Source organism: Sminthopsis crassicaudata, chromosome 2 (assembly GCF_048593235.1).
Source record: "Sminthopsis crassicaudata isolate SCR6 chromosome 2, ASM4859323v1, whole genome shotgun sequence".
Lineage (NCBI taxonomy): Eukaryota > Metazoa > Chordata > Mammalia > Dasyuromorphia > Dasyuridae > Sminthopsis > Sminthopsis crassicaudata.
In genome coordinates, this window is record NC_133618.1 from 553,749,112 (window position 1) to 553,967,508 (window position 218,397).

At 35.0% G+C, this 218,397-nt stretch overlaps 2 protein-coding genes and 1 pseudogene across 6 annotated transcripts; 1 reads left to right on the forward strand and 2 right to left on the reverse strand.

Moving 5' to 3' along the window:
• Positions 1 to 4,145: 4,145 nt before the first annotated feature.
• Positions 4,146 to 109,015, reverse strand: PGPEP1L (pyroglutamyl-peptidase I like). Of its 3 annotated transcripts, none has more exons than XM_074295050.1 (6): positions 108,845 to 109,015; positions 96,977 to 97,143; positions 82,834 to 82,886; positions 13,100 to 13,216; positions 10,830 to 11,056; positions 4,146 to 6,825 (listed from the first exon to the last, which is right to left on the reverse strand). In XM_074295050.1, the coding sequence occupies exons 2-6, from the start codon at positions 97,047 to 97,049 to the stop codon at positions 6,657 to 6,659; spliced, it is 639 nt and encodes a 212-aa protein (XP_074151151.1). In that variant the 5' UTR covers positions 97,050 to 97,143; positions 108,845 to 109,015; the 3' UTR covers positions 4,146 to 6,656. The 3 variants fall into 3 exon arrangements, with proteins under 3 accessions (XP_074151151.1, XP_074151150.1, XP_074151152.1); XM_074295049.1 differs by lacking the exon at positions 108,845 to 109,015 and adding an exon at positions 108,034 to 108,142; XM_074295051.1 differs by lacking the exons at positions 96,977 to 97,143; positions 108,845 to 109,015 and adding an exon at positions 85,356 to 85,539.
• On the forward strand, positions 107,250 to 208,180 carry LOC141558199 (protein FAM169B-like). Of its 3 annotated transcripts, none has more exons than XM_074295045.1 (9): positions 107,250 to 107,756; positions 147,558 to 147,691; positions 151,738 to 151,837; positions 184,413 to 184,498; positions 186,482 to 186,656; positions 193,289 to 193,471; positions 195,962 to 196,090; positions 206,051 to 206,151; positions 207,777 to 208,180. In XM_074295045.1, exons 1-9 carry the CDS (start codon positions 107,726 to 107,728, stop codon positions 207,978 to 207,980), a joined length of 1,143 nt encoding a protein of 380 aa, XP_074151146.1. In that variant the 5' UTR covers positions 107,250 to 107,725; the 3' UTR covers positions 207,981 to 208,180. The 3 variants fall into 3 exon arrangements, with proteins under 3 accessions (XP_074151146.1, XP_074151149.1, XP_074151147.1); XM_074295048.1 differs by lacking the exon at positions 107,250 to 107,756 and adding an exon at positions 109,165 to 109,269; XM_074295046.1 differs by lacking the exon at positions 107,250 to 107,756 and adding an exon at positions 144,929 to 145,246.
• LOC141559176 (U6 spliceosomal RNA) lies at positions 165,071 to 165,171 on the reverse strand (annotated as a pseudogene).
• Positions 208,181 to 218,397: the final 10,217 nt, after the last annotated feature.

Below are 218,397 nucleotides of genomic sequence, written 5' to 3' on the forward strand. Positions count from 1 at the left end.
GCTAGATATAATAGATTTCTGGAGAAAATTAAATTAGAGACAGGAAGAAATGAATATATCTTTTTCTTGGCAGTACATGGCACCTAAACAAAAACTGACCATGTATCAGAGTATAAAAACCTCACAATCAAATGCTGAAAGGCAGAAATAGTAAATGTTTCCTTTTCAGATCACAATACAATAAAAATTATATTCAATAACAGGCCAGGGAGAAATAAACTAAAAACCAAATGGAACTTAAATAATCTGATTCTGAAAAATGAGTGGGTCAAACAACAAATCACAGAAACAATCCATAATTCCATCTAAGAAAATTACAATGATAAAACAACATACCAAAACCTATGGGATGCAGCCAAACCAATTCTTAGGGGAAATTTTTATAATCGCTAAATAGCTACATTAATAAAATAGACAAAGAAGAGATCAATGAATTGGGAATGCAACTAAAAAAGCTAGAAAAAGAAAATAATATTTTTATAATCGCTAAATAGTTACATTAATAAAATAGACAAAGAAGAGATCAATGAATTAGGAAGGCAACTAAAAAAGCTAGAAAAAGAAAATATTAAAACCCAATTAAATACCAAATTAGAAATTCTGAAATTCAAAGGAGAGATTAATAAAATTAAACTAAGAAAACTATTGAATTAATAAAACTAAGAGTTGTTTTTATATAAAAAAAACAACAACAATAAAATAGGTAAACTTTTGATCTATTTGTTAGAAAAAAGGAAAGGAAAAAAACAAATCACCAGCACCAAAATGAAAAAAAAAAATGAACTTGCCACCAATGAAAAAGAATTAAAGCAATAATTAGGAGCTATTTGTCCCATGCATGGCAGGAAATCTGACAATCTAACCCAAAATGGATGAATTTTTTAAAAATATAAAATGCCCAGATTAACTAAAAAGGAGATAAATTGCTTAAATAGTCCCATTTTAGAAAAAGAAATTGAACAAGCTGTTAATGAATCCCTAAGAAAAATATCCAGGGCCAGATGGATTCACAAGTAAATTGTATTAAACATTTAAAAAACAATTAATTCCAATACTATGTAAACTATTTGGAAAAATAGGTAAAGAAGGAATTCTGCCAAATTCCTTCCACAACACAAATATGGTACTCATGCCTAAATCAGAAAAAGCCAAAAGAGAGAAAAAAATTATAGACCAATCTTTCTAATGAATATTGATGCAAAGATTTTTAATAAAATATTTGCAAAGAGGTTACAACAGCTTTTCAGCAGGATAATACGCTATGACCAAGGAATGCAGGACTGATTTATTATTAAGAAAACTATTCCTATAATTGACCCTATCAAAAACAAAACCAACAGAAATCATATGGTAATCTCAATAGATGCAGAAAAAGCTTTTGACAAAATACAGTGCCCATTCCTATTAAAAAAGCACTAGAGAGCATAGGGATAAGGGAACTTTCTTTAAAATAATAAACAGTATCTATTTAAAATAAAAAAACAAGCATTATTTGTAATGGAGAGGAGTTGGACTCATTCCCAGTAAAATCAGGGGTGAAACAAGGAAGCCCATTATCACCACTATTATTCCATATTATATGAGAAATATTGGCTTTAGTAATAAGAAAAATAAATTAAAGGAATTAGAATCAGTAATGAGGAAATAAAATTATCACTCTTTGCAGATGATATGATGATGTATTTAGAGAATCCTAAAAGCTCATCCAAAAGCCTACTGGAAACAATTAACAGCTTTTTTTTTTTTTTTTTTCCTGTTTGAATAGCTTTTTATTTTATTTTATTTTTTAAAAAAGGTTTTTATTTTCAAAATATATGCATAAATAATTTTCAGCATTCACCCTTGCAACTCTTGTGTTCCAAATTATTTTCTCCCTCCCTTCTCCTCACCCCCTCGTCTAGAAAGCAAGTAATACAATATATGTTAAACATGTGCAATTCTTCTATATACATTTCCACAATTATCATACTGCACAAGAAAAATCATCAAAAAGGAAAAAAATGAGAGAAAATAAAATGCATGCAAACAAACAACAAAAAAAAGTGAAAATAATGTATTGTGATCCACACTCAGTCCCCACAGTTCTCTACCTGGGTGCAATTGGCTTTCTCTATCACAAGACCATCAGTACTGGCTTGAATCATCTCGCTGTTGAAAAAAGCCTAGTCCATCAGAATTTATCATCATATACTCTTGCTTTTGCTGTGTACAATGTTCTCCTGATTCTACTCACTTTATTTAGCATCAGTTCATGTAAGTCTCTCTAGGCTCTCTGAAATCATCCTGCTGATCGTTTCTCTAGAACAATAATATTCCATAACATTCATGTACCATATCTTATACAGCCACTCTCCAACTGATGAGCATTCACTCAGTTTCCAGTTTTTTGCCATTACAAAAAGAGCTGCTACAAACATTTGCACGTGTGGGTCCTTTTCCCATTTTTATGATCTCTTTGGGATTCAGGCCTCAGTACTGGATCAAAGGGTATGCACGGTTTGATAGCCTTTTGGGCATAATTCCAATTGCTCTCCAGAATAGTTGGATCAGTTCACAACTCCACCAAAAATGTATTAGTTTCCCAGTTTTCCCACATACCCTCCAACATTTATCATCTTTTTTTTTCCTGTCATCTTTTCCAATTTGAGAGGAAAGAGTTGTCAGAGTTGTCTTAATTTGCATTTCTCACATCAATAATGATTTAGAACATTTTTTTCATATGACTAGAAATGATTTTAATTTCTTCATCTGGAAATTGTCTGTTCATATCTTTTGACCATTTATCAATGGAGAATGGCTTGTATTCTTATAAATTTGAGTCTATTCTTTATATATTTTAGAAATGAGGCCTTTATCAGAGCCCTTGGATGTAAATTTTTTCCCAGGTTTCCTGCTTCCCTCTAATCTTGTCTGCAACAATTTACAATTTTAGCAAAGTTGCAGGATATAAAATAAATCTACACAAACCATCAGCATTTCTATATATTACTTACAAAGGGCATCAGCAAGAAATAGAGAAATTCCATTTTAAAATAATTATAGACAAAATTTTGGGGTATCTACCTACCAAGACAAACCCAAAAGCTATATGAGCACAATTACAAAACACTTCTCACACAGTCAGATCTAAATAATGGGGAAAATATCAATTGTTTATGGGTAAGCTGAGCTAATATAATAAGAATGATAATTCTGCCTAAATTGGTCTATTTGTTCAGTGCCATACCAATCAAACTGCCCCAAAATTATTCTGTAGAACTAGAAAAAATAATAACAATTCATCTGGAAGAAAAATGGTCAAGAATATTAAGGGAATTAATGAAAAAAATACAAAGGATGGTGGATTAGGAGTACCAAACTTAAAACTATATTATAAAGCAGCAGTCATCAAAATAGAGTGGTAGATCAGTGAAACAGATTAGATACACATAACACAATAATCAAGGCCTATTGCAATCTAATATTTGATAAAACCCCACACAGCTTCTGGAATAAGAACTTACCATTTGACAAAAAATTGGGGGGGAAACTTGAAAATAATGTCAGAAACTTGGCATAGACCTGCAACTCACACCCCATACCAAAATAAGCTCAAAATGGGTACATGATTTGGGCATAAAGGATGATACCACAAATAAATTAGGAGAGCTAGAGAATTTAGCTATCAGATCTTAGGAGAAGGGAGGAATTTATGACCAAAGAAGGACTAGAGAACACTATGAAAAGCAAAATGGACAACTTTGATTACATTAAATTAAAAGGTTTTGCACAAACAAAATCAAAAGAAACAAAATTAAAAGGGAAGTACAAAACTGCAGGAAAATCTTTACAGCCTTTGTTTCTGATAAAGATCTTGTTTCTAAAATATATAAAGAATCCTTCACTGCCCATTTATTCCTTATAAGATAACTTTCTGGCCCCATCATTCTTAGGTCACCATTAACATGATCCAATCATCAAATCCATTTAGATACTTTTCAGTCTGCCAGCCTTTGACTACTGCAATAATTTACACTGATGACTACCTCATCGATTCTTACTATTTTCTTTTCTCAGCTTTCAAGATATAATATTGTCTTCCTGGTTTGCTTCATATAACTCTGATGCTCATCTCTTTCCTTTGCTGGTCTCTCTTCCTAGCCCTTTAAAGTAAGTATTCAAGGGATCACATATGTTTGAAGGGACCTTAAAGATCATTTAGTAGTTGGTAATGGGGCTGGGATATGAACCTTGGTATTATCTACAAAACCACGATGTCTACTGCACCACAATGCCTCTCTTTACATAGGATCCTAGATTTGTAGCTGAAAAAATCTTGCAGCCACCTACTTTAGCTCTTTCCGTTTGCACATGAGGAAGATAAGGCTTAAATATGGGGTAAATAACTTGTCCAAGATTACATGTCATGAAAAAAAATTGTATTTCCCCATATCTGCCAATAACATCATTTAAGTCTTATGTTCAAAATCTCATTTTTATATTTGGCTCTTCCATCCTGTCACCAACCACATTCCAATTGGTTGACAAACCCTTTCAACTCTAGAGTTAGAAATATTGCTCTAATCCATTGTTTTGTTTTTGTTTTCATTCCCACCACCCTAGTTCACTAACCTGAATTGCTACATTAACCTGCTACCTTGTTTCCAATCAATATCTCTTCCTCAGTAGGCTGTGGCCAATGTCCTGAAGCATAGAACTGGTGTGCTATTATCCTGCTCAAAACCCTTGAACTATTTCTTATTACAGGCTGAATACAACACACACTTCCTGTATTATCAGTTGAGATCTTAGCCTTAAGGGGGGCCCGGTTTTGTCCCTTAGTGAGTATTGACAGCTATTTCCACCACAAGACCAAAACCCCTGAGTTTGGTAACTTGTTTCCAGGAGTAATTAAAGTGTCAATAGGTGGCTAACAAGAGGAAGAGCAAAATGGCTCTCTTGCCCTGTTACATTCTTAATTGGTCTGCCCCATCCTGGCTCATTGGCCCTGGATGTATGTACCCTACCACAGGGCTCTGTGGTGCTAGGCCCAGAATTCCATCAGATGTCTAATCAATAAGTCTGTAGGCTCCTTGCCTTCCAAGCCTTGGCCCTCACTACTCTTCTCCTTCTAGGTTGGATTGCTTAATATCTCTGGCTCTCTAGCTGGTGGCTTCCATCTCTTTTATATACTTTTGCCCATGCTCCTTCCATATTCCAAGTTCTAGTTCAATAGCCTTCACTGATACTGTCAGAAAACTCCTTTCTCTTTTGCTCTTATTCTATTCTGTTCTGCAGTAGTTGTATCTTTGTTGAATCATTTAGTATTATGTATTCAAATATGTATCATACTCTCATAGGCCCCCCCCTTCCCCATCCTCCCTCCACACAGACACACTGGACCTTGAGCTCTTTAGATCAGACACCTTGTCTTCAACTTTACTGTCATTGTTCAGATTCTCTGTGACCACATTGTTACTCTTCTTGGCAAAGATATTAATTATAATGGTTTGCCATTTCTTTTCCAATTCATTTTAAAGAGAAGGAAACTAAGTGATTCATCCAGAGTTATTGAGTATCTGAGGTCAGATTTGAATTCAGGTCTTCCTGACTTCAGGACTGGCATTCTGTCTGTGGTTCACCTACCTGCCCCATTTTATTTTTATGTTTCTTTATGAGAGAGTTACTGTTGAAGCTATGTGGTGCAATGGGTAGAGTGCTGAACCTAAGGTAAGGAAAACCTGAATTCAAATCCCTCTTAGTACTTAGTAGTTGTGTAAGCCTGGGCTGGCCACTTAATTTAAATTTGCTGGTCCCCTCCAATGTAAAATGGGTATATGGTAGACCTACCTTCAAGTTGTTGTGAGGGTCAAATGAGATATTAGTAAAATGCCTGGTAAAGTGCCTGGCACGTAAGTGCTTGATAAATGCATTTTTTTTGCCTTTTTTTCCTTTCTTCCTTTCAGTTGAAGGATGGAAAAGATTGTAAAGACCACCTAAGTAAAGATAAAAGAAAAAACTGACCCCCCCCCCCAAAGTGATATGCTCAAAATATAGCTAAGTAACAGCAAAACTGAGACAAGACCCTAGATCCTGTGAGTAGGGGACCTAATCCTGTATTCTTTTCAAGAGATTCCTAATGATCCAGAAATAATGCAACAAGCCAGAAGAAAATAAAAATTGCAATCATGCCTTTTCTTAATGACAAATACAGCTACCTTCATCAAATGTATCACAATGGGTCACAGAGGCAAGAGCACATTCTTTAATCACTGCTTGGCTTTGCTCTCATAAAGGCAGACTGCATTGGAGTCATCTGTGGTCAGTTTTGCATACTCTGTAAATTCTCAGAAAAGAAATTAATTGGATCTTATTATAAGAAGAGAAATTGCACTTGGAGCTTGTTAATCCCTTGTAAAAATTCTGTCTTCTGCCGTGTTCATTCTTTTCTTACGGGAATATAACCCCTTGTATTTTTATTGGATTAATTCATAATTTATTTTTCTCTGTAAACACCATTTTACAAGCAATTTTAAAAAAAATTCTCAAAAGGGCAGTCAAACTCTTAGCAGGATTTCAGCATTCAATTTTTTTTTTTTTTCTTGAAAACTTCTTTCCTCTTTTGGTTCTCTTGGCATATAACACGGTGATTATCTGAATTTCCTGCAAGTCATGCTTTATTTTCTGGCCTTTCCAAACTGTTTTAACATCTCTTGGATAATGATTTGCAATGCTCTTCCTAGAAGGTCGGCTGTTAGCAAATTGGATAATGGAGGGACATGAATGAAAGCAGCACAGCCATTTCCATAATGCAGAGACAAATAGTAGGTATAATCGCAGACATATCTGTAACCACACAAAAATGTCATGGTAAGAATCAAACTAATCTCAATTGTCATAAAAGTCAGTTAGGAAAGAGGCTGTTTATCCGTACATCAGGCTGCAAATGAAGAGTTTGTGGGAAGCTCCCTTAAAAATTGTTTTCAGAAAACATAAATTTTAGTCCAAGATAGGACTGGCAGGAAAAGGAAACCCACCCACAATGGGATGAAGTAAAGGATCTTGTGTAACAGTCTTTAAAATGTGTTTTCTAGTGGCAGAGGTGGAGGAAACAGGTAGGATTTAAACCCTAAGGGTATTAAAAGGGGAATATTTATTTTATACCAAGAAAATAGAGTCTTGCTGACTTTGCTGGGTTCTATCATTTTCTAGGTTATGAGAGTTGTAGAACAATTTGAATGAAGGAATATTAAAGTAGTTCTGAGAGATCATTTCATAGAAGAGGAGTCTAAGAATCCAAGAGGTGAGTGACTTGTCCAATTCAAATGAAATGAGTTCATATCCATGTTTTAACGGTATCTTTCATTAACATGTGTTTTGTTTATTTAATTTTTCAAATAGTTTCCACTTATTTCATTTAATTTGTATAACAATTCTGCAAGATAGCCAGGACATGGAATGCTTTCTCCATTTTATACATGAAAGATCTGAAGTGCACAGATGTTGTTCAAGATGGAAAAGTATCAGGAAACAATGGAGCTTAGAAATTTCATCCTGATTACCTAGTATTTTTAAGAACTATTTTATTAAATAGTAAAAATGAGAATGTACCAATATGAGAATTGGTATTAAGGGATGTTTGGGTGCTTACTTGGTCCCTCTAGGCTTAGCTCTGACTTTCCTCCTTCTTTCTGTCCCTAAGTAACATAACTTTTTCTCTAGCTCTTATGGATTCTGATAATCTCTGGGACTAGAGCAGAGTCAGGGAGAAGAAGGGAATATGTGCTTGAGTGTGTAACGGATGGAAAGGATAGGGATAGGGAGAGGAAGAGTGGGAATGCTAAAAAGAGAAGGAAAGTCTGGAGAGGGAGAATTGGAAGCTAGTTTTTCCTCCAAAAACCATTTCAAAACATACCTTACTATATAATGATACTAACTATTCCTTGCTTTAGATTCTTCTGTGCCCTATAACTCCCAAGCCCATAATAGGAGCCTGTGGTGTAGAAGCCATATACTAAGTATCCTATGGAGATGAGGGTAGCTTTTCCTTAAAAAATGTTGAAACCATCATCAAGACATAGTGGCTCCAGCTGTTGACTTAATTTCCTGATGGCCAATGAACAGTTAGTTTCCCTTAGGTTTCTCACTGTAGGCCTTCCAAGGATAACACAAAAACCGGGAAGCTTCACCCAAGTGAATTAGTATTGTATCTTTGCTCGCTTCCCTTTCACCTACTATGGCTAAAGAAACTTCTATTTTTTTTTTTCCTTTTTCTTTCTCTCTCTCTTTTTGCTAGCTTCTTTTCCCTACTATGGCTAAAGAAACTTCTATTTCTCTCTCTCTCTCCTCTCTCTCTCTCTCTCTCTCTCTTCTCTCTCTCTCTCTCTCTCTCTCTCTCTCTCTCTCTCTCCCCTCTCTCTCTCTCTCTCTCTCTCTCTCTCTCTCTCTCTCTCTCTCTCTCTCTCCCCATCTCTCTCTCCCTCTCCTCTCTCTCTCTCTCTCTCTCTCTCTCTCTCTCTCTCTCTCTCTCTCTCTCTCCTTCTCTCTCTCTCTCTCTCTCTCTCTCATCTCTCTCTCTCTCTCTCTCCTCTCTCTCTCTCTCTCTCTCTCTCTCTCTCTCTCTCTCTCTCTCCTCTCTCTCTCTCTCTCTCTCCCTCCCCTCTCTCTCCCTCTCCTCTCCTCCTCTCTCTCCTCTCTCCCTCTCATCTCTCTCTCCTCTCTCTCTCTCTCTCTCTCTCTCTCCTCTCCTCTCTCTCTCTTCTCTCTCTCCTCTCTCTCTCTCTCTCTCTCTCCTCTCTCTCTCTCTCTCTCTCTCTCTTCTCTCTCTCTCTCTCTCTCTTCCTTCATATCTATCTATCTATTGAAGAACCCTGGACCTACCCTTCACTATTGTGCTTTGGTATTAGATGACAAGGCTTGGTTCCCCTTGTCCTACTCCCAAAATGAGCTTCCTTGGGAAGGGAAAGTGGGGAAGACTCCTTTGGGTTTTTTTGCCCTCAGAGCCCTTCTAAAGCTTCCTAGAGTGGGTATAGCAAATAAAGCAGCCTTTCTCACTGAGGGGAGAATCCCAGGCTTGTGAAGTTAGGTTTTAGAGTGTGTAGCTCTAATCCTTCCTTGTCTTCCTCCTAATTCTTTGGGTGTGCACATGAAAAAACAAAAAAAAACAAAAACAAAAAAAAAGGATAAATATGTTTGCTATTTGAAACAAGTAAATGTAGATTAAGTAGTAATTTTTTCCAGTTCCTAGATTCAAAACAAACTTGTCTCACAGATCTAAGTGGCTTTGCCCATGGTGTCGGGAGGTCCCAGGTTTTTTGACAGTTCAGTAGCATCTCACCAGACCATGCTAATACTTTCTAAAGATTTGAAAACATTTTTTTCTGGGCCTTAGTTTCCTTATCAGCCTAAGGGAAGAGCTATTGATTCCTTGTTCCTTTACCATCAGGAGGCTAAGTCAACAACTGGAATCATTAGTTCCTTGAGTCAATTTAATCTTGAGCATAGTTTCAATACCTTTTAAGGAAAAACTTATTTAGCCTACATGGCCTTAGAATATTGCTCCTAATAATAAGAGAGTGGCACAACTTGGTCTATAAGGTCCCTTTCTCCTTCATCAGTCTAGGATTTACTTACTTAATTTTTTTTTTCCACACTCTTGAAGACAAGTTACAAATTATAGACAAAATAAAGGTTTTTAGTGCTCATAACATGTTACATGCCAACAAAATGTTCACCAACCTTTTCCTTGCTTAGTCATGTCAGAAGTACAATGAGAAAAATGATAAAATTAGTATAGTGGGAAAAGCACTGGCGTTGGAATCAGGAAAACCTAGATTCAAGTCCTTTTTCTAACACTTTAGCAGCTGATTCTAAGCCCTTAGCATCCTCCCCCCTCCCTTTAGCTTCTCCTACCTCAAATGATTATTGTAAGGCTCAAACAACCCTGTTGCCCATGTACCCTCTGACTTCATGTTGGGGGCCTGTTCTAAAGCACAACACACAGGGGTTCATTACCTATCTCTTTCTTTAATAAGACCTGCCCTAAGACCATTTCTAGCAGATCTATTCCATTTCCAGGCCCCAGAGCTTTTTCAGGGATAGTAAAATACCTTTACCTCTTGACCAAACTCCTATATTTTTTCCTGCTCCTTCCTGCCTACTTTGAAATAGATCTTTTGGGGTCTCACAAAGGTGAAGCAATCACCATCTATATCTATTTTAATCTAGATTAAAGCTCTATGTAAAGTATTGGGGGGGTTTGGACCAAATTTGTGAACATTTTCTTCTTTTATTTTCCCCACCAAAAAACCAAAACCAAAACAAAACAAAAATCAGATTAAATGATTTGTATAGGGTCACACAGCCAGTAGTGTCAAAGGTAGTCTTTGAATTGAGGTCACTGATTCCAAGTTTGAACTCTGTTTCCAATGTCTGACCTGGAAGTGTTCATTATTGTTTTTATTTTTATTATTACTGCAATACTGTAGATTCTCTCTTCCATTTTTATAATCACTTTACTGATGTGAAATATGATTGCACTGATCAATACTAACTAGCATAGAGTTCTGAAAGTAGGAGAACATGGTTATTCAGCTCATTTTAAAATTTTTAGATGGGATCGAGTTCTCCAAGATGATACATTGCAGAGAAGGTGCTGGATCTGTATTGGAAGAATAACTTTTTTCAACAGGGATTTTCCTATTTTGAAAAAATTATAGGTGTCCAGTTCCTATGCTATTCTTCTCTACAGAATAGAAGAAATAAAATTTTAACACATGAATAAAGGAAAAATTCAGAACTTTCTTCACTGATTCCCTATCTGATCAGTGAATGACCTATAAAGGATTTACCTTCCTGCATCCCTGGAAAAGAGAACCTGGATTCCATCAACAGAGATGTTTTTGCAAACTGTTTTCATATTGATAGTAGATTCAATCATGTCTGGGCCATCTGACAGGCAGACACCACCTTCTGGTAAAAAACCACAGATATCTGCATCTCTATAACCTCGGTTCCTTCCACACTGTTCTAAGATGATTGCTTTGGAAGATGAAGCAACTCCAACATGGACAATAAACTGCTTAGGCAGTACGGGAAGAAAGAAAAAAAAAAAAAAGAGAGAGAGAGAGTCAATGACAGGAAATTAAAGGTCAGATATGTTTACAAAATGTTGTAAAAGTAAACTTAACTTGTAAGTGGGAGATCCAAGCTCTAGGAAACTTCAGTTTTATTTTAAAATCCATAGGCTATATGATGCTATTTTATATTTCCCCTACCACCATGCCAATCATAAACAAAAAGCACAGTGATCTCACTGTGTTTTGTTGATTTTTTTTTTTAAACTAAAAAATAATTGTTCAAATTCTGAGCTTTAATTTTAAAAGCCCTTCATATTTCAACATTTTCTTAAATGGTAGCATGTGACTGCCTATTGGCTTGAGTATTCTACAATAGAAAAGGCTTAGCATTTCTGTGGATTCTTAAGTCTTTTTTATGAAGTTTTATTGTTGGAAGTTAAGTGAAAACCCAATAAAATCTTGTTAAGAATTTATCTGAGTTGATTATTTCTCCTCTTTGAGATGTCACTTTAAAAAGTATTTGTATATATTTCCCTTAACTTGTTTTTTTAATAAGTCATTTCTTGCTCATTTTTCTTTTTTTCATATAAACTCAATGAGTACAAATGAAGAAGGGACAATTCCTTAATTCATACATACAAACTAATTTCAGACCAGTTGACAGCTTTTCATCTCATGCCCCACTATTATAGATCATCACTTGATATTTGATGAATTGTATTCTAAAAGAACTTAACTGATAGGGGTAAGACAAGTGATACACTTTCATTGGGTGCTGAGATCTTAGAAGAGCATAAACATATGTAAAGTATGTATTTGCTATTCCAAAAGGTCATGCTTTAGGATAGAGGAACAATCATTTTAATTTTCTTTTTTTAGATGTGAAATTGGTTGATTATGACATTCATGAGAATTCCCCTCTTATTTTGAGGGGAAGGTGGTCATTTATTCCTGTGATTTCATCTGAGAGGAACTACCTCCACTGATGTAGACTAACAAATCATCTTTAACTTTGTACACTGAGTTGTTGAAGGCATTGAAAGGATTAAAAAAAAGTTATCATAATCATACTACTAGTTTGTGTCAGAGCCTGGAATTCAGCTAGTCCTAATTCCAAAGCCAGCTCTTTAGCTTTCTGTAAAGGGATGAAACTCTTAAAAGGTGTGCTTGAATCAAACAACAGAGCACTTAAGGCTAATTACCCATTGGACAATGATTCTATTAGCATATGTTTGGAATTTCTCTTCTCTCTGGCTCAATGTTTGGGATTAAGAGAATTGTAGGTAAGGATTAGGGGATGGAGTGAGAGGAGCAAAAGAATTTTACTTTGCAGTAAGACCAGGAGAAGGGAGGTTGGTGGTGAGCTTGTGGCAGTTTTGTCCATTCTCTTCACTTCTCCCCCTAAAGACCAAGGACTTTTACTTATCCTGACTCTGGCTGATCCTGAGGCCTCCAGGGAGCTAGCTCAGACTTCACAGCTTTACTTGTAAGAGTATTTCTCCTGAACATATTAGATATCATCTGCCCTCAAACAGACTACTTTATTTTTGGGTGCTGGATGGGACATATTTTGATTATCTTCTCCTTTTCCTTCTTTTTCTTATATAAAAATGCTCCTGAATGAATTTTTCATATCAGAGTTCCAATTTAAACTTCAAACTTATACACTAGAGGATAATTAAAATACTATTATTTGTGGAGTTCATAGTGTCACACTGTATTATAGTAGGTTGGACTGCATTAGGTCTTTCTGAACTTTACATGTAGTGGTCAACCTAGGATATCTCTCACTCTTAGCCTACATATAATAAATTCCACAATGTAACTAACAATTTTCCAGAAATTAAATTCATTAAGCATTTAATGAACACTTACGATGTGCCAAGTATCATGTTAAATGCTAGAAAAACACAAAGTGGTCCCTGTTCTTAAGGAGTTTCCATTCTCCTCAAATGTTTCTATTCTACACCAAGGTTTTAGCATGCTGCTCTCTCATTTTATATTATGGTGGGAAATAGCTGTCCTAGAAAACAGTAATTTACCTGAGGTTGAAGGGTTTCCCAAATTTTGGAGACTTGCTCCTTTGTTTTCTTGTAAGCCACAGGCAATTGCAGAATCCGAATTGTCACATCTTTGCCCAAACCCAAACTGAAGAGTTCCTGTAAGAAAAAAACAAAGTAGGTGGCTGCTGAGATGTTTTGGAGATATGCAAATGACCATTTGAAGGGTTAACTTTTCTTTAAAAAATGTAAAAGTACAGAACTCATCCTTTTTAGCATTTCTCTGAAGATTATGATGCTGAACACCCCTATCCTTTTGGTTATCCTTACTCCTTTGGCTATTTCCTCTGCTAGACTGTCACCATCTCCAACCCCTAAGTGCAGGAATTCATTTTCCAGTATTGTCCTGAATTCCTGTCTCTTCTCTCTTGGTGACTTCATCAATTCCCATGGGTTCACTTATCCTTATGCAGAGGAGTCCCAAATCTATATATCTAATTCTAATTTCTCTCCTGAGTTTCAAAGCTTACATTGCTACTTCTAAGTCCCAGAGGCATTTCAACATCATCATAGTCAAAACAAAACTTTCCTCAAGCTCCACTCCTCCCTAAAGGTCCCTTTTTCCTGTTGAGAATTCTACTATACTCCCAATCACTCAAGTTTATAGTCTCAGTTATCCCTGACGTTTTCCCTATTTTCCATGTCACCCCTTCCTCCTAATCAATTGCCAACTCTTGTTGATTTAGCCATCATACCATTGCTCACATCCACCCTCTTCTCTTCACTTACAATTTCCATTCTAAAGCTTTCCCAAAACTGCTATTGTTGTTTGGTATATTTGACTCTTCGTGACCCCATTTGGGGATTTCTAGGACAAAGATACTGTCATGGTTTGCCATTTTCTTCTCTAGCTTATTTAACAGAAGAGTAAACTGAAGCAAACAGGATTAAATGGCTTGCCCAAACTCATAGTAGTAAGTAGTAAACGCATAGCTAGTAAGAATCTGAGGCTAGATTAGGAAGATGAGAACACTTTATTTATAAATAAATACATATACAAAGTAATATGGGAGGAACTGAGGGAATCAGGAAAGACCTCTGCTAAGAGATAGGTGACAGCCCTGTAGTGAAGCATTGAAGGAAGCCGGGATTTGTTTTTTTTGTTTGTTTTTGTTTTTGTTTTTGTTTTTGTTTTCTTAACAACTTTTTATTTATAAAACATATGCATGGGTAATTTTTTTTAATATTGACCCTTGCAAAATCTTCTGTTCCAAATTTTCCCCTCCCCCCCAGATGGCAGGTAGTCCAATACATGTTAAATATGTTAAATGCAATATATGTATACATATTTGTAGTTTTCTTGTTGCAAAAAAACCCAAAAATCGGATCTAGAAAGAAAAAAAAACTGAGAAGGAAAATAAAAATGCAAGCAAACAATAACAGAAAGAATAATGCTATGTTGTGATCCACACTCACTTCCCATAGTTCTTTCTCTGCGTGTGGATGGTTCTTTTCATTACGGAATAATTGGAACTGGTTTGAATCATCTCATTGTTGAAGAGAGCCACATCCATTAGAATTGATTGTCATACTTCTTATTACTATATACAATCATCTCCTGGTTCTGCTCATTTCACTTAGCATCAGTTCATGTCAGTCTCTCCAGGCTTCTCTGAAATCATCCTGCTGATTGTTTCTTACAGTACAATAATATTCCATAACATTCATATGCCATAATTTATTCAGCCATTTTCCAATTGATGGGCATCCACTCGGTTTCCATTTCATTGCCTCTACAAAGAGGGCTGCCACAAACATTTTTGCACATGTGGGTCCCTTTCCTTCCTTTAAGATCTCTTTGGGATATAAGCCCAGTAGAAATACTGCTGGGTCAAAGGGTATGCACAGTTTGATAACTTTTTGAGAATTTGAGTTCCAAATTACTTTCCAGAATGGTTGGATCCATTCACAGTTTTACCAAAAATGTATCAATGTCCCAGTTTTCCCACATCCCCTCCAATATTTATCCTTGTCTTTTATTATTTTAGCCAATCTGACAGGTTTGTGGTGGTATCTCAGAGTTGTCTTAATTTGCATTTCTCAATGGTGATTTGGAGCACTTTTTCATATGACTAGAAATAGGGAAGCCAAAATTAAAAAAAAAAAAATAGAGAAGCCAGGGATTCTTAAGACTTAACAAAATGAAGGCTGAATAACTATTATTATTGATTGTGGAATGAACTGGATACCATTCCTCAAAAGGGCAAGTCTTCTCCCTATACCTGAGAACAATGCTTCTTTAAACTGTTAAAGTGTTTTTCAGATGACCATGTCTGGAATTTGAAGACCTCTGTAGTTAATGGGGATTTTTTCATCTGAATGCCTTGGCTAATTGGGAATATTTTATTCCTAGTGAGTATACTGATAGCATGTCTATTTGTCATGGGACATGAATCATAAGAATAGAAATTCAAAGGTTAAGATCTTTGTTATCAATGAAAAAGGAAGAGATTATAATTGGGTCCTTGATGCATTATTTTATTATAATCTCAAACTAAAGCTGGAGGGGTCTTTAGTGATCTAGTCCAATTTTCTTATTTTCCACATAAAAATGGAGTCTCAGAGACAGATACTTGCCTATGGTCACAGAGAGAGCAGTACCAGTCAGTTCCCTCACCCTGGACTCCTGAAGTGACTGCGTATATAAGAGGGAGCTATTTTTTCTGTCCAAATCTGAGCTTCCACTTTTTCTGGAAACTGCTGGATCTTTCATAAGAGATCTTTGCATTTTGTACAAAGTTCTGCTGAGTAATTTGGAAAGGAGATGATAAGGCCATACTTGATTTTCTTCAGGAGGAATTGACATGATTTCAGTTCAAGGACCAGCCTTTTTTTCCTTTTCTTTCTCATTCTGAATCATATTTTTTTATTCAATCAATAATTCTTCCCCCATCATCCTTAGGGTGTATGGTACTGTTACTGCATGACATGGAAGAAAAAATTCCAGGTTTCCATTATGTGGAAACAACTCTATTTGGGTTGGAATGATAGAGGGGAAAATTATTCTTCTGCTCTTATGTGGATTTAACTTTTTAAATGATCAGGTTCAGTTAGATAGATGTCTAAACTGACCTGGTCATCTTGACATTCTCTTATTGTATTGTTTAGATGGCCAAACTGGCAAGTACTTGAAAAAATATGTAGGCAGGAAGAGGGAGAGCTTAACAAAGAGAAAGAAGTAGAGAGCTATAGGAGATTTTGAGTGCTATCCTTTTAAATGTTTCCAATGATGTGGTAGAATACACAGAAGGTTTCTTTCAGCACCAATACTTAGAAGTAAAATGTATATTTTCCTTTCAGGGGTAATATCCCTGAGGACAGGCTAATCCATCCCTTGTGATATTTCTCATTAGGTAAGGATAATTTAAATTCTCTCCTGGAATAATGAGATTGGATCTTATGCTCAATTTTTCCTGTACTTTTTTTGTGCTGTGAGGGTATGTGCCTTCCATGTCACCAATGTAACTGTCCTAGAAAGAACATATAGTTGTGGCTAGAACACTTATCTCGAAGCCAGGAGGAACTGAGTTCAAATTCTGATTCTGACGATGAAACCAGGTATGTCATTTGACTTCTCATGCTCTAGTACTTCTCTAGTGCTTTGAAATTGCAGAGAAGGTGATGAACTGAATTGGCAAAGCAAATTTTCTTGCTTGGGACTCCCTTTGCAAGACAATTGCAGGTCTTGTTCCTATCCCTTTTTGTCCGGGGTATTCAAGACCTGATGTGGACCCAAACTTGAAAAACAATATAGTCTCCAAAGTTTTAACATTCAAGAGAGAGAGTTCCCCATAGTGCCTCAGAAGATAGCCTTTAAAAGACAGAGTTCTGCATTTGACCCCTTGGCCCCTAGGCTCCAGAATCTAAAGAACAGCCTGAAAACATGTGGGAAGATTTGTTCCTAACACCTACCATGTTGAGCCGGCCATAGTTTCTAAGACGTGTTGCAGGCAGGTAGTTTTAGGCCATTTTCATAGAGCTACTCTATAGGCATAGATCCCAGCACCAAATAGCACTTAACTGGGAAATCTGCCTTTGAATGCTGCTTCCTGAATAACGGTTCCAATTTTCTTGTCAGCGGAAACATTGATTAGCTGTGCTCAATAAGCTATCTGACACAGGCAAGAAAACAATGCCCATGGGAAGTAAACAAATCCAGAGAACAGGGCCAGTCTTTCTCCTGTGGAGCACTGTCCGGCTGTGATTGATCATTGCATCATCTTCACTTAAGAATGCAATTCTGTTTCTTGCTTTGACAAATAAATAAAGAACAGCCCGGGCTGGTTCACAATTAGCATTTTATTTCCCACCACAGCACACCCCTCCTCCCCATCTCCATCCCCACCACCACCCACCACAGGCTGCTGCGCCACCCCCATCATATACTCTGTATAAGAATTAATTCTCCATTTAAAAGTTAAGATTCTAGAAATATTGCTGATTGTCATTTTGGAGTTAGTTATTTCACCCATACTTCTAGAAAGGAAAAGATCTAGATTTCTAGAAGGAAAAATCTGAACATCAAAGTGGACCATAATTGAAGAAAAGATGTAGTAGTTTTATTTTTTCCTATTCATTAGGAGTCTATATTCCCTAGGCATTGATTTAATGTAATTCTGTTTCTCATTTCTTCCTTTTGCCTCTTATACCATTTCTCCTCCCTCCTTCTCCACTGCAATTTTCACCTTACAATGGCAGTGGGAGAGTTCTGGCTGTCTCTTTACTTGAGCCAAAACAACAGCATCATCACTAATTATGGTACTACCTTAATGGCAATAGAAACCCTAAAATGACTTAGGAGGGGCTTTCTGCTGCTTTGATTTCCATTTTTTTATTTGTCCATCTGTACATTGCTTTCTATAACTAACCTCAACTCCCCCACCCACAACATATTGCCATATAGGTTATATAAGGTCCTATCAAGTCCTGAAGTTAGTCAATATTCATCAACAATTATTTATTAAGTCCTTGCTATGTGCAAGCTCCAGACCTCAAGGGACTACATTCTAATGGAGAAAGCAACATAAACAATACATACACACAGAATATATAGAGAGTGGATAGAAGGTAATCTGAGAGGGGGAGGCAGTAGTGGCTAGAAGGCCTGGGAAAGGCTTCCTGCAAAAGGTAAGATTGGAGAAAGCCAGGAAGACTAAGAGATGGAGGTAAGGAAGGAAGGCATTCCAGACACTGGGGGACTACCATGCAAAAGCTCAGAGTCTAGAGTTGGAGTTTTATGTGTGAGAAAAATTAAGTAGTCCAGTGTACTTGGATTGTTGAGTGTGTAAAAAAGAGTGAAAGTAAAAGGGGGCAGGGTATGAAATCTTTAAAATTTTTTCTAAGTGAAAATTTGTTATATCTATCTATTTATATGTACATATATATTTAAATTCCATGTAATATTTATTTGTTGTACATTTTTAAGATAATAGTATTTTCTCCCAAACTCATTTGAATTCCAAAGCGCTTTCTTCTTTTGAAGAAAATAGGCAATTTGATCTAGTTTATAAATGTGCTATCATGGAAAACATTTCCATACTACTCATAGTTGTGAAATAAGAAACAAATCAAAAGAAAAAAAACATGAGAAAGAATAAAATAATTGAAAGAAATATGCTTCAATCTGCAGTCTGAGTCCATCATTTCTTTATCTGGATTTGGAGAGCATTTTCCTTTGTGAATCCTTTGTACTTGTCTTGGATTACTGTGTTGATAAGAAGAGCAGAGTCATTCATAGTTGATCATCACCACACAATATTGCTAATAGTGTGTACAGTGTTTTTCTGGATCTGCTCTTTTGCTTTGCATCCAGTTGTACAAGTCCTTCCAGGTTTTCCTGAAATCTGGCTGTTCATCATTTCTTATTGCACAATAATAGCTCATTATATTCAAATACCACAGTTTGCTCAGCCCCAATTGATGGGTATCGCCTTAAATTTCCAATTCTTTGCTACCACAAAAAGAGCTGCTGTAAATACTTCTGCACATGTATGATGTCTTTGGGACAAAGATTCAGTAGAGATGTTGCACAGTTTGATAGCCCTTTGGGCATAGTTCCAAATCGTTCTCCAAACTGCTTGGATCAATTCAAAATGCTACCAAGAGCACATTAATATCCCAATTTTCCCACATTTTCTCCAACATTTATCAATTTCCTTTTTTGTCACATTGGCCAATCTGTCAAGTGTGAGATTGTATCTTAGAGTTCTTTTTATTTGCAGTTCTCTAATCAGAGGTGATTTAGAGCAATTCTTCATATACCCATAAGATAGCTTTGATTTCTTCATATGAAAACTGCTTATTCATATCCTTTGCTCATTTATTTATTGGTGAATGGCTTGTATTTTTATAAATTTGACAAGACTATTTCCCTGTTTTCTGCTTTCCTTCTAATCTTGATTATATTGGTTCTGTTTGTAAAAAAAAGTTTTTTTTTAAAATTTAATATAATCAAAATTATCTATTTTGTAATGTTCCTTGTCTCTTAATTGATCATCATTGTTTCTCCTTCCCATAAGTCTGACAAGAAGACTATTATGTGCTCTTTTATTTGCTTATGGTGTTCCCCTTTACATCTAAATCATGCACCCATTTAGGCATTATCTTAGTATATCATGAAAGATATTGGTCTACATATAATAATTTTAAACATTTAATATTTTAAAATTTTGAGTTCCAAATTCTCTTTCTCTTCCTCTCCTTTCCTTGTCAAAGGAAAACAAGCAATTTGATATAAATTATACATGTGTAGTCATGCAATATTTCCATATTAGCCATGTTACTAAAGACAACACAGACCAAAAACAAAACAAAAAAAATAAAAAAATTAAAGAGATTTTTTAAAAGTATGCTTTCATCTGTATTCAGACTCCCCCACTTCTTTCTCACATTTTTCATCATAAGTCCTTTGAAATAGTTTTAGATCACTGTATTGCTGAGAATAGCTAAGTCCTTCACAGTTGATCACTGTATAATATTGCTATTGCTATGTACAGTGTTCTCCTGGTTCTGTTCATTTCACTTTGCATCAATTTATATAAATCTTAGGAAGAATCAATGTTCAAAAAGGAAATTATATGCTGGAGGGTATAAGGAATCATAGAAGTTTACTGAAGTAGAGAGTGCTGTATTAGACCTGCTCTTTAGGAAAATTACTTCAACAGATGATTAGTGAATAGATTGAAATGGGAAGAGACTTAAAGCAAAGAGATCAGTTTGAAGACTGTTGTAATAGCTCATGCAAGAAGGAACAAAAAGACCTCTTCAGGGATTGGGACAAGGGCAGAGAGAGAATGTTCATATGAGAGATATTGTGAAGATAAAAATGATAAGCTTGCAATAGCAGTATCACTGCTGCCATGAATGCCTTGCCTTTATGTCTGCAGTGGTGTTTTGTCTCACCTTGAGGATGTTTTCTCTTTTGCTCCTTCCCTTCCCACAGTGTCACAATACAGATAAACCTAATCCTTCTTAATTTGCCTCAGTTACAGAATACACAGGTTATGACTATGACTATTTAAATATTTTTGGAGAGGGAAAACAAATAAGCAGGATGGTAGTGCAGGTTTTCTCTATGAAGTGTGTAAAAGAATTAAATAACTTCACTTTTCTCAAGAAAAAAAAAAAAAGATGGGTTCAAGGTCCGATGCTGGACAAGTTACTTAAGTCTGATGAGTCTCAGTTTTCTTTCAATGGGAATAACAACTATCCTTGTCCTATATATTTCACAGATGTGAATAGATGAGGAAAATGTTTTATAAATACTTAAACCACTACAAAAATATAAACTCTTATTATGATGTATTGCCTTTAACCAGTCTCTAATTGTTTCATGTACATATTTTGTCTTCTAATTAGACTGTAATATAGTATATTGAGTATCTACAAATGCAAACCAGAACAGGGCTGATTACATAACTCAACAAATGCCTGCCACTCAGACAGTGATGATATTAGGTCATTAGGTACGTGGTCATCTGACACTTTTCCTAACTACATCTTCTATGCCTGAGAATGAAATCCTGCCAATCTCAGAGGAACTCTGGCTAGAGTGTGCCAAATGCAAATTTTACAGCATTCACTGTTGGTATAAGACCCATGGAAAATGTTCATATGGGAGGTTCTGACTACACTGCTACTTGATTAAAGGAGGGAGCAAGTAAGAGAGGTCTACAGCTAGAGAATGCCATAAAACACAGAATGTCTGGAGTCAGCAAGATTCACTTTCCTGAATTCAAATCTAGTCTCTGACAGTTACTAGCTGTGTGATTCTGGGCAAGCCTGCCTTAGTGTCCTTATCTGTAAAATGACCTGAAGAAGGAAATGGCAAATCACTCTGATATCTTTGCTAAGAAAACACCAAATGGGAACACAAGGAGTTAGACATGATTGAAAATGACTGAACAATAAAAAGGAAAGAGGATTAGCTCTTAATTCTAACTTCAATTCTAACTTAATTCTAACATGGATCCTTAGCAGATACTCCTGGCTCTATTACTGACTAGCTACATATATACTGGTTAAATCATTTCACCTTTCCAGTCCTCATTTTTCTCACTTTTAAATACACGGATGGGCATCTTAAACAAGAAATAAAAAATCATTTGGACAGAGGTAGTGTTGTCATCAGTGCTGCCTATTAAAAGCAAGGGATGCAAAAGAAAAATATAGCATTGGAATGAGATAATTGAGGCCATTTCCAATGATCTTATGATGAAGAGAGCCATCTGTACCCAGAGAGAGGAATGTGAGAACTGAATGTGGATCACAACATAGCATTTTCACTCTTTTTGTTGTTGTTTGCTTGCATTTTGTTTTCTTTCTCATTTTTTTTCACTTTTGATCTAATTTTTCTTGTCCAGTAAGATATTGTTGCATATATTGGATTTAACATATATTTAAACATGTTTAACATATATTGGATTACTTGCCATCTAGGGGAGGTAGGGAGGGGGGAAGGAGGGGAAAATTTAGAACACAAGCTTTTGCAAGGGTCATTGTTGAAAAATTATTCATGCATATGTTTTAAAAATAAAAAGCTTGAAATAAATAAATAAATAAAAAGAAAAATATACAGTTGGGATGTAAGCAGCTCTCAAGGAGAAGGTGTTTAGGAATGATTTAATATGTAGGAATTACAAGCTTCTGATTAGAGATGAAGTATATCTTACAAGGAATGACAAATACATATATATATATATATATCTGGTATCTTTTACATCTGAGGCTTTCTTTTGAAAATGAAATGGAAGAGATGGATGGAGAAGGCATCTATATTAGCCAAACTAAACAGCAAAGTAATTATGATGCAATTCATAGTTCTACATGCCAAAGTGATTGGGGCCCAGGGGCTGAGAGGCAGGAATTCCTGGGTTCAAATGTGACCTCAGATTTTATTAGTTTTGTGACCCTAGCTAAGTCACTTAATTTGTCTGCCATGTTTTCTCAACTGTAAAATGAACTGGAAAAGGAAATGGCAAACCATCCTAGGATTTTTGCAGAGAAAACCCTAAATAGGTTCATGAAAGATAGCTAAGAAAAGATTAGCGATTTTAGTTTCAATCAAGTAGAGGGTCTGGAAATTAAATCAGAAAGAAAGAAAGGAAAAATAGAAGGAATATGAAGAAATGAAGACAATGAATCTATATAGTACTTTCTGAAAATTTGATTGTGATAGTGAGAAAAGAGTAATGGTTGTTTTTCATTCCCAGTCTAATAAGACACCATACCCATATTTACAGGTTTGGGATGCAATGAGGGATGCAGAATTTTGTATGTCAGGTATGTTTGGAAGGTATTTTGGATACATTGAACACTTCCAACTCAATAAGAAAATAAAAATCACCCAAATTCATGAAGTCATCCATCAAGGAAATTGCTTTATAAAACAATATTTACAGATGACTATACTTTTTATGTACATGAGAATTTTCTGACATTTAAATGGTACGTTAAGGTTTAAAAAGTGTTTTATATAAGTTAGCCTGTATGATTATTACAATGATTTTACTCTGCTTATTTATATTTTGCAGATGAAAAAACTGAGGCTCAGAAAGAGCTCATCATGACTTGTTTAGGGTCATATAGCTAAGAAATGGCATATGAATCCATCCTAGTTAAATCCAAGCCTACCAGTCTATGTTTTGACATGATAAATGCTTCCCACTAAACATCATATTCCTACATCCCAAAATTATATTCACAGGTTCATTTAATTGTTTTTTTTGGTTTGTTTGTTTTTTGGTCTAGGCAGTTAGGGTTTAGTGACTTGCCCAGAGTCATATAGCTAGTAAATGATAAGTGTCTGAGACTGGATTTGAACTGTAGTGCTCTATTCACTGCATCATCTAGCTGCCTCAAGTCCATTTAGTTTTGACCCAATAGGTACATCTGATAAATAAACAGCCTCTTCCCTTTCTATAAAATCTACCACTGAAAATAGTGAAGTAAAATAACTTATAAAACACTTGAAGATTTACAAAGAATTTTACCTATGTAATATGATTTAATACAAAACAATCTAGATTAATGATTGTTACTGATAGTACTTGTCAATTTTCACTTTGTAATTTGCTCTTTGTTCCTGCCTTTACTCCACCATCCTGGTTCCATCTCTCTCTAGAGAACTATAACTTCTTTATTATTTTTTAAAAGAGTTTTAGAAGTCAGCACAATGATGCTGCTGTTATCCATTATACTTAATAAGAGTTTTGTTGTATTTTAGTGTAGTTATTAACATTTTTGTATTTAGATACTTTATTCTCTTGGCTCTGCTTTCTTCAAGTCTTTTTACTTTATATAAATCTTCGAATCTTTTTCTTAATTCTTCATATTCTAATTTCTCATACTGTCATTCTATTCCATTCAAATTCCATGATTTGTTTAGCTATATCCCAGTCATTGGACACATTTTTTCTTCAGCTTTTTGTAACTACAAATAATGATATTATAAATACTTTTGTTCATTATGAGTCTTGTTTCTATTAACTGCCTTGGGGTATAATCTTACTAGTGGGATTTCTGGGTCACAAAGTATGAACAGATTAGTAATTTTTTCTTATATAATTGCAAATATATTCAAAAACAATTGAACCATCAACTCTACCAGCAGAGAATGCCTTTCTTCCCACAGCCTCTCCAACATTGAATTTTCCCATATTTTATTTTTTCTCTAATTTCATAGGTGTGACATAAATAACACTAGGATTGCTTTTATTATAATTTGTTTTTCTACTGCTTTGTGTGATTTGAACAGTTTTTCAAAGGATTGTTGAAGGTTTAAGACATTTTTATAGTACCTTAAGATTGCAAAACTCTAAAACTAGTAAATGGCATGACAGATAAATCATTGGACTCGGAGTAAGGAGGACTCATATTCCAAACCTATTTCCATCACTTGATATCTAAGTAATCCCATAGTCTCAGTTTCTTCATCTGGATAATTGAAATAATTATTGGAATAATAATATTTATCTTATATGGTGGTTGTGAAGACCAAATGAAATAACATTATGTATTGCACTTTGCAAACTTTGAAGTGCAATATAAATGCTAGTTCTTATTCTTTTACATAATAAATGTTTATTGGATTGAATTAAGGACAACTTGGAAAGGGTTTTTGCAAAGCTAAGATTTTACTGAAATTTGAAAGAAGCCAAGTGAGCTAGAAGGGCAAAGATGAAGAGGGAATTCCAGGAGCTGGGAATAGTCAATGAAAATTCAGGGAATAAGGATGAATATCAAGTATGAGAAATAACAAGGAAGTTAATGTCATTGAATTATAGAACATATGGAAGGGAATGTGTAAGAGTATCTGTAAGGGAAAAAAAGAGTATCTATAACAAGTCTGGAAAAGCAAGAGAGGGGCAGATTAGAAAGAACTTAGAAGCCAAACAAAAGATTTCATTTGATATTGGAGGTATTAGGGAATCACTGAAGTCTACTGAATGGAGAGGGATAATAGGGTTGGACCTGCATTTTGGAAAGATGAATATGACAGAAGAGTGGAAGATGAATCTGAGTGGGAAGAAGAGGCTGGAAGACCAAGTAGCAAGCATTTGTAATTTGCACTGATATAAGGAAAGTTTCAATATCAGAGAAGAGAAGGGGATGCAAGAAATATGATGAAAGATAAAAATGACAGGATTTGATAACTGATTGAATATGGTATGTGTATGTATGTGTGAGATAGCGAAAGAATGAGTTAATTATGATGTCTCTCTATTGCCTCATTCTCTATTTCTTTTAGTGATTCATGTTCTATATCACAACTCTCAACTGTACAAATCTCCAAGGCTTGTCCTGAATCCTTTTATCTTCTTTCTCTATCCACTCTCACTTCATGATCTCATCAGCTCTCATGGATTCAAATATTATCTCTATGTAAATGAACTGGAAATCTATAACTGTAACTTCAATATCTCCCCTCAACTTCAATCATGAAATTACATTTGTCTATTGGAAATTTCAAATTGGTCTCCATTAGGCATCTTAAATTCAATATATCAAAAATTGTACTTGTTCCCCCCCAAAAAATACCTCTTTTCCAAACATAGTCTATCAAAAGAACCAATGTCCTTCCAGTCATCAAAGTACACAACTTCAGCATTATTCTTGATTTCTGTGGAACTGTTTAATTTTTGGTTGTGTACCCCCTAGCAATACTGACCTTGGACATGACATTTAATCTCTCTCGGTCTTGATTGATTGATTAAAAATCAAGATTTGTTTTCTCATATATTATATATCCAGTTTTTGGGTTTTTTTTTTAAATTTTATTTTATAATTATAACATTTTTTTGACAGTACATATGCATGGGTATTTTTTACAACATTATCCCTTGCACTTACTTCTATTCAGATTTTTTCCCTTCCTCCCCCAACCCCCTCCCCCAGATGGCAGGCAGTCTTATATATGTTAAATATATTACAGTATATTCTAGATACAATATATGTGTGTAGAACCGAATTTTTTTGTTGCACAGGAAGAATTGGATTCAGAAGGTAAAAATAACAGTTTACATTCATTTCCCAGTGTTCCTTTTCTGGATGTAGCTGGTTCTGTCCATCATTAATCAATTGGAATTGGATTAGCTCTTCTCTATGTTGAAGAAATCCACTTCCATCAGCATACATCCTTGTACAGTATCATTGTTGAAGTGTATAATGATCTTCTGGTTCTGCTCGTTTCACTCAGCATCAGTTGATGTAAGTCTCTCCAAGCCTCTCTGTATTTCTCCTGTTGGTCATTTCTTATAGAACAATAATATTCCATAACATTCATATACCATAGTTTACCCAACCATTCTCCAATTGATGGACATCCATTCATCTTCCAGCTTCTAGCCACTATGAAAAGGGCTGCCACAAACATTTTGGCACATACAGGACCCTTTCCCTTCTTTAGTAGTTCCTTGGGGTATAAGCCCAGTAGTAGCACTGCTGGGTCAAAGGGTATGCACATTTTGATAACTTTTTGGGCATAATTCCAGATTGCTCTCCAGAATGGTTGGATTCTTTCACAACTCCACCAACAATGCATCAGTGTCCCAGTTTTCCCACAGCCCCTCCAACATTCATCGTTATTTGTTCCTGTCATCTTAACCAATCTGACAGGTGTGTAATGATACCTCAGAGTTGTCTTAATTTGCATTTCTCTGATCAATAGTGATTTGGAACACTCTTTCATATGAGTGGAAATAGTTTTAATTTCATCATCTGAAAATTGTCTGTTCATATCCTTTGACCATGTATCAATTGGAGAATGGCTTGATTTCTTATAAATTAAAGTCAATTCTCTGTATATTTTGGAGATGAGGCCTTTATCAGAACCTTTAACTGTAAAAATTTTTTCCCAATTTGTTACTTCCCTTCTAATCTTGTTTGCATTAGTTTTGTTTGTGCAGAAACTTTTTAATTTGGTGTAATCAAAATGTTCTATTTTGTGATCAATAATGGTCTCTAGTTCTCCCTTGGACACAAACTCCTTCCTCCTCCACAAGTCTGAGAGGTAAACCATCCCATGTTCCTCCAATTTATTTATGATTTCGTTCTTTATGCCTAAATCTTGGACCCATTTTGATCGTATCTTAGTATGTGGTGTTAAATGTGGGTCCATGCCTAGTTTCTGCCATACTAATTTCCAGTTTTCCCAGCAGTTTTTGTCAAATAATGAATTCTTATCCCAAAATTTGGGATCTTTGGGTTTGTCAAAGATTAGATTGCTATTTTTATTCACTATCTTGCCCTGTTAACCTAACCTATGCCACTGATCAACTAGTCTATTTCTTAGCCAATACCAAATGGTTTTGGTGACTGTTGCTTTATAATATAGCTTTAAATCAGGTACACTTAGACCACCTTCCTCTGACTTTTTTTTCATTAGTTCCCTTGCAATTCTCGACCTTTTATTCTTCCATATGAATTTTGTTGTTATTTTTTCTAGGTTATTAAAATAGTTTCTTGGGAGTCTGATTGGTATAGCACTAAATAAATAGATTAGTTTGGGGAGTATTGTCATCTTTATTATATTCGCTCGGCCTATCCAAGAACACTGAATGTCTTTCCAATTATTTAAATCTGACTTTATTTTTGTGGCAAGTGTTTTGTAATTTTGCTCATATAATTCCTGACTCTCCTTTGGTAGATATATTCCCAAATATTTGATACTATCGACTGTTATTTTGAATGGAATTTCTCTTTGTATCTCTTGCTGTTGGATTGTGTTGGTAATGTATAAAAATCCTGAGGATTTATGTGGATTTATTTTGTATCCTGCGACTTTGCTAAAATTCTAAATTATTTCTAATAGCTTTTTAGCAGAGTCTTTGGGGTTCTCTAAGTATACCATCATGTCATCTGCGAAAAGTGACAATTTGATTTCTTCATTTCCTACTCTAATTCCTTGGATCTCTTTCTCGGCTCTTATTGCCAAGGCTAGAGTTTGTAGTACTATATTGAATAGTCATGATGATAGTGGGCAACCTTGTTTCACTCCTGATCTTACAGGGAAAGGTTCTAGTTTATCACCATTACATATGATGTTTACTGAAGGTTTTAAATATATGCTCTTTATTATTTTAAGGAATAGTCCATTTATTCCTATACTCTCAAGCGTTTTTAGTAGGAATGGATGTTGGATTTTATCAAATGCCTTTTCTGCATCTATTGAGATGATCATATGGTTTTTATTAATTTGATTATTAATATGGTCAATTATACTAATAGTTTTCCTAATATTAAACCAGCCCTGCATTCCTGGTATAAATCCCACTTGGTCATAGTGTATTATCCTGGGGATGATTTTCTGAAGTCTATTTGCTAATATCTTATTTAAGATTTTAGCATCAATATTCATTAAGGAAATTGGTCTATAGTTTTCTTTCTCAGTTTTCGATCTACCTGGTTTAGGTATCAGTACCATGTCTGTGTCATAGAAGGAGTTTGGTAGGACTCCTTCAATCCCTATTTTTTCAAATAGTTTACATAGCATTGGAGTTAGTTGTTCTTTAAATGTTTGGTAGAATTCACCTGTAAATCCATCTGGTCCTGGGGACTTTTTCTTAGGAAGTTGGTTAATAGCTTGGTCTATTTCTTTTTCTGAGATGGGACTATTTAGACTGCTTACTTCTTCCTCTGTTAATCTGGGCAAGCTATATTTTTGAAGGTATTCTTCCATTTCATTTAAGTTATCGAATTTATCAGCATAAAGTTGAGCAAAGTAGCTCCTAACTATTGTTCTAATTTCCTCTTCATTAGTGGTGAGTTCACCCTTTTCATTTTCAAGACTATCAATTTGCTTTTTCTCTTTCCTTTTTTTAATCAGGTTTACTAAGGGTTTGTCTATTTTGTTGGTTTTTTCATAAAACCAACTCTTAGTTTTATTAATTAATTCAATAGTTTTTTTACTTTCAATTTTATTAATCTCACCTTTTATTTTTTGGATTTCAAGTTTTGTGTTTGTCTGGGGGTTTTTAATTTGTTCCTTTTCTAGCAATTTTAGTTGTAAGCCCAATTCGTTGGCCCTCTCTTTCTCTATTTTATGCAAGTAGGCCTGTAGAGATATAAAACTTCCCCTTATTACTGCTTTGGCTGTATCCCACACATTTTGGTATGATGTCTCATTATTGTCATTTTCTTGGGTGAAGTTATTAATTATGTCTATGATTTGCTGTTTTACCCAATCATTCTTTAGTATAAGATTATTTAGTTTCCAATTATTTTTTGGTCTATTTTCCCCTGGCTTTTTATTAAATGTTATTTTGATTGCATTATGGTCTGAAAAGGATGCATTTACTATTTCTGCCTTACTGCATTTGATTTTGAGGTTTTTATGCCCTAGTATATGATCAATTTTTGTATAGGTTCCATGAACTGCTGAGAAGAAAGTATATTCCTTTCTGTCTCCATTTAGCTTTCGCCAAAGATCTATCATATCAAACTTTTCTAGTATTCTATTTACCTCTTTGACTTCTTTCTTATTTATTTTGTGGTTTGATTTATCTAATTCTGAGAGTGCAAGGTTGAGATCTCCCGTTATTATAGTTTTGCTATCTATTTCCTCTTGCAGCTCTCTTAATTTCTCTTTTAAGAATTTAGATGCTGCACCACTTGGTGCATACATGTTTAATATTGATACTGCTTCACTATTGATGCTTCCCTTTAGCAGGATATAATGCCCTTCCTTATCTCTTTTAATTAGATCAATTTTTGTTTTTGCTTGATCTGAGATGAGGATGGCTACTCCTGCTTTTTTGGTTTTGCCTGAAGCATAATAGATTCTGCTCCACCCTTTTACTTTTAGTTTGAATTCAGGTGTGTTATCTGTAAACAACATATAGTAGGATTCTGACTTTTAATCCAGTCTGCTAACTGCTTCCTCTTTATGAGGCAGTTTGCCCCATTCACATTTATGGTTAGAAGGACCAATTCTATATTGCTTGCCATCCTATTAACCCCTGCTTATGCTTTTCCCCTTTCCTTCCCTTTTACCCTCCTATCCAGTATTAAACTGGTGAACACCACTTGCTTTTCACAGCCCTCCCTTTTTAGGATCCCTCCCCCACCTTAAAGATCCTCCCCTTATTTTACCCCTTTTCCTCGAAATTACTGTATTCCCTTCCCCTTAGCTTACTCCTTCCCTTTCACTTTTCAGTGAAGTGGAAGAAGTTTCACCATAAATAGAATATGTCTATTGATACACGCTATGTTCATCTCCCTCCTTTCTTTCTCTCAGATATAATAGGTTACCTTTGCCTCTTCATGAGATGTAGTACCACCACTTTATACTTTTTTATGATATAATCTCCTTTCCACCTCTAGTTTCTAAGACAAATTGTACATATATTCTTTACATATTTTTTTGACAGAAGTATAGTTCTCAAGATTTCTTTTTACCTTTTTAGAAATCTCTTGATTTCTGTATTTGAAGATCAAACCTTTTATGTAGGTCTGGTTTTTTCATTAAAAATAGATGGAATTCATTTATTTCGTTAAATGTCCATCTTCTTCCCTGGAAAACGAGGCTCATTCTTGCTGGGTAAGTTATTCTTGGCTGCATACCAAGTTCCTTAGCCTTTCGGAATATCATGTTCCAGGCCCTGCGTTCTTTTAATGTGGACGCTGCTAGATCCTGGGTTATCCTTATTGTGGATCCTCCATATCTGAATTGTTTTTTTCTAGCAGCTTCCAATATCTTTTCCTTTGTCTGATGGTTCTTGAACTTGGCCACTATATTTCTTGGCGTTTTGATTTTAGGGTCCCTTTCAGTAGGTGATCGATGAATTTTTTCAATGTCTATTTTACCCTCTGTTTCCAAAATGTCTGGGCAGTTCTCTTTGATAATTTCCTCGAAAATGGTGTCCAAGCTCTTTTTTTCCTCCCATTTTTCAGGGAGTCCGATTATTCTCAAATTGTCTCTCCTGGATCTGTTTTCCAGGTCTGTTGTCTTTCTGGTAAGGTACTTGACAGTCTTTTCAATTGTTTCATTTCTCTGGTTTTGCTTGACTCCCTCTTGGTTTCTCCTTGAGTCATTCATTTCTACTTGTTCCAGTCTAATTTTCAATGATGTATTTTCTTCACTCACTTTTTTTATATCTCTTTGTAATTGTCCAATTGAGTTTTTATCTTCTATGGAATTTTTTTCCATTTTATCCATTTTATTTTTTAGAGAGCTGATTTCTTTTTCCAGCTCACTAATCCTGTTTTCCTTGGAGTTGTTTACCTTTTCCAGCTCACTAATCCTGTTTTCCTTGGAGTTGTTTACCTTTTCCAGCTCACTAATCTTGTTTCTCAATGATTTGATTTCTTTATCCACTCTGTCTTTGAATGCATGGGATGACTTCTCCAGGCTCTCTTGCCAAGCTTCCCTTTCCTTTTCCCATTTCTCTTCCAGCTCTCTTGTGAGAGCCTTTTTGATTTCCTCTATGAGGTTCTTTTGTATTGAGGAGCAGCTTATATCCCTCCCAGGGGATACATCTGGGGACAGTCTGTTCCTAGTCTCCTCAGCATTTGAAGTCTGCTCCCTCTCCACACAGAAGCTGTCAATGGTTAGAGCCCTTTTGAATTTTTTGTTCATTTTGTCAGAGTAGGAATCAAAGAAAACAAACTGACAAGAGAAACAATTGGTCTGTTTTGCGGGGGATGGGGCTGGATGGTATTAATGGGCTTCCTCTACAGACTGGGGGTAGGGCAGCAGAGAGCCACTAACAGAACAGCAATGACTGTACTGAGTCTGCACTCTGAGGCTCCTAGAACGCACCGAGTCAGTCCAGGTGTGGGTTGGGGGTGGCCGGGCTCTGAGAGACGCTGGCTTTCTGGGGTTTTAATCTTCACCTCTGGTGTTTACACCTTCTCTGCTGCTCCTGGCTTGCTGCCAAGACGGAGCATCCACACTGGGGCAAAAGCCCTTTCACAGAAACGGCAGAGATCACACCCCTCCCCCTCCGGTCTGAGCTGTGTGAGCTGCCTGTCTTGCTCTGGCTGTCTGCCCTCAGTCTGCGCCCAGTCTGATTGACCCTCCCCCAAGCAAACACAGACCTTTTCTGGCGACTTTCAAGGATGTCTTCTCTTGGTGATAATTTGTGGATTTCTTTCTGGGTCAAGTATTAAGTCAGAGGCTTGTCATGAAGTAAGTTCTGAGAGAAAACGAGGAGCTCCAGCAGCTGTCTGCCTCCACGCCGCCATCTTCTTTGGGGTTTTTTTTTTGCAAAATCTTACCATCTCTACTTTTATACCTCTTGCAACTATCTCTTTCTCTCTGTTCACACAGCCTCAGCCCTTGCCTCATTTCTTTTTCCCTGAACTATTACAATAGTCTTATAATTGCTCTTCCTCCATTTAGCTGCCAAAGTGATTATCCTAAAGTACAGATTTAGTCATGTCACTCCCTTATTTCCCTATCTACTCACTGAACCCCAGTAGCTCTCTTGCCTTAAAATCAAATAGAAATTCCACTGTTTTGCTTACAAAGCCCATTCTCATCTGGCCCCAACTTTCCTATACTCTATAGTCCAATCAAACTGGCTTTCTTGATGTCCCTTACAAACACTTAATCTTGCTTTATATTGGCCACTTGCTTGGAATGCACTTCCTACTCACCCCTATGTGTTTGGTTGCTTTTTTTCCTTCCAAAAATCTAAGGTCCATATTCAAAATGAAGCCTTTCCTGATACTCTCTTTTTTATTTATGTAAATATTGTTTCCTCCACTAGAATATTAATAAGCTTCTTGAGAGAAGGACTTGTTTTTGGTCTACAAAACTACAAAAGAATCTGGCATATGATATTATAGTTGTTATTCAGTTATTTCAGTCATGTCTGACTGTTTGTGATCCCATTTTTGTTTGTTTGTTTTGTTTAGCAAAAATAATGGAGTATTTGCCATTTCCTTTTCCAGCTAATTTTTACAGATGAGGAAACCAAGGCAAACAGGGTGAAGTGACTTGCCCTGAGCACCCAGATAGTAAGCATCTAAGACTAGATTTGAATTCAGATATTCCTTATTCTAGTTCTTGTGCTCTAATCACTGTGTCATTTAATGTGTTTGTTGATTGATTAATTGAAAATTGATCATGTTGTTTTCTCTTTTATGATGTTTATTAATTTAATTTCTTCTTGTTGTCTTTTGCTTTAGCAATGCTAGTTCTAGCTAGAATTTTTAATACCAACATATAAAAAGAACAATAACCACCACCACTAAACCATCCTTACATTATTCATAATTTTATTTGGAAATTTTCTAGTACTTTTCTATTACAAATAATACTTGCTGTTAAATTTAAATAAATATGGGAGCAGCTAGATGGCACAGTGGATAGAGCACCAGCCTTGGATTCAGGAGGACCTGAGTTCAAATCTGATCTCAGACACTTAACACTTCCTAGCGGTGTGACCCTGGGCAAGTCACTTAACCCCAGCCTCAGAGGGGGGAAAAATGAAAAAAAAAAAAAATTTGAATAAGTACTTTTAAAAAATGAAGCTAAGGAACAGTCTTATTTTTTGCTTAAGACTTGTTCTACAATTATTAATATAAATGTGAATTTTCTCATATTTTAATTTGTTTGCTAAATTATAATAGTTTTGTTAATGTTGACCATTCTTGAATTCCTAATATAACTTCAGTTTGGTCACAGAAGATAATATTTTGGATATGTTTATTTCCTGTATTTTATTCAGTATTTATTAATGGTGTTTGTCTATAGCTTTCTTTCTTTGCCTTCTCTCTCCCCCTGTTTTTGGTATCAGGACCATGTATGTCTCAGAGAAGAAGTTTGTTAAGGAAGGTATTTCCTTTCCTTGCTATTTTAAAAACCAGTTATATAGCACAGAGTTAATTATTTTTCCTTTAAATGACAAAATTTACTTGTGAATCTACCTAAGTCTATTGTGGTTTGCTTTATTTCTTTTTCTTTTGGAAGTTCATATATGATCCATTCTGTTTTGCACCTTGAGACCAAATTGTTTAAAAACTCTTTCCTATTGTGTCTGGTACATAGTAAACACTTTATAAGTGCTTATTTATTGACTGTTAGTGTGTAGTTTACATTTTGGTAAATATTTATTGATTTCACTTAAGTTTCCAACTTTCTTGCCAGTTGAATAAGTATAATGTTTTGGAATGATTTTAAAAAGTTTTTCTATTTCATATGAATTCTCTTCATTTTTTTGTTATAGCAATTTTGATCTTTTTTTTTTTTTGATCTCCAGTTTTTTAAATCAAATAATGATTTATCCATTATGTTGGTTTTTCTAAAAAAATTATTGTTATTTAAATAGTTGCTTAGGATTTAACTTAAGTTCAGATTTTGTGATTATTCTATTCAGATTTTCTAATTTTTATTTTATTTCACGCTATATTCCTCACTTTTCACTTTCTTTTACTTCTATGTGTTAGGACACAGATCCAAGAAGACAATGACTACTTGAAAACAAGAATTGGACAAGAGGAAGCCAACAAAGTTATGAGAACAAAAAATAATAAAGCAAAATATAAAAAATGAAAACAGAAGAGAATTTAGACCTCTCTTAAGAAAAATGATAGATCTGGAAAACAGATCAAGAAGAGAAAACATAAAAATAATTGGACTACATGAAAGCTATGACTAAAAAAAGAATCTTGATATAATAATAATAATTAAAGAAATTATCCTGGTGTTAAAAAAAAAAAGAGGTAAAAGTATAAATAGAAAAATCCCACACCAATCATCATCTGAAAGAGATCCTATGAGGAAATCCTCTTAGGAACATCATAACTAAATTCTGAAATCTCCAAATCAAAGATAAAATTTTATGAGAAACAAGAAAAAACAATTTTAATATGATAGAGCTACAATTAGAATCACACAAGATCTAGCAGTGACTACATTAAAAGACCACAGGTCTTAGAACATTATTTATCAAGTAGCAAAAGAACTAAGGTTGCAGCCAAAAATATTATACCCAGCAAAATAAAGCATAATCCTGAACTTTTTTAAAAGGACATTTAATAACTTATCAGGCTTTCAGCATTTTATTGCAAAAAGACCTGAACTTAGTAAAAATTTTGATACATAAGATCCAAAAGAAATATCAGGTAAATATCATAGATTAATTTCAAAGTATTCAATAAGGACAACTGTTTGTGCTTTATATGTGAAATGTAAACTCTCCGCCTAGGATAGTCATTAAGTGATGGCTAGTTCAAAAGAAAGATTGGGGTACAAGACCATGTAGGAAAAGATAAAAAGAGTAATTAGGTTATATGAATGAGGAGTGAGATCAAGAACTAACAGAAAGGAATCAGGTGAAAGAGAAGGGCTGGTAGATCTGGAATCCTACTCATATTGTAAATGGATTAAAAAGGGAACAATTCATTTATATCTAGAAGAGTATAAAAGTATTCTAAATTTATTAAGGAATAAGAGGGGCACAAATTAAGACAACTCTGAGATACCACTACACATTGGCTGTGTCAGATTGTCAGATTGGCTAAGATGACAGGAAAAAATAATGATGAACGTTGGAGAGGATGTGGGAAAACTGGGTCACTGATGCATTGTTGGTGGAGTTGTGAATGAATCCAATCATTCTGGAGAACAATCTGGAATTATGCCCCCAAAGTTATCAAACTGTGCATACCCTTTGATCCAGCAGTCCTACTACAGGGCTTATATCCCAAAGAGATACTAAAGAAGGGAAAGGGACCTGTATGTGCCAAAATGTTTGTGGCAGCCCTTTTTGTAGTCACTAGAAACTGGAAAATGAGTGGATACCCATCAATTAGAGAGTGTTGGGTAAATTGTGATATATAAATGTTATGGAATATTATTGTTCTGTAAGAAATGACCAGCAGGATGAATACAGAGAGGCTTGGAGAGACTTACATCAACTGATGCTAAGTGAAATGAGCAGAACCAGGAGATCACTATACACTTCAACAACAATACTGTATAAAGATGTATTCTGATGAAGTGGATAGCTTCGACAAAGGGAAGATCTAATTCAGTTCCAATAGATCAATGGTAGACAGAATCAGCTACACACAGAGAAGGAACACTGGGAAATGAGTGTAAACTGTTTGCACTTTTGTTTTTCTTCTCAGGTTATTTTTACCTTCTGAATCCAATTCTTCTTGTGCAACAAGAGAACTGTACAATTCTGCATGTATATATTGTATCTAGGATATACTATAACATATTTAACATGTATAAGACTGCCTGCCATCTAGGGGAGGGGGTGGAGGGAGGAAAGGGAAAAGTAGGAATAGAAATGAGTGCAAGGGACAATATTGTAAAAAATTACCCAGGCATATGTTCTATATATACATATACATATGTAAGTCAATTAAAAATTATAATAAAAAAAGAAGGTAAGCTCTGGAAACTAAGAGGTTACCCATCAATTAGGGAGTAGCTAAACAAATTATAGAATGAAATAGTATTGTGCTATAAGAAATGATGAATGAGACAATTTCAGAAAAGCTTGTGAAAACTTGTATATCTGATGTAGAGTGAAATAAGCAGAACCAGGAGAAAAAAACATTTTAAACAATATTTATTTTTTTTTCTAATTTCAAGTAAAAATAATTTTTACACTTTTTTTTAAAAATTTTGAGTTCCATATTCTCTTTCTCTCTTTTGAAGACAGTATGCAATTTGATGTAGTTTATGCATGTGCCATCATGCAAACATTTCTATTAAAGAAAGCAGACCAAAAAACCCCACAAAAAAATAAAGTGCTAAATAGTATGCTATGATCTGTCTTCAGCCTCATAAACAATATGCTATGATTTGTATTCATACTCATTAAGTTAATTGTCATACAATATTGCTGTTATTGTGTACACTATATTATTCTCCTGGTTCTGCTTACTTCACTTAGCATCAATTCATGTTAAGTCTTCAGAACAATTTATGCAATAACAACATTGTTAAGACAAACAACTTTGAGAGAGTCAAGAACCCTGATCAATGTAGTGACCAACCACATGATACTAGAGAACCAATGATGGAATGAATTACCCACCTCCCAACAAAGAGATGATGGACTAAAGATGCAAAAGGAGACATTTTTGGGAATGGCCAATGTGTTTTTGCGATTATTTTGTTCAAATATGCATATTTGTTACAAAGGTTGCATATCCTTTTTTTGTTCCTCTGCAAGATTAGGAAAGGTTAGAGGAAGAAATAATAAATAAATTCTTGTTAAATGAAAAAAAAAGGAATAAGAGGGGCAAGGGAATAGTATAAGGGGCTATAAAAGGATCTATAGATTAATGAGAATGGGATAAAAATGGAAGGAAAGTGTGGGAAAAGAGGATAAGGGAGAGATCTTCGGGGTGGGATAGTTTAAGTAAAAGCAAGTCAAAGTAGGGGCTAGAAGTATACTAGAGGAGTCAGTAAGGATAGGAAACGAGATACACACAGCATCATAATGACAGGGTGGAATTTATTAGAAAAAAAAGGGTAGTAATCATTGCTCTCAAAGTTAAAATACATTCAAACAAAAGAGAAAATAAGGAAAATACATATGTCAGCCATATTAATCAATATTATTTTAGACATTATTTTAAATAATTAAATAGTATAAAGTTGGAATATTACTGTGGTATAGGACATGATGAGTTGATAGATGTAGAAAAATATGGAAACACTTGGATCTAAAAAGGATGATGTTACCTCCCTCCAGCAAAACAAAGGGCAAATAAGCATAATACAACCTTACATAGATATATATGAATGTATATGTGCATACTTGTGTATGATTACAGATATCTATCTATTTATATATATATATGTGCATATATAAATACTTATATACATATGTAAATATACCCATATTCAAGTGTAGTCTGCTTGGGAAAGGTAGAGGGAAGCAAAAGGGAAAAAAAGAATAAAGTAAAAAGTGCACAGCAGAAAACAAAAGAAAACAAAAAAAGGAAAGATGGTCAGTTATGAATATAATGTATAGTATTTATTATATATATTTTCTTGAAATAGAAATTTGTTTAATATTTTGAATTCTCTCAGATTTTGTTATGTGCATGATAATTTTCTGTTTCTATTTCATATTTGTTTTACATAAAAAATTTTTTTTAAAAATTTAAAGGAAAAAAATAGACTTCGCTTGAACATTAAGCTCCAGAACTTTGGGGAGTTGTGGTTAGTTAATAAACATTAAAGAAATAAGGAGAAGTACCAAAATAAGGAAAAGTAAGGAGGTCAGTGTCACTGGAATAGTAGAGAAGAATATGTAGTAATAACTAAAAAATCTGGAAAAGTTGGAGGGGAACAGATTAAAAAGGACTGTAGAAGTCAAATAGAAAATTTTGATCCTGGAGTTAATGGGGAGTCATTGGAATTGAATGAATAGACATAGATGATGTAGTCAGAACTGAATTTTTACATTTCTAACAATTGTATTTCAGGATTAGTTAAACCAAGAGTTTCATTCTGCTAGCATTTCATGATATATCAAACTGTTCTTTGTCCTCTAATTCTTATGCTTCCAGGGAATTTTCTCACACAATTTTCTGAAATAGGGATTTTGTTTGATTATGTTTATATGGTAGGCCAAAAATTCTTATATTGCTTTACTGTTCAATCTTCAAGGTCTTTGTTTTGTAGAAACGTCACATCTTCTGACACTTCTTCTGACTTTGAATTTTGTGCCAATATTTGTACAATCTTGAGTTCCTTCTCTTTGATTCATTTATAAGTGGGTCCACTTCTTCGTTAATATTTGTAAATTTTTGTTATTAAATGCCAACTGTCTTCTTTTAAAAATTATTTTATTTTTTTTAAATGAACAATTTTCTCCTTTTAAAATTTCACTTCCCTACTGAAAAAGGAGAAAATGAAAGGAAGCAAAACATACTCACATTAGTCACATTTCATCTTCTTTAAGGGCTCTCCGTTTTTTTTCCTTTTCTCATTCTTTTCAACAAATGTTGAGTGTTTTGTGATGGTTTTATTTTAATTTATGATGGTCTATTTATAGTTATCACAACTTCCATTTTTTTCCTTTTTATTCTTGAGTTTTTTTCTTCTTTCATTCCTTTAGCCCACCAAATTTCTTTATTGTATTAAGACTTCTTTTTGTTTATTTATATCTTTGATCTCTTTGTTGTTTTTTTCTCTCTCAGGTTTTCTATCCAAACATTTATTTCCTTTATATTTCCATATTTTTTCTCTTAATTTTGCTTTGCTTCATTTCTTGATGTTTTGAGGTGATAAAGGGAACTAGTCTTAGACACATTCAGCTATCTTGCAGAAGCCCATTTCCAGTATTCTTCCCCTTATCTAAAACTAATTCGACTATTTTGCTACAGGTTTTGCCCTATGGCTTGAAATTATATGCAGAGATATCCATATGTGTTTTATAAAAACTCTTAGATTGATGCATGCCCAAGTACTGGCAGGTGAGGAAAGGGAAAAATAATTAAAATAAGAGACAGATCAAGATATACCTGACATAACAAAACAATAATACTATTCTAAGAATCGAGGCTAAATTATAGGTCATATTCCAGGATATTTGTGGAGTTTATGATCTGTAATACCTTTATTAGGCCAACAGTAGTGTATTAGTATGTTTATTGTCCTAAAACAGTAGCAATATTGACTGTGTCCATCTTGCATTATTCTTGACTATTTGATTTATTTAAAGTAAAACTTCAAAATTGTTTTAATTTACATTTCTTTTTCTCTCTCTGATGTAGATTGATAACTTGTATCTAATTTGAAATCATAGAAATTTGTCTGAGATACTGAGAATTTATTGAAGATTTAAATGACTTGATCATAAAGTTGATTTATCAGACTTAAATTAGGGTCTTCCTTACATCTTGTGTCTCTTATCAATAGTATTGTTTTATATTGTTTTGGATAGTATGTATTTATTATTTCAATAATCGTTCATTAATTTTGACCACTAATAATTAGCAATTATCTCTTGGTCTTAAATAATCATGTGAAGACATTATATATTTGAATTTCAAAATTTCAAAGATGCATTTGATGAAAAAAATTTTTTTTCTTCTGCATTTGTTTATGCAAAATCTTTTATTTTTTATCTGATTCTAACACAATGACAAGTTAGATCACAGGGGTTAGGGACCTGTACCCATTTCTTTTGTGTGTCTGTCTGTCTGTCTGACTGTCTCTCTCTCTCTCTCTCTCTCTCTCTCTCTCTCTCTCTCTCTCTCTCTCTCTCTCTCTCTCTCTCTCATTTACTCTTATGATTTATCTAGATTCAGCTCTAGTAAGTGCTCCATTCTCCCTACTCCAGCTATTTCAGGGCAATTCTATTTTTGGTTCTGGTATGAAGGTCCCTCTCACAAAGAGGGAAAGCAAAAAAAATGCACCCAAAGGACAAATATGAATCATGGATTTGGATGGAATCAAATATATTTTATTCCCACCTAGAAAAAGGCACACTAAGCAATAAATAATGATACAACTATTATAACAGAATTTAGTAACTCATTACTTCTCATATAGTCAATGAGAGGCTAATATTCACACTTCGTTTGAGATATTTGCAAATGGTTTCTTTACAAGGATTGCTGATTAGCCCTTTTATACGTTCACCTCCATTACACAATGTACACAATGTCCTAACAATTATATGGGTTCTTTCTTTCCAGTGCCTTTCTTTCTATGGACAACTCTTTTCCCATTAGCTTATCTGTTCTTGCTGCTGTTGCTGCAACAATCACTCTGGCTGACTTTACTTTGATGCTTGGATGCCCAGGAAAAAAGAAGGTGTCATTTGTCTTTTGAGTTCTCATAAAGAGATTTGCACCACAGGAAAGAAGACATAAACAGGAACAGGTTTTCAATGGGGAAGAGGGATTGTCCCTATCTACCCAACCTAACTCTGTAGGCAGCTTAGAGAGATATTCTTACACTTTGAAACCATCAAGAAGAAGAAAGTCAAGGGGAAATGACTATGTCTTTAGCATATACATGAACTTCTTGCTTGGTTGTCAATTTAAAAACTTTTTATTACCACTTAGTCATTATGATTGACATCTCTGAAGTGAGACGGTAAGAAAAGTCCTTCTGTTACACATGCTCACCCTTAGCTCCCATGTGTTTGACTTAATGGTATTCTATATAATCAAAATGATCAGAATTATCTATTACACTGTAAACGTACATATACACACATGTATGTAAACACATTTATAATGAATATATTTACATATTTATACATAGACACAAAAGACATATTGAAGGAATTTTGGTGTCATTAATCTTTTCTGCCTTCTATCACTTATCTCATACATCTATTAAATGTCACAAAGGGGAAGAAAGGCATTATGATTTTAAAAAAGATCAAAAAGCCTACAACAATAAGGTTCAACCTTCCAGGTTCTTTCTCATTAGCTAATTTTTGCCATCTTTATTTCTTGATCTTAAAAATCTTGTCATTACTTTTTAAATAGTTTTTTCCTTAGATGATGAGGAAGATGAGTCTTTTAAGGTTTTTTTTTTTCCATTTGGGATCTCATCCCTCACATCTCCTTTGAACCATTTCTCTAAATTCATAGCATGTAACTGTCTGTACACAACAATATTCCCAGGGCTGAATATAATTAGCCTAGGAATTTTTCTGAATCCATTTTAAAATGTTTATTAAGTCCCCATCATGTGCAAAATTCTATATTAGGAATTGCAAGAAATCCTCAAATAATTTTTGATGATTTGGGTGTAAGATCTACTCTGGACTCTTACTTTTTCTTTTCCTTTCCTTAATAGAAAGTATTGCTATTATTTTTCACTTGTTATTTCTTTTCATTTTCTCTCCCTCAGATGATGATGATGATGATGATGATCATCATCATCATCATTACCATTAAAATCACTAGTATTTATTAATTACTTTATAGTTCACAAAGTACTTTATATAGTTTCTCTCATTTATAATTCACAGTAGATATTATTATTATCTCACCTGTTCTAATGATGAGGATATTGAAGGTTGGTGAGGGAATATTTGAGGCAAAACTTTTTTTTAAATTTTATAATTATACATTTTTTGACAGTATATATTCATGAGTAATTTTTTTTATAACATTATCCCTTGTATTCATTTTTCCAGATTTTCCCCTCTCTCCCTCTACTCCCTCCCCTAGATGACAGGCAATCTCATACATTTTACATGTGTTACAATATAACCTAGATACAATATATGTGTGTAAATCCCATTTTCTTGTTGCACGTTAAGTATTGGATTCCGAAGGTGTAAGTAACCTGGGTAGATAGAGAGTAGTGCTAACAATTTACATTCACTTCCCAGTGTTCCTCCTCTGGGTGTAGTTGTTTCTGTCCATCATTGATCAGCTGGAAGTGAGTTGGATCTTCTTTATGTTGAAGATATCCACTTCCATCAGAATACATCTTCATACAGTATTGTTGTTGAAGTGTATAGTGATCTTCTGGTTCTGTTCATTTCACTCAGCATCAGTTCATGTAAGTCTCTCCAAGCCTTTCTGAATTCATCCTGCTGCTCATTTCTTACAGAACAATAATATTCCATAACATTCATATACCATAATTTACCCAACCATTCTCCAATTGATGGACATCCATTCATCTTCCAGTTTCTAGCCACTATGAAAAGGGCTGCCCAAACATTTTGGCACATACCTTTCCCTTCTTTAGTATTTCTTTGGGATTATAAGCCCAGTAGTAGCACTGCTGGATCAAAGGGTATGCACAGTTTGATAACTTTTTGGGCATAATTCCAGATTGCATTTGAGGCAAAACTTAATCTCAGGCCTTCATGCTCTCCTGTCTGTTTAGTCATTGTGCTACCTGTCTTCTGAGCTTTTTGTCAGCAAGACTAGAAGCTATCTCACTCTTTAGTGGATTTTGCTCTCTCACATTCTTACAACTTAATATCTCATTGGGGTTTGGTGAGAAGGCAGCTTTTGTCCCACCATGGAAGGAGTTATGGCACTTCTCAATTATTAATAGCAAGCTAAAGATTAAAATAAGCTATGAAGGAAGGGCATCCAAAAATCAATAATGAAGGGAAATCAAGTCTTGGAAATAATATAATGAAAGCAAGGCAAATGTGAAAAGCACATTAAAATGGTTCCTTCAGTGCTTTCTCCAGGTTAGGCTGGGTGAAATTGCTGGAAAGACTGAAGGGTGATTCCCAGAAGACTCGGTGACACATCATTAGATGGGCTTTTACATTAGGCAGTATGGATGAGGGAACATTTTGTCCTCTTCTGAACATTCCTCTGCTCACTACAGTTGTGAGTCATTCACCACAGCCTCACTTGGTACTAACAATCTCCTCAGCCTCCAGTTCTCAGTGCATGAAGCAGACAGGAAGAGGAAACTGTAATTCCCAAAGATGTTGATGAAAAAGCAGAGTAGTGTAATGGGGCTTACATTTCTCAGAAATGCATCAGTTCTTTATACTGCCTTGTGAAATACTGTAGTACAGAGAAAATCTTAGCATTTATGTTGTAGTTTAAGATTTGCAAAGCACATTACAAACATTATTTTGTTCTATCTTCACAATCAATGTGAACTGTTTGTAGTATTATTTCCCCTTTAAAGCCTAAGTGATTTTTCAAGGATCATATAGCTAGTAAAATATCTGAGTCAGGATTTGAACTCATTTCCCTGTCTCTGGAGCACTATTGTGACACTTTGCTGCCTCTGGCTCCAGTCAGAAGATCTGGATTCAGGTTCAGTTCTTGTCTCTAGTACATATTGTCTATGTGATCTTTGGCATATGTTATTTAACATTCTTGGAATTCAGTTCTTCATCTCTAAAGTGATAGTATTGGTCTAGATGCTCTGTGAGGTCCATTCCTCTCAATCTATAAACCTCTGATCTATTTGCTATATTTTCACACCTGGCATAAGAGCATTAATGACTCAAGCATTTTCACATTCTCATTTTTCTAGAACTATCATCTATCCTCATTTTCCTGTTCCACAGGGAAATTCTAATGGTAAGGAAAAGAAGGGTTTTTTTTTTGGTTTGTTCTGCATGTGTTAAATATGACTAATTCACATTAATAGCAGAGTAAATACTCTCAGGTTAGACAAGCAGCACAAGACAGCAAATCATAAGATTTATATTGAAAATGCTAATCATATTATATTTAACTGATGTGTCACTTCATTGAGTTAATTTACTACAGTTCATGCTATAGCTAACATGGTAATTTTTTGAACAATAAAAGCATGAAGTATAATAGTTTAGAGGTATAGGAAGAATAGCATCAGGTGCATATTAAACAGAGGGTCAAGGAGGTGTAGAAATAACAAAGAACGATTCTCACTCTCTCACTGATTCTTCTCATAGTTAAAAAAAAAAATCATGACTGTTATTTCATTGGCTTAGGAAACTCCCAGCAGGGAAACTTCCTCTAGCAATGCAGACTAGCAATTCATCTACAATTTATGGTCTTACTGAGCTGTCTGGGAGCTCTGAGGGGGTAAGTGGTTTGACCAGAGTAGTATAGCTAAATTTGTCACCCATCTTCCAGATTTTAAGGCCAGCTTTTTAGATACTATGACATGTTGCTTCTCTTGTGATCACAGTATTTTCAGCTTTAAAGACCTTTAAAGACTAACTTTTTCATCCCCCACTCTCTTTCAAGAAGCAGATTATTTGATGACTCCATAATTCCTGTAACTTGTCATCATTCACTTCTGAAAAACATGTAGTTGTAATTTAATTTCTATTAGATAAAATTTAAAGGTTTGTGCATAAACAAAATCTACAGTCTTTCCATCCTTAAACCCTCATGACTATAGTCAGAGTCAATAAACATTTATGGTACTGTGCTAAGGATGCAAAATTTGGAAAGGATGCTTTGGAAACTGGTCTCATGAAAAGGACTTATAGTTCTTTCTTTTTCAACTATTTTATTCTTCCCTTGGTTTTTTTTTACTCTATGAATCCTTCTATATCTTTGCAATCCTGAGCAAATATCTTTTCTTACCTTCCTATCCCCAGTCTTAATCCTGTGAGATAGTGAGGGTCCTTATTTGTAAACCAATGGGACCAAGATGTGGAGAAGTGGATAACTTCAGTCCTGTCTCTAGATCAAGACTGGGGCTAAGTGCTAACTCCAGTCCTGATGAATTCCTGGATTATTACTCTAGCATGGGAGGAACAAATTTCCTATGAATGATGATTCATAAAAAACAAATACATGCATTTGGGCAGACTTTTTATACCTTAAGAGCATCAGTCATGAGCCTAGTGGTGGCAGCAATAGTGGTAGAGATGCCTGCTTGTTTGGCTTCAGAATTTCATCTTGCAGAGGTGAAGCTTTAGAAAATAAATTGCTTTCTGTGTATTAATTTCCTGCAGACTTTCTGAGAAATTGAGAATGTCTGTGGCTGCTCTGTCTATTCAATCAAGCATCTATACTGTGTAAAGCAAGTGAAATTTACCTTTATTCCATCACATAATCTGACTTTTCTCTAATTAATTACCAAGCAGAATAGAAATACTTAAGCAAATTTAGCCCAAAACAATGACCCCTCCCTCATATAGACATAGCTTTTAATAACATAGAGATGTAGAGCCAAGAAAGTTAGGATTTAGTTACATTTTGCATGGGGGAAACAAATATTTATTAAATGACTACTGTGTGCCATATGATACATGACTAATGATTTAAAAAGTATCTTCCATAGCCTACCTCTACATACTATGTTAGTCCTGATTTGTTCTAAGATGAATGACAAATTTTCAATAAATTCCTCTTTCCTTTATCAATGCTTTGTGAAAATGTTCTATGTTATATAAAGTAAATTCTTGACAAAAATATAAGAACAGAATATGAAGAGTAAATTTTTGAAACTGATTTCTCATTAATATTGATGAAAACAATCAAGGTTTTTTTAAAAAGATTTGTACTTTGTACTCAAAGACTAAAAATTATTCCTGTTTGTGCATTTGATACTTTAATTGGCTTTATTTTGCTTATACTTTCTTGGCCCTAACCATTTATACTTCAATCCTTTGAATAATTTTAAAACATTCGACAAAATGGATTCTGATTCTGCTCTTACCTCTGCAATTTGGAGCAAGTTGTTTAGCTCCTTTTTCTTATCTAAAATGAGAGGTTTGGACCCTATGACCCTTCAGAATTGTTTTTTCATTAGGGACTTGAGAGGTGGAGAAGAGAAATAGCAGAGAGGAGAGAGAATGATAATTGCATAAGAGATATATATTTTCCTTCTTTACTTCCCATTCTCCTTTATTTTTACATAGCTTTTTATTTTTCCAAATACAAGGAAAAATAATTTTCAGTATTCACCTTTGCAAAAAATCTTGTGTCCAAAATTTTTCTCCTTTCCTCCTTCCCACTCCCTTCCATACACATCAAGCAATCCAATATAGGTTAAACATATGCAATTTTTCTAACCATATTTCCATATTCAACACACTATGCAAGAAAAATCAAATAAAAAGATGAAAGAAAAACAAACAACAACATCAAAAAGGTGAACTATGCTTTCATCCACATTCAATTTCCATAGTTCTCTCTCTAGATACAGATGACTCTTTCCATCACAAGTCTATTGGAATCCCAAGGAAGGGAAAAGGACCCACATGTGCAAAAATGTTTGTAGCAGCAATTTTTGTGGTGGCAAAGAATTAGGAAAATTTCCCCATCAACTGGGGAATGGCTGAATATGTTGTGATATATGAAGGTAATGGAATATTACTATTCTATAAAAAATGATGAATAAGCTAATTTTAGAAAGGCTTGGAAAGATTTACACGAACTGATGCTGAGTGAAACAAGCAGAACCAGGAATACATTGTACACAATAACAGCAAGAATGTGCAGTGATCAACTATAAAAGACTTAGTTCTCAGTGGTTCAGTGATCCAAGGCAATCCCAATAGACTTTGGACAAAGAATGCCATTTGCATCCAAAAAATGAAATATGGAGATTGAATGTAAATCAATATATGCTATGTTCACTTCATTTTTCTGGTTTTTTTTCACCTCTCCCTTTTGTTCTGATTTTTCCCCCAACATGATTCATAAAGCAATGTATATCAAAATAAATAAATTTAAAGAACAACAAAAACAAGTCTATTAGAATTTCCTTGAACCACCTCATTATTGAAAAGAGCCAAGTCCATCACAGTTGATCATCATAAAATCTTACTGTTGCTGTGTACAATATTCTCTTGGTTTTGGCTCACTTCACTTACTATAAGTTCATGTAAGTCTTTCCAGGCTTTTCTGAAATCAGCCTGCTCATCATTTCTGATGAGCATTACATTCATATACCAGAACTTATACAGCCATTCCTCAACTGATGGACATCCAGTCAGTTTCCAGATCCTTGCCTCTACAAAAAAGGCCGCTACACTTTTGCCCATGTGGGTCTTTTCCTCTTTCTTATAATCTCTTTGGGATATATACCCAATAGAGATATTGTTGGATCACAAGGTATACACAGTTTTGATAGCCCTTTGGGCATAATTCCAAATTGCTCTCCAGAATGGTTGTATCAATTCACAATTCTACCAATAATGTATTAGTGTCCCAGTTTTTCCACATTCCTTCTAACAATATATTTTCCTTTCATCTTGGCCAATTTGAGAGTTATAAAATTGTACCTCAGAACTAATAATTTGCATTTTTCTAAGTAGTGATTTAGAACATTTTTCACATGACTAGAAATAACACTATATACCAAAATAAAATTGAAATAGGTTCATGATCTACACATAAAGAATGAGGGGCAGCTAGATAGCTCAGTGGATAAAGCACCAGCCTTGAATTCAGGAGGCCCCGAGTTCAAATTTGGTCTCAGACACTTAATACTTCCTAGCTGTGTAACCCTGGGCAAGTCACTTAACCCCTGCCTCAAAAATAAAATAAAGTACACATAAAGAATGAAATCATAAACAAATTAGAAGAACATAGGGTAGTTTACCTCTCAGATCTGTGGATGAGGAAGAAATTTGTGACCAAAGAAGAACTGGAGATCATTACTGATCACACATTAGATAATTTTGATTACCTTAAGTTTAAAAGTTTTTGTACAAACAAAACTAATGCAGACAAAATTAAAAGGGCAGCAATAAAGTGGGAAACATTTTTATATTCAAGAGTTCTGATAAAAGCTTCATTTCTAAAATATGTAGAGAATTGACCCAAATTTATAACAATTCAAGCCAAAGATTGTTTTATCCATTTGACCACTTCCTTCCTTATCTAAGTATATTAATTTTGTTTATATGGAGACGTTTCATTAATCAATATTAACATTATACCACGGCAACTGGCTCATTCTGCTGAAAGCTTATGAGGATTGTATGGTTTGTTTCTTTTTTAATTTTTAAAAATAATATATCTTTAAATAAGAAGATCACATATCAGTGCAATTTGAAGAAAATAGTATAAAATGCTGGGCTGAGCCTAATTTCTTCTAGACTGTTTTCAATTTTTCTATCAGTTTTTATCAAAGAGAGAGTTCTTTCTAAAATAATTTATGTTTTCTGGCTTAATGGCCACTGTGTTATTGAGTTCTATTGTCTCTGATTTTCTTTTATCTAGTCTGTTCCATTAATCTGCCTCTATTTTTTAACTAATACCAGATGGCTTTGATGACTGCTTCTTTATCATATAGTTGAAGATGGGAAGTTCTAATTCCCCTTCTTCCTTACTTTTTTTCACAATTTCTCTTGATATTCTAAATCTTTTGTTTTCCAAATTAATTATACTGTTATTTTATTAAGTTCTATAAGATATCCCCCCCCCCCCCAATAGTGTGATGGGATTAAAAATGTAGATTAACTTTAATAGTATTATCTTTTTATTACATTGGTCCAGCCAAGCTCTGAACACTGAATATTCCTCTAGCTATTTAAGTTATTCTATATTTCTTCAAGGATAGATTGATCCCAGGATACTTAGTGCATTTTGTTGTTATTTGGAATAGACTTCCCTTTCCTATTATTGCTTTTTGGTATAAATATATGGAAATACAGTTGATTTTTTTAGCTTATTTTGTGGCCTGCAATTTTGAAGCTATTAATGGCCTCAATTAATTTTTTCTGATTCCTTAGGATTTTCCAAGTAAACCTTCCTATCATCAATAAATAGAAATGGTTTTTATCTCCATTTTACCTATTTTTGTGTCTTGAATTTTTCTTTTGTTTTATTGCTACAGCTACCATTTCCAGAACTATATCAAAGCAAAAATAGGCAAAATGACCTTGCTTAACTTTTATTTACTCAAAAAAGTTCAAGTGTATCGCTATTGGGTATTATACTTCTTTTTGGTTTTTGGGAGATATTTTTTAATATATAAAATTTCCATCTATACTTTGTAGTTTTTAAAAAGAATACATTGGTGTGTTTTGTCAAAGGCTTTTCTCACATCTATTAAGATAATCATGTGGTTTGGGCTATTTTTTAATTATTACTAATTATGTAAATTGTTTCCTAATGCTGAATCATTCTTGAATCCTTGGTATAAATTCAAGTTCATCATAATAAGTGATTTCCTAAATAAATCTCTGTACGCTGTTTGATGGAGTTTAATTTAAAATTTCTGAATTATTATTCATTAATCACATTGGCCTTTTGTTCTCCTGTATTTTATCCTTCATTTAGGTAATAAGACCATATTGTCTCATAAAAGGAGTCTGGTAAGGTACTTTCTTGCTCAATTTTTGGTAGTTTGGATACTAATTGGCCTTTAAAAGTATGAAATAATAATTCTTAATTCATCAGGACCAGGAATATTTTCACTCACACTTCCTTTAGAGGAAGTTCTATTTCTTTTTCTGAGAATAAATTATTTAAAAATCTCTTTTTAGTTTTCTGTTTGGGCATTTTATATTTCTAAAGGTATTACTACTAATCTATTTAGGTTTTTTCTTTCAGTTTTTTTATAGCACAGAACTGTGCATAATAGATTCTGATTAGTTCTTTTATTCATTCTGTTTGTGTTTATTCATTTGTTATTTTGATTGATTTTTAAAAATTTCAATCAGATTTATAAATTTTATTAATCTTTTCAAAGAACCATCTTTTAATTTTATTTTTCAATTCTATAGTTTATTTTAATTTCTAGTTTCTCTTCTGTTGACTTAGTTTTACTATCTCCTCTTTCATATTCATTTTAAGTTTGTTTTCTAATTAAAAATTTTATTTTCAGTTCATTAAGTTTGTCCTTTTCTATTTTGCTAATGTATGCTTATTGAAATATTATTTTTCTGCTGATGACTATTTAAGCTGCATCTCAGGAATTTGGTATGTTGATTCATCATTATTTTACCCCTGTATAATTATTTATTGTTTCTATGATTTGTTCTTCAACTCACTCGTTATTTAGGGCTTCATTAACAAGTCTCTACCTTTTATTTGTGCTCCTTGAATCAATTACTATTTTTATTGTATTATGGTTTATAAAAGACATGTTTATCATATATATTACATTTTTTCAAATGACTGTGGCCTAATACATGGTCGGTTTTTGTAAAAATTCCATATGGTGCTGAGAAATGGACATGTTCTTTAGCAATACCATTTAGAAGATATTGTAAGGTTTTTTAAGTTCTAATTTCTTCATCATTTTCTTCAATTTTACATTTGTTTCTTTTTCTGTTAAACTTACCCCAAACTGAGGGAGGGGCATATATATCTCCTGTTATAATTTTGTTACTGTATCTTCTTGTATTTTAGTTAATGTTTTCTTTATGAGATTAGATGCTAAGGCATTTAAATTTATTATTGTTTTTGATTTGTTGCTCATGGTTCCTTTCAGTAGAATATAGTTTTTTAAAATTCTTCTTGTTTCTTGAATTTTTTTCTTTCTTTATCTGATAGCACTATTGCAACTTTGGCTTCTTTAGATTCATTAGATGTTGGTAGAACTACATGAATGATCTAACCATTTTAGAGAATAATTTAGAATTATGCCTAAAGAGTTATAAAATGATGCAAACATTTCTTATAGAAGAGACAGAATAAAAAGAAAAAGAACACATATATAATAATATTTATAGCTGCTTTTTTTGTTGTGGAAGAGAATTGAAAACTGAGGGGATACTCATCAATTGGGGAATAGCTGGATAAGTTGTGATATATGATTGTGATGAAAATAATCATGTGCTATAAGAAATGATGGAGGTCGTTTGGGGAAAAATCTAGGAAGACATATGAATTGATAAAAAATGAGGTGAGTAGAACTGGAAGAATACTGTATTTTAATGATGCTCAATTATGAAGTATTTAGCTACTCATGATCAACATAATGATCCATGACAGTATGAAAGAACTTGAGTGAAAAAATGCTATATACCTCCAAACAACATAGTTTCAAGCATTTTTTCTATATTTTTTTTGTTCCTCCCATCCTGACCCATGACTGATGTGGAAATATTTTGCATGACTTCATGTATATTGGGACTTTATATCTTGTCTTCAATGAGTGGAGTAGTGGAGGGATAAAGAAAATCTGGAATTGAAAATAAAAATTATTTTTAAAAGAATACATTTTATTCTTTCATGCAGAATAGTTTTGTATTGTTTATATTTTCTTCTCTTTAAATTAGAAACTCTCCTGGTTGCTTGCAAAATTTGTGGTCATCATTGAAATTGTTAAATTTAACCACTATTTCTTGGAGTTTGTAGTATGTATTCTGTTTTTACTCCTAGACATAATCTATGAATTTCTTCAGTTGGCACTTTGTTTCCAGTGTTTAGAATTTTAGAAATTTTCTTGCTTTATTTCTTGCATTCAGATTTTTTGACTTTTCATGTTCTTCTGGATATTTTATAATCCTTAAATTGTTACTGTGCATCCTGTTTTCAACACTATTGTTTGCTACATATGGAGGTAATATTGTCTTTTAATATTATTGTGTTTTGCTCTCTTCTTTCAAATTGTCCTTTGCTTCTATGTATTTGCATTCCTAATCAGTTATCTTCTCTTTTGTTTCTTTGGTGAAAATGATTGCTGTGAAATCAAGTTTTTCTATTCTGGCAGTGGATTTCTGCTGTTCAGAAATTTTAAATACTCTTTTAAACTATGCAAGAACAGAATGATATGGTTCCATACTTTCTTGGAATTCTTATCAAGTGTTAATTTTCCTTTGTTTTTCTATATATTCATAATTGCTAATTCTTTACTTTAATTCTGTTCCTTAAACTTTCACTATTAATATCATTGCTGGTTTTTTAATATGCTTAAGCAAAAGACCTTTAATGAAATTGTCTTCTGGGTTCCTAGGCAATGTTTCTTTATTTTTCTCTATTGCTGACTTTCTGACTCTCTTTGATGGCAGTTGCTCTAGGGTCTGGACCTTAGAGTATCTCAGTTTCTTCCCACAATGGACAATTTATAATTCACTAACCTTTATTTCTGTTCCAAGTGGCTTCTGGATGGATAGAACTTCTTCCAGCTGGATTCTGGTCTCCTTCCCTCGGGTTTAATGGGATGTCACACAGTTACACATGTATCCTACCCTCCTTCATTCTCTGGTTTCACTTTTTTTAAAGCACAGAGTACTGCTTTGTTATGACATTCTTTGTAATCTTCCTCTGTTTTAATCTCTGTGGGAATTGGGAAGAATAGTAAGAGTGCTGAATTGAAATATATTGTAGGCAGTATGGTGGGCTTTGGGGTAGACATGTTAAGTAAGAACATTCGAGGTTTAGGATTCTTCTCAAGTTAGTTCATTTAAAAAAAAAAAAAAAACTTGTTTTTTGCCTTGTTTGGGTTATTGGTGTTCAAGACCATGAAGACAGCTGGAATTGCTTTCTCTCTCATGTATAATTCCTGTTTTGGAAAGGTTTAGTACTTACTAAACATAAGAAAATATTTAGTTTTTCATCTTGTTGATAACTTGACCTACAAGTTTCCTTTCCTTGTCTTAGCAGGATTATATTTCTATATTTGCTTGACAACTCTGTGAAATCTGCTGATGCTATATCTTGTGACTTTGAACAAGTCATTTTAATCTGGGACACTACAAGACTCTATATAAAAGAAAGAATTGTATGTATTAGAGTAAGAAGAATATGTCTGCTGCCCCATAAATCTTAATGAGTTAATGAAGTCAGTGTCAGAAACAGGAATTGATAGTTGGCCAGAATTTGGGCAAATGAGAGAATGGACTCAGATGAATAATAAAAATCATAATAACTAGTTTTCTACATGAGTAGCTAGATGGTGCAGTAGAGAAAGTGCCAAGCCTGGAACCATGAAGACTCATTTTCCTGAATTCAAATCTGGCCTCAGACGTTAACCAGCTTTCAAATACCACTAGTGGGTAATTCACTTTACCCTGTTTGCTTCAGTTTCCCCTTCCATAAAATGATCTGGAGAAGGAAATGGCAAAATATAAAGAGTAAGACACTACCAAACACAACCAACAAAACATTTTTTATAGATCTTTACTGTTTTTAAATTTTTATTTATTTTATTAAAAAGAATAAAAAAATAGAAAAGGAATACAAAACAAAATAAAACAAAACAAAACAGAACACTGTCATTTGCCCAGCAGAACATCAGGGAGAATTCAAAATATATAACAAAAAATTACCAGTTCAAGAAAGGGTATATAATAAAAGAAGAAATTATATTCATGAGTATCCACCTTTTCTTTACTTCCTTGTAGGTTATTCTTTTGTTCTCTGCTGTGCACTTTAAAAAATTTATTCTTTTTTGCCTCCTTTCATTCCTTCGCCACTTCTCCCAAGCAAGTTACAGTTAAGCAAGGATATATTTATGTATACATATATATATATATATATATATATGTATATATATATATATATATATATATATATATATATATATATATATATATATACACGTACTTCTTTTCCTCCTCTCCATCTTTCCTATACTTGCTAATTCTTTACTTTAATTCTGTTCCTTAATTTACCTTAGTATTTACCTCCCCATGGATCTCTCCCTTATCTTTCCCCCCCACTCTATGCTTTCCCCTCCACCTTATTTCTTTATATTTTGGATGGTACAAAACCTTAATGGTATATAAGTATTGTTGCCTATTTAACCCATTACTGATGTGAATAGGTTTTCAGAACTATGAGCATTCCTCTTCTAATGCTTCTATATCTAATATTCTTCTGCATCTCATTTATATAACATAATTATTTTTACCTTAATTCTGCCCCAATCTTTCTTTGAGTTACTCTATTGCTGATGTCAATATAAAACATATGCTATATATTTCCACATAAAAAACATAATTTGTCTATGTTAAATTCCTTAAAATTGATCTTTGATATTGGCTTTTATATGTAAAAATTTCTATTAAGTTTGGGTTTATTTGATAGAAAGTCCTGAAAATCTGCAAGTTCACTGAATGTCCATTTTTTTCTCATTCAATATTATGGATAATTTTGCTAGATACGATATTTCTGACCAAAGGCCTAGTTCTTTTGATTGTTAGTGGATATGATTCTAGACTTACGGTCTTTTATTGTAGCTGATGCTAAATCCTATACAATTCTAATTGTAGCTCCAGCATATTTGAATTTTTTTTTTTTTTTTTTTTACAAAATTTTCTCTTTGATTTGGGGGTTTCAAAATTTGGCAATAATATTCCTATGTTTTTTCACAAAGCATCTTTTTAAGTGGTGATTGATAGATTTTTTTCTATTTCCACTTTCTCCTCCTATTCTATCACTCTAGGACAATTTTCTTGCATTATTGTATCAAGGTTCTTTTGGTCACAGTTTTCAGGTAGTTCAATTATTCTTATATTTTCTCTTCTTGATCTCTTCTCCAGATCAAGTTTTCTTATGTTTCACATTTTGTTCTATTTTTTTCATTCTTTATATCATTTTGTTATTTCTTTTTTTTTTTTTTTAATTTTTTATTTTATTTCATAATTATAACATTTTTTGACAGTACATATGCATGGGTAATTTTTTACAACATTATCCCTTGCACTTACTTCTATTCAGATTTTTTCCCTTCCTCCCCCAACCCCCTCCCCCAGATGGCAAGCAGTCTTATATATGTTAAATATATTACAGTATAATTTAGATACAATATATGTGTGTAGAACCGAATTTTTTGTTGCACAGGAAGAATTGGATTCAGAAGGTAAAAATAACAGTTTACATTCATTTCCCAGTGTTCCTTTTCTGGATGTAGCTGGTTCTGTCCATCATTAATCAATTGGAATTGTATTAGTTCTTCTCTATGTTGAAGAAATCCACTTCCATCAGCATACATCCTCGTACAGTATCATTGTTGAAGTGTATAATGATCTTCTGGTTCTGCTCGTTTCACTCAGCATCAGTTGATGTAAGTCTCTCCAAGACTCTCTGTATTTCTCCTGTTGGTCATTTCTTATAGAACAATAATATTCCATAACATTCATATACCATAGTTTACCCAACCATTCTCCAATTGATGGACATCCATTCATCTTCCAGCTTCTAGCCACTATGAAAAGGGCTGCCACAAACATTTTGGCACATACAGGACCCTTTCCCTTCTCTAGTAGTTCCTTGGGGTATAAGCCCAGTAGTAGTATGGCTGGGTCAAAGGGTATGCACATTTTGATAACTTTTTGGGCATAATTCCAGATTGTTCTCCAGAATGGTTGGATTCTTTCACAACTCCACCAACAATGCATCAGTGTCCCAGTTTGCCCCTCCAACATTCATCGTTATTTGTTCCTGTCATCTTAGCCAATCTGATAGGTGTGTAATGATACCTCAGAGTTGTCTTAATTTGCATTTCTCTGATCAATAGTGATTTGCATTTTGTTATTTCTTAATCTCATATACCTTCCTTGGCTTTCCCTTGCCCAGTTCTTTTGTCTTGGAGACTCTGTATCTTCTTTTCTAATTGGTTAATTTTTTTTTATCATCTCCATTTTTCTTGGATTTTTAAAGTTTTTCCTCAATGTCTTTTAATTTTGATTTTTAAGTTCTTTTTTGAGTTCTACAAATTTTCTCCAGGCCGGAAGCCATTTCATGTTACTCTTTGGGATAGAAGAAGGGTTTGTTTGTTTGTTTGTTTGTTTGTTTTTTTACTTCGGTGAAAGCTTTTTTTTTAAATCTCTGAAGATGAACCTGATCTTCCTTGTTCCAATAGTGAGTTTCTATGTTTGGGTATTTTCTTCTTTGCTGGTTCATTTTTTTTTTATGACAAATATTAGTATAAGCACTTTATGGGTTGGAGAGATGGTGCCTCTAGATTAACTTCAGCCCTTCCCTCTGACCTGGAACACCAAATCAAAAGCTACTCTCTTCTCCAAGTGCCTGCAGCCAGCAATGACCCTGCCCCACTATCTCTGCATTCACAAGATGTTTTGATTCCTTCTCCCTTAAGGTGATGTCCCTGCTACACAGTTGGGTCTGGAACTCCTAATCAGCTGGAGTTTCCTTAGTTTTCCCAGACTCAAACCCCGGACTCCACATGCTGTCCAGGAGGTGAAAGTTTCTGTGATTTTTGCTGAGGCTCCAACCAAATCCAGTTAGCCCTAGAGGTTTCCACTAGGTTTTTTCTGCTGAGCTAGCTGGCAGGGTCTTCTTCACACCGATTAATCCCCAGTCTGGGGTATTTTTTCAGATCTTTAGGGGTTGTACCAGGAGGATGCTTGTTATGCCCCAAGTCTCTTTGATTTTTCATCAGTCTATGTTAACTCTGAGGCACAAATTTGTTCTCTTTGTGGGGAAATCTGGAAAGCTTGAAATTTACTTACTTACCTCTACATTTTCCCAGGATTCTCCCTGAACGCTAAGAAACCTTAGCAGTTTCCATGTTATTTCATTACCATTCACATATGTTTGTATAGCTTTTGAGCATAAGAAACTGAATTCCCATGATTTGCCCAGTTAATCTGTCTCTGATCTCCTGACATTAACTGCTAAAACTCAGACTTTCCCTCTTAACCAGCCATCTTCCAGGACCTAATTTAGCAACTATCTTTGCCAGTACCTTCTGCCTCTAGTACTTTTGATTCTGTTGACCTTGTTTATGTGATTCCTAGTATTATGTTGTGGTTACAAGGCTTCTCTGCGATTTGCACCTCAATTAACTTCCTCCACCTTGCTCCTGAGTCCAATCAGCACCATGGACACCACCCATGCTCCCCTGTTAAGATCTACTCAGCAGCCATTAGATAGATCTCTTCAGTGGAGCAATAGACTGTGTCAGAAAGTGCTTATTCAGAATCACTAAGGATTATGACTTCCATTTACAAACGAAGTCAATTCTCTTACTCTCTCTAAGTCTTAATTTCCTCATCTATAAAAAGAAAGGACTAGGACCAGCTTTCTAAAGTGTTTTGCCAGTCTAAACTGATCAGAAATGGTGGAAATATTATTATAAGGATGGTTAATGGTGATCATACAAAATTTTTCTACTTTCACCAGAAACAGGTCTTGCTAGTCTAACATCATTTCCTTTTATAAAGGAGCTTAAAGCCTGAAAATGGTCACATAGTCATAATAGAGCCAGACATGTGGCTAGACAGAGGCAAGATAACTGCTGGTGGAGAGTTTTGTTTTTGTTTTTGTTTTTCTATTTTCATAAGTTTTTGTTCCAATATATGCATGGAAGAGCAAGTAGAAGATAGAGAATTGGAATTGATAAACTGAGTTAGAAGGGAAAGTTTTACTGTGAAGGCAGATTAGGTATAGACCTATCGGAAACAAATAGGGTAGCATAAAAAAATTCCTATCCAAGTTCCAGAAAGGTGTCTGACTGGAGACACCCGAGCCTCTGGGACTAGTAAGTTTGGTTCAAAAACAGATTAAGCTACTGGAAGAACTAGATGGGAAGCACCCTGCTTAGTATTTTGAAGAGTATGGTATTTATGGCTGGTGTATATCTATCTGTATGAATGCAGATATATAGGGCTATACATTTGGATATATCTATTACACACATGTATGTATATGTGTATATGTATGTACATATGTACTGCTGTAGAAGAAAAGCTGATCTATAGAAGAGTCTAAAAGAATAGGCAACCTAGACCTTGAGGGAAAAAAGCCAGGAAGATTTTTTTTTTTCCTAGAAAGCACTTTTGCAAGTATAATGGCTATGCCTTAAGGGCTGCTGTTTTTCTGAATGAGCTATAAAAAGCTTTAGCTTTAAATATAAATGAGCATAACAGAGTCCACTCTCCTCAAAAGGAGATATTACTCTAGGCAAAGATGCTTACTACATCAGACAGAAGTATCTTGACTGCATACAGTATAGATCCATACCTGCAACCAGCCAACAATGGCAACTTCTGGCAAACATGTACATGTCTAATAGATAAGTGTTCTGAAAAATTACAAGTCCCACAGAACTCTGTCTCACAGAAATAGACTCTACAGTGTGTGGAGATTTTGTGACTGATGCAGACCAGTAGGAAGTAAGTCTACAGAGAACAATATCATAACATCAATCATTCAATCAACTATTTATGGAGTGCTTACTATGTGCAAGACCCTGTGTTAGATGCTGGGAATAAAGGTACATAAATGAAACAATCAATATCTTCAGTAGTCCTATTGTATTAAAAGTGTTTCCCTGTACTTTTTATGCATTCATATTTTCCCCATATCCTACCCATTCTCCACCTATGTGCACTAGCTACAAATATTTATTACTATACATGTGCATTTCCACAATTCTTGTGTGTACCATCTTCCCAATAATGGTACGTATCTTTATGGGAAAGGATACCACATTTCACATAGAAAATGCTCTATTAATTTTCTTGCTATACCATTTCATTAAGTGCCTTTGCTTTGGATTAATCTTTTCACTAGTTCACTCATAAAGGTGAACACATTGGCTGGCATTTTTGAGTAGGTCTGAAAGCATTGCAATCCAACTAGGGTAGTCTATTCTGGGAACCTACTCTGTATGTGTAAGAGGCATCCCAGGAGTCTATGATATTTTGAAACTGTTATTATACTGGTAGGTCAAGGGAATGTTCTAGTAGTCAATCAAATCAACAAGAACTGATTAAGCACCTTCTAAGAGTAAGGTGTTCTATAATCTCTGGGCAAATAGATGGCATCCTATCTGAAGTTAGGAATACTCATCTTTCTGAGTTCAAATCTGATCTCAGACATTTACTAGCTATTTGACCCTGGGCAAAACACTTAACTTCTATCAGTTTCAGTTATCTCATCTGTAAAATGGGGATAATAATAGCACCTATCTCCCAAAATTGTTGTAAGAATCAGATTAACATTTGTAAAATGTCTAACAAGTAGGTGCTTAACAAAGGCTTATTTCCTTCCTCTCTCCTTAAAAATTATTGAGGACTCTGAATGATCTTTTGTTTATGAGTTATATTTATTGATGTTTCTTTATTAGAAATTAAAACATCATAGTATTTTTATAAAAAAAAAAAGTTTTGGCCTCTTGGTCCCTTGCAAAGGTCTTGGGAATCTCCAGGAATTCCCAGACCACACTTTGAAGACTATTGGATTATATTATGCTATTGTCAATTGGGTGTAGGACCCAATTTCCTTTGATTTGAATCTATAAATATTATTCCCTTTTATAAAATTCGATTTTATTTTCAGTTCCCAAATTATTTCATTCCCACCTTTAACTTGCCTACCCATTGAGAAAGGAGAAATTCTTTTCCATCACAAAAATAAAATCAAGCAAATTAAATTCCTATGTTATTCAAACAAAAAAAAAAGGGGCTTCAATCCGCACTGAGTCCATTACCTTTCAATCTGAATGTGGATAACATGTTTCATAACGAGGCCATCAACCTTATGGTTGGTCATAGTACTGATCAGTTATAAAGTGTTTCAAAGTTGTTTATCTTTACAGTATTGTTATTCTATAAATTGTTTTCTTAGTTTTACTCACTTCATTTGCATCAATTCATACAAGTCTTTCTGGGTTTAAGGAAATGACACTAGCCTGAGTAACATATTAAATCATTGATACTACTGGGTATCTTATTCATAAGGAATTTTTCTTTATCATCACAGAGACCTAGGACAGAATCTTTGGGGCTCATCTTAGGGAAAGAAAATAATTGAAAGAGGGGAAAGGCATACACATAGAAAAGTAGGGAATTGCTCAAATACCTTCATTTTGTTGAGATATGATATTGAGATTTTTCATTTTCTAGTATGGTTTTAACCTGAAGAAAAGAGAGCCGGCTAAGTGGCCTCTTTTTCTAAAGCAGTACACACACATACACACACACACACACACACACACACACACACATATACACACTATTTAATGGACTTACTTTCATCTTTTGAGGCATGTGCTACTTCATTTGTTTGAGAGTACCTTCTTTACTGATATGAATCCCAATCTCTCCACTCCTGGTTAATGCTTTACCTTATTCTACCATTTTGGAAGGTAAGTAGGTGGTGCAGTGGATGGAGTGCTAGGCTTGGAGACAGAATGACTCACCTCCCTGAGTTCAAATCTGGCCTCAGTTATTCACAAATTAGGTAGCCCTAAGCAAGCCACTTAACCCTCTGCCTCAGTTTCCTCATCTGTAAAATGAGATGTAGAAGAAAATGTCAAACTATTCCAGTATCTTTGCCAAGAAAATCTCAAATGGGGTCATGAAGAGTCAGACATGATTGAAAAACAATTGTACAATACCTCCATATAGAATCTGCCTAATGCCTTATTGGCCATCCTGTTTATTTTTCTGTATCTTAGAAGTACCAGTATACCATTTAATTTTTTAATCTATTATCTCTCATTGTTAGTATATAATTAGTCTATCTCCTTTTCTGGTTATGTGTATCATTGATGCAAGTTTTCATTATACTTATGTCATACAAAACCACATTTTTACAAATTGCCCTTTTAACTGCTTGATATTTTGATTACAACCTCATGATCTTTTCTGACTTTTACCTGTAAAGGGGTGTCAAGTAATTCAATTAATATCAAAAGGGATGGATACCCTTTAACTCAGAAATACTTCTATTAGGGTTGTTTCCTTAAAAAATCATAAAAAATAAAAAAGAACCCACATATGCAAAAATATTTATAGTAGTTCTTTTTGTGGTGGCAAAGAATTAGAAACTGACAGAATGTCCATTAATTGGGAATGACTGAACAAATCATGGCATATACATGTAATGGAATAATATTGTTCTATAGGAAATGAAGAGCAGTCAGATTTCAAAAAAACCTGGAAATACTTACATGAAGTGATACTGAATAAAATGAGTAGAACCAGGAAAATATTGTACACATTAACAACAGCAATGTGAGGAATAATTTTGACAGACTTTGTTCTTCTTAGCAATTATAATTATCTAAGGCAATTCTTTTTTTTTTTTTTAAATAATAATAGTTTTTATTTACCAGATATATGCAGGGGTAACTTTTCAGCATTGACAACTGCCAAACGTTTTGTTCTAATTTTTCCCCTCTTTCCCCACCCCCCAGAGGGCAGGTTGATCAATACATGCTAAATATGTTAAAGTATAAATTAAATACAATATATGTATATATGTCCAAATAGTTGTTTTGCTGTACAAAAAGAATTGGACTTTGAAATAGTGTACAATTAGCCTGTGAAGGAAATCCAAAATGCAGGCGGACAAAAATAGAGGGATTGGGAATTCTATGTAGTGGTTCATAGTCATCTCCCAGAGTTCTTTCACTGGGTGTAGCTGGTTCAGTTTATTACTGCTCTATTGGAACTGATTTGGTTCATCTCATTGTTGAAAATGGCCACATCCATCAGAATTGATCATCATATAGTATTGTTGTTGAAGTATATAATGATCTCCTGGTCCTGCTCATTTCACTCGGCGTCAATTCATGTAAGTCTCTCCAGGCCTTTCTGAAATCATCCTGTTGGTCATTTCTTACAAAACAATAATATTCCATAATATTCATATTTCACAATTTATTCAGCCAATCTCCAATTGATGAGCATCCATTTAGTTTCCAGTTTCTGGCCTCTTTCTTACAAAGAGGACTACCATAAACATTCTTGCACATACAGGTCCCTGTCCCTTCTCTAAGATCTCTTTGGGATATAAGCCCAGTAGTAACACTGGTGGGTCAAAGGGTATGCACAGTTTGATAACCTTTTGAGCATAGTTCCAAATCTCTCTCCAGAATGGCTGGATGTATTTACAATGCCACCAACAATGTATCAGTGTCCCTGTTTTCCCACATCCCCTCCAACATTCTACATTATCTTTCCCTGTCATTCTAGCCAATCTGACAGGTGTGAAGTGGTATCTCAGAGTGGTCTTAATTTGCATTTCTCTGATTAATAATGACTTGGAGCATCTTTTCATATGGCTAAAAATAGTTTCAATTTCTTCATCTGAGAATTGGATCTAAGACAATTCTAAAGGACTCATGTTGAACATACAATCTATATTCACAGAAAGAAATATGTTCACAAAAAGAAATATGGACTCTTAATGCAGATTTTCACTCTTTTTGCTGTTTTTTCTTTCTCATGGTTTTCCCTTTTATTCTGCTTTTTTTTTTTCACAACATGACATGTAGAAATATGTTTAATATGATAGTACATGTATACCTATATCATATTGCACCACCTAGCTGCCTTCCAATATGATAGTGAGGGGAGAGAGGGAGAAAAAAATTGGAAATCTAAATATTTTAAAAATAAATGTCAAAAACTAATAAGTAAGTGAAAATAAGAAATGTGCATTTGCAGCTTGGGATTTTTCAAGGCTTGACAGTCTCTTTATCCAATTTCCCTTTCCTTCTCAATTCCATATCAAGATCTTTATCTATTTGTAGCATTTATCAGATACACACATAGAAGAACTAGTTTTATTGGCTGCTTATCTATAGTTTGCCATAATCTCGGCTATGCATTTTTCATCATTAATTCACTTTTCTTGCATTAATGATTTGCCCCATTTATTTCATTCCGGACTTAAATTTTTTTGAGATTTTATGATGTAATTTATTAAGAAAATGACATTTATAAATAAAAGCATTTAAAAAACCTTATCATCAATAGAAAATCCTTTATTTATTAAGAACAATATATGTCTTTCATAGTGCTAGTGAACACCTTTGATATATAAGATCTCTGAAGTCTTCCTGGAGTATTAGAATTCTATCATATGTTTAAGTAATTTTATTTAAGAAGAATCTGTAGGATTTCATTTTGCTCTATGTTTCAATATCCCATGCAATTTCAAAGATGCATTCCATTGTTGAAAAATCAACTGTAAAAACCATCCTGCCTGTTTTCATTGATGATGACTTCAATGAGTGTGTAGACTGTCCTTCATTTTCTAGAGATGAAAAACCAGGCACCTGGATCAGGTGTTGCTATTGTCTTCTTGATCAATACTTTTTTCAACAAAATTCATGATGTTTTCCAATATTTTTCTAGTTGGGAAATCTTAAAACTGATCCTTGAGTGTTTTAAATCACTACTGGATACATGTTTGGTATCCAGCGGAGACTCCTTTCAAGTGTAAACACTCTTCCTAAATTCTTTTTTTTAAGAATGCTTTCTACTTCTAGAACATTAGGTCTAGAGACAGTGAAGTCCAAGTACTGCAATTCTACTATTGTTGCTGATAAAAGGAGAGAATTGAAAATGCTAGCAAAGCTCTTCCCTCTAGTGGCTGCCTTGTCTGGGAATATGATATCAGTTTGAAAGGCAGCAGCAATATCAGGAAAAAACATTATATTCAAGTAACAATTATCAGTAGTAAAATTCCTAATAAGTGGAGAGTCTATTAATGTAACAGATTTAGTAGAAGGATCAATTGTAGAGGCAATTCTGATTTCTTAACCAAGACTTTCTATAATAATATATGAAAATCTGACACATATAAAAAGAATTCTGAAGCATATTTAACTCTTATGAAATGTGGTAGGATCTTTTTAAAGACATAAGTATATTGACCTCAATTCTACATTAGAGTCATAGTTCCTTATTGTTGAGAAATCATCACCTACTTAATACTTGCATACCTTACTTAGAATCAGAGAATTTCTACTGGACAGAATTTCTATAATGGTATGAACGTGTTAAGGTCTTCCTTTAGCCACGGTTCATTCTTTGCTAAAATAACTGAGAATCCATATAAAAAAGAAAAGGGTAATAGATTAATATTGACAAATCTTTACATGCTTATTTCTTATTTATCATTAGTGAATAAGAGGAATCCTGTAAATATAGCATCTTTGCAAAATCCTTCAGACACAGGTCACTCCTTACTTGATATCAGAGAATTCACACTGGAGATGAATCCCATAAATGAATATGAATGAATATTCCATATTCCATGAATATGGAAGAATTTTTGAGACAGAACACTTATTTGACACCAGAGAATTCACACTAGATAGGAAACCCCATTTGTAACAAATGTGGAAGAATCTTTGTCTGGGACACACAATTTATTTGGCACTAGAGAATTTACTCTGGAAAGAAACCCTATCAATATAATTAATATGTGAAAGCTTTCAACCTAAGCATACACATTATTCAACATCAAAGACATCCCACTGGAGAGCATCCCCATAAGTATAATGAATGTGGGAAAGCCTTCAGCTGAAATTTTTTTTACTAAACTAATCCTCATTAGAATGAAACTTTGTGTGATTAATGAATGTAAGAAAACCATCAAAAATTATTCACCCCCTAGGAAACATCAAAGAATCCATAAAGAGGGAGAGGGACAGGGAGAGGGACAGGGAGAGGGAGAAGGATAGGGAGATGGAGAGAAAGAGGGAGAGGGAGACATTGAGAGAGACCAGAGACAGAGACAGACAGAGAAATCCCAAAAGATCTTGGAGTAGGAAAACAAGTTAATGATCATCTATTTCAACCTGGGCCTGTAGGGAAATACCTATCAGTAGAAGTTATCCATTCTCCCTTTACAACCTTCAGTGAGTGATCTTATATAATCCATATATGTACAGCTCTAATTATTGGAAAGGGTTTTCCCCCTTATATAAAACAAGAATTTTCCTTTCTAACTTTATCAATTTCTCTCAGGTTCTACCATTTGGGTCTAAGCAAAACAAGTCTAATCCTTTTTAAACTATGACAAGATTTAAAATGATTGAACACAACTGTTCTCACCTAGGTCTTCTCTTTTAGGGGATAAATATCCACAATTCTTTTTTTTCTGAATGTTGTATGGTACAGTTTCAAGTTCACTTATTCTCCTGGTCACTCCTTTGTACATGCTCCAGGATGTTGACATACTTCATATAATGTGACACCTAGAACTAAACATGATATTACAGATATCTGGCCAGGACTGTAACTTCTCTTGTATGTAATAACTGGGCTTCTATGATGCAGCTAAGAGCAAATTAACTTTTTTTTAGCTTTCAAAATTAACTCACATGAAGTTCACCATCTAATAAAAGTCCAAAATACTTTTTTAATGAATATTTTTTGTCTGGTTACAACTCTTCCATACTCGTGTGTGTGTAGTTGATTTTGTGTGCTTATATGCAGTTTACTTTTATTCTTTATTAGCTTAAGATAATCTGTTCTAGGTAGCAGAGACATACAGTAGCAGATGTAAGTGTAGCCCCTAACTGGACTCTTTGCCTCCAGGCATTTTCCTCTCTCATTCATTTTTCACAGAGAAGCCATTTTTTTTCTTCCTATCCAAATGACTTTCTTGTTTGAGAAATTTCGATAGTTCCCTATAACTATAGGATAAAATATAAACTCAGACTTGGCATTTAAGATCTTCTAAGTCAATAAATCAAGTCAACAACTAATATTTATTAAGTACCTGCCGTGGACCAGGCATAGTGTGCCATGTGCTGGAGCAATAAAGAAAAGGCAAAATCAGTCCCTGTCCTCAAGGAGCTCCCAATATAAAGGGAAGGGAGGGAGGGAAGAGGTAACATACAACTGATTATGTACAAACAAGTTATATATGGGACAATATGAAGATAAGCTCACTAATATTAAGGCAGGCCAAGAAAGGCTTCTTGCAAAAAAATAGAATTTTAGCTGAGTTTTGAAGACTGGGAATCTAAGGAGTGGAGCTATGGTACAAGTAAATTTCAGGCATGGAGGACAGCCAGTAAAAATGCAGGTGCAGGTGTCTTATGTGAGGAAATGCAAAGAGGCCAGGATCCTTTATCCTAAAGTACTGGGGTTTAAAACAAAATAATCCTCTGATTTTTCACCAAGATGGTTTACTAACCTTCTCTGAATTCCCCAATATGCCCCCAGGAAACTCATTATTGGGATAGCCTCATTAGCCTGTAATATCTCACCAGTTTTGGACCTCAACTTCACCTTCATCCCAAGCCTCCTCTCTGATTAGCCATGAACCCAAACCTCCATTTAATGAGAGAGCTCAGCTCAGACATCTCCTTATTTCTCACCTGGCAATTCTACTTTGGGGTTCTACCAGTGCCCCTGCTCTTCCCTTCTCCCAAAGCTTTTCATCTTTCTTTTTTGTGTTGTTTTCCCCAGTAAGTTGAGGGAAGATGACTGTCTCTTTTGTTTTTGTTTCCTCAGAGCTTGGCACCGTGCCTGACACATAGTAAGAACTTTATACATGTTTATTGATTATTACTGATCGGCCCTGGCTCCCACTTGCTTTCCTAGCTGTATTTCACATTGGTCTTCTTCGTATACTTTAGAGTTTGGTCAGCATTTCCCTACTTAATTAGGATTTTGTGTTTGCAGGTTTCTTAACTCTTTTGGCCTCTTCATTGTGGAAAACCTTTTTCTGCATGACTTAGACATCTTGTTTCTTAAGGAAGTTCTTAGAGAATAAGTTTTTTTTTTTTTTTTTTTTGTTTTTTGTTTTTTGTTTTTAATCAGTTTCCTTTTTTTTGAAGGTCCTTATAGTAGTAGAGTTGTAAACTATTCATACACAAAATGTGCCACTACATTGCTCTTCAAATGACCCTCAGTTTGAATTCTTTGGAATCTGGCATTTTATAATTTGCAGTCACACATTATTAGTAGAAGAATTTTGGTATTAAGAAGATAAGACTTTAAAGAAAATTAAGTGTGATAGACTTGTTATGTTGGATCAATTCAATGACCCATCTCAATTCCAAAAGATTGGATAGAGATAGAGAACTGGTATAATCAGAGTATAGAATGAAGCTTACTTTTTTCCCCTCTTTTTCTTATTTTCTTCTTTCTTAGAATAAGCAATATGGATTTTTTTTTCAGGACTTCATATTTGTAATGGGTTTTGCCTTTCTTGTCTTCTCAACATTTGGGGGAGGAAGAGAATTTAAAACTCAAAATAAAAAACCAATCATTTAAAAACCTCACGTGAAACTATCATGGGCCTTTGAAGGAAAGTTGTGAAGTTGGTGAAAAACACTTATGATTTTGTAAAGATAATTCAACCTGCTCTTCTCCTGGGGCTCAATTCTGGGTTCAATTCACTATATATTCTTTGATCACTATATGATCAAAATATTTGTACTGTTGAGTCAACTCTATGGACTCCAATCAAATTTATATTAGCCTTTCTTCATTTATATATTACACTCTGGATGACAGGAACTTTGATTTTTCCTATGGGGATTGTTAGGTCAAATTCATTTGTGATTATTGACTTCATTAAGTGCTTAATAAATGCTTGTTGAGTGACTCATTTAAGGAGTCTAGGCTGTGTTCCTAGGCCCAGTCCATGAAATTTTTGAATGACTCCATTCTAAGATAGGCCAATTTGCTCTTTAGGCAGTCTCCTATTCCCACCTTTTGTCCCTTTCCCCTTCATCTCAAAGTCTCACCATGTTGATACCAGACTTAATATGGCTACTCCATTGGTTTTCACCCTACAGCAGGTCAGAATAAACAAATTTGAAGATCCACTAACTCCAACTTCCTTAGCAGCAGGAATGACAGCATGTATTGCTATCTCAGCTGTTACATATTTTAAGGTCTCCTGTGTGATTTTTACTATATGCATGGAAAAGCATCTTGTTGAAGGTAAGAATTTAAGGTGAGAGTTTATTCTTTTAAATAAAAGACTTTAAAAATTCAAACAATAAGCATTGTGGAATTTTGTTTTTTACACCTTTCAGTTCATTATATGGCTATAATGATGTTGTTTGCTGCAAAATTGCATCTGCTGAATTCTACCTGTTCCCTTTTCATGTTTTTCATCAAGGATGTCCTTAATGCATATGTCAATCATTGTCATAAAGATTACATAGTGATGAAAAACAGAATTTCTCTGTGACTTCACATTCTGTGACAGATTTGGCACATCAGGTTTAATTATCTTCACGGTGGTCATTTTATAGATGTCTGCCATGATTAATGCAATAAGAAATGACTGAGCTTCCAAAAATATGATGTTATTGGTGCCTTTGGATACATGATAAAATCAACTGTACCAGCTCTATTATTGCATCTCCAGAAGAACCTATAAATGATACTTCTATTTAGCTGCAACTTCCTTTTGAATTCCACTTTCAGTTATAGGAAAGGTGTCAGGTAATGATATGATTCATTTTCTTTAACAGTATGACACTTTGGTGGTAAAGCTCCCTCTTTAAGTTGCCAAAGAGTTAAATTTATGTGAGGTTTTTCCTTTTTGTAATTCTGGGCAATTAGTCTCACAGGTTCATTTTTTCTTTTCTACCTTCTGTTTCAAAGAACTAGTTAGTTCCAAATATTCATGAAGATCACTAAGTTCAAAGCCTCCAGAATGAGAAATCTCCCTTCCCTGAAAAATGAGCTGAGACTGATCTCTCTGTTCTACAGAAAACTGTTTAAAACAAAACAAAACAAAACAAAATAAAACTCAGCCACTGAATTTTCCATTCTTACTCTTTACCTTGGACAGCAAAATAGTACAGTGGATAGAGTTTTGAGCCTGGAGTCAGAAAAAACTCAATATCCCTGAGTTCAAATCTGGCCTCAGTTACTTCCTAGCTGAGTAGTTCTGGCATTAGTCATTTGACTTTCCTCAGTTTCCTCATTTGTAAAATGAGCTGAAGAAAGATCTCTGCCAAGAAAACCCCAAATGGAGTCATAGTCAGACATGACTAAAAATGACAGATCAATCAAAAACTCTTTACCTTATAACAAATCCACACTCAGAAATATAAAATAATCCATCTTCTCTTTATTTGGAGACAAAACCTATTACAAAGGTACAAATAACAAATAAAAAAAATTAAATAGGAAATTCCCCAAAGGCAAATAATTCTGGTGGAGGTGTAAGAGTAGGGCTAAAGACATGAGGATCTGAACAATACCACAAGGCAGGCACATTCACACATAAGAGCAAGTTCTGTCCAGGTATTTTATTTCTTATTCAGGTAAGCAAGAAAGACAAGGCTCCAACTGCTTGTGATTATAATTGGTCTGGTGGCAGTGCTCATCACTTTTAATTGGTTCCCACAGCTAGAATGAATCTGCATCCCAGTCCCTCTATGAAGCCCCAAAGTTCCCTGTCTCTCCCTTTCTGTGGGGCCCCTAACTATTGTTATCCTTCAGGCTCTTTTTCTCGATGGGAAAATTATATTTCCCAGCAGCCTTCATTACTGATACTAGTTTATATTATTCATTGGACAAAGATTTATATTCCCAACATTTAAATCAATGTTTTTTGGATGGTCTCAAACTGTATAATTCTTAGCACCATCTGTTCTTCTTTATATAATTCTCCCATGATCAATGAAGAAACAGAAGAAGACTACACAGAATTGGGGACTGCTTTGTATTTTTCTTTGATTTTTTTTTGCATGTGTCATCTAGTGTCCAGTTTATTAGTGGTGAGTCTAACTGACTCAGACTGATGAGAAAACTCATAGTCCTTTCCATATGTTAGAATTTATGTTCTATTAGTTTGGTCTTCAATAACTCAGGATTACCTTCATAATGAAACATGTAAATTAGGTCTCTGATAAACTACAAAGAAACAAATGAAAAAGCAACTCCCAATACCTTCATTAAGCCCTCCATTCATCATTCTATTGAAACTACTCTCTTAAGGAGGGAAGTGGAAGATCAGAACCAAAATATTGGAGAAGAGTTTTCCCAAATTCTTCTCCAAACAAATGAATGCCTCAGATCAAATTCTGGAGTGTCAAAAGCCATACAAGGACAGGATGAAACAATTTTCCAACCAAAGACTATTTAAAAGGTTGGCAAAGAAGGTATGTTGCACCACACTGAAAGTGGAGGCTATACCACAGGATACCAGAAGCAGATCTGGGGGGTGACTGAATCTTAGCTCAAAGGGGGTCAGACAACTGGACAGAGGGAGATTACAGAAGCCCTTTGCTGGACTGGTGCAGAACTCCACAGCATCATCCATTTTCTAATTGTGGTCACAGACTCAGGGCAAAAAGGAGCATTAGCATACCACAGGGGATTGGGGATCTTGGTTCAGGGCAGAAAAAAGGCCTTTAAACTTGCTCACAGACTACAGCACAGAAGAATATTAAACATACCTCCCCTTAAATCATACCACCTTTGAGTACTGAGAACTTAGAGACCCCTAAGAACCATCTCTGAAAACAGCTGCAGGAAAAAACCTCCACCTGGGAGTAGAACCCAAGTTTAATATGAAATTAAAAGTCAAGAAATAGGTTGGAAAAATGAGCAAACAACAACAGAAAATGAGTCTAGAAAGTTATTATAGTAGCAGAGATGATCAAACACAAACTCAGAAGACAATAAAATCAAAACTGCTACATCCAAAGCTTCAAAGAATAATGCAAATTAGTATCAGGCCCAAAAAAGAGTCCCCCAAAATAGGTAAAAATATTTAAAAATCAATTAAGAAAGGCAGAGAAAAATTGAAAAAAGAAATTACATTGATGCAAAAAATCATAAAAAGGAGAAAGGGGCAAAAAATACTGAGGAAAATAACATCTTAAAAAACAGAATAAGCCAAACAGAAAAATATGTACAAAAATTCAGTGAAGAAAAGAACTCCAAATAGAATTAACCAAATGGATAAGGAAGTACAAAACTCAATGAAGAACATAATTTTTAAAAATCAGAATTGGGCATGTGGAAGATAATGATACCATGAGACATCAAGAAGTAATAAAATAAAATCAAAGGAAGAAATATTAAATATCTTATTGGAAAACAACTGACCAGAAAAATAGATACAGAAGAGGTAATTTAAGAATTACTGGACTATCTGAAGGCTATGATCAAAAAAAGGAGCCTTGGTATCATATTTTAAGAAATTATCAAAATAAGCTGCCTTAATATTTTAGAAGGGTAAAATAGAAATTTTACCTAAAAAGATCTCAAAATGAAAATTTCCAGGAATATTATAAATAAATTGCAGAGCTCCTAGTTCAAGGAGAAAATATTCCAAGCAGCCAGAAAGAATAATTCAAGTATTGTTGCGTCACAATCAGGAAAACACAATATTTAGTACCTTCTACATTAACGGGTCAAAGGGCTTGCAATATGATATTCCAGAAGGCAAAGAAGATAGAATTACAAGCAAGAATCATCTACCTAGCAAAACTGAATATAATCTTTTGCAGGAGAAGGAGTATTGCATATTCATTCCTAATAAAAAGCCCAGAGCTGAATAGAAAATTTGACTTTTCAAAACAAGACACCCCCCCAAAAAAAAAATAAATAAAATGGGCTGGAAAAAGAAATCATAAGGAATTCAACAAGATTAAACTGTTTATATCTTACATGGGAAAATGATACTCCTAAGAACTTCATTTTATGTATTTATACATAGACAGGGCATGGGAGTGAGTGAAATATGATGAGGTGATATCTAAAGGTTAAGAATGAGGAATGGTCTGGGAGAAGGGAGAGGTAGAATGTGGAAAATTATCTCAAATAAAAGAGGCAAGAAACAGCTTTTACAGTTGAGGGGAAGAAAGGAGAGGTAGGCAGGAGCATTTGAAGTTTACTCTCATTGGAATTGGCTAAAAGAAGAAAAAAACAGATGCATTCCATTTCTCTGATCCTACAGGAAAGTAAAGGGAGAAAGGGATCAGAGAAATGGAATAGAGGTGAGGTTGATAGAAGGGAGGGCAGATTGAAAGAGATAATAGAAACAAAATGCTTTTAAGGATGTAAAGGGTAAAAGGAGGAAAAGTATAGAATAAATGGGGAAAATAGGATGGAGGGAAATGCAATTAGTACTAATAATTATGAAAAAATTACAAGTATTTCTGATAAAGGCCTCAATAAAGAATTCAGACAAATTTACAAAAAATAAAAGCCATTTCCTAATTAATAAATGGTCAAAGGATCTGAACAGGCAATATTCAAAGTAATCAAAGTTATCTATAGAAATTACTTTGCCTCTCTTAATTGATTTTTAAATCAGTATTGTTTAGAGAAATGCAAATTAAAACAACTCTGAAGTAGCACCCCACACCTGTCAGATTGGCTAATATGACAGAAAAGGGAAAATGATAAATATCGTAGAGAATGTGTGGAAATTGAAAAACTAATGTGCTATTGGTAGTTGTGAATTGATTCAACTACTGTATAAAGCAATTTAAAAGATCTATAAAACCAAGCATATGATCTGGCCAAGCAATATCACTACTAGGTCTATATCCCAAATTGATAAACAATGAAAAAGAAAAGAACCTATATGTACAAAGATATAACAACTCTTTTAGTAATGGCAAAGAAATAGAAATTGAGGGGCTACCCATCAATGGGAGAATGACTGACCAAATTGTGGAATATGACTGTAATGAAATATTAATTTGTCATAAGAAATGATGAGCAGGTTGCTTTCAGAAAAATCTGGAAAGACTTGCATGAACTGATGCAAAGTGAAGTAAGCAGAATCAGGAGAACAGTGTATACAGTAAAAGCAATATTTTACTATAATCAACTGCAAATGACTTACCTATTCTCAGTGAATACAATGATCCAAGAGAATTCCAAAGGACTTATAATAAAAGATGCTATCCCTCTCCAAAGGAAAAACTGAAAAAGTCTTTATGCTGACCAAAGAATCCTTTAAAACAATCAATTTTCTTTATTTTTCTTGTTTTTGTGTGTATATATTTTCTTTTACAACATGACTAATATAGAAATGGGCTCTGCATTCATGTATATATAACTGCTTGCCAAAGGAGAGTGAAGGAGGGAGAGAAAATCAAAATTTTAGGAAACAATTGTTAAAAATTGTTTTTACACACAATAAGGGAAATACAATTTTAAATAAGTTTTTCAAAAAAACCTCTGTGACCAAGAATCATTTTTCCATGATCTCTCTGCTTCATTTGACTCTAATCCCTAAGTTACCAATAAGAAAATTCTCTCCTCTCCTAAATTCTGACAAAGAACTGACTAGAGTTCCTAGTCTGTTCTTAGAACTAAGTACAGATATATTGTGACAAAACTGAGAACATGACAGAAACAGAGGAATGTTTAAAAAAAAACTCAAACTAATAGAAAATCAGATAGATATTTAAATAACCCATTCTCAGAAAAGGAAATAGAACTAGCTGTAATGGAAATGCCAAAGAAAATAGTCTTAGTTCTAATGTACTCAAGGAGAATTCTGTCAAACTTGGAAAGAATAATTGGTACTCATATAACATAAATTGTTTTCAAAAATTGAGAATATACCCTACCAGATTCCTTTTATTGGACAATATGGTCTTAATATGTTAAGATCCTATTAAATTAGGTTGCTCAAAGGATAGAAATCTGGGCTTGAAATCAGGAAGATTCATCTTCCAGAGTTCAGATCTGACTTCAGACACTGGCTGTGTGACCTTGGGCAAGTCACTTAGCCCTATTTACTTCAGTTGCTGATCTGTAAAATAAGCTGGAGAAGGAAATAGTAAGCCATTCTAGTACACTTGCCAAGAAAAGCTCAAATGAAGTCACAAAAAGTCATATATGATTGAAACAACTGAACAAGAACATAATTTTGATATTTAAAAAAAATAAAACACAGAATTGTAGATCAATATTATTAATAAATATTGATTCAAAAGTTCAAAGCCCCATGAAACATGATCAAAGAAATCATTCATCATAACCAAGTTGGATTAATACCACAGATCCAAAGATTGTTCAACATTAAGAATATAATTAATCATATTAAAAATAACATCCCAAACCACAAGATTATGTCAAGACATGCAGAAAAATCATGAAAGTATACGAATAGAAAGACCTTTAAAAATAATTTTAAAAGTATCTAAAACAAAAATAAAACATCATATGCAATGAGGATACATTACAACATTTCCTCAATAAAAGGAACAGTAAAACAAGGATACCTATTCTTTCTACTATTATTTGATTCTATAAATGGTAGCAACAGCAAGGAGACAAGAGGAAGAAAGTAAAGGCATAAAGATAAGCATATTTGGCAAATCCTGAGACATCATTGGAAATGATGAGACAATTAACAACCTTAGCAAAGTTGCATACTATAAATTAAACTCTCAAAAACAACTGCATTTTTATATAATAACTGCAAAACAGAAAATTCCATTCCAATTAATTGCAAAATACATAAGATATCTGGAATCAATCTACCAAAGCAAAGAAATACTTGTATAGATTCAATTATAAATTTCTCCCTAAAGAAATAAAGAAAAACTTAAATAGCTGAAGAAATATTCAATGCTTATGACTAGGTCTTGCCAATATAATAAAAATTACAATACTACAAAAATAATTTTTATTTTAATGCTATACCGATCAAATTATCAAAGGAATAATTTATAGAATCTGATAAAATAATTAAAATTCATTTGAAACAATAAAAGATTTGGAATATCAAGGCAAATAATCAAGAGAGATAGGAATGAATCAGGAATAGCACTCCTACCCTCAAACTATATTATAAAGCAGCAAGTCATCAAAGCTATCTGCTATTGATTAAAAAATAGAGAAACAGTTAATGGAATAAACTAGACAAGAGAAAAGCAAAAATAATAGAACTTTATAATCCAGTGTTCAACAAATCAGAAAACATAAAAGACTTATGAAAGAATTCTGTAATTGATTAAAAAAAATCTTGAGAAAACTGGAAAGGAGGCTGGCAGAAACTAAGCTTAAACTGACACCTTAAGCCATATTCTATAATATATACAATTAGATGCATGACTTTAATATTAAACATCATAGTATTTAAAAAATTAGAAGTAGAACAAATCATATACCTCACAAAATTCTAGGCAGGATTTGTATTCTTTACCAAGCAAAGGTGGACAATGAAGGCATCCTTAAACTAGAGGATAACCTTCTCTTTTCATATAAGCCAGAAAATTAGTCAGCTTTTGTAAGTGCAATAGATCCTCCCAACTCCTTATAAATTTTAGCTGAAAAAATCCCGCTTTGCTACAGGAGAGGAATCTAATGGCATTCTAAACTTCTTCAGTTGGAAATTTGGCTAGAGAGGGATTGACTTCAATCTGAATGGTTTCATCACTAATTAACTCTACTCTGTTGAGAACACTCTGTCCATCTCTCCAGGATCATGTTCTTATCATGAATTGATGTGGCTCTATCAGTATGATGTAGTTGAGATGCTCCATACATCTTTGGCACATAAATAGCTTTCAGGGCATCCCCAAAGTGCTTTGGATTGTTACTATCAGCTTAGAACTAAATCCCATCTGCCTTCTTAATGAGCCAAGAATCCTGCTTCTTTCTAAGCTTTAGACTTTATTTCTGATGGAAATGCTGCCTACTTAGAGATGGATGAACTATCCTGTTGGTAAGCTCTATGGAGTTTTTTGCTTTTCATTCAGCTGCTTCTGGATTTCATTCTGGATCAATATTGATGTTAGCTAGTGTTCTGACCCAAATGAGTAGATATAGTGCTGTATACCAAATCTCTGAAAGCTGCTCATTCCTTTTCTGCTCCATTGCTGCCATTGGATCAGTTCACACTAAGATAAACACTCTAATCTATTGACATTTTAAGTCTTCTGGCAATATCTTGCATAATAAATACATTTTTGGTAAATAATATTTTATTTTTTCCAATTACCTTAGTTTTTTTTAAACAATATTTATTGATCATCTCCATATACTATAGATTGAGCAACCATTCAACTGATGGCATTCCTCAGATTCCAATTCTTTGCCACCTAGAAAAGAGCTATTATTTTTGTACATCCTGAAGTTTGTTTTGTGTAGCACTAATTCTTCCCTTAAAGTACCTTCTCTCTTGATATCATCTTTCCCTATGTCCCTGTGGAGTGAAAATATTCCTATATCCAACTATATGTGTATATTCTTCCCTCCTTTTAATAGTGGAGATGAGTGTTGAGGTTTAAGTGTTAATTGCTCCTCTCATGTCTTTTTTCTTATTTGTATAGACTTCTACTTATGTGTCCAATTATATGGTGCACAAATTTCCATAATATTTCTTTGCTTTTCCTGTATTCTCTATCTTCTTCCACTCCTTCCACAGCAAAAGGCTAGAAACAAGAGGTAACATAGTGGATAGAGAATTGGTGTTGGAGTTTGGAAGACCTGAGTTCAAATTCAGTGTCAGACATTATGACTCAGGCAACTCACTTAACCTTCCTGCCTCATTTTCCTTAACTGTAAAATGAGGGATAATAGCACCTACATCCTAGGGTTGTTGTAAATTCATTTAAAAAAAGATTTTGAGTTCCATTTTTTTTTCTTCCTGCATTTCCTCCTCTCTCCCAAGACAACAAACAATCTGTTAAGTTATACAAGTGCAATCATGTTAAACATTTCCACATTAATCATGTTGTGAAAGAAGAAACAGAACGAAGGGGAAAACCATGAAAAACAAAAACAAAAAACAACACAAAAATAAAAATAGTATGGCTTTAATCTGCATTCAGATTCCATAGTGCTTTCTCTGGAGGTGGATGGTATTTTTCATCAGGAGTCTTTTGGTATTGTCTTAGATCATCGTATCTCTGAAGAGAGTTACATCTATCATATTTGATCATTGCACAATATTGCTGTCACTGTGCGCAGTGTTCTCTCAGCATCTGTTCATGTTGGTCTTTTCAGGTTTTTCTGAAATCTGTCTGCTCACCATTTCTTATAGCACAATAATATTCCATTACATTCATGTAACACAGCGTGTTCAGTCTTCCCCAACTGATGGGAAATTTCCTATTGAATGCAATTTAGCTCAGAGAGGGTAAGAGCAGTCCAGTACCATGTTCTCACAAGCTGTCTGTCTCTTCTTACAGTCTATTAAATGTCACTGTTTGCTGCAAGAGTATATGCACAGTTTTATTATTTAGGCAAACAGAAGAAAATGTTGGCGACAAGGTGTGAGATGCTCAAGTCTTCAGTAGTAAGTGACCTTTGCTGTTGTTTTTTCCAGTTCCCAAGGACTCCCTGCCATGTATACTATTCTGTGCCTATGCTAGCTTTCAAGTCACCCAGAATTAAAAGCCTGTGCCCTTCTGGCACACTGAGGATAAGGGTTGCCAGGTCTTCACAAAATTTTTCTTTGCTCCCATCAGGGCTCTTCATGGTGGGAAAATAGACATTGAGGATGGTTTCTTTCTGCAACCATATTGCCATTGTTCACTCTTTATGGCAGACATACAACCTTGTAGATTAGATCAGTTTTGATTGAACTAATTAGACTGTACTAAACCAGTTTCATGGTGCTCCCCCCCACAGTGGTCACTCAAAAAAATGAGTATGCAGCTCCAACTGCAGGAAGCTGGTCATTTGCCAGCCTTATTTCACTCTGGGCTGCTATTTATCTACTGAGTCCTCTCGCAATAAGAACTGTTTGTCTTTCAGGTCTACTGGATTTTGTGTTGTCTTTAAGTGAGTGCACATTCCATGTACCAATGGTGGGTGAAGTCATCTTTGAAGAAGTTTTTGTACATTTTTTTGTGTTTCACCTACCGGGATCTTTACCTGTTGCAGTAATCAGGTAAGGATTAGGTAAGCAGACAATTTGGGGGGCACCTTTTCTGACTCCTTCCTTATTGCAGGAGGTGAGCAATCTGATGCCTAAATGGCTATTCAGAAACAAAGGGTACCGCCAAATCCACTGCTGCATCCAGAGAAAAGATGAACTTATAGCTATAGCCACCTGTGTGCAGGTTTGTAACTATAGCTCCCAGTATAACTGCTGCTTCATCACTTGCCTATTGCTGCAGGCCTTTGAGATGGGTAAAAATGGAAAAATGGTATGGATGATGTCTTTTGATTCGTGTGAAAATTGCGTGTAAGACAGGGTTGTATGAAATCATTAATCTCTCTCCTTTTCATAGTCATTGCTGTCCAATGGCAGGACAGAGTCAATATGACTGATGATAGCTTGAGAAATAGTGGTATTTTCAGTGTCTAATCCATTGCAGCTGTGGACACTTCATGGCCATTGGAATGAACTGATCTCATCTGCCCCTTACATCAGGGAAAGTCTTCACATGCTTGGGACAGATCCCTGAGACACCAAAGATGGAAAGCAGACTTTAAAATGGATTCAGCAGCCCTCATACCAGTAGTATCTGAAAACAATCTATACCCCTGAAAACAAAATAAATGCTTACCGAATAGGGAATGCCTTAACAAACGTTGTACATGAATGTAATGGAATGTTACCTACTGTAAGAAATGAAAAATATGATGAACACATTGAAGAATGGAAGGATATACATGAAGTGATGCAGAATGAAATGTTAAGAGCCAAGAAAACAATAGTGATCATAACAATGCAAAACAATGCAAGCAACCACACACATACATACATACACACACACACACACACACACACACACAAAAGTGAATATTATAAAATTATAAAGGATAAGCATGGATGGAAAGAAAAATTATAGAAGACCAATGCTACCTCACTTCCTTGCAAGGATTAGATGTTAATTAACATTTATAAAACCCCTATTATGTGTGTTTGGCACAGTGCTCAGTGCTAAGACCACAAAAGAGGTAAAAAAAAAAAAAAAAAAGCAAACAAACAAAAAAAACCCCTCCTTACCTTTAAGGAATTCATAATCCAATGGGAGAGGCTAATAACTAGCAAACAAGTATGTGCAAACAAGTCATTGACAAAGGATAAATAGAAAACAATCAAAAGAGAGAAGGTACTCAGAAACAAGAGAGATTGGGAGTTGGGACTTAAAGGAAGTCATGGAAGCCAATGGTGAGAAATGAGAAGGGGGCATTTCCTGGCATGGGCTGTCTGAGAAAATGTCTGGAGCCCAGAGATGGAGTATCTTTTTAGAGAAACAGTAAAGAAGTCACTGTTATTGGGTCAAAGATTACCAGTCTAAGAATAGGGTACAAAAAAGACTAGAAAGATGGGAGGGGCTAGATCATAAAGGACTTTAAACGCCAAAAAATATTTTTGTATTTGCTTTTGGAGGTAATGGTGAGCCAATGAAATGGAAAGAGGATAGGGTAGAAGTTTAGCTTTTCAGTTAGTCCTTTGTGGTTGCAGCTGAGTTCCCTTTGGGTGAAGAATAATCCTGCATTATTCAAATGATACTGTTGTCTTAATATTTCCATGTACACCAAATCTCTGAAAGCTCTCCACTTTTTTTCTGCTCTGCTGTTGCCAACTTACCCTCCAAGTTGGCAACAAACTGTTCCCTCTCAGAGATGTGCTCTAATCTGTTGACATTTATTCTTCTAGTAGTCTTTTTGTCTTGGGTTTGCAGCTTTTGTTGAATGCAAATATTCAGCTTGGAGAGGATAAGTCTATGATCAGTCCAGCACTCTGCACCACATATTGGCTTACATCCTGTCTGGTTCTTCTTACAATCTCATAGTTTATTAACGTATACTTCCCCAAAAGATATTTTATGGAGAACTCATACAGGGCAAGCATTCACAAGATGGTCAGAAAAAAAATGATACAAGGACATTTTCAAGGTCTCTCTTAAAGCTTTAAAATTGATTGTATGATATGGGAGACACTGACATAGGACTGTCCAGCATAGCATGCCCTCATCAGAGAAGGTGCTGTGCTTTATGAGTAAAGCAGAATTGACTTAGCTTAGGAAAAAACACAAGATCCACAAAGTTAGAGAAGTCACCCCAAATGTTCACAGGGACTATTTCTATCCAAATTGTGGCAGAGCATTCTAAATTCATACTGGTCTGATCAACCACAGTTGGACACATTGTAACTCAATTCTACCACAGTGATATCATTTTGGTCCTCTGAGAATTTAATATTTCAACATTTATGTTTTTAAAGAATTCACTGTGTTCTTCTGGAAGACCTATGAGGATTAAACTGTCTCTACAAATCTTTTCTTCAATGTCAATTCCTATGATTTGAACAAAGATTATATGTCCTTTTAATGTTGTTACCTTTTTGCTTCCTATCTGCTAGATTTTCCCTACTTTGGTATTTTTGTATCCAAATCATTTACTCCATTTTTTATTTCTTTGAAGGAACTCTTGACCATAGCTTCATTTCCTTACCCTAATTTGTTAATTGAGACCTTTTGTTTTTGCATTGAGAGCAACATTCACATTTCCAATGGATTTCATTTCTATTGTGAACCATTCTGGCATTTCTTGTTGTTGTTTGATGCTCTCAAGAGTTCAAAAGATTCTGTGTTTCATAAGGCTTGGTTCATTTTCCTTTGTTAGTGTAATATTTATTAATGTAACTACAAGAGTAAGGTGACCTCAAATTTCTCTGAGATTTGTAGTCCTTCCCAGTTTGGAAAGAGAGAAAAATAATAACAAAATCAGCCTTCTGAGAGGAATATAGTTTTTGATGGACATTGATGGCAGAGCAAGGGGACATGACGAGGTTGGAAGAGGGAAAGGCAGATAATGACAACAGCACAATTATGAAATCCAGTGCCTAGGACAGCCAGCATACAAAGCAGTTTGTCACTAGTAGGGAAGGAAGGGTAAGTGTTGTCAATATTCATTTCAGTAGTAGGAAAAAACCTCATAGGAAAGAATTATGGTTCCGATCCTGTCCCTGCCTTACTTATACTTTTTTATTTTTTTTACTTATACTTTAAAAAAAAATTTGATAGAGGAGAACATTTGCCAGAACATTAATATTCATTTTATAAACACCTGTGACTGATCTTGCCTTTAAGTTGCTTGGTGTCCTTTGCTACACAAGGGTACGGGACATCAATGGGAACCACTCATTAAAGGGAGTGGGAGAGGAATTATTAGTACAGAGCTGGAAGCTAAAACCTCAGCCCACTGTCAGATAGTTCTCTCTACCTGAGATCATATGTACAAGCCATTTTATAAGCACAGAATGGGCACAAAACTGGACTCTGCTGCACAAATTTACTTTATAGATCTGAGGCAAAGTTATATTAAGAAAGCTTTGTAATCTCTTTGAGCATTTAGTACTCATATTTCTAATTTCAGACTATTGATTTATCTCTTTATGATCTAGATTTTTATTGAGCTTTTTTTCCTCTTGAAGTCCTCATTTTCCAGCTTTCTTTCCCTTAGATTCTCCTGTCGGTTGCTTTCTGATTTTCCCTCCTTTCCTGAGAGGTATACTTCCAAAGTTAAACTGTAAAGCTGAGGCAGCCTCCCTGTATGGTAAGAGATTTATGTTTCATTAACTTCAGTCCCTGCTGCGAGTATCATCTGGGGCATATTGGATTGGCCCCAGATGGATTTCAGTCCCCTTTCATTCAGTTCTGGTGTAGCCATTCATGCTGTTCTTCTGCCCAACCTCTTCCCTTGGCTCTCATTCTTTTCCTTTTTGGCTGGGCTGAATGTCAAGTCAAGTTGACAAGCATTTATTAAGCACTTATTATGTGCCAGGAACTGTACTCTGCCGCTTTTGTCAGGGTTGGAATAGGACAGGGAGGGCTTCCCAGATAGTCTCCGGAGCCTTAGGAATCCCTACCTAGGAGTACCCCAAGCAGAAGGAAGCACACCTTTCTCAATTTCCACATAAGGCAGGAATGTCTGTTGTAAGGGTTGAGGTCTCGGCAGCAGTAAGAGACTCTAATATTTGCCTCAAGCACAAGCCCATAGTTGGCCTCATATGGAGAATTATGGGGGAAGGGTGTTGAGTGAGTGATTTAAAAATAACTCCAGTATTAGTTAATTCAGAAGGATTGTACTTTGTAGGGGTTCCTCGTTTTTTAATCCTGTGGATTCAACTTTAATTAGTCTACATCTGCCACATAATTCATCTTCTGGGGTTTTGTTTTTTTTTGCTTTTTGTTTGTTTGTTTTGTTTTTCAGAGTAAGAAGGGGTTGGAGAAAGCGTCTGGTTAGCCATCTTGTGGGACATATCACATAAATATTTTCACATAAAAATTTTTGTTTTCTTTTTCTTGATTTTAATCATATCCCATCCTTTATATATCTCACTAGTTTTATTTGTTTATGAAAAAGCAAAAGCTATTATGTGAAACAGATTCAGAAAGACATTATGATTAGAAAAGCAATGGGTTCAGAGTTGGGGGGCTGAGATTATGTCCAAGCTTTGTTACATAACAACCATATGACTTTGAGCGAGTCATTTACTTTCCCCATGCCTCAGTTTCCTGTTCTGTAAAATGTGGATAATAATACCAGCACTGCTATGGGAATCAAGTAAGATAATGCATGTAGCTCATCTGTAAATTGTCAAGTGCTAAATCTACATGAGGTAATGCTATTAACTTATAAGAAGTGTGGGAGAACTGCTTTGAAAGGAATAAAGAGTAAAGCATTTCTCATTTTTCACTCAGTCACTAAGGCACAAGCTAGTGTTTTCCTTCCTTCCCTCTTTGGATTATGTTACAAAAGCAAGTGCCCTGGGCCAAGGGCCACAGAGAGCTGTTTCTCAGGAGAACCGGAAGGCATCGGCTTTTCCCCAAGCATGTGACTCGTTTAGATTGTTCTTACCTTCACTGCTTCCCAGCTAGAATTAACAGGGTGGCGTCCAAATGGCCCAAAACCTGAAACCAAAGAAAACCCCAGCATGATTACACTGTTTGCACTTGAGTCGTGAGAGATTGGATTCTATGCCTGACCTATATGCTTTCTTTCATTTGCTTTTAATTCTTATAAACCTTTTCCCACTCTCCTGAACTGGCTATGTTTCTCTCTGAAACCTCTCTGTGTCATAAACATTCTTATGGGAAGTCTACATTTTTCCCTTTCCCATTGCAGATCCTTTCACCACTGATCTAGAAGCGTTGCTTGGGTACCTGTTGTTATGTGTCTGGCACTGTAGGGGAAACCAAAGGAAGCACACAGCATGTGAAGCAAGTAAACAATGATACAAGATACCCTTTATAGTCATCCAGTCCTAAATTAGAGAGTTGGGACTCTTAGGGGACTGAGCATTCTAGAGATTTTCTTGTTGTTCTGTCATGTCCGACTCTTCCTGACCCTGTGCACTATCCTGTCCATGGAGTTTTCTTGGCAAAGATACTGCAGTGGTTTGCCATTTCTTTCTCCAGGAGATTAAGGCAAACAGAGATGAAGTAATTTGACTTTCATCACACTGCTTGTTAAGTATTTCAGGCCACATCTGAACTCAGGTCTTCCTGACTCTGGTGCTCTATCCACTAGGCCACTCAGCTGTCTACTGTATGAAGAAGGGGTGGGTTAGTGTGGGCTGGAGGATTAAGGGAATTCTTTCTGGAGGAGATGGGGGATGAGCTGAGCCTAATGGAACCAGTCAATTAATAGAGTATTTAATAAGCTCCTACTATATGCCAGGTCCAAGTGCAAAAAATGAAATAATTCTTCTTGGCAAAGGGCTTATATTCTAATGCAAGAGTAAAAATATATTTAAAAAGACCCTGTATGACATAAAGTTAATAAATACAATATAAACAAGGTGGATAAACAGTAGATAGTTTAGGAGGAAGAGTTCTAGCAGTTGTAATGATTAGTCAAGGTTTTATAAAGAATATAATGTTTGAGGTACATCTTAAAAGAAGAAAAAAAACCTTAGTAGGCACAGAAAGTAAGAAGGAAGTACCTGCCAGATATTTAAGATGGCCAAAAAGGATTTGGACAAGGAGAAAGAGGAAAGAGGAAAGAAGCCATTTTCGAGTGGGTTTCAGATGACTATGAAGACACCAGATTGATATGTGATGTTGTTCTTTCTATTTCTGGTAGCATAATGTGATCATAGATTTGGAATGGAAAGAACTTTAGAGTACTCTAGCTCAGGGCTTCTTAAATTTTTTCCACTTGCAACCCTTTTTTGCCCCCAAAATTTCTAGATGATTCTGGGTATATAGGTATGTAAAATAGGTATATAAATCAAACATTTATTCTTAATAAATCATAATTCTGTGATCCCATACTTAATTATGAGACCCTATAAGGGGGTTGTGACCCACAGTTTAAGAAGTTGGAATCTAGTTGAATCCTATTATTTTAACCATTGAGGAAACTCAGATTCCAAAATACGAAATCTTGCCTAAGATAGTGTATAGCAAATTTAATATTTGAATCCAAGTTCTATAATTTCAAATGCAGTGCCTTTCAGTCTAGTGGAAATTGAATTGCAAGTGTACTGATATGCATAGTGCCCATCTTCTGTTGTCCTGAAAATACCCTTTCTGGGTCTTAGTTATACCATCTATAAAATAGGGAGGCTGTAATAGATGATCTCTGTTGTCTTTTTCAGCTTAAAACTTCAAAGGTCTTCTTAGTTCTTTTATTTTAGACATTTTGTATTACAGCAGTTTTTCAGAACTTTGCTTTTAGAAAAGATGGCAAAATGCTGTCAGTACTTAATTAGTAAATGTTCCCTAGTGAGCTGAAATGATAGTTAAACTCATCCCTAAGACTTCAGAAATTGCTTTGAAAATAATTCCTGGACAAAGAATAACTCCCTGATGTTTGCTATGTCTCATTTTGGAGCTTCCAATCACTCAATCAATAAATTAGCATTTAAAAAGAACCATCTGTGAGCCAGGTAATCTGCTAGTAACTTCAAAATAATACAGGCAATCAAACAAATATGTGCATGTAGTAGTATGTGGTTATGGATATCCCAGTATTATACTTGAGTGTCTTAGTTATTTTATTACTCAAATCAACAAGAGGACAAAATCTTCATTTCAGCACTGTGCACTGTGATTTGTATTTCAGATGTGTTTATCATAGGAAGGACAAGGAATACAGCTTGGGAATAGTCATCCACATGTATTCATGCCTTTAGTGGTTTCCCCTTTCTAGTGAATAATATCCAAAGTTCTTAGCACAGCATTGAAGGCCTTTCACAATCTGGTTCCTACTCAGCTTTGTTCTTCATACTATTACTTCCTTCCAAGTACACTACAGGAGTTAACCTGGACTGCTGTCTTTTCCATAAAGACATCCCTTATTCTTCTGCCACTGAACCTTTGTTTATCTTTTTTTGGGGAGGGGAGCAGGGAAGTAAGTAGTGTAAAGTGACTTACTCAGAGAGCTAGTAAGCATCTGAAGCTAGATTTGAACTCTGTCCATTGGGCCACTTAGCTGCCTCTGAATCTTTGTTTATTGTGCTCATTTGATGACAACTTTGATACCTTACTTTATCCTCCGTGTCCCTCATAGTCTTCAATTGAAATCCCACCCATTCTTCAAAGCATGGCAGATTGAGAACAGCTGTAAGAAATTTTAGAAAACATGACTCTAAATGTAATACTTTTTGCAACTCACCATGTAGCATCTTCAAGACTACCTCAAATAGTTTTTTTTCCCTTGATTCTCCTTCCCCTTTCTCCCATTTGGATAGGATCTCTCACACTTTGTAAGGGCTTAACAAAGCCTTCTCTACTTATGCACTTCTACTGTTGATTTGTTTGGTTTGTCCTGGAACAGATTTCATCAGTGTTACGGGACTCCCAGTGTAGGAAACCCTTGGTCATCTTTACTATCTCAAGTCTCTGAGCTGATAGTTTAGGATCCCCAAGAATAGCCCTAACCTCCAAACCACTGGACCTGTTTCTCATCTGGTTCTTGCAGCCACTGATGGAAAAAAAATTCACTGTGAAGAAACAGCTTCCTCATTACCATCAGCAACAACTGTGGACCAACTGCCACCAAGAGGAAGATGAGCACCTAACAGCCCTGAGAGTGTCAGTACTCCCATAGCCTCCTGTCCTGCTTCCATCAGAGTCTCAAGCACCATCCAGGGAAGCAACTCCCTTGAAGAAGGGACCGATTATGGCCCCACACTTAACACCACATACCAAGATAAGATCAAAATGGGTCTACCTCTCAGACTTGTGGAGGAGGAAGGAATTTGTGATCAAAAGAGAACTAGAGATCATTATTGATCACAAAATATAAAAATTTGATTACATCAAATTAAAAAGCTTTTGTATAAACAAAACTAATGCAAACAAGTTAGAAGGGAAGTAACAAAGTGGGTAAACTTTTTTACAGTTAAAGGTTCTGATAAAGGTCTCATCTCCAAAATATATAGAGAACTGACTCTAATGTATAAGAAATCAAACCATTCTCCAATTGATAAAGGGTCCAAAGATATGAACAGACGATTTTCAGATGATGAAATTGAAACTATTTCCACTCATATGAAAGTGTTCCAAATCACTATTTGTAATGTTCTGTTGTCTCCAGAAACTGCCGATCGCTCTCTGGGAGGAGATCTGCTGTCTCAACTCCATCTCTTGGCCAGATTCTTCTTCCTGTAGAGAGCCCCGCCAACTCTGACCTAGAGTAGAAGACTTTTTTCCCTTGCTCAATGTTGCTTCTTTTATCCTCCCAGAGAATGGGTGTGGAATAACTCAGGGGCTTCTGGGAAAAAATACTTCAACCAATGAACTTGCTCCTCCTAAGCATGCAAGCTCCTCCCCAGAAGTTCAAAGGGGTAAAACTCCCCCCAAAGGCTGGAACTAGAGAATTGTTAAGTACCGACTTAGCACTTAGTAAGAACCTAATATCTCATTATCTCATTAGCACTTAGTAAGAACCTAACATCTCCCCCTTTCTTTTGATTTAGAATATAGGGTGGTCATGACCTTGAAATATAAATCCATCAATATGGGAGGCATTACACATAATTACACAGATTACATAAACACATAGTAACATAGTAACATAATACATGCTAGAAGTATGTAACAAATAATATAATCAAATAATCATAAATTGAGAATTTATAAATGTCCATAACTCCATTGTCCATTAGTCTCATCTTGTGTTAGGAAATCCAATGATTCCTGCTGGTTTTAAAGTTCTTTAACAGTCTTCTTATTAGCCATGCTCTTTCAGTGTCAGATGTTTCTTAGATTTTCTCCTTTGTTTTGAGGTCTTTCTCTTTTTCTGTCTCTCTCCAATGGACAAGGCAAATACGACTCATTGGCACCCATCTGATTCCTTCTACATCTGAAGAAATATAAGCAAACCCTCTCCCCCAGGCAGTTAACCTATCTGGTCCCTTCCATTCACCACTTTCTGGGTCTCTCCACATCACCTGGTGATTATCTAAGGACAGTAGATGCTCGCACTGGACACTGCCCTTCTGGTGAGTTATAAAACCTGTCTGTCAGAGCCAGTGCTTCTTTGTCAAAAATTAGAAAATTAATGGTATAGAGAACTAAATTTAGAAGTTCTCTAGGGCTACCTGTGGCTTCCCTTTTCTTTTGTTTTTGGAGGAGTGTCTTAATGTCTCTGTTTCTTCTCTCTTAGCTTTAACCAATGCTTTTTCTAATCTTGTCATAGGTTGCTTCACAGGAGATTCTGTTTGTGTTTCTGCCTCTTTTCCTCCTCCTTCTTGCTCCACCCCTGAAGGGTTAATTGAGGGAGGAGATGGGAAATGCTCCTGTTGCTCAGAATTGTACTTAACTTCATTGTTATCTGATTCATCCTTTTCACCTAGTTTAGTCAACACCTCCCCAATTTGCTCCTTCTTCTCTTCCTTTAGAATAACAATTTTTAAAGCCATTTGGATTAAATTGTAGGTATGAAGTATATCTTTGGAAATTGAGTTTGGTTTGGAATTGTAATGTTCACCTAATTGCTTTCCTACTAATTCCCATTCATCTAGATCCAATTCTTCTTCCAGAGAAAAACAAGGACATATGACCTGCACAGTTTTTAAAAGTTCAATTATCTCCTCCAAAATTATAATCAATCCTTGGCTTTTTATAATGTTGATAATGCTCTCTAAACATTTTCCTTGAACAGAAGGGGTTTGCCCCATTTCACTGAAATTCTACTTTAGTTTTTTAACAAAATTAAACAAAGTTTAACAAAAGTTTCACAAAGTTTCCTTGTTATTCACGCTTTTGGGTCAGAGAGACTTTTCCACTGAGATCTGGATCGGAGGCTTTTCCACTGAGATCTGGATCTTGTCAGTCCGAGGGTCTCTGTTCAGGCGCCAAAATGCAAAGGTCTGGGCTAACTTCTCTGAAGGGCTCAGAATAAGTCCTTTTCAGGATAAGCAAAAGTCCTTGACCCACGTTGGGTGCCAAAATGTAATGTTCTGTTGTCTCCAGAAACTGCCGATCGCTCTCTGGGAGGAGATCTGCTGTCTCAACTCCATCTCTTGGTCAGATTCTTCTTCCTGTAGAGAGCCCCGCCAATTCTGACCTAGAGTAGATACTTTTTTCCCTTGCTCAATGTTGCTTCTTTTATCCTCCCAGAGAATGGGCATGGAATAACTTAGGGGCTTCTGGGAAAAAATACTTCAACCAATGAACTTGCTCCTCCTAAGCATGCAAGCTCCTCCCCAGAAGTTCAAAGGGGTAAAACTCCCCCCAAAGGCTGGAACTAGAGAATTGTTAAGTACCGACTTAGCACTTAGTAAGAACCTAATATCTCATTATCTCATTAGCATTTAGTAAGAACCTGACAACTATTGATCAGAGAAATGCAAATTAAAGACAACTCTGAGATATCATTACACACCTGTCAGATTGGCTAAGATGATAGGAACAAATAATGATGAATGTTGGAGGGGATGTGGGAAAACTGGGACACTGATGCATTGTTGGTGGAGTTGTGAAAGAATCCAACCATTCTGGAGAGTAATCTGGAATTATGCCCCAAAAGTTATCAAACTGTGCATACCCTTTGATCCAGCAGTGTTGCTATTGGGTTTGTATCCCAAGGAAATACTAAAGAAGGGAAAGGGACCTGTATGTGCCAAAATGTTTGTGGCAGCCCTTTTTGTAGTGGCTAGAAACTGGAAGATGAATGGTTGTCCATCAATTGGAGAATGGTTGGATAAATTATGGTATATGAATGTTATGGAATATTATTGCTCTGTAAGAAATGACCAACAGGATGAATACAAAGAGGCTTGGAGAGACATCAACTGATGCTGAGTGAAATGAGCAGAACTAGGAGATCATTATACACTTCAACAATGATACTATATGAGGATGTATTCTGATGGAAGTGGATATCTTCAACATAGAGAACAGCTAATCCAATTCCAATTGATCAATGATGGACAGAATCAGCTACACCCAGAAAAGGAACACTGGGAAATGAGTGTAAACTGTTAGCATTTTTTGTTTTTCTCCCCAGGTTATTTTTACTTTCCGAATCCAATTCTTCCTTTGCAACAACAACAACAACAACAAAATTCGGTTCTGCACATATATATTGTACCTAGGATATACTATAACATATTTAATATATATGGGACTGCCTGCTATCTAGGGGAGGGGGTGGAGGGAAGGAGGGGAAAAATTCGGAACAAAAGGGAGTACAAGGGATAATGTTGTAAAAAATTACCTATGCATATGTACTGTCAAAAATGTTATAATTATAAAATTAATAAAAAAAAAAAAAAAAAGAAAGGATCAGCAGGATGAATACAGAAAGGCTTGGAGAGACTTACATGAACTGATGCAGAATGAAATGAGCAGACCCAGTACTTCAACAACAATACTGTATGAGGATGTATTCTGATGGAAGTGGATATTTTCAACAAAGAGAAGATCTAATTCAGATCCAATTGATCAATGATGGACAGAATCAGCTACACCCAGAGAAGGAACACTGGGAAATGAGTGTAAACTGTTTGCATTTTTATTTTTCTTCCCAGGTTATTTTTACCTTCTGAATTCAATTCTTCCTGTGCAACAAAAAAATTAGGTTCTGCACACATATATTGTATCTATGATATACTATAACATATTTAACATGTATGGGAATGCCTGCCATCTAGGGAAGGGAGTGGAGGGAAGGAGGGGAATACTTGGAACAGAAGGGAGTGCAAGGGATAATGTTGTAAAAAAATTACCCATGCATATGTACTGTCAAAAAAAGTTATAATTATAAAATTAATAAAAACATTTTTAAAAAAAGAAGTGGCCGATTATCCTCATCATTTGCCAACCAACTGCCAATAGGCCAGTCAGGCTGGATTAGCAGAAGCAGTGGGGCATCCTGATGGAGAGGTTAGAGGTAGCATGTGCCAGGCAAACCAAGTCACCAGCACTACCTTGATCACCCTTATCCCCTGATAGAGACAACTCATAACTCTGCACCCAAGAACCTTTGGAATATTAATGCTTTTAGCTTAGTGCCCTGACCCATAATTGTAGGGAAATTTATCCCATAATTTATCCCTCCTTGTGGAGATGCAGTCTAGCAGCTGCTCCTGCAGGTGCTATAAACATAACTATTAAAGATCCAGAAAAGAAAGTTTCTATCATTGTCAAATGGTTGACATCAAAACTGATATAATTTAATTAGTGAAAATGATAATATGAAAGAAGCATTATTATACACTTTGCCATTGCATTCTAAATAACAGGGAAGCTTTCCATTTAACTTCCATATGTGTTGTCTAGAGCCAGGATTGTCTTACTTTTCTATTTGAATTTCTAATGCTTAGCACAAATGCTTTGCACATTGTAAGCACTTATTTATTAAGCTTTAATAAATGCTTTATTCAGTCATTCATTTGTCCATCAATGCAGATAAGTAAATGATTTCTATCTTCTGAGATCATAGGACGACAGATTTAAAATTGGAAATGTCCTTAGCCGTCATATATTCCAACCTCCTCCTTTTACAGAAGAGAAAAGTGAGTTTAGAGAGGTTTAAGTGATTTGGCTGAGTTAAGAAAGACAATAAATATCATAACTGGGATAGGATTTCAGTTCAAGGCCCGTGACTCCAATTTCAATGTTCTTGGCAGTGCATCATGCTGACTATCAAGATGTATAAAAATATTTTTTTCATGATGTTTTAATGTGGATACTATGAAGGGATAATGTAATACGGTGTAAAGTCTAGGAATCAGATTCTTGGATTCAAATTATGGCTTTGTCATTAACTGTGTGAATTTAGCAACATCATTTCAGCTCTAAGCCTCAGTTTTCTCACCTTTAAAAGAGAGTTTAAAATATTTTCATTACCTACTGCACTTGGTTAGTTGGACCTGAAGACAATACTTTAATGTTATATGAATAGGAGTTGTTATTGTATCAGTTCACCTCTAAGATCATATGGGGAAGGCACAATCCTAAAAAAAAAAAAAAAAAGAGAGTCGTGTCTCATTAACCTTTTGGTAGCATGCATTGTGTGTATGTATATATATCACAGTTACTTGATAAATGCATGATGAATGAATGAGGCTACTCCCAGATGACTACATACAACATTACTTATTATTATAACTTGCTTCTACTAGTTTCCCAAGGGAATAAAAGTATTTGTCCACAAGTTTTTCAAATTACCTAATTGTGTCCTCAGGCATTGGCTCCATAATATAGGTTGGATAAGACTGATGATCTACTAAACCCAGGGAAGAACTGTGATCTTTATGGAAGGAGTGCCCACAGCAATGACGTCATTAATCCATAAAGTACTGAAATAAGACAAGCCCTCAAACAACTCCTGCTTTAATCTGGTGCTGTCAGGAAAGGGGTCAGGGCATCATTTGGGCTTACAAAAGCATCTGCAAGTTGTACGGTAAGATGGAAGCAGGTTTCAGTACATTCTAAATGATGATGTGCCTACAGACAGTGGTATAAAAGACATTATCAGGGATTCTAATGACAGAAGGAGGTAAGCTGTGACTGATAATTAAGAGCTGATGAGTTACATTTTGATGAAAAGTTTTTCTTGTAATAGAAATCATATGAGGTAGCAAGCATAAGTAGGATCATCCCCATTTTACAGATGAGGATACAGACTCAAAGATCTTGCCTTTTGCAACAGAGCTACTAAGGGTCAGAGCTGGGATTCCAGACTTTACATTAAGCATTCTGTCCACTAAACTATGCTTCCTTTCTAACAGACAGAGCACTGGAATACTAGATTAACACCCTCAAAATATTAAAATTCATTTCAGTATAACAAACCTTTGTTAAAGCACTATGCTATAAATCCTGAGGATAAAAGATAAAAGGAGAAAAAACTGTCCCTGTTTTTAAGGAGTTTACATCCAAGGGAAGGGGTAGTGGCTGTAGTGAGATATTTGTAAAAAAAAGAAAAAAAATCACTTAGCACACGGCATATAATAGGTGTTATATAAATATCTATTTATTCTTTTCCTTTCCCTTTCTTCATTTTCTTTTTCTTTCTATTTTTCTTTTCCCTTCCTTTATTTTCCCCTTTTGTATGTATGAAAAATTATTTTGGCAGTTTGAAAATAGTCAGTTGGAAAAGGGGATACTGGAAGCCAGGAATCCAATTAGCATGTTGTTGCAGTAGTTCAGGTAATAAGTAATTGGTTATGAATCAGGAAAAGAAGTGGTCATGTGAATGAGGAGTATGGGATAGATGCAAGAGATGTTTGAGAGGTAGAATTAATAAGAATTAGCAGCTAATTGGCTATGTCAAGCAAGGGAAAGAGAAGAGTTGATTATGATAATGAGGTAGAAAATCCGGGTATCTGATGTACTCAACAGAAATTTTCATGAGGGGTAGTTTTAGAGAGAAGATAAAATGTTTTGTTTTGCACATGTTAGGTTTCTGCCTATTTCTTATCTTTCTTTCAATGTTACCTTTTCCATGTTTTCCTTGGCCATAAGTAATTTCTCCATCATCTGAATTAACACATTATTTTGTACCCTAATTACTTTCACAATTTACTTTGTATGGTAAATATATGTATTCATGTCTCATTTATTCTACTTGATTTTTAAGTTCCATGAAAGCTAGGACTTTCTTTACATTTCTCAAAACCTTCACATATGGTATTCTGTACATAGAAGGATCTTGATAAGTGTTTACTTATTCAGTTGAACAACTTGCTCAAAACTGCACTAAAAACCTCCCATATGTAAGCATCTACATTCGATGCTGGGTTACAAAGGTACAAATGAAACACATTTTCCCCATTGAGGAGTTTATATTATATTGAGGGAAATGTATCATGTACCCAAATATAAATTGTGGATAAAGACACTAGTAACAACTGGAAGGGGGAATTCTCATGAAGGAGGCAGCATCTGAGCTTCGGCCTTAAAGACTGTGAAGGATGGACATGAACAAGGGGTGCATTTCATAGGATGTAAAGAGATGAAACTCTGAGCAGATGAATTTGGACAACCTAGCACTTAAGGCTAATTACCAATTGGACAACACTCTACTAAGATGACCCTACTCAACAATTCTGTGCTGATCTGTGGGTGTGGACAGAGAAGGGGGAGAAGAGATCAGAGGGTGGAGTAGAACAAGCAGGATCATTCTTTGGCAGTGGAGAGAGAGAAAGAAGGTGTGTAGATTCCTAAATCTAATGCCCTGACAGGGACCCCAGAAGATCAAGAATAAAGACTTTTGCTTATCCTGACTCTGGCTGATTCTAAGATATCCAGGGTACCTCTGCAGTCACAACAATAGGATATTCCTTAAGCAATCCCATAACGGGACAACCTGCAGTCCAAATCTAACTACTAGTCAAACTCTACTTAGTAAGTAGAATGAAATATAGGTGAAAGTTAAATTGTGGATGGCTGACAGGCAGATGAGTGTATATTTCATTTAATAGGCAATGGGGAACCATTGACATTTTTTGAGCAGAGAAATAACATGGTTCAACCATTGCCTTGGAAGATTATTTTGGCAAGCTGTGTGGAGGGTGGAATGGAGGGGAGAGAAAATGGAACCAAGGAGACCAATTAGGAGCCTATTATTGTAGTGTGGTAGGGCCAAAAAAATCTTTATTTTCTTTAATGCTCTCCATGTCTGGTCTTTATAGTTATATGACCTCTATTATTTGTGTATGCGAATGGTTTTATTTAGAATTTTGTAACTGCAAGTACTATTCTTCCCAACATTAAGCAATGAAAATGAATATTGCTTGCTTTAGAATACATAAATGTCAACATCTATCTCTACATAGCTAGATATAGCTCTAATAATAAGTAAGGTCTTGTGAGTATCTTTGATGTTGAAAGTATGTTTCTTCTCACCTCTGGAATCTGATTTAGTATTTCACATGCAAAATCCCAAGGGAGTGGATGAAATAGTGGGGAGTAAGTACTTCTAATGAGGCTTTTAATTCTTCTCATGAGAAAATAATTCAAGGCTATTCTTCTGGTTCTTACCAGATAATTGGCATATATCCTCTTAAGTTTTAACTGTTCCATTGCTTATTCTGATTTTACTTCTAAAATCATGAAAAAAGGTCTCCCCCTTTGTCCAATAATAACTTTTTGATAAAGAATCCATTTGGGCCCAGATGGTCCCATAGAACTTAGTATAATAAATAAGACACTCCATACTCTCTTAGTCTTAGTAACTTAGTAGCTTAGTAACTAAATCAGGGAACATTTCTTTCCCATGCTCTACTCTCTCTCAAAGGACTACTAAAGTCAAAGATCCAAAAACATAGATCTGGATGAGAAAATTGAAGAAAACACCTTCTCCCTGCCAACCATTATTCTGGATTATCTCAAAAGGAAGAAATATCTCCAATAGATATCGGAGATGGAACTTTTTTCTACATAGAAAGGAAAAGCTGGGAAACCATTTTTGGAACTGCTGTACCTATAGTTTGAAAAATATCAAAAGAGGTGACTTCCATTGAGTTATTTAAAAATCGAGCTTAAAACCCATTGCCCCTTTTCAGGGATAGTTATCTAAGTAAGTCATTACTTAAAAAGTCAGGGTTAAATGAAATTTGAGCGTGCTGTGCATGCTTCCATTGAATAGGCAGTTAGTAACTACCTCTTTGTGCAAGGATTTTGTCTTAGGTGGTGGGGAATACAAAGATTAAAAAAAAAAAAAAAAAAAAGGAAAACATCCTCACCTTTTGGGAATTTATATTCTGTTCTAGGGGTAGAATATATAAACAAATAAATAAATATAATCTATCTTGGAGAAAGCTTTACCAGTTAGGGTAGGTCAAAGAATGCTTTCCCACAGGAGGTGTCATCTGAGTTGGATCTTTGCAGAAACAAGAAGAGGAATTAAAAGGGAAAAGAGCAAATTCCACATATTCAGGATATGTCATAGCTCTAACCTGAAGCTTATTAATAGGGCCTATAAAAATTTACAATTATAATTCAGAGATCCCACTGATACAATTTGGAGAAGGAAATGATAAACTACTTCAGTATTTTTGCCAAGAAAACTCCAAATGGGGCTACAAAGAGTCAGGCATGACTGAACAACAACAATTAATAGGACTGAAAAGTTTTCTCTGTTTTTTTTTTAAAGTCCTATTCAGTGATCATTGAACTACTTTGTTCCTAAATATTCTATTGTTTTGCCCTCATTTATCTTTGTGCCTGTTATTTTGGTAAAATGTGAAGGAATCACAAAGATAATCCAATGCTTGGTTCCTGGCAGCTGCCAGACATTTTAAATAAAAGAATTCTGGAATAGCAAAGCCAATATCCACACCTAAGTAACTAAATCTTATTAGGTGCTTTATCACACAGACATGAGCATGTGATGATAAGTCACAGGTTAATAGTGCCAAGACAGGTGTAAATGTGATTATGGTTTAATGTTAATAAATCATTCATGCCAAGTATAACATACATCTGGAAGAGAGATCGAATTCTAAGAGTATGTGAATTATGGTGTACTTTTTTTTTGTACTTTATTTCTGTATTTCAGAGTTCATAACTAGGAAAAAAGTTAAGATCCAGAATATTTAGGACCTTCATATGAATATTGTTTAAGAGGAAATAAACAGAAAATTATTTATGTTTTGAAAACTATGAAAAACAGGAAACTTTACATTTAATTTTCTAATTGTTTTTTCTTTTAATTAATTGATATTACAGCAGGAAAGTGAACACTTCCTTTCATCGCCCCCACAACTTCCATATGATCCCCTCAAAAACTTGGAGCTGAAAAGTTTGTATTCAAGTCTTAGGAGTTAGACCTCACTGATAGTAACTCACACATCCTCAGAATTGACTTGAGATGTGCTGGTGACAGAGCACTCAATCCCTCACCTTCCTTAAGAATTAACTTTTAGAGGCAAGAATCTCCCATTGGTAGGTCTCACAGCTTGAGATTCAGCACTCCCTGAAGAGCCCAAGCCTCCAGATGTTTATGCAGGGGCTGCTTGTTCAGGCACGCTCCTTTAAAGTATGTATCATTTCAATGGTCTGGTGTAGCAATGTGGTCACTGCACATCCTGCTCTCTCCTTTATCTTGCTGTGAAACTGAGATCCCAAGGTTGGGCATGTGTGGCTCTAATTATGGAGTCTGATTATATATTATGATGCAATCGTATCTTCCTGATTGAGAGATTCACTGGGTAACCTTTATTTAGCTCTAATCTTATTGGTCAAATAGTTACAAGTATCTAGGTAGAAATAAAACTATGACTTTGAAAGAAAGAGACAAAGAGAGCAAAAGAAAGCATGAGAGACACAGAGAGAAATAATTATTTAACATTCTAGAGGTTTTTTTTTAAGATTTTTTTTTTAACTTCTAGTGTATTTTTTTGTTTGTTTTTGTTTTTGTTTTTTTAAAATGGGGAATAGTGTGGCAAATTATTTTCCCTTGGGAATTATGAGAATGACCAGTTGTCACTCTACCTTCCCTCTTATGGAACTTTTTATGATAAAGATCAGGCAAATGTGCATTCCTTGCCAATCTAAAAGGAGCAGTAAATTGGAAACAAATAAACAAAAATTCTTACCAGTCACAACCACAGTATTGGAGTTGGAATCCATGAAATTTAGTTGCAGGATGCAAAATCTGCTTTTTTCCATTCCAAACAAGAGTGCTGAAATTTTTGCATTAGTGTCACCAAGGCTGTGCTGGAACTTTTTTTCCTTTAAATTTCATTCCAAAAGGTCTTGACTCCTATTGGATAAATGAAGTACCTCATCAAAGAGAGAACATTTGGAGCTTTGTTCAATTTCAACTTAAATCACTAGGTTGAGGAAGGCACACTGTGTTTGCTGTTGAGAGATAAAACTTTAATTCAATTCTCCTTTTCTGTAGTTTTCTGCAAAATTCCAAAATGGTCCCAAAGAAAAATGGAAATGTCTAGAAAGCAAAATGGCCCCCTGCTATCAAAAATATTAATACCAAAATGCAAAGTTGAATCTTAACTGAATGTGATTGCAATGAAATGCTTTTTGCCATTGTTAATCCACTGGCCATTTCTGACATATTTAGCATTTTTTAAAAATCCAGAGCTCTTTTAATATCCTTTCTAAGGTAGATGTTAGCTGTAATGTTATTATTTAATTTTATTTTGTTGGTCTTAATATAGCAGGGAAAAAAATGTGTCAGTAACGATACAGTTGAAGCTGTGTCCTATGAGATAAGGTAGTTTATTTAGTTATGTAAGCAATTATTTTCTGCCCTTTTTGTATTAGTGAGGATTATATTAAATACCTTACCATATGAGCTAGTTTCCTCTACTGAAGAAATAATATTATGTAGTGTATCCTTTCAGATAATACAAAATTTTAAAGAAATTCATTTAGTAATACAAATAATTGTCTTAATTTTTCCATGTGGCTATAATGAGAAAGGATGTAGTTCACTGAAAGGCACATATAAAAGAAGTACGCCAGTTCTAATGTACTATATGCTTCATATTAGACAATATGATAATTCAGTACAATTTCCTTAATTGGCCCCCTGATAAAAAGTACATTCATTTAATTGGGATTATTGCCAAGAGCAGAGTTGTACTCCTTCTCATTGACTCTAAAACAATGGGCAAATGACATGGTTAGTTCATTTAATTGGTCCCCTGGTATGGTGTACAAGCTTATTTACAGTAGTGAACAGGTGTGAATTGGCATTTGCCAGCATAGTTTTCCCATTGCCTGGCTTTGTCAGTATAGGGTTTTCTTATTCTTCAGATGGGAGCAAAAGGATTTAAATTTCATGTACTAGTACTGCAACTGGGGTTAAACATATAAAAGAAAGAGCTCTCCATGTTGGTTGCCTGGTTTTACTATTTTCTCCAGGCATTTGGTAGTATTGGCTGGATCCTTTCAAGAGGAAGTAGTCCTCTTGAGCTGTGATGGACTGTCATACCACATAGAACTAATATCTGAAGTGAGCTCCATACCACAAAGATAAAAATTAAAGACTTAAGCCTTGTAGGATGTTTGCTTTAAATAAAATTTTAAAATTCATTGTCAAAGACCCACCCTCCCTCCAACTTTATCTAGAATTATCATTGTGTAGAACAAAAAGAGAATGTTGCTCAAATAAGCTTAATGTGATCAGTCATACACTTGAAGTGCTAAAATTCCCCCTCTAATTTTTATGCTCATTTTGTGATTGTGTTGCAAATTTGTTAGTTCTTTGAGAATTTATTTTGATATAAGCTTTGGTTTGTACTTCCCCACAAGATTTTCTTTTCCATGATTCAGTTTTCCTTTGTAATTATCTGATAAATTGGTTGATTATTTATTATTGAACATTTCCACTTAGCTTTAAAGCCTATTTCTTTTAACCTTCTCTTTTATGCCCCCCCATGCTTATTCTCTGAAAACCAAACATGATCTAGTATTCAGTGAAATACAGACTTTAAGATCTGAAATCTTCACCTTTGTTTTCTTTTCCATTATAAAAACAAATGATCCTTAACAAATCTTAATGTTGAAGACAATCTTTATACAGACGAAATATAATAAGCCTGAGAATAAAGAAGGCAGCTGAGAGATGTTGTATTTAACTGAAATTATAGTGATTATTATTACAGTTTAGACGCCGAAGAAGAAAATGTTTGTAATCATATTTGACTTCAGGATTAAGTAGGCAAGGTGAGACCTTCTAATTGAACCAGAAAGTAAGCATAGTTAAGGAGCTTTCATGCCAGGGATGGGAAAATGTGCTTTGCCAAGATTACAACAGCACCCTGAAACCTCAACTATTTTAAGTTTTGAACCAAACACAAGCCTTTGAGGGATTTGATTTGAATTTCTTATTGGCAAACTATGTTTCCTACTTTAAAGGGAGAGGGAGAAAGTTGTATCATTTCTTTGACATGAAACAACCCTTGCAAAACAAAACTGTGCGCTAATCATATATGTGGCACATGAAATTAAAATGTATTAGTCAAATTATTTTCTGGGAGATATGAAGGTGGGTGATTGATGAAAAAAATGGTGTTGGGGAAAAATAATTCTAGGGAAACTCAATGTTTGCTCTTCTTTTCATAGAATCATTGAGTTTCCAGTTTCAATTACTTAATTCTACGGTGTCATTATATAGGCTAATGCTTCTTCAACCATTCCCATCTCTCAGCCTAATTACCATTTGTCTGAATGTCAACCAATTCTCAGAAAAGAGCTCCACAATTATGGCAATATCAGTCACTCACACATTTTCCTTTTGTTGGTCCTCACCTGTGAAAATCCTATGCCTCAGACTATGATTAAAATGCTGGCCTGGTATACATCAGCAGTTTCTTCAAGAAAATTAAGAAATTGGTTGATAAAAGTATTAAAGAAGGCTTAGAAATACAAAAAGGAATCACTATGTAGTGTAATGCTTACTCAGGCAGTAGGCTCTGAACCTCAATTTTCTTATGTGAAAAAGGTCATAGTTTGATGAAAGGTCCTTCACAATGGTCAATCTAAGTTCAGTGTTATGGGTTTGTTCCTGATAGTAGCAACTCACCTTATCTTATAAAGCGCATTAACATTCTGATTGAAATGCCATAGATGATTTTCAAGTTCTTCTGAATCCACTTAACTAATATTTTTTTCCTCTGCATGGACTCTACAAAAAGCTAACAAGACAGTCCATCTTGGAAATGCTCCCTTCATTTTCAGCATCAACTGATAAAAGTCGATTTGGAAAACAGACCAAAGTTAGGAGTTGTAATTTTTATAGTGGGCGACAGCCTAACATTGATTGCATAACAAAATCTTCTATTCTAAATCAAATAAACAGAGGGCACAAACTACTTTCAATTTAGAGTGATTTCCCAATAATTTTATTTTGAGAATGTAAAGATTCTTTGAAATAAATGGAGAAATTCAAAACTATTTAAAGCAGGCTGGTGTATTTGTAAATTAGAGCTCTAGGTGGCACTGTGGATACAGTACTAGATGTAATCAAGAAGACTGAGTTCAAATTCAGTTTTAGATATCTACTACTTATGTGACCCTGAGTAAGTCACTTGACCTTGTTTACCTCAGTTTCCTCATCTTTAGAAAGAGCAGAAGAAAGAAATGGCAAACAACTGCAGTATTTTTGCCCCCCAAAACCCTCCAAAATGAAGTCAGAAAGAGTCAGACACTATTGAAAAAAAACACACAAAAAATTTATATCTTATTGGCCAAAGTACAACTTTGGGATAATCCCTACGTTGTCACAGGAAATTTATTTAGTAAATTTTGGTCAGATTTTTTGAGTAACAAGGAATCTTCGATTTAATAGTCCAGTCTTTTGAACTCGAGGGTCAATCAATGAAAAACAGCATTATGTAGTGAATAATGTTGGACTTGGAATGACAGAGATATGGGCCAAAATTTTATCTCAGACATTTACTAGCTGTGTGGTACTGGACAAATTACTTAATTTCTCAGCCTTAGTTTTCTCCTCTGTAAAATGTTGATTATAACTGTAGCACTTATCTTACAGAATAGTTGTAATAATAAAGGGATAAACTATAGATAAAGCACTTTAGAAATCTAAAAGTAATATTTAAATACCAATTATTATTAATAAGTGGCATGAAGAGAAATATTTTTAAATGTTCAATTTTTTTTCATAGTTTCATATTTTTCATTTTTCTGAAAGGAACTCAGCCTTGTTATATTTTATGGAGGCTTTGTTTTCAAGGGTTTCTGATAAACACATACCATTTCTATTGCCAGAATTACACCCAAACTACTAAAAGAACATTATTCATTTCATTTCCTATAATGTAACAACTTTAGCAAAAGGACTCAATTTACTTATCAAGATTTGGTAGAAAACACTATGACTGACAACTACTTTTTGCTTAGGAAATTCACAAATACTTGGGACATTCCTAGAACAGCTGTGTTCTTAACACTGAAGAAATTCCCAGAAAAGAAGAAGCCAGCTGAAGGTTTGTTTTTTTTTTTTCCTGAAGCAAAAAACAGAACTTTTTGACACTCCCTGTGTATAATGGCCCGTGAAATAGAAGAGTTCTCTATTATTAAAATGTTCTAGTTCTTGATATCTCAGTCAAAAATTTCTTGGGGGAAGGGGAGGAAAGTGGAGAGAGATGAGAGATGGTATGGTGAGACTTAATTTTGAATATGACATGCATAGTTAAATGGATGAATTATATTAGGAGTTTATGAAAGATAGAACAAAAGGTCCTGGAGCTTAGTTTTGAATCAGGGATTCACAACTTCTTTGATATAAGTCTATAGACAAAAGAAATTCATTAAAGAGAAAAAGGAGTTATCACAAGAGAGTGATGTGGATGAACAGGGCACTGATTTACCTACTTAGATTTTTAAAAAATAAATTTAGAAGTAAGAACAGATAATGGAAAATAAAAACAAAAGCACCTTAGGATCTGTAAGAATAGCCTTTCTGTACCCATGGCCAAAATGACTGGAGGTTGATTCTAAGAGTAAAGGACAAGATAAAAGGTGTTCATTTTTTTTTGTTTATTTTTATTGCTATAAATGAAAGAAAAAGGATTACAATAATTTTTTTTATTTTAAAAAAGACAAAGATGTTTGGCTTTAATTGTCCTTTGCATTTATATTTGCTCTCTCAATTTAGTTTCAGTTCCAGCTAAAACCCCACCTTTTATAGGAAACTTCTAAATCCTCATAATTCTACTACCTTCCCTCCATTGATTACTTTCTAATCTTACATATTTATTTATTTTGTATTTAACTTTTTTCACCTTGTATATTATTTATCTTTTATATATTTATCTTGTATATAATTTGTCCATAATTTTTGCATGTTGTTTCCCTTGTTAGATTGTAAGCTGCATGAAAGCATGCTGCTGGCCTTTTGTTGTATTCCAGTGCTTAGCAGTGTCTGGCATATTTTAGAAGCTTAGAATTTTTTTATTGATTGACTTAAGTGACTTTTGCATAGGAGAGAGCCAAAAAATGACCAATACAAGGTCAATAAACAAGATAAATATGGCAATAAATCAAGAACAAGCACCTACCTATCTTTATTAGGTTCAGATAAAATATTTCCAGTGCCACTGAAAAAAACTGATAGATGTAACTGTTTAGCTGCCTTCAGTGTCCTCTGAAAGACAGTAAAAAACAGGGGAGGTACAGCAGAACTAATGAAAGGCAAATTTTGTCTTCCTTTTTGAAAAAGTAAAGGGAGTAGAAAACTAAGGGACAGTGAATTTGACTGATTATTGGCAAAGTTTTGATACATATTTTTAAAAGAATTGTTATTGAACATCCAGAAAAGGAAGAAATAGTTGATCACAAAGAGCTTCAGCAGGAACATTCAAGAGTCATGCTAACTGATCAGTCAGGGAATACCTGGATTTGGGATCCATGTCTGCAACCTAGAGATTAGACTTCGGCAAATCATTGGACAAAGTATCTCAAATACTATGGAAAATATTAAGGCATGTGCATTAAGCAATAGTATTGTTAGATTAATTTAGAACTGGGTGAATGACTAGATCCAAAGAGTAACTGTTCATATATTTACTTCATTTTTCTCAGTTTTTAAAAAAACATCATTTGTTTTGTTTATTTAATTTTGTGTTCCAAATTCTCTTCTTCCTTCCCTTTTCTTCCCCCCTCTTTAAGAAGGTAAACAATCCAAAGAGTTATTAATTTGATGACAGCTGGAAAAAAAGTTTTTACTTTCTTAGGAATACGTGCTGGACTGTATGCTGATTAAAATTTTATCAAATTTTTAGATGAAGGCATGAATGGGATATTTATCAAATTTTCAGGTTATATAAATCTGAAAGGGTAGGATAGTTAATACCTTCGTTGGAGAGAATCAATTTTTTAAAAGCTCTTTACAAGCTATAATATTGTATTACAAAAATATAATGTTCTATTGAGTTTAAAAAAATAAGTCATAAGCACAAAATAGGAGAACTATACTTAAAATATTTAAGAACTTTAGTGGACTGTAAGGTTAATATGAATCACTAGTATTATAAGGCAGCAAGAGAAGGTGATGTGAATTTACTAAGCTTGCAAAGTGTATAGGCCCAGCATCCCTCTGGGTGATAAAATTCTCATATGCTTCCCAAAATCTGGGATCTTTAGTTCTGGACACCATTTTAAAATAAGGGCACTGATGATCTTGAGAAGATCTAAAAAATCCACGAGATATTGAAGAACTTAAAAATCATGCTATTGAAGGATGAGTTGAAAATCTTGGGGAATTTAATTTGGTTTAGCATGGAGAAGACTTAGCAGGGAAAGAGATGGAACAACTGTCTTCAAGTATTTGAAGGGCTGTCATGTGGAAGAGGGATTTGTCTTGTTTTGCTTAGCCCCACAGGGCAGAACTAGAAATAGTAAGTAAAAATTGTTAAGAGCTGAATTTAGATTTGTAGAAAAGAAACAAAAATTCCCAATAATGGAAATTAGATAAAATTGTAATGGGCTAAAAGGAGTGAATTCCTCTTTACTCAGAATCTTTTAAGGAGAACCTAGATGACCATCATTGGAGTGCTTGATGAAGTTTAGTTTGGAGCAGAAAACCCCTGAGAATGCTGAGATTTTTGTGAAGGACCAGGCCAAATAATATATGTTAATGGATGCAGTTACTGCCAGCCCTCAGCCTTAAGTGAAGAAGAAAAAAAGGAACACAAGGAAAGGGAAAGTGAGGGAGAAAAAGGAGTGGGAGAGTGGCAGAAGAGAAAGTCAGTCATTTACACATGTATTAGGTACCTATTATGTGCCCAGTACTGGGCTAATCACTTGGGGCTACAAAGAAAGATAAAAGATAGGACCTGTTTTCAATTTAGGTCCAGAGTTTAGTAAGTACCTAGTACTTAAACTCTATCAAAACATTTAAGTATCCTGTTTAGTGATGGAGTTTAGTCTTTTTTCCTACTTACTGATTTACTAATTGCATTTCTTCTTCTTTTTTTGGCTTGTATATGATTCTTTAGGAAACTCTCAGTTGACAGGCTATAAACTTTTCCCAAACTAATATAAAAAAGTGCCTGGAGTTGCTATGTGATAATAAAATCCCTGTTATCATTGAATACATACAGCCTCCCCCACTCCCACATTAAAATGGAGTTTAGTTTTCATAGTGAACTGATGAAAATTAGAAAAGATCAACTAGGAAAATGAAAGCAACTACAGATTTCAATCAACCATACAAAGAGTCCTCATTGAATTCTGCCAAAGCATCCAGGAGTATTTTGATGGACAATGTTAAAAAAAAACCTCTGAATCTCCAATTTATAAAGAGATTAAATAACAATAGCATCAAACTATGATACTACATATAGGGTGGTGATTGTGCATAACTTCTTGCAGTATGAAAGAAAGAAAATGAGGGAAAAAAACACAGAAAAGGAAAGAGAAAAAGAGAGGAAGAAAAAGAGAGAGAGAGAAACAGAGAAGGGAGAGAGATTTGGGGGAGGAAGGGAAAAAGAGGGAAAGAAAGGGAGAGGAGGGAAAAAGGGAGAAAAGGAAAGAAAGAGGGAGGAAAAAAGAGAGTGAGTTCAGTTATCAGCTTTTAACAATGCTTTACTCAAATAGTAAGTTAGGAGAGCTAAAAGAAACTGTGGAACAGAGCCAGCTCATGCTTGTTGCTGCCCATCTCTATTAGATTGTAGGTATGGAGAATCGATAATAGCAGGAAATGTGCACAACTGTGTATAGAACTGTGGTGCAGCTGAAGCGGGCCGTCTAGAAGAAGGGAAATGAGAGTAGTGCTACAGACAGAAATGTTGTGTCAGAAGATGTGATGGGGCCCTGAAATAGCAACCTATTCAGGAGGCTATGAATGGAAAAGCCAAGCCACCAGTTCTGGGAAAGCTCTGCCAAAAAGGAGTGGCCTTTGGTAGTAAAACAGAGGGGAATCTTTATGTCTGTGAGATGCAGAGAAGACATCTGCAGGCTCCTCATTCGCCTCTCCCAACATCCAGTCCGCAGAAACAGCTACAAAAAGGTGGAAAAGGAGGGACCGGAGACCATACTATACTTTGCAGCAATGGAGTACTATTTGAAACTGGAAAAAAAAAAAAAAAAAAAAAAGGCGTTCAACCTTTAAAAACAGCAATCTTCTCTCATTAATTGTTAGCATACTGAAAGGATGCCTTTCACTTTATATGCTAATGGCAATGAATGAGAAATTAATAATAAATTCAAATATACATTTTGAGGAAATTCCTAGAACAGAATTCACAGAATGATTTAGACCAGAATTGCCTTGGATGAGAAGATATGGATGAGTTTCCATATGGACCACTGAAAGACTACTCACAATGATGAGCTCAAAGTGCGAAATATTTCAGTTCTATGAAAATGGATTCCTGTTTCTGACAGCACCTGACCCATAATCTTGTGCTTAGAAAGGCTGTGCTTTGTGTATATCAGTCAGAGTGTTTTGACAAATACGCTCAAATTGAAAGTCCCTTCCTAGGTCACTATCTAGTTCAATGAAACCATGAGTTTAGCTGTACAAGTTTATCCAAGACTGATGAACCATAATAGAGAATTCTTTTTTTTTTTTTTTTTTTTTTTTTTTTTTTGGCAAGGCAATCAAGATTAAATGACTTGCCCATGGTTACAGAGCTAGGATTGTAGAGAATTTTGACAAAAAAGTGATCCCTAGAAATGGCTTTATTATCTTTGCCAAGAAAGCCCAATATTAACAACGTTAAATGTTATTGACAATATTAAAATGTTAAAAGATATGACTTCAGAAAATGAACCCCTTGAGCTGAAGAAGAGTCTAGTGTGCTGTGGTCAAGAAGAGTCATCATGAACAACAGTAACAACTCTCCAAAGATTGGCTCTTAACATCTCCTTTTTCTTGTTTTCAGTACTTCTGAGAAAATGGGGGAAACAAAGATGATCTGGGTCACCAATAGGCCTGTGGCCCCAACACACTGGAAAAGGGGAAAAACGAGAAAGAGGAAAGAGAGAAAAAGATAGAAGTTTGCTCTCCTAACTTGGAGAAATCTTGGAACAAACAAGAAAATTGCATTAAGCGGCAGAAGGCTTGAGTTCTAGTGTACTGGTACTGATTTTCTGAAACTATTTTGTCAAACAGAAATAAGGACACCAACCTTTAAATCTGTGGGTTTGTGGGGAGACTCAAATGAGAATCCTCCATGGGAAAGAACTCAAAAGAGGATAAGGTCAGAGTTTGCTGGGCGGGGCACAAGGTTTAGAATGACAGATTTATAGTAAGAAGGCCCGTGAATGGCCTTCAAATGTCTCATTTCACAGACGAGGCGACTAAAATTTAAAGAGATGAAGTCATTTGCCCAAGATCAGCTACTGGGATTGGCTCTGCTGCCTCCCGATCCAATGCTATTTCCAAGCACTCACTATCTGGCCAGACTTTGAAGTCTGACTCTCCCTCGTTTGTAGTTGTTATACACGAGACGGGGCTTTGGGTGGCGCTGTGGAGCAGAATGCCAGGCCCAGTACAAGAGTTCAAATCTGGCCTCAGACACTTCTATCTGGGCGACCGTGAGCACGTCACTTAGTCCTTTTTTTTTTTTTTAAACCTGTTTTCCCATCTGTAAGTGGGCTGGAGAAAGACGTGGCGGACCACTTGTAGTATCTTTGCCAGGAAAACTCCAAACAGGGCCATGAAGAACAGAAAAAGCGGCACAGAGCACGGCCGTTCCCACGAGTATGGCAGAAAGGCCCTGCACAGTCAGAAGTGTCTCCCCAAATCAGATGTCCTTAATTATAAAACCCTTGGGAGTGGGGACGTGACCCCATCCTTTTATTCCCAAATATCCAATGCCTTTCCTCATCCTCACTGGGGCTTGTCAGGCATGAGTGCTCCTTTGAGTTTAACTTCATTATGAAACCTGGGAAATGGGACTGTTGCTGTTGAGTGCTCCATCTCGCCCCTGCGGGCCCTCAATCGTGGAGGGGATCACGCAGAGGAGATATGGCGGGAAAAGGGACGCTTGAGGAGTCGGAGGCTCAGCTCCGCCACCCATAAAGCCCGTGTCCCCTCGCAGCCACGTGCCGTCCCCAGAGCGGTGTGCCTCAGTGCGACTTGTAGCCCTGTCCTAGAGCCGCCCTGAAGGGCACTTGTAGCCTAACTAGGGGCGCTGCTCTCGGAGGTGACCCTGGGGCGCGCAGCTCGGGGACCCTGACCGTGACCCGGCGTGGGGCTTAGCTTCTCTCCGCCCGGGCGCCCCGCACCCATTTTTCGCGCACCCGGGAGGCCCTAGGGGCCCCGCGGGAGCCCCTGCTGGGGGCGGGGCTGGGGCGGCTGTTTACCCCACTACGGCCGTTCTGCCCTCGGCGGAGGGCAAGAGACCAGCATGAACTCCGAGGAAGCGCCCACCGCAGCAGGTAAGGGGAAGCCTGTGGGTTCCCGGGAGGGCCGGGGGCCCGACGCTGGGAGCCCACGATCTCCTCGGGTCCGAGCGCGCCCTGGGCGCGGCTCTTCTGCCGGGCTGGCCCCACCCCCGGCGGCGTCTCGGGTTTCAATGGCTCGGCCCAGCTCGCGAAAGCTCCGGGGGCCCCTGCGCTGCAAAACAAGACCGTAAACACGTCGCGGAGTCCGGGAAAACTTTCCCCAGAACATGTGCAGAATAAACAACCAAAAGCCCAAACCCAACACCCGCACCTGTCCGCACACTCGAGCAAAGTTTGGAGCCCGCCGTCCTTGCCTGGAGGGGGGGAGGGGTCTGGAGTTCTTGGAGGAGTTTGTCCCCTTGCAGCCCTCTACCGGATCGGGTAACCTCGGCGAGCCGAGCCCCGAACATCCCCTCCCCCAAGCCCCGTGCGGCGGGGCCCGCGAGGCTCCAGAGCAACCGGAGCGCCCAAATTAGGGGCGAAACAGAACTACAGCCCGAACCATAAAACGTCAGCTTAATGAATGGGGTTTGTGAGGGGTTTGAAGGCATGCTGGAGCCCTGCCGAGGGGAGAGGGGGACTGGCCGAGGACCGAGCAGGGAACTCCAGGAACGGTTTGACGGAAAAGCCCGGCAATCGCTATCTGGAAATTCTGGCAGGAACGTGGAGGCTGCTCCTTAAAGTCCGATCCCGCATTTCGCGCGGGCCAAGGGAGATGTTTCCAGAAGTAGGCAGCGCGGGGTTACGTAATTGTTAACAGTTGATTTCAGGACTTCTGGAGGCACTGGCTGTTTTCCAGTCTATTCCCCGTTCCCTTCCCCGCCAAAAGTTCAAAGTCAGGACATCAAAAAGAATGTGGAAGCTTTACATAAGGGGGCATTGTATTTTCCAGCTATTTAAGTGGCTAAACCAAAGGTTAACCCAAAGGTTAATATCAACTGTAGTCCTGAATGATGCAAGGTTCTAAAGCAGGTAGAGCAGAAGGAAATAAAGATTTAAAAAAAGAGAGAAAGAACACGGGGGTGGAGCGGGCGCTGCTGCCAGTAATCACCCGGGAGGCCACCGGGGTTATCCTGTGGTACCTTCAAACCCAGAACAAAGGCCGGGTGTCTGCACTGCCACGGACCCTGCTCCTGTCCTTGCAGCACACCCCACGGAACGCCTCTCCGCCCCGGGCGGCCTGCCCTGGTCCCCGGTGCTGAGCACGGCACTTGTACATTTCCGCGGGTCTTTATCCTGATTTCTGGACAGCGAAGGGACAAAGAAGGGACAAAGCCACTTCCTGTCTGTGGCCAGTGTCACAGTGGGCTGGAATCTGGCGGTACCAGAGCTGAGGTCAGAGGTCGGCTTCTCGTTAGAATCAGGTAGCCTTGTTCTGTTCACGGTTACTGACCGGCCTCCTGACTTCCACCACGCTTGCCCTGCAAGTGCGCGCAGTCTTAACAAGCAGGCAGTAGAGCAGCAGAACATAGAGAGGCGACACAAAGCTCTGGGCACCTCCAGGAGAGTAAGTGGCAGGAGCCCCCAGGTGGCTCAGGGGTTTGCATGGGGACGGCCCATGAGACAGAGAAACAGCTCTCTGACCGTCCGGCGGGGGCCAGAGCCCCTCTCCCTCCGCTGCCCAGCTCTCCCAGGGCAGCGCCAGTCTCTGCATGGATGCTTGGGCGGGAGAGCGCTGGTGTTTCCCCCGCTCTGGGCATTGGGGCACTTAGTAGCAACAACTCTCTTGCAGAAACAAAAGCCCTGGGGGTGTGCTGACATACTCTCGGGGCAGCATGGAGATTGTTTCCAAAGCCCCAGTCACCTCCTCAGCTCTTTACTGCGCCCCTATCCTCTGGAGGCCAGTCTGCACTTAGGTTAAGAGGAAACAGACTTTTATGGAGGGAAAGTCCTTGTTTGTTTCACATCAGTGGATCTGGCCGTTTCAGACATTGAGAATGAATAGCAGATACCAGAAATTTAAATCTAATCATTTGACAGTAAAACAAGTATTAGGCTGGCTCCCATTGTTACCATATATTATACACAGCCACAGAAGTCATTAAGGGGCTTGCTTTCCCTGTTGTCTCGACCGTTAGGGATATAGTGATACTGTTTGGTAGGCGTACACATATTAAGCATATACAGAATAATTTCAAAATAAGTACATTGTAGTTACTGAGGGAGACAGTATGAAGAGGGTCAAAGGCTTGTTGAAGGAGGTGCTCAGTTAGGCCTTGAAGGAAGTGATGGATTCTTTGAAGTGAATGTAAGGAGAAAGTGTGTTCTAGGCATGTGGGACAGACAGCACGAAGTCAGGAACATGCTACATCCAGTGTTGTTTGTGAGGAGCACAGAGAAAGCCAGTTTGTGTGAATTGTTAGACCTTAAAGAAGAGTAGTGTATGATAAGACTGGAAAGACAGGTTGGGGCCAGATTGGGGAAGGCTTTAAAAATTAAATAGAAAAGTGTACTTGGAGATTATTATTGAGTAATTAAGTGCTATAATCCAACTTTTGTTTGAGGACAATAACACTCTGTTTACTTTCTAAAACAAGCAAACTAAAGATTCTAATTCAGGGAGGTACATTTGACCTCAGAAGTATCACTGAGGCATAATGGAATGCAACTCATGACTGGATTATGACTTCGGAAGAAAAGATCCTCTTCAAAAGAATAGAGTAGATAAAGGGTATATCATATGATGAATTCTAGGAGCTGGGGAGGGGGTTAGAGCAAGTGTAGAGAGCATTTGGATAAAGGAGGCAGAAACAGTAGTTTTGCTACTGGAGTGTTTTATTGGCCACTTCTGTGCAAGGAGAAAATGGGTAAAAAGTTCAGAAAATAGAAGGACCCTTGCATAGAGGAAGCATGTAGTAATAGTTTTTTAAACATCTATTAGAGGTCTTTCCCACCCCCCCCTCCCCCGAGAACTGTTAGCAGTTCATGATTTTTTAAAAAATAGTTACCAGACATATGCATGGGTAATTTTACAACATTGACAATTGCCAAACCTTTTGTTCTAATTTTCCCCTCTTTCTCCCCCCCCAATGTCAGGTTGACCAATACATGTATAAATATGTTAGAGTATAAATTGAATAATATATATATACATATACATATATATGCATATATATGTATATATATATCTACACACACACACACACACACACACACACACACACACACACACACACACTTGTCCAAACAGTTGTTTTGCTGTACAAAAAGAATCAGACTTTGAAATAGTATACACTTAGCCTGTGAAGGAAATCCAAAATGCAGGCAGACAAAAATAGGGGGATTGGGAATTCTATGTAGTGGTTCATAGTCATCTCCCAGAGTTCTTTCGCTGGGTGTAGCTGGTTCAGTTTATTACTGCTCTATTGGAACTGATTTGGTTCATCTCATTGTTGAAGAGGGCCTCGTCCATCAGAATTGACCATCATATAGTATTGTTGTTGGAGTATACAACAATCTCCTGGTCCTGCACATTTCACTCAGCATCAGGTTTTTTTTGTTTGTTTGTTTGTTTGTTTTGTTTTAATGTCAATTTGGATAGAATACTGGTTTTGGAATCAGGGAAATAAGCATTTGAAATCAACATCAAACATTAGCTGTATGACCTTGGATGAGTCAAGTTGAATCAATAGGTTATTATGAAGAACTTAGCTGGTTCTGCTAGAGAGCATAATGGGATAGAGTGCTGAGCTTGGAGTCAGAAAGACTCATCTTCCTGAGTTCAAGACCCTTACTGGCTGGGCAAGTTTCTTAACCCAGTTTCCTCATTTGTAAAATGGGCCAGAGAAGAAAATAGCAAACTACTCTTGTATCTCTGCCAACACTGATCTTTTCCCTCCAAAGAGCTAACCCTACTTACTGCCCAAACCTGGCCTGATCACCGACACAAGTGGGGGTCCCAATTTGCAGCTGAAACAAAAAAATTTCAAAAACTTCTGCCAAGTATTTGTAGGTGGAATGTGTGACATGGGAGACACTGGCATAGGATCCCCCAGCATAGCATGTTCTCATCAAAGAAGGTGCTGCTGTGTAAGAATTAAAATAGCTCAAAAAAAAATGTTGATTGATTGATGGTCACAAGACTACTCAGAGAAGATGGAATTACTCAACAGTTATTTGCATGTTTTCTCCAAGAATAATGACCTTTGCATAGTAAAGGATAGAAAAATTACTAATGGGGACTTGATACTCAAGTTCTGTAGGGAAGTAAGAGTCCTTTGTTTCCCTTTGCAGTGGGAGAACAGGTTTGATAGGTAATTTTTACTGGCTTCTGGATACTGGGCTGGTTTCTCAAAAGAAAAGCTTTAATGTTGTGTAAAACAGGATGTGATCAAGAAGCATCAGGGGGCTGGTTGGTGTAAGGGGGTACTTCAGCATGGGTATTTATAGGGAAAAGGTAGGGCTAAGGAGGAGATGTTTATTCTTACTGGTTATACTCAAAGGAAATGTTTACTTCTTAACCATTGGCCAAATTCTAAGAAAAGTAAGAAATAGAAATGTGTAGCAGGGCCCAAGCTTCCTGGCATCCTGTCTCCTAAGACCCAAACTCCTTGAACCTCGGTGTGTGGTTGACCATGTTCTTTTTACCACAACCCAAGCCCCCTTTACCTGTTCTGGTGAGCAACAACTTATTTTTTCCCCCTACTCTTAACAACAAACAGAGGCTCTGCTGGGACCCATTCCACCTTGATGAGTTCAAGTCATCAAATCTGATGAACTAGAGAACTGAAAAAATTGGTATATGTGATTGATCAGAATGGTTCAGAAGAAGGAATATTGGCTTAAAAGTCAGAGATCCTGATTGCAAATCCCAGCTCTATGGCTCTCTCTAGACCTTAGCATCTTATCTTAAATATGGAGTGGGATTAACTGACTTGTAAGACCCCTTCTAGATCTGATCTATCAAAGATTGTTGAATGGTTGAGGTGCTATAAGATGGGAGAAAGGAAAACTTATTTACTTTTACAAAAGAATTCTTTCTGAGTCTCTAAGATATCAGCTAATGAACTTCACTTTGATTCCTGGTAAAATTCTATGCAATAAATTCAAATTAAACATAAAATAAATTTCAAGATTATATCTATCTACACATTTTAACAAGAATCTTTGGTTCCCTTAAACAATATCTACATAATAACAGGAATTTTAGGCACTTTTAAAAAGAGAAAGTGGAGTAGTAGGCTGTTCCAAAAGCAAACTTTAAGTGACTTCTTGCAGATTAAAACTACTTACTTGTGTGGTCAGTCTCACATCATCTCTAAAAAATAAACCTTATAAAGAATAGCATTAACTCATCACTGTAGTGGAAAACTGGAGTATACAGATGCATGTTTATTTTTTCTAACACTTGCTGTACTATACTACTACTCAATTGTATCTCCTGCTAAACTCTCTCCCGCTCTCTCCCAGCACATAGCTAGCTACAAGTATTGTAGATATTTTAAAAAACTTATTAAACTGAATTAGCAGATATAAGGAAAAGGAAGAGGTGAACAAACACAAGGAGCATGGATGGTTTCATCACCTTCTGATTATGCCAGACTAATCTTTTTTTTTTTAATTTTTATTAAACAGGGATATTAGACTGGTAGATCAGGAAATGCATAATTGTTGTTCTAGATTTTAGCAGTCATTGACAGAGTATGTTCTGTTCTCCCAGGAAGAAAATGGATAGATATAAGTTAAACAATAGTTGATTTAGGTGAATTTATAACTGTTTTAATGACAGCTAATCATTAACCATTCAATTTAAATTTAGGAGAATGTCATTAGCAAACTAGGTACCAGAATCTCTCCTTGATTCTGTCCTTTGTAATGTTATCTGTGACTTGGATAAGAAATATAGATGAAATACTTATCACTTTTTGCAGATGATGCAAAAGGCAGATAAAAGAGCCAGTATCCCAGAGGCTCTTAACAGCCTAGAATGGTGGGAAGAATATAACAACATGGAGTTCATCAGGGATAAAAAGAAAGTCTTACTTTTGGGTAAAATTAAAAAAAAATCAACAAATGTGTACAAGATAGGTAGGGGAAATGTGCCAAAAAACAATTTTTGTATAAAATTTTGAGAATTTGTATGAACTTTAAGCTGAAGAAATATACGTCACAAATGTACCATAGCAACCAGTAAAGTAAATGGAACCTTTCATCAACAGATTCATGGTGTCCCAGGCTATCTATGCAGGTGATGTACTCCATCATGGTCACATGTAGAGTATTATGTTATGATATACATACTTCATTTTAGGAAGGACATAAATAAGCTGAAGATACTTCAAAAGAAAATTATGGGGATGGTGAAGGGCTTCTAGATCAACAGTTTGCAAAATGGGGGGGGGGATAAAGCCCCTTGGGTGCATATCCTAGGGCATTCCTGATTAATCTGTTGTAGGATGAGAAGGTGGGTCTTGTCCACAACACAATCACAGTAACTCCTTTACCCATTATAATCCAGTATTCTCCCATTTTGACCCTTCTTGCTATTGATCTTCCCAACTTTACCCCCTTCTCAGGAATGTAATATAATAATGACAGACACCTGGCTGCACACCTTGGTGTTCCCCTGCCCTGCTGCTCAGGTATCTGGCAAGTATTTCTTAGTGAGGTCAGCACTTTGGGGCAGTGACCAGTGACTAAGAATCAACTCCCACCGCCTTTTAATTTTTTGTAGGACAATAAGAATTGCAGAGGATAAGCAGGAATCAATAGATTGTGATCTGCATTATATCTTTCTACATCATCTTCACCCTCAAACGTTCCCTTCTGGACTTTACTGTTTTGATCAATAGTATTGCCATTCTTCCAGTTCTTCACTCTTATTCATACTACACATCCCAACAGCTTGTAAATTTTATTGTTTCTACTTCCACAACATCCTTTACATCTATTTGTTGTCCCCTTCTCTTTACTCAAAGTTTCCACTTTAGTTTAGTCCCTCCTTACCTGTCATTTAGACTATTGTGGTATTCCTGTGATTAGTTCTCTTTTGTCAAGTATCTCTTTTATCTCATATAGACTTCCACACAAATATGGCAAAACATTTTAAAGAGCAGAGATTATGTCACTCCTTTTTATTAAGTTTACTAAATATCACATTCTTATTCAGATTATCATTCATCATATCACATTCATATTAACCTTTTAAATTTTGCATTTTTTGTGCAAATGGATAATGTATATTATTAAGGTGAAATAGAAAGAGCATTCACCCTTCCTTTTATATTTGTTATCATGAAACCTATGTTCAAATATCAACTTTCTCACTTGTTATTTGTATGACTTTAGCAGATAAGTCCTTTAACTTCTTTGGGCTTAAGTGCCTTCATTTAAAATGAGGATGGTGATGGTAGATATTCCAAACTGTGATGTATTCCTCCAGAGTCCATAGTTAAAATTTCAATATGCTCAGAAATCATAAAGCTCTATAATCAGGACTTTGTTGTTTTGTTGATTGTTTAGACTTTAAAAATAATAGAAAATATTTTTAATATTGCAGATTTAGTTAAAAATGTGCAACACAAATTTTTCCTCAGTTTTTAAACATAACCATTATACTATTGTTTCCTGCTCTAAAACTAAGTATGACTTATGAAAATATGATGCTATGATCCTAGTTCTGGAATATATACTTTATAAGTCATTAAATATACATACATTGACAGTATGTTCTCAGAAATGTGTGCTATTTGATGTGAATGATCCAAAATATTTGCAAATCACTGTTCCAAATGATGCCATATGAGAATTGGTTAAAAGAATAAGATGTTTGACTTGGGGGGAAATCACAGTATTTGAGTTAGAGATTAGACTAATTATGTGTGGAAAAAGACAAAAAAAACTGGTAGAAGTTGAAAAGCAGATTTAGCCTCATTAACAAATAAAACCTTCTAACATTAGAGCTTTCCCATTGTGGAAAGCACTGCTTCAAGAGTCAATGGATTTTCCCTGACCAGGGATGTTGTGGAGGGATTGCTGTCTTGGGACTAATTGTTCCATACAGGCTTTGATCTCCTTTCCAATTCCCTTAGATTTTGTGAAATGCCTGAGAAAAGGATACTCCCTACCCATTCTCCTCCCCCATCCCAATTCTTAACTTCAAATTTCTTGGAGGTTTCCTCAATGTGTGTCACAACTTTAATGTAATTTTAAAAATCCCTGTTGGTCCAGACATTGTGTAGAGGCTGACCACAACTCTATGAACTTCATAGGCCTCAAAGCTGCCATGGTCTTTTCTTTTTTTTTTTCTGTCTCCCTTTTCAAAGCACTTTACCACCATTCATTAGTTATTACTCACAGGCACTGTCAGTTCCCTCCCTTTGCAGATTGAGAAACTGAAACCAAATTTATGAATTGTACCAAGTTGTTTAGGATTTGCTGAGACAGTGGGCTCCCTCCTTTCTCTCTCTTTATTCAGGGGTCCATGTAGTATTTCTCTATTCTCCTAGACTTTGCTCATTAGGATTTCCCTGTCTGGAAAACTTTCTGATCCAGGGAATTTTCCATCCTTCCAGCCCTAGCTCTGAGCTTGTGGCAAGAGAATGTCATCAGAGACTTTTCCATACTCATTGATTGTTGTTGATCCCCTCATAGTGGTGCTTGAGGTCTGTCCGGAGTAGGAGCCAAGGGGAGTGGCAATTGGTTTATTTGGGTGGCTTTAATTTCACCTCCCAATGTCTCTGTAGATGCCAAGAGAGAATTCCTCTGACTCTTTCCTTTCTCTCATCTTCCATTTATTTGTTTCTCTTCCCCATTCTCCCATGGAAGGGAGGAAGCATAAGAGGAAGAAAAAGGAGACATTTCAGTTTTTCCTCCTGCAAATCTGAACCATGACTAGAAGGGCTTCCTCCTCAACGCAGAGAAAGAGTGTCACTCTTCCTCAAAGGGGAAATAAAGTGAAGGATATCCTGCCTCTTCTCTGTCCAATTCTGGCCAAACCCAGAACTGGTTTCTTTTTCATTCCTTGAATCTCTTTAAAGGAAAAATGAGACTCATAAAGATTTTCCCTCTTTTTTTTGGAAGCAGGGATAAGAATATTGCTTCCTTTTATGGTCTATGTGATTTAAAGTTGTAATTTGAGTTTTGGTTTTTTGTTTTCATTTTTTTTAATTTTAAAATTGTATGGATGGGTGAATTATAAAGAAATATAGACAAGTAGTAAATATTTATGCCCATTGTTTTTATTAAGAAGGGCTTTGGAGAGAATTAAGGAAATATAAATTATCTTTTTTTTTCTTTGTGTTTAGGGAGAGCTTTTGTAGCAAGCCATTTATAAGAATTCAGTGAAGTCAAGCTGAAATAAATAATTGAATTTGATAAAACTTAGAAACTGAGGCAAGGAGAAAAGGGACTTCACTGGATTGGAGGGTGATAATGAGTCAGAGCCCACTCCCCTAACTATGGCCTTCGGCTATTTCTCAGTCTATTCGGCTCAGTTTCACTTAATGGAAAAATAATGGCATTTTTGTCTTCTGGAAAAGTGTAGTTGGCTGAATATTGTTTAAGGATTTTCCTGTATTTATTTCAACATTTTCTTTAGCTTTGATGGTCACTGATGGCCAGAATGACACACAGCAGTTGAGCATTAATCATTCCCACATGTGGTATACTGTAATGGATTGAGTTTTTAAAATAACTGAGCCATTTACCCCTGCTTTGATAGCACATTTTCAGAAAAGGCTAGAGGGAATTTAGAAATGTTTTTGATGAACCTAAGTTTATCCATTCTTTCAGATAAGAGCTGATAGCAACCTCACCCCCCCACACACTTTTTTTTTTTTTTTTTTTCCTTAACAAAATGAATTGAAAGATTCCTTTTAGCATAACCATCAATGTTAGTTCCTTCAGTGGTACTTCTGTAAATGAATCAGAGAAATCTCAAGCTGGAATGGACTTGAGACAGGTGAGTAATTAAAGCACCTAGAATATTTGATCAATTCTTTTCCTGAAGTCTATCCTAGAGAGGATGCTTAAAATTCTGTCCCATAAAACTTGTTTCCTTCAATCATTACAATGGTAATTCCTTGTGTGTTTCATTAATATCTCTTCTGTTTTGGCTTAAATTCATTTCCTCCACAGTGTTCTGTGGACCTGGGCAACTAACTCGTTTTTTTTCTTTATTTTTCTTTGTCCTTTGTTGACTTACAAAACTCAGGCATTTGAGATAAAGTTATGGGCTTTACTGGAAAAGGGTGAATTTCAAGATGTTTGTTAAAGAAGCCAGGTGGTGTTCTGTTATGGACAACTTACTCTGAGAGGCATCTTGGGTTATGTGAAATAGTCATGAAAATAAGTACTGATCCAAGTCCTAAAGAAATCAGAATGAGAGTCTCAGGAGAATTGCCTATTCTTTCTTTCTTTCTCTTTCTCTCTTTTTCTTCCTTCCTTCCTTCCTTCCTTCCTTCCTTCCTTCCTTCCTTCCTTCCTTCCTTCCTTCCTTCCTTCCTTCCTTCCTTCCTTCCTTCCTTCCTTCCTTCCTTCCTTCCTTCCTTCCTTCCTTCCTTTCTCTTTCTTTCTTTCTTCCTTCCTTTCTCTCTTTCTTTCTTTCTTTCTTTCTTTCTTTCTTTCTTTCTTTCTTTCTTTCTTTCTTTCTTTCTTTCTTTCTTTCTTTCTTTCTTTCTTTCTTTCTTTCTTTCTTTCTTTCTTTCTTTCTCTCTTTTTCTTTCTTTCCCTCTCTCCCTTTCTTCCTTTCCTTCTTCCTTCCTTCCTTCCTTCCTTCTTTCCTTCCTTCCTTCCTTCCTTCCTTCCTTCCTTCCTTCCTTCCTTCCTTCCTTCCTTCCTTCCTTCCTTCCTTCCTTCCTTCCTTCCTTCCTTCCTTCCTTCCTTCCTTCCTTCCTTCCTTCCTTCCTTCCTTCTTCCTTCCTTCTTCTTCCTTCTTCCTTCCTTTCCTCTGAAAGTGTGTGTGTGTACATAAGTAATCTTTTTAATGTTTAAAATTACTTAGGTTAAAAGGTTAAATTCAATTGACATTAGAGTACATTTATATGTATCTATATCTGTCTCTCACACATGGAAAAAGGAAGTTCCTAATTTATGTCAAGTTTTTTTATTTTTATTTATGTAAATTCTTTTCTATGTTCTTTGTTTTCATTGTGTTATGTTAAAAATTATTGATTTTTTGAAGTCCAAGGTTTGAATTGGGGGATTGGGGTGAGGTACTGCTGTTAAAAGCTTTGTCTTTTCCATAGCTCCCCTAAGCTAAGCCCCCGATTTGTGAAATTGAAGCAAAGAGATTAAGAAAAGTTTGATAAATTCAACTTTGAGGATTGGTCTGAGCATGTGCAAAGCAGAAGTTTCACTCTGCCCTCTTGTGATAACATTGATTCCCTGCAACCACTAGGAACTGAAAATTCAGCATTATTATGGAGACAACCATTTTTCATTTCTACATTGTATTTAATTTTGATAATGAGTTAATAATTATAAAGCAGTAACACAGTGCCTGGGACATAGTAAGCACTATATAAATGTTAGCTTCTGTCATCATCATCATCAAATTTATTATTATCAGTCTTAGAAAAGTCATAATCTTAGAGAGCAGTGCATTTGCCTTTCCCTCTCTTATCTTTTTAAAATCTTCCCCATCAACTCTAGAATAGATGAGATATTATTTAGCATAGGTATATGGAGACGATGCTATTATCCCTATCTAAGGATCGTGAATTGAAGCACAGAGAAGTGGTAATTTAATAGTAATTAACATTTAGAGGAAGAGCTAGAACTAGACTAGGTCTTCTAACCCACCATTGCAGTTGCCTTTTCATTGTTATTCTGAATTCTTTCTATTTTATATTATCTTTTTTTTTTTGTCCTTATATTGCTTGTAGGTATCAGATAGGTGCACATTGGTTAGTAAAATTGCATGAGGATTATTAACTGGTAGAGAATTCCTAGGGGATTTGTCAACATTAAGGCACCATTATATGTAGTAGTGTTTTTTTTTGTTTTTTTTTTTTTAAGAGACTCGGGTCTGAGATTATGTGCTTGAAAGATAATTTGGAAGATCCCTTTATAGAGTAAATGGTGAAGCTGTCCTTTTAAACTTATTTGGCATAGGTCACAGCCTTTAAGAAGAAAGCTTGTGATTGTGATTGAAGAAAAATTCATGCTTTATTGAGATCATCTGTGGTGTTTATTTTGTTTATTAGGTTTGGCATTCATCATTAACAGCAAATTAATAACATATTGTTATTGAAATATTTATTATATTGAAATAAAACATGTGAAGAAATACCTTTATAATTAGTCCTCCACTCCCACTACTATGACTTTTCATTTAATTTTTTTTTTTTTGCATTTGTTACATCCTTAAATCATTAAGTTAATTAATTACAAAGAGAAGAATCTTTAAACAAAAGCATTTACTTTCCTTTACAAGGGAAGAAAATATTAACTTGAAGAGTGGTGACTTCATTTTTCCTGAGAAGGCAGAGAGGAAGCTGTGAACTAGCAAGTCTGAAAAGGACAGGTCAGCTTTAGGTTGGTCCTTTGTGTTAGCTTGGGAGGTATTTCCAGCCCCTAGTATGTAGGGAAGCCAGCCATAATGCCAGTATTATTTGCATACTTTATGGTATGCAGATGTGTGTTTGTGTGTGTGTGTGTGAATGTGTGTGCATAGGTTATTTATAAATTGTTTAGTCTATACACAATAAGCTTTAAATAAATATTATCATTGTTTTTGTTACTTTTAATGGCATTTTGTATTTGTAAACTACATCATGAATTTCCAGAACATTAGAATCCTATAGCTTCTCTACCTTTTATTTTTTATTGGTAGCTTTGGTTTTTATTTAACTTTTAATTTTGAGTATGTCTTTCCCATCAAATAATCTCTTTTAATAACAAAATTTAAAAGGAAGAGAAGAAAATCAATTCAGTGAAAATAACATGAGTTAGTATTTGCAAAGTTTTACATCTGGAGTCCTCTTACCTTTCCAGTGAATGGAAGGTAATATGTTTTCTTATCTTTTCTTCAGGGACAAGCAAATTCACTATAATGATGAAGGATTTAAGGGTTTTTTCTTGATTTTATATACTTCACCCAATATCACTTCATCTGTTTTCCCATTCATATTCACCATTTCTTGTGATAAAATAATATTCCATGATATTTATGTTTTGCATTAAAAAAGTTTTATCCCTGTGTTTTGTTTAATCATTTTTAATTATTCCCACATTGAAAGGTTTCCTTATAACAAAACAATTAAGTAAAACTGATAATACAGTGACTTTATTTGAAAGTTCTTATATTTCACATGTGTAGTAAACTTCTCAATTATTAAAAAAAATTAACAGAAATTTATCATCTCTCCCTCCTACCCCATACTCTTATCAGAAGAAAAATTCTTATACAATATGCATAATTAAATAAAACAAATTCTTTTAATGGGTATATATAAAATACATCTCAATATGTATCATAAATCTATCACTGCTATGTAATGGACAATATGCTTCATTATTATGAGTCCTTGGAAATCACAAATGGTCATTATATGTTCATAGTTATTACAGATTTCAAAGATTCTTATTTTTACAGTGTTATTAGTGTCTAAATTGTTTTCCTGTCCTGCCCGGTTCATTCATCACAAATTTATGAAATTCTCAAAACTGTTCTTTTTTGCAATATTGATGTTGTATAATATAAATTGTTGTTCTGGTTCTGTTTCCTTCACTCTATATCAGTGCCTATAAATCTGTCACATTCACATACCACAATTGTTCTTGATTTGATGGGCATTCCCTTACTTTTCAATTTGGTTGCTACCATAAAAGGAATTGCTGTACATATTTTTGTATCTGAAAGATATTTTCCTTTTTTTGATTTCATTGGGTATTATAGGCTTGCCAGAGGCATAGCTGGGTCACAGGAGATGTACAAGGTTTAATAACATTTTGTGTATAATTCCGAAATGCTTTCCAGAATGGTTGTGCCCATTGACAGAGGTCCCCAAGCAATGCAATGATGTGTCTGTTTTCTTCCAGCCCCTCCCATATTTATCATTCCCCACCTCCCCCCTCCCCCCCCCACCCCGGTCATCTTTGCCACTCTAATGGAAAAGAGAGAGAATCTCAGAATTGTTTCATTTCCATTTCTTTTATTAGTAGTAATTTGGAGCATTTTTTGTTTCATAAATAACTGGAGGTTCCTCTGTCTCTTATTTGGTCATGAACTTTTCTCCTACCCATAGATCCAATAAATCATTTTTTCTATGTTTCTCTTATTTGTTTATATAATGTTTTTTGTCTAGATTGCATACCTATGTGGAGCTTATTTTTGTATAAAGGTATTGGTCAAATTCTAATTTTTCCCATGTTACTATCTATCCTTACCTGAAATTTTTTGTGAATTCCTATTTTACTAGCAGAGTTCTTTGTATTTATTGAAATTAGGATAATAGATATATTTATTTCTTTATGCTGTGCACCTAATCAGTTACACTGATAGATCCCTCTATTTTTAACCAATACTAATTGTTTTTAATAATTACTGTGTTGTATAGTTTGAGATCTGGCCCTGCAAAGACACCTTCATTTTCTTTTTTGCATTATTTTTTTTTTGAGGTTCTTGACAGTCTTTGTGAATTTTCTTCTTTTATCTAATTATGTAAAGTATTAATTTGGAGCTTGATTGGTAAAGCACTGAATAAACAAATTAGGTAGTTTTCTCATTTTTACATATTATCTTGTCCTATCTGTAAGCAATTGATAATTTTCTAATTATTTAGACCTGTCTTTGTGTAAAATTATTTGTAATATTTGTGAAGTTCTTGTGTATATTTTGAAAGGCAACTTCCCAAGTATTTTATTCCTTCTGTAGAAATTTTAAATGGATTTTTTGTTTTTATCTCTTCCAGTAGGTTTTTATTGATATTATATAGAAGTGATGATTTTTTGTGTTTATTTTATATCTTACTAATTTGCTGAGGTTGCTAATTGTTTCAGTTAATTTTAGTTGAGTCTTTAGATTTAAGCATATTATTAAATAAGCTACAAAAGAGATATTTTTGTTTCTTCTTAGCCATAGGTAAAGAATCAATTAATTTTTTAGAATTAAGCATATTATTACATAATCTACAAAAAAAGATATTTTTGTTTCTTCTTTACCTATAGTTATCTCCTTAATTTTTTTTTTTTTAATATCTTAGTGGTATAGCTAATGTTTCTATACTGTGTCAAATAAAAGTGGTGACGGTGGATAACCTCATTCATTTCTAAATTTATTGAAAAGGGGGTAGCTCTTGATTTTATATACTATTCATATATTCATACATACATAACTGATATATATGCACACATACAAGTTTATGTATATATACATAGTATTTGTTATTTTAAAGAAAGGTCCACTTATTTTTATGTTTTCTAGTAGTTTATATTAATATTGTGGAAAGAAATTGGTAGGATCTCTGAATTTTTTGAAGAAATTTATCTAATATTGGAATGAATGTTTCTTTGAATTTTGATAAAATACACTTGTAGATTCATTTGATCTAAGACTTTTTTTCCTTTGGAAGTTTATGTCTTGTTTAATTTTTTCCTCTAAAATTGGTTATTTAAATTATATATTTCTTGTTCTGTTATTGGATATTTTTTATTTTCACATTTCATTTTCAAAGTATCATTTTTTGCAACTTAACTGAGCAAAATAGTTTCTAACAATATCCTTTATTTTTTCTTCATTCATTATGAACTCATTTCTTGTTTATATTATGTGTGTATGTGAGGCAGTCAGGGTTAAATGACTTGCTTAAGGTGACACTTTTTTGTTTTTTCCATTTTTGGTACTAGTGATTTGGTTTTCCTTTTAAATCAAATTATCCAGTGATTTATCTATTTTAAAAAGTTTTAAAAGTTCAATTTTCTTGGCTTTGAATTTTGCTAATTTGTTTTTCCCCCCAGGATTTCTATTTTGATATTTAATTTTTAAAAATTTATTGGTTGTTTAGTATTTTTCAGTTGCATTTCAAATGCAATTCATTGACCTATTATATCTGTTTTTTGTTGATAAACATATTTAGAGATACCAATTTTCCTCTTAGGACTGCTTTATATCATCAAAGTTCTGGAATGTTTTTTCATTGTTAAATAAAAAATATCAGTCATTTATATAATTTGTTCTTTGACACAATAATTCTTTAAAATTAAGTGTTTAAATCTTTTGTAGATTAAAAAAAACATTACTTTCAGTGATTAGTTAGTAAAATTTTTATTGCATTGTGGTCAGTAAAGATTAGGTAAATTGTTTCTTTTTTTTTTTTTTTTTTTGCATTTGTTGTGAGATTTTTATGTTCTAACACATGATCAGTTTTATAAGGTTCTATGCATCATTGAGAAATATGTATACTTCTTTCTGTTTCCATTCAATAATTTCAGAAGTCTATCATATCTAATTTTTCTAAAATTCCATTCAGTTCCTTAATTTCTTTCTAGTTAATGTTTTAGTTAGATTTATTTAAGGCTGATGGGGTAAATTGAGTTTCTTAAATATTAAAGTTTTGTTATTTGTTTCTCTTTATGAATAATTTGGTTTTTTCTTGAGTATCGATTGTTGAATATTGAAATCAATTCATTGTCTATATTACCTCTTAGCAAAATGTAATTCCTTTTGTCTTCTCAATAATCAAATTATCTTCTCTAAAATCATAATTGCTATTCCTTACATTTCAGCTGAAGCATAATAGGTTTTATTTCCCCCATAATTTTCCTTCTCTATACTATTCTCTCCATGTTTACTTCAGATTATGATCATTTTCTTCTTTTTTTTTTCTTTTGAATTTTCTCTTCACTATTACCTCTCCAAGCTTAAGGTTTGTTTTGTTGATATCTCTTAACTTACCCTCTCTTTTATGTTCATCTTTCCTCTCTTCCTCTTCTTTTCTGTGCCTCTGTAGAGCTAAATTTTCAAGGAAGAAACTTCAGGTTGGTCTGACTATCAATCTTAAATTTATTTTATTTCCTCGTTGAGTTTTTGATTCAGAGAAATAGGTGGATTCTCTATAAGAGAAAAAAGTTAATCTGCCTATTTCTCTGAATCTACCCAATTTTCACAAGAGATGAAAGTTACGTGGAGAAGTTCTTTGGGCTATATTATAATTATATTTTCCCAAATTCAGCCTTGCTGGATTTTGGTTTATCTGCTTCCTCTACACCTATAGAACTTTGTACTCTCATATATACTTTGCTTTGTGCTATATTTTAGGTTCATTATTCCAGATTCTGCTTAAGTGGATTTTGGTTTATCTCCCTCCTCCAAAATTATGTCACCTTCTCCATAATTATCCTATTCCAGTTTCTGTTATGACATCTTTGTTAAATTGCTTGTCGGCAGGGGTAAACTGTTTAATTTATTTTTAATCTTCCTCAAAGTGGTAGAAGGTCAATTACAATTGATTCCATACAAACTGAACTAGTTCTTCACAACCCAGCATCCCCACTTCTTGTCTTTGCAAGAATCTTTGCAAATGTACTACCTTCTTACCTCTAGTCTCTTTGCTAATCATTGCTCATGTTCTACATCCTCTGGGAATCCTTTCTTGCTCTCATGTTAGATGATCCTTCCTCTCAAATAATCTTAGATACCTTATCAGTTTTCTCTATGCTACCATAGAAGCTATTAGAGTAAATTGTTTTTCATTTTGCCTTTATATCCTGAGTGAATAGCATATAGCTAAGTGCTTAATAAATATTTCTTATTTTTAGACCAGATTTTGGAAAAATTAATTTTCTGGACAGAAACTGGACTGTTTTGCTGAAAAGAATTAGTTTGCCCAAGCCCTTCTAATAAAGTGGAATGCTTATTCCTTTTCATTCCCATTCTAGTTTTTCAAGACCCTATCTAGGAAGAACAGAATTTCTATGTTTTTTTTCCCATGAGGTTGTCTAGGCTCTACACATCCCAAAGGCATCCTTCTGAGGTCCCATATTTGCTCCAATAGCTTTAGAAATGGAAAGTCATCTTATTCTTAGATTCAATATTTGGGAACTCCCAATGGCTAAAATTTATGTACCACAATGAAAAAGATTTGTCATCAAAATTACCCCATATAAAGTTTTGGTTTTCTCTAATGCTGGGCTCATAGATATACTAATAAGTCATATTCTTTCAATGATCAACTCTCTGGCAGAAATTCGGGACCTCTTCAGCCAAAGTATGAAATCTCTTGCTGAGTTATGGCGAGGGAAACAGATACTTCCATGTTGTCTTTCTAACCTTTTAAACTACAGTCTAGTGACTGGTATTAGCTGTTTTCCTAACAGCAGATGGCAAACAGCTAGACTGATGTAATTCTTGCTTGTAATTCATTCCTGTGAAGTTCAAAAACAGCTTTATGAAATTGGAGGGGACATCTCTTTGTTTTGCTGTATGACCAATTTAGGTCAAATTAAAACATATTTATTAAGTTTCATTTGTTATCCTGTGACTTGGGAAAAAGCAAAGATTAATCAAGCACAGTTTCACCTAAGGGCATTATTGGTAGCAATTTCAGAAGTGGTTTCTTGAAGTATGCTTATTAAATGCAATAGATGCTCTTTACAAACCAGATGCTTTTAAATAGGCTGTGCTTCTAGTTTGCATATTCTCTTTTAAAAGACAGACATAATCACTAAGTATAGAGATATATTGCTGTACTGGTTGTACAAAGCCCAAAATATTGAATTTTAGTTGTGTATTTTTAATTGCCTCTCTTTACCCTCACTTGCTTTTGGTCATTCTGTTTCACTTTCATTTCTCAATTTTTATTTAATGTCTGGTACATAGGTAAAGATATGTAGCCTACTCCTCTTCTTTCCAAAAACAGAACATTAGCAACACCCAAAGTGCCCAAAAGAAACATTGAATCTCAGAATTGGAAGGCTTATTAAGTTAATTTCCCCAATCTGATGCATGAGTCCTTTTTATAATACCCTAAAAAATTGTTGTGTTAGCACATTCCTAGTCACAGGGAACTCACTGGACCCATGAAAGAGCCCATTTCATTTTTAGATAGGTTGAATTGTTAGAAAGACTTTCCAAAAAACAAGAAAGAGATAAAGAAAAAAAATTTCCTAAATACTTGAGAGCAGTTGACTTAAAAGGAAAAATTAACAGAATGTTAGACAGTATGCTATATATACATTATCTGAAAGAGAAATCCTCAGTTATTGGGAATTAATGGATAGGAGCTATTATAATATTATCCTTTTTAACAGGATTACAGAATAAAACTCAAATTGATAAAAGTGATTTGTGATATCTATATTTGTATCCAACATCTTCAGAATGAAGCTTGCTTATTTTTTATTTTTTAAAAATTGATTTGTGCTTTTATTTAACTTACTAACAGTGATCCCATTCTGGTTAGCCAAGCACAGACTTCTCCACCATTCTGTGTGTTGCATTTTCAAAATGAGTCACTAATCAATGCACCTGGACACTTCACTGAATGCTGAGTGCATTAGAAACAGTCAGTGAATGGGTGAGGCTCTGCCACCTGTTCTGGAACTTATTCCATGTTTTGACAATTTACCATTTGCACCCTTCCTTTCATGACACCATCATCTGTTTCTTTTTCCACTTTGTGCTAAATTATATCATGTCAATACTTTACTAAATGTTATTTTTGACACATGTATTAACTATGTCATAATACACAAAATACTATATTCATGGATGTCAATATATATGGTATCTTATATATATGTGTATATATATATTCTCTTTCTCTATATAGATATAAACTATATCATTCTCAATATTCTCAATGTGGTACTATGCCATTCTCACAAGGTGGTCAGAAAAAAGCAATACAAGGACATTCTCCAGGTCTCTCTGAAGAACTTCAAAATTGATTGTATGACATGGGAGGCACTGGCACGGGACCACCCAGCATGGCATGCCCTCATCAGAGAAGATGCTGTGCTGTACGAGCAAAACAGAAGTGAAGTAGCTCAGGAAAAAATGTGAGACGTGCAAAGTTAGAGAATCCACCACAAATGTTTATAGGGACTGTTTGGGTCCAATCTGTGGCGGATGTTCCGAGCCCACACTGGTCTGATCAGCCATAGTGGGCCACACTGTAACTGAACTCTAACATAGCGGCATTATTTTGGTCCTCTTCAAGGATGAAGGACACCGATTAGTATCTATCTATCTATCTATCTATCTATTTAATATCTTTACACACACGCACACACATGTAACTATATACACACATAGTCACATACACATACATACACATATAACCACACACAATAACCTCATGTACACACATATATGCATATAACCACACAATACATATATAGCCACATGTGCATATATGTGCATATAATCACACACATAGCCACATGTACATGTATGTGCATATAATCACATATATAGCCACATGTACATATATGTATGTAACCACATATACACATATAACCACATGTACATATATGCATATAACCACATATACACACATATAGCCACATATAAACACACATAACCACATATACATACACACATAACCATATATACACACATACCTATACACATAACCACATGTACACACATATAACCACACATACAATATGCATACACATATACCATACATACATACATGCATGCATACAGATGCACACTTTAATACTTTAGTGGAATCATGATCCTTTTAATATAGATTGTTTCCACTAATGGCACAAAATACAACATACGCTCCTCATTCTTTCTGATTTTTGTCTATTTTTTTTCCTTTATACTCCTTAGAGCATCTCTTCAATGTGCTGGAGGTCTTCTGTTAGATCTTTTTACATTCTGTACCTACTAATGCAGCACTTAGACTGTTTATCCATTATCCGTTACTTTCATTCATGATTATCTACCTCTGTTTGTAATCATACTTTTTGGGGATGGTTAAATGTGTGTGTGTGTGTGTGTGTGTGTGTGTGTGTGTGTGTGTATATATATATATATATATATATATATATATATATATATATATATATATATATATATATATATATATATATATATATATATATTATATATATACACTGTTTGGCTTTTAAAGTTTTTTATTATGTGGCTCCTTCCTACCTTTATACCCTATTGCTCCGCTTACTCTATGATTCAGTGGCACTGGCCTTTTTTTTTTTTTGCTATTACTTGCATAAAACACTCCATTTACCTGATGGAATTTTCACTTGCTGTCCCCTTTGCCTGGAAGAATTTTTTTCCTTTCTTATCTGTCTCCTGGCTTCCTTCAGGTCTTAGGTATAATCTTACCTTTTGCAAAGAAGCCTTTCAAATTCCCCTTCATGCTCATAATTTCCCTTGAAGATTATTTTCAATTTATAATTTTTGTACATAGTTATTTCATGTTTTCTGCATTGTTAAACTGTGAGATCTTTGACAATGGAGACTGCTTCTCCAGTCTCCCTTATTTATATCCCAGCATTTTGCACAATGTCTGGCACATAATAGATGCTTAATGTATGCTTATTAACTTCATTTGATTTGATCTAACTTTATACCCCTATACCACTTAATAGTGCCATAGTTCACTTTTAGAAATTTGCTATAGCCTATGGTGCCCAGTATATGTTTTTCTCTTGTCCTTTGGCTCACCTATAATTTTGATTCTTGTAAGATTATATTTTTCCATGATTTATAATCATATAATGTTACTTGGAAAATATTAGCATAAAAATACATTTTTGTGTCAAGGAGAATATTGGAATCATTGAATACATTTTATAATTTCCAAAGTGTAATCCAGCTTACTCTTCTAATCCTATTTAATTCTAGATACAGCTTATTGCTCATTGATGGTGTTTTTCCAAGATATGCATCAATGGGCTAACTTAATGGACAGGCCATAAAACTATGTTATAGTCTGAATAATAAGTATTTTAAATTCATTTAGTTTTTCCTTTATGGATTGTTGAGAGGTAGTGAGATCTAGAGAGATAATAACCTTAGAACCAGAATAAGCAGAACACAAATCTTGGATGGGTACTGGATGTGTATGATCCTGGTCAAGTACTTTAAACTTTCTTTATTTTAAGCAACTCTCTAATAGGTTGCAAAATAAATGTCCACATACATTGATAGAATTTCTTCATGTAGGGGAATCATGTCTGATTCCAGTGCCAGTCCTTGTAAAGTGATTGCAGATCTCACTATAACATATGTGGAAGCTCTGTAATATTTAGGTACTTGATATAATCAGGATGTTATTACCTATAAATAAGAACCCCATGGGGTTCTTGAGGGAATTCTTCTGCCATTGGCCTATATTCCAGACTTTTTTTGACTGTAATGGATACAGTTGACTAACACTAAAGACACATTGGAAAAGACAATCTTTGTGATTGCATTTATCATGACATTAATAAATAAAACATGGATGAGGAGCTCCTTATTAGAGAACAACCTTAAAATTTTACTTACCAAAGTCATATTCATTTTTATAATTAAACAATAAATATAAGAGAGTCTTGTGCTCCTTAATTTCCTCTATTTGCTCTGTTTCTCAATTCCTAGACTTTGCTACCATAATCCTTTGCATTTGTTAATTGTTGATTTTGTTCACCAGCTCTTAAGATCAATTTTTTTGATGGATGTCTGTGTAGCACAAATGTGTGTTTGTGTGTGTGTATACATATATGTACACACACGTGTGAATAAGTATGTACAGTATATAATTGCTAAAACTCATCAGAAATTAATAAATTTGAGTATATTGTTTTTGTGTTGACATGCATATTTTCCAGCTTATGGTCAATGCATGCTTCCTGCTTTCATTTGGAAATGTGAGCACACCAAAATTTAGACGTTTGTTGCAACTTGACAAAGATAAATTTTTCTTGTGTTACCTTCTTTGTTCTCAAGGCAATTAAAAACAAAACAAAACAAAACAAAACAACCAAGAACAACAAAAAAACCTTCCACCCATTCACTATATTACAGAGGAAAATAGCCTTTTAGTTAAGTGAACAAACCATTAGGTAGAGAATAGAAGAATATTCACTGACACAAACTATTAATCTATTGATCAATGATGGCCATTAACTGAATTTATTTATCATAAAAATTAATAATGAAGATACTGACAGATGCAAATGTCTATCTCTGTTTTGCTTTCCTTGTTTCCTGTCATATCCTTTCAGTGGTTTCCCTCTGTCAGGTTTTTAGTGATTAATTTGATGAGACTTCATGGTTTCCCTTGGGATTCTCTGCTGTCATCTAATATAGTGAAGTTTTACTCCCTAAAGGGGGAAAATTTTTTCTTTTGTTTAAAATGTTCTCTCTTGCCTTTTTGCTTTCTGATCTTATTTTTTTAGGTCCATCTTAATTGGTTAAATACTTTTTCTTATTTCTATGTATACTTAGCAGAACTTTAAAAAAAAGTCATATGTAGATCCTTGAATAGCCCTATTTTTTTCTCTGTCCTTTCCTCCTCTCTCTTTTTCTGTCTGTTTCTCTCTTTTCCCTTTCTTCCTTCCCTCCCTTTCTCTGTCTGTCTTTCTCTGTGTTTCTGTCTCTGCTTTCTCTTTTCAGGAGAAATAAAATTTTCTGCTTTTTTTCTCTATACTTATATCTTCTACATACAGTTGTGGATTTTAATACTTCCTCCTTGTCTGCCATTATGTCTAGACTTTTTAATTCCCCATAACTTTTCTTTGCTTAAGTATGCATCCTCTTACTGCTGAAATTAGGGTAATCTTTAGAAACTTCAGAATTCAAGTGGCTACTCATTAGGAGTACCAGTCTTACTATTTCCAAGTTCTTAGTAGCAACTAATTTATTTTATTCCTCCATCCCCACCCCACAAATAGCAAATCTAATAAACTTAAATAAAGAAGTAGATTTAGTAATCTGGGCATCTGGTGAGTTTACAATCCTCTCAGAGAAATAGGAGGAAATGGAAGTCATTTATTCTGGGAACTTAGACAGCAAAATGGTTCATGTAGCTTTAAACAATTAGAATATAGTTGAGGATGTTGAATTCATCTTTCTGATGTGGCACTTAATAAATGCCTGTTGACTGACTGATTTATTTTCCCATTTCTTTCACTTTCTTTGCTTTTTTTACTTCTGCTGGCTCAAATATGTATTTAGCTTTTCAAGTGTTTTTCTTGCTAAAAATATTTTTTATTATAAAGTTGACAAGATTTTCCTCTCTCTAGTATATCTTTTATTCATTCTAGTACATATTTTAAGTTATGGAAGTTATTTCTCTCCGAAAGAGAAAATGGACATACCGAGTTTTGGCATTAGAGTCACTGAATTTCTCTCGTCTTGAATTTCATTTATGTAAAAAATGAGTATTGGATTAAATTGCCCCCACAGTACCTTTTTGCTCTAAATCTATTGTCTTGTGATCTTGCAAAATTTCATATGTGGACTCAGACCATCTTTAGTGTTAGCTATCTATATCTTAAATTTCTGGTGTATTAGGTGGTATGTTTGCCTTAATTCTGTATCTTTTCTTAGAAGTATCTAGGTGGCTAGAAGAGCCAGGGCTGAAGTAGGTCCTTAATAAATCCTCCTTCAGTGTCTGACCCATAATAGGTACTTAATAATAAAACTTCCTTTCTTTCTTTCCTTTCCTTCCTTTCCTTCCTTCCTTCCTTCCTTCCTTCCTTCCTTCCTTCCTTCCTTCCTTCCTTCCTTCCTTCCTTCCTTCCTTCCTTCCTTCCTTCCCTCCCTCCCTCCCTCCCTCCCTCCCTCCCTCCCTCCCTCCCTCCCTCCCTCCCTCCCTCCTTCCTTCCTTCCTTCCTTCCTTCCTTCCTTCCTTCCTTCCTTCCTTCCTTCCTTCCTTCCTTCCTTCCTTCCTTCCTTCCTTCCTTTATTCCTCCCTCCCTCCCTTCCTTCCTTTCTTCCTTCCTTCCTGCCTCCCTCTCTTCCTTCCTCCCTCTCTCCCTCCCTCCCTCCCTCCCTCTCTCTCTCCTTTTTTTCCTTCCTTTTCAAACAATATATTATCAAGTATATTTCAAGGGAAGTACTTATTCACCTATGCTACTCTAATAGAATAGTTTCCCCAGAGGTGGGAATAGTCACTGTCTATTATTTTAACCATGACTCCAAAAAGTAAATTTCCATTTCTTTCATTTGTGACACTCGTGGTTAAGAGCTAATATTAGTAAGCACAACACTTTGGCAAGATCCATTTTATCTACTTAGATTCAATCATTTTATAAAACTCTGGTGCATCTTAATAACTTATAAATGGTGCTTCAGTATGTCAGAGATTTGTGATTGCAGGGTATGGACACTGCCTCCAAAAATATAGATGTTAAACTTTCTGGGACTTGGTGGCTGATTTATGAGAATTACTTTAGCCAAAAAATGTTTTGTATTTATTCCAGAATGGTGATAGGCTTCTGTGAAGGTAGGTTAGTTCTCAGTGGACCCCTGGGCAATTCATTGCTGGACCTGTGTGAAGAACTTCTTCATCTTGATGGCCAAACCATATATTTAGTGTAGTGATTGCATGCATACCACTCTATTACTCCTGCTTTCTTCGAGTTGCATCAGCCATTTTCTGTAGGTTTTCCCTTGTTTCTTTGAATTCCTTATGGACATTATCTCTTATGATATGTTATTGCCTTACCTTTACATACTTCAGTTGGTCCCCACATTTCCCAATCAATGGGGATCTACCTTGTTTCCAGTTACTTGCCAGCCCAAAAAGTGTTGCCATGAAAATTCTGTTATATATGGGATCTTTCCTTCGGTCATTAACCTCTTTAGGGGGTATCCATTCATTAGTGAGATTTCTGGATATAAGCAGTTTAGGAACTTATCACATAGTTCCAATTTATTTTCTAGAATGATTAGACCAGTTTTCACCTCTGCCAACAGTGGAGTGTTTTGATGTGTGTACTTTCCTAATACTTTGAAAATCTGTTTATATCTTTTATCGTTTTTACCACTTAGGATAGGTATTAAGTAAACATTCAGCCACTTTTCATAGCTGATGATCATTTGAATTAATTTAAAGAAATTTTGTTTGTATTTTTTGAACACATCTTTATTGGAGAATTACTCTTTATTTTTTCCTGTTTCTTGATATGACTTACCAGATAATTTTATTGTGAACATTCATAAACTATTTTTCTGATTCTAGTTGGATTAGTTTTGTTTATATAAGAACTCACAATTTTACACAATCAGAATTTTCTGTTTTTTTAAATGATAACCTATATTTCTGGTTTAGTTAAGAATATTTTATCCCATATCTCTAGCTGCAAAGTGTTTCTCCTTTTGTTCTTTCAAACATTTTTTTAAAATGATGTGACCTTTAAAGTTATGTTGCATATCCATCTGGAGCTTATGGTGGTAGATGGTCTAGGCTGCTGGTCTTAACTTAATTTCTGCCAAATTACTTTTTAGTTTTCCCAGAAGTTCTTTTTAAATAAGCAGTCATTCCCTAAGTTGCTTCATTTTTTTCCATAAGCATATATATATATGTGTGTATACATACACATACACACATATGGGTGTATACACACACATACACACACAAACATATATTTATTGCATATTGGATTGTTGTGTTTATTTGTTTCTGGATTTGCTTATCCAGTCTGTTCCACTGATTTACTTTTCTGTTTTTAAATCAGTTCCAAATAGTTTGAGATATAATATTTCTATACTCCTTTCATTTCTATTTATTTAGGTATTATTTTCTTCCAAATGCTAAATCTGTAGGTCATTTTGGTTTGCATCAAAACATTCATCTGAGGCATTATAGATAAAGTATTGGACCTAGAGTCAGGCAGTCCTGAGTTCAAATCCAATCTCAGAAACTGGCCGTATAATCTTAGGCAAGTTGACTTTTGTCTACCTTAGTTACCTGAATTGTATTTGTGCTCCTAGAGTTGTTGTGATAATAAAAGGAGATTATGTTTATAAAGTTCTTTTTATTTATGACAGTACTATATAAATGCTAGTTATTACATAACACTTTTTAAACATTTGTTTTCTGCTCATATTGACTTGAGTTTCTTTTATCAGAAAGAAGATAATTAAGATTTGTTTGAGTGATGCCCAAAGATTATTCTTAGATTTCCATTAATATGCTCATCAATTTATTTTCTATGGAAAGAATTATGCCACTAATACTCCATTTGGCTATTGATTATATTATTTTGAATTTATTATTACTTATGTGTCCCAGTTTTTAAAAACTTGATATATAAAAATCTAGATTTATAAGATATGCACATATTAAAATGATTATTTCTTTTTAAAAAGTTGAATTCTTTATAATGTCCTACATTTTAAATGAAACTTATAACAATGTAAATTTTAGTCATAATAATAATTGACAATTATAGAGTACTTTAAAGTTTTCCAGGAAGACCTAAGTCCAAGTACTGTTTCTGACACATCTGGCAATTCAACCTTAGGCAAGTGTCTTAGCATTTTAGCTAACTCTCTAAGACTAAAGGTTTCAGCGGTGCTAGACAGAATTGCTTCATTGTGATTTCCTTTTACCAGTTACACCATAGGTCCAGTGTCTATTTTTTATCTTGTTTAAAGGGCCTAGTCTTGTAGTGAGAATGTGTTCCTTGACCACATTTTTAGTTTTATACAGAGACTTCTCATCTCTACTTAAGACTGAGTTACTGTGATCAACTGAATTCCATTAAATTTTTGGAACCTCCTAGAAAATGTCAATTTAAAAAAAAATTTTAAACCACTGGTAGAGTGTTTTGCAATCTTCTGGGCTTGAGCTGAGCAGCCCCTCTGCTATTCACTCAACCAGAAAGTTCAGGAGCATACATTTATGATGTTTAATACTTAAGTGGAGTTTTCCAGAAATACCCAATAATTTAATCAGAAGCCATATTGATTTTTTAATTCCATCATGTGTTGTCTTCCACTTAACTACTTTTTTCCAGAAAGCTTTTTATTATTTTAATGATGCTTTAAGAGTTTTGATTTCATCTGTGAGGATGTGTCTTCCCTGCACTGTTACATAGCTCATCCCTCCATAATGTCGAGTTCTTGCTGCCAGAACAAATCATCTACCTGTTCAACAACTCTCAGGTGAAAAACCTCTCCAGATTTGACTGGCTTGGGCTTTGGTTGATAACACTCAGAATTGGTCACTGACCTATATTTAAAGCCCTTTCAGATCATGTAAACCCAAAATAAACTTTAAGTACCCAGCATCATCTTCCAACATCATGGCAAATTTTGATTGTAAAAGATTATACCATAGGGATGTGATTTGGGGAATAAACCTTTTTTTCCCATTAAAAACAACAATTTAGGAAGAAGTTTGCAAAAATTTAATGCACTTTTTTTAAACCAATGTATAAACAGTAATCCAGTGGAAAGGGAATATTTTTCTTATTTGTGCATGGGGATGTGTGTAGTTCAGGACCCTAGATCCATGTTGAGCACATACTATACCATAGTACTGCTCCTGCAGCTTCAGCACCATCACACATTTTCATGTTGGGAGTGAAATTGGAACTTGGTGTTTTTACATGAACTTTTTCAGTTAAATTCAGGATGTGAAGTGTCAGGTTCTGTATGTGCTCCTGCACCATGTGCCAGAGCCTTCTTCCTTCCTTTTAAAGGTTAAACAAATAGAGCATCCTAATGATAACCACATGGTCAGAATGGTTCGAGTTCAGGGAAAAGAGAAGATTCATAGACAAAGGTCCCTCTTCAAAGAGGGAGGAAATAGGATGATGTGCATACTGAGATGGATTGAGAGGGAAGAGGACTTGGGTTCAAATGATGTTTCACACATAGAGTACAGCTTACAATGAATTAGGAGTAGTTAGCTTTTATGGTGGATAGAAACTTGGACCTTGAATCCAGCCGCAGGCACTTAGTGATTGTGTGATTGTGGGCAAATCACTTACCTTTATCTGCTTTAGCTTTCTCATCTGTAAAGTATAAAATAACATCTACCTTCCAAAGTTCTCCTGAGAATGGAGTGAGAGAATATTTGTATAATACTTTTTTGCCAAACTTAAAATACTATAAATTACTAGTTATCATCATCATCATCATCATCATCATCATCATCATCATCATCATCAGACCCCTAATTTGCCTATGTGTAAAGTGAAGATAAATATAATACCTGTTTCACAAGGTTATTGTGATCAAAGTGATAATGTATGTAAATCACTTTGTAAACTGAGACTGAAGTACTCAATAAAATGTGAGTTATTTGTTATTATTATTCTGGCATCTTTCAGAAAAGAGAGCAGGTGTTTTATTAGACACCACATCCTCAACTGTATCCTAAATGTGGTTCCAAAACATTCCTAAATATGACTTTCCTTTTGAACTTAGAAGATATAATTAAATCCTGGGCCTATTGACCAAAGGTCTAACAAGCATTTATGTTTAAACTATCAGAATCTCCTATTGAAAGCAGTTGGAATGACTTAAATCTTTGAGTGGGCTGTGTATGAAATCATCTGCACATTTTGCCATCTTAGATTTGGGACAAAATGATTTATGCTCAGCCAAGGCAGGGACATGTTGCAAGTTGGCCAATATTAAATATGTGATAACAGAGCACCAGGCACCCTGTCAATTACTTGGTAATAAAAACTCCACCTGGAAACCTTCCGTAAAGCTTTCTTCTGTTCAGCGATAATTTTGCTCATCTGCTAGGGAATTATAATATGTTATGCATTCTGTCTTCCAATTTTTTTTTAATTCTTTGCTAAGAATATTTTGGCAAAAAAAGAGATGATCTTCAACAAATAGAAGTGTTAATTTGCTTCTGCTTGTTGCCTACCTCTGATCTAGGGGGAAACAACAATTTGTCAGTCAAGAACTGGGAATTGAGTTCTTTGTGCCTTTGTTCCCTAATTCTGCTCTTCCTTATATCCCATTTGGTTTTCGTCTCTCCAGTCTTCCTTTTATTCATTCTACATTTTTTTTAGTAAAATGATCATACCAGTTCCTACACATTTTAGAAAGATGTTATGAGAAGTTACAATAATATTTGAATTTTCTGATGCTAAGTTGAAATGTTGTATCATTATAGTAATAAAAATAGTTAGTATTTATAGAGCATTTTAAAGTTCATAGAGTATTTTACAAATATCATTTCATTTTATCCTTACAACAACCCTTGAAAATAGGTATGATTATTATTTCCATTTTACAGATGAAGCTGACAGGGGTTAAATGACCTATACAGCTAGGAAGTGCCTGAGGGCAGATTAGAACATAGGTATTCTCACCTCCATGTCCTCCATGTCCAGTTATTTATTTGTTGCTCCATTTACAAAGTACTCATATGTTATCTGACTTGATCCTTATGATAACTCTATCAGGTGGTATTCTATTTTACAGGTGAGGAAACTGAGTCTCAGAAGTTCAGTTGAATTTGGCAGAATATAAATGGTAGAGTAGGGGTCAGGAAATCTTGGATTTGAATTCTGCCCCAGAAAATTACTAAATGTGTGATCTTAGACAAGTTACACTTAACCTGGACAAGCCTCAGTTCCTTCATCTATAAATTGAGGTCAGTCAATCAGGATGTATGGAAGTGTTAATAAAGCATTTATGAAGTGGCAGGAACATACTTATGAGCTGGAGATAAAGAAAAGTGAAATGTTTAAGATATATTGAATTGCTTGCCATCTAGGTAAGGAGGTGAGGAAAGGGAGGGAAAAATTTAGAACATAAGGTTGTGCAAGGGTGGGTGCTGAAAATTATCTATGCATATGTTTTGAAAATAAATAAAAATATAATAATAAAATCAAAAAAATAAGGAAAAATGAAAGTAGACTCTATCCTCAAGAGGGGGTTGTAGGAAGGGGGAAAGAGATATAGTAAAGTTTTGATTCTACACCAATTCCAATATTGATAGGGAGGCAATATCGTCTCCCCCCTATCCTGAGGGAGATAATGAGGTACAGGAGCCAATTTGAATAGAATTATTAGGCCTTGGAAACTAAATGGATAGTAGAGTAAAGGAGAAAACAGAATGCTAGATAATTCAGAGCTCTTTGTGCTTGGAATTGAGTAGGAGCACCTTATGTATAGATAAATAGCTTTGAAGAACAGATGCAACTGGTAACCTTCCTATGGGCCTGGTCCCACTCTTTTTCAGGAATATGGACATCAAGCCTATACTTGGGTATTTGATCTATGGCAGTGATTCATAACTGCTGTGTTTAGGATGAGCTTTACCTGGGTATCTTCTCCAATGTCTGGAAGGGGAGTAGAAAAAAAGTCTTTTCTTCCTCATGTTTGGTAGGTAGCTCTTGGTACATCTTCTTGTGAGAAGCTGAACAAGCCTCCCAAAAGTAACTGGGAAAGCCCACTATATGATTTTAAAATACATCATGTAATTCTCCCAGGATTCCTTCTGTAAAATTATGTGCTTCAAATTATTTAAGATGGAAATTAATTTCTGAATAAAAAATCACTATTATTTGTGAGGGGGGAAACCCTGAAAAGAGAGGGAAAGGACCATTTTTATTAAGTATCTTAGTATGACATGATAATATCAAGTTTAACTAGACTTTTTTGGGTTCTTTGAAACTGTAAAATACTCTAGTTGCTTATTTTCTTTTGCTGTAATCGTTCTGTAGAGGAAGAATTAGTAATCACAAATGTTATAACTGCCCCCCAAAATCAACTCAGGCCTTTTCTCTAATGTAGTGCTTGTATTAACCCTTTCAGACTCAATCTAAATTTTAGAGTAGTAATTATCTAGGTGAAATTTTAGTGTAGTTTTTTCCTCCCTTAAAGGTTTCAAAACTGTCATGCGTGGACCATGAATGTTATGAGTTATGTTATGAGAGTTATGAGAATGTTATGAGAATGAGAAATATTAAACCTATATCTTCACAGGAAAAGAAGTCAGCCAAAAGCTTAGATCAAAAAAACTTACTTAAAAAAAACTTTTTAATAGCTTTTTATTTTTCAAAATATCTTCAAAGACATTCACCTTTGCAAAATCTTGTGTTTCAAATTTTTCTCTCTCCTTTGCCCTCTCTCCCCTAGATATTAAGCAATCCAATATAGGTTAAACTTGTGCAGTTCTTCTAAATATATTTGCATATTTGTCACACGGTGCAAGAAAAATCAGAATCAGAAAGGGGGAAAAATACGTGAGAAAGAAAAAAACAAACAAGAAAACAAAACAAAAATGGTGAATATACCATGCTTTGATCAACATTCAGTCTCCATAGTTTTCTCTGGAGGTAAATAAATGGCTTTTTCCATCATGAGTTTATTGGAATTGCCTTGAATCACTTCATTGTTGAAAAGAGTTAAGTCCATCATATAATATTGTTGCTGTGTACAATGTTCTCTTGGTTCTGCTCACTTCACTTACCATCAGTTCATATAAGTCTTTTTAAGCTAGAAAACCTATTTGTAAAGGTTAGCATTGACTTATGGTTGAAAATTAATTTTCTATCCATTTTGCTCACTTTCAGTGGATTGACAGGCTTTTCTCTTGACTGTTTACTATTTGGACTTAGTTACATGAAAGAGCTCAAGTATGTGCTCTTACTGAAGTCAGAATGTTTGGGAATGTGACTACTATTTAAGGTACCGTTACTGTCTCAGCTTTAAGACTAGAAGATAAAGAAATTCTGCTTTTTAAAAATTAAACTGTATTGATATATCTTTATCATGTTTCAGAGCATGACTACTATTTAAGGTATCTTTACTATCTCACTGTTAGGATTAGAAGATAAAATATTTTACTTTGTTAAAATTAAACGGTTCTGATGTATCTTTATGAGAGTATGATATTTGGGGTTTACATTGACAAAAGCAAAAGATCTATAATATGAGTAGTTATAGCACATTATATTGGATTAATGAATACATGGGGAGAATTTACCTCATTTAAAATTAGATATGACATCTTTTGCATGTATTGGCCGTTTTGCTTATGATTGAATGAGCCTCCTGCTTGGAGCAGTAATTGATTATTAGGTATTGCATTTAATTGGTTTGTAAATTAAGTAATGACAGAATAACTATATAAGAATAGAATGCATATATTTCTCAAATGTATGACATTAATTAAAGAAGCTTCTGAAAAGTAAAGTAGCAGGCAATTTAAAGATACTGTAAGGAACATCAGCTAAATCTGAAAAAATATAAGTGATTTACGGTTGTTAAATTGAATTTATTTCTGGAAGAACATTTTAAATTTGTTGCCTTCTTTGTTTTTGGAGTGACTTTGTAAACATAGGTTTAAAGTGAATTCTTAAATAGGGGGTTTGTTTGGGAATTTCAATTTTTTACAGTCTGCAGTGCATTATAAAAGGAACCTTTAATTTCAACTGTGTGCTTTTACATAAAAGCATTTTATATTGTACTGAAAAGATTACATTCTTTTGGCTTTGGAAAAATATTTCCTGTGCAGTTCAACCCATTAAAGCATGTTAGCGTTTCACATCTGGAAACCCGCAGTTGAGTCTGTCTTCGATCACAAGTGAAATGAGTTTGGCAGTCTCAGTTTTGCCTCCAGTGAATGTGTAAAAATGTTAGATATTTGTTTACTCCACAAAGCCACCTCGTAACTCAGCACAGTGAGTAGAGGAATGAAATCATAAAGGTGGCAGATTAGGTCACTGGCAAAAGTATGTGTGGACTGTTCACTGAAAAGAGCAGGTGTGTAGTAGGTCAGCTTTGCAATGTGTTGGTTACTTTGGGTGCCAGCCCTTGGGAGGGGAGGTGTTATGTCCAGCTCCCTTACTATTCATTTTTTTCATAAGCCCTGAATTTTCCAGAAATTCAACCAAACTATTTTATATGTATGAGTAGAAGTGCAGAACTTTTCAAATGGGGAGAAGCAGGGGAAATATCTATCTCAAGACAAAGAGGGGGGGGAAAGATAATACATCAATTTAAAAGTGTAAATATACAAAAGATATACATCAATTTAAAAGTACAAATACACAAAAGATATACATCAATTTAAAAGTGTAGATTACAAAAGATATCAATTTAAAAATGCAGTTATAAAAAAGATATACATCAATTTAAAAATGTAAATACACAAAAGATATATACATCAATTTAAAAATGTAAATACACAAAAGATATATACATCAACTTAAAAATGTAAATATACAAAAGATATACATCAATTTAAAAGTGTAAATATACAAAAGATATACATCAATTTAAAAGTATAAATATACAAAAGATATACATCAATTTAAAAATGTAAATATACAAAAGATATACATCAATTTAAAAGTGTAAATAGACAAAAGATATACATCAATTTAAAAGTGCAGATATACAAAAGATATACATCAATTTAAAAGTGCAGATATACAAAAGATATACATCAATTTAAAAGTGCAGATATACAAAAGATATACATCAATTTAAAAGTACAAATATAGAAAAGATATACATCAATTTAAAAGTTCAAAAAAATTGTAATTGTTGCCTTGCATTGATTTATCCAATGTTTTGCCCCATCCCATTCCTTCTCCTCCCAGCAGCTAGAAACTCCATTGTCCTAGGAAAGGCAAGTTATCCCTACCTAGCTCTTGCCTTGTTTTGCATTGTTGCTGTTGAATCGGGCCCTCTGTGATGTAATGACCTTGTTTACCAGCTTGGCTCTTTAAGATGGCAGCTCCTTTGAGCTCTGAAGCAATGTGTGAATGTTGGAATGTCTGGAATCCCTACAACGCAGTAGGCCTCTAGTTTCTAAATTTACGCTCCTTATGGTTATATGGTACCTCCTCTGCGGCTTCAGAAAGAGGCCCTCTTTTATTACTTAAAAAAAAAAAAAAAAACCCACACACAACAAAAACCCTTGGTAACCCATTCTACATATTGCCCTTTCAGATCACACCCTTTTAGGTCTGGCGGACACAATGGACTCTTGTGCCACTGCTGCATAGGATAAAACTAAAGGAATCCCGTTTTCTAGTTGGTTAAAAACCTGTCCTTGCATTCTCTGGGCCTATGGAATCTTTAAGTCTCCGAATTCCAAAGCTGCTGAAATGGCTCCAACCTCAGGAATTCATTTGAAAGCCACTCTTTAAAAGGAAAACTAGCAAATGTGCCACATTATTTTGCTACTGTTAAAAATATTCTACAGCGCACACCTCTTTCCCGACATTCACTGTTGTTTATGAGGATTAATTTATGCTGGCAACCTGGCACTGCTCACAAGCACAGCTGAGCCAGTAAAGGGACAAGAAGTATGGTTCACAATTAAATTTTCAAAATATGTAAGGAGGTTATAAGAGTTTTTTTTTTTTTTTTTTTAAATGGCCATTTATTTTAGAGGACTTTTATGGATCAAGTATAGCTCACTGTTTGACTGAGCTTTAATAAGGGTAATTTAATGCCTGATAAAGATAATTTAGGTCCTTTAGAAAAATAGATACTCAAGTATTTGTTATATATATATATATATAACAAAATCTCACAAACTTTTAATTTGGGGGGCTTAAGGAGTAGTCTATAGTGGAAATATAGTGGGTAAGAAAATGTTTAGATTAGATTTGTTCTAGCCACAGAATATATAAATCCATCACTAATTTTTTTTTTTTTTAGGAAATTTGATAATGTCAGGATTTTAACTCAAAGAGAAAGTGATCAAAAGGTTCTTAAGCAACAAAATGCATATAAACTTCTTCTAGCTACATTAACTAATATTTTCCTGGAGATGTCTTGCAACCTGGAAAGCAGTTGGAAGTCTGGCTACCTCCTCAAGGGAGCAGCCCAATGGGGTGTGGTGTGGTTAGGGTCCATGGTGTGGGCCTTCCCTTAAACAGCTGTTGTGCCCAATCCACGGGGGCCTGAGGATTTCATTCTTTCTCTCGGCATGAAGGGAATGTGTAAGGGGGCAGTGTCCATGGCAGGATTCAGCTCAGCCACACTACAGGAGTTCATTAATAATATTCTTATGTCAAACACTATTTGTATGTTCCCACACGTGGCTGCTTGATTTAGAGTGGAAGTTGGGAGATCTTCTGTTATCTCCACCCTGGCAATAAACTAATCTAAAACAGCAACTGGACCTATTGTCAAGCAGGAGCTGGATTTCCAGGTTGTTTCTTAAGATAGTGTACATTGAGGAATCTTTTAAACCTTACATATAGTTATTAGTCTAAAAGAAGGTTGTAAATGAAGTAATGATCCATTTGGCTTATACTCAGGAGGTCTAAAAATGAGCTTTTTGAAATCCAAAAGATTGCTACCTGGAGTTAGCCAATGGGAATAAACAATAGCATTGAAGTAGACCTGTTCTTTTCCTCCTTAAGACCTTTTGATTTTGTTTGTTAAATATAAATATGTTGGCGTTCTAATGGCTAATCAATTGAAAGTCTTTGAAAGGGGTTAGTGATTTCAGTAGGCAAGGTTGAAACTTCAAATACATATATGAAACATTACATTCAGTGTTTTTTTTTAAATGTTATCCAAAATACACAATAGGGCATTCCTCACTGCACAGCAGCATTCCTATGATCTGAGGTATTTACCCTTTTCCTACCATCAAACTGGTCTCAAGTTTGACTGAAGCAATTGCCCATTCATGCTAAGTAAAAAAGTAATGAGACATAACTGACTAACTAACTAGGAACCTTTCTGGGAGGGGAAGATCTCAGAGTTTCTAGCCAAAACAATTGGAATTGCTATTTATATTCACACTGAGGCAATAAGGGCTAAAAACAAGAATCAAGGGGATCTGACCTAGGATCTTTTGTTGGCCAGTCAGTGAGACCCAGAGTGGTTTGGGTTTAAGGTATGATCTTTAAGAAAGAAATCTATGTTCTATAAGAAAGGATCAGCAAGATGATTTCACAGAATCTTGGAGAGACTTACGTGAACTGATGTTGAATGGAGTAGAATCAAGAGAACATTGTATACAAGAAGATTACACAATGCTTAATTCTGATGGATATGGTTCTTTTCAATAGCAAAGTGATTCAGACCAGTTCCAATGGTCTTGTGATGGAGAAGATCATCAGAGAGAAGACTGTAGGAACTGAGTGTGGATCATAATATAGTATTTTTACTTTTTGGTATTTGCTTGCATTGTTTTCTTATTTTTTTCCCCTTTTTCATTTGATTTTCTTGTGTAGCATGATAATTGTGAAAATATGTATAGAAGAATTGCACATATTTAATATTTATTGGATTAGTTGCTATTTGGGGGAGGGGATAGGGAAAAAGAAGGGAAAAAAGTTTGGAACACAAGCTTTTGCAAGGGTGAATGCTGAAAATTATCTATGCACATGTTTTGAAAATAAAAAAAAAACTTTAATGAAAAAAAAATGCAGCTCAAGAACCCCATGCTAGGAAGTAAGGAAAGAAGGAAGAAAGCTAATTAGCTTGTTATGGCTTCCTGAGGAAAAAGGGAGACAGGTGACTTTGCACAGCCCTCACTCACTCAAATCCAATTCCTTTGCATGTCTTAGCATAACCTCTCTGATGTCAGGGTCATATTCGAGAAGGAAGGACAAACAACAGCAACCATAAATAGTGACTGAGAAGAAAACAATGAAAAACCAAGGGAGATTTGGAAGTAAGTGCCATCTACTGTACTATAGTACAGTACAACCATACAATTTATTAGTGCTCACAGGCTCAGAGTGAAATTGAAATTAAATATCATAGATATCATAGACCTAAAAGCAATACTGTAAGGAGTTATACAATTTAAATAAAATTTGAAAATGTAACCCTAAACTTTTATTCTTCTACTTAAAAAACAAAACAAAACAAAGCAATGCATATACTTAAATCTGAGAAAAGAGAAAAATAAGAAGAGGGCAGTGATTTTCAAATGACTAGAAGGGTGTTAATGGAACAAGAGCTCACAACTCATTTTTATAAGATTGTCCTTATTGATGGAGATTGATTAATGCTTCCCACCTGCATGTGGGGCAGATTTGGTCAGATCTTGAGAGAATAGAATGCTTGGTTTTCTGGCTTCTGGCTTTAAGAAAGAAGACATGTTGTTCCAGATGCTCTTCAGAGAGAGGTACCCGAAGACAAAGAAAGACTCTATTAGAAATAGTGAACATATAGAGATCAGAGCTGGAACCTTAATCACTCAGCTAACAATAGTAGTGATTTCAGAGGATTTCCTCTTGAGATCTGGGACTTTTTCCTTTCTCTTGATTGAATTGAGGTATCTTGCTCCCAATGAGAAAGCTCATTTACTCTGTATTCATTCTGTATACTTTCATCCATATAATTTATCTGATACAGTTTTGTATTGGCTTAGATAAGGGGGTTTATTTGCTATTTACTATATGTAGTTTCTGTGTAACTGACATGTAAAAGTGATATATAGTTTAGAATGCACTTCCATTAAGGGATAATTATCAGGAACTCAGCTTGAACCTAAAAATTATTTTCCCACGACTATTTTTTTGAGATTTGATAGATAAAAGTCTAGTTTGGTATCCTTTCACTGAGGAGAAGAGAATGACCATCTTCTGTCAGTCTCCTGCTTATTTTCTCCCCACCTCTGTTGATAGGAAGCAAGTCTCTCTTGGATAAGGATGGATGGAAAAGACTATAGATTCATCCTTCCTTTTCAGCCATATTTTCACAAATTGATGTGAACACACATAACCCCACATGGGCAGCACATATTATATGTACTACTTGCGCGCACACACACACCCTTGCATTTACATATGCTAAGATCTTTCCTTTGCAGTTTCAGGTTGGATTTATATACACTTTTGATTTAGAAGGGCCAAATGTTGATTGGAGCTCTAACCATCCCTGCTTGTGTTTTTGGAGATTCTTTAATCACCTTATAGTTTTATGGCCATGGGTCCATCCAGGAAAGAGAGACAGAACTCATTCTAATTGATGGAACGGAACATTTTCACACTTTCCTTTAAATTAAACCTTTGTCAAGTCAAGCCAATCTGCTTTGACTGTTTTGAGAAACTTCTGTTAACAAGGAATTTGTTGTTCCAAAGAAAGTAGTTGAAGTGTGTGTGTGTGTGTGTGTGTGTGTGTGTGTGTGTGTGTGTGTGTGTGTTGAGTGGGTGGGTGTAATTATACAGTGAAACAATTTTCTTGATTTTCTTTTCAAAATGTAATGGTAGAGAAAGTATGTGAAAGGTATAAATTTTTGAAAAAATATTGTATATGTGGTATATTAGTCCATCTGCCTATTCGCCTACACACTTATATGTTCCTTGTTTGACAGAGAATTTGGACTAACCATTAAGGTAAAGTGTATTGCTGTGTTGAGATTTGCAGACCCTAATGAAAATGATACAACTAGGTTCAGGAAGTAGCAAATCCTCTTGAACCTATCAGGTGAATTTAAGAGGTAAGATACTGTAATCCATATTGGAATTTGGATTACCAAATTAACCCCAGCTACTTTTCCTTACAAAGAAACATAAGCCTTCAAGTGATTTGTTCATGGATGTGGCCAGTGCTGGTATCTGTTGAAGCTACAGAGAGAATGTTGAAAGCATAGATATAGAAAAGGAAGCCCACATTCTAATATAAATTCAGTTCAATCCAATTCAACAAACATTTATAAATGAGAAATTGTGATGGAAATGGAAATCTCTGTAATTTATTCCTGGATGTCTTTAGCAACCTGGTCTCTTGAACAGAATGCTCAGTCTTCTGCAGGCATTCATGAGTGTGCATATTTAACTCAAAACCATCAATGTTGGTGCATCCCGACCATCATGACTGTATTCTATTTTCCCTGAGTGCCTGCTGCTTCTGCTCCTATTCATTACAAATGAGCATCATTGCAGAAATAGGAGTGTGAAATTTAAATCCTTTTTAATATTTGAGATTTTCCCCTTAAACTCAAATCAGTCTAAGCTCTTGTAATTTTCCTTTAGCACACTTTTACCCTGTGGACATTTTGGAAGATAACCCCGAAGTGGTTCAGGAATCATCTGTGGCTTACTATTCTACATTTGGGGTACAAGCTGGTACTTCTCCGCAGTACTATTCTCTTCCTACTGGTGAAAAGGTAATGTGACAAGTTTCTCAGCAGTGAAAGATAGGTAAAGAGTACTTTGTTTTTTTCCAACTTGGAATGTTTAATGAATTTTGTGCTGTTCGTTTTATTTCTTTCAGTAGCACCACATGATTGTTAACATTTTTTTTTCAGATAGCTCAGAGTCATTTGTTTTGAAATCAAATTTTCTAATGTTTAAAACTAGCATAATAGGAGAAGAAAAAAAGAAACCTTTGTTAGAAAAAGTCATATAATTCAGCATTATGTTGTTCTGGGGCAGTGGACAGAAATTTGGCCTGAACATAAATGCAGCAAGCATTTATTAAGCACCTTTGAGTTACAGAGTTCTGTGCAAAGTGAGGCAGGTTTAGCTAACATAACTTTTTCCTTACAGAGTGAGTGAACAGGTTAGTAAAGAGGATTCTAATTCTGGCTCTGCTACTGATTAACCTTGTGACTTTAACCAAATTATTACTTTTTTTTTTTGAGTCTCAGTTTCCTTATCTGTAATATGAGAGAATCAAAATAAATTGTCTCTAAAGGTCTTATAACACTAAAATTGTCATTTTCTTTTACTGCTTTTGTGTCTGTAATTGTAGATAAATGTGGGCTACTTTACTTCTTACCCAGTACCCATAAGTAAGCCAACATCATTTCAGCTTTGGGGCAAAAATTTTATTTTTTAAAGCACATATTATAACATATGAGAATTCAGATTTTATTTTTCAAAGCACATTTTGTAACGTATGAGAATTCAGATTTACAACTTCTGAACTCAAATACTGGCTATTTTCACAGCTGAGGCCCCCCTTCCAATAGGCTGAAAGGCTTGGCTGAGGAAGAGCTAGTTTATTACGCTGTACTGAGCTGTTCCAGAGTTAATTAAAACAATGGTTTGTGCAGTTTACAGTGTGGCTTCCTTGAGATTTTGGAGACAAATATTTTGTAGTCATTCCCAGAAGTCAGTTCTTTCTTATGCTTTGCCTGTGGAGGGAGGTCCCAGACTTGACACTCATTTAGTGCCCTCTAGTGGAAAAATAGTAATGTGGCGAGGTAGTAAGGGAAGAAAACAGTCCGAAGGCAGAACCCCTGTCTCATTTGGCTGCCTTTATCCTTTTAGATTTAGTCCTAAATGATGAGGGCAAGGAGGTTGTGGATTGGTTGTTAGAGGGACTCTCGGCAGCCCAGAAGAGGAGGACGATAAAATAGTCAGATCTTGGAATAACTTGAAGGAAGTTTCAGCCTTCACTTAGGATTTCTCTTCTATCTGGGGCTAAAAGTATAACTGTCCTTCCCATTCTGAATGTTATTTATTGTTATGTCTTCAGCCCCAGTCCTACAAAACAATACAGCTCTCCCAGCCAGTTGTTTTCCTGAGACATAAACAAAGAAAATGCCTTCAGAGTTTTGTAACTACCCTGCCCCATCCCAAAAGGGAAGTTTTGATTAAAAAACAAAAAAAACCAAAAAGACCTTTGATTTCATACCATCTATGGCTCGAAGCTTGCAGTATCCTGATGGGTAATAGGATTTGGCCTTTACTTTGACCTTGAGGATGTGGGTTAAACTCCTTGACTTTTGTCTATCCTGTTTGGAAAACCTATATTAATTGTCTTTGCCACGCAAGAAACTGTGCAGTATGCTGGGGAGGCAAAGAGGAAAAGTGAATGACTTTCCTGGCATTAAGAATTTTCAAGGATATGTTGTGAAACTTTTTCCTAGTCAAGTTACAAAACTCTTGTCTCTCTAATCCAGCTGGGAATTGTGCTTAGAAACAACGACAACAACAACTGGGGACACAATTAACAACAAAAAAAGTTTGTCCTCAAGGAGTTTACAGTCTAATGGGGAAGGGGTATGGGCGACAACTCGTAAAGAAAGGAGAAGATGGAGGAGAGAGGGGGGGCTCCTGATTTGGGCCATCTTGTTCCTTGTAGTGAAAACCAGGTAGAATAGCAGATGCAGAGTAGATGTTTTTCTTCTAGCCTTCTTCAATTTGGCTCTTTGGATTGCCTTTGCTTTCTTAAGTAAGGATTTTCCCCAATTTTGACATTGTCCACTCAGAATTGATCTTTAAGTGACCACAAGGCAACTTAATATAGTTTCTACTAAAAGGGATTTGAAGAGCTGAATGTTTCCTTTAGTCTCTTTAATAGCATGAAGTAACTAAGAATTTCCTGGATCTTATTGGTCTTTTAAAAAAAAATCACCCAAAAAAGTCAAAGCAGAAAAAAACAAGAGAGGGTTTCTGAATTTTCTGTTGCTCTGATAAGGTGGAGGAAACTCTTGTAAGAATTTGCTGTTCACTGTAGCTATTATGGTTTCCCCTTATCTTTTTTTATAATCTTCAATTCTCAAAACAGAATTTATAATGAAGGGCTCTGACCCTTAACTTCAGAGTGGGTAGTAGTGGACCCCACTGTAATTGTAATGATGTTTTTTGGATGTGGAAGCTTGAGAAAGATTCTCTCCTCCCCAAAGAGAGTAATGAACTCTGCACATACTACCCTGTCTTTGTCTAGTACTAATAGTCAAAACAAGGGAAAATACAGGAATATTGTTCTTGGTAGTGCCAGCCTATGAGGCAAATCTAAATACTGCAGGGCACCAGGAGGAATGTGACTTTCCCAGGATTCTATGCCTGGAATAAAGCCAGAGATACAGCTTAAGGCATTTATCTTATTCTGGGACCAGTGGGAGTGAGAAAAGCCCTGGGTTATTTTCCATTTAGTATGCACTGGAGCTTCCACAGGGCTGTGGAAGATTATTTTCCTGAAGTAGAGATCTGGGTCCATGTTACCTTTGTACTCAATAAACTCCAATAGCTACCTATTACCTCTATAATAAAATACAAGCTTTGTTTGACATTTAAAGTTCTTAAAATTCAAATTTCTATCTTTCTATCTTTTTCAATCAATCAATAAACAGTCCTCAGCATGTGTTGTGTTAAGCACTGGGAATACAAATAAGCAAAAAGAAAGTCTCTCTCCCTCAGGATTCTAATACAACATAATAGATATAGTTAATAATGGCCAAAATAAAAATAATAAAATAGCAATAATAGTAATACTATTATAAGTAATAACAAATAATAAATAATGATAGCAAAATAATAATATAATAATGGCTATGCTAATCTTTTATAGAATGAACTAAATATATTATGGAATTTCTGGCCCTACCTTCAAAGCAGAGAGGCTGAGGGTATCGATGACATATGGGTATCTTTGGACCCATTAATTTCCTCCATGCACTCTACAGCCCAGCCACACTGGCACACTTGTAATGGTGCTCACACATAAAGCTTCATCTCCTGCCACCACACCTTTGCTTTGGTTGTCCCCTACGTCTAGAATTTTCTCCCTCTCAAACTAGGGCTATCTGACTTTCCTTTAAGATTAAATACAAGTAATCTGTGTTACTAGGACCATTTAAAAGGATCCTAGTTGGATCCTCAGCCATTAATGCCTTCTCTTGTAAGGCTAAATTTGCTTTCTCCTCTCTCTCTCTCGTCTCTCATCCTCTCCGTCTCTCTCTCTCTCTCTCTCTCTCTCTCTCTCTCTCTTCATCTCTCTCTGTCTCTTTCTCTGTCACATCTCTTCCATGACATATATATGATAGCCTATCTTTCCTTTTGCACAAATATATATTCTTTTCTTTCCTCCTTTGTATACATATATATATATATATATGTGTGTGTGTGTGTGTACAATATTTGTGTGTATAATAGTCTATATTTACATATATATTGTATATTTGTATAATCTGTGATGTGTAATATATGTATTTATTCTATAATATATATCTTTCTTTTCTGTCTACGAGTGTGTGTATGTATGTATGGAGAGGAGAAAGAGAGAGGGAGTACATAAGGGAAGATAAGTTATAAATTGACTAGGGGGTATAATAAAGTAAGAGATATTTACTTGTCTTTTTAATAAAGCTAGATGATGTCCTATAAAATTAACCTATCAATAACTGTGTATTTCTGATGAATACACTTTCATTAGCAAAGCATTTTTTTGAAATGAAAGAACATTTTTTTTTTAATTTTTTAGGTTAAACTTGAAGATGCCTCTGTTTGCTTCCTTCCTATGTACCGTGATGAACCTAAATATAAAATATTGGTTTTGGTTAATCCCCAGGACAGAAAGACAGGTTAGTGCTTACTAATAGAGCATTGAAGCAAGAATCCTGTGTTAATGGTGTTGCAATTAATATAAGTGGAAAATGAAGGGGTTTTTTTTATTGTCTTCAGAACAGTAAGGCAAATCTGATGTTTTACAGAGTTTTTAGGAACCAAGTGGCATACCTTTATGCCTGTCGATTGATGTTTGTGTCAATATTTATATTAGATTCACATCAGCAATCTCCTCCCAAATGACAATATTCAAAGGGAAGTAAATCAGGAAAATGACTTCTGCAGTCATGGAAATCAAGAACTCAATTCTACTTTTCGTTTGGACAATGACTGACTCTCTAACTCAATGTGTAATTTAAGCTCCCTCAGCTTTGTAAAAAGTCCATTTGTAGAAACCTTTTAGCTTTTTAGATGAAATCTTTTGGAGGAAGGCATTCCATTTACTCTGTTTTATAGAAAGTATTATTATGTCTGTGGGTGCCTATTTCTTAAGATTATGTAATATAGTAAAAAATGAAGGTACTATAATATAATCAGTGTATATTTCTAGAGATGGAGGTTCTACAGCATAAAAGAGCAGTCCTCAAAATTGGTGAGTATCTTATGTCAAGTTATCAAATAAAGGAAATTTTGTTTTTGACTTCATGATATTCTTTGTCTAAGTTTAGTTTATTGTTTAGTGAAACTGTATATAAATTTAAATTTGTTTGCATTCAGAGAAGTTTTGCAAGTCAGCCAACTCATTATTAAATATTTCTTAGAAGGATCTTTGTCATGTGACCTTGTTGTGTGTATGGTTAGTGGTAGTAGTCACTTTTCATGATAACCTTTCAAATATTTCTGAGGCTATTTGGGCAATAGAGAGACCAAGAGATAAAAGTACTTTGTATTTAGCTCAAAAGAATAAACTGAAATATATTACATATGTAGTACCACAGAATGGTCCCCTGGTACTGGTACTTTTACAAAATTTAGATATATATCAAGCAAACAAAAGCATTACAGCATGTTAAATAAATCAGACAATCCATAAGTATTTTTAATGTACCAATTCTGTGTGCTAAGTGCTGGGATATATAGATTAAAGAGAAATAGGCTTTGTGGGGTGAGAACAATTTCATTTACCCTGACTTCATGCAAGTTGGACTAGTTTTTTTCCTTGAAATGTAGTGAGGCCATCTTTAAGGATATTGATAGTACTTCCTGGTCATCTAAGTATAGAACAGTTATGAAAAACTTTAGAAAAGCCTTGAATGGTGAATTTAAATTGGCAACTTAGGTAAGTCACCTTCACAACTGAATCAATTTCTGGTATTTTAATTTTTTAATTTTTAAATACTTATCATAGTTGAATATCCCTTTCTGCTATGGCTTTAACAAATCTCTTTTTGTTAACTTTTGAGTGATTGATAAGTATCTTATCTGTTCCATATTGAAACTATGGGAGTGTTGTGAGCCTAGAAAACATTGTTTGTATGTGTGTGAGAGTGTGTGTGTGTGTGAAACTAGATACAAAATGGATATAATGTAATTTATAAAGAGAAGGTACTAATGTCTGAGGGAACCTGTAAGGTCTCCATGTAGATAAAAGATGGCACTTTGGTTGGTTCTTGAAGGAATTAGGGACTGGAAGAGTTGAAAGTGAGGAGGGAGTAGATTCTAGGCAGAGTGAATATAATTAAAAAGGCCTAATGACAACCAGGAAGAAGGCTACCTTACTTTATTGTAGAGTGCAGCAATAGGACTTTGAAAAGTAGGTTAGAACCAAGTTATGGAAGACATTAAATGACAGATATAGGAAATTATATTTGATCTTTGAGGTAATTGGGAGCCAGTGAATTTTTTTGATTAGGGAAATGACCTAGTCAGACCTGTTTTATAAATATCTCTATTTATGTGGAATATAAATCGGAGAGGGGACTAAATTAGGAGACTGTTGCAATAAGCTAAGCAAGAATCTGAACTAGAATGAATGTGAGAGATGAGAAAAAATGAGGTGCTAAATATGATAATGCAGCTGCGAACCTTATGACTGGAAGGCTAGTAGGGCCTGTGACAAAACTGGGGAAACCCAGAAGAGGGCTGGATTTTGGATAATAGTAATGAGTTATGTTCTCTACATATGGAGTTTGAGATCTCTATAAGACATTTGGTTAAAAAATACAATAAATGGATATTTTACTTAATACTATACAAACATTTATTTCCTTGGTTTTCTGTATGATGGTATGCTTGCAATTATATCACACACATGATAAAAATACATAACTCATTCAATAGTCACTCATTTTGATGTGTTTGAGGTTCAGCACCAAAGGACAAGACTAATGTTCAGGTACCAAATGGTGAGAATTAAGAGAGCAATTGGTTTTAAATGTTGGGATTCTGTCATATGATGAATTTACAATGGCCATTCTCTTTAGCAAAGATGGATTTATTTAGATGAAGAGGTTATAGACAAAATATGGAGGACTGGTAAATATGAAATCCATTGAAAAGAAGAAGCTGTGACATGTGACTAGCATTGAAGAAGCTGTTATGTGTGACTAGCATTGTCATTGACTGGCAGTTAAATCCATAGAGGAGTTTTAGCACTTTAAAAGAATTAGATATAAGGAGAAAGACCCCATAGGGCAGAATGCTGCCATGGGGGGAGAACCCAAAAGGGATTTAAAGGTGGCGAGAGCCATGGACAAATTTATAGGGGAAATTTAACTTCAGGGGTTTAACATTATTTGAATTTTTGACTGGACCCAGCTAAGGGCTACCCAAGCATTCCAGAGGGTGGGACTATAAGGTTGAACTGATCCCTAGTAGGGCCCAGGGAGTCATCTTATCAGTACTTCAGGCTTTCTCTGCCAACCCCTCCTAGTTATCCAGGATCTCATCAATTTGGATCATAATTTTGACCCCTGGAATACTAAGTGCCTGCTAACTGTTCCCTTTTAGATTGGAGGAATAGATTTAATATGGACTTTTAAATCATTCCCCAGTTTTCTTTCTGATCAGTGCATGGGGAATCGTTTTCTTCTGAAACTCCATCTTGTAGGTGCTTGGGGAGTGTAATGTGTTAAGAAAAAGACTCTTTGTTTCCCCCAAAGGGAAAAATCAGGAAAGCTTTGTCTTCTACATAGTAAGCACTTAATGAATATTTGTTAGGTATTAGTTAATGGCTTTTCCCTCACCCTGGATGTATAAAACCAAGAATAAATTTGTTCTCTTTAAACTTAGAATTTACAAAAGTATAAGACGTTGGGAATATCATTTTTTTAAAGCCTAAATATTTAAAATTATGAAATAATATGGTCATTTAACTAAAATCTCCAACTTTCAGAACTGCAGTCCCTTGAAGCATTAACAAAACTCTAATGATGGATCTTTTTAGAATTTACATAATGTAAACAACTTATCCATTCTCATAAATGTGTTTCCTATTTATATTGAAGCTTTTTTTGTTTTAAAGAATGTACAATACATATTCATAAGCTCCAAGAAATCTCACATTGGACTTTTTCACAGTGTACTAGAATGTGAGGCTCTATACAATAAGAATTTAAGGTTTCCACATGTTTTCCCACTGTTGTGGGCTCTACTGAGGCATTATTGGTGCCTAGAGTTCTCATGACTTAGAAATAACAAACATATTTTAGCATTCTTAATGTTTTTTAATTTGGTCCTTAACAAAAGCAAGGATTTGTATTTTAACAAATGTATTTCTTTGTCATGAACCGTGCCCTGTGGTCTGAAAGCTCTGAATTATAACTATTTTGAATACTTAATACCTAGGTAGCTAGGTGTGGCAGAGGATAGAGTGAGTGTCTAATCTGGAGTCCAGAAGACTTGAGTTCAAATTCAGTCTTTGAAATCCAATTAATTATGTGATTTTGGGCAACTCATTTAACTTCTTGATTCAGTTTTCTCAACTGAAATGGGGACAATAATAGGACTAATCTTCCTGGATTGTTGTGAAGGCTAACCAAGATAGAATTGTAAAGTGCTTGGCAAAGTGTCTGGAATATAGTAGGTGTTATATAAATATTAGTAATTATTATTAATGTACAGGCCTTCACATTGATGTCCTATGTGCTTTTCAAAAAGCTTAACTTTGATACTGCTTAAATGTATTGCTATTCCTTTTATAATTTTAGTACACAAGTTATATATATAAGTACTGGGGTGTGGGGAGGCAGAAAGGATATGAAAAGAACCAGAAGCCATTTGATAAGTAAGTGGAATGTGCACAAGAGTTAATTATTGATAAGTTGGTTGCATCCATCATGGCAATTTCCGATAGTCCTATGAGCAAATGAAAAACATCCTTGAATTACAAATTCCCCTGTGACAGGCAGTAAACATTAGCCTGACTTTGCAGTCAGGATGTAAGTAAGTAATGAAGCACTTAAAACTTGACCTTTTAAGAATTTTGAGTACTGATTCCATAAAGTTGATCTATAGTGTATATATTTTTCTTTTTTTTTAAATTTGTTTTTCACTTCATCATATTCTCTCTTCACTTTGTGCCCCACCCCATCATTACCTTTTTTTTAAAAATAACATTATTGTCTGTTTAAAGGGTCTTGAACTTATTGATCAAGATTCAGTTAAAAAAATTATTAAAAGTGCCTACTATGTGCAAGACACTATGGTCACATTGGATAATACAAAACAGAAAGGTAAGGTAATACCTGCTTTTTAGAGTACTGAGAAGATAGTACTGAGAAGATACAGTGTGAACATAGAGAAATAAATGGAAATATGTGCAAAGTAATTTCAGAGAAAGAACATAACAAAAACTTGGAAGACTGAGAAAAGTTTTAAGAATTCTTGTGTTATGCTTTGAAGGAAGCTAAGGGTTGGTATAAAGTATAGGTGAGGAGGGAGGTGAAAAGGAAATTATACATTTTGGGTGGGGCACTTGTGCAAAATAAGAGAGGTTGAAAATAAAATGCCATATATCGGGAATGGCTAGCAGATGATTTTGAATAAAATGGAGAAGGCAGAAAGAATACTATGAATTAATTGGGGAAAAGAAGAGGAAAAAGAAGTAGATTGGGGAAGTTCTTAAATGCAAGACTAAGTCAACTATTAGCTCTTGAAGATAAATAGTAGGATGCTATAATCAGTGTCTTAAGGATATCAGCTGTACTTCAGGAATATTAATTTATTGGCTATGAGGAGGATGCCTTAGAGACAGAGAGGCCAATTAGAAAAGCATTGTAAAAAAGATCAACCAAGATGGCAGAGGAGAAGGAAGCAGTACAACTCAGCTTCCCCAACAATGATCTAGTAAAAATTCCAGATTGAGCACTGATAAGGAAATAGACCAAAGATAATTCCAATAGGGAGAAGGAAGGGTGATATCATCCCTAAAAAACACTAATGTAATCAGGAGTCCTAGAGGGAATCAAAAAGAGGGAGGATCTGGAGAGAGATTTGTCATGTTTTGATGATTCTAAAAGAAGAAAGAAAAGGTAAGGGGGAAAGGACACCAAAAAGAAAAAAAGGTAAGATTTTTTTTTGGGGGGGGGAGGGAGAGATGCATCATAATTGCAGGATAAGTAGAAGTCTATAAAAATGAGGGAGAGGTTTGGGGTATAGTAGTCACTTAAATCTCATTTTCATTTGATCTGATCAAAGAATGTAGAACAGACACACAGACTGGAGTAGATAGACAAGAAAATAGTAGGAAACAAGGAGAGAGGAAGTGGGTGGGGATGAGAGAGGTGGTTAGGAAAGGTACATTTAAGGAAAAATTAGTCATTAGCAAAACAAACAAGTTCAAAGTGGAGATCATAAAGAAGCATTTAAAAGAAGAAAAAGTAAGGCTAATAGGCAGATTGGGGTCTTCATGAGAAGGGGAAAGGAGCAGGAAAATGAAAACTGTTTGCTTCAAGCCTAAAACAGTAGGGTTGAGCATGGTATTCAGAGCAAAGAAAAGAAAAAATATAAAAATAGCAAATGCACAATTAATGATCATAAATACAGATATGAATGAGATGAACTTATCTACAAAATGAAAGAGGATAGCAGAATAGGTTAGAAAGTAGAATCCAGTAAAATTCACATAAAAATTCACACATAAAATAAGGCTCCTAAACAAAAAGTATTATTTTTTAACTGAAGTCACAAAAGCTGGAAGTAGTAACCATAGTCTCAGACAAAGAAATAGCCAAAATAAACTTGTTTATAAGAGATAAATGAGGAAACTACATTTTACTGGAAAAATATCAAATAATTCATATTATGAATTAATTTCAGCACAACATAAAGCATTTGACATTTGTAAATGACTTATCAACTAAATACATAAAGGAAAAGTGAAAAAACTTACAAGCAGAAGTTGATAGCAAAACTGTTAATAGATGGAGACTTTATTGTTCCCTTTCAGAGATAGCCACATCTAACCAAAAACTAAACAAAAAAGAAAAAAAAAATTTTTTTGAGGCTGGGGTTAAGTGACTTGCCCAGGGACACACAGCTAGGAAGTGTTAAGTTTCTTAGATCAGATTTGAACTCTGGTCGTCCTGAATTCAGGGCTAGTGCTCTATCCACTGCACCACCTAGCTGCCCCCACCAAAAAAAAAAATAAATAAATAAAATAAATTAAGGGCCTGAATAAAATTTAGAAAACTTAGATATGATAATTCTGGCAATAAATTGGGAATAGAAAGGACTATAAATATTTCTTAGGCATGACACCTTTACAAAAATTGAACATGTATTAAGGGCATAAAATCTCAGAACCAAAAGTAGAAATTTAAGGACATGTTTTACTAATAATACAATGAAAATTGTATTTAATAAAGAGCCATTGAAGAAATGATTTAATTTGAACTAGAGACTAAATAATTTAAATCTGAGAAATTATTGGGTCAGAGAACAAATCATAGAAATAATAAATAATTTAATTATGTCAACAGTAAGATACATTTTTAGGATGTAGGCAAAGTAGTCCATTATAGTCTATATCTTTAAACATTGATGAAATAAAAGGGGAAAAACAAATCAGTGAATTGTATAATTAAAAATACTAGAAAAGGAAAAAAAAGTAAAGAAAACAAACACCAAAATGGAAATCCTGAAAAATAAAGAAGAGATTGATAAATTAGGACTAGGAAAGATTTAATAGTTAGGTACAATAAAAAAGACAAACCATTAGTTAATTTGATTTTTTAAAAAAGAAATAAGCAGGATAAAAGATGAAAATGGAAAATTCAAAACAAATGAAGGAAAAAAAGTATGTTATTTGAAACTGTTTTACTCAACTAAATGCTAATAAAATCAAAGGCTTAAATGAAATGGATGATACAAATATGATCTTGATATCTAAATCATGGAGAGTAAAAATAAGAAACATTATAGGCCAATATCCCTAATAAATATTGATACAAAAATTATAAATTTGTAAACATTATTGATCACATTAATAATAACAGCAAAAATCACATAGCTATATCAATAGATGTAGGCAAGTTGTTTTTTTTTTAATACACCACCCATTTCTGTCAAAAACACAGAAATAAGTGGACCCTATTTTAACATGGTAAATTATATATTTCTAAAACCAAGAGTAAGTACAATAAGGATAAATAAAAATCCTTTCCAATAAAATCAGGGATAAAGTAAGGATGTTTGGATGTTCATTGTCAATGGTACTATTTGAAAAAATTCTAGAAAGGTTGACTATAGCAATAAGACAAGAAAAGGAAATTAAAAGAACAAAGATAAATAAGAAAAAGAATTATCATATTCCACAGATATGTGGTATACTTTGAAATTCCCAGAAAGACAACTGAAAATTAAATAATTTCAACTAAGTTGCAGAATATAAAGTAAATCCAGAAAAAATCACTAGCATTTTTGATAAGTCAAATCTAACAAGATAAAATTATTTTAGATTAAAATACTTGTGAGTTTGTTCGTTAAAGTATCAGTAAGTATATGAATCTAAATATAAACATGTTTAAGAAAGACAGACCTAATTAATTGGAGAATATTAATTGCTTCTAAATAGGCCTAGAAAATTGAATAAAAATGATAATACTATCTTGATTAATTTGTTTATTCAGTGCTATAGCCATCAAATTACCAAAGGATTACTTTATCAAATTATGGGTGGGAAAGTAATAATGAAACTCATCTGCAGAAACAAAAGGTCAGGAATCTCACTGAAAATAAAATAGGAATACACACATTACAATATATATTACAAAGCTGTAACAAATCAAAATCAAAACAATTTGTAACTTGGCTAAAGCCATAGGTCAGTGGAACAGATCAACATACTAATGCAAATAAATCTAATGTCCATAGTGTTTTAGAAACACAGATACTGGGATAAGGGCTCATTATTTGAGGAAAACTGGGAAAATTATACAGCAATATGGCAGAAATTAGATTGATTAGTTTTTCACACTATACATTAACATTAAGATAAACTTCAAATGTAGAAGGAACTAAACCCAAAGATCCTTACCATAAACAAATTAGAAGAATGAATTAGGAAATAGTTCATGACCAAAATAAAAAGGAATAGAGGGGATCATAGAAAATAACTACACAATTTTGATTACAAAAAAATTAAAGAATTTATGTACAAATCAATCTAGGACAACTAAGATTATTAAAAAGTTAACTAAGAAAAAATGTATATTAAGTTTTTCTGATGATTGTAAGATGTATAAGAAATTGATTCAAATTTGTAAGAATAAGAGTTAAAAGGGTATATGAGCAACCAGCGCTCTAGAGAGGAAAACCAAGATCTCTTTCACATGAATTGAAATGTTCCAGATCACTAATTGTTAGAGAAATGAGAATTAAAGCAATTCTGAGGTTCCACCTCACACCTAGATGACTGGCAACATTGACAAAAAAGGATAATTAAATGTTGGAGGGAAGAAACCATACCTATTAATGCATTATCATTGAGGTGTGATTTGGTTCTTTCATCCTGGAAAGTGATTTGTAAATTATACCCAAAATATTACCAAACAGGATTTGTCATTGAATCCAGAAATCTCTCCCAGTATGACTATACTTAGAATAATGTAATCTTATAGTAAGGAAATAATCTTAGAAATATAACTCCTATACCTGTATCTTATTGAAATCAAACAAATAGGAACAATACTAAAGGTACAAAAATATTTATAGTACTTTTTTTTTTGTGGTGGCAAAAAACTGGAAACTAAGGTAGTCCCTATTAATTAAGGAATGGTTGAATAAATTGTAGTATACTTATGTAAAGGAATACTTTTGTGCTATAACATATAAAGAAATGATTTCAGAGAAACCTAGAAAGACCTTTATAGATCAATGCAGAATAAAGTAAATTTAACTAGGAGAATGATTTATCCTATAAAATCAACATTGTAAATATTTAAATTTTTGAAGGATAAAAATCCTGATCAATATAAGGAACAATTATTATTCCAGAGGACTGATGATCACTCTTCTAGCAGAGCTAATGAATGAGAGACTTGCTTTTGTACATGTGAAGTTGTTTTATTGAATTATATTGGTTTTTCTTTTTTTAATTGAGGGTGAGGCTTGGAGGGAAAAAATTATTGATAATTGAAAAAATAAAATTTAGCAATCCTATTTAAATCAATGAAGGCTGGTTTGGAAGCCCCAAACTGCCTTTTTCACTGGAAGTACTGAAGAGGAGAAAATTGTTTGTCTATATCTTAGAAGAGAGGTTGACTGGAAATATATGTCTATGGGGAGGTGGTAGTTGAACACCTGCAGCTTTTAGCTATAGTTAAACTTATTACAGTCTCAAGTCAAAATTAGGGCATAGGTCAAGGCCACATTCTTATGAAAAGTCTTCCCTCAGTTTATCCCAGTCATAGTCAACAGCCCTGAGATACTGTCTGAGATTGTTAAAATTGGTGTTTTCCACATTAAAAACAAACAAACAAACAAACAAAAACATCCTGGTTGTCTTTTTTTTTTTTTTTTTTTTTGGGCAATTCTAGTTTTCTCAATGGTCTTTTAAAATGTGGTTGGGTTCCAAGAACTGGGCATAATATTTTAGATGTGTAGTGATGAGCCTTGTTGACTAATAAAAGCTAAGCTAAACTATTCTTTCCTCAAGTGCCCTGAAATTCCATGGGGATCTTGTTCAAGGTTTATCAAAAAATTCCCAACAGTGAGTGGTTCCTTGATCACATATGCAAGTTCTTTCAGGACCCTGGAATGTAATTTATCTGGATTTGGATACTGGAACTCATTCAATGAAGCTCATATATTATTTCCTTTATTCCACCCTTTCTAATACAACAATTTTTTTCCTTGGTAAGGAAAGAATAATCAAAATAGGAATTGCGTTCTTCTGTTTCCTTACTTTCTTTGTTAATATGTTATCTGCCCCCAGAAGTAGGCCTTATTCTTCTTCTAAACATATTTAAAGACTGACCTTTTTGTTACTTGCATTCAATTTGCAAGCCTGAACTCATTTTGTATCTTAGACTTCTTGACACTATTCTAATAGGTCCATGCTATTGTTTTTGTATTCATTAGTGGTTATATGTCCCTCCTTTCACTTTTTATACTTATGCTTTTAAAGTCTGAGCTCATCAGAGCTTAGTGTGTTGCGTGTAGTCCCATTGTTTTATTTTATTCAGATGAATCTTGAATTTATTATTCACCAGAATTGTCTATGATCTTTTGTTAGAATTGCAATTTTTAGACTTTCCATCTCTCTGAAGCTTTAGTCATCTTTTGAGTCATTGATGATAGCCTTATAACTATTGCTGTTCTGAACATTTTAAGATTTGTTTCCCTAGAGTCTAGATTATATGCTTTCCTAGGGCTTGTATTCACTTAAGCAGTTATTATGACTCTTATGACATGATCATTCTCTCCCTCAATTCCTGCCACTCCAAAATCTGACAGGATTTTACCTTTCCAGTCTATCTTATGCTGTTCTACTTTGTCTTTTGTGTTCCAGTCATATTGGGTTGCTTTCCACTGTACATTCTCATCCTATCTCTTTGCCTTTGCCCACAGACTTCCATGCCTGGAATTGTCTCATTCTCCCATTTTTACTTGTTATAGTATAGTTTTTTTTTATTTAAAGTCCCCAAATAAGGTGGCCTTTTTTGAGAAGCTTTTTCAGATCCTCCCTACATGAAGGTGATCCCACTTTTCTCAAGTTTCACACAGCACTTTCCTGGGCTTTTTCTTTATGTGAATCATACACTTTTTTGTAGCACGATTGTGCACTTTTATTTTTATTAGATTAAAAGTTATTTATATCCTTGGTGCCTATTTAATTCAATTCAATAGATATTTATAAAATTTTTCTCAAGATAATATGCTAGGTGCTAAGGATGCCAACATTAAAAAAATTACATGATCTCTGCCTTCAAGGAGTTTATAGCCTAATGAAATATAAAGTATAGATTGTTTCATTCATTGTACTTGTATTTCCAGTGCCTTATACATAATAAGCATTTAATAGATGTTTGTTGTTCGCTTTCTGAGCTCAGAGAAAAAATGATGAAATGACAGATGTACCCAGGAACTGTACTCACAGAATATTGTAGTCTTCAAAAATTTAAAGTTTGTGGGTCACCTGGAAGGCAGTGTAAAAGTGTATGGTGGGAATGAATAGGAAGCAATGAATGGTACAAGGAAAGTGGCATGAAGAATATTATCAGAGTTATATGTTGGGTAAGGGAGGTGGACCAGTCTTATAATGAGATGGAGACTTTGCTATTGGAAAGCCTCAGTACAATACGGATATCTACACAATATCAAAAGGTCTACAGGAAGATTCCTAGCAGGAATCCCCAAGCAACAACCAGAAGAAGTTACAAGAAGACTTGGCAAGATTTATAGTTTCCATGACTGGAAGGAGTACCCATGCTGATAGAGATCACAGATACATTGAAGTATCCAAGTATTTGGTTAGATCCAGGTGCTTTTCCTGGTATGGAATGTCATTGTCACTTATTCAGGTACTATAGAGGATAGAATCCAGATGTGGTAATGTATTTTCTTTCTTTCTTTTTTTTTTTTTTTGGAGAAAAAAATGATTATATAAAATATGCATCAATATAGTTAATGTACATGTTGTTCTGATCCTGTATTCTTTATGTGACATCAATTCATAGATATCTTTGTGTATTACTTATATCTTTTTAATGTTACACTAGTATTCTAACATACTGAGATTCCATAGTCTATTCACAATCCTATTTTGGGCTATTCAGGTTGTTTCCAGTTTTTCCCTAGCTCTCATGAAAATAATGTACATACATATTATACTCATATACATATGTGTATATATACATTTACTTACATGTATATGTATATGTCATAGATTGGCAGCTTGGAGTACCTTATTAGTGCCCTTAAGATATCCATATTTAAAGAATTGGAGAAAAACTCTAATCTATTACAAAGAATAACTTTCAGAATGATGTTGCTGAGAATGGTATGAAGTGAGATATATTAGGATTCTGAGCAACAGTAGTGGAGGTGATATTATTGTTGTCAGAATTGCAGTTCTAGCTAATTTGTCCCTTTTTTCTCCACTAACATTGCCAAACATTTTCCTTTAGGCCCTCATTACCTCTCACTTGGATCCAATAATAGACTTCCTGGTGCTGTGCCTGCTTCTTGTCTCGTCCCTCTCTGACCCATCTCCTGCTTCTTTCATACCTCAATAGCTAGGTGATCTTATTACTGGAAATAATTCCTTCAGTAGTTCAGATCTCAATCCATTCATACCTTCTCAGTTCTGTGGGCTTCCTGATGAGGTCCTTTGTCTTCCTTATGGGTTCCAACTAGAGTACTGACATTGAACAGCTGGTGCTAGTGGAGCATTTGTGCTGTCCATGGGTTATCACTTTGACAGTGGTGGTTATTGGTGAGCATGGTGGTGAGAAAGAAAAAAGACCCAAGAAATTATTTTCACTTATATTAACTTATTATTGTAATTAATATCCAATTAGTGTTTATTGTTAAATATATTATTAATTTATTGCATTTACTAAGTGCTTACTATGTGCCAGATTCCCTGCTATGCACTTTACAAATATTATCTCATTTGATCCAACAGACTAAAGAGTAGGTCTGATTATTAGCATCCTCATTTTACATTTACAGAGAAAACTGAAGCAGGACTGAGGTTAAGTTGTTGTCCAATGATCAGAGCTAGTGAATGTTTGAGGCTGAATTTAATCTCAGGTGTTTCTGTCTCTAGCCTAACTCTCTATTTATTTGCACCACCTAAATGCCTCAAAAATAGGGAATATTTCATGAATTTCCATACCATCCTTGCATGGGGGCCATGCTTATTTTCTCTCATGTTCCAAATTTAGCATATACATTATATAATTATATACATTATATATATATATGTGTGTGTGTGTGTGTGTGTGTGTGTGTGTGTGTGCATGCACACACATATTTATATAAACATACAAATTTACAAATATAGGGCAACCATGTCACAGATATTTCCAAGGTTTTGAGCTTTAAATAGAGACTTCTAGGGAAGCTTGGGAGAAGGACCTTGAGCTCACATTTGGACATAGTGACTTTAAGATACTAGAAGGTTATTCAAGTAGAGAGATAGCAGAGAGCTGGTAATGTGAGACTGGAGAGACATTAGGGGTGAATATGTGTATGTATCTAAATGTATGTCTGTGTATATATATTTAATATGTGTATAGATACATATATGAATTTGGGAGTCATGATAGAGAAATTATAAATTTGTGGGACTGAGTAGAATCACCCAGATAGAGATTATATAGAGAATGGACCCAAGGTCTTCTGTGTAGAGAACTGGGGTAGAAAAAGAAGAGTGGAAATGCTAATGGGAGTCAATTCCTATTGTTCTTGTGTATTGAGAGAATGAGGGGAATGCCAGAACAAAAAAAATGCTTATTGTCCCCTTAAAGAAGGGGACAAGGGAGAAGGTTTCTTTAGGAGAATGCCAAGTTTCAATGAGTGACAATTTGTGTAAGCATCAATGTCTGGATATATGTGTGCCTGGATACAGTAGGTGCTTACTAAATGCGTGCTGATTGAGGGTGTTTCCAGTGAGCTCAGTGAAAGAAGCTTTTTCCAGAAAGCTCAGATGGTCAGGATTTGGAGAGTTATAAGACTGAGCAAGATGTAAATTAGAAAGGTGGCAAATGAAAGGCACTTTTAGCCATGCAGGATGTAATTTTGAACCATAGGGATTAGAACAGGAAAATCAATCTGCAAACATGAAGTTCTGACTGTGTGCCAGGCACTGGGTTGAGTTCCGAGAATATAAAGAAAAAGCAGAAACCTCAAGGAATTTATAATTTAATGCAGATAACAAGTATATGAGTAGATATATGTGAAATGGAAAAAGAATATATGAAAAGTGTTATGAGAGAAGTTATTAGCTTTCTATAGAGTTGTAAGAAGTTCATTGGGTTGAGTTACAGCACCCTATTGAGAGACAGTCATGGATCCATGATCTCATTGCTCAAAGTACTATTGTTACAAATTATTCTCTATCCACACCTTTTCATTTTATATATTTTTGTCCAAGATTTACATAAATTCTCCATAGGTATCCAATACACTATGGGTTGTGTGTATAATAGGGACTTGAATATTTATTGAAGTAAATTAGATTAAATTGAAATATTTCATAAAGTTTTTCCTTGTTTATTAGAGATATGTGCTTATCTTATTCAAAAGTTCTATCCTTCTGCTTTACTAAGTCCATGTCCAACCTTCATGACCGAAGTTAAAATTCTATCCTTTTGGAAGCCTTCCCAGATGAGTAGCATACTGTTCCTCCATCCCACTCTCCACATTTGCTGTCATTCTTAAGTGTTCAGTTTGTTAAGTACTGTTGTTTTACCCTTGTTCATTCATTGTTTACAATGTTCATGTTTGATTTTGACTAGATTATAAAGTCCCAGAAGACAGGGATCATACTTCCTAAATTTTATATTTAACTATAATATCTACAGAAGGGTTCTTTATTTACATAGTTCTGTTACTCAATAAATGCTTATTAGCTAACTGCATAGGAGAAAAGCAGAACAAAGGAGACAGTGGATATGTACATGCAAAGCCGAGATGCAACAGAAATAAAAAGCAAAAAGCAAGGTCAGACCAATATGATTGCCTGTTTAAAGGCTTCAGACCAACCACCAGCTTCCAGAGCTCTTTTTTGGTGACTAAGCATAACATTCGCACTTCAAATGGCTGTTAATTTATTTACAGTTTTTGGTAATTACATGTCATGTACCCTGTTGGAAAACAAGCAGGGAATCAAAAAATATTTTTCCCCTGGAAAAACATACAAGTTGTAAGCCTGAAATGACAACTATAGCCAAGCCAAACTTTAAACAGGAATTAAAACTACTGTGGGAGTGCTTTGCCTTCTTACTGATTGGCATTGAGTTATTGGGGTTTCAGGGGTGGCACAATTGCAACTTTGCAAGGGGGCCAAGTAGACTCTTTCGAAATAATGATTTTTTAAGGGCAAGTGTTAGGAACCCAATTGATAAAGCTGGAGGGTGGAGGGTGGGGTGATTGGTGGATTGGTTGCATCCCACCAGAAAATGGCAAGGGAAAAGGAACAGAACCTACTGTGTGTCAGATACTGTGCTAAGAGCTTTACAAATACTATCTCATTTGATCTTTTGATTTGAAAAAAGGGGAAAAATTTTCAGAATCACAGAAAATTAAAACTAGGAGGGACTTTAGAGACAGTTGATTTTTACTCCCTTATTTTTATAGATGAAGATACTGATGTCTCAAAAGGCTGATGCTTCAAGTCTCATACTTTTTATTTTGATTGGGGATTTTGGCTGTTTTTGTTGTTGTTGTTATTTTTCTGTTTTAGCACAGAGGGCCAAGTAATTTAAATTTGCCCTGGGACCATTACCCTGGGGATACTTATCTTCTTAGCATAGTGCCAGAAACATAGTAGGCATTCAATAAATGCTTATTGACTGATGTTCTTAGAGAATTAGGCTATCCAGAACTTTTTTTCATCCCTTTCCTACTCAACAAACCTATCTTTGGCTCTAGTCCAAGGGTTCTCATTTTCTTCCCTTATTCCTTCCTGTAACCCTAATGGGAAGTAAATATATCACATATCAGATATGAAGCAGATAAGTTTTATTACCATAAAGAAAAGAGAATACTGATCAATAAAAAATTAAGAATGCTTAGAATAGAATTTGTTAACTTAAGGCTAATTGTACAGTTGGTTGAGAGGCTAAAATTTAAAGGCCTTGTTTGTACTTTTTTAATTTAATTTTTAATTTTTTGAAAATTCAATTTTTAATTTATGGAATAAAACAAGCATTTTCATAACATAGTACAGTAAAAAAGATGATTGTACATGAAACACAAATCTACTATGTGTAACTTACTATTCCTTTCAACTATGGAACAAAATTATGTAAATATCATTTGTTTTTCTTCCTCCTGGGACATTTCTTTTTAAAGGCTAGTAATAAGCCATTTTGTATCCACTGTCCTGCACCACACCAAGTGGACTCTTATTTTTGATGATTTCTTTTTCTTTTGGGGTGACTCATTGATTCTGTTTCATAGTTGTTCCTCTACTGCTTTATTGCCCAAGAAGTATCCAATTGCCTTTTGAGGTCTCACAAAATCTCTTTATCAGTCAGGCAGTCAGTCAATAAACATTTATTTTCTACTATGTGCTTAGAACTGTGAAAAATTCTGGGGCAAATACACAAATTGAGGGTGTCCTGTCCCAGACATAAATTTCCATGGAGATCTGTAATCTTGTGGTTGGCAGCTGGGTGGGGGCAAGTGTCTATCCCCATCCAACTGAAGGGTACTTGTACTTCCAAGCTAGTAGAAAGAGGAGCCTGAGCAATAGAATTTACCCCTTTAATACTAATCTATGAGGTTCCAGTTAAGAAGCTTTTCAAAGCAAGGAGCCCTGAGCCATCATGGCTGACAGAAAGCAATCAGAATTTTTTGTGCATTCTGAATTGAGGTGTTGGAGATAGTGGAGTGGACTCTCCAGCGTGTGTGCCTAGGAACAGGCCTGTGTAGCCTTCCATACACTTAACTGCTAGAGCATTCCTAAAGAGGGCTCTGGTATGGGAACAAGTAGCATACTGTTGTACCTAGGATGTACCACCCAGTTTCCAGAGAGGGGGAAAAAAAGTTTTTCTTCCAAAAAACTGGAAGAAATGGCTGAATTTCTGTTTGAGAGGTAGGTCACAGCTACAAGCACTGCCATTTCCATAATCAGACACTAGTCATCATAGAGATCCCTAGACCCAGAGCAATTATGTTTATATAGAACAGCTTAGTCAGACTTTATTCTGTCAGGATGAGGATGTTAAACAGGATGATAAAATTCTAATTCACATTCACTAATTCAACATAATTTGAGGTGAGAAAGGTTATTTTAGAGTAGTAAAATCCCCAATTAAATAATCATTTGTGAAGAATTTCAGGTACTATAATTTTTTAAGGACTTAGACTAGTTCAACCACCTACCAACTAAGTATTTTCCAAGCAGAAATCCAGCAGAACTCCTAGTGCAGAATCTCATCCGTAATTAGCAATGTCTCTTGCCATGTGAGCAATTAATGTACTGACCTCCTTAAATTAAGTTTATTGCTTTAATAGGTTAAACATGCCTCATGCAGTTTTGTTGATTTTATTAAAATGCTTAGCAGATCTTTCCCCCCCCCGATAATGTAATAATAAACTTCTGTTTAGTCTAGAATGAATGATAATTCATTATAAATACTAAATTGGTAGGTTCCCAATTAAGGAGTTTTACTGTATTGAAAAAAATTATGATTAAAATTGCTTCCCTTATTGTATTTAAAAATAATACTAAGTAATATTCATATAGTATATTTAAGTTTTCTGAACACTATATATATATAGTGTTCAGAAAACTTAAATATATGTGTGTGTGTGTGTGTGTGTAAATCTTCTACACAAATCTGTGAAGTGAGTACAAGATAAAATACTTGGCCACGATCATTTAGCCAATATATGGTAGAACTAAACTCTTCTTTCTGGCTCGGAGGACATTTCTTTTTTTTTTTTTTTAATTTTTTATTTTATTTTATAATTATAACATTTTTTGACAGTACATATGCATGGGTAATTTTTTACAACATTATCCCTTGCACTTACTTCTATTCAGATTTTTTCCCTTCCTCCCCCAACCCCCTCCCCCTGATGGCAAGCAGTCTTATATATGTTAAATATATTACAGTATAATTTAGATACAATATATGTGTGTAGAACCGAATTTTTTGTTGCACAGGAAGAATTGGATTCAGAAGGTAAAAATAACAGTTTACATTCATTTCCCAGTCCTTTTCTGGATGTAGCTGGTTCTGTCCATCATTAATCAATTGGAATTGGATTAGCTCTTCTCTATGTTGAAGAAATCCACTTCCATCAGCATACATCCTCGTACAGTATCATTGTTGAAGTGTATAATGATCTTCTGGTTCTGCTCGTTTCACTCAGCATCAGTTGATGTAAGTCTCTCCAAGCCTCTCTGTATTTCTCCTGTTGGTCATTTCTTATAGAACAGTAATATTCCATAACATTCATATACCATAGTTTACCCAACCATTCTCCAATTGATGGACATCCATTCATCTTCCAGCTTCTAGCCACTATGAAAAGGGCTGCCACTCGGAGGACATTTCTTTATCCTTGAAGCCATGACGTTTCTGCTTCCTTTTTTATAATTAACTTTTGATGAATATAAGATGAATACCTTGTAATTTCTAAAAAATAAATTCTAGTGATATAATAGACACTCAATTTTAGTAACATCATAGAATTCAGGGCTGGACAGAAGCATTTGAGTCATCTTCTAGTACAGTTCTCAATTTAGAAACTGAAGTTTTCTTATCCAAAAAGTTAAATAACTTTTCCAAAGGTGCATAGATAAAGGTGGGATTTGAGATGATTTTCTAACTCCATAAAATCTTCTTTTCCATCACATTTTCTGTTACTTGCTTATTTACAGAATGGTAGAGCAGGAGGGACTTTATAGATCATTTATTCCAATAATCCTCAACTTTCCTCTCAGGATCTCCAAGATCTTTTCAAAAGAAATTGTGAAGACAAAACTATTTTCATAATAACACCAAGTCATTATTTCTGTTTAAAATATACTCCTCCCTTTTCCAACTACATATATGTATAAAACCAGATTTCCCTCATGTATTTCAATCAAAATAATAGTTTCCAATGCACAAGCAAATATGAACTGCCTTCTCTTAAGCCACATATTAAAGAGATTTAGAAAAATATATAAAAGCAATACTACTCTTCTAATCACTTTTTGGTAAAATATATGCTTTTGGGAAAAAATTTTTTTGTAAAAAATTTATGTTGACATGCAAAGGGTTTATTATTTTTATTATTTTAAAATTAATTTACAAAGGGACAGCTAGGTGGCACCGTGGACAGAGCACCAGCCCTGAAGTCAGGAGGACCTGAGTTCAAATATGACCTCAAACACTTAACACTTCCTAGCTGTGTGACCCTGAGCAAGTCACTTAATTTCAATTGTCTCAGGAAAAAAAATAAAATTAATTAACAAATATATATATATATGTATATATATATATAATATATAAATCAATTTTAATTTCTACTATGGTAAATATTGATACATATACATAAAGAAAAGCCCTTTGGAGTTCTCCACAATTTTTAGTAGTGTGAAGGGAACCTGAGACCAAAGAGTTTGAAAAAGCCACTTGCTCATCTAGTTTAATTATATCAGTGAGGATAGTGTACTGGGTCCAGCTTCAGGAAACCTTGAGTTAAAATCTGGCCTCAGACATACACTGGCTTTATAGACTCAGACAAGTCATTTAATCATTCTCTCTGCCTCGGTTTCCTCCATTGTAAAATGAGAGTAATAAATTTTAGTAAATTGCAACCCTTTCATGATTCAACAACATGCTTGTTGGGGAATGTTGTCAAAGGGATTCCTGGGGGTCTAAGATGAGCTCTGGAATTTCTTAGATTCAGAAATTAAATCTGAAAAGTTGTTCTTGTAGCTTACTTGTAGGCAACTGTTCTCAATACTCACTGCCTCATGAGTTTCTGTAGTAGCACCATAACATGTTGGGAATAAATAACAATTTAGATCATCTCACACTACAGCTTTTTTTCAGTAACTACCCCACAACTATTACCAGGACCTCTGCAGCAAGAAATTCTCTTTTCTTCCCCTCCTAATAACATATTATATCAGTGGGTAAAGAGAAGGTGAGAGTGAGCAGGCACTGAGGCTTGCAGGAACTTGTGAAAAATTCTGCTTTGCAAGAAGGAAAAAAAGGCCTCAGTAACACAATGGAACAGATATAAGTACTGTAAAACAGATGTTTCTTGGCACTATGGTAGAGAGGTACTTAAGTTCATTTGGTATCTGGGAAAGTGTTTTCCTTTAAGGAAGACATCTGTATAGAAATGGTAGCCCGAGTAATTTGATGTGACAGTTGCTATGTCAACTGGCGTATTTTTTCCCTCCCCTTAAATTATTGAATAGCTTAGTAAATGTTGCATAAAAGTCATGCAATTCCTTGGAATGTGTTTATGTGCTATCCTCTGCCAGAAGTTTTCAGTTTTCTTTCCTACGTGTATTTTGCTTTTGGGAAGATCTCATGTCACTTTTGTTCTAGCCCTGGGTTTTTGTTGTTGATTTGTAGCTACATAGTTCTTGAATTTGTCATGGAGTAGAAGCAGGTTTTGTTTGGGGAGAGTCTTAAAAGTTGCTGCAAGGGGCAAATTTATCAATAAAGCAGGGGAGAAAGAGCACATTGGATCTGGATAGTACTGCTTATTTTTGTGTGACACTGGGGAAAGTACAGAATCTTCCTTAGCCTCAGTTTCCTTCTCTGTAAAATGAATGGTTGAACTGAAGCAATTTTTTGAGACTTCTCTTTAGTTCTAAATTCTATGATCCTATTTCTTTTTAAAAAATTAAATCTTTTTATTTTCAAAATATATACATGGGTAATTTTCAATATTTACCCCTACAAAACCCTGTGTTCTAATTTTTTACCTTTCTTTTGCCCACCTCCTCCCCAGTCAGCAAGTGATCCAATATATGTTGAATATGTGCAATTCCTCTGTGTGTTTTTCCACAAATATCATGCTGCTCGAACCAGGATATCATTATACACAGCAACAGCAAGTTTATATGATGATCAATTCTGACAGACGTGGCTCTCTTCATCAATGAGATGATTCAGACCAGTTCCAATGGTCTTATGATGAAGAGAGCCATCTATACCCAGAAACAGGACTGTGGAAACTGAGTGTGGATCACAACACAGCATTTTCACTCTTTCTGTTATTGTTTGCTTGCATATTATTTTGATTCTCTTTTTTTTCTTGTGCAGAATGATAATTATATAAATATGTATACATATACTGGATTTAATATATATTAGACTACTTGCCATTTATAGGAGGGTGTAGGGGAAGGGAGAGCAAATTGGAACACAGGGTTTTGCAAGGGCTAATGTTGAGGAATTATCCATGCATATGTTTTAAAAAATAAAAAGCTTTAAACTGGAAGATGAATGGATGTCCATCAGTTGGAGAATGGTTGGGTAAATTGTGGTATATGAAAGTTATGGAATATTATTGCTCGGTAAGAAATGACCAGCAGGAGGAATACAGAGAGGGTTGGAGAGACTTAAATCAACTGATGCTGAGTGAAATGAGCAGAACCAGAAGATCACTATACACTTCAACAACAATACTGTATGAAGATATGTTCTGATGGAAGTGGAAATCTTCAACATAAAGAAGATCCAACTCACTTCCAGTTGATCAATGATGGACAGAGGTAGATACACCCAGAGAAGAAACACTGGGAGGGGAATGTAAATTGTTAGCACTAATATCTGTCTGCCCAGGTTGCATGTACCTTCGGATTCTAATGTTTATTGTGCAACAAGAAAATGATATTCACACACATGTATTGTACTTAGACTATATTGTAACACATGTAAAATGTATGGTATTGCCTGTCGTCGGGGGGAGGGAATAGAGGGAGGGGGGGTAATTTGGAAAAATGAATACAAGGGATAATATTATAAAATATATATATATATAATAAAAAAAAATAAAAAAATAAAAAAAAAAAATAAAAAGCTTTAATAAAAAAAATCATGCTGCTCCAGAAAAATCAGATCAAAAAGGGAAATAAAATGAGATAGAAAACAAAATGCAAACAAACTACAACAAAAAGAGTGAAAATATAATGTTGTGGTCCACACTCAGTTCCCATAGTCCTCTCTCTGGGTGTAGATGGCTCTCTTCATCACAAGTGTCTGAATCATCTCATTGTGTGATGAGAGCCACATCTATCAGAATTGATCATCATATAATCTTGCTGTTGCCGTTTATAATATGATCCTATTTCTTAAGCATTTGGAATATTCCTAGTGCTATGCTTGAAGCTAAGAATGTTCAGAAGAGGCATAAAAATAGCAAAAAAGATCTTTTAATCTAGTTAGGGCAACAAGTCAAACTCATGAAATAAATAGAAAAAGACAATATGGGGGGAACAGTTGGCATCCTTCCAATTGTGGCCTGCTAAATTGGTGAATCTTGTTTTCTGTGGTGCTGAGGGAGTGGGAAGTAGAATCAACAAAGAGGCAGCCATGTCAGTTTTTCTGAGATGGGGGACCCAATGGTGGATGCTAAGCCTTGCAAATTGTGGTGAAGGGGAATTGCCATAGTGATTGACTCAGGCATTAGTATCAGAGGGATGCAAATAATCTGAAAACATCATTTGTTCTAGCATGTCACAAAGTCTAGTCACTGCTTCTGTACAAAGAGGCAGTGACTAATTTTTTAGTTTTTCTCTTTGTAGGCAGTTAGTCCAAGGAATCAGCTCTGAAGAAATCCTTGAAGAACTGTTCAAAAATTCTTCTGTTTTGTCTTAATATGTTTTTAAAATATCAAGGGTTGGAAAAAATAAGTTTTTGCTCTTTTAAGGAGTCTCACATGAGAGGTAGTTAAAAAAAAAAAAGTTTACCAAGCTGGTTAGGCTAGTTAGATAAAAATGTTTATTGATTCTTTGGGAGAAAAAAGGGGAAAAAAATTCATCATAAGAGGTTGAGATTAGTTTGGACCAAGAAATGAGTGACATGGTTTCCTGAATGAACTTTTTCTGATTGAGGGGGAAAAAAACTAATAAGAGGTATGGATTTTATGCCAAATTTCGTTTTTTGGGGACTTTTTTTTTTTTTAACAGCAATTTAGAAGAGCTTTATTATAGCCAAAACCTAATACAATGGATTAGTGGTACAATGTGGCAGTACAGAGAACTGCAACTGGAATCAGGAAGATGAGTTCAGTTTTGGCCTCAGACACTTAGTAGCTGTGTAACTCTTAGTTTCCTCAGCTGTAAAATGGGAGTAATAATAGCATTTACTTCACAGAATTATTGTGAGGATCAAATGAAGTAATACTTTAAAAGTACTTGGCACAGCATCAGGTGCACATAGTTGGCTCTGTGTAAATGCTTTTTTGGCTCTAGAGTCAGAGGATTTATGTTCACACCTTCCTCTGATGCTGCCAAAATGACCTTAGGCATGTCTTTTAACCCCTGTCTTTCAGCTCCTTCATTATAATTCAATTTTCTTAAATATTTTCTTTTATTTATTACGGACTCAATAATCATCAACAATCACAAACATTACAATATTCAAAGGACAAAAATGAAGATTGTATATAAAAGTGTGAGCTGTTGCATATAGTTTATTTGGGAAAGGATAGTATATTTCACAATGTAGTAAAAAAAAAACAATAAACATCAATAGTTGCAGAAATGGTACCAACACATATTGGTAGATGGAGTTTCTGCATGTGGGACTGGGACTACCTCTACCTCTGTCCTATGGCCTCTCTCTTCTGGTTTGTGAGCGTGGATTCCCGTGTCTTGAAGTACCCAGGTCATACTCACTTCAGTACTGCTTCATCACTGGCTCTACCAAATTTTTCATTTCCTTGGAAACCGTCTTCCCGCTCCAAAGATGCCTTCTCCCTTCTGTGTTCTCTCGGGCACCCAACCCACACCTCCATCTCATGAAGTATCTGGGCCATGCTCACTTCACGCCCAGCTATGTTATTCACATTATATTTCTCTGTGTCCCCCACTTTTGTGAACCTGTACTTTAACCCTTCCTCTTTTCCAGCTCCCTTTTATGTCAGTCAGCCAGTGAGTATTGCCTGATTGCTTATTTTCTTCCTTTAGAATGTAAGCTTTTTGAGGTTATAACTGTCATTTTTGTTTGTTTTTGTATCTCTTGGTAAATATTAGCACATACTCAGTGTTTAAAAAATACTTCATGTATATGTTTTTATATCAGTGAAGTCATGGATTTAGACTAATGGTATCAAACTCAAATAGAAATGAGGGAGGGAGAACATTACACTGAATTTTAGGAACTCTGAGGATCTCTTATGTTGATTTAGAAAACAACAAATTCCTTGAATATTCCTTTTAATAAGATATATATTTCCTTTTAATTTGTCTGAGATCCTGACTGCTGTGTTTTTTACTTTAACTAAAGCATAGTAGATTCTGCTACAGTCCCTTATTTTAACTGTATGTATGCCTTCCTGTTTGAAGATTGTCTTTTGTAAACAACATATTGTTGGATTTTGATTTTAAATCTATTCTTCTATCTGCTTCCATTTTGTGGGTGAGTTCATCCCATTTACATTCAGAGTTATGATTGCTAACTGTGTATTTTCATTCATCCTGTTCTCTATTTATCCTTCTCTTTTTGTCCTATCCTTTTTCCTCTCTTAGTCTATTATCTCTCATAACATCCCTTTTTCCTTAGCTCTTTCCTTTTCTACTTTTTTGTTGGTGAGATGAATTTTTATATTCAACTACATGTGTGTTTGTGTGGAGGTGGGTGGGTGTGTATATAGTTCTCTCTTTGAACCCATTCTGACAAAAATTTACCCTTTCTCTCTATTTCCCCTTTTTTTGTAAAAACTCTACTTTGTGTACTTTTTCATGTGAAATAAATTTTCCCAATCTTCCTCTCCCTTCTCTTTTCTCTCATTGCGTAACTCTTTCTCAGCCATTCTATTTTTTGTGATCATTCCAACATAATAGACTCACATTCATGCTTTTTTTCTATGTAGTTTATTCTAATAGCCCTAATAATGATGAAGTTCTTAGCAACACATATATCATCTACCCATATGTAAGCAGTGTACCTAGAAGTTCCTTATGATTTCTCTTTCATGTTTACCTTTTTATGTTTGTCAAATCTTGTGTTTGAATTTCAGATTTTATATTTAGTTCAGATCTTGAAAGTCTTCTATTTCATTAAATATCCATTTTTTATCCTGTAGGATTATACTCAGTTTTGTTGGATAGGTTATTCTAGGTTGTAAAACTATCACCGTTCTGGAATATCATATTCTAAATCTCCTCTAAGGCAGTGGCTATATAATATATGATCTTTACTGGCACATGGTATTTTGTTTCTTTCTGGATATTTAAAAAATTTTCTCTTTGACTTGAGAGCTCTGGAATTTGGCTGTAATATTCCTGGCAGTTTTCTTTTGGGAATCTCTTTAAGAAGATGATCAGTGAATTCTTTTAATTTATACTTTTGTCTTCTTGTTTTATTATATGTGGGCAGTTTTCCTTTATAATTTCTTGAAATATGATGTCTAGGCTTTTTGATAATGACTTTCAGGCAGTCCAATAATTCTTAAATAATCTCTCCTTGATCTTTTTTTTTAGGTTAATTGTTTTTCAATTAAAAAAAAAAATTTTTTCTGGAGATGAAAATGAAGTGATTAGTATTTAACTCAATAACATATACTTCACAGTAATAGCATCAAATCCTTTAATCCTATTCATAGGTTCACTCAATGGACCTAATTTCCATTCTTTGAATAATCAATATTGTTCCAGTTCTCTAATTTTGATCCAGGTTTTTTACATGCATATTTCAAATTTCTAAATGCTAAGAATCCATGATTTTCCCAATGACCTTCATTCTAATGCTTTCCCTCCTTTGATTATTTTCAACTTGTATACATAGCTTGTTTGGAAAGAATTATTTTCATGTTGTCACCCCTATTAGACGCATTTGAGAACAGGGGTTGTTTTTTGTTTTTCTTTGTATCTAAAGCACAGTGAGTCTCTTTGACCAAGTCCTTCATAGATATATTAATAAAAATGGACACTATGCTACATCACTTCATAATTTTAATATGTATTAGCTACCAGATAGGTAAATATGTCATTTGTGGTGTTTTCCTACAGACTTGCTCTAAGACATTTTTACCAATGGTACTTATTTGTGAAATAGTGGATCCAATTGGAATAGAATATGTGCTGCTGAAGAGAGTTTTTTTTTTTAATATGTAAAGATAGCTAGCTTGTATAACGATTTAAATTATGATTTCAGCTTGTTTCATTGATATAGGTCTTTAACTATCTTAGACTTCTTATTTTCTTCAGTATTATTCCTACCCTTTTAAAATAAATCATTAGTAATACCTTAATGACATTCCATTCATTCCGTATTCAAAAATTCATGTTGTCAGTGCAGATTTGAATGTGTTCAGCTTTCCAAAATACATAACGTAACCATTTTTATTTCTGTTTTATCTTAATTAGGTGATATCCTTTATTGACCACGTACTATTCAAGACATTTCTTTTTCCCTGTTCAAGAGCTGGTCTACTGTGTGATTTATTTTGCCTTTGTTCAATAACATTATATTTTAATTTCATCATTGTGTGTTTACTTAACAATGTATTACTTAACAAAGATCTGGCTTTTTAAGCAAGATAAATCTATTTTGTATCATTAACATGTATGAGTATTGCTGTCTCATACATTTTCTATCCAAAGAAATGATTATATTAGTAAATTGACCTTTTATTGATTCACATTAAATAGAAACATCATCATTATCATTGCTTTATAGGCCTTCTATAAACCACAGTGGATAAAATTAAAAATTAATACATGAAGCATTTTTATAGCACCTTTTCTCCTAGAGGACCCTACCCATTGTGTAATTATTCCCAGAGATTACCTAATGTGCCACTGATAGATTCTTTGTACCCTCTGCCCACCTTTTCTCCCACTTTTTTTGTATCCTCTGCCCATCTTTTCTCCCACTTCTTTGTACCCTCTGCCCACCTTTTCTCCCACTTTTTTGTACCCTCTGCCCACCTTTTCTCCCACTTTTTTTGTACCCTCTGCCCATCTTTTCTCCCACTTCTTTGTACCCTCTGCCCACCTTTTCTCCCACTTTTTTGTACCTTCTGTCCACCTTTTCTCCCATTCTCCCACTGTCCTTGCAGAAGCCATGGAGAGCTGCAGAGGATTGACATACATTTTATATGTCCTGAATTTTTTTTTTTTTAATCACAGATTCTAAGCTAATCACTTCCTCTTAAGATTCCCATTATTTCTACTTCAATAGTTACTTTCTTCCTGCTTTTCAAGCCCAGAAACATAATTTCTCTGGTTGCTATTTTTATTAGAAGAAACTTGAGAATTTATGGTTCATTTTTCTTTTCTTTTCTTTTTTTTTCAAAAAGAGACTGCTTTAGCAAGTATTTGGTAAAGTTCTCTACCATTTTATGATATTATACTACCATGCTGGGCTTTATGAATTCATCCATTTCCTCCTTCTAGTCTGGTAACATATAGTATATTCCTATTATAATGTTGCTTTTGCATCCTTCCATTTAACCTCACCAGAACATGCTTCTCTCCCAGCTTGTGGTTTCCTCTACATGATTATGTCTTCTGTATATACGTCTTCACTGCTCTTTTGTCTAATTGGTTCCTTTTGGATAAGGTATCTCCTGCTGTTGCCATATATCATAGATTACATACCAGGTATCAATGATAGCCTATCACAATGCCAGCACCATGAAGGTGCTTTTAAAAACTTGTTGATTGATCAATAATATGGCAGGCCTCATTGTTACTTTCCTTGCACTGAGATCTCATGTTCACTTTGTTTAAAATGTGTTCTGCATATTTTTAGATATAAACATCTAAGTCAATGGACATGGTTAGTCCTGACCCATTTATTGAGTATTTTTTTTAATGGACCTAGCTGCTAATATTCTTCTTCTAATGCTGTGATTACTTCTGTGGTATATATTTTGGCATTTTTGTGGGTAAGGTAATTAGACAGTTTTCTCCCTTTCATTATGTTTTCAATTTAAGATTCCTTACATTTGAAAGTCCCTAGACATGCACACACACATACACACACATATAGGTATAGAGACACATATGTACATATACATGTATTTACACGAATTATATTTATAGTTATATGCATAAATAATTACATGTGCTTATATGTGTATATAGTTTTATTTATTTGTATACAAAGATAAATATACATGTATGTATATATATGTGTGTATGTGTATGTGTGTGTATATCTGTATATATATATTTTTAAACTAAGCCTCATTATATATACACTTCTCCCTTGGCCACAAACTTGTCACTTATATATAGCTTAAGCCCTGAACTAAAAATCCAAGTTCTATTCTCAGACACCCTCTTCTTAACCAGTTAATTCAACTGACAGCTGAGAAGAAAATTTTGCCTTTGTCCTTGAGGTTTTTAAGTTTTTGCCCAGGACTTCATAATCTCTCGCAGTGCTCTTTGGATTCTTTCTTTTATCCTCACATGAATCACTAGAAGTGAGTAGTGGTTGTCAAGTTTGATGACTTTCTGAAATATCCTGAATAAATGTTCTTGTCAGGTCACTATGAGTAATGAATGCCTGCCTCAGTTCCCCTCTGAGCACAGGGATTCAACAAACCATCATTTATTGTTTCATCCTTGGAAATGACCAGTATTAGAAAGCTTCTCTTCTTTACGCTTATGAGTCCTCTTAGTTAATTAGTCAATCAGTCCACAAGCATTTATTAAACTGCTTTTGTGTGTTTTTCGCACTAGATACTTGGTATACGTACATAAAAATGAAATACTACCTTAATGTACTTAACAACACTTCCTACAGAGGCAAAGGAGATGTCCATCTTTTGAGGAATTGCTAAACAAAGAGTGGTAAATGAATATAATGGAATATTATTGTGCTGGTAAGAAATGATGAATATGAAGAACAGAGAAATATGGGAAAACCTGTAGGAATGGATGCTGAAAGAAGAAGGATTACCAAAAAAAATCTATAATGCAAATGCAAAGAACAGCTAAAAGAACAAGAAACTGAGTGCTATATAATTAAATGACCAAACGGCTCCATTGAAGATATGAGAAAAGTGCATCTCCTTTCCTTTGCAAAGTTGGACTGTGAGTGTGAAGTATTGTATATACAGTCAGATGCAAAATTGTTATATTGATTGATTTTTGATGAATGACTTTTTTTTTTCCTTTTTTAATCATATAAGGGATATCTCTCTGGATTAAGGAAAGAGATGATCAGGAAATGTACAAAAACGTGCAAAAGATATTAATAGAAATACAACTTTAAAAAAAGTATATATGTACAAGAAAACATAGTTATGATAGGAGGAGATAGGGGATAAAATAGCAGCTGGGGAGGATGAAGGAAAGCTCAATAGAGGAGATGGCAATTGAACTGAATTTTGAAGGAAGTTAGGGACTCTAGAAATAGAGGTAAAGAGAGTACATTTGGTGTACAGGGACTAGCTTGGGCAAAGGGAAAGAGTTAGAAGTTGGAATGTCATGGTACATAGTCTGACAGCTGGACCAGTGTTGCTGGAACATATTGAGTACAAAGGGAATTAATGTGTAGTGAGATTGAAAAAGTAGATTGAAGACAGAATGAGAGTGGCTTTTAATACCAAACAAGGTTTTATTGTTTATCACAGAGGCAAGAGGATGTCACTGGACTTTCCTGAGCATGAGAATAACACGATCAAACTTTTGTAGGCATCTAGGTGTCACAGTGAATTAGAGCATTGGCCCAGAAAGACCTGAGTTTAAACCCAGCCTTAGACACTTGCTAGCTGTGTGATCCTGGACAAGAGACTTAAACTCTTTCTGCCTCAGTTTTTTCAAATGTAAAATAGGTTCTATCCTAGGTCCCAGAGTTGTGAGGATCAAATGAGCTTGGTAAAGTACTTTGTAAACCTTAAAGCACCTTATAAAGGCAAGCTACTCTTTTAAGCATGAGAATGATCATGTTTGCAACTTGGTGGAAGATGAATTAGCAAAGAGAGGTTTTTGAGGGAAGGAAAAAACTTTTTCAGTAGTTTAATTGAGAGGAGAGGGGGCCTTAGCAGCAGACAGAAGAAGGGCAGATTTTAGAGATGTTACACAATTTGATTTATCTAATTGCTCAACTAGACCTTTGAGAAAACAGTTCAGGGCAGTTTTAGAAAGTAATTTATTGGAGTCTGAAATAATATGGAAAGGGTTGAGTTTTTGTTTTGGTTGTTATTTTAATCTGCTTTGTATTTTTTTCTGTTATTATTAGCAGTCAATTCCCTTAGAGAATTTGGAAGTGTATGTGTGAGAGGTAAGGGTGAGGGTGGGGAGGGTGCTGTGTGCTTATTCTAATGGCAGCAGGGTGGAAAAGTTGGAAACTCCTACCTCCTTGGACACACCCAGAGCAAAACTCTAGATCAAAGGGACTGGATGGAGCTGGCAAAAGGAGGAAAAGACTATAGAAAATTCCAATTGGTGATGATGACTGAATCTTAAAAAAATGTAGATTTCAGTCCAACCCCTGAAAAATATCTTAAAAGACTCTGATATATATATATATATATATATATATATATATATATATATATATATATATATATATATACACATATATATATATATATATATATTTTTTTTTTTTTTTTTTTAATCTGCTCTCTGATGGTATAGTGATGAAGGTCTTTTGTGGATTGTGAGTTTGTGCTTTCTTGAAAGCAGATTATTAAGATCTCAGGTGCTTAAAGTTCTGTCTTTTGAGCATTTTTTTTTATTCTTTCTCCTCCTTCGACTTTTTTTTTTCTCTCTTCCTCCTTCCTACCTTCCTCTCTTCCTCTCTTTCTCCTTCCTCCTTCTTTCTCCTTCCTCTACTTCCTTCTTCTACTTCTTCTTCTTCTTTTCTTTCTTTCTTTCTTTCTTTCTTTCTTTCTTTCTTTCTTTCTTTCTTTCTTTCTTTCTTTCTTTCTTTCTTTCTGTTTCTCTCCCTCTTTCTTTCTCTCTCTCTGTTTCTCTCTTTCTCTCTCTCTATTTCTCTCTAATTCTTTCTTCCTTTCTCTCTCTCTTTCTCTTTCTCTCTTTCTTTCTTTCTCTCTCTTTCTGTCTTTCTCTCTCTTTCTCTTTCTTTCTCTCTCTTTCTCTTTCTCTCTCTCTTTCTCTTTCTTTCTCTCTCTCTTCCTTCCTTTTTTCTCTCTCTTTCTTTCTTTCTTTTTCTCTTTCTCTTTCTCTCTTTCTCTCTCTCTTTCTCTCTTTCCCTCTTTCTCTCTTTCCCCCTCTCCCCTCTCCCCTCTCCCCTCTCCCCTCTCCCCTTCTCTTCCCTTCCCTTCCCTTCCCCTTCCCTTTCCCTTCCTTTTCCCTTCCCCTTCCCTTCCCCTTCCCTTTCCCTTCCTTTTCCCTTCCCCTTCCCTTTCCCTTCCCTTTCCCTTTCCCTTCCCTTCCCCTTCCCTCCCCCTTCCTCCCCCTTCCCTTCTCCTTCCCTCCCCCTTCCCTCCCCCTTCCTCCCCCTTCCCTTCCCCTTCCTTTCCCCTTCCTTTCCCTGCCATAGAAAATTCCCTACAAGAAAATCCTCCTACCAAGGAAGAGCTTAGCACCTCCTTTGCAATTTGTACTGTAGTCTTAGCAAGTTGTCTTGATTACTTACATACAGTCATTGTTATGGGAGGGGGAAGAAGGGATAGGATAAACATTTATTAAGCATCTGTTTTGTGTCAGAAAGCAGGGTAAATGCTTTGTAAATATGATTATATTGGTCTTCAGGACCCAGGCTTCCTTTACAACATTCCTCACTGCCTCTTAATGATTAGATGGATTGGAAGTCTTCCTCTATCCTCTGAATGGGGGCGAGAGTACTGGATAAAGAATCAGAGGATGAGTGTTCAGATTTCACCCCATCTCCTTGACCTTCACAAGTTATTCCACCCTTCTGGGTCCCATTTTCTTTGTCTGTAAATAAGGAGTTTGAACCAGATGAGGTCAAGAAACCCTTCTTTCTAGTTCTAGGTGCTAAGAATTCACAACTTAACAATAACATATTAGGTACGCATTTTCCAAGACCAGTTGTTCTTAGGACTAATTTATCACTCATTTTTTTCTCATGGGGTACAGCTGGAAGGGACCTTAGACATCCATTCCCTTCATTTTAATAATGTGGAAATCGAGGCACAAAGTGGTTACATGACTTGCCCAGAGTTACAGAGCCAGTAAATGTCTGGACAGGATCTGAATTGAGATCTGTCCTGATTCTGAAGTGTTGTGCTCTATCTACTTGAGCATCTATTTGTTAGTTATCTTTCTAATGGTTCTGCCTCCTCCAAATACCTCTGAAATATCCCTGTGTGTCTTTATGTAATTTGTCTTTGCTTTCTTTTCAGTCTTAGCTGTTTATCTGAACAAATCCTGGTGGTCCATAGAAGAGATCATGAAAACATCTGATTCTTCTAGAGAAGGTCTGATACAGGTGAGAAAGCCTAATGTCAGGTGAACAAGAATTTAACCAAAACACTTTGTTCCCCCTCACTCTTTAAAGCAAGCTACTGTCTTTTGAAGGGATTTAGTAACAAAATGAATGAAATGGATTGCTTTCTACTCATCTGGCTGCTGCTTTTTCACTCTTTAGACATCTGGCTATTTGCATAAGATTGTTTTGTATTTGTGATTTGCATGTTGGGGTTTTTCTGCTTAATTTCCTTCCTGGTTGCTCCTCCCATAGGTCAGAAATAAGCAGATTTCCCATATTGTTATTGTGCAAAATCTTGCTTGCTGACTTTGGTTTTTTTGTCAAAAGAAAAATACATTCCACTCTACTGGAAGGTATCAGAGCAAAGGTTGTTAGAGGGTCATATTGGTCTACAAAGGGAGCCTGAGAGGAAGATAAGAGTAAGAATAATAACAATAGTGGGCTATTACTGTTCAGACCCTTTGGTTCCTAGGGAACTTGGCACAGGTGTCACAATGATAGCACCTCTGAGGGTGGAGAGAGGAGAGAAGGAAGTTAAATGTTGCTCCTTTTGGGTGCAAAATAAGATGTCCCCCTTTCTGATATTGTAGTGCTTTCTTCTATTGGTAGGGGCAAGAGATAGGTGATTTTTTCAAAGTCCATTCCAAGGATGGCACTTGAATAAAATAACCATTTTATTCAGGCTTCTGAGATTATTTTTTTATGGGCCAGTTTTGTTCCGATAGAATAGGTTAGCAAAAAAAAGAAACGAAATAAAACATAGACCCAGTGCTTGTCTGAACTGGTTTTGTTAGAGACAAATAACAAACAGATTTTGCGGGTAGTTACTCTCATTTAAGTAACAAATTAATTTGGGAGTTTGGGATTAACAAACTATTGGTCCTTTTCTTGTTCAAGTTATTGCATCCTTTTAATTTAGATACTCTTTTCTTTACAGGATAGATGTATTTATTTTGAATAGTTGTGCGTATGAGTTGGTTCATGTTCTAAGTGCCCATAGGGAGCTTAAGATTGAAATGAACTCTGTGATGAATCATTTGGTAACATGAATAATCAAGCCTTCCGAAATCTTTTTTCTAAACTTAATGCTATTGAATATTGATTTTTTAAAGTAGTATATACCTATACTTTGGTTCTCTAATTACATATATAGCATAATTTCTTTTTCAGTAACTACATTAAATTAGTTTTATTACCTCATAGGATGTATCTATCAACATCTTTGGAATTTTCAGCCTTGAAATTTACTTTTTCTTATTTTGTTTTTTGTATAGAATTTTGCATATTAAGAAATTCACCCTTAAAATCAGTTATTTGATAAAGTTCTTAATACACAAAACAAACTACAGGAAATTACTGTAAACCTAAAGAATTATTGGGAATCAAGGCCCAAGCTCCCCAGTTCTTGTCTATTAAAGTTCCTACAGCAAAGGAATCTATATAGCAATTAAACTTGGGCTCATGCATTAATGTTTTATCCCAGACATTACTAAACATAAATATAAGATCAAAATTGTTCTCCATCATAGTATAAAGATTTCTGGAGACAGGATCTTAGTGTCTTTAGGGGAAAAAAAAAGAGGAAAGTTTTGGTTTCTTTCAAACTGTTTATAGTGCAGTTTATAATATCTTAAAATAGTTTGCCCTCATCTTCAATGAGGTAATTTCCAGTTTAGTGAAAAATGTGATTTTTTTTTAAAGTTATATATGATACATCTCTACAACCCATAAAGGCTAAGGAAGCTGTTATCTGTTATTATCTTTCACTCCTTAAAGCCATACCATTAAGAAAAGGCCAAGATAATAAATTCCTCTTTAGAAACTATAATTTACCTTTGGGTCTTTGGCCTGAAAAGGAATTGTCTAATGATGGAAAATAGACATGGGCCCAGTGTGTACTGTGATTTAAAATGCAAACATTTTTCATGTCTCATTTTTATTTCTAGTCTCACTTGGTCTTTCCTATTTTTTTTTTCTTTGAAGGTCCAGTCTTTTGGAGAAAGGATTGTACTTTTTATTCTTAACTACGTTATTTTTGGAAAATTGGAGAGAAATTTGGATGATGACATGTTTTTTTTACCTCATTCTTCTACGGAGCATGCAAAAATTCTGTGGAGGAATGGAGCCGCCATTGCTTTTTATACCACCAAGATGAAAGGTGAAATAATTAGTCACATGCTTAAGGTAGCACTGCTGGCTATAATTGGTCCTTGGTAAGAAGGAAAATCATTTTGGGTATTTACCTTGGATGCTGGCATAGGGAAATGTTACTAAACATTCTTTTGTTCAAAAATTGATTTGGAGGAATATTTAACTGAATTATAAGAGAACTTCCTATCAGGAGTATTATCATGTATTCACCAAGGGTGTTTATAATCTTTTTTTTTTTTTTGGGGGGGGGTGTATATAATCTTGATTCCATTTCTTTTTAGTTCCCTTATCACCTGTAGGTAGGATGAAACACTTCATCCCTTTGATTCTCTGCATCTGACTTTTATCTGTTAGCATTCAAGATTGCAGTGAATATTTAAATATTATCTTTCATTATATTTCTTTTCTTTAACATTACCAATTAGCTGTCAGGAGAAAGACTGTTACTAATACCCGACATATGATGCAGAAAAAGCTAGGGGCATGCCAAAATTCATAGACATTACCTCAGAAGAGAGTTAGTTTGTGGCGAGAAGGTTAGGATGTTAGGTTCTGCCTTATTTTAGGGACTATGACCAGCAAAACTGTGGAACATGAGTACTTTTCCAAAAAATTTTGATATATTAATCTTCATTTAAAAATGCTTGCTTTCTCAGTGTAATTGTTTAGATTCTTTGTCAACAAATCTTAGACTCAGTTTTTCCCAAAGTGCACCCTTTCAGATTCTGTAAAGATTTAAATTTCAATAAAAATAAATTTCCTCTGTGTACAACTATGGGTATAATGTTACCTGAATTAAATCTTTCTCTAGGGTAATCTAAAGTCTGATTTTAGTTTTAAACCATGTTCACACTGCATACACATTCCAGTTGCTTAGAATTGTATAAATTTTAGTTTCTCACTGTTTTTGCCCCTTATTCCCCCAATTATACTTTTGGTGTTTTTCCACCCAGGAAGTAATTTTAGTTAATTGTTTGCCAGGATCAACTGGAGAAGCTTGAAATCCTTATCTTTGGTTATCTTTGATCACTCATTTATGTGTTTGTATGTGTGTGTTGGTTACATTGATTTTATGTATCCTTATTATTGGAAGAAGAGAATAAAGGAGAATGCTTAAAAAGGAAGAGAACATGAATGTGTTTCTACTCTCCTGAGCCCCTTATTGACTGTCAAGTTTCATCCACCATGTTGTTGTATTTCACCAGCAGGATCAGTGTGCCATTTGGCTCACTTTGATAATTTTAATAGCAGGTTATCACAGACAAACCACCTCAAAACCATACTAAGCTTCTGTATGTAAGAGAGCCATACCCTAATAAGGCAGAACTTAAATATTTTCATTTTGTCCCACACATTTTGTCTGTTTTTAATGGCACTTCAAATGGCTCTTGATGCCCCTTGGTGTTTGCATATTCTCCTGAAGATGACTTTCTCTGATAAAATAAAAACTTCTAGGGAATAGGAATTCTTTCATTTTTTGTATTTGCATCTCCTCCTTCCCTCAGGGTTTCCTGAAGGGGAAAGAGAATAAGCATTTATATAGCATTTTCTAAGTGCCAGAACGTGCTTTTTACAAATATGCTCTCCTTTGGTCCTAACAACCTTGCTAAGTAGGAGCTATTATTATAATTATTATAGTTGAAGGAACTGAGGCAAACTGAAGTTAACTAACTACTTTGCCTAGGGTTGCATTGCTAGTAAGTATTGGAGGCACATTTGAACTCAGCTCTTCCTGATTCTGAGTCTAGTGCTCCATCCACTGTGTCATCAGCTACCTTTGCCACTGAAGAGGCTGTTTTTAGTGTCTAGGATACATATTCTATGCAATACTACAGTATTTCCAAGTTGAGTGAAATCATAGGATAGAATCACAGAATAGCTCTTGAAAACACCTTAAAAAATCATCTTGTCTGGCCCCATTATTTCCCAGATGAGAAAACCGAGGAGACTAAAGAGAACATTTATATTTCTATAAGGTGACTTTTGTGGATTTTTAAAAGTTTTCTCTTTGTCTGTTTGCCATCATTCTGGCTGAAAAGATTCATTTTATAAAGTAAAAATAATCTATTTGTAACATTCTCAGAACATATTAAATGGATTAATATATATTAACTTCCTTCAGAATTAGAGCAAGAAAGCAAATTCTTCATGGATTGTCTATCCAATTTTTTCTTTTGTTTTGTCTGTGTATCCTGTTTCTCATTTGAAATATTTTTCAAGAATCAAAACAGAGTTGTTTTTATTGAGCTACACTATGATGAAAACATTTTTTCATGCTATATTGTTGTGGCAATTTTTTTTTTCAGAGGCCTTCAGAGAAAATGCTTTATTCTTTGTTTTGTTTAGCTATAACGATTAACTCTATTAAGATCATGTGGCTCAAGGAATAATTTCTCTAAGGAATTCCTAAGAATGACATTTTAAAATAAGTTTTTTAGCATTTTGTGTAGAATACTAATGTGATATAACATTTGTATATTACACATTTATGTATGTACACACAAATGTATATGTATGTGGATTTGCACTCTCTCTTTGTCTCTGTCTCTCTCCTCTTCCCCCATCCCTTCTTTTCTGTGATTTCTTTGGTACTTGAAACTCCTAAGTGAGGTAACTCATCCTACCAATACAGTTTGGTGCCTTCTCTGCAATATATAATGTACTAAAAAATGAAGCTTCTTCATGACAAAAAGACTCATATGAACCATTCTTTTTAAATATGAAAAAGTGATGGGAGAAAATATGACTTTCTAATCTGATAGAGATCCTTTATTTGCTTCTCCGATACTATTATTGGAAAAATAATGAAAAATATATTCCCTGTGTTTTTCTTTCTGTTTATAAGGTTGAAAGAGAATATTTATTTAGAATGAATAATGGTAGAAATTAGTAGCATTAAGATGAATTAAACAAGATAAAATTTTCACCAACCCATCTTCACTGTTACCCCTCCCAGTTCCCACCCTCTCAACTCAGAGAAACATTTAGTTTGACTTTAGGAGGAGGTTATAGTTCAAAAATCTGGTATAATTACTGTGTTTTTTTTTTTTCCCCCCAAAGCCATGGAGCCATCCCTTGAGTTTTGTTTTGATAGTAAGTCAAATTGAGAGTTGCCACTTGATAGAAAGGAGGTATAAGCACTGGATTTATTGAAATAATTCACTGATATAGTTAGGCCTCATTAAACTGGGTTTCATTGATTCAGAACAATTTATTCTAGGTCAGGCAAATGTTTACCTTTTTATCTGGCTTGTGTATAGATTGATAAGAGAACAAATTGCATTTCAAGGGCCATATTTAACCTACTTAAATGAACAGTGTCTTTGTAAAGATACTTCTTTATGAAATGTTTTCACGAAATAGATACCATTCAATATAATAAGGTATACCGAGTCATGACTATTTAGTCATGATGGCATAATCAATAAGAGTCAGTGAGACCTGGATTCTGATTTTGCCTCTCAAACTAATATTTTCAGACTGTTTGACCACAGACAAGTGATTTAATCCTTTTGTGCTTAAGACAGCTCTGTCTCTATAGTCTATGCCTGTGGAGATGCAGAGAGACAAACAATGACAACAAATAACAGAGATAGTTGGATAAAGAGGGAGAGTCATGAAGATCTGGGTTACTAAAGGGCAAGTCCATAACTCCAAATGCCCCTAAGTAGCTAAAGAAATTAAGATCATACAATGCTAAAAAAAAAAAACCTTATTTTAAGATATTATTAATTATTAGGAGTTCCTTTAAAGAAGTTATTCCTTGAGCCATGTGATCTTAATATATTATAGAAGAAGCACCAGCTTGGTTTGATAGTTACCTCATCCAGAAATATTTTACATTGAAGAATAATCTAATCTCTATGGATAAATATATAGGTTTGTATAATGTCAAAGAAACCATAGGTCTTATCCATATATGTATACACATATACATGTAATATGTAATACGTCTACACATATACATACATTATGTGTGTGTGTTTTGATTACATAGTATTTGATGGTTGAGAAATTTGTACATTGATTTCTCATGGATCTGTTAATAGGATTTCTCACTTTCCTCCCTAGTTGGATCCTCTTCCCCCCAAAAAAAAATTTAGGTAAAGTTGATCTTTAGGACTCTTCAAATAACATTATAGTGTTAGTTCTTCATCTTTATCTTTCTTGGCCCCCAGGCATCCAGTACCTTCTATCTAGCACCAAGGGGGCACCTTGCAACTTCTCTTGACTCTTTTCCCTTCGAAAATTGTGTTTCTTTTTCTTTAGCATCCTGATTGTTAAGATCAGTTAGATAAATTATAGTTGGCTTTGGCTGAATATACAATTCCTCACAGATAGCAACCTCATTTGAATATCTGAACTGTTTATAATTCGAAGAAGCAAATAAGGTGAGAATTTTAGGAGCCTCAGCAGGACTGTTGAAAAGGGAGTTTTTTTTGAAGATCTGAGGATATTCTATCTCCCAGTCTGTGGATAAGGCCTGAACTTAGCTCTTTCTTGCTACTGACATGACTGTGTCACACAAGGGGTTTCTGTGGTCATCTCTGGAATGTTTGAGGTTCTTGGAGACTGCAGGGTAGCAAAGTGGATAGAGTACTGGAGTCAGGAGGACCTGCATGATTCTTAAGGCACTGAATCTCTCATCTATAAAAGGAAGATATAATAGGATCTATCTCAGGATTGTTGTGAGTATCAAATGAGATAACTAGTTCTTTGCAAATCTCAAAGTACCCTTATTCTAGCCAGGGTTGTTGGTATTATTATTACCACATATGTAGACTGTCTACATCCTTTGTTTCCTGTTCCTTTAGCCCTGTTCCTTAGCAAAGTAATACACATCACATCATATCCATCATTAATCAGCAAGTAGATTATTCTTGTACTGACATTTCTGTTTTCAACTCTATGGTTCATGTATTTAACTCAGCCCTTTTCTTCTACTTAGGGAGTGCTAGGAACAAAAGTACATCCTGTTAACCTGAACAAAGTAAAAAATTGTGCTCTCTTTGCTCTTTCTATTCCTCAGGCTAATTGTACATTTTTGATGTACTTATAAACACAAGATTATAATTTCTCTTTGATGGATCTTTGTTCTTATCTTTTGGAGGGAATGTGATGAGGGTTCTGAATGAATGAATGAAGTGCTAAGGCCATCAGTTACCATGAAATTTAGAATAGAAATGTCATTATATCTGTTAATTTGCTGCCCTTTGGTGACCATCAGTCATCTCACAGTCCAGAAATTGACATCTGCCATCATTGAATACTATCTCCTCCTAATCTTGTTCTTTTCCAAATCCTTTTCCATTAAAAACAAACAGACAAACAAACAAACTATAATTTATGATTATGACATTGAGAGGAAGTGGGACCTCTTAAAAAAAGGCATTAGATTAAGGATCTAGAGGTCTGGATTCTAATTTGGTTCTTCCACTAGCTTTGTGACTATAATGAAATCACCTAACTTCTCTGGGTTTATTATCTCATCTGATAAATGGAAGGAGTTAGATGAAAAGATCTTTAGGTTCTTTTCAATCAATCAAAAAAATCAACTAATTAATAAATATTTACTGAGTGCCTACTGCTGCCAGGAATTATGTATGCCAAGCTCTAACATTTTTTGAATCTATGCTGTGAATCATGTGGAAATCTGCTTATTATCATCACTCTTTGAGATTTTCACCTCAGAATACATAGTTTCAGAATTTAAAATCTGATTCTTCATACTAGCCTACAGTATATGCCTATGTTCTACTAGATATTGGTCACCAGTCTTAAGTACTTGCTATTGAGGCACTCTGAATCTCAGTTTATCCTTCAGTAAAAGAGGCAGTAGATAAACTGGATAGCTCAGTGGATAGAGCACTGGCTCTAGAGTAGGAAGATCTGAGTTCAGCTATGGCCTCAAGACACTTACTAGCTGTATGCCCGTGGGGAAGGAAATGGCAAACCACTGCAGTATTCTTCCAAGAAAACCCCATGGAAAGTTTGGTTCATGGAATCCTGAAGAGTTGAACAACAAAAAAGGAACCAGTGTGGCCTAGTAGGCGATTACATTTTTGTTTTTGTATTTTTCCTACTGTGTAGAAGGTGCTAAAAAAATTTCTTGATTAAATGATTGTTGGGCTTGGAGTCAAAAAGACCTTAATTCAAATCCTCCCTGTGATACTTAGTACTTACATGACTCAGAATCTTTCTTCTAAGTCATTACTTATTTTCTAAGTCATAGAGGGTATTGAGCATTAATAAAAGGGGTTCTCACATTGGAAGTTCCCTACTGGAATGAAGCCCTTGACTCTTTTGTGTATTCTTTTGTATAAACCCATGCTGTAGTGACAGATGTGTATTTCAGCAATTCAGCAGCAACTTATGGTTCTGCTAAAACATTGCTGGAGAACTTGGTTCACATGTTGGTTGGAAAAGATCTCTTGTTTTCATCTTGAGCAGTTTAGTTTGTGAATCTAATACAAATTGCTGGTGGCTTTCCAGTGAACTGAGTACTCCCTTGGAGCTTTGAATGGCTGTGTAGGGTTATTGCTAGGTCAGTATTGCACGGGATCCAGTCTAGCCCAGCCGGACCTTGGTACCCACTCAACACCTGTGAGAGATTTAGCACTGTTTACTTTCTCCTTCTAGGTAGCCTATGTGGCAAGAGTTCCGGCGAGTGCTACATGCTCCCGGTGATGGACACTGCATTTGTCAGGAGAGAACACCGAAGAGAAGGTCTTGGGATGAAAATGCTGCTTGACTTTTGTCAGACTTTTGAGAATGAAGATGCCTTAGGCCTCAGCTGCCCTATTTCTACAGCTATGTACCAAGGTAAAGCACAGGATGCAGAAACATTTGGGTAAGGGGTCATGAATCATTGATGTGGGCTTCATCTGTCAGGGCAATCCCAGTGGCCCCCCCACTACTCATTAGTTTAGTAAACAGATTCAGAGGCCCCTCAGCGATAGTCCCTGTATTCCATCATCAGGTTTTCTACCAGCTCTCCCAAGGAATCAAGGCTACCTGCTCTGGATAGGTGAACGCTTAAATTTTCTTTTGTCCTTAATTATCTCTACTGTTCCTTTCAAATATCATTTGATTAAAAGAGGCAACTCCTTTTAAAACTGAAAAATCATAAAGAATAATTACCCCCACCAACAAAAATAAATTGTTACCCCCCCCCCAAAAAAAGTGAAACCATTGTTGCCCCTGCTATAGCATCTTGGTACTGCTGCTTTTTAGGGAACTTCTCAGAACTTCTTTGATCTCTCATTTGTGCTTACAGTTCATTAACTTGCCCTTTCAACTAGAAACCACTGGAGAATAGCTGCTTTAGCTTAAGAAAAGATAATAAGCAACAACAGAAAAGAGAGAGTACTTAGTATGCTGAGTATATGAGCCCCAGTATGCTGTGTGGACCTCTGCCTCTTAGCTTGGTAACTCTTAACCTTGACAAGTGGATAGCTATGTTTGGGAAGGAGGATGGAAAGTTCTCATTGGTGGCTTTTGGGCTTTTTTTTTTCTTCATTTCTCCAACCTGAAAAATTAAGACAAGACTTGAAATTGACCCACCTGTCGTTTCTAGGGTTCCATGTTAAAACTGAAATTGCGGTATGTAAGGCATTGGATTTGGAGCTGGTGAGATCCAGGCTGGTGTCTTGCCTTGGATGCTTACTGCTCTGTGATCCCTGGCAAATAGATTGCCTCTGGGTCTCAGTTTCCCCATATGTAAAACGAGGAGGTTGGATTCCATGATCTCTTCCCTCCCTAAATCTGTAATTCTGGGGTCCCATGCCTTCAAAACAATAGGAAAAATGGCAGTAAGGAAGGAAAAATGAGACAATAAAGACCTGTCATTAATTTGAAGTCCTCGGGGAAAGATTCTGGAGGTAACACAAGGATTCATATTTTTTCCCAAGTGATTTTATTTATTTCTTTGTGTTTTTTGACTCTCAGGCTATTATTAAACTCCATGAATTCCTTGAATTGCTTCAAATATAGCTCCAGGCTCTGCAGTGCAGAGCTCACTTTATGGCATCAGTGTGTGCCAGAAACCAGGAGACCACTGCTAACTTTCTCCCTGAGGACTCTCTCCTCATTCTCATTCCATTCTGACATCATTATTTGAGTAGGCCTGGCCACTCATTCCTCTCACACTTCCTGAAGTTCATTCTTTCAATAAAGCAAAATAACTACTAAGAACATTCTTCGTCTTCCTCTAAGGGAATGAAAGGCTGAATAATGGAAAGAGAGCTTGAGAGCTTGGCCAGAGCTCACTGTTAGAAAGCCCTGTGGGTACGGTAGGGTCCCACCCATTCTCGAGGTTGCTGCTGTACCTTGGGGTGAGAGGGTAGAGAACCTGAATGACATTTTATTCCGAGTTGTTCGGTGCTAATTTTGTTTTCTTCCTGATTGGAGACTTGGCTTGTTGTAGCCATTCTGAGGAAAGTCTCTAGGGACTTGAAATGTTTTTCTCAAGCATTTAATATTCTAGTGTGTGGTGAACAGGAAGAGTATGGAAGAACAGTCTACACTGTACTTGAACGACTGTGAGCATTCACTAAATTTAATCATCCTATCAGTCAGTGAAGCAAAAACTGTCTTCTGCACTGACCTGGGGCCTTCATGGAATACCTTTTAACTAAATGGCACCGTCTTCTTCCCTTTTCCTAAAAACCTACAGTCTAGTTAGAGCTTTGTAACAAACACGCACTGAAGAGACTTGAGTATGAATCAGACAACTTGCAGATGTTAGGACTGTGCAGTGGGAAACTGAATAAAACAGACTAGAAAGCAGTCTCATGAGCCACTGTGGGGTTTTGGGGTAAGGGAACATGATGAAAATGGGATTTGGAGGAGATAATTGTGGCAGATGAATATAGTATGGTTTGGAGGAGGAAACAGACTCCAGGCTGGTGGTCAGCGAGAAGGCTGCTGCAGCAGAACATAGACCTAAATTTAGATGATAAAAATAGAGATTCAACCTGGGATTTCATTGATAGAGGGAACTGTCTAGTGAGACAACTTTCTCTAGCAATACAGGTAGCTAAAGCTAACATCTCCACAAGTTGCCTAGAACATTAGGAGGTTAAGTAACTTCTCAGGGCCACATAATTAAGTATATGTCAAAGGTTTAACTAACTCCTATTGGTATGCACCTGAAATTAAGATAACATGCGAAATGAGGTAATGTGTGGAATTAAGGTAGCCACAGAAATACTGTTGGAATAAAAATGACCCAATTTTTTTGAAGTGTTTTATTCATTTTTATTTATTTTATATTATCTTACTAATTTTTTCCCTCTTGGATTTCCTTTTCAGTTTGCCGAAAGTTCTTACTGGCCTATCCGGAGGAGCAGGATCGACTGTGGGAGGTGGAGGCTCCAGGAGACTGGGGCCAGAGGGTGAACATTTGGCTAAAGATTCAACTTGAACCAAGACTTTCCTATAGTAAGTAAAATGGAAAAGTATACATTTTGGTTTTATAGTTCTGAGAGTGAAGATAAAAATTTAATTAATATAGAATAGTCAGATCATACCATTGGCATTTACTATCTTTGTGACTATGGGCAAGTCACTTCACCAATGAAACCTTGAACCTCTGACCTCAGAGGTCAGTTCTGGCTCTACACACCTCCTTTTATTATGTTCAGTGCATGAAATAATTAAGAAAGCATGGATTACTTGCCCTAGAATAGACAACTTTTTTTTTAAATAATGCTTTTTTATTTTCAAAAGATAAGCAAGGATAATTTGCCAACATTGACCCTTGCATAGCTTTGTGTTTCAGATTTTCTCCTCCTTCCCCCCCTCCCCTAGACAGTAAGCAATACAATATATGTTAAACATATTAAAATATATGTTAAATCCAATATGTATAAACATATTTATACAGTTCTCTTGCTGCATAAGAGAAATCAGATCAAAAAGAGAAAATGAATAAGAAAACAATACAAGTGAACAGCAGCAAAAAAGAGTGAGAATGTTATATTGTAATCCACACTTAGCTCCCACAGTCCTCTCTCCGGGTGCAGATGGCTTGCTTCATCACAAGATCATTGGAACTGGCCTGAATCACCTCATTGTTGAGAAGAGCCACATTCATCAGAATTGATCATCATATAATATTAGTATTGTCAGATACAATGATCTCCTGGTTCTGCTCATTTCACTCAGCATCAGTTCATGTTAAGTCTCTCCAGGCCTTTCTGAAATCATCCTTTTGGTCATTTCTTACAGAACAATAATATTCCATAACATTCATATACCACAACTTATTCAGCCATTCTCCAGCTGATGGACATCTGATGCAGTTAGTGGTAGTGCAGAGAGCTGAGGTGTGACAATCCTCTTCTGGCTGGCGCAGGTTTAACGTGAAAGAATTCACAACACCGAAAAGTTTGACTGGCAAAAGGAAGTTTTATTGGCACTGCAGAAGTCAGCTTTGCTAGGAGACTGACTTCCTCAATGTCCAGGTTCTGGCAGAGAAGTAAACAGAGGTGTTAACACTGAGAAGAGAATGTCTTCACAGTGGGCAGGGGTCCTGACAGGCAGCTATGCCAAGGAGAGAGAGACAGGTTCCTTGTCCTGCTTTGGGCCTCTGCAAAGAAATGAGTTTAAAATTGCCCTTTAATAGGAAATCTGATTCTGAAGTTTCAATAGAATGAAATTACTGCCCCCAAGCCTAGATTTCCAGTAGAATGAGACTACTTAAATTCAAGTTAAGTAGGAGTGGTCCTGGGCTAATTTTCAGCTCAATAGAGGGCGCAGCTAGTTCCGCAGGATAACCAAATGGAGGCACTTTATCTTGATTCCCTGAGGCAGGCCTCTCCCAGAGGAGAGTTTCTCAGAGTTCACCCCCATGGCTTCCTCACCATAGTTAGAAAACAGTTTCAGGGTCCCTCCCATCACTTCCACTCAGTTTCCAGTTTCTGGCCACTACAAAAGGGCTGTCACAAACATTTTTGCACATGTGGGTCCCTTTCCTTTTTAAAAAATCTCTTTGGGATATAAGCCCAGTAGTAGCACTGCTGGTCAAAGGGTATGCACAGTTTGATAACTTTTTGAGTCTAGTTCCAAATTGCTCTCCAGAATGGCTGGATGTATTCACAATTCCAACAACAATGTATCTGTGTCCCTGTTTTTGCACATCCCCTCCAGCATTCATTATTATCTTTTCCTGTCATTTTAGCCAACCTAACAGATGTGTAGTGGGGGATTAGATAACTCTTGATATGGAGTAAGCAACTTTATATAACCCTTTGCTTCTGACCAGCCAATTGAAAAGGGAATAAATTTGTACTAGACTGAAGGAAGAATCTCCTATTTGGAAATATTCTTCTCTTCCCTTCCAAATTACTTGAGTTAACTAGCTTTCCTTTTAAATAAGAAATACTCCTTTGAAGTGTTAAACCTACACTTTAGTTTGTTTCTTGTATTAGGGGTGGGACCTAATTGCCTAGAGGGAAAGGAGAGGCCTTGGCTTGGCGGCTTTCCTCCCCTTTATTCCAGTACTTCCTTTGATTAGAGGAGGGCCTTACAGCTACAAAGAGTCCACCAGTGTTTGTGTTCCCGTTTCCCCAGGGATGTCTTAAATGGTGTTCCCATAAGATGATTCTAGTGTCTTCATTAAGATCCAAGAACAAAGATGGATAGAGATTTATCACTGGAAGGGGGTTTCTCTATGAATGGGGGAAGGGGAATGAAACACAAACTAGTAGTTGTGAGTTGCCCCTTTGCAACACATTCTTTATAAGCCTGAGTCCACTTTCTCTGCAGAGAGTGTGGGAGAGTGTTACTGATGTTTTGTACCAAATGTTCCCATTCTACTGCCTTCATAAATACCCCTTAATAAAAACTGCTTTAAAAAAAAAAATTCCAAAATTGTATTGCTTGTCTGTTTCTCTGAACTTTATTCTGTTCCATTCTGTATAATATTTTAAAAATGTTTTCAATTAAAAATGTTTTAAATCATTATTGATTAGAGAAATGCAAATTAAGACAATTCTGAGATATCACTACACACCTCTCAGAGTGCCTAAGATGGACAGGAAAAGATAATGACCAATGTTGGAGGGGATGTTGGAAAATTGTGTCACATACATTGTTGGTAGATACTACGATTCTGAAGAGCAATTTGGAATTATGCCCAAAGGGCTTTCAAACTGTTGCATACTCTTTGATCTAGCAGAGTTTCTACCGGGCCTGTATCTCAAAGAGATCATAAAAAAGAGAAAAGTACCCACATGTGCAAAAATGTCTGTAGCAGTCCTCTTTGTAGTGGCCAGAAACTGGAAACTGAGTGGATGCTCATCAATTGGAAAATGGCTGAATAAGTTATGGTATAAGGATGTTATGGAATATTATCATTCTATAAGAAACAATCAGGATGATGATTTTAGAGAGACCTGGAGAAACTTACATAAACTGATGCTAACCAGGAAATCATTATTCACAGCAGTAGCAAGAATATATGATGATCAATTTTGATGGACGTGGCTCTTTTTCAGTAGTAAGGTGATTCAGGTCACAATGGTCTTGTGATAGAGACAGACATCTACACCCAGGAAGAGGGCTGTGGGGACAGAGTGGATCACAACATAGTATTTTTGCTTTTTTTTGGTTATTGTTTGCTTGCAATTTGTTTTCTTTCTCATTTTCCCCCTTTTTTAAATCTGATTTTTCTTGTGCAGCATGATGATTGTGGAAATATGTATAGAAAAATTGCACATGTTTAATATATTGGATTACTTGCCATCTAGGGGAGGGAGTGAGGGGAAAGGAAGGAAAAAATTGGAACACAAGGTTTTGCAAAAGTGAATGTTGAAAATTATCTATGATATGTTTTGAAAATAAAAAGCTTTAATTTTAAAAAATTAACCAAAAAAAGGAAAAAAGAAAGCTTGAAAGTTTTCAAAGAAAAGATTGAGAGATGGAAGCATTAAAAATGTTTTCATTGATGCTCTAATCATTTTTATTTCACTTTCATTACCTTCTTTCTAATTTTCATCCCATAAAAAAACCACCTTCCTTATAACCAAGTCATTAGCTTCATTCTTTATATCTATTCAGTCACTTCTTTATCAGTCTTAAAAACTACTTAAAGCTGGTTGACTAAACTGATTTTTTTTTTTTTTTTTTTTAGGCTGTTGAAGTTAAATGACTTGCTTATAATCACACAACTACATACATATCTGAGGCTAGATTTGACTTCAGCTCCTTCTGTGGCTAGTACTTGTAGCTACTATACCACCTAGATTACTCCCATCTATATTGATTTTTTAACTGATATTCTTTTTTTTATTAATTTTATAATTATAACATTTTTTGACAGTACATATGCATAGGTAATTTTTTACAACATTATCCCTTGTACTCCCTTCTGTTCCGAATTTTCCCCTCCTTCCCTCCACCCTCTCCCTAGATGGCAGGCATTCCCATACATATTAAATATCTTATAGTATATCCTAGGTACAATATATATGTGCAGAACCGAATTTTGTTGTTTCAACTGATATTCTTGATGATGAAGTACACCAGTGTGTGATTGAGCTATGGAATTGCAGAATCATGCCTGATTTCTCAGTATTACCTTAAGAATCTTAAAGAAGAGATTTGACCAACCTAGCTCTGGAAACTCTACTTGTAAGAGGAAGTTGGGATAAGCATAGCATAGTACATATATGGGTTAGGTAAGGGAGCTTGTAAAGGTTTAAATTGAATTGTTCAAATTGCAGGACTCCCCCTGGAAATATTTTCCACTTAGGACTTAAAATATTAGGTACCCCAGATTATAAATTGTGTTTTCCTTTTTTTGTTTCAAATTGTAATCTTATAGAAGTTTTTCCACTATTTCCTTAAAAGTCATACTGGTTCTTTTTGAGGCGATTTATGCAGACTCTACATGTGTCTATTCATTGAAATTTAAGGACCAGCTTGTGGGATTCTAAATCTGGCACAAGTATTGATATTAAAGCTGATGTGAGAAGTATGGAGTCTGTAACCCTTAAATATTGGTGCCTGGCATCTGGAGCATACTATGATAGCTCATAAATGTTTATATCTTTCCTCTCTCTCCTTCCTTCCTTCCTTCCTTCCTTCCTTCCTTCCTTCCTTCCTTCCTTCCTTCCTTCCTTCCTTCCTTCCTTCCTTCCTTCCTTCCTTCCTTCCTTCCTTCCTTCCTTCCTTCCTTCCTTCCTTCCTTCCTTCCTTCCTTCCTTCCTTCCTTCCTTCCCTCCCTCCCTCCCTCTCTCCCTCCCTCTCTCCCTTCCTTCTTTCCCTCCCTCCCTCCCTCCCTCCCTCCCTCCCTCCCTCCCTCCCTCCCTCCTTCCTTCCTTCCTTCCTTCCTTCCTTCCTTCCTTCCTTCCTTCCTTCCTTCCTTCCTTCCTTCCTTCCTTCCTTCCTTCCTTCCTTCCTTTCTTCCTTCTCTCCTTCATTCCTTCCTTCCTTCTCTCCTTCCCTCCTCTTCTTTTTGCTCTTCCTTTTTCTCCTCTTCCTCCTACTCCCCTTCTTCCTCCTCTTCTTTTTCCTTTTCCTCTTCTTCCTGCTCCTCTTTCTTCTCCCTCTTTTTCCTCCTCCTCTTTCTCTTCCTCCCCTTTCTTTCTTTCCTTCTCCTCTTCTTCCTCTTTCTCCTCCTCCTCCTTCTTCCCTTGTTGTTGTTCTTCTTCTTGTTCTTCCTTTTTTCTTCCTCCTCCTTCTTTCTTCTTCTTTTCTTTTTTCTTCCTCCTCCTCCTCCTCCTTCTTCTTCCTTCTGTTTTTTTCTTCTTCCTTCTTTTTTTGTTTTTAAGGATACCTTAAAAAAATGCTTGTCTTCTACAACATATAAAATAAATAAAAGCAGCAGAGGAGAATGGTACAGAATGGTGCTACACAGAAATATTACTTTGAAATTTTTCTTGTGTTTCTTTCTTGAGCCACAATTTTTTTCTTATAATGTGAAGGAACTAGATGAGATGACCTCTAAAGTGCCTTCCAGATTTATAATTCCAAGATTCTCTGCTTTGTCTCTAGTGTTTTAGATTACCGATCTTTACCATCCACAATATAGATGTTTGAGACAAGAATTCAAATCTAAAGGGGTTGTTTTAACAAGGTAGAACTTCCTGAAAGTTGAGATAGAAACTTTGTTCAGCACCTCTGATTTTTAATGACTACAGGACTCAAACTGAACTTGCTTGGAAAGAGTTAAATTCTCCTTTAAAAAACAAACAAACAAAAAAAAAAAACCAAGTATTTTACTACTTTACTCTTATGCATTACCTGGCTCAATCCCAATGTATTATTGGTTGCTTTCCTAACATCATGGTAGATGGGACAGATATAAAATTAGATGCCATTAATTTATAGATTCTGAGTGGCAGTTATAGAGTTTTATCAGATTTGGGGGAGGGATTATTTTTTCATTTGGGGTGATTACAACATTAAGGCTTTAATATTTTCCTTCACTTTAAATTGACTAAGATAATATCACCTTTGTATGACATTTTGGCATTATTGGAGGGATCATTATGGTTCTTGCCAAGCAAACAGAGATGTTGATTTCCCTTCTAAGTGTATAAATCATTTAGCCTCTAGCCAGTGACAGTAAGCACATTTTAGTTTATTTAGAAAAATGGAAATATCTTGTGCTTTATAGCACTTTTCATCCAGGAAGCTTTTGTGTTATCTTTATAAACATTAATGGGGCATCCTAGTACTATGTGTAGCAGTTGTTATTTACTGGTACTGTGATAGTAAGGAGATAGTTAAGTGGCTTACTCAGAAAAAAATGGGAATGAGAAAAAGAGAGCAAGGAGGAAGGAAGAGGGAAAGAAAGGAAGGGAGAGGGAGGGAGAAGTGAGAAACAGAGAGAATTTAAAAAGATAGAGATAGAGACAGAGACAGAAAAACAGAGGAGAGAGAGTTTGGAATGCTTTTCCAAGGGCATCCCAAGCTGCCATGACCATAAAGAGTTATTGTTGAAGTTCAAAAATGAGCCTTCAACCCCTACAACTGTCCTTATGCATTAATAGTTCTTATTCTTTTGTAACGACATATTTGGAACCAAGGAGGGGGAAGGATTGGGAAGCAGGTTTTAGAAATATAATATGATGTGGGGAGGAAGAAATTTTTGCATAATTAGGAAGATGGTTGTCAATTCTAATAATTCCACTTGGTGTCATTTCAAGGGCTGTCGCCTCAGTGGGAGGCAGTGTGGACCAGTAGGGGGAAGATAAACTGGAAATTAGATGCCAGATCTGATGCTTTGACTTTTGGTGAGAGTCCTTATCTCTCATCTTTGAGTCTCAATAAAAATATTTGAGATAATATTGGTAAAGAGCAATTTGAGGCCATCAGAAAAAGACAAGGGAGCTTTGGGGCTGGGAAAGGATGAATTAATTAAATCAGTAAAGCTCCCAGTTTCTTTTATATTCTTAGTATGAAATTTAGATTCTTGTCTTTTCACTAACTTTGTAAATTATGGCACTGTTCCCAGTTTGACTGATACCTTTTGTTTATCCCAAAGCATGGCAGCAAGAATTTTAAGTATACTCAACCCATCCTTTCCATCCTGTAGTTATTATGCTGGTTAGTTAATGCTGAAATGTTGTTGTTTTCTAAGTTGGTGATGTGTGGGCTGTCAGGGCAGCCACACATTAGCTCTAATAAGTTACTCAACCTTGAATTGGCTTCTCCTCCTCAGAAACAGTCCGAATTTTGGTCTCTTAGAAGTTCTTATAGTTCACTGAATGATACTCAGTTCCTGGAACTTTTTCCTACTTGTAAATAGTAAATCCCATAGGCACTTTTATTTAGTTTAGCTTTTAATTAGTTAGCTATTCTTAGATTTGCTTTCTTGGATTGTTTTAGATTTTACAAGCCATAAGGCTATTCCTTCATTCCAGGCTGTTATTTTTGGAAGTTTTCTGCACACTTAAGTGCTGTAAAAATAAAATTGTATATAAGACTTCCAGTAAAACAGGCTACTTTCTTAGATACTGAGTGCACATGCTAATATGGCATAAACATTTTATGGCTTTTCCAATAGGGGAAAAGTCCTTCTTATGCTTTCAGATGTTTAAAACATATAGTTTATAGATCTCTTAACAGCTTTGTTTAAGGATTAATTTTAAACAAATTAACCTGATTGTGATCATTGATAACATATATAACTGAAAATCTTATGTGACAGCATCGAAAAGTTGTTCAAATTGCTTTACTGAGATGGCCTGGAACTTCCTGTTTAGACCTCATACACAGTTAAGCACAGATTATAGAGCAAAGCAAATAGGTTGAAATGTTAAAATCCTTTCTTTGGCAACTTTCCGATCAAGCTTGCAGATATTTTTCAGTGATATATATTAAAAAAAAAGCATCATCAAGATGAGATGAAATATAATTACTAAAAATAAATTATAGTTAAATCATATTTTTAAAGTAAATATGCAGAAAATTGAACTTTTAAATTGTGCTTTTGTTAGTCATATTTCATAAGCCCCCATTTAGAAGGAAAACATTAGATAAGTATTGAGTAGATGAGACTGTCTCATATGCAAATATTAATCTCCATTAAAGAGGTGTGTTTCCCTCACCTCCTCAAATGAATATGACTTATTGTAACTTAAAATCTGTTTTAATTCATTTTAGTTATGGCATATCATGTCCATCACAGTCTGTTGGAGAATACTAGAAAATTCTCCCAAGCTGAACAATTGAGTTGTAGGAATTTTCAATGTTATATTTTGAAAGGTTGTATGGCTGCATCTAGTGGTAACTGAGGTAAACTGCAGTTCCATATATTATATTGTAGATGATATCTATTCAATTCATATTTACATTTAAATTGATCTAAGATATTTGTGCATTTTGTGAATTTTTCCAATACATTATTAAATTTTCATCAATTTATAAATAAAATTCAAGCAAATATTTCATAGATATAAAGATATCATATGAAAATAAACAATTTTATATAATTCATAAAAATGAGGATAGGAAGATGTAAAAATGTAGTCTAATTTAAGTACAAGTCATAAAGAAAATATATCAACATAAATTAGAATCATTTTTAAGTTTGTTTTCTGAAAAGATAAAACTTATATTGTTATTTCTGTGATCAAGTTTTTCCAAACCAAATTAATCACTTTAACAGTTTTAAAGATACAATCTAAGTAATGGCAGATAAAGAATATGCTCACCCTCCTTAAATTTTTTTTTTTTCAGGCAAAGTAGAAAATCCCAGACATTTTGTTCAGGTTTATTATTAGCCATTAATTTGTTAATTTGACAGTAATTTCTGAGTACCTATAATATTCAGTGTGAAAACACAAAGAATGGATTTAGATTCCATTCATATCCCAAAGATCTTTACATCTAAAAATGAAGATTAAATATGTACAAATAAATATATAAAGTCACATAGTATATAAGAAAGGTTTAAAAGCAGTGGCATTTGAATTAAGCCACTTAAAAATACAGAAAAAAACCAAAACAGATCCCCAAACTCCTTTCTAAATGAGTTGCTTAAATTTGGAAATAACAAAAGTTGGTATTCTCTTCTCATTAGTAAGATAGAACCATCAGGCACAGTGATGGAGCACAAAAAATAACAAGAACGCCCTTTTATTGTTAATTTAATGTTAAATCAACCAAACATTTATCTGTTTATTTTGCTGTGTCCCAAGAATACACAATTTTATAACTCTTTGATTATGATTCCAGATTACTTTCCATAATGGTTAAATTCTCAGTTCCACCAACAATTTATTAATGTCTCAACTTTTTCATATATCCTCCAACATTTGTCATTTCGTCCTTCTATAATTTTAGCTAATCTGATAAATGTGAGATGGTATTCCAAAGGTTCAACCAAACATTCATTAAACACCTACTATATGCTGGGCACAAATCAAGAGCATTGGATGTTCATTGCAAATATCCAGGGACTTGTCACACTTTTGGATGCTAAAGAAATTCCCAAGTCATGTTAACAAAAATATTTATTAAGAACATACAACTGACAGGGATTACTTAGCAAAAACCCCTACAAGTACAGGCTTATTGAGCTCACATTCTAATGCAGAGAATGACATAAAATTAGCTATGTATTTAAAAAGTGATATCAAGTAAATTGGAGGTAATCGTAGTGGAAGACACTAACAGGAGAAAGAATGGGAAGCATCATTTGTAAAAGAATTTGAGCTGATCAAAGGTCAAGCAAATTTTTATTTGCTCTTTTCCCACTTTAGCTTTTTTTTTTTCTCCTCATCGCCCAGCATGCATTTCTATAACTGCCCAAATTAAGAAAAAGAGATTGGAACTGTGTGGTGGGACTAAATTCTTCCAGCAAGGTCACTAGTAAAGTCTTGGCCCCTTTGTAGGCTATTGTCTACAGGGAGCTCCTACATGCTTTAATTATGTTGTTTCCTTCAGGGAAAGTGACTCATCCGATAACTTCAGAGGCAGATAGCTGTCACAGAGAGAGATTCCAAGATGATGAACCCAGACCCTCAGATAATGGAGAAATGAACAAGGTATCCTGATTAATTTTTCATTTTGTGGGATCCTAAAAAGAAGGGGGGATTAATTATCTTGTCCTTGGTTAGAAAAGCAATAGCCAAATTCTGAAAGGCTGATTCATAAAACAACTGTGGGCTTTACCATGGCAGCAGGCCATTGAGTTAGACCCCTAATCTCTGTTACTCTGGGAGGCAGTGTGAAGAAGGACCATTATAATTAGGCTTCTTATGGTAATCTTTTCTAAGCTAGACAAGCTATAACTAAGCTGAAACAAAACAAAGCCCACATGGAATGCCCAAGCCTTGCATTATAAAGAAAATATTGAAAATATGAATTAAAAATTCCACAGCAAAGCAGTCTTTTAAGTAGAACAAAAGCAAGACAAATTTGGCTTTCTCTTATCCTTTTTCCCTCCCTTTAAATAGCACATTGATTGAAAATCAAAGGTTTATCCCTCCTTCCCTTCTCATGGCTATGTTACTAGAAGTCTCTAAGCTGTTGCTTTTGCTTTTCAGAATCTTTCTTTGTTTTCCAATAATACATTTGCACATATGTTCTAACAGCAAAATTAATTACTTGCCCAGGAATGATGATCATGATGAAATCAGACACTTGGTATGGCATCATACTTTTAAAATTGTTGTTGTTTTTAACTACCCCCGAATTATTTGTAAATTTGAAATTGCATGAGCGTGGTGGGGAGTATTTTACTCACCTTCTAAAACTAGCTTTTTCTGGTGAGAAGTCCTAAGTTGGAAGGCAAACCATGTGAACCAAATACAGACCCGGATTATTTTAGAACAAAGTTGCAAAGTGTTTGATGTTAATTCAACCAGTATGCTGAAATGAGAACTTCCATTTTCTTTTATGTCCAAGTAAAATAAGCTTGTTTAAAATAAAATCCCATTTAAAACCACATTGGACCGGCTTATTATAGTTTAATTCCTTTGAGAATTAAAATCACAAAGCTTTTACCATTACTTTCAGTAGCTTCCTGTAGCCTGTCATTAAAAGGAATTGGATGCTTCTAGGGTGATGGTACATGGAATCCAGGAAAATAAGTCCTCAAGATTTGGGACTCAACATTGTAGTAAACTCATAGACTTCTTGAGTTGTAAGGAACCATGTAGTTCATGAAACATGAAACTGTTCTACAGTATTCATGCCATAAAGTTGTTACCTAGCTCTTGACTACTTACAGAGAGAAGAAATTTGCTTATCTCCTCAGATCGGACTTTCTTTTTTAAGACAGTTTTAATTTTTAGGAGTTTCTTCTTCATGCTGAACCCACTGTGCTTTCACACATTGTTTCAACATCTACTCTCTGAGACTAAGCCAGAAATAAAATCTAAAAAATTCCTTCTAAACCTTCTTTCACATGACCACACTTTAAATTCTTAAAAGCAGATATCATATAGGTCATAAGGAAGACTGCCAGTATCTTTTTTTTCCTAAATATCTCTTGATCCTGCATTTTTTGAGTCAGAGACTTACTTCTTATGACTTTTTCTTTACCCAAGAAGGGGATGGTTCCAAATACATTAATGATATCTAAGAGCAGAATTCCGTGCTGGCTTCTGATAAAGCTATGTTTTTGCTAATTAATTAAAAGTCTTTGTTGTCTCCTTTCTGGTTTCAGGATAGTCAGAATAGAGAAGCAACACAAAAAATAAAGGAGAATAAAGATTGCATAATGATGATAAAAGAATTCACTCCACAGCCTCCTGATAAAGAAAACTTGAATCAAGAAATCCATGATGTTCCGAAGATTGCCAAGAGGAAATCAAACAAAACAGATGTAATTGAAAATAAGCCTGCTAAACAGGGCAGGCCTAGTTTCTGACTTCCTTATTCTTGATGGGAAAAGCCCTAGACTGGAAGTCCAGTCCTGGCATGGTAACAATGTGACCATAAGAGTTGCTTAATTTTTCTATCTTAGTTTTCTCATTTATAAAATCTGCCCTCTCTACCTCACAGAATTGTTATGAGGATCAAATGAATAATACATGTGAAAGTGCTTTAAAATAATAAAGTAGTTGTATCAATATAAGGATAATACAGAAAAGTTATTGTTCCATTTATCAAGATGCCATTACCATTTTCTTCAGACCTATCTTCCTCTTAAGAAAATGCTGAATATCTCCAGCACCGAAAATGAACTTTGCTTTTGCTTTTTCTTTTGGAGGAAAAATATAGGAAAAAAAATCAAGTCCTTACCCTACTGCTACAGAACTGATGTGAAGAATTGCATAGACTGTCTAGAAGGAAGTAATTGGGGGTTTTGTAGATACTACTGTAAGATATTTCTATGGAAACAACATTCCTTTTTCGTTAGAGCAAGATGCTACAACATGGAGCCAGGATCAGATAACAGGGTAACCTCCTTTGCAAGATGGATAATTGATTTAAGTTTTTCTATGTCTGGCCTTTATGGAAAGGAAAAAACAAGCGAAAGGTCTATCTCCTTCAGCCTATATTTAAGTTTTATCCTTTTTCAAGTGTAGATTGTATATAGAACGGAGTTCTATGTTCTTAGTGTCTTTTTTGTATATTGCTGGTATTAAAGTTTTTTTCATGCTGGTGGTATTTATAATAAATGTTATAAGATTAGTCAGACCCTAAAGGGAAGCCAAGATTGTATTGATTATTTTTTGAAAATAAAAAGGCTTTTCCCAGTCCTCATGGCGGTAAGTAGTGAGCTGGAGATAACCTAGTGTCCTTCCACCTATACAGCACGTCTCTGAATGTCGGTTTATTTATTTGTAGAATGAAGGGCTTTGCCTAGATCAATGTCCCTCAAATTTATCTGTCCATGAAATGATTTGGAGGTTGAAATATAGTAATAAACCTGTACATGCTTGACTTTAGGTCCCTAAGATTATAGGAATTCTGAAGTAAAATTAAATCTATGTTCCTTTCCCCAAAAAACACCACATGTGAATGCATATTTTTAACATGTGACTTAGTATGTAACACTTTAAAGGGAAAAGATCACAATCAGTGACCAGAACTCCTATGAAGACTGTGTGGATTGTTAGAGTTCCATGTAGTAATTTGGGGGGGAGGTGTTACAAGTAGGTAGTCTTTGAACTTTTTAATATGGTGCAGTGAAAAAAGTGCTAGATTTATAATCAGAACACATGAATTCAGATCCTGGCCCTTTATAATTTTAGACTACTCATTTCTATTCTCTAGGATTTAATTTCCTCCCTTATATAGATACTATTTTGTTTGAAGCTCACAACCATCCTGTGAGGCTGAAAGGTTATTATTTTGCAGGAGAAAAAATTGGAAATTTGATTTACTGATTTTTCCAATCTCAGATTAGAATGTCAGACAGAGACAAGATTGGCACTGAGATCTCTTCTGACTCCAAATACATTGCTGCCTTTACTAAGATTGATAGATCATTAGGATTGCCCCAACAGAGCTTGGGACTTGCCATTGCTAGAATTCTCAGTGACCAAGGGATCAATATTCCAAGAGAATATTCTGCTACTTGTGAAACTTTGAGAGAGATATTGTTTATTTTCCTTTACCTCTGTTCTCCCTTGAATAGAAGGAAGAATTCATTTGAATAATAATATTCCAGAATCCAGAAGGAACACATTTTAAAGTCCTTCAAATGTAAACCATCAAATACGCTTAAATTTGTAGGTATAAATGTCCTGTGAATGTCACATAAGACATGGATTCTAATGTGAAAGGAAAATTGTTTATTGTATGTACTGTACTATTTGAAAACTAATGGGTAGTGTTTTGTGTTTACAAGAAAATGCACTGATGTGTGTCTTAGGGGTTTGATGATGTTATGTTGCAATAAAAGGTGTCTTCCCAAAGGAAAAGCAATTGATGTGTTGGCAGCATTTATTTGGGGCTAGGGAAATCAATGTCATTCAGATTTACATGATAATATTCCAGAGTTAAGCAAAATCTCTGCTTGAGCACCAGTGTATTCAATTACATGACATGCTAATACAGTAACTGCATTGCCAGTAACAGTATAATTCAGTATTAAGAGTCAGTCAGTAGATCAGTAAACATTTATTTACTAAGTTCCTACTACTGCCAGTCACTCTACTAAGTGCTAGGAATACAACAAATGGCACAAGACAGTTCATACCCTTAAAGAACTCACAGTCTAATGGAGGAGACAATATACAAAACCAAAAATGTGCCAATACACTATATGCATGATGAATAAGAAAGAATTAATAGAGTTAAGACACTAGAATTAAGAGAGATTGAGAAAATCTATTGCTTAAAAATCATGGATAATACTTTGTCATCATGATTTTTGAAGACAAAAATGATAAATTTACTCCATATGTTTTGTAGGTTTTTCTTAGTACAGTGCCATGCTCACACACTCATAAATCTTAATTGAGAGGGTTGAGGATATTCATATAAAATTCTATAGTTAATAAAAAATAAGGTGTTTATGAAGTTAAAAAAAAGAAGCTTGGAGAGAATTTGTCTATGGCTAATGAGATCTGTCATTATGGTCTGCCATTATGGTTCCTTGGCTCATAGGAAATTAATTTTAGACCTGGAAGAGAATATGAGAGATTGTCTAGTTCAATCCCTTTGGTTTCTATATAATGGAACTGAGACCCAAAGAAATGATTTATCTAAAGTCACAACCAGATCAGGTTGAGGGATAACTCATCCTGAGATAAAGTCAGAGTCCATGACTTTCCAACTACCCAAGAATCAGTCAGTAGCAAGACAGAAACAATTCTGACAATGAAAGAGGCTTTTTAGAAGAATTATGATAGTGAGAGGTTGTAATTCTCTTTCAGAGTGGCACAGAAAACTGCTCCTAAGGGATCCCCAACTTTATCTCGCATTACCTCTGCTTTGCAGAAGCCAGTGAACTGTCAAAAAGGTTGGGCTATAGGGGCTGCAGATGTCTGTTTTGGCAGCTCAGTTGTGGAACTGTGAGTTCTCCATCATACCTGCCAGCATCAGGCAGGTATCTGTTACAAGATGTAAATGGGAGTTGATGTAAAACAATTTTTAAGAGTACATTGGACTTAGAGAAAGAGTTGAAAGCCAGCTCTGCCAGACATCTCTGTGATCAGTCTAGGAGTAGTCTCTCTATAAGTACCTTTTCAGTCTAGTGCTCTGTCTTGGAGGAAGTTGGGTTTTGTGAATGATTTTGATTCTTTTCCATTAAACTGTTCAAGATAAACAAAATAATGGTTCCAAAGTATTAACTGTGGAAGACAGCTTCAAAGAAACTCTACTAAGGAATAAAAAGTTCCATCTTCTATTAAGTACCAGTAAGAAGTTAATGTATCAGCATTTGATTCTCTCTTCTGGTAGGAAGAAGATAAACTTTATCTTCCAAGTCATAATTTCTCATAGATCTGAATAACTGGGTAGCCTGAATTCAGAACCCTCTGCCTCAATCTTTAGTGGTGATTTCTAGCTATATGATTAGGAATAAAATTGTTTGGGTCCCAAATAGTGTGAATAATTGAAGTGCTATGAATATAAATTATGAATATGTATGATTAGTATGAGTTCTTGAAGTATGTATTCATATGACTTTCTGAGAATTTTTATTACATTGGTTATATTGATTTAAACATCTGTCTGTCCAGTTAACATTTCATACTCTGGACAATATATATCATTCATTCACCACGTTTTTCCAGTTTTTTTCCAATTTTTCTATTTCCAGTTTTCCAAAGCAGGTCTCTTTGGAAAAAGTGTACATTTCTCTGAAGAAGCATTATAGTATTCTGAGACTTGATACAATTGACACAGCATCAGCTATTAAAAGGAACATTTGGAGAATCAACAGGGAGTCCTTCTGTTTGGGCTCTGCATAGAATATCCTCTATGATAGTGAAGAACACCTTGGGTGAACATATGTCTCTCTGTTTTATACCTTACTTGATATTGAGACTTAGTAGGTAATCGAACAAAACTATTTCCATAGTTACACCTGTCATAGAGTCTAATAATATTTTGACATTTTTATGGAAGACACATTTAAAAGAGATTTTTAAAGTTTTTTTTTTCATTGATTCAAATGCTTTTTGTAAAAGAGAATCAACAAAAATAGATAATACAGGATCTTATATTCACTACATCTTTCAGTCAAACATGAGACTGACTGGGAAAATGTAGTCTATTATAGAAAATCACTGGTAAAATCCTGCCTGTTCCATCCTCTTGTTTGCATTGAGACTAACCCCAATGAATAAATGTACCTTTAATTTTGTAAAGATTTTTGAGATGAGAGAGAGTTGATATTTTTAGGTTTTTTTGATCACTTTGGAGGTGTGGGGGGGGGGAGTTGAGAGTTTGCTAATGGCAAAACCACTCTGTGATCTTTTCCATATTTGAGAATCATTATATATATATAATAACATATAAAATCACAAGTAGCCTATATGTCTATATCTACTGCACATACATATGCCCATGTGTATATGTATGTGTAACAAAATCCCAGGGATTTGTAGTTCTTTGCAGTTTGGGAAAAGAGAAAACTAACACAAGATTGGTTCTTGGATAAAGGAGCAGAGGTTCCCCCCTCCCCCACCTGGAATAGTTGGGAGTTTTGGGAACTTTCTAGGAGAAAAGAGGGAAGTAGTGATTTCCACTGAAACCTAGACAGCAATTGGTATCTGCCACATCTCCAGTTCCCTTCTCTAAGACTATGAGAGAACTGAGGGATGACTCCTCTGAATGGACAACTATGTGTGACTATTTTATCTATAGTGCTCACCTCAGTAGCAAGGGTATGGAAAAGTCATCTGAGAGAGCTCTGGAAGGATGGACCCTTCCCTGCTCCAGTTTTAGTTCTGTTTATACTTTTAAAAATTTATTCTGTTAAAATACATTTTCCAGACTTAATATTATTTCTCATATTTCATTATATATTCTCATATATATTTCTCACATGGTTGATATATAGGTATCTGTACACAGTATATACCTCTGTGTCCCGGTGTTGATGGTTCTCTCTCTATTTGTGGCATGGAGGCACAAGGAGAGCCACAAAAGAGAGAAGGCTCTTTACTAGATGCAGGCAGGAGCTCAGCTCCCAGACCATGTCGTGCACTCTAACTTGGGACATAAGTACAACTATTTTTAACTATCCTTCCAAGTGCAGAATTACTATGAATGTAAGCCATATTTTATAAACCTACCTAAAAGATGCGAGCCAAATTACATATACACACATATAAATTTTACTATATATTTACATATATACAGACTTAGCATATGTAAGTGCATATGTGTACATGTGCATATGTGTATGCACATACATATGGTGTGTCTGTATATGTAAATATATAGTAAAATATGTATATATATATATGTATATAAATGTAAATATAAATTTGACCACTCCTCTAAGGCTTTCAAAAATATGTCTCATACATCTTTGTACATGGCTGATGGGGAAATTTGCTTTGCTTGACCATGTATATCTGTTATAAAAGCTTTCTTTTTCTTTTTCCTTCTCTCCTTCCTTTCTTCCTTCACTTCTTCCTTTCCTCCCTCCTTCCTTCCTTCCTTTTTTCTTTCCTTCCTGGCTTTTTTCCCCCTTCTTTCTTCTCTCTCTCTCTCTCTCTCTCTCTCTCTCTCTTTCTCTCCTCCTCCTCTCCAACTCCCTCTTCCTCTCCCTCTCCCTCCCTCCCTCTCTATTTTCTATTTGGTCTCTGAAGTTCTTTTCAGCACTACTTCTTTGACCCATTAACCATTACCCTGTTTATGGGATGTCCATAGATTGTTCTTGCCTTTTCATTTTTACAAATACTGTTGTCATAACTAATTTTGCATCATCATTAGATCCTGGAGGGCAGGGAATGTCTTTACTTTTGTATCTGTGTCTCTAGAAATTAGCAGTGTTTAGCACATAGTGTGTGTTAAATGATTTCTTATTTGTTCATTCATTTAGCCTGATTGTTATTTGATATCTCTTAAGATGTTAAAAGTAGTAGAGAGCTACCTTTAGTACTTTGGGTAGGACCTTGATGTAGATTTTCGAGAAAGATATTTGAAAATGACACAGAATAGTTGAGTATTGAGCTGTACTACAGATTTATCTAAGGATACAATTTTTGGGGGCACAGATGGATTTCCCCACACCCTCTTTTAACAGTATTCTCAATAGTAGAATCAATTTTCGAGATAAAAATAGTTTGGTAACACATTGTGCTTGGCCAGGTTGCATCTCAAAAAAAGATTTTTTGAAGATTTTTGGAAGACCCTTGAGGGGAAAAGACTGGTTTTTGTCTTTGTATTCCCAGTGCCTAGATAAGTTACTTGTACTGTAGTCAGAATGTTTTTGATATGGAGGTATTGAATTGATTTTGAATTAATGGAAACGAAGTGGTACTTCACAGTTGGTTTAATTTGTGTGGCTAATATAGTTTTTTCAAGCAGCTATTAACAGTTATTTGTTTCCTCCTTTAAGATTTTTGTGTTCAAAACTTCTAACCATTTAGACACTGGAAAATGGTCATTACTATTATAAATTTGTATCAATTCCTAAAAATTCTGCATGTCAAAAAGAAAATTTTCTCAGTCTATTTCTTTAAAGATTTTTTGGGGAAGATCCCCCCCAAAAAGATCTGTGTTAAACAATGAAATCCACATATTTTTGTCTCAAATGACTTATTGCTTTAGTTTTATAGTTAAATTTTTTTTCTTCTCAATTGCTCTAAAACATAATTTTCTACTAATCTTTTAAAAAATAATTTGTTTGTTAATAATTGATCCAAGGGGAATTTGGGAAGTGTCTATTTTATGGGAGGAGGCGGTTATACTGCTTTTTTTTTTTTTTTTTTTTGGGTGGGCAAGGGATCCTGACTCATGATTTTTATCAGTTTAGGGATTTCCTAGTCTGGGAACTCTGTTGGTGCAAAATGACAACTCATTTGTAACAATCTTTATTGAATGATAATGTGTTTGGAAATTTTGAGTTTCTTGAATATTGATCCTTTGTTCATTCTAGCTTTAAGTCTATGGTTTTATTGTTTTTGTTTTGCTTATCTTCTTGTGTACTTTGGATTCTAAAGTTGTATTCTCTATTCAGTAACATTGACCTATTTTTATATCAGATAATCTTGCTAATTACTATTTTATGGTATATTTGGGGATTTCCTAAAGTTCCCCTTGACATTCCTGCGATTGTTTTCCAAATAGCTTTTTTATATATTTAATTCTGTAATCTATTAGTATTTTGATGGCATTCCATTAAATTTATAAATTAATTTAAGAAGCTTTGATATTTTTATTATATTTACTGAGTCTAAACAAATAAATGGGATATCTTTCAGTTATTTAGATTTTATTTAATCCTATTAAAGTGATTTTGTAACTATCTATTTTAAGAGTCTCATATGCCTCGTTATTGACCAAGTATTTGGTATATTTGTTATTATTGTAAATGATATTTTTCATTTATCAGTTCCTACTGATTTTATTAACAATGTTTAAAAATACAAATTATTTTTGTCTCTTTTTTAAGCCCTGTTATTGCCATTTTAAATTTGAAATATTTTAAGCTCTTTATAGCCAATGCTTATTCCCTTAATTTCTTTTTTTAACCTTTCTCCTTAATATTTCTAAATTTTTGTCAAATACCAGCATAGTTGTGTTTTATACCCATCTTAGTGGGAATGCTTCTAATACTTAATCATTGCATGTAATGCTAACTTGGTTTCTTACTAATTATACTACTTTTTTAAAAAAATCATATTATGGATAAATCCTCTGTTCCTTTGTCATTTAATGCTTGATTTTAATATGCAAGAGTGCTCTGTTTTAGTTGATTTTTTATATTGATATAGTAATGAATTTTTTTGTTGATTTAATTTATTATAATGATTATTTCCTTCATATTGAATCATTATTGCATTCTTGATATATCAATCACAGTTAACAAATAATTTTTTATCTGTTACTGTATTGGGCTTGCTGGAGTTTTATTGAATATTTTTGTTTATTTTGTTTGGGCATTTTACATTTTTGTAGTTCTTCATCCAAGTCTTTAAATTTCTATTTTTTTTCAGCCTAAAGCTATGAATTAAACTCTGAAAGTTTTCTTATTTAAATCTTCATTAGTTTACTTCTTTCTCATTTAAAATTTTGATATTTTGAATTAGTATTTTTGCTGTGGAATTTTTTTTTAGTAGAATTTGAAAAACAGCTTTTAAAAATGAATTTTATTATATTTGGCATTATAGATGTAAACCTGGAAAGGACCTTAGAGGCAATTTAGTTCAAGGCTTTCTTTTACAGATGTGGGAACCAAGGCACAAGAAGGTTAGTGAGGCAATTAAGTGACAAAGTAGATATATATCTGGGTACTGCCTCAGACATTTACTATGTGATCACAAGTTACTTAACCTCTCTCAACTTCAGTTTCTTCATCTGTAAAGTGGAAATAATAATAGAATTTAACTCACAAGGATGTGTAGGGATGAAATGGAATAACACAATGCAGCACTTTGCAAACCTCAAAGTGTTACATGAATCCCAGCTATTGTTTTTAAGGAACTTACCCCACATCACACACAGATAGTAAGCATCAATGAGATCTAAATCAAGGTACCCTGACTTCTGAGCAGTGTATTTTCTATTCTTACCTAGAAAAAAAAAGCTCTTAATATTTTGCTCTTATTCTGATTTCATTAAATGCCACTTAACTCATTGTGTTTCCCTTTTTATGTCTTTTTAATATAGATGCTAAAGTATAAATTTTCATTGCACATTACTATGGTTGCATCACATCAATTTGATTGATAAGATTGCTGTTGCATTTATTGATAAGGTCTTCTATTACTGTGCTTACAGTTTTATTATTCACGTAGGTGTTATTTAATAAATTCTTGTGTTCTTTTAGTTTTGTGTAGATCTGCATTTTTACCTGTGCTCCAGTAGCTTAATATCTCAATGAATTCATGATCTAATTAATATAGATACTTTCTAACAGAGCAAATTATAATTCACCCATTCTTTTGTAGCTTGAGTATTCCTTGTCTATGTCCTCCTAACATAACTATGATTATGGTGTCTCATAGTTCACATTCACTGTTGGAAAAATGTTGGTGGAGCAAGGACTTTTGTTGCAGGGAACAGTGTAAGATTTTTGATAGTTCTGTATACTTTTTCACATGTAGTTCAGTCTGTTCCTTTTCTTTTATATAATTCGGGTCCCAGGTCATCATCCAGCTAAAATAAAATAAATACTCATTTCACTAACTCAGTGAGTTCCACAAATAGAAATGATGCACTGACTTATTGGCATGTATGCCATCATAATAAAAGCCAGTCTTTATTATCTGGATTTTACTGTATGGATTTTTATACTGATAAAATCTGAATGGTCATAGATTTCATTGAGGAATGTCTGTATCATTCAGAGGCTTGACTCATTCAACACAGAATCATCCACAAACTGGATGATGACACAATTTATAGGGAATCTTTTTTCTATTTAGACTGTGTTCACGATATCCTTCTTGGCCGTGGCGGAAACTTTGGGTGAGTATATATCTCCTTGGTTTTATGCCTGAGTTGATATTCATAATTAGAGTATTGTTGAACAGAGTTATCTCTATGGTTGCATTTGTCAGGGAATCTTGCAAGATCTTAAAACATGTGTAATGGGGCGAAGCTATGAGCAACAGCCATTATATAAGCACAGGAGATACCTTGTTGGAAGAAAATGTTGTTTAAGGTATTTTTGAAAAACTGAATCAAATGTTAATCAAGAAGCAATTTTTAAAAGTAGGACTGAAGATATGATATGCTATAAAAATCATTTCCTGTTCCACTCTTATAATAAATGTCTGAACAGGAAATAAGCTATCCAGCTCCCTTCTACCTTCCTTGAAGTTCTCACCAGACCAATTAATGCTTATAAAATCCAATAAGACCCTATACTAAGTGACCTCTTCTGCCATTTTTGTCAGTCATTTTTCAATCATATCTGATTTTTTCATGATCCCATTTAGGGTTTTCTTTTCAAAGATACTGGAGTAGTTTACTATTTCTCTGTCCAGCTCATTTTATAGATGAGGAAACAGAGGCAGACAGAATTAAATGGCTTGCCCAGGGTCAAACAGTTAGCAAGTGTTGGAGGCTGGATTTGAACTCAGAAGATAAGTCTTCCTGACAGCAAGCTGAGTGCTCTATCCACAGTGCCACCTAGTTGCCCTTCTTCAATTTTAGACTCAAATAAGAAACTCAAGAACAGTAGAAAAGTGAATAATTATTGTAGGATT

What these genes read in the sequence shown, in the direction of transcription:
- LOC141558199 (XM_074295045.1), top strand. Translation starts at nt 107,726, where the DNA reads ATGAACTCCGAGGAAGCGCCCACCGCAGCAG. An exon ending in TCCCCAGGACAGAAAGACAG is followed by an intron (nt 151,838 to 184,412) that starts GTTAGTGCTTAC and finishes CTTTCTTTTCAG; the next exon opens with TCTTAGCTGTTTATCTGAAC. An exon ending in TTCTACAGCTATGTACCAAG is followed by an intron (nt 193,472 to 195,961) that starts GTAAAGCACAGG and finishes TTTCCTTTTCAG; the next exon opens with TTTGCCGAAAGTTCTTACTG.
- PGPEP1L (XM_074295050.1), bottom strand. Translation starts at nt 97,049, where the DNA reads ATGGAAAAAAGCAGATTTTGCATCCTGCAACTAAATTTCATGGATTCC. An exon ending in GGGAAACCCTTCAACCTCAG is followed by an intron (nt 11,057 to 13,099) that starts GTAAATTACTGT and finishes CTGCCTAAGCAG; the next exon opens with TTTATTGTCCATGTTGGAGT. An exon ending in TTTTCCAGGGATGCAGGAAG is followed by an intron (nt 6,826 to 10,829) that starts GTAAATCCTTTA and finishes GTGTGGTTACAG; the next exon opens with ATATGTCTGCGATTATACCT.